Source organism: Podarcis liolepis, assembly GCF_965112155.1.
Source record: "Podarcis liolepis genome assembly, chromosome: 1".
NCBI classification, from domain to species: domain Eukaryota; kingdom Metazoa; phylum Chordata; class Lepidosauria; order Squamata; family Lacertidae; genus Podarcis; species Podarcis liolepis.
Genome location: NC_139554.1, coordinates 3,521,840 through 3,743,837, shown reverse-complemented (window position 1 = coordinate 3,743,837; position 221,998 = coordinate 3,521,840). Strand labels below are relative to the sequence as shown.

The window sequence follows — 221,998 nt, the reverse complement described above, 5'->3', positions numbered from 1 at the left end:
ACTGAAGAATTGAGGACCCTGCTCCAAATACAGTGGTACCTCGGGTTAAGAACTTAATTCGTTCCGGAGGTCTGTTCTTAATTGTTCTTAACCTGAGATACTTTAGCTAATGGGGCCTCCCGCTGCCGCCACGCCACAATTTCTGTTCTCATCCTGAAGCAAAGTTCTTAACGTGAGGTACTATTTCTGGGTTAGCGGAGTCTGTAACCCGAGGTACCACTGTATGTCAAGCGGATTTTAGGTTTGCATTTCTTAAACTCTGGACTCCAAAACTTCTTTTAAAAAGCAGCTTGTAATATGTAATAGCTATTCAAAGCTGGAACCTGTTTGTTTTAGTACAGGTGGTTCAAAATACTTTTTGCTCCGGCTGAAGGGTCTATTGCATATACATACAGGTGCTTTCTCCTGATGCTGAAGGAAGCTCTGAAAGATGCAAAAGGTGACAGGATCATGTCCATCCGGTGCTTAGCATGTAGTGGGAAGGAGACGGCGTTCAGTTGGGAGTAGGTGATAATGAATTAGGGACAAATGAGGTAATTGTCTTAGGAACCAAACTTTTAATTGACAATTAAATAATAAAAACTTGATACACTCTTTATGCACTAAACAAAAATATATACAGTGAAACTCTCAAATACATGTACAAAAAAAAAATACTTCCCATCTCTTTTAACATACCATAGCAAAAGAAATATTCTTTGTAGCTTCTGAGAAGGCAGTCTTAAAGTGAATAAATTATCATTCACAGTTGCATGAAGGGAATGGTGTTAAATAAAAACCTCTTGAGTACAAATTTAAATATGTGAGTGTGACATGGTGCCTCCTGAATAAGAGCCACATTCCTTTTCAGAATACTGGCCGTTGGATTAATGGCATGGGAGCTTGGATCCAGAGGAGGCTATGAATGCGTACTCGGGGATGGCAGGAGGCCACGATTGCAAAAGGAAGGTAGCAACCACTGCCTTCTCTGGCTCCAAACCTCAGTCTTGAAAAGTCCTGGGCCAGGGCCAAGTGTTCTGGAGAACCAAACCAGTAATGTATCTGCAGCAAAATTACGTTTTAAGAAAACGAAAGTCATGCTGACTCATTCCCCCTTCAAGCAGGGGATTGTCCAAATTAAAGCAGCCACACTTAAGCCATTGGTACAAGTGAATGAGCTATCTGTTTTCCTCTGTCTTCGTTTCACGGAGTGGCAGAGTCTCGTACATGGATGCAAAATGATTAACATGTTTTAATGATGTGTTTTCATGCACCTCGTGTGGAAAACAGCTGGGTTTACATTGTCTTCTTTTCCGTGCCTTCGGTGGGCTCAGCCTTCTGCGCCGTGGGGAAAGCGTGGTGATACAAATGTCTGTGTGTGGCAGCTGCACTGTAAAGTTTGTACAAAGCCTGCACACAAAAGCACAGAAAGGTTAGTGGAAAGGAGGGGGGTATGTTTTAAAAGATGCATTCAAAGCTCTGGAGGTGCACCTCGATTCTGCAAAAGTGCCAAAAAGTCCTATGCTCTTGGCACTGGTAGCAGAATTCAGCTCTCCTTTTTTAAAAAATATAGTTTCAAGTCTGCATATATATGCTTTAGTGTTTGTGTGTGGCCAGATAATATTGCCAATGGCCAGGGATGCCGGTTTGCTTGGTCCCTGCAACCTTGCTCTTCCTATTGCTGGCAGAAGCAAAATAATTAATGCAAAACATGAGGTAAAGGGACCCCTGACCATTACGTCCAGTCGTGGCCGACTCTGGGGTTGCAGTGCTCATCTTGCTTTATTGGCCGAGGGAGCACGCGTACAGCTTCCGGGTCATGTGGCCAGCAGGACTAAGCCGCTTCTGGCGAACCAGAGCAGCGCACGGAAACGCCGTTTACCTTCCCGCCGGAGCGGTACCTATTTATCTACTTGCACTTTGATGTGCTTTCGAACTGCTGGGTTGGCAGGAGCAGGGACCGAGCAACAGGAGCTCACCCTGTCGTGGGGATTCAAACTGCTGACCTTCTGATCGGCAAGCCCTAGGCTCTGTGGTTTAGACCACAACGCCACCCGCGTCCCTATAAAAACATGAAAAAGTGCAACATAAAGAGGGCAAAGCAAACCAATCAATTATATAATCTGCGTAACTTCTGGTAGCTTCAGAATTCTGTCCTTATTTGAGTTTGGGTTATAACTCACTTAATATTTTCAGCTACGGCGTGGAACCTGTTAGATTAGAGCTCCAGCATCCTGATGCCTATTTCCCATGACACAGACCATCACAGTGGGCTAGGTTTAAGCTACTAGAGCTTATTCCTGCCTCTGCATGGTCTCCCAGCTGTCACTGTAATTCTAGGTGGGCTTCTCCTCTTCCCCAACTTCAAAGCGCTGGGGCTCTTTCATACGAAAGAGCTCCCGACTGCCATGATCGCGTGATCCACAGGATGTCTAGCTGTCACTGTATTTCTAGGTGGGCTTCTCTTCTTCCCCAACTTCAAAGCGCTGGGGCTCTTTCATACGAAAGAGCTCCCGACTGCCATGATCGCGTGATCCACAGGATGTCTAGCTGTCACTGTATTTCTAGGTGGGCTCCTCTTCTCAACAGCTTGGGCAGAATGCACCAAGGAAGACAGCGGTTTCCCTTCAGCTAAAGGCAGGCACAGAACATGCCAGCCTAACACCACAGGTGTGGCAGGAGGGAGAGAGAACCTGCTGCAGTTTAGGATCGAGGCCAAGTCTATGGATCAGACACCTGATATTCTGTGTCACAATTCTCATTTCTGTGAAAACAGAAATGCTGTTTTTGCACGGCAAGCTTCCCCAGTCGCAGCCGGGGTTCAGTCCCGCAAAAAGCCACCATCTCACACAAAGCACACTCGGCAAGCGTGGATTTTTGGATTTCAACTCCAGTGCGACAGCCCTGAAATCAGGCAGTGCAAACCTGGCTGTACTCGTAGTTGAGCCTAGGCTAAGAAAGGAATGATTTCACCCTGACTGAAGCGACATGGCCCACTGCCGTCAGGGTTAGCAAACAAGCAACCTCTTAACTGTGGTGCATAATTGCATCTATCAGCGAATCCCAAAGGCAGAAAAAAGAGCTGGAGTGTCCTTAATGTGAACTTTTATTCTTAAAAGTTGTTCCTCGGTCCTCCTGCAATGTCCCCGGTTGTCACATTTTTCTGGGGTTTTCTGCAACAGCGTCTAAATGATTGCTAGAAACTTGCTAACTACCAAAAGCAACTAGAGTAGCCTTTCCAGACCTGGTGCCCTCCTAATAATTTGGACTACATCTCCCATCAGTCCCAGCCAGCACAGTTCCAGCTGCTACTGCTAGAAGGCACCATGCAAACTTAGGGTTAACATCAAAACGACCTTGGCAGATTAGAGAACTGGGCAAAAACAAATGATGAATTTTAACAGGGAGAAATGTAAAGTATTGCACTTGGGCAGAAAAAATGAGAGGCACAAATACAAGGTGGGGGACACCTGGCTTGAGAGCAGTACATGTGAAAAGGATCTAGGAGTCTTGGTTGACCACAGCTTGACATGAGCCAACAGTGTGACGCGGCAGCTAAAAAAGCCAGTGCAATTCTCGGCTGCATCAATAGGAGTATAGCATCTAGATCAAGGGAAGTAATAGTGCCACTGTATTCTGCTCTGGTCAGACCTCACCTGGAGTACTGTGTCCAGTTCTGGGCAACACAATTCAAGAAGGACACTGACAAACTGGAACGTGTCCAGAGGAGGGCAACCAAAATGGTCCAAGGCCTGGAAACGATGCCTTATGAGGAACGGCTAAGGGAGCTGGGCATGTTTAGCCTGGAGAAGAGGAGGTTAAGGGGTGATATGATAGCCATGTTCAAATATATAAAAGGATGTCACCTAGAGGAGGGAGAAAGGTTGTTTTCTGCTGCTCCCGAGAAGCGGACACGGAGCAATGGATCCAAACTACAAGAAAGAAGATTCCACCTAAACATTAGGAAGAACTTCCTGACAGTAAGAGCTGTTCGAGCTGTTCAACATGGGAAGGGCTTGCTGGATCAGGCCAATAGCCCACCAAGTCCAGCATCTTGTACTCACAGTGGCCAATCAAAGGCCTCTTCCGGCAAGCAGTTCTCCCCTCCTGTGGCTTCCAACATTCATAAGCATCGCTGCCTCCAATACACAATTTCAGCTTGGTTTCAGCTACCACTACCTGGGAACAGCAGTTCCCATTCAACGTTGAGCCCACCAGAGAACTTGAGCCCTCCAGGATCAGGCCAGCCAGAAGCTTGTTCAATGCTGCTGAAGGATCATAGGACGCTTGCTTATATACAGAGTCAGAGCACTGTCAAAGTGGCTCTCCAGGCTTTCAGACAGGAGGCAAACCTCAGCTTTACCTGGGAACTGGGAACCTGGGGCCTTTTGCATGCAAGCAGAGCCTCTACCACCGAGCTATGGCCCTTACCCAAGGCCTGCCTAGAATTGCAGGAAGCGAGAAGGGAGGCTGTCAAGCCCTGGACATCTCGCAGGAGATGCACGATGGGGCTGTGCAATCAACGCCCTGGGCCAAAAATTGTGCAGGAGGCGCGTCTTGCAAGCCAGAAAGTCCAGAAGCAAAGCAAGCCAGCCTGCCTTTCCTTCCCCACTTGGACAAAGGAGGCAGGAAGTTGAAGCATTTAAGCACCCCAAATATAGCACAGTTTGCACACACAGACGGACACTGCCAGAAAGGCAGCTGCTGCTACATAAAGAGTAATGGGCTTACCTCATTCGTATTTCCCTGCAGGTAAGGCAGTTGAAGGGGGAAAAAACACAAGGTGAGAGAAAGAAGACATGTGCAGTCTCCTCTAGACCTCTGTCCGCTTAAGGGCACCCTGGCGGAAAATTTTGACACCCCTTCCTCCACCCCCTCCCTGCTATCTGAACCCTTGTAAAGAGTCATGCCATCAGACCAAGTTGCACAGCCTTCATCCAGCCCTGTGCCTTCTGGACAGGGTTCGGACTACAACTCCCATCAGTCACAGCCAGCACAGCTGTATGATGCTGTAGCTGCTGGAAGCACAGTTGTGCTGCCTGGGATGATGGGAGTTGTAGTCCATACCACGCAGAAGGGCACCAGGGTTGGGGAATGGCTGACTGCTGAAAATGGGCCTCCTGGCACAAATTCTGCCACCTTTTTCACTGGAGGTTTACTTTTATTCATTCTTGTTTGGGATATTTTTTTGTGGTCGCTATAGACTGTCATGGTGATTCCGCTTTCGGACATCTGATGCTTCAACTGTCAGGAAAGTCGGGAGACAACAATTTGTCAAATATACACAGATGTTATAAATACTTATATTAGTTCTGGGCAAAGTTTTGTTGGCATTAATTTTGCAGCAGGCGTTGGTGGTCAGGCTTCTTTCTAAAAGTTCATTTTATCTTAGGCATAAATACAATGTGGTTGAGAACTACAGTGGTGCCTCGCAAGACAAAATTAATTCGTTCCGCGAGTTTTTTCGTCTAGTGAATTTTTCGTCTTGCGAAGCACGGTGTCGGGAAAGTTTTGGAAAAGGTTCAAAAATCACCAAAGTCTTCAAAAACCTCAAAAAAGGCTACCACACTGCGTTCTATGAGTTGCTCCTCAAAGTCAAGTCACAACTGTATTAGCGGTGTTAAGAAAAAGGAAGCAAACTTGCAAGACGTTTCCGTCTTGCAAAGCAAGCCCATAGGGAAATTCGTCTTGCGAAGCAGCTCAAAAAACGCAAAACCCTTTCGTCTAGTGAGTTTTTCATCTTGCGAGGCATACGTCTTGCGGGGCACCACTGTACTACTTTTTTTTAATGAGGAGAGGGATAACCCTCCCACACACGATATCAATAATAACCCCGGAGACTGTGTTCTACCATTGCAAAACGTTTTCTCCAGGAACACAGACAGAGTTGGTGTGGCTTTTAAAGGGGGGCAAAGAATCTCTTGGTCACCTCTGACTTAAGCCTAAGATGAAAATGCTTAGAAATTTGCTCCCCACCCTCCAAATTTTCAAAATATCTCCCCACCAACTTTCACAGGAGCAGAATGGTCCTGTGGAAATGGAAAGTGGTGGGGAGGCATTTATTATTCCAGTTCTAATTTATACCCCACCTTTTCAGGAGTCATGACCAAAAGCACATGAGCAACTGAACCGCTCTTGGTGTCTGAACTGAAAAGCGTTTTAGAAGCCTTTAACAAACATGAGACCTTCTGCATGCAAATGATGTGCCCCTGACCAATAGCAGCTCTCCAACTTTTCAGACTGGAGTTTCACCCAGTGCCCCCTGGAGATGCCAGACACTGAATCGGGGCCTTCTGCATTCAAAGCATGTGCCCAGCGCTGAGCTACGGTCCTTCTGTTGGCGATGAGTATTGACTACCACCAGCCGCTGGCAGGCAGCTCCTCCTCCATGGATTTGCCTGGTCCTTTTTTAAAGCCACACTCCTGGCAACCATCCCAGCCTCCCATGCAGATAAACTGATTCCCCATTTTAGAAGTGCAACCTCCTTGGGGACATCCTAGTAAATAAGGTTCACTGGATGACTCTGATGCTCTAAAATTTCTCTGTCCCCTCACTCTTCACCATTCATACTTTGGTCGGCCTCTGCCCTCACCCGTCAAAGCTGAGTTTTCCCCTTGTACTTAAACCTATCTCCCTCCCTCCTCCTAACCCCACGGGGGGCTTCCAGATGAACCATTTATTGAGCAGGGAGATTGGACAACGTTGGCTATTCAACAAGCAATTATTCTGATCTGTTTGCACAGATCTGTTAGACAGCGTTTCATCACAGCAAGCATTACCCCAACGCATTCCAGAGTATTTCCCCATTACCTTCCTTCCTGCAACCCCCCCCCCAATCTTTTGGGGGAAGCAGGTTTGTTAAGCAAGACTCCCCCCAATCTACTATTTACAGTGGTGCCCCGCAAGACGAATGCCTCGCAAGACGGAAAACTTGCTAGACGAAAGAGTTTTCCGTTTTGGAGGTGCTTCGCAAAAAGACTCTCCTATGGGCTTGCTTCGCGAGACGACAATGTCTTGCGAGTTCCTGCGGGGTTTTTTCCCTCCCCCCCCCCCCGTTTTTCTAAGCCGCTAAGCCGCTTATCAGCTGATCCGATCAGCAGATAAGCCGCTAAAAGCCGCTAATAGCGCTAATCCGCTAATCCGTCAATGGGCTTGCTTCGCAAGACGAAAAAACCGCTAGACGAAGAGAATCACAGAACGGATTCTTTTCGTCTTGCGAGGCACCACTGTATATTATTGCCTGTCTGTACAGCTGTCCTCTATGCATTCCCACACCTCTTGGGACACCGTTGCCCAACCTGGCATGGCAGCGCCCAAGATGGAGCAGGAGGCTTTCGTCTACGTTTGAATGCCCTTAAGATGCCATTCTGAAGGTAGATGGCGGACCAAACCTCTGAAGATACCGTCGCCCCATTTGGCGGGACAGTCGCCAAGATGAAGGAGCAGGTCTCGGCCTATATTTGGATTCCGTCAGGAATAAAGATGGCAGAGAGAACCATGTAAAACTGCGCTGATTTTAAAAATGCACCGACTTATTTTGGTTTCTTAGTCTTCGCACGCAACGCCGGGCACTTCTCTCTAGCCAGCTATAAATGTGGAAGCTGAATTTTTTGGTGTGTGACTGAATCCCCCCTGGAAACAGGCAGCCTGGAAGTGCCCAAGGCTGCCAGTTGCTGGCCAGGGGCAGCCTGTTGTGCTGTCAGGGACTGGGCAAGGAGGAATGGTGGAGATGGCCTCCCCAGCCTGAACCTTCCAGAGAAGAAGGAGACAGTTCAGAATTACAGCGGGTTTGAAGGAGGTTACAGCTCAAAGGCAGATGGGGGGGGAGCTGGGAAATAACGGAAGAGGAGGAAGAACAAGAAGCACCAGGGGAGAAACAGCTGATGGACTCAGTGTCTTTAGAAAGCATTCCAGACCCCCTGCTCTCCCAAAACACGGCGTGCCTTGAAAGTAGGAGAGCAGAGGGCTCAGAGGCAAAAGGTGCTTTTCAGCACCGTAGCAATGACTCATGAGAAGTGGGAGGGACGCAGGGAGTGGGGCTACACTTGGAGCAACACCATTGAGGCTGCATTTCTAAGCCTCTCTCTGTGACTATTGAATAAAAAGCAATTGGTAAGACCTCTCCTGTCTTGTCCACTCCTGGCAACGTACCGTGGGGGGGGGGGTTGGATACTCTGACGCCTGACATCTGCTCACCTGGTCCCAGAGCGCTGCGGCCACTTGGTCTATGACGGCTCCCAGCTCCCTGTACTCCCCTGAGTACCTAATGTAGGCCCAGGTGCAGAGGGTGATCAGGGTCAGGCCCATGATCATATTGCACAGGCTGGCTATGATGTCCAAGCCGATGAAGCCGGTCACCCCGGCAATGACGTAGGTGATGAAGATGACCACAAAGAGCGTGGCGGGTGTGCGGGCAGCATGGAAGATGTTCTTGCTGTCGTTGTGCTTGATGTACTGGACGTAGAGCTCGTCGATCTCGGCTTCCAGCTGCTGGAGGTAGCGGCGGCTGAACTCCTCGCCCCCCATCTTCTTCACGGACCGGAACTGCCGCACCGCCTCCTCCTTCAGCTCCAGGTGTTTGCTCTGGAGGTCGCTGGGCGCCAGGAAGGGCTTGTCGCCTCCACACACCTGCAGGTTCACGGTTTCTGCATTAATTCACAAGGCCCTGAGCTACAGGGGCCCCAAATATCTAAAGCAGCCTTTCTCAACCTGTGGGTCGCCAGGTGTTGTTGAACTACAACTCCCATCACCCCTAGCTAGCAAGGCCAGAGCTCGGGGGTGATGGGAGTTGTAGTCCAATAACATCTGGGGACCCACAGGTTGAGAACCGGTGATCTAAAGGATCGCCCGATTCCTTAAGCTGCACCTCAATAATACTAATATAACATACCCCGCCCATCTAGCTGGGTTTCCCCAGCCACTCTGGGCAGCTCCCAACAGAATATTAAAAAACACGATAAAACATCAAACATTAAAAACTTCCCTAAACAGGGCGGCCTTCAGATGTCTTCTAAAAGTCAGATAGCTGTTTACTTTCTTGACATCTGTTCCACAGGGAGGGTGCCACTACCTAGAAGGCCCTCTGCCTGGTTCCCTGCAACCATAGACCCCCAAATCTGAAAATTTTGATATGGTGACACTAACGCTTGGGACCACCAGTTAGGACCCATTGATGTAGTGAATTGAGCAGAACAGAAGGCGAGATGCAGGGACACACACTGAACTTTGGCCTCGCATGGGGCGCTGCTGAAATCTGAAAGACCAAAGTCCACCTGTGCCTTGAGGTTCAGTTGCCCTTCATCAGGGACCCAGCTTGCAGCATAGCAGGCATTCTGCAGTCGTTGCAGCATCCGGGCTATGAAAAGAGGGCATCCCCACATAAGGGGCATTGCAGTATTCAAGGGTCAGGGCTACCCATGCATAGATCACTGTGGTCAGGCTGCCCCCGTCTAGAAATGGCTGCAGCACCCCTAAGAAATCTCACTTGGGTCTCTAGTGGGTCTCTGAGAATCCTCCGGAAAAATAATCTCTCAAAGGACCTGTTGATGGCATTTTACCATTGTACTGTTGAGAGTGTATTAATTTATGGTCTGTGTGTGTGGTTTGGGAGCTGCACGGCCAGGGAAAAAACAATGCTGTCCAGGGTTGTAGAGACTGTGGAGAGAATAATTGGGTGCACTCTTCCCACCTTGGATCAAATCTATGCTGCCAGGTGCCATGAGAAAGCTGCAGAGATAGCACAGGATAGTGCGCACCCCGGAAATGATCTCTTTCAGCTTCTGCCTTCTGGAAGAAGGTACAGGGTTATAAAGGCCAGGACTAGCCGCCTGAGAAACAGTTTCTATGCAAATGCAATTTTGGTTTTAAACGCAGCATAAGGTAGTCTCTGTGGGAGTATATTGTATTTAATTATGGGGTATCAGAATTTTTAGGGGGTTAACCAGGCTGGGATAGCAGGCTTGTTGGTTTTTGAAGGTCTGGTGTAGATTTTTTTCAATTTTGTTGTTCTGTATGGGACAACGACAATAAAGATTATCGTATCGTAGTAAAAAGAAAGGAACAAGGAGTGCTCTCCAGTTGAGGACCTTAAAAGCTGGGGTAAGAGCTGCTGGACAGTGGAACGGACTCCTTCAGGAGGTGGTGGGCTCTCAACCATTGGAGGCTTTTAAGCAGAGGCTGGATGGCCATCTGTCATGGATGCTTTAGCTGAGATTCCTGCATTGCGGGGGGCTGGACTAGATGTCCCCCAGGAGCCCCTTCCAGTTCTGTGATTTTATGACTCTTATGGCCTGCTCCTTCCATGGAGTAAAACCCCACCCAGAATGGAGTTGGGCCATCCTGTCGCACAATTTGAACTCTCTGCCCGCTGAATCTCACCCAGTTCTTTCACAGAGAGGGCTTTCCTGCAGCCCAAAGGGGGCCTAGTGGAATCGTGGATGGGCCACGCTCCTTGGTGGAGGACGCAGCATCAGGCTTACCTCTTCCATTCTTTTGTTGTAAGTGTCTTTAGCCGTGGCAACAGCTGCAAGGTTGTTTGCTTCTGCCGTGGCCTGCAAGGGATCAGGAGGAAAGATCAGAAGAGGGAACCAGAAGAAGAAGAAGAAGAGTTTGGATTTGATATCCCGCTTTATCACTACCCGAAGGAGTCTCAAAGCGGCTAACATTCCCCTTTCCCTTCCTCCCCCACAACAAAGTGAGGCTGAGAGACTTCAAAGAAGTGTGACTAACCCAAGGTCACCCAGCAGCTGTATGTGGAGAAGTGGAGATGCGAACCCTGTTCACCAGATTACGAGACTACCGCTCTTAACCACTACACCACACTGACACCACCAGGAAGAGGGAAAAGGGTCACTGAGCCCAAGGGAAAAAACACACCAAGGAGAGGGAGTGGGGAGGAGCATCTTTAAGGCCTCCTCCAAACACCTTTTCCATTGCGCATCCACAATCAGTTGTGCTCACAGTGGCATCAGAGCAATTACAACACTATGCCTGGAAGACGTTACGCTATGTTTCCAATCCATTCACATTCTGTAGCTTTCTGCTGAAATCCTGTAACTTGGCATAGCTCAAATGTCCCAGTTTATTTCTTGCCCCACTTCTGTTTTTGTTTTTTGTTTTTGTTGCACTGCTGCAGCACTCTAGCATGCGCACACACACACACACCCTGGAGCAATGAAGCCCGGGGAAACACTGCAAAACAATGAAGAAAGTGGGATTGTGGAAGTGGCCCAAAGGGCCATAATGAATGTGATAGTGTGAACCCCTATAAATCCTTGAATGTGCTTCTAACAGAGAAGTTATGGTAACCTGCTGCTTTAAGAAACTGGTGATTTTGCAAGTCGCCGTCCCCCACTAGGACAGAAGGACAGTTAATACGTAAATCACGAAAATACACTTCATAAACATGGTGCAAATGGCTACACGTAAGACGGGTTCCCAACATGCACACTAACACAATGTACCTGATCACAGTGAATATCAAAACTTAGTCAGCAATGCTTATTGTGCATGTGTATTAAACATGAAATGAGGTAATGATGTATATGATTGGTGGAAATTGAAATGCTTTGTTTGAAACTTATAAATACCCCTGCCCGGACCCTTGGGCGGGGTTGCAGTTTTGCGAAAAGATTTGACTGTAACCTATTGCTTTGCAATAAACAACAATGGACTCCTAACTCCTCTTGTCTCTGAGTTTCATTGGCGTAACTCGGAAGAGAAGCTGTTTTTGGCTTACAACAGGATGACATGTGGACCATTTAGCACAAATGCATCTCTAGGTAAAGGCAAAGGGACCCCGCACCATTAGGTCCAGTCATGACTGACTCTGGGGTTGCGGCGCTCATCTCGCTTTACTGGCCGAGGGAGCCGGCGTACAGCTTCCGGGTCATGTGGCCAGCATGACTAAGCCGCTTCTGGCAAACCAGAGCAGCGCACGGAAACGCCGCTTACCTTCCCGCCGGAGTGGTACCTATTTATCTACTTGCACTTTGATGTGCTTTCGAACTGCTAGGTTGGCAGAGCAGGGACCGAGCAACAGGAGCTCACCCGTCGCAGGGATTCGAACCGCCGACCTTCTGATCAGGAAGTCCTAGGCTCTGTGGTTTAACCCACAGCGCCATCCGCGTCTCTAGTGCACAGCTATTGCATTAGTTGTGTGTTGCAGATGGCACCTATAAAAAACCCCAACCAACCCCACCAGTCAGGACCCCAACCCACTGTGGAGAGAACAATCCAAGTCGTGCAATGTGAGTAAAAATAAATACACCTCAGTTTGTTTAATAACTGTAATCAGTGCCGTGCGACTTACCTGCAGCATCGATTTGGGGTGAGGCAACTCCTCTCCTTGGTAGATCTTTATATAGGCCTGGGAAGAAGACAAGACAAGAAGACAGGACAGGCTGAGTTTATGCATGCACAGAAAAGTCCACAAAGGTCTGTAAAAACTCAGGAAAACAGGAAGCTCCAACTGGCTGACCTGCAAGGCTACCAGCTTGTGAGGACCACGAGGCTCATACGACTGCAGTCCTGGCTTGCTGGCTGCAGTGCCTTCCTGTATGCTTCTGGACTCACAGCTGTCCATGGAGGTGAAGGTCAATTCTGTGTCCAGGGCAGCTGTCTACCAGCTCCATCCTCAATGCAGGCTGAGACCCTCCCTTCCCGTGGACTGTCTTGCCAGAGTGGTGCATGCTCTGCTTATCTCCCGCTTGGACTACTGCCATGCGCTCTACATGGGGCTACCTTTGAAGGTGACCCGGAAACTACAACTAATCCAGAATGCGGCAGCTAGACTGGTGACTGGGAGCGGCCGCTGAGACCACATAACACCGGTCTTGAAAGACCTACACTGGCTCCCAGTACGTTTTCGAGCACAATTCAAAGTGTTGGTGCTGACCTTTAAAGCCCTAAACGGCCTCAGTCCAGTATCCCTGAAGGAGCATCTCCACCCCCATCGTCCAGCCCGGACACTGAGGTCCAGCACCGAGGGGCCTTCTGGTGGTTCCCTCACTGCGAGAAGCCAAGTTACAGGGAACCAGGCAGAGGGCCTTCTCGGTAGTGGCGTCCGCCCTGTGGAACACCCTCCCACCAGATGTCAAAGAGATAAGCAACTACCAGACTTTTAGGAGACATCTGAAGGCAGCCCTGTTTAGGGAAGCTTTTAATGTTTAATAGACTATTGTATTTTAATATTCTGTTGGAAGCCGCCCAGAGTGGCTGGGGAAACCCAACCAGATGGGCGGGGGTATAAATATTATTATTATTATTATTATTATTATTATTATTATTATTATATGTTCACCTTCAGGTGCTGGCTTTGACATTTAAGCTCTTCTAAGCCACGAAGGTCCAGGGGTGCTAGACTACAATTCCCATCATCCCTGACAACTGGCCATGCTGGCAGGGGCTGATGGGAGTTGGAGTCCAACTCCCATTGGAGGGCAGAAGGTTACCCACCCGCTGCTGTATGACCTCCCAACACAGGTGCTACGAAGAAAAAGGCCCTGCCCTTGAGCTTTTTACAAAGGACGCCCTCTTCATGAGGCCGAAGAGGAAGGAGGCATCCTGCCCAAGACGGCCCAGCAAGAATGGAGTTCCTGAGTCCGCCTCCTGACAGCTTGAGTCTCACCTTGAAATATTCCACCAGGCCTCGGCAGGTGATCTGGTTGCCATTGATCTCCTTGACGTCCAGGCTCTTGGGGCTGAGCAGCCAAGGGATGAGCACCTTCAGGTTCTTGATGAAGTCGTCGTCTATTTCTGTGGGGGAAGGCGAGTCAGTGGAAAAAGCAGTCCTCGCAAGCAAGCAGATGATGTCAAACGCTTTGGAGAATGACGTCAGTCCTACTGCTTATAAAGAATCTAGTGCTTATGTTACTACAGTGATACCTCGGGTTACATACGCTTCAGGTTACAGACTCCACTAAGCCAGAAATAATACCTCGGGTTAAGAACTTTGCTTCAAGATGAGAACAGAAATCGTGCTCCGGCGGTGTGGCGGCAGCAGGAGGCCCCATTAGCTAAAGTGGTGCTTCAGGTTAAGAACAGTTTCAGGTTAAGAACGGACCTCCGGAACAAATTAAGTACCGTATTTTTCGCTCTATAACACGCACCCGACCATAACACGCACATAGTTTTTAGAGGAGCAAAATCCGTAGGCATGCCACCCGTAGGCATTCCCTCCATAACACGCACAGACATTTCCCCTTACTTTCTAGGAGGAAAAAAGTGAGTGTTATGGTGCAAAAAATACGGTACTTAACCCGAGGTACCACTGTATCGGCAGCCAGGTGGATAATAGCCTAGTCCTGGAAATTGTCAAAAGTTCCTATGTGGAAGACATGGTTCGCTAATGTAGGAAACATTGATTTATTTATCGGATTGTCTAGTTAGAAGTGTAGTCTAGGGCAAAGCCAAATCAGGTGGCTTTGATGGAGACGGAGACAGACTAGTCTCCATTTTTTATTTTAACAATGACAACAATTTTATTATTTGCACTGCATCCATCTGACTGGGTTGCCCCAGCCGCTAGGGGAGCCATGCAAGTACTCGTCCCATTTTGTGTATTTATTCTGTATTTTTATGCTGTGAACTGCCCTGAGATCTTTGGATGAAGGGTGGTATACAAATTTAATGACTATTTTTAATATATAATGATGATGCACGCCTCGTTGTGGTTGTGCTATATGAACTCATCTTAAAAACTTGGCTATACGTAAGTGCATCTCTGTGATTTGTTTTTTTTACACGGAATATGTGCTACTTATGGTTCTCTTATTGTTTCTAAGATTATGCATTAGTTTGTCCATCTGTTTGTGGTAAAATATAATAAATAATAATAATAATAATAATAATAATAATAATAATAGCAAGTGACAGGCGCATGTCTGGTTTTGATGCTTTCATCATTTCAGCACCAGGCAGAGAACTACCATAGATGAGAGGTTAAAGGTAAAGGTAAAGGGACCCCTGACCATTAGGTCCAGTCATGACCGACTCTGGGGTTGCGGCGCTCATCTCGCTTTATTGGCCGAGGGAGCCGGCATACAGCTTCCGGGTCATGTGGCCAGCAGGACGTAGCCGCTTCTGGCGAACCAAAGCAGCACACGGAAACACCGTTTACCTTCCCACCGGAGCAGTACCTATTTATCTACTTGCATTTTGATGTGCTTTTGAACTGCTAGGTTGGCAGGAGCAGGGACTGAACAATGGGAGCTCACCCCGTTGCGGGGATTTGAACCGCCAACCTTCTGATCAGCAAGCTCAAGAGGCTCTGTGGTTTAACCCACAGCGCCACCCACGTCCCTTGCAGATGAGAGGTTGGTTACTACTAAAAATTGTAGGATTGGATTTGATTATGTTTTAACTTTTCTCGTCGGTTCTGGAACGGTTGCTTCGATTGTGTTTGAGATGCAGCTTGGGGTCTTACAGTGAAGGGAGGGATACAAATACATTTGAATAAAATAAATAACGGATGAGGAAATGGATCAGGCCAGCAGGTCGGACGGAGCCTCATGGCCTTGTAGTCCAAAACTGGAGGCACGAGGTTGGGAAAGGCCAGCTTAGGGCATAAGCTTGCAGGAGCCCTGACGGGAAGAGAGGAGTTTGCAAAAGCTATTAGGAGTCAAAGTGCAAGGAACCTGGATCTGGTGGGGATGTAGGTGGGAGAGAGACCTGGCACACAGGAGGCAATCGGAGAAAGGAAACTTGCAAACGAACCCACCTTTGAGTTTCCCATCGAAGTTTGGGTTGGTGGCCACTTTCAAGCCCGGGTGAGGTAAGAGGAAACAGGAGATGTTGGTGAAGCAAGAATGGATGTGTTTCCGGACGTTCTGAAGCTCTTCATGCTGGTTCCCCGAGACCTGAGAGCAAGTGGGCGGGCGGATTAGAAAGGCCGCTCTTTAGAGGGGGATCAACGGCTTGGGAAGTCATAGAATCATAGAGCTGGAAAAGGACCCCCAAGGGCCATCTGCAAGCAGGAATCGCAGCTAAAGAAGTCCTGGCCGGTGGCCATCCAGCCTCTGGGGAAAACCTCCAGTGCAGGAAAGCCCACCACCTCCAGAGGGAGTCCGTTCCCCAGTCGACAGCCTTGCTCCTTTGGAGTGGGGGAGTGCTGCCAAAACGGCCTCAGGCCAAATAGAAAGGTTCCCCACCCCTGGCCTAAAGGCAGGGCCGTCTTACGCATAGGCCTAAGTGGCGCAGGGCGCCAGGGTGCCAGATTTTGGAGGGCACCGCAGGCTGAGTGTCCGGGAAGGAGAGTCAGGGCACGCTCCCTTCCCCGCTCTGGGGCAGCCCACTCCCCTCCTCTCAGCCACCCATTGGAGCACGCTGCGTCTGGCTCAGGGAAGCCCCTTCGCGTCTTCTCCCACTGTAGCAGGAACCCCACACCCCAATCATTCAGTTTGTACAAACTTCACACACTCACACTCACACACTACATATGCCACACTTCTGTTATAAATTCATAGAAAAATCAACCATACATCGGATTTGCACTGTTCCATTTTCATTTTACTCCATATGACAAGGACTATCAAAGGGGGGTGGCTTGGTCAGCCATAATCCCTTCACCATCCCAGCACATCCACAGGAGCCCTGCCCAGTTGCTATGCCAACCCTGATGATCCCAGAGAGAAGACCATCAAGATCACAAAGGACTTGCATATGGGAGTGGATTCAGCACGGACTGGAATAAAGGACAATGGTCAGCTCTTCCCTCTGGGGGCAGGAAACTGCAAACTCCCCTTTGTCTCCTGGAAATGACTCATGGGGAGGGGGAAAGGAGGAACCAGCCAGGTGACAGGACACTCAGGTTACCACCACAACTCCTCCCTCAACCCCTCCTTTCTGTAATGTATGCATGATGTTTCTGGGGGTGGGCTTGACCTAGAGGATGGGAATTTCAAAAGTTTTTATAAGGTCTTGCACACCATCTTTCTGGGTCTTTCCTCTCTCCTGCAAGTGAGGGGAACACCCTGTTGCAACAGTTCAATAAAGGCCAAGCCTACAGGCTGCTGTTTTGCTCCAAGTTATCCTGGTTGGTGTCTTTGTTTTTGTCCAAGGGAGCCCTCAGATTTTTCCGGTAACACCACTAGGGCTGCCTGGGTGCCTGACAGGCGCGTTCGGGGGTGGGGACAGGGCGCCCCTCTCGGGCCGTGTCACTGCCTGCATGCCTCCCTGTGGAGTCTGCGAGTGGGGCAGAGGAGCGCCCTGTGCGATCCCGATGCCCAGCGAGGATGGCACAGCCGGCCGGCCACCTGATCTGCCTGCTGTCCCTCCTGTTGTTGCAGGAATTTATTTATAGGTTGGGGGGGGGTTGCCTCTCCAGCAGGTATCATGCACATGCAGCCTACTACCAAAATCATCACAATCACTTTTGTGACTTTTGTGATTTGTCCCAACAAAACACTTCATCACAGTTTCTTCCTATCTATTCAAAGGGCCTTTGCTGCACAATACCAAATGTAAGAATTCACTGATAAATGTCTCGATGTACTGGCTCACTGGGAAAACTTCAGAAATTCATCTAGACATGTGAGCTCAGCTACTCAGCAGCCCCTCTGCCTGAGTGATAATCCCTGGCATCCTGATACCTGAGTGCCAGGCAGGTAGCCATTCCAGAAATAACAAACCCAGATGAAGACAAAAGGGTGTGATTCACTTGGCTGGGAAACAGGGAAATGTAAAGATCTCTTTTGTTACACTTGATGGGTGTTTGGTGGAGGGCGAGGGGAACCATGGGGCAGGGTCCAGGATGCTCAGATTACTGCCACCAGACCTCCCCTTTCATGATGTAACCATGATGTATTAGTGATGTAGTTGGGGGGGTGTAACATGGGGATTAGCAGCTAATAAAAGTTTGGGTTCTCTTTTTTTATGATATTTATTAAAAGTTTAACAATTGCAAAAAAGAAGGGGGAAAAAGAGACAATAAAGAGTTACAATACATCCCAAAAAAATAAAAAGCAGAATAAAAAACAATACAGCACAACAATAAAAAAGAAAAACAAAACAAAACAAAAAAATTTAAAAACCAAAAACATTTAAAAACACATCCAGTATTTCCATATCTTTGTCTTTCATTTACTTGTTTCATCGACCTCCTCGCACCTCCCTTTTTTGTATTCTAATTCAGTTTAGCTATTTCAGCAAATCCTTTCCATCTTTCTCAATTTTTGTTCTTATTTAACCTTATCTTACCATAAAAAACCCTTAAAACTTAAAACTTAATACTTGTTTGTACATGACTCCTTATATCATTTCTACTAAAGCCAAACAGTTTCATTCAAACATTTTTCCTAATACTCGTTAAATTTACACTAATTCTCAAAATAAATTTTTAACAACTCTCTTCCAATCTTCATCCAACATCTCTTCTTCCTGGTCTCGGGTTTTGTCAGTCCTTCTTATCCCTTCCATCTAGTCCATCAACCTGGTGATCTTATGTCCGAGGCTCTTAAGTCTTTTCCATGTCCCTTCTGCAGATCTTCTTCTTGTTTATACCTGCACTTTACTTTGTCTTTTGTTGACCTTTTTCTTAATTTCTTTCCTTTCTCATTGGGGGGTAGGTCTTGGGAGGACTCCAATCCAAAAATATCTCCATCTCCCCTCAGCAGATCAGCCCATTCCCCACAGTACCATTCCCCACAGTCAACACTGTAATCCAGAAAGTATTTAAAAGCATGTTTCAAAGTCCTTCCAAAATTAAGAGCCCTCACAACTCCAGACCTCCCCCCGGTCCACTCCATATTCAAACTTCAATAACAGCGGCTTATGCTTCTGCAAGGCCTCGAGTCTCTCCATTTGTATTACTTGAGGTTCAACAGCAACCTCCTCCATTATCTTCTGCACTTGCACTTGCCCTGTCAAAACAGGTTCCTGGGTTGGTTCCTGAATGATTTCTGTATGGGTATTCGCCGTTTGTCCAAAGTTTTTAACTGCAACAGTCATCAAATCCATCTTCTCATGCATCTGCTCCAGCAAAGCGCTTAAATTTCTGTCTCTGACATCCCGTTTCCAGGTTTGAGACGGTGGAAATTTATCTTTCTTCACTCTCTCTCCTGCAGGCTTGAACAGTCAAAGATTCCCCCCCCCCCTTTTCTCCTGCTTCCAAGAGGGGTTTTGGTGGTAATAACTGCAGGAAATTTAGACCTTTATATACAACTTTCCAGACTTTAGGGTTCTCTTTTGTTTGGGGCTTCCATCTTGTTCCACCTGGTGGCAGGTGGGAGTCCTGTTGCGACCGTCTTCAGTAACGACCAAACCTACTGGCTGCTGTTTTGCTCTGGTATTCCTGGCTGGTGTCCTTGTTTTTTGTCCAAGGGAGTCCTCAGATTTCTCTGTTAATACTGTGGCACAGAGTTCCCCAGATGGGGACAGGTAAGGGGCACCGGGCATTTAGAGGGAGGCTTCGCGGGAGGCCATCTGGGCTGCGATCCAGGCGCCTCTTACTTACGTGCAGCGCTGAGTGCGCGTCGGACCGGAGAGATATTTGCACCACGGTGCCGGTTATGCTTAAGACAGCCCTGCCTAAAGGCACAAGGAAATGCTACCGCCTCCTTCTCCAAACTGGCTGAGAATGCAGGTTTCAAAAGGGGGGGGGGTCCCCTTTTCGTATCTCTTATCCAGGCCCCACCCCACCCACATCCAAAGGCTCCCACACAAGGATGCTCCATTCATCGTCACCTGACTACCCAGCTGAGTCACATGACACACCTGCAATTGACCAGGTGCTGCCTTTTAGCAACAGTTAGTTGCAAGTGTGGTTTGTTCCACTTCCCACTTTAATTTACTCATTTTTATTATTTTTTACTACTTGATGGGATTTAAATTGTTGGGAGTTTTGAGCATTTTTCTTTTAAAAAAGCAGGAGAAAACAAAAGCGTTAAGACCAACCTTGAGGCGCTTTTCCAAAAACCTGGCTCCACCATCTGCCCCGTAGGAAAACTCGTAAGGAAAGCTCCAGTCGCGAACAAGGAAAATGAGAGACTGCAAAAGGGACAAAGAGAATTACTCGTGTGCAAAGGGAAATAAGTCGCCCCAACTACACAGCCAAGCTCTGTCCCCAAGAAAACACTGAATACGCCACCCCAATCTCTGAACGCAGAAGGACTCTGGGGGGTCCCATGTGCTTCCCCAAGTTTGGCTTCCTTGGAATGAGGGTCAGTGGAGACTGTGCTGTCTTTTGGATATATGGCTTTATTTACACACATGTAAAGGTAAACGTAAAGCACCCCTGGACGGTTAAGTCCAGTAAAAGGTGACTATGGGGTTGTGGCACTCATCTCGCTTTCAGGCCAAGGGAGCCAGCGCTTGTCCACAGACAGCTTTCCAGGTCATGTGGCTAGCAGGACTATACCGCTTTTGGCCCAATGGGAAACCAAGACGGAAACCAGAGCGCACAGAAACACCATTTACCTTCCTGCCACAGTGGTACCTATTTATCTACTTGCACTGGTATGCTTTCGAACTGCCAGGTTGGCAGGAGCTGGGAAAGAGCAACGGGAGCTCACTCCATCGCGGGGATTCGAACCGCCGACCTTCCAATCAGCAACCCCAAGAGGCTCAGTGGTTTAGACCACAGTGCCACCCTGAGCATAAGACAGAGGGGCTCACAGCATCAACACCCCAGCACATTTGGTCCAGCCAGTCGAATACTTCCTGTTTCCTCCTGACTGGGACATACTTCCTTTTGCATGTGATTAGAGGTGGGCGTGACCTTACCTGTCCAGGTAACAAAAGGGACAAGGCATGCTGCCATCTCTCTCTCTTTGACTTCCTCCATCGTTGGAGCAGCTTATTAGCTAGATTTTAGCTGGGATTATCCCCATATGGGATAGATCCGCATGTGTATACTTTGTAACTAAATCTGCCTTCAGGGATCCAACTGTGAACTGATGATTTGTGAGTAAACTTTCTTCTTGTTACTTATGAATAAGATTGTGGTGTCTTTATTCTTTTAAGAGGGATAAAAGGGAACTTAGCAGGAATCTAATAGTGAGAGGCTTAAACAAGCCTGCAACCAGCTATCTGCTGTGCGTTTAAAAGGGGAATGTAAACTCTGCTAAGTAAAGGAACTTGCTCCCCTTTATCACACACACAGCCCAACAAGACAATGACAAAAATCCACCAACAGCATACAAATCAATATGGCTAACCTGATCCAAAACACCCACCCACCTCACTCACACACGAAAACAAAGATCATCACAGCCAACCACAAATGAATAACCACACCCGAGGCCAACCCCAACCTCTCTCACCACCAAATGAACACAAGTGAACAGCACAGAACCTTCACAAGCGACGCTGACACAAAACCCCACATATATTAAGTAAAATAGAAACATCGCCAACCGACCCCACCCATCTTCCACCCCTCCCCCTTTCCCCTTTTTCTTCCTAATGTCTCAACAAATGAAACTGATCTGTAAAAAATATTACTTGGAGAAAAAAGAGAGAGAGAAAGAGAGGCATTGCACATACTTTTGTAAACTAAGAAAATCTTTAATAAAAATACATACAGTTGTGCCCCGCAAGACGAATGCCTCGCAAGACGGAAAACTCGCTAGACGAAAGAGTTTTCCGTTTTGGAGGTGCTTCGCAAAACAAATTTCCTATGGGCTTGCTTCGCAAGACGACAATGTCTTGAGAGTTCCTGCTGGTTTTTTTTCCTCCCCCCCTTTTTCTAAGCTGCTAAGCCGCTTATCAGCTGATCCGATCAGCAGATAAGCCGCTAATAGCGCTAATCCGCTAATCCGTCAATGGGCTTGCTTCAGAAGACGAAAAAACCGCTAGACGAAGAGAATCACAGAACGGATTCTTTTCGTCTTGCGAGGCACCACTGTATAATGTAAATAAAGGAACTTGCTGGTGCAAGTTAGAAAGAATATTAATAAACAACATATCCTCTCCTGCCTCCCTGAACATTCCCAATGATACTGCCCACTGCACCATCAAGGTCTCCTCCACCCTGTGGCCCTCCAGAGTTTTTGGGTTACGGCTCCCATATTCCCTGGCAATTGGACACACAAACTGGGGCTGCTGGGAGCTGGAGCCTGGCTTTTAGATCATCTGCCACCCAGCAACACAGATGAAGTGGGGTGCTCCCTGCACACGCCCCTTACCTGAAAGGGCTTCAGGAACGTCTCCTCCATGGCCAGTCTCCCATATTCTGTGAAGAGCTGAAACAAGGAGCAGACCGGGGCAAAAATGATGAGAGAAAGAGAGAGAGAGAGAGAGAGAGAGAGAGAGAAAGAGAGAGAAAGAGAAAGAGAGAAAGAGAGAAAGAGAGAGAGAGAGAGAGAGAGAGAGAGAGATATTACCTGCAAGTGCTGGAGGTCGTCTTCTTGAACATTCTGGGACAAATTGTACACCTGGGTGCAAAACAACCCCACAAGCATGTAAGAATGACTGAAAGCAACCCTGGCTTCTCTTTCGTTGCCAGAATTCGACCCCACTATGGCGAGTGGGTGGGTGTCTCCCCCCTGCACGTGATCTTGTGCCTCTTTGCCAAGAATCAGCGATTTTTCAGAAGGGGTGAGGAGAGGCACCCCAAATCAGCTCTAACCACTGAACTACAAACCTTCCCCTAGAAATCAGTTTCGTAGACAAACAAGTGTGCCATCAATTATGCTAACTAGCAAGGTCTAATGACGTTGAAGAACTTTGCTGGAAACGGGAAGAGGAGCGGAAACTGTCACAATTCACGAATTCAGCAAAGGTCAGGAAGGGAAATCACACAAGCAAATATGACCAATACTCGCCAGCATTGTTTAAGTCCACAAACGTTACGTAAAGACCAACTAAGTTAGTTCTTGGTATGAGCTTTCGTGTGCATGCACACTTCTTCAGATACCTGAAGGTATCTGAAGAAGTGTGCATGCACACGAAAGCTCATACCAAGAACTAACTTAGTTGGTCTTTAAGGTGCTACTGGAAGGAATTTTTTTATTTTGACTATGGCAGACCAACACGGCTACCTATCTGTAACTGTTACGTAAAGAGTTACGTTATTTTCTGCATTCTTTTGGGCATGGATTCCCTTCCACTGAAATGCAATTGAGTTACCTTATGTGATTGTCTAATGAATGACGCTCATTGTAGCCACAGTGGATTGTGAGACCAAACAGGCAGCTTTTAGCAGAAACCAAACTGCAGCCGAGCAGAAACAGCTCTGGTTGCAAGAAACACAGGACAGGGCAGAAATCACGACCCCCTTGCGTCCCTTGCTGGGGCTTCGGGAGGCTGGCGGCTGTTTGCCTCCTGCTTACTAAGGTCAGCTGGTCGAACACAAAGCACCGCCCATCCTCTGCTCATGCCATCTTCACACACAACCCCCCTCCAACCCCCAGTCCCAACATCGCAGTTACCTGGATGGAGCTGATCATGGTACTGAGAGCAAAGACGGTGGCTGAATCTCGCAGGGTTGACTGGCTGTCAAAGGTCCCCTGAGTGTCCATCAGCAGCACAGCCACCTGCAGGAGATGGAATAATAATAATAATAATAATAATAATAATAATAATAATAATAATAATTTATTATTTGTACCCCGCCACTCTGGGCGGCTTCCACAGAGACCAAAAATACACTAAAATGTCACACATTAAAAACTTCCCTGAACAGGGCTGCCTTAAGATGTCTTCTGAATGTCAGGTAGTTGTTTATCGCTTTGACATCTAGTGGGAGGGCGTTCCATAGGGCGGGCGCCACCACCGAGAAGGCCCTCTGCTTGGTTCCCTGTAGCTCTGCTTCTCGCAGTGAGGGAACTGTCAGAAGGCCCTCGGAGCTGGACCTCAGTGTCCGGGCAGAACGATGGGGGTGGAGACACTCCTTCAGGTATACTGGACCGAGGCCGTTTAGGGCTTTAAAGGTCAGCACCAACACTTTGAATTGTGCTTGGAAATGTACTGGGAGCCAGTGCAGGTCTTTCAAGACTGGTGTTATATGGTCTCGGTGGCCGCTCCCAGTCACCAGTCTAGCTGCCGCATTCTGGATTAATTGCAGTTTCCAGGTCACCTTCAAAGGTAGCCCCACGTAGAGCGCATTGCAGTAGTCCAAGCGGGAGATAACCAGAGCATGCACCACTCTGGCCAGACAGTCCGCCGGCAGGGAGGGTCCCAGTACATTTGGGGAAAGGGTTTCCAAGATTGTCCTTTATTTATTTAGAGCAGCGGTTCCCAAACTTTTTCAGGCCACTGCCTCCTTGTTTGCATGATCTCATTTCCACTGCCCCCCGCCACCCTACCCTATAAAAAGCATTATACACTGCCGACCTACTAAACAATTTTGGAATGAAATATATGAAGAAATCAAAAAAATGTTCAAAATATCTTTTTAGTAAAAAAACAGAGGCATTCCTTTTAGGTGTAATCACAAACCATATTCCTGGCAATCAAAGGAAAGTATTCCTCTATGCGACAACAGCTGCCAGGATGCTCATTGCAAAAAATTGGAAAGGGGGGGGAATCCCATCAATAAAAGAATGGCAAATCAAATTTTGTGAATATATATATCTGGAGTAAAGGTTAAAGAAATTGAAAAATGGTGCAAGAGGTATAAAAGATAGAGGTAATCTACACTAGACACAACAATATAGAAAGATTATAAACTATGAGGTCTCAGAACAAAAGAAGGAAGTCAATATGTGTATATGTACGTAACGATTAGTATGACAATATAGTTTTCTTTGTAGGTGTGATTTTTCTTTTTGTTTTCTTTTTTGTTTTCTTTTTATCTTTGTTTTGCTTTGTCTTGTTTGTTCTGCTTTGTTTTGGACTTTATGCTTGTAATCTATTTTTTAAAATAATAATAATAATAATAAAGCATTATGCAGAATATCAGTTTGCATGACTCACTAAGGAAGATAATAACATAATAAAATCCAAACCAATAACAATTAATTGCACATTTCTTCAAAATCCCAAACTATGTGGTTTAATTGATTAAACAAAATGGATGAACTTGGTCCAGTGATACCAGCTTTCCAAAGTCTGAGACATTTGCATGGAAGAGCGCAGTCAAACATAACTATGCACGACTGCTAGTTAGTGCATGAAGGGGTTAAGGACCACAGAGCTATATTGCTAGATAAGACTCGGTTAGGTCATGCCCCCTCTCCTCTGGAGAGGAAGCAAAGTTTCTTTCTACTTCCTCTCTCTCTCTCTCTCTCTCTCTCTGTGCAGCATGTAATAAAGAAGAGTGTTTATATGCTTGCTCCCAAGCTTATAACACGTTTGAAACTATATTCTGTATTTTCTGCCCAAAAGTATTTTGCCTGTGCTTTCCTTGCTGCTGCAAGGAACAATGCATGACAGACCTTGAATCTGTAAGTAAAGCATTTTAAACTTACTTAACAGTGTGCACATTGCAAGAGGGGTAGAAAGAGTCAGCTGCTGTGTTCAGCTGACAGGATAAAAAGATTTAACTATCTATGTTACCAATGCTATACTACTGCTTAACTTTTATTAGTTTAAGACTCTGCTACGGGGGGGGGGGGGAATCTCTGTATGCTAGCCCTGCATTTTGAATCTAGGCACCCAGCCAATTCATTTGTTGTTCACCCACACATGCAGGTCCACAGGGATAGATATATTTTAATTCCCCCACAATTTGCAATTTTATTCCTCCACAAGAAGTGGTACCACCCACTTTAGGAACCACTGAGGTAGACCAACCGGATCAGCCGAAAGGACTGCACAGTGATAGCTGTGAGTAATAATAATAATAATAATAATAATAATAAATAATAAATGTTTATTTATACCCCACCCTTCCTGGTTCAGAAAACCTGGCTCAGGGCGGCTAACAACAAATTTAAAACACTTAATTGATGCGACAATAAACAGCATAAAATACAGTATAAAACGTGAATAACAATAAATTCAGAATTTGAAAATCAGTTTAGGGGGGAAATCCATCCAATAAACATTCGATGATCACAAGGGCTAGCTGGCTAAGTTAGTCCTGTTTGGGCCATTGAGGAGACCAGGGGAGAATTAACTGTGGGATCCCAGAGCGGGTAATTTTCATAAGAAGGGGAGAGGAATAAAAGATCAGGCTAAGTTCAAATTGAAAGCCAGGTGGAATAGCTGTGTCTTACAGGCCCTGCGGAAGGAGGTTAAATCCTGCAGGGCCCTGGTCTCCTGGGACAGAGTAGCTCCAAGGAGTTGCCTACCTTGTTCCCATCGGGCTTGTCCACGAGGAAGACTTCGCTCCAGATCTGGATACCTGTCGTCTCCCGCTCCGAGCCGCCTCTCCAGGAGAAGCCCGTCAGAGGCTCATTGTAGTCGCCAACCCAGTCGGCCAACTCCTGCAAGGTGGAGAGATGGCAAGCGGTAGTTGATTCTGTTGGTTCCCGTAACTGGCGGGCCAAATCAGGCCAAGATTAGCATCCTAGGTAAAGGTAAAGGGTAAAGGGACCCCTGACCATTAGGTCCAGTTGTGACCGACTCTGGGGTTGCAGCGCTCATCTCGCTTTACTGGCCGAGGGAGCTGGCTTTCCGGGTCATGTGGCCAGCATGACTAAGCCACTTCTGGCGAACCAGAGCAGCGCACAGAAACACCATTTACCTTCCCGCCGGAGCGGTACCTATTTATCTACTTGCACTTTGACGTGCTTTTGAACTGCTAGGTTAGCAGGAGCTGGGACCGAGCAACAGGAGCTCACCCCATCGCGGGGATTCAAACCGCCAACCTTCTGATTGGCAAGTCCTAGGCTTTGTGGTTTAACCCACAGCGCCACCCGCATCCCCCCACGTCAGTGCTGTCCCACGTACAATCCATAGGGCTTACTTTGGAGGCTTTTTTCAGTGGAAAAGTTGGGAAAAGCAGGAAGCATACCAGATCCACCATATTCTTTTAATTGGATTTAATATTGCATCTTTACAGTGCTGTAACGTGTCCTGGGACCTTACGGTGAAAAGATCCTGGTTGGCGTCTCTGTTGCATTTGAATGGCTTTTAGACGTGTGTTCCTGTTCTTTTTGCTTTAAATTGTTTTTATAGATACCTATAATGGCTTAAATAGATGCAAATGTTCCAGCAGCCTCGTTTCAAGTGCACAATTGTTCTGAGCATGCTTTTATTGCACTGTAAATTGTTCCGGGATGCCATGTGGATATTGATGGGTAAAGGAAATAAATCAATGACAATGAAAACACACACTATTTTCCACTATTACGGCTGGGAAGCTGGGGCTACACGCAGATCAATAGCTCTCAAGATCTTGGCAACGTGTCTGCTTAGGGTGCCAAATGTCTGGGGTGTCCCCGGAGATGTCAGAACAGCCCGCTGTGTTTCATTCTGGACGCTGGACAGATCCCCTCGACATTAGGACTGGCCAGACATTTATGTGAGTTCTGGGACAAGGAGCTGGCCCCTAGCCCACATCCCCTAGCCCGAAGAGGCGAGCCAGGCATTGCTCCTTACAGCACCTTCCCTGCTTAACACCCAAGTGGCAAGCGCATGGTATTAGAATTCCTGCTTCGTGATTGCAGTCATGGGATTGTTGTCTTTCACATGACAGTGTATGTTTTGACTCCACAGAGTGGGAAGTGACGGAGACAGGATGTTTGTGTTACTGTGTTCCGTGAAGTGGGACTATTGTCCTTTGTTCTTTTTCTCTTTGCTGTCTGATGCTAGAGAGAGAGGGAGCCATGTTGCAGTGCTCCGTGTGTGTTGATATGTAAATAAAGTAGATTAGCCAAAATGCTGAGTTGCTGAGGTCTGTTACGCGCATGATGCACAAACTCTGCGGATCCCTAAGTGCGCCAGTGTCGGTTAGCATCGGTCGCTGTGATGTTCGGGCAGAAGAATGCTTTTGAAGCTCCTGAACGAACGACCAGGAGGGAGAGAACATGCCAGTCGGGCATGTGTCTCTGCCAGGGTCCTACTCGAGTGTAGGCTGAACTCCTTACACACAGCTCACACTTCACCACCACCCCAGCAGGAGAAAGCCTGCAGGAACCATCAGGAGCAAGCCAGTTCACCGGCCTCCCCATCCCCACCCTCCATTGCCTGGGACCCTTAAAAGGAAGAGTTACTTATTCTTGCTCTCTCTTAAATGTTTTAATGTGGAATTGTAATCCTGCTGTCTTTTTGGCAGGAAAACAAATGCATTTTATTGCTTCTGAAATGTTCAGATTTAGCATTATTTTTATTGTTGTTATTATTATTACTTTAGTATTTATTAAATGTATATGCCACCCTTCATCCAAAGATCGCAGGGTGGTTTACAGTATAAAAGAAATTCAAAATTCAAAGCCTAACAACCCCCTAAACAAACAACCCCCCCAAAAAATATTATTATTATTAATATTATTAATTTAATAATTTAATATTATTGTTAATATTATATTATTATTATTACTTATTACATTTATTTCATAGCAGCACAGAATCGTAGCGTTAGAAGGGATCCCAAGGATCATTTAGTCTGACCTCCTGCAATGTTGGAATGTCAACTAAGGCATCCACGGCATCCATCAAACCTTTGCATTGGTTTATTTCTATTTGCGTCTTTCACTTCATTTCATTTATTAATTGCTTTTCCCTGCCAGCCCGACTCAGTGGCTTACACACAGCAGCGTAGCGTGAGTTGTCAGCACACGGGGCAACGCAAGTAATTTGCGCCCCCTAACCCGGGGCAACGCAAGTAATTTGCGCCCCCCCTAACCCCTAACCTGCGAGTTGCCGCTGGCGCTGCCGCCCAAACGACGCCGCTTGCCCGGAGGAGGAGGGGGGCAGAGAGGCGAGGAAAATGCAACATGGCCCAGCAGCTGCAGCAGCAGCGGCGGAGGCGGGGCTGTGAGGAGGGGCTGCCTGGCGCGTCCTCCGCGGCGAGCGCTGAGAGCCGCTGCCTGCCGGGCGCCTTCAGCCCAGACGCGCGCACAGCTCGTCGGTTCCGCGAGACATGCGGCTCTGCTACAGCCTGCGCCCGAGGCTCTTCGGCGACTCCGGAGGCAGCGAGCGCGCCCCCCCAGATGTTGAAGAAAGTGCCAGCCAGGGTGTGAACCATCCCTGAGAATTTTCCTCACTCTACTGAGGCAACCTTCTTCCGCTATTTCATCCAGCGGATTCATGGGACAGCCCATAATATAATATTGCGAGGACAGTGGACAGATCCCAAAAGCTGATTTGGTCCTGCCCTTGTGGGCAGGCCCTGAAGATGCGGAACAAGGCTATGTGAGGTCCACCTACCATGTTGTACATGTATCTCAGCATGAAGTCCATCAGGAACGACTTGCCCTTCCGGAAAGCCCCCGCCACAGAGACGGCCACCACCTCGCGGTCTCGGACGGCTTCCGAAAGCAAGATGCGGTTGAGGGCCTCTTCGTCCAGCTCAAAGGAGTGGTCATCCTTCACGATGAGCACCTGCACCGGGCGGGCCTTCCCGTCGGACTCCTCCTCCTCCGAGCTCCACTCGTAATTCTTTTCGGAGAACCCACCTGTGTTGGGAGAGAGCAGCCCCCAGGGTCAGGTCCCAGCAACAGAAGGTAGAGCTCAATCAGGCCCCTTCAACCACCGCCCTCCAGCTCCCATCAGCCCCAGCCATCATGCCCAACAGCCAGGAATCATAGAATCGTACAGTTGCAAAGAACCCTCAAGAATCATCTAGTCCAACCCTCTGCAATTGTCATACACTGGAGGATGGATGGTGGAGGATGGAGGATGGTTGAAGGATGGATGGCGGCTAACAGATTGAGGTTGAATCCTGACAAGACAGAAGTACTGTTCTTGGGGGACAGGGGGGCGGGCAGGTGAGGAGGACTTTCTGGCCCTGAATGGGGTAACTGTGCCCCTGAAGGACCAGGTGTGCAGCCTGGGAGTCATTTCGGACTCACAGCTGTCCATGGAGGCACAGGTCAATTCTGTGTCCAGGGCAGCTGTTTACCAGCTCCATCTGGTACGCAGGCTGAGACCCTCCCTGCCCGCGAACTGTCTCACCAGAGTGGTGCATGCTCTGGTTATCTCCCACTTGGACTACTGCAATGCGCTCTACGTGGGGCTACCTTTGAAGGTGACTACAACTACAACTAAGCCAGAATGTGGCAGCTAGACTGGGGACTGGGAGCAGCCGCCAAGACCACATAACACCAGTCTTGAAAGACCTACATTGGCTCCCAGTACGTTTCCGAGCACAATTCAAAGTGTTGGTGCTGACCTTGAAAGCCCTAAACGGCCTTGGTCCAGTATACCTGAAGGAGCGTCTCCACCCCCATCGTTCTGCCCGGACACTGAGGTCCAGCTCCCTGCGAGAAGTGAGGTTACAGGGAACCAGGCAGAGGGTCTTCTCGGTAGTGGCGCCCGCCCTGTGGAACGCCCTCCCAGCAGATGTCAAGGCAATGAACAACTATTTTACTTTTAAAAGACAACTGAAGATGTTTTTAATGTCTGATGCTGTATTGTTTTTAATATTCGGTTGGAAGCCACCCAGAGTGTCTGGGGAAACCCAGCCAGATGGGTGGGGTATAAATTATTATTATTATTATTATTATTATTATTATTATTATTATTATTATTGACACAATGCAGGAATCTCAACCAGAACATCCTTGACACATGGCCATCCAGCCTCTACTTAGAAACCTGCAAGGAAAGAGCGTCCACCACCTCTCATGGGAGTCTGTTCCACTGTCTAACAACTCTTACTGTCAGAAAGTTATTCCTGATGTTTAGCTTGACTCTCCTTTGTTGGGATTTGTAGCCCAGAACACCTGGGGGAAGGTTCTAGATTCAGGTAGGTAGCCGTGTTGGTCTGACACAGTCAAAATATTTTTAAAAATTAAAAAAATTGTCCAGTAGCACCTTAGATACCAACTAAGTTTGCCTTATAGAAACCACCTAGGGACGCAGGTGATACTGTGGTCTAAACCACTGAGCCTCTTGGGCTTGCTGATCAGAAGGTCAGTGGTTCGAATCCCCGTGACAGGGTGAGCTCCCATTGCTCTGTCCCAGCTCCTGCCAACCTAGCAGTTCGAAAGCACACCAGTGCGAGTAGATAAATAGGTACCACTGTGGCAGGAAGGTAAATGGCACTTCTGTGTGCTCTGGTTTCCATCACGGTGTCCCGTTACGCCAGAAGCGGTTTAGTCCTGCTGGCCACATGACCCAGAAAGCTGTCTGCGGACAAACACTGGCTCCCTTGGCCTGAAAGCAAGATGAGCCCCATAGTCACCTTTGACTGGGCTTAACTATCCAGGGGTCCTTTAACTTACCTTTAGTAAAGGTAAAGGGACCCCTGACCATTAGGTCCAGTCATGACCGACTCTGGGGTTGCAGCGTTCATCTCACTTTATTGGCCGAGGGAGCCGGTGTTTGTCCGCAGACAGCTTCCGGGTCATGTGGCCAGCAGGACTAAGCCGCTTCTGGCGAACCAGAGCAGCATACGGAAATGCCGTTTACCTTCCCGCCAGAGCGGTACCTATTGATCTACTTGCACTTTGATGTGCTTTCGAACTGCTAGGTTGGCAGGAACAGGGACCGAGCAACGGGAGCTCACCCCGTAGCGGGGATTCGAACCACCGACCTACTGATCCACAAGTCCTAGGCTCTGTGGTTTAACCCATGTCTAACTTACCTTTAGAAACCACCTAGCCCAGGTAGCCTTCCTGGATCAGAAGTGGCTCTCTGGGGTCTCGGGCATAGAAGGTCTTTTGCACCAGCTTCTACCTGAACCTTATTTTAAGGAGAGATGAAAGACTGAACCCTGGCTATTCTGTATGCAAAGTACATACACACTCTTTTACTGAGCTATGGGCCCGTCCATCCTTGCCATTCAATCTGGTTGCAAACTCACTGTCAATTATCGGTGAATTTGGCAGCATTTTAAAGCTGCTTTTGCACTGCGAGAAACCAGCCCCCGCCTTAGCATGAGCCAGCACAGAAACCGACTTCCAAGAAAGCTATTTCTGGCCCCAACTGATTCTCATTTGCCTGGAAATAAAGGGACTTGGTCCATCACACACAACCCAAGGTGTGCTTTCAAGCCAATCTGGTCTTCCTTTGGTTTGGCAACATCTTAGGGAATGTCACCTCTGCAATTATACCGCCCATTAAGCTGTTTGGTTTAAAAAGTCATCGGGGAAGTTTTCCTTAAATAATTTAAACAACAACAACACACCAAACCTGTATTTATCACATGTGCAATTTGCCACCAAGCTGAACAGAAACTTCAACCATAATAGTTGGGCATCTTTGATTTATTCCATGTATATCCCACCATTTTGTGGCACACAAAGAATCACAGCGTTGGAAGGGACAACAACCTTGAGAAGTAGGTTAGACCAAGAGGCAATGGAGCTGGAAAAAAATTTCCAGTTGATGCCAGCTTCCGGGCAGGAAGGAAATACTTTTTAATCTAAGCTGTATTCCGGGAATATTGACATTCCATTTTAGTTGCAGCTGCTGCCAAAAGGAAATTAGCTTTGGTGAGATCTTAGCTAGCGTCCGTGGTCAGTGACAGTGAACTCCATCATTAAGTCATGTCATCATACAGTTGTAGAGTTGGAAGGGACCCAGGGGTCATCTAGTCCAACCCCCTTAAATGCAGGAATCACAGCTAGACAAAATGAATGGACTATGCAGAACTGGATAAAATGAAAGGAAGGATTCGAAACCTGCGGGACCAGAGATTTACAGAAGATTGGAAGAAGTATATGAACTATCTGAAGAGCAATTGTAATCAACAAATTACGCTTAGTAGGACTACAAGAAGTTCTGTAAGGAGAAATATTTGAAACATTACAACGTAGAAAAAGAATAGAGATATTAGTTATGAGATTTAAATGTAAGAGGGAAAGTAAGAAATGTATACTAAGAGATTAGATTGGAAAATGTTCAGATGAGATTGATGGAAGTCAAAAAAACGTATAAGATGTAAAAGTATGTTTAATTACTATTGAAAATGATATGTTAAAAAACTAATAAAAATATAAAAAATAAAAATAAAGCGGGATATCAAATCCAAAATTCTTCTTCTGCAAGGAAGAACAGCTCTCACTGACGTTCTTCCTGGTGTTTATGCCCAAGAAGAGTTTAAGAAGTGTTTGCCGGATCAGGCCAATGGCATATCTAGTCCAGCATCCTCTTCTCACATTGGCCAACCGGGTGCCTCTGGGAGGCAGGACTTTTCCCTCCCGTGGTTTTTGGCAACTGGTATTCAGAATCAATGTTGCCTTTAACTGTGGAGGCAGAGCACAGCTACTGGGACTAGTAGCCATGGGTAGTGTTATGCTCCACGAATCTGTCTAATCCTCTTTTAAGGCCATCCGAGCCTTACCTCTTTTTTTAATTATACATTAAGATACCTACTAATGACAAACCTAGACAGCATCTTAAAAAGCAGAGACATCACCTTGCCAACAAAGGTCCGTATAGTTAAAGCTATGGTTTCCCCAGTAGTGATGTATGGAAGTGAGAGCTGCACCATAAAGAAGGATGATCACTGAAGAATTGATGCTTTTGAATTCTGGTGCTGGAGGAGACTCTGGAGAGTCCCATGGACTGCAAGAAGATCAAACCTCTCCATTGTGAAGGAAATAAGCCCTGAGTGTTCACGGGAAGGGCAGATCCTGAAGCTGAGGCTCCAGTACTTTGGCCACCTCATGAGAAGAGAAGACTCCCTGGAAAAGACCCTGATGCTGGGAAAGATGGAGGGCACAAGGAGAAGGGGACAACAGAGGACAAGATGGTGGGACAGTGTTCTCGAAGCTACCAGCATGAGTTTGACCAAACTGCGGGAGGCAGTGGAAGACAGGAGTGCCTGGCGTGCTCTGGTCCAGGGGGTCATGAAGAGTCGGACACCACTAAATGACTAAACAACAACAACAAGATACCTACAAACCACCTTGAACTATTTTGAGTTCCAGCAGAGTTTGTTCTACTTCCCTGCAGTATTTAAAGGGAAAGCCTGCAACTCAGCCAGACCCTTCTCTCCATCGCAGCTGCGTGGCTAAGGCAGGGAGGGAGCGAGAGCAGTATGGGAAGAGCTCTGTCACTCTTCACAGCTGCTCCAGAGGAATTAGCATCGGAGGACTTGCTGCAAAGACAAAATTCGCTACTCGGGGTTTGCAGTTGCTTGCAAAGTAGAAGAACATGAGTGAGGCAGGGCTGGGAGAATGGGCGATGGAGGAGTCACTCTAGCTAGCATAAAGGCTATTTTGTTTTTTTAGGAGGAAATCATTTTCTAACAATAAAATAAGATGCACATGGCACTCAGCAGCCATATTAAGAAACACGGTTGGTTACAAATAAATCATAACCCCTTACACAACGCATTTTTTCAGTCTTTGAAGGCACTTCACATACTTGATCTCAGCACTCTCTACAAAAACAACAGGCCGACATTACTATTTGCAGGTTGCAGATCATAGAAAATAAATTAACAACAACAACAACAACAACAACAACAACAATTTATTTATACCCTGCCCATCTGGCTGGGTTTCCCCAGCCCCTCTGGGCGGCTTCCAACAAAATATTAAAATACAGTGGTCTGTTAAACATTAAAAGCTTCCCTAAACAGATGTCTTCTAAAAGCCTGGTAGTTGTTGTTCTCTTTGACATCTGGTGGGAGGGTGTTCCACAGGGAGGGCACCACCACCGAGAAGGCCCTCTGCCTGGTTCCCTGTAACTTGGCTTCTCACAGCGAGGGAACTGCCAGAAGGCCCTCGGTGCTGGACCTCAGTGTCCGGGCTGAACGATGGGGGTGGAGACGCTCCTTCAGGTACACTGGACCGAGGCCGTTTAGGGCTTTAAAGGTCAGCACCAACACTTTGAATTGTGCTGTAGAGTTGGAAGGGATCCCCAAAGGGCATCTAGTTCAACCCTCTGCAATGCTGGAATCACAGCTAAAGCATCCCTGACAAGCCAACCTCTATTGAAAAACATCCACCCACTTCCGAGGGTGTCCTTTCCACAGTTAAACAACTCTTGCCGTTAGAAAGTTCTTAATGTTTAGTCGATATCTTTCTTGTGATTTCAGTCCATTGGTTGGGGTCCTACCCTCTGGAGCAGCAGAAAACAAGCTTGCTCCATCTTCTATTGTGACAGCCCTTCAGATGTTTGCAGGTTGCTATCATGTCACCTCTCAGTCCACTCTTCTTCAGGCTGAACATACCCAACTCCTTCAGCTGTTCCTCATAGTGATGAGTCGGGTCAAGAGTCTACAAACTGTGCTCCAGGACCTCTCTTGGGGGAAGGCTGATCTGTTGCCTTTGAAAGCAGCTGGCTCTCCAGCCACATGAAGCCTTTGTGGAACATACTGAGGGTGTTCCAGGGTCCATTTTCACTTTGGAGGAGGCTGGAACAGGGAAGACTAACTGATCTGGCCAGCGTTTCACATGATCCAGGCCATAAGATCGTAGCCAATGGTGGCTGGTGGTTGTTGGAGCTGGTGGGACAAGGGCAGGGAGACCCACAATAGGCAGGCAGTGACCGCCAGAACTACCCCATGAAAAGGCAGGCAGGCAAGCCAGACTGAGATTGATGGGGCAGTACCCCATTTGACCTAACCATAGGCTGTATGTACCATTTTTTTAAAAAAAAGAAAAGTTCATTTGGCTGCTTTGGACACAGTTAATGTGAACCACCCTGGTCTCCGACAGCAGCTGCATTTAAAAATAGATAATACCTTAGCTATTTTCCCAGTGCCTGTTCATGGAAATGTACAGAAATGAGTAATGGTTTCATATGCATTTTTATAAATTGCAAATAGATTTTTTTTTTTGAAAAAATATATATATTTAAAATTAATAAGGGTGTTTGCCAATTCTGGATGCAGTGAACTAGACTGGTGAACCATATGCAACACTTTAGAATTTTCTTCAGCAACTCACCCCATCCCACCCATCCCCTTAGCCCTGGGGATTTGCTGTCTGATATTGTCCCCTAGCTGGTAAATCCTGGTGAGGGGCGGAAGAGAGAGAGAGGGACTGTTCCAACTGGAAAACACCACAATGGCCTTTCCCCTTCTTCATTCTGCTTCCCCTCCTCTCACCTGGACAGCTCCGCCTCCTCCTTCAAATGCAACACTGCACAGTCACGATGAGTCGCTTAAACTCAACTCACCTTCCCCACTTCGCACTTTGTTCTGCAAGCACAACCAGATAACGTATCTGGAAAGCTATTGGGTGAAAAGGGAGGGGAATCCCCCATAAAGCGTTCCAATAACTGGGTGTGTGCCCCCCCTTTTAAGGCAAACCCCCCACTACATTCCCAGTTCCAAACCCACAATCCCACACACCAGATCTATTCCACGTAAACCATCCCCTTTGTGCACAGCCCACCACCACCACCATTTTAATCAGGATTAATTAATGGGGCATTTACAACAAGTTCAGTGGTCACCACTATTGATATGGTTTGTAATCTTACCTACAACAGGTATGTGTCATAAGTGTGCATGGGATAAGGGTGTTGTTGTTGATGATGCTGATGTTGTTGTTGTTTTAAATGACTGGGTGGCCAAGGCAGGGCTAGAAGAAGGCACTGAGTTCCCTAGATCAGGAGACCTCTTTTTTGGTTCCAGCTGCACTGACTCCCAATTCATTCCTGGGCTCTGTCGTCTCAGGCCTGGACTTTACATTTAAAGCTCTGAACCACGGCTGGGGAAAGTGGTACCCTCTAGATGAAGTTGGGCTCCCACTTCCATCATCGCTGACCATTGGCCATGCCAGGCGGGGCTGCTGGGAGTTGGAGTCCAAGAAAATCAGGTGGGCCACAGGTTCCCCACACCGATCAATATCCTCCTTACGGCACCCAGAACAGGAAACAGCACTCCAGACAAGGTCCGACTAGTGCAGAATTAAGTCAAACTCTTGTTCCTCGTGACTCAGAAACAAAGCTTCCCTTAAAGCAGCCTTAAAACTGTGTTAGCTGACTCATGTTTGACTTGTGATCAAGTGCAACCTCCAATACACCCTTCACATGAACACATCAGGGATCCCTCGTCATGTTTGTTGCTTCCTCCCCAAACTTTGCATTGGTCTCTATTAGACCTGTTTTCTACTCCTTTCTATCAAGGTCTGTTTTGAGCTTTATCCCAGACTCCTGTGGTGTCAGGTGCTCCTCCCAGTTCTGTGTCATCCGCTAGTTTCACAAGGATTACGCGACGCCCAGAATTTCTACACAACGCTAGCTTATTCCGTTAGCTGCCTGCAGCATCTCTGGATGGGAAGGCAGCCCACAAAATGCAGTACATATACATGTGCATTAAAATTCACCCCCTTTCCTGCTGATTCAACCTCTAGCAAACACACTCGGCACCACACCTTTTTGGCTTCGGAGAGGTCCATCAGTCCACACATTATCACAACACGCAGACACCCTGCACAAAACTCCCAAGCCTGGGGGAGGGGGCTTAGAATCCGGTGCCTCCTTGTGCAGGAAGATCACGCCTAAAATTCATGATTTAAAAAGGATCAAAACGCACCCACTCCTGCAAAAGCAACCATCACACATTATTTTAAACAGGTGGGGGGGGGGGAGAAAAACACTACCTTTGGCCACCAAGGAGTGCTAACGGGCTACTAAAATGCATCTAACAGCCAGACACCCCCTTTTTATTTTTTTGCAAGGCCACCCTGTCTCGACCACCGTCTTCCAATTCAGGGTTTGTTTACTTCTGACCAGGGGGAGGAGGAGAAACAATGGCCTCCCGCTCCCCCCCCCTTGCATCTCTTTGGCCCCATTGTTCATCCTCTCCCTCTCCCTCTTCCCCCCCCCCTCCCAGCCCCACAATCTGCCGGCCGGCGGGGCTGCATCCATGCATCCTCCCTGCGCCCTGCGCGATGCGCCCCCGGGGTGGAGCCACAGCCGGGGCCGCCGGGGAGCCGGGGAGCCACATTGGGGATGGGCGCAGGGACGAGCGGCTCCTCCTGGCCTTCCTACCGCGCGCCCCGCTCCAGGATCGCCGGGGAAGGCCGCAGGAAGCGCGGCCGGGCCAGACCTACCCCAGCTGTTCCGCTCCTTGCGGTGCTTGGCCATGATCGCCGCGCCCGGTGGCGGCGGCTGCGGCGTCGCAGGAAGGCGGTGGGCAGCCTGGGCCGGGCCTGGGGATGCTGCGGCGGCGAGGACGAGGACGAGCGCTGCGCCGGCTGCTGCTGCTGCTGCCTGGCCGAGGGAAGCGGCGCTCAGCTGCGCATCTCCGGCGGGAGGGCGCAGGGAGTGGCGGCGCAATCCGGCTGGGGCGCAACCGCGGCTGGGCGGAGACGGGGCGCCCCCTCCGCCGGCGTCAGCCTCCGCCTGCTTCGGGGGCGCGCGCGCGCGCGTCGGGGATCGCGGGGAGGCCGCAGCGCGGGAGCACCTGCAGGCGGCGGAGGCGGCCGCGGCCACGCGCGCGCGCGGCGGAGGCGCCGCTCCCGGCGCGCAGCCGGCACTGCAAATGCGCCCAAGCAGCAGCAGCAGCATCGCAGGGCGCACGGGACCCCTCGAGCTTCCAGGGACGCCCCTTCGGGTACCACGAGAGGCGCTTTGGGTTGTCCCCAGAGCCGGATGCAGCTCAGCTTGGCTTTTGGTTGGGAAAAGTCCCTGCCCCGGGCAGCTTACAATCTGCGGTGCGCTGCCCTGCCGGATAGGGAGGCTGGGGTCAACAGGAAAGGGCGCGCGCGCACGTGTGAACGGCACACGCGTGTTTCTGGGAGTGGGGTCCTCTGCAACAGGCGTTGCCTGGACGACAGCCGTCTCCGCATCTCTGCAGGTGGGTTACAGCACAACAGGAGCTGCGGAGGGTGCGGAGGCCAGGTTTGGGTCCCGGAAAAGCAGAGGACACAGCGTCTCTTAAGGACGGGCATCTCCTTAGCTGTTCCCAAACCTTCACGACCAAGGCACACATGCATGCATTTATGTTGTATACCGCCCTTCATCCGGAGATCCAGGGCGGTTCACAACAGGAAAAAACCACAAAATGAGAATACAAAATACAGTACACAATCAAACACAAACTGGTGAATGCCACACTTACAACCAGTTCCTTGTCTGGATGCAGTACATCTAGGCTACAGAGAAGGCAGGCAGACAAGTTTCACAGATAGCAAAACATATTTCAATTTCTGTAGTACAGTATGGATCGTATGGTCAAGGGTGCTGGACCAGGTGGGCCTTTTTGGCCTGATCCAGGAGGTTGTTCTGTCTGTCTAGTTAACTGGGTTACTTTGGGCCAGCCACTATCTCTCAGCCTAACCTACCCCACAGGGTTGTTGTGGGAAACAAATGAGGAAGGGGGTGAACCAGTCAGGCCACTTTGAGCTCCGTGGATGAAAGGGTGGGATATGAATGCAATAAATAAATAAATAGTTCAGTGTTGTTTACAATGCCTGGCAATGGCTCTCCAGGGTCTCAACCTGGATTCTCACCCAATTTTACCTGGAGAGGCCAGGGATTGAACCTGGAGCTTCTTTATTGGCTGAGGGAGCCGGCATACAGCTTCCGGGTCATGTGGCCAACATGACTAAGCCGCTTCTGGTGAACCAAAGCAGCGCACGGAAACGCCGTGCCGGAGCGGTACCTATTTATCTGCTTGCACTTTGATATGCTTTCGAACTGCTAGGCAGGCAGGAGCGTCGCGGGGAATCGAACCGCCAACCTTCTGATTGGCAAGTCCTAGGCTCTGTGGTTTAACCCACAGCGCCACCCGCATCCTTGCCTTACTGGCAGGCATTACACTGGTATAGAAAGCCAAAAAGGGGGGTTACGCCATGGGCAGGGGACGGATGTGCTGGAGGCAGGTTGAGGGGTAAACAAAGCGACTGTATTCCCAGAATAGCCAATGAGTTGCCCTCCAGATGTTGAACTGCAGCTCCCATCTCCCCTGTCTGTTGGCCATGCTGGCTGAGGCTGATGGGAGTTGTAGTCCAACAGAGATCCGCAGGGCACCACATTGGTCAGCCCTGCTGTACCCTAACTCCCTTCACTCACTGATCCTGTCAACATACCTCAGTGGAGTCTTTGCTGTCAAAAATGCAGGTGCAACTGAATTTACAGGAGTTGGGGTTCAGTCCAGTTGCTGCGGGAAACAATCAAAGTCCGCTCAAAAAAAGGGACGTTCTCTCACCCCACCCCACCCATCCTAAATCTGCTCTGGATGGCCTGGGGGAATCCCACACTGTGTGCAGTTGTGTCTATTAACTTCACTGGACCTACTCAGAGTAAGACCAGCATCGAAACAATAAAAAAAAAGCATTTTAAGATTTATGCAAAGGATTAGGGCGCATCATCAAAATGGGTGGGATTCCCTTCCTAACCAGCCCTGCTTGCTTTTGCAATAGGGCTTTCCCCCTCCCCTCCCCCCACCAGGTACCCCCAAAGTGGCTCTTGAGGGGTTGGGAGGGCATGGGGTGGAAAAGAGGGGAGGTCAATCCATCTGGATGCTCGAAGCAGACAGAATGACTGGAAGAGTGCAGTATTCCACCCTCTGTCTGCCTCATTGGCACAATCTTGCGCTTTGCTTTCTCAGAAGTAAAGGAACAGAGGCAGGAGGATCTGGCCCACTCTGGTCTTTGCATGTTAGAGATACAATGCGGCAGCGCAAGCAATATGTGTGTGACTGTGTGTGGTTTTCTGGGCAGGCTGTGACGTGGCAGAAGAAGCCTGTTTTACTGAACCCATGTGCAAGAATAGATTTTATGAGGTTTACCCCAAGAAAGTGACTTCCAAAGGCCACCTGATGGGCAGAAAGTGTTTGTGCGAATTGGCCGGTGGAATGAGGTCTCAGAGAGGAATGATTGCCCATGCCTGCTATGTAGCAATGGTTCAAAATCATTTGTACATGAGAGACTTGCAGCAGGATAGGGAAACCATTTTTCTGCCCAAGGGCCACATTGCTTTCTGGGAAATCTCCTTGGGGCCACATGCTGTTAGTGGGCGGAACGAAAAATGGGTGGCACAACAAATGTAAATGTTATCTTTGTACAGGAGACTAGTTTGCATACACATTCACACACACACCTTTTGTATCCTCCTCCATCCAGGCAAGCAAAAGGCATTATCAATAATAATAATAATAGTAGTAGTAGTAGTAGTAGTAATAATAATAATAATAATAATAATAATAAATAAAAAAATTACTCATACCCTGCCCTCCCCAGCCAAGGCCGGGCTCAGGGCAGCTAACAACCAATAATAAAAATGAGTTGAATGAATACAACTTAAAAACAAGATTAAAATACAACATTAAAACATTAAAACAATTAAAATGCAGCCTAATCACAGGAGGAGAAAGGAAAAAGAAAGAGGGGGTGGGAATCAAATTGACTCCAAGCTGAAGGCGGAACAACTCTGTCTTACAGGCCCTGCGGAAAAAAATCAGATCCCGCAGGGCCCTGGTCTCATGAGACAGAGCGTTCCACCAGGCCGGAGCCAATGTTGAAAAGGCCCTGGCTTTGGTTGAGGCTAATCTGACTTCTTTAGGGCCCAGGACCTCTAGGGTGTTGCTATTTATGGACCTTAAGGTCCTCCATTGGGCATACCGGGAGAGGCAGTCCCGTAGGTACGAGGGTCCTAGGCCGTGAAGGGCTTCAAAGGTCAAAACCATCACCTTGAACCTGACCCTGTACTCCACTGGGAGCCAGTGCAGCTGGAAAAGCACTGGGTGAATATGCTCCCATGGCAGAGACCCCGTGAGGAGCCTCGCTGCAGCATTCTGCACCCACTGGAGTTTCTGCGACAGCTTCAAGGGCAGCCCCGCGTAGAGCGAATTACAGTAGTCAAGCCTGGAGGTGACCGTTGCATGGATCACTGTGGCCAGGGCAGGGCGGGAGTTCTAGCCAAAACTAAATAGGATGAGAAGTAGGGTCAGTGATGAGTGTGGCCTGGGGAGAATTCCAAGGGCCAGTTAGAGAGGCCTGGGGGGCCGCATCCAGTCCCTGTGCCAGAGGCTACCAGGCCCTGGCCTAGAGTTTTAATTTTTTAAAATTATATTGCTGACACTTCTCCACTGCTGTTTTAAGGTTCATGGAGATTCATATTTATATTATATGTTTACTTATGATTCCATGACATCACGGCAGCTGAACCAGTAGCATTCCATAGTAAGCAACAGCCCTTTTGTTAGCCCATCGTGTAGGTAAGACGTGATCTAATTATCAGCTTCAGTGATAACCCACATAATTGCTTTCTGGGTGGTTGGAGCCTTACATTACATTACAGAACCACTTCCTGTATTTGGCAGGTGGGTTTTTAATGGTTTCTGATGAGAGTACTGATTATATTTGTGGTGGGGATGTATTGCCACAGGCCCTGCAGAGAATGCCACTGCTATATCAGGGGAGCAGCTTATTCTGCTGCTCCCCCAACAGCCCCCACTGAGTTAATGCAGGATTTTCTCGGCCACTCACAAACACTCATCACGAGACTAAAAGCACTCATTTCAGTGGTGTTTTTAAAAATATCCGATCCTGCAAGAATCAAGAAAAAAGCTAATATTTGAGCGGTCAGTTGGTTAGTTCCAGCTTCATACAGAATCATGCCATTATTATTATTATTATTATTATTATTATTATTATTATTATTATTATTTGCATTTCATGACCATTTAGTTTCACTGTTATAATCCCCCCCCCATGAATATGTCCGTCTGTTGGTATAGACATGCATACATACAGCATATCTGCAAGATGACGGTAGCACTTCATTAATCTGATAAACTGGGCTCTAATCTACTTATGCCAAAATAAATCTGCTACTTTTTAAGCTTCTACAAGTCTCTTTAGAGGGGGGAGATACAGGCAGGAGCATCCGGCGTGCAGATGAGTTACACACAGAGATTAGCCATTTAACTTTATCCACATTGTAAGTGGAGAGCATAATGGACTTTCTCCTCACCCCCTACCTTGTGCAGGACTGCTTGTAAGTGGAAACACACTCTTATCCATTTGGGTAGTCAATCGGGCTTCCAGTCCAAGTGTTTGTGTGAATACAGAACCAGGGGAGTGGTGTTCATACAGGGCAGAACCACAACGTGCGTTTAAAGCAAGACACATTTAAAGCACATGACTTCACCCAAAGAATCTGGGAACAGCAGTTTCACCCCCACAGAGCTATAATTCCCAGCCCTCTTAACAAACTACAGTTCCCAGGGTTCTTTGGGGAAAGTCATGCATGTTAAATGTGCCCGCGGACTGTCTCGCCAGAGTGGAGCATGCTCTGGTTATCTCCTGCTTGGACTACTGCAATGCGCTTTATGTAGACCTGCCTTTGAAGGTAACCCGGAAACTACAACTAATCTAGAATGCGGCAGCTAGACTGGTGACGGCCGCCGAGACCACATAACACTGGTCTTGAAAGACCTACATTGGCTCCCAGTACATTTCCAAGCACAATTCAAAGTGTTGCTTCTGACCTTGAAAGCCCTAAATGGCCTCGGCCCAGGATACCAGAAGGAGCGTCTCCACCCCCATCGTTCTGCCCGGACGCTGAGGTCCAGCGCCGAGGGCCTTCTGGCGGTTCCCTCATTGCAAGAAGCAAAGCTACAGGGAACCAGGCAGAGGGCCTTCTCAGTAGTGGCGCCTTCCCTGTGGAACGCCCCCCCATCAGATGTCAAAGTGATAAACAACTACCTGACATTCAGAAGACATCTTAAGGCAGCCCTGTTCAGGGAAGTTTTTAATGTGTGATATTTTAGTGTATTTTTGGCTTCTGTGGAAGCCACCCAGAGTGGCTGGGGAAACCCAGCCAGATGGGCGGGGTACAAATAATAAATTATTATTATTATTTAAATGCACGGTGTGGCCTTTATATTTGTGAATATAAAACCTTTTGGTGCACAGGTTGTCTTTTCATCATTCCTTCCTGCTGAAGGTCGTGGCCCAAGAAGAGAGAAAATACTTGAGGTCAACCACTGGCTTTTGGCTTCTTGGATCACGGTTTCCACTTCCTTGAGGTAGGACTTGAGATGGGTTGCACCTCACAGCAGTTGGCAAGAATGTGTTTGCCAAGAGTCTTGAGAATCTAATCAGGAGAGCATGAAACTAGATCTTGGGGGGGGGGGAGAGAAAACAATACAAACGACAAAAGAGCACCTGGGACTGGGGGCAACAGCTTCATTGATGCACAGGAAAGTGAGGTGGTGTTCCAGAAACCCGCTAAAGGGCAAGAAACCAAGGGAAAGAACCAGCTGCAGGGAACAATTCATGGTTTCAGTTGTCTCTACACAAATGCACAGAGTATGGGGTGAAGGAATTGAGGGGATGCTCACCAAATTTGCACATGGCACCAAACTGGGAGGGGTAGCTAATGCCGCAAAAGATAGAATCAGAATTAAAAATGACCTCCACAGATTGGAGCCCTGGGCACAAGCTAACAAAATGAATGTCAATAGGGACAGACAGTGGTGTAGCGTGGGTTGTCAGCACCCGGGGCAGGGCAAGTAATTTGCACCCCCTAACCTGTGGATTTGTGCCCCCTAACCCGTGGATTTGCACCCCCTAACCCCCAGATGTTGCGCCCGGTGCGGCCGGCCCCCCCTGCACCCCCCACACTACGCCACTGGGGACAGATGTCAGGTTCTGCCCTTAGGAAGAACCAGAAGCACAAATACAAGGCGGGGGACACCTGGCATACTAGCAGTACACGTGAAAAGGATCTAGGGGTCTTGGTGGACCATAAGCTGAACATGAGTCCACAGTGTGATGCAGCAGCAAAAAAAGCGAATGCTATTCTTGGCTGCATCAACAGAAGTCTAGTGTCCAGATCAAGGGACGTACTAGTGCCACTTTCTTCTGTCTTGGTCAGACCACACCTGGAATACTGTGTCCAGTTCTGGGCACCACAATTTAAGAAGGATGCTAACAAGCTGGAAGGTGTGCAGAGGAGAGCAACCAATATGATCAAGGGTCTGGAAACTAAGCCTTATGAGAAATGGCTGAAGGAGTTGGGGGTGTTTAAGCCTGGAAAAGAAGAGACTGAGAGGAGATATGATAGCCATCTTCAAATATCTTAAGGGCTGCCACATAGAGGAGGGAGTATGCTTGTTTTCTCCTGCTCTGGAGGGTAGGACTGGAACCAGTGACTTCAAGTTACAGGAAAGGAGATTCAGACTAAACATTCAGAAAAAAAATTCTGACAGTAAGAGCTGTTTGGCAGTGCAAGAGACTCCCATGCAAGGTGGTGGACTCTCCTTCCTTGGAGGTTAAGCAGAGGTTGGATGGCCATCTGTCATGGATGCTTTAGCTGAGATTTCTGCATTGCAAGGGGTTGGACTGGATGACCCTGGGGTCCCTTCCAACTCTTAATATTCTGTGATTCTATAAGAACATAGGAAGAGCATTGCTTCCAGATCAGGCCAACAGTTGCCCTCTCCCCACTGGTGATTCCTGGCATTCGGGGACAAAATGCCTCTGATCCCAGAGGCAGCATCCAGCCCCGCAGTTTGTGCCAGATTAATTATCCCAAAGAGGTGTGATCATATGCTTGTGTTTTAAAAAAAGGGAGGCAACAATTGGGATCCACACATTGAAAGCACTATCAGAAGGAGTGTCTCCACCTCCATCGTTCTGCCCAGACACTGAGGTCCAGCTCTGAGGGCCTTCTGGCGGTTCCTTCCCTGTGAGAAGCCAAGTTACGGGGAACCAGGCAGAGGGCCTTCTCAGTGGTGGCGCCCATCCTGTGGAACACCCTCCCAGCAGATGTCAAAGAGAACAACAACTACCAGACTTTTAGGGGACATCTGAAGGCAGCCCTGTTTAGGGAAGCTTTTAATGTTTGATGCATTACTACTGTATTTTAATATTTTGTTGGAAGCTGCCCAGAATGGCTGGGGAGGCCCAGCCAGATGGGCGGGGTATAAATAATGAATTATTATTATTATTATTATTATTATTATTATTATTATTATTATTAGTATTAGTATTATTATTACTATGAGCTTGCCCATTGGGCTCATGTGTGCACGAGATGAAGATTGCCTGCTACTCCTTCTGAGTTAATCTGGAACATTACAAGAGCCCTGCCAATGGTCCCTCTAGCCCAGGATCCACACAAGAGCAGTTCTCTCCTGGGTAGTTCCCAGCAACTGGCCTTCCGAAAATGCTTCTGGCCGTGGAGGGAGAGCAGAGCCACTGTGGCCAGTAGTAGCCACAGGCAGCTAGCTGTCTTCTCCACAAATTTGTCTCCTCCTCTTTTGAAGCCTGTTGTCTTTGTCCATGGAGTTTTCTTGGCAGGGATACTGGAGTGGCTTGCCGGTTCCTGCTCCAACTGGATCACATTTAGTCAAAACTCTCCACTATGACCTGTCCATCTTGGGTGGCCCTGCACAGCATAGCTCATAGCTTCTCTGAGTTATTCAAGCGCCTTCACCATGGCAAGGCAGTGATCCATGAAGGGGAACAACTGATTGATTCAAAATTGGGAAAGGAGTATGACAAGGCTTATTTAGCTTGCTTATTTAACTTATATGCAGAATTCATCATGCGAAAGGCTGGGCTGGATGAATCCCAAGCCGGAATTCAAAAGCATAAATTCTTTGGCGATCAGCCTTCTTTATGGTCCAGCTCTCACTTCTATACATCACTACTAGGAAAACCATAGCTTTAGCTATACGGACCTTCATTGGCAAGGTGATGTCTCTGCTTTTTAAGATGTTGTCAAGGTTTGTCATTGCCTTTCTCCCAAGAAGCAGGCGTCTTTTAATTTTGTGGCTGCTGTCACCATCTGCAGTGATCATGGAGCCCAAGAAAGTAAAATCTCTCACTGCCTCCATTTCTTCCCCTTCTATTTTTTTTTTATAATATTTTTATTACATTTTTTCCAGATAAAGAATATACAATACAAGAAAAAGAATTTCTTCCCCTTCTATTTGCCAGGAGGTGATGGGACCAGTGGCCATGATCTTAGTTTTTTTGATGTTGAGCTTCAGACCATATTTTGCACTCTCCTCTTACACCCTCATTAAAAGGTTCTTTAATTTCTTCTGGCAATCTTAATTATGGTGCTGGAGGAGACTCTTGAGAGTCCCATGGACTGCAAGAAGATCCAACCTCTCCATCCTGAAGGAAATCGGCCCTGAGTGCTCACTGGAAGGACAGATCCTGCAGCTGAGGCTCCAAGACTTTGGCCACCTCATGAGAAGAGGAGACTCCCTGGAAAAGACCCTGATGTTGGGAAAGATGGAGGGCACAAGGAGAAGGGGACGACAGAGGATGAGATGGTGGGACAGTGTTCTTGAAGCTACCAGCATGAGTTTGACCAAACTGTGGGAGGCAGTGGAAGACAGGAGTGCCTGGCCTGCTCTGGTCCAGGGGGTCACGAAGAGGCGGACATGACTAAACAACTTTTGAAGCCACCCAGGTTGGTGGCCACCGCTGCCTCCTCCTGTGGGAGGGAGTTCCACAGGTTAACAACGCTGCGCTGCTGCGCGGAGGGGGAAAAACAACCACCTTCATTTCCTCTGCCTTGAATCTCCAGGGTTGTCCCCGAGGGAATGGGAGACACTTTTCCCTTTCTCCTTTCCCCCCCCCGTTTTAATCCTGTCGCCTGTCATTTCCCCCATTAAGCAGTGGCGGCGGCCGTGAATCCGGATCCACCTGGCGGGCGAGGGCCGGCCGCGGCTAATCCCTGGGCGGCATTAATCCGGATTACTTAGAATCATAGAATCCTAGAGTTGGAAGAGACCACAAGGGCCATCGAGTCCAACCCCCTGCCAAGCAGGAAACACCATCAGAGCACTCCTGACATATGGTTGTCAAGCCTCTGCTTAAAGACCTCCAAAGGAGGAGACTCCACCACACTCCTTGGCAGCAAATTCCACTGTCGAACAGCTCTTACTGTCAGGAAGTTCTTCCTAATCTTTAGGTGGAATCTTCTTTCTTGTAGTTTGGATCCATTGCTCCGTGTCCGCTTCTCTGGAGCAGCAGAAAACAACCTTTCTCCCTCCTCTATGTGACATCCTTTTATATATTTGAACATGGCTATCATATCACCCCTTAACCTCCTCTTCTCCAGGCTAAACATGCCCAGCTCCCTTAGCCGTTCCTCATAAGGCATCGTTTCCAGGCCTTTGACCATTTTGGTTGCCCTCCTCTGGACACGTTCCAGTTTGTCAGTGTCCTTCTTGAACTGTGGTGCCCAGAACTGGACACAGTACTCCAGGTGAGGTCTGACCAGAGCAGAATACAGTGGCACTATTACTTCCCTTGATCTAGATGCTAGACTCCGATTGATGAGGCCCAGAATTACTTCACGCCGGATTCCTGAATTCGGAGTGGGAAGGCGGAGGAGGAGAGCGCGGGGACCGCGGCTCCTCCGAGGGGCAGGCGAGCCCGAGGCCCGAGGAGGAGGCCGGCTGGGCGGCGGAAGGCCCGCTTCGGGGCGCTGTGGCTCCGCCTCAGCCGGGCGGCGGGCGAGGAGGCCGGGCCGAGGGCGGGACGGGCAGGCGAAGGCGGCACCGGCGGCGGCGGCGGCTGCCTGGGTCTGGCGTGGCCCGGAGAGGGTTCGAGCGGCGGCGGTGGCGGTGTGGGGCGAGGCCGCGCGGACTGAGGAGACCAGGCCGAGCCTGAGGAGACCAGGCCGGAGTCGGCGGCGGCCCCCGCCCCAAGAGGCCGCCGACCCGCGGCGGGACAAAGAGGGGCCTCCTCCTCCTCCGCCTCCTCCTCCCTCAGAGGCCGGCTGAGAGAGGTAAGGACCCGGGCCGGGCCTGAGGAGAAAGGCTGGCGGGCTTCGCTTGCTCATTAGCTGGGGGGGGGGAATATTGGGGGGTTCGGAGCCCCCCAACTCGAGGCCCCTCAGGCCTGGGGGTCAGGTAGACTGCGAGGCGGAGGGAGGCTCTCCCAGCAGGCTAGGCGGGAGGAGCTGGGTGCGGGGAGTCCATTGCCCCCTATTCAGAGATCACAGGCTGACCGGGGTGTGGGGGGTTTTTTTGGGGGGGGCAGCTGGGACACCCCCCCTGGCCCACTCGAGGTGGGCTGGTGAGGGAAGGGCGTGCGAAAGCGGGCGGATAGCGAGGCTTCTTGTGCACACGTGTACACGTGTGTGTGTGTGTGTGTGTTTCCTTCACACGCACCACAGAGAACGGATGGTCTCCAGATAGGTGGGAAGTGGATCTGCCTCTCCTGGAGGATCTTTTCGGGGGGATCTGCAACAGATGCAGCTGTCTGCAAAATAGAAGGATGCTGCCACTATGGAGAAAGCTGGGAGGGAGCTGGGGTGGGTTTTGGGGGGGTCAGATCCGCTCACTTCTGCTGCTCAAGACAAACCCCTGGACTCTGGAAATTTAGATTATAAGTGCCTGTCTTGACCACCAGGTTCTGAGCGGTGGTTCTTTGGGGGGTGCCTAGCAAAAAAAAACACAACCCCCCCCCCTCCCAAAACAGACCCTGCAAGCCTGAAGTCTGCCAAGATGGAAAGATGCCTCCCCAAGATGGTTTGGAGTAAGGTGGGGGAAGCCCCCAGCCCCTGCCTTTATCCCTGGAGCTAGGGCTGAATGACTGTGTTTGGTGGGTTCCCACCTCCTCTTGCTTTTGAGACCCCTTGAGATCCTTTTGCTCTCTCCTCCATTCCGACCTGCATGCAGTCACAGTCTCTGGTGGGCTGGATCCGGACAATGGCCCGAGAACATGACCTGTCTCCCCTCCTGTAGTTTTCCCAGCAATCTGGTATTCAGAAGCAGAACAATGGAAGCAGACTAGTGACTAGTAAAGGTAAAGGGACCCCTGACCATTAGGTCCAGTCGTGGCCGACTCTGGGGTTGCAGCGCTCGTCTCGCTTTATTGGCCGAGGGAGCCGGCGTCCAGCTTCCGGGTCATGTGGCCAGCATGACTAAGCCGCTTCTGGCGAACCAGAGCAGAGCACGGAAACGCCGTTTACCTTCCCGCCGGAGCGGTACCTATTTATCTACTTGCACTTTGACGTGCTTTCGAACTGCTAGGTTGGCAGAGCAGGGACCGAGCAACAGGAGCTCACCCCGTCGCGGGGATTCGAACCGCCGACCTTCTGATCGGCAAGTCCTAGGCTCTGTGGTTTAACCCAGAGTGCCACCCGCGTCCCTAGTGATTAGCAGCCATCAACAAATCGCCTTCTCCTCCATCAATTTGTCTTATACCCTTTTAAAGCCATCTAGTTTGGTTGCCATCACTTCCTTCCATGGGAGCGAATTTCGTAGTTTAAACCGGCACTGCGTAAATAAGTATTTTATTTTATCTGGCCTAAATCTTCCAACATTCAGCTTAATTGGATCCCTGTGAATTCTAGTACTGTGAGAGGGAAGGAAACGCTTATCTCCTTTCTCCTTGCCATGCATAATTTTATAGATCTCCATCATATTTCTTCTGACTTGCCTTTTCTCTAAACTTAAACATCCCAAATGCTGCAACTTTTCTTCGTCAGGACGTTGCTCCATACCCTTAATTGTTTGGGTGGCCCTTTTCTGAAGCTCTACAATATCTTTCTCGTGGTGAGGCTACCAGAATTGTAAACAGTATTTGAGATGCGGGAACACTATAGATTTGTATAATGTCATTATGATATCAGCAGTTTAATTTTCAATTCCCTTCCTGATATTCTTTACATGGAATTTACCTTTTTCATGGGTGCTACACATGGGGTCGACATATTCACTGAGCTTTCTGCCACGACTCCAAGGTCGTATTCCTGGTCCGTCACCTCCAGTTTAGACCCCATGAGCATATATGTGAAACAATTATTTTTGGCTCCTATATGTATCTATCCCTGTTTACATTAAATTGCACTTCCATTTTAATTCCCATTCGCTCAGCTTGGAGAGGTCCTTTTGGAGCTCCTTGCAATCTCATCTTAACAAGTGACTCCTAACTCTAGATCATTTATGAACACGTTAAAATGCACAGGTCCCGGCCCTGATCCCTGGGGGACTCCCACTTTCTACTTCTTTCCATTCAGAGAACTGTCCATTTATTCCTGCTGTTTGCTTCCTGCAACTTAGCCAAGTCCTTATCCACAAGATGACTTCTCCTCTTATTCCTTGACTGCTAAGCTCACTCAAGAGCCTTTGGTGAGGTACTTTGTCGAAAGCTTTTGGAAAGTCCAAGTAAACAATGTAAGCCGGATCACCTCTGCTGATATGCTTGCTGACACTCTCAAATAACTAGGTTCGTGAGACAGAAGCTGTGCTGGGTTAGAAAACCCTGGTCTGTACATGTTGGAAGCGCTTAAGGAAAAGTCTGCTGCCCAGATTGAAATGCCACAATTTCCAGCACAACCCCTGGTGACAATTAGGTTTGACAATTAAATTCCTGATGTTTTGCTTTTTAATCTGCAACCCCAACTGGGCCTGTGCTCTTCTGATGCCATGTGACGTGTTTGAGGAGACCTGACTCCCTCTGATGGAATCTTCCTGGCTCAGAAGCCTGTTTAGGGTCTTCCTGCTCTCAAGGGGGTTATCTTCGGCCTCCTGTTTATATGGTTTAGTAAGAGACTGTGCAGGGATTCATGTGAAAGCAATTAGCTTTGTTGCAAACCCCTTTAACAGGAGCAGAGTAAGCTCCGTGCTAAGCGAATCCAAATTCAGCATCCGTGCTGTCTGTGCCAGGCAAAGCTGGAGGCTGCAGCAGCCTCTCTTGGTCAGCCAAGCAAGCAAATGTGAGTTATGTCTGCCCCTTGTATCCAAGTCTGCTTTTGTATTGACTCGTGCCTCCTGATTGCTGGAAATTCAGCTCTGGCTCTCCTCTTGCAAGTTTAATTGGTAAAATCGTCAGCTAAAGCTCTAATTGCCTCTTCAGTGGTGGAAGACCAGGAGGGAAGGCTCTGAAAGTTAAGGGCAGGCACACATTTTTTGGTAGGTCGGGGTTTTTTTGGGAAGCGATTGCAGTTCAATTGGATAGTGGTCTGTTTGGCTGACAGTGAATGGTTGCTTTTGTTTATTGAATTCTGATTTCTTGCATGCCCTTTTGTGTCTCAAAAAGGTGTCTGTATTGAAGTTTCTGTAATACTCAAATTCGTTTTGATAGGAAAGGCCATTAATAAACTAAAAATGTTTTTGACTTACTCAGTTCTGCTTTGTTAGATCTCACCAAGCCTTGTACTGTACATATATTTTCAAGCCCACCTTTATGGTCTTGAGGGCTAGAAGCTTCATGTTTTTGTAAAAGCTGAAATTCTCATATTGCTAAATTCTCTGCTGTGCATAAATTCAGCATTCAGGCATCCTGCCATAGCATACTTGACACCCTGACCATAAACTGTATTTTGCTATTCTAGAAAGGGAATTTCTGGTGAATTTCTCTTCGATATTAAACATTCTGAGGGCTGAAATAGATCCTTTGTTATGTAAATAGTTTTCTTTTCTCCTTTTTGGTTACTATTTTTATGGGGAAAACACTTTTTTGAACCAAAGCGCAGCAGCCAAATAGTTTCTCTTGCAAAAAAACGTTTAGCCTTGGTCACTGTGAGAGATTTTTCCACTGGCAAATGTAGGGCTTCCTCTTGCGGGAGAATCCATAGCAGTCATCATCCTTATGGGGCCTGCCAGCTTTCTCTGCCTCTCCCCTGACTGTTTTGTCTGGCATTTGGAAAAGCAGCAGCTCAAGGTCTTGATTGGAACATGGAGAGTACAGAATGAATGCAAACCTGTGGGAGACAGTGTGTGCAAGGGTACATACGTTGTGTTTCATTTCCCCAGTCTTCACTCGGGTGAGCAATCTGTTACTTTCATATAATATATTTATAAAATATAATTCAAAAATACCACAGATGCATCCAAACATAAAAAACTAATAATTGTAATGAAACATTATCATCCCGGGAGCTAGCTACCTAATTGGCATTTGCATTTCTGTTTTTTGGTAAATACGGACATGCGCAGGATAATGCATTAATAAGCTTGGCAAAGAGAGAATACCTGGAAGGAATATTGTATACTTACCAATATCCCTGTTATATTGTTTCATCTAGTTAATAAGTGATACTCTTAGCTGCTCAGTATTGCTTATTTTATCTGCCTTTATTTTATATATATATGTGTGTGTGTGTGTGTGCGCGCGCGCGCGCGCGTGTATTCTGGGCCTACAGTAATATCTGTTGCAGCTGAACATAAAAATCAGAAAATGATAAAAGCATCAGATAACAAACCCTTGTCAACACAAGAAATACAAGACAAACTAGAAGACACCCAAATGCCCTGGTTAACACAACACCAACTACATGCCCTCTTAAACAACCCAACAGTAAAATCAGCAGCAACTAGGCTCCTGACAACCTTCGAAAACCTCCTTCTAACAACAAAGGGAAACGGTAAAGGGATGGTATCCGCAATATACAAAATACTACTCCAAAATCTCGCAAATCCCCTAGACGCAATCAAAAATCAATGGGAGAATGACATAGGCTATGAGATAAACCCCACTCAATGGACCAGAATGTGGTCTAAACCCCCCTTTAAATCCATATCAACGAAAAGAAAAGAACTCACACTGAAACTCACCTACAGGTGGTACCTAACACCAAGGAAACTAGCGCTAATACATCCAGGAACCTCACCAAAATGCTGGAGAGGGTGCACCTCCACAGGCACATACTTCCACATGTGGTGGGAGTGTCCCAAAATCCAACTGTTCTGGACAACAGCCATACAAGAAATTTGTAAAATAACTAAGCAAGTAATAGACACCACCCCAGAATTGGCCCTACTAAACATCTTCCAAGACAACAATGCCCATTTACACCACAAAGAACTCATAACCCACCTGCTCTCAGCAGCCAGAAACACCATAACCAGACACTGGAGAGACCTGTCAGGAGTAAGCATGGACCAATGGTACCAAATAGTATGGGAAACAGCCCTACTAGAAAAATTAACTAATAAACTGAAACTGACACGGGGACAAACAGAAGAAGACGCCTTCACCCCGGTATGGCTCCCCTTTATCACACACACAGCCCAACAGGACAATGACAAGAATCCACCAACAGCATACAAATCAATATGGCTAACCTGATCCAAAACACCCACCCACCTCACTCACACACGAAAACAAAGATCACCACAGCCAATCACAAACAAACAATCACACCCTAGGCCAACCCCAACCTCTCTCACCACCAAAGGAACACAAGTGAACAACAAAAGCATGCTGACACCAAACTCTACATACATTAAACATAATAGAAACACCACCACCCAATCCCACCCTTATCCATCTTCCCTCTCTCCACCCCCCTTTCTTTTTTCTCTCCTTTTTTTATTTTTATTTTTATTTTCTTCTCCCCCTAATGCCTCAACAAATGAAACGGATTTGTAAAAATGTTACATGGGGAAAAAATATATATGAGGCACTACACTTCTGTAAAACAAGAAAATCCTTAATAAAATATTTTTTTTAAAAAAAGCATCAGATAAACCACTATAAATATAACACATGGGTGGCTATTTAGACCCCTGTGACATGCAATATCTCCTGCCAGTAACTGACAGTTCCTGTGCCAGTTTATTTCCTGGTCAGAGGAAAGACCTATAGGCATGTCAGGGCAGGGATGCAAACATTAAAGACAAGAGCCTTCTGGTTCCTGAGAATCCAGTGATTGTGCATAGCCAATCCCATGCCATTGCCTGCAAGATCAGATCACCATCTGGGGCCATCTCCCAGTCTTGGTATCTGTTGTCCAAAGAAGGCCTTAATGCTCTCTTTTCCCCATCTCTCCAACTACCAAGGGTTATTAGACTTTTCTGCTGTTCAGAACCAGGCAGCTGACACTCCCCTGTTGTGGTCATTGACTTATTTGTTTGCTTAAGGTGTTTCTGCACTTCTCTCCCCCCCCCCAGGGGTTTACAATGTAGTTATTCTTGTGTTTCTGTCTGTGTAAGGCCCAGAGCTGGGTTCCGTCATCCGTCGCTCCATAGGCAGCTTTTAATGGCCATTGCGCCATTTCCCCATTGCACATTTCCTTGGTGTGTCCAGATGCCTCTGGGAGAGCAAAAGATTGCTGTGGCCCAGATGTCTGAGTGGGCATGTAACCTGCCTTGGCACACTGCAGTTGGGATGCTAATAATAATAATAATAATAATAATAATAATAATTATTATTATTTTATTATTTATACCCCGCCCATCTGGCTGGGCTTCCCCAGCCACTCTGGGCGGCTTCCAACAAAGACCAAAAATACACTAAAATGTCACACATTAAAAACTTACCTGAACAGGGCTGCCTTCAGATGTCTTCTGAATGTCAGGTAGTTGTTTATCTCTTTGACATCTGATGGGAGGGCGTTCCACAGGGCAGGTGCCACCACCGAGAAGGCCCTCTGCCTGGTTCCCTGTAGCTTTGCGTCTCGCAATGAGGGAACCACCAGAAGGCCCTTGGTGATGGACCTCAGCATCTGGGCAGAACGATGGGGGTGGAGACGCTCCTTCAGGTATACTGACTGACCTTTCTGTCCCTGTGCCTTCAGGGAGGGGCTGAACACAGCCAATGCACATGTGAACCTTTTGAAGGGACCTTGATACTGCAGCTGTAATTATTCTCATCCTTATTCTCAGTAATCTTAGGTAGGGCTGCCTTCATTCATGATTTCACAGTGTGTGGACAGAAGAAACTGATATGTAGCACCTGCCAGGCTAAGAATCTTTTAAGTTGCATTTAAGAAGGACCCAAGATCCTAAGAGATGTGCTTGCAGCATTTTATATCAAGAAGATTTGCATCTGTGTAGGAAATAGATGTTATTAAGTAGAGAAATATCAACTCTAGTGTGGGTCAATTGCTATTTACTCTCCCAACATTATGAGGGATGTTCTGAAGTGTCTGCCTTCTCTTGCTCCAGAGGGAGCTCCTTGCAATCTGTCCCTCTGGACAATTAGTATTTTATTGGTCTCATTATGTTCCTATTTCAATTAGGCTTTGAAAGTGTTCAAACATCAGCTGGCACACTCTTGAAGTGTGGTTGGTTTGGGGTACCACATAAGTTCTAGTCACTGGGGGCAAAGTGACCCCCCAAAAATTTTTTTCTTCCTAGAACTAGTAGAAGGATGGGCATATTCCCTTCCAGGGAGCCACATGTATTCTGAGGGAAGAAGGATGAGCTTATAGATATGAGAAAAATAAACAGAATCAATGATGAACGCAGCAAAATTCACAGAGGGCACAGAGTTTCATTCATACAGATGGAGACTTTGAGATATGTGGCACAGAGTTTTAGCTGTTCTTTAGTGCATGTCTTTTTAATTTGGACAAACGAGATGTTGTGATGGAGCCTGGCCTGTGCTCCCAGTCCCCTCGTAAGGCTCTGTTATTTTGGCAGATGAGTTTGGCCTTGTTTGGGCGTGACATGTGGTGTCCCATGATGCTGGAAGTTTAAGTCTCGCCTCAGCTGCGAAAGTGGCAAGGTTTTTTTCTCTCCACGTCAACCCTCTCATTTGCGATATGCAGATAACGCTACTGGCATTGGGTTCTTGTAGTAAGTCACGGGTTTCCAGCCTTTTGGGCCCATGGGCACATTTGCAAACTGGAGAAACTGTGGTGGACACTACTAAATGTACATGCATCCTGTGACCAGGCACACCCCACAGCTACCATAGGATGCTTCTTTCAAGCCTAATCTCTGGGGCAGGGAAGGGAGGGCACCAGGGAAGGCCTCTGTGGGGGTCAGGTTGGTAGCCCATGTCAAGCGTTTGAAATACTATTATTTATTAATTTTATATCCCACCCTTCCTCCCAAAGGAGCCCAAGGCGACACATGCACAGTGGTGCTAAAACAATACAGCTAAGAATAAGAAGCTGAAAACCACTTTAAAGTCTCTTAAAACATTTAAAAGCAACCACATACCCCTCACAGCTAGTAATCTCAAGGTTGTTAGGAACAGTATCTTTGCCATCAAACGCCTGGGAGACAGACGTACCTCACCAGGGTGGGCATCGCAGAAACTGCCTCCAAGAAGGCTCTGTCGCGGGTCAGTGCCAACTGGGAAGCAGCCAATGGCAGCACTGCCCTTGCCACTGACTGCCTTCGAAGATGGAACCGTGGGTTAGCTAGCCTGGGTTGGTGAGGCTGTTTTTTGTGGCCTGAGGCCAGGTGAAGGGACCCTCCTCTGCCAGTTACAGACAGCAGGGCATCTGAGGCCCTCCTCTATGCCCCTTCTCCCTTAGATGTTTGGAGGGTGGCAACAAGAGAATGGGCCTTTTTTGTGGTCGCCCCCGTCTGTGGAATGCTCTCCCCAGGGAGGCTCGCCTGACGCCATCATTACCTGTCCTTAGGCACCAGGCAAAAACGTTCCTCTTTTCCCAGGCCTTTAACTGTTAAATAATATTTGCCCTGTTAAAGCTAGCATTATGATTATTTTATTGCTATGCTGTCTGTTATTATGCTTTTTACAGTCAAACCTCAGTTTTCAAATGTCTCAGCTGCCGAACACTGAAAACCCAGAAGTGAATGCTTCTGTTTTTGATCGTGCCTTGGAAGTCGAATGGCTTCCAAGGCGTGTTTTTCATTTTTCCCTGTTGACTTTGCAGCCAGCTCCTTGATCCTTGGTTTTCAAACGTTTTGGGAGTTGAACAGACTTCCAGAATGGATTATGTTCGAAAACCGAGGTTCCGCTGTATTATGTTTTTATTATTGATGCTCTGTAAAATGTGTTCATAATGTTGTACAGCACCCTCAGACCTTTTGATGTTATCATTGTTACTATTATTATTTATTTGATTTATAATAATTGATGGAAAGATCCAACCCATGGGCCACGGTTTTCCAGATTTTTCTCTTGAGCAGGCCCATTGAAGTGAATGGAATCTGTGCACAGCAGGGCTGCTCCATGTTAGCTAGCAGGGATTCCATTTGGATTTTCTGCCTGAGCCACCGGAGTGCCTTGACTACCTTTCAACAATCTCTCATGAATGTTCCTTTCCCCCCTAAATCTTCTAGGTCCAAAGAAGAGTGGACGGAAGCCATGCCTGCCGCCGGGGGATCACCTCGCTAGGACCTTGCTCGCGTTGCTTCCTCGGTATTGCAAAAGCCAGAAGCAGGGAAGGCAGAGGCGGCTGCACACCATTCCTGTTCCCCCTCGTGGAGGGGGGGCAGGGGGGAGGAAGTGGAGGCTGCATTAACGGACAATGGATTCTCTGGCCCACTCGAGTGGGGATATTATGCGGCGGAATCCACAGCAAGACTACGAGTTGGTCCAGCGCGTGGGGAGCGGCACGTACGGAGATGTCTACAAGGTGAGAGTCCAAATGCCCAGGCCTTTTCTGCAGCGGCCATTTCCGTTGCAAATTGGGATTTCTCTCTCCCTGCCTCATGTGGCAGCTTGGGCCGCTTTACCTTTAAGGAAGGGCAAAATCGACATACAGTCATACCTCGAGTTGAATGTGCTTCGGGTTGAGCACATTCAAGTTGCGCTCCGCGGCAACCCAGAAGTAACGGAGCGTGTTACTTCCGGGTTTCACCGCTTACGCATGCACAGCCGCTCAAAATGACGTCACGTGCAGAAGTGATGAAACGCGACACGCGCAGAAACGCTGTCGCGTCTTGCATTTCGTTCGGGATGCGAACGGGGCTCCGGAACGGATCCCGTTTGCATCCCGAGGTACCACTGTAACTGCTTCTGTGGGGAGAGTCATGGGCATGGTAGCTGGTCCCTTCGCCCCCCTTTTGTGTTGGAAGTCGTATTTTCACCAGCCTGCAGAATTGTTGCAATATGCAGATTCAAGCAGCCTTCTTAAATTATACGAATCAACCCTTTTTGTGTGTTGGGTGGGCTTCACCTACCGAACCCCATCAGCGGAAGCCCTGCGTGAGGATTTCTGCTTGCGCAAGGGAGTTGCCCCCCTCCCCTTCATCTACCCCCTTTGCCCCCTGAAAGTGGCTCAGGGTGGGGTGAGAGAACCCCCAGAACAGCAGGTTCAGGGCGGGGGCTCATCACTTCATCTGGCAAGCTGATATGCCTGTGCAGATAGAACACTGGTTCACCACACAAGGCTGAATTCCACCCGCTGCTCCCCATTTCTTAATGGGGCTTTTGCTCATTGTTCTCTTCACCCCAACACTGTAAAACAGTTTGAAATGGAGGGAAGGAGAGCAGTGAGAGCGCCCTGTGTTCTCTACTTCAAGGGTTCAACATTACAGTGGTACCTTGGTTTAAGAACAGCTTAGTTTATGAACAACTTGGATTAAGAACTCTGCAAACCCAGAAGGAGGTGTTTTGGTTTGTGAACTTTGCCTTGGAATAAGAACATGTTTCGCTTCCTGTTGAGTGTGTTCCATTTGTAAATTGAGCCCCCCGCCGCTGCTATGGGAAAGCACGCCTTGGTTTAAGAACGCTTTGGTTTAAGAACAGACTTCCGGAACGGATGAAGTTTGTAAACCAAGGTACCACTGTACTTGTTCAGCATTAATTTTGAAACCCTGGCTGTGGCGCAGGTGAGGATTCTTGACTCAGTGCTGATAAATGAGGCTGCTGTTAGAAAGCTGGGGTGCTTTTTTCTGACTAGCGAAGAGAGGAGAATTCCCCCATAATTTTTCTTTAAAAGCAGATAGGTTTGCTGCCTGATTTAGCTCCGAGGAAAGAGTTAGCCTGGTGGACTGGGCAGGTTGGGGGTAGGAAAAGAAGAAACTGGATCTGCAATGGGAGGGGTCAGGGTTGTTGGAGGCTGAGATCATCCACGCTTGTCTAAGAAAATTGTGACATCCCTGAAATCTGCTCAATTGCCACAGGTCCCCTTCCATCACTGCAGCGCGATTGACCTCACTTTTGTCTTCTCCTTGTGCCCTTCACTTCTTCATGAGCATACTCATTTGGACTTTTGACTTGATTTTATATGACTAGGTATCGTCCCAAGTTAAATGTGATAGTCAGAGGCTGTGAGGCAAAGTGAAGTGGAGACGTTTAGATGCTCTGAAGAGCAGCGGTAGCAGGGCAGGATACAAGATGGATCCGTCCCATGAGTCGCAATCCCCTGGGAAGTTCTCCTGCACAAGACCCAGTGGGAAGGAGCAGAAAGCTGCTCACCAGGCTTGTGCAGGGGTGAATTTCCCACTGAATGAAGGAGGAGGCATGGTTGTGATTTTTCAACTCTGGCTCCAGATATCTTGGATGTGATCTGGTACACGTTGGACTGTGGTCACAGTGACTGCTGCCCCAAAGGTTTTCTCCACAAGCTTTTAATAAACTTGCCCTACAAGTCAGCTAAGTGAAGTGCAGCTTTAAACGCTGTTTAATTCTGCTTCTTTTATATCATGGGTAGGCAAACTAAGGCCCGGGGACCGGATCCGGCCCAATCGCTTTCTAAATCCGGCCCGCGGACGGGAATCAGCGTGTTTTTACATGAGTAGAATGTGTCCTTTTATTTAAAATGCATCTCTGGGTTATTTGTGGGGCATAGGAATTCGTTCATTCCCCCCCCTTCAAAATATAGTCTGCCCCCCCCCAAGGTCTGAGGGACAGTGGACCGGCCCCCTGCTGAAAAAGTTTGCTGACCCCTGTTATATGCTTCAAACTGTTACGGTGTTCTGTAAACAGTCCTTTGAGCTCTGTGAATTTACAGTGGTACCCCGCAAGACGAATGCCTCGCAAGACGGAAAACCCGCAAGACGAAAGGGTTTTCTGTTTTGGAGGCACTTCGCAAGACGAATTTCCCTATGGACTTGCATCGCAAGACGACAGCCCATAGGGAAATGCTGGCGGTCGGGAGCAAAGACTTTCGCCCACAGCCGGCCTTCAGAAGAGGACCTCTTCTGAAGGCCGGCGGGGGGCAAAAGTCTTTGCTCCCCCCCGCCTGCCTCCCCCCCCCCGCCTGCCCCGGGCGATCTTAAAATGCTGGCGGGCGGGAGCGAAGCGTTCGCTGCCGACCCCCAGCATTTTAAAATCTCCCTGGGACAGGGGGAGATTTTAAAATGCTGGGGGTCGGGAGCGAAGCGCTGCCGACCCCTAGCATTTTAAGATCGCCCGGACAGCGGAGAAGTCCTCCGCTGTCCCGGGGTTTTTTAAAATGCTGGGGGTGGGAAGAAAAGCCCTTGCCCCCCCCCAGCCTTCAGAAGAGGTCCGGGGACAGACTGTCCCCGGACCTGGTCTGAAGGCGGTTTCCCTAGGAACGCATTAATTGATTTTCAATGCATTCCTATGGGAAACCGTGCATCGCAAGACGAAAAACTCGCAAGACGAAGAGACTTGCGGAACGAATTAATTTCGTCTTGCGAGGCACCACTGTAATGCTTATTGCAGAATTGCAGAATCCTCAGAAATGCAGTTTTCATTAAAAAAATAAAAATAAATTACTAACTAAATTTTATAATCCGGCTTTTGGCTCAAGGAACACCAGGGTGGTGAATGAAATAAAACCACCTTTAAAATATCAAGACACTGAAGCAATGAAACACACAAATAAATTCCCATGTGTGCCAGCAGCAGAGATGGGAGAGAGCGACTCCTGTAGCCTTAGAAGGCAACAAAACAGGCCTTAGGCCCAACTGGCAATGCTTCCATAATGAGGTTGCCATAATGGTGAGGTTGCCATTGCTATGTGGCCCCTTCCCCTGCCATTCAGATGATGGTGATGATATTGATATTTGTATATTGCCCATCTGACTAGGTTCCCCCAGCTGCTCTGGGTAGCTTCCAGCAAAATGTAAAAACAAATTAAAACATCATCCATTAACAACTTCCCTAGACAGGGCTGCCTTCAGATGTCTTCTAAAAGTCAGGTACAGTGTTACCTCGGGTTAAGTACTTAATTCGTTCTGGAGGTCCGTTCTTAACCTGAAACTGTGCTTAACCTGAAGCACCACTTTAGCTAATGGGGCCTCCTGCTGCTGCTGCGCCGCCGGAGCACGATTTCTGTTCTCAGCCTGAAGCAAAGTTCTTAACCCGAGGTACTATTTCTGGGTTAGCGGAGTCTGTAACCTGAAGCGTATGTAACCTGAAGCGTATGTAATCTGAAGCGTATGTAACCCAAGGTACCACTGTAGCTGTTTATTTCCTTGATATCTGATGGGAGGGCATTCCACAGGGCAGGTGTCACCACCGAGAAGGCCTGGTTCCCTGTAACCTCACATCTCACAGGGAGAGAACCGCCAGAAGGCCCTCGGTGCTGGACCTCAGTGTCCGGGATGGATGATGGGGGTAGAGATGCTCCTCCAGGTATGCTGGGCTGAGGCCATTTAAGATGAGCAGAGGAAGAGCAGGTTGGGAGGAGCCGGTGATGTGGTTGTTACTGCCCCAAAGGCAGGAGACTTTGGTGTTTGGCACAGCCCCAGAGGCCAACAGATAAGGTCAAGTTATGCAGATAAGTTATAGTTTCGCTTTGTGGGGGGGAGACGGGTGTGTGTCCGTTTTTATGTCTTGGTGATTTTAAAGTCTTTTGGTGTTTTCCATTGTGCTTTTTCTATTGTTATGTGAGATTCTTCTCTTAAAAAGCGGGATAAAAATTGGTTAAATAAATAATTCAGATAAAAGAAATAGGCTTTTCCTTGGCATGGAATTAGAATTTTTGTAGTAAGCACTGCTGCCCTTAATTAACTGGCTGCTTCATATGTGCTCATTTTAATAAAGGAATCTTTTTTTCTTTTTTTTTAAGAGTGGTTACATTTTTACTTTGTCGAAAAGAGGCCCCTGCATCACTTTGGCCTAAGTCAGCCTGAACTTGATTTGATTTTAAATCGGTGCACGTATCATTCTAAATGAAGAAACATTGTGTTTTAACACATTGGGTGAAGCATTACAAAGTATTAAAAAGCTGCAGAACTCTTGGCGAAAAACTGCTGCCTTCTGTATTCCTGACCCTCTCAGAGCAGGTGACTGTATATTTGTCTCTCTCTTGTGGGAATGTGGCATTTATAGGGTCAGATTAAAAGGACACAAGTTGATCCCTAGGTTAAGAATAGCTCACAGGAAGCAGATTAAGGTGCACAGGCAGCTTGCAGCATGACTGGAGTTAAGATACGCCCAATTCCAGGGGTGCTTGTTTTGGTTGCTCTAATTCCATTTCCATCTTTGCTCAGGATTGTTCATATGGGCTGCCCTGGTTCTGGAATTGGTACCCAGTGGGGCACTGCCGCTAATGCAAAGCCTGCTTGCTGCTCCTGGGAAGAATGCACAGTGCTTCCTTACCTTGTGCTGTCCGTTGAGGCTTGCAGCACTTCTCCAAGGTCTCAGGCAGCAGAAAAATGTGATTTTCTCCCAGGAAAGCAGAGCATGCTGGCCAGATGACATTTCTGGAAGTGTAGGGATAGGATAGGCAGAATAAGATCCAAGAGAGGCAGTGTGATGAGTGCTTTTCATGGTATTCTTATTGGTATTGTAAATGTGGTCCTCAGAAAGTTTTCAGAAGAGCAGGATGTCAGTGTCTTCATTAAATGGTAAAGGAACCCCTGACAGTTAAGTCCAGTTGCAAATGACTCTGGGGGTGCGGCGCTCATCTCGCTTTACAGGCCAAGGGAGCCGGCGTTTGTCCACAGACAGTTTTTCTGGGTCATGTGGCCAGGAGGACTAAGCCAATTCTGGCACAACGGAACACTGACACGAGAGCACACAGAAACGCCATTTACCTTCCCGCCAGAGCGGTACCTATTAATCCACTTGCACTTTTTGGCATGCTTTCAAACTGCTAGGTTGGCAGGAGCAGGGACCGAGCAACGGGAGCTCACCCCATCACAGGGATTCGAGCCGCCGACCTTTTGATCGGCAAGCCCAAGGCTCAGTGGTTTAGACCACAGTGCCACCCGCGTCCCATGTCTTCATTAAAGCAGGCTGCAATTGATGTAACCTGGCATCATGGCTAAAAGCTGAGAAGCGTTTGGTTCATGTCACCCTGTTGGGTGTGCAGACGGGCTAGGTGGCCACAAAGCCAACTCCTCATTCAGACCCACCATTGCTTTCCCACCATCTGCAGTATCACTATGACAATGCCAGTGATCTGCTTTGCAGCACTGTTGTAAGGCTTTTTGGCCCTTGGGGAAGGGCTGTAGCTTAGTAGCATAGCATCTGCTTTGCATGCACAAGGTCTCAGATTCAACCCTGGTAGCATCTCCAGGTAGGGCTGGGATCAGTGTTAGAAACTGGGATAGAAAAGCAAGGAGCCAAATGGCTTTTGGGACCTGGGTTGTGGGCGCCAAAACAGAATGTTTAGTTGCCATTGGGGGTGGGAACGGCAACACTTTTAATTTATTATTTTCATAAGCATGAACTAATACACAATTCTCATAAGTGACAAATTGTTAATATCATATTTTTTTAGCAGAAATTGTTAATATATGTTTAATTTGGTGTTTACAGTTAAAATATTGGTACCAAACTTTGGTTTTCAAAACATTTTACTCTTTAGCGTTAAACCCCTTAACATATCTTTTGAAGCTTCACATTCATTTCAGTAATCCTTGAGCGTCAGCCAGGAGCAAAAAAATAAAATAAAAAAGGCACCAAGACTTTTTGAGGTGCTTTCAAATGGAGAATCTTGCTAGCAAATGGCACCTTGCTAGTTTCAAGCCCTGGCTGGGAGGGTTCCATACCTGAAAAACTGGAGAGATGCTGCTGGTCTGTGGTCTGTTTTGAGCTAGGTCGGGGGTCGGAAACCTGCGGCTCCAGAGCCGCATGCGGCTCTTTAAAGCCTTTGCTGCGGCTCCGGGGCGGTGGCGAGGGGAGGAGGCGAGGGGCGAAGGTGAGGGGAGGAGGCGAGTGGCGGAGGCAAGGAGCGGAGGCATAGGCGCAGACTCCATGGGGCCTGAGGGGGCCCGAGCCCCCTCAAAAATTCGTTTGGGGGGGCTCTGCCCCCCCAATAATCTCGGGCGCCCCTCCAGCATCAATCCCCACGCCCGCGCCGCCAGCCCCCGACGGGCGCCCCCTCCCCGGCTTGCCAGCTCCGCGCGCGCTCCGCCTCGCCTGCCAGCTCGGCTCCCTCCTTCCCTCGTGCAGCTTGTTTTGAAATTCCCCTTCCAGCTCCGCCACGGCTCGCCCGCTCCCTCCGCCCTCGCCGCCGCCTCCTCCTCCTCCTCCCCCAGTCCCCTCCCCTCGGCTGTCCCCGGCACAGGCTGCCTCACGTACGCGGCTGCAGGCAGCCCCCGGAATGGAGTCCCCGCGCGCGGAAGGGAGTGGCGGGCGCGCAAAAGGAGAGAAAGCCGCTGGCGCGCGGAAGGGGCCGGTGGATGGATGGACCGGCGGGCGGCGGAGTCACCTGGCTGGAGGGAGGTGGCGCGCAGCGGAGCTTCCAGGAGCGGCGGCAAGTTACCTGCGCGTCGCCAAGGGTGCACCTGCCTGGCAGCCAGCTGGAGGCTGAGGGCCGCGCTATCTAGACTTTTGGCTTTTGGTCTGCAGAAAATGCACCCACACCCAACAGGGGGTGAGAAAGGCCTAAATAGCTTTTTATTATCACTATATGTATGGTTCACTGGGGCCCTGGTTAATTTTCTTTGGCATTTTGTGGCATTGATTATGCAGTCGCGGTTGCGTGGAATTCCACGTGGAGTTAGTTGCCTGAAGCCCCTTTTTAAACTTAAGCAGGGGAAAGTTAGGTGAAAGTTTGGTGAATTGCTGCCAAGGAGTGTGGTGGAGTCTCCTACTTTGGAGGTCTTTAAGCAGAGGCTTGACAACCATATCTCAGGAGTGCTCTGATGGTGTTTCCTGCTTGGCAGGGGGTTGGACTCGATGGCCCTTGTGGTCTCTTCCACATATGTATGTGAGCAGGTCTTCTCCAACATGAACTATATTAAAAACAAACACCGATCATGCCTCACAGATGACACCTTGCAAGCCTGTGTGAAAATGAAGGTGACGTCTTACAGCCCTGATGTGCAGACACTGAGCACTGAGGTTCAGGAGCAAAAGTCCCATTAACCTGGTTACCTGGTTGTAAATTAAATATTTTAATTAGCTATTAATTTGTCCTTTTTTCTTGAGATTGACAGCTGACTGCACGATCCTGTATATATAGCATTAAGGCAAGAAACAATATATGCAGTGTTATATTTGTTTTAAATGTTGCAATGTTTTTGCGGCTCCCAGTTGTTGTTGTTTTTTTCGGAAACGGGTCCAAGTGGCTCTTTTTGTCTTAAAGGTTGCAGACCCCTGAGCTAGGTGGTCTGACTCTGGGGACAGATTCCTGAGTCCCAGTACTTGAAAATCACCTGTGAAATGCTGCAAGTATTCCTTAATTCATTGTCCCTGCTCCTGTATTCAAATGTAGGCTGAGGAGGTGGTGTGGTTTATGGATGGGTTTGAGTGCCATGCCTCCCCTCCCAAAGATATGTTTCTCCATATGTTAATCCTGCCCTGTCTTTTCTGGGAATCAAATCAGGCTGAGGCATCGGAAGTTACTGAGGAATGTATTTTCAGTGCAGGTGTCTTGGTACTGAGCCATCAAAGTGTCTCAAAGTGTGAAAGGAGCCTCTTTGTTGCAGAGAATGTGTTCTGAAAGCTTTTTTGGATTTGACTCTGCACACATTCAGTTTGCAGGGAGAGAATCATCTCGGCTGGTTCTAAAATCCTCCCTTCATCTTTTAAGCCCATAGAACCTTGATTTGGAAGGGAGCAAAGGTCTTCTGGTTTAAGCCAAGACTGGCCTTCAGAGGCTGAATTATGTTCTTGTGTCCCTACTGCTATTCCCAGAGGAGGTGCCTGGGACAGCCCCAGTTTTATTATTTATTATATGCATTTTGCACACCAAAGTGTCTCAAAGTATCTGGATTGATAAAAATAGAAATAATGAAACATAGTAACACCAAATATGAAAACACCAGTGGCGTAGCGTGGGTTGTCAGCACCCAGGGCAAGGCAAGTAATTTGCGCCCCCTAACCCGTGGATTTGCACCCCCTAACCCTAACTCCCAGATGTTGCGCCCGGTGCGGCCGGCCCCCCCCTGCACCCCCACGCTACACCACTGGAAAACACCAGCACAAGGCTCATCTAAAAATATAAAGGGAGCTAAACTTTCCCATCTCACTTAAAAGGATGAGCACAAATATAACTAGTTGTCTTCCCAATGAAAAACCAAAGGCCTGGACAAGCAAAGTTGTTTTGCCTGGCACCTAAAAACAGATAGTAATGGCTGCAGGCATCCTTCCCTGAGGAACCTACCATGGAAAAGGCACATTCCTGTGCCACCACCATCCACATCTCCCTCGAGGAGGGCACACAGAAAAAGGGCCTCAGTTGATGACCACAGTGCCAGGGTTGGTTCATGTGGGGAGAAGCAGTCCTTGAGATGTTGGCGGCCGTGAGTCTCCAAACCAGCAGTTTGAATTGTGCCTAGAAACTTAATCGGTAGCACGTCCAGTTGTGCCAAGATTGGGGCTATAAGCCCAGGTCTGCTTGCCTTAGCCAGCGGTCTGGCCACTGAATTCTGCACCAGCTGCAGTTTCTGAGGAGTCTTCAAATGCAATGTAGAACCTAGAGGTGACCAGAGCATAGATAACCTAAGTTAGGCTGTCCCTATCCAGCTAGGGGCATAGCTGGGCCACCAGCCGAAGCTGATGGAAAACACTCTGTGCCACCTGAGGCTCATGTGACAGTGATGGATCTGGGAGTTACCCCATGCTACGCACCTGCTCCTTCAGAGGGAAGGTAGTGCCACCCAGAACAGTCCGAACCCTGCCCATCCAGTCTAGGAAACCACCCACTAACAGTGCCTTTTTCTTACCTGGATTAAGCTTCCATTTATTGGGTCTCATCCAGTCTTTTACCGAGACCAGCCGTTGTTCTACAGCAGGGATGTCCAACAGGTCGATCACGATCTACCGGTCGATCGCGGGGTGCCTTTGGTCGATCCTGGTTGATTGCAGGACCCCGACCCACCCACCCCAAAATGCTCAACAACTCTGGCCCCCTAAAAAAGCTCAGCAACTCTGGTCAGTACAATGGGTATTGTGTTTTTTTAGTGGGAGCAGATTGCAGTCTCTCGGAAGTTGGACATCTCTGTTCTACAGCATCCGCTGCCACACCTGTAGATGTAAAGGAGAAATAGGACTGCATATCATCAGCATATAGGAACACTGGAAGCTGCCTTCTGCTGAGCCAGACCATTCTCCCATCTAGTCAGTGGCAGCGGTTCTCTGAGGTTTCAGACTCGGGTACATCCCCAGCCCTACACTGGGCTAGGAGCTAGAGCCCTTGCCCTGACAATGCCCGCCATTGAACAGCACGAGGGATAAGATCGAATTCTGCAGCACCCAACACGCAAGCTCAATGGTCCTGAACACCCTCCCTCCGCACTACCCTTTGGAGACAGCCATCCAAGTAGGACTGAAACCACCACAAACCAACGCTGCCACTCGGGGAGAATGCTGTGGCCGATGGTATCAAAAGCTGCAGAGAAATCAAGGAGAATTAACAGGGACACTCTCCCCCTGATTTTCTCCTGACAAAGGATATCAAGCAGGATGATTAAGTCAGCTTCCATGCCAAGACAGGACCTGAACCCTGATCGAAATAGTTATGGGAAATCGGTCGGGGAAAGAGGTAGGGCAACAGATAGCCTGTGGAGGGGGGAGGAAGAATGGGATTGGCAAGCAAAAGAAAGGGTGGGAAGCTGTGATTTATAGATCCAACTTGGTTCCTGCATAGCTTGTTTCTGGGTACATTTTTACTACAAAAGGCAGGTGGGATTCTTACTAGGAAGAAGAAGAAGAAGAAGAGTTTGGATTTAATATCCCGCTTTACCTAAGGAGTCTCAAAGTGGCTAACAATCTCCTTTCCCTTCCTTCCCCACAACAAACACTCTGTGAGGTGAGTGAGGCTGAGAGACTTCAGAGAAGTGTGACTGGCCCAAGGTCACCCAGCAGCTGCATGTGGAGGAGCAGGGAATTGAACCCGGTTCACCAGATTACGAGTCCACCGTTCTTAACCACTACACCACACTGGCCTGTGGGAAGCAGGGAAACAGTCCAGATTTGCTGGCCCTGGAAGTAAAACCATTCCCCCACCCCCCAAGAAGATCATAGCTGTTCAGAGGAGAAGCACTTTCCACCAAACATCTAACATGACGGGAGCTGTCTTAGCTGCTTAGTCTCCCCCCCTGGCTGCACAGGCAACCTGTCGTCTGTGATTAGAGACTTTACTCTGGAAAACCATGTCACACGCTCATCTTAATGCCTTTCTTTTATCATTGTACTAGCTCTCTGTTGGGTTACTGGGTAGAGTTTAGGTAAGGGGCATCAGGCTTGAGCTTGTCCACACAACTGAGAGTCGTCGTTTTCACTCAGGAGCAAGGAAATGCATGGTTTTGGGGGCATGCCTTCTTGCCAGTCGCTTTCAGTACTGGGCTGTGCACAGCTGAGCACGTAAGAAGAATCCTGCAGCTGCATCAGACCAGTTGGCCTTTAAGTCCAGCAACCTGTTGGCATGGTAGCCAACCAGATTCCTTGTGGGAAGAGTGCAAGCAGGACCTGAGTGCAACAGGACCCTCCCCTGTGGATTCCAGCAACGAGTATCCAGTTTGTGTTCGCTTGTGTTCCCCGGTAACTGGTATCCAGAGGCTGTGTATCATAGAATCATAGAATCCTAGAGTTGGAAGAGACCACAAGGGCCATCGAGTCCAACCCCCTGCCAAGCAGGAAACACCATCAGAGCACTCCTGACATATGGTTGTCAAGCCTCTGCTTAAAGACCTCCAAAGAAGGAGACTCCACCACACTCCTTGGCAGCAAATTCCACTGCCAAACAGCTCTTACTGTCAGGAAGTTCTTGCTAATGTTTAGGTGGAATCTTCTTTCTTGTAGTTTGGCTCCATTGCTCCGTGTCCGCTTCTCTGGAGCAGCAGAAAACAACCTTTCTCCCTCCTCTATGTGATATCCTTTTATATATTTGAACACGGCTATCATATCACCCCTTAACCTCCTCTTCTCCAGGCTAAACATGCCCAGCTCCCTTAGCCGTTCCTCATAAGGCATCGTTTCCAGGCCTTTGACCATTTTGGTTGCCCTCCTCTGGACACGTTCCAGTTTGTCAGTGTCCTTCTTGAACTGTGGTGCCCAGAACTGGACACAGTACTCCAGGTGAGGTCTGACCAGAGCAGAATACAGTGGCACTATTACTTCCCTTGATCTAGATGCTATACTCCTATTGATGCAGCCCAGAATTGTATCATAATGGAGGTAGCCAGTGGGCTTATATAGTATCTGTTGAGTAACTCAGCATTGGGCCAAGAGGCTTCTGGTTTGAGTTCTGGCTAATTTCGATGACCACTCTGAGCCCTAAATACCTGTTGCTTTTGACCAGAGAGCCAGACAAGCACCTTTTCTGGACCTAATATAACTGAACATGATGCATGGGGTGCTGCTTGCCATCACGGTCCTCTGAATCTGGTACTGAGCACAGAATTCTGCTTCCTAAGGAATTCAGTTGATAGTTTGGTGTTGGGTTGGATTAGGTTTTTAATCAGGTTTTTAGCCCTTCTAGTTGCAGAGGTAACACTTGCTGTTGGTCAATCCTGGACGAGGGAATTCTTTTTTTAAAAAATAATTTTTTATTATTTTCCTTATACATACTTTTACAATACATTACAATAAATCACTTAAATACTTTTAGCTCTGCCGAGCTTGCGACTTCCTTCCATCTCTTCAGCGAGTATCCCTTATTTTCTTAAATAGCGTATTCTATTTTTTTTAACCCTTATATCTGTCATACGTTGTAAGAGCTATTTCAGTCCTGCCAGTGTTCTTAAATTTTTACAAGTATCCTTTATATACACCATAAAATTCACTCCAACTTTCTTGAAACCTCTGATCGTCTTGATCCCGAATTCTTCCCGTCAGTTTGGCTAACTCCGCATAGCTCATCATTTTCGTCTGCCACTCCGCAATAGTAGGAATTTCTTGTAGTTTCCAATTTTGGGCAAGCATATTTCTTGCCGCTGCTGTGGCATACAAAAATAGTATTTCTTAATTTCCTTCCCCATCAAACCCAGCAAGAAGGCTTCTGGTTTTTTGGGAAAGGTGTATTTAAATATTTTCTTAAGTTCATTATAAATTAGTTCCCAAACGTTCTTAACTTTGTGACAAGTCCATCACATGTGATAAAAGTCACTGTCGGCCTCTTTGCATTTCCAACATTTTTTGTCCTTTAGCTGGGTGAGGAAATTCATGTCTACTGTGGAGTTCAGTCCCACACAGGCTATCTGCAGTCTTCCCTGGAGCAAAGCCAGGGGGCTGAGAGTTTGGTGTGACTCTGGGTTGCCATCCCAGTTCAGGCAGAGGCCTCGCCAGGTGTCTGCAGATTTCTCCAAGCCTCAGTTGCTCAACTGTGTAATAATCAAATGCCGAGAGTGGGTGTGAATATGTGATGCATTGCACAACCCTTTTTGCTGGTGCATAAGTGCAGCTAAGAATAATCAGGTTGCCTCCCCCCCCCCCCCCGCAAATCTGCCAGCATGTAGTGTTTTGTGGACTGGCAGATATTTCTGACTTAGTCTTTTGATCTCAGAACTGGCTAGCAAGCACTGTCTCTGCTATCTGCTCCAGGTGATATTCCCATGGCAGCAGGGTTGAGCAGGAGATTCGCCACCCAAGTGTGGCCAGACCGGAATGCTTTGCAGTTCAGTGGCCCCTGCCTGTACGTATCAAGCAGAGGCAGAATGAATTGTGCGCAGAAGCAGACAGAAAGCTGGTATACAGTATTGGTTGGGAGGCTAAGCTAGGAACCAAGAAGCCCATTCTTCAAATCCCCACTCTAGCAAGAACTCATGTGTCACTTTAACCAAGGTTAGGGCTAACCAGGGTAAGATGCTTGTTAACAACCCTGGTTAAGGGGTTAATTGCCTTATGTGCAATTAACAGTGCAATGCTCACCATGGCGGAGACCAAGGAGGTTAATTTGTGCTCCAAAGAGGAAAAGGCTGGGAGAAGAAGTGTGCTGCTTAACCATGGATTAGCCGTACTAGGTGTCTGTCTTGGATGCTTTAGTTGATATTCCTGCACTGTACAGGGTTGGACTACATGACCCTCAGGGTCCCTTCCAACTCTACAATTTTGTGATTCTGTGTGTCTGCCACTCCTGAAATGTCTTAATGGCTGCTGCTCAGACAGTTCAAGAGTCAAATCCTGCTTGCTTGCTTGCTGGATCTGGAGGGCTGCTAGTTGTTAGTGTTAAATCAGAAGATACCTTCTTTTCATGTTACATTTTGGCTAAGCTGCTAGGATTTTTCAAATCATTTCTGGATGGCTAAGCCAGAGACCTAGATTTGCTTTTGTTGCCTCTGGCTGTCAGAGACAGGAGTTTGCCTGCATTTAAGATTCTTAACAGAAAGGCCCGGTGGTTGTCAGGCTCAATATGGAAAAGTTAGAAGAAAGATTCTTCTCCGTTGGGCTCTTTTTTTTAAAGCTACATATGCAATTTATCTTTTGGTAACCAGGCTGTTGAGAATGGCATAGTATACAGTATTTGTATCTGTTCCACTTGTGCAGCAGAACCTACACCCCTACGCTTTGTGCGCCCCCTAAAGCTGTTCTAGGGGTTCTCCTACTCTCCGGAGCAGATTGGGGGAGGGCGAGGGGGGGAGGGGAGAAAGTCCCCTTGCACTAGTGGTAATCCTTGCACTGACAGAACACTGCTAATCCTTTTTATTATTATTATTATTATTATTATTATTATTATTATTATTATTATTCATTAAATTTTTATCCCACCCTTCATCCAAGGATTACAGGGCAGTTTACAGTATAAAAACATAAAAATATATAACATAGTAACAAACAAAAACAATATGCCCCCAGAGTTTAAAAAGGCCATAGATTGTTTAATTAGCCAAATAAATCTTGATTCCCACCCACCCTCTTTTAGGACTTAGACAATTAAATACGTGTGCAGGGTGGGCAGGGGGCAGGAAGACAGAAGCCCCCTTGTGGGCTAGTATCACTTGTAGACTTATTTGCAAGGCCAACTTGAAGATAAGTGGTTGTTGTTTTAATTCGTTTACTTGGCTAATCAAAATTGAAATCTAGGTGTTTCACACTGGGTATTAGTTGCCCTTCTGTAGTGTACAACAGTGTTTGTGCAATCATATTGGTGAAAAGCTATACAAAGGGGCTACTTCTGGGTGGAGCTGAGGCAGCAGTCGGGTACAATTCTCTGGCGTTTGACTAAGCATCTGTTGCATAATGGCTTTGGGTTTGCTCCAAGCATTTCAGTGCTGTATGCACATGGCAGTGGCATGGTTTGTGCAAAGTTTGCAACTCTGCAGCTTATATGTCCTCTTGAGAGATTTTTGTGTGCCACAATGCAACTATAATCCCTCTCAGGTTGGGAAGTCGCCACTCCCTGCCCCACATTGGGGTCTTTCCATGACTCCAGCTCACCCCATGGAAGCAAATGTGCTCAGGAAGGAAGAGGAAAGTGAAAGGAAAAGAGCAGCCATTGGAAGATGGTAAGAACGAGAAAGATGGAAGCTTAGATGAGAGAAGTGAGCATAGGGAACATTTCTGCATGGGAATAATCTTGCCTTTTTTATCAGACTGTAGTAGAAATTTACACTTGCCCACTTACCTTCCTGGAAAATGTGCAATCTTGCAGGCGTAAGATAACCCCCAAAATAAGTTTTAGCTTACAAAAAAGGACTAAGCCACCATGTGTACCCGTGTCACTCATGTGTGTGAAGCCTTTAAAAGTTTCTTCACCATCAGAGGCCACCAGCTTATTAAAGCCCTGCAGCACAGCTGCAGCCGAGGGCAGCCTTCCCCAACCAAATGCCCTCCAGTTGTTTTGGAGCACAACTCCCATCGGCCAACTCTCCTCAGCCCCGGGCTGGTGGAAGTTGCAGCCCAAGACATCTGGAAAGCTTGGCTTAGAGTGGGAGGGAGAGCTCAGTTCTGTTAATCATCTAATGCTCATTCGCCACTGAGCTTTGCTGCCAAACTTGTTCCTCTTCCACCAGCCATGCCCAGCAGGCAGTTATGTAAGGGACCTGAATTCAGATTGCTGGATTTGGGCATTGGCCCCTGCAGGTCTCAGAAAGATAAAGCCTTTCTCTACTCTGCGCAGCTCTTGACGTCAACAAACTACCTGTTGAGGCCTGCAGCTTGCTAGGTGGCAACTAGGTCAGGAGCTACCTGATTATTTTGCCGGAGGGCAAAGTAAGACTCCCGTCAAGGGCTTCTGCACAAAGGCAGGCATGACTTTTGAAAAATTGCAATGCCATAAAAGAGACGGTGTGGGCTTGGATGTGGCAGAGTGGGGCCAGCGGAGGCCAAGGTGGGACCCTCTCTCACTAGGTAGCGCACCTGCTTTGCAAATGGGTGTGGATGTCCTAGGCTTAGTTTCTAGCATCTCTGCTGGTGGGGCTGGGAAACATCTCAGCCAGATCCCTCCTAGAGCTGTTGTTGGGCAGAGGAAGTTGTGTTGAACTGTTGTTCTGATTCAGCTTCATGGGGTCAGGTCACCGACTCTCCTTGAGCTTCTCAGGGAAAAGGTTCAGCTTCAACCCATACCCTTCTCAATGTGGGGCTCAAAGGCTGTTGCTTTGTCACGCTGGAAGTGTAGAATCCCTACTAATCCTCGGTCCAGTATACCTGAAGGAGCGTCTCCACCTCCATCGTTCTACCCGGCCACTGAGGTCCAGCACCGAGGGCCTTCTGGCGGTTCCCTCACTGTGAGAAGCCAAGTTACAGGGAACCAGGCAGAGGGCCTTCTCGGTAGTGGCGCCCTCCCTGTGGAACGCCCTCCCACCAGATGTCAAAGAGAACAACAACTACCAGACTTTTAGAAGACATCTGAAGGCAGCCCTGTTCAGGGAAGCTTTTAATGTTTGATGTATCATAGTATTTTAATATTCTTTTGGAAGCCGCCCAGAGTGGCTGGGGAAACCCAGCCAGATGGGCGGGGTATAAATAATAAATTATTATTATTATTATTATTATTATTATTATTATTATTATTATTATTATCCCACACCTGAGACACTTAGGTGGCTCAGTGCCTTACATTGGCTGTCTCCATCCTTGCAACAGCCTTGCATGCTCTGTCTCCATCGCTCCTGTTCTGTATGCAGGGAGCTGCAGGGGTTGGGGGAGAGGGAGTCAGAGACTTTGCTCAAGGCTGCAGAATTAGGTCTTGCTAAAGAAAAGAGGAAATCCCAGGACCGGTCAACGCATTTTGGTGTGCTCCCCACCCCCGCCAGTTAATTTGTATGGGGTACAATTAGAGATGGAGAAGTCTGTCAGTTTCAGTTTCTCAGTTTTCTTTTCTTCGATTCAGTTCTCCACATTGCTGCATCAGTTTGCTATATTTTTAATGAGAATTTCTTAGCATTTCAGTGCACATGTCTCCTAATACACACATGTTTAGATATAGTTTTGCTTTGATATATGTAATTATGCAAGCAGTTTCTCCAGCACATTTCTGTGCGTTGTTTCCTGCAATAAATGCATTTTCTACATACTTCCTCCAAATGGGCACATTTCTGTATAGGCTTTTCACTTCAAGAATGGCATCACTGAATTTGGGGAAGTGCAAATTTCAAAAGAGAGCCGCATTTCTGTTTGCTTTACTGTTTTGGGAAGTGCAGATTAGATAGGCTCACGTTACACTGCAGACCAGATGGCGTTCCGCCCCTACTTTCCTTATTCCTAGGTGAGATCCCCTGGGAAGTTCCCGTCTCCTCCTTTCAACCACCTCCCATTGATTTCAGCATGAGATTCTGCCGAAGATCTGTTCTGTCCAGAAAGCCGGCCAGTAAGTATTTTTATTGGGTCCATGGCTCAGAGGAACTCAGGAAGCTGCTTTATTCTGAGTCAGACCATTTGGTCCATCTAGCTCAGTCTTGTCTGCACGGGCCGACAGCAGCTCTCCAGAGTTTCCAGATGGTGGATATTACCAGCCTCTCTGGATTGAACCCGGGACCTTCTGTATTCCAAGCGGATGTGCTACCACTGAGCTGTGACCCTTCTCCTGTGGCTCAGATCTATCTGCCCTCCACTCCAGAATTCTTAAGCAATTCTACAGGGATCAAATGGTGTGTTATTCTCCCTTCCCATCCCAACAGTTTTTTTCTGGGCTGGATGGGAGACGGAGGCTCTGCGGTTTGGGAAGACTGGTGTGGAGGGTGAAAAATATTCCATGTGTGTCAGCCCATAGTCTTTGCTAGCTTAGCAGGCTTTGTTGTCCAGGCCTTCAATTTTGAGGTACAGTAGTACCTCGGGTTACATACGCTTCAGGTTACAGACTCCACTAACCCAGAAATAGTGCTTCAGGTTAAGAACTTTGCTTCAGGATGAGAACAGAAATTGTGCTCCGGCAGTGCGGCAGCAGCAGGAGGCCCCATTAGCTAAAGTGGTGCTTCAGGTTAAGAACAGTTTCAGGTTAAGAACGGACCTCCAGAACAAATTAAGTACTTAACCCGAGGTACCACCGTACTCAGGGCTCGGTCCTGCCACTCGACCTCGACCCAAGGCAGGAGCTGGATGCCTTCCTTTCCAAACATGGCTGGTCTCTGTAAACTGATTGTCACCTGATAAGGGTTGTGCTGCCTGGAGCCAGTTGATATTCATGCAACTTTTCTCTCTCTCTCCCACTCCTTTGATTTTCTAACCATATTCCTAGTTCAGTCTAGGAGATGCTTGTGCCCTCGCTCTCTCTCCCCTGCTCTGTCTTCCTCTCCTTCCTGGCCTGGTGTGTTGTGCTGTTTTCAGCTGGCCTTGCTGGAATTGTACGTTGGAAAAAGGCAGTCTGCAGTCTGGTGGAGCACCTCTCTGCACTGTGTTGGGTGCTTTGCTTGTGGAAGGTTTGATGCATGGCACCTTCCAGTTAAAAGGGCCAGGTTGTAGGTGATGAAGACCCTGGAGAGGTGCTGGCAGCCAGAAGGGGCTGTGCTGGGCTTGGGGGTTTGATGTGGTGTGAAGGCAGCTTCATATCACATAGATTGTGCTAGACTAGTGCAACAAGCGATGGGCCAGAAGACAGTGTTTGGGAAGAAATGCAGGAAATAGCACAGTGTAGGATAGGAATGGTTCGGAGGAGAAAAATCTGCCTTGTCTAGACATGCCCAGCCACCTGGCTGTATCTGCTGGAGAACTGAACTTCTGGAACTGCTAGATGAATTGTTGATGCTCCCCCAAAGCAGAGCCTGTTCTGTTCCTCACCCTCTTCCCACATGGCTGGCTTCGTTCTCCTTTGCCAAGTTGAAGTAGCTGTGTTCTAGGATTTTGTACTTCCGCTTGGTATCATTTCCCCCTTTTCTTACGTTTTGTCTTTTGTTATTGATTCGTATTTCATGTCAGTTTTAGCAGTTATTCTGAGTCACCTGCGGAGCTGCTGCTTGGGCTGAAAGGCAGGACGGAAGTGTTTCTTTCTCCTCCTCTCGTTAACCTTCAGTTGGAATTTGCACCACCCTGAAAGTCTCTTATGGTTTAGGTGGGTTTTTTTTTGTTGTTTGCTGTCATTAACTCAAGAAGACAAACCTGTTTGGGTAGTGTGGAAATCTTGCAGAAGGTCAAGAATTTGGTTCCTGTTCTTCTGTGCCTTCTTAAATAAAATTCTGGACTGCAGTTCCAGAGCAGCGGTGGGGAGAAGTTGGATCTGAATCTGCTGGTAGATCTTGGGGTGGTTTGCAGTAGATCACCAATGATTTCTACACATGTTTCATAGGTTCTCCCATGTTTCCCGTCCACACTGGTGGCGACACTTGCAAGAATGTTCCTGTGCTGTGTTCTCTGCTGCCTCCCTTCACTCACTGTCTTCCACTACCATTTCCCATTCTGGGAATTTCTGTACCTGAGGATAAAAAAATTCCTTCCAGTAGCACCTTAAAGACCAACTAAGTTAGTTCTTGGTATTAGCTTTCGTGTGCATGCACACTTCTTCAGATACACACGGCTACCTATCTGTAACTGTACCTGAGGATGTGAGCATTAAAATAAATAATCATTATTATTTTTTACACCCAAAGTGCAATAGATCAGAGGTTACCAGGCTTTATTTATCAAGCTCCCCAACATGCAGCGTAGAGACTTAACCCTTTGGGGTGGGGCCGGAGGTGGGGACAGCATGCATTTCTGTTTGGTGAGGGTTTTTGTTTTGTTTTAACGCCTGTGGATACCAGTTCCTGGGGAGCACAAATGGGGAGAGGGCTGCTATTGTGACCTGGTCCTGCTCACGGGTTTGCCCTCTGTGGGAAACAGGTCCTGACAGGCAGGGGCGAACAAAAGCTAACCGACATCTGGGGCGGGGCAAACCATTGGCTGCGCATGCATGATGCCGATATGTACGACGCATGTGCCATATGTAGCGACGCCACACATGCGGCGTATGTAAACCAGCACCGTTCGAGCGCTGTACGGACAGTGGCAGGATCCTCTGCTCACGGCAGCAGCCGCGAATGGAGGATCCTCCACATGTGGCTGCGGTGGCACGATGGCTGCTCGCGCCGCCGTGCCTGGGGGTGGGGGGGTGAGTACCCCGTGGGGTGCCTTTTTGTCACCCCCCCCAGACATGGCACCTGGGGTGCACCGCCCCCACTTGTGATGCCAGTGCTGACAGGATTATATTTTTATGGCTGCTCTTTTAAAATTGTTATTTCTTGCTAAATATGCTATTTTAGTTTCTTTTTTTAAAAAAGCTTTTTTCGCTTCTTCTGTCAATTAATTTGGTCTGTGACAGTAAAAGCCTATATATTTCCAATAAATACATAAATAAATACAACCTGGGACCACCTGTGTGGTCCTCCTAGGGCATTCTGCCTAGTAACCATTAGGAGCCTAATCCTCCATGAATCTGCCTAAGTCCTCTTTTGAAGCCCTCCTTGCCAGAGTGAATTCCATAGCCATAGATGATGATTTTATTATTTGAATCCCCACCCATCTGACTGGGTTGTCTCAGCCACCTGGGTACCTTCAGGTGTCTTCTAATCTGTTGGGAAGGTGGGTGTGACTACCAAGATGGCCCTCTGCCTGGTTCCCTATAACCTCACTTCGCACAGGGGGGAAACCGCCAGAAGGCCCTCGGAGCTGGACCTCAGTGTCTGGGCTGGATGATGGGGCTGGAGATGCTCCTTCAGGTCTACTGGGCCGATGCCATTTAAGGACTGTGCTCTGCCTTCACAGTTGAGGGCAGCAATCCTTCTGAATCCCAGTTGCTGGAGACCACAGGAGGGGAGAAAGTTCTCTTGTGCTCAGATCCTGCTTGCTGGTTTCCCACTGAGGCATCTGGTCATCCACTGTGAGAACAGGATGCTGGACTAGATGGGCCATTGGCCTGATTCAGCAGGCTTTTCTTATGTTCTTACATTTAACTATAGTCATACCTTGGGTTACAGACGCTTCGGGTTGCGCGATTTCGGGTTGCGCACTCCTCCGAACCCGTAAGTACCGGAACGGGTTACTTCCAGGTTTCGGCGCTTTGCACATGCATAGAAGCACTAAATCACACTTTGCACATGCGCAGAAGTGCCGAATCGCAACCCGAGCATCCACTGTATAGTTTAACCCTGTATGAAACCCACACTTGAGTGCGCATCAGTCCCCACCATAATCTTGAAATATACATTTGCGGTTTGGGGGAGAGGAAGCAAAATAATGGTCTTTTTCCCCTGTTTGCCTTTTCCCCTCCCCTTCCCACGGGTGTGTGTGTTGTTGCTGTCCCTGTTGCTGTTGTTGTCTCTTTCCTTGAAAAGGAGCAGGGGTGCCAGTTCCAAGAGACAGATCCCTTTAACGGTGGCGAGTCTGTAAAGTCTCTGTTTCTGCTGTGTTTTCTGAAAAGCCCAAACGCCCTCCACGGCGATAATAATGGAGCCTGTCACGGCTCTGTCTCTCCGAGCTCCAGCTGGGGTGGTTGTGGCACAGAATCCACAATGGCCTCTGGCAGAGCTTTAAAAATGAAAAGAACTACAGCTACAAAGGCTGCCGGGGCTCCCTTTTTCCCCCTGGCAGCCGGCGCTGGCTTCATATTTGCTTAACTTGTGGGCACCAAACGCCCAGATGAGTAAGGGAATACCAGTGGGTGGTGAATGACTGCATCTTGGAAATAGTTCCAGGGGTGGCCAGCACCAAGCTGTTTATTCTGCGCCTTTTCGCTCAGTGGCTGTGCAGGGCAGGGGAAGGGAGCGGAAGGCGCCACAGGCCAGATTTTGGCCAGGGGTGGGTACTAATCTGGAGGGGTGTGTTCCAGCAGCGGGGAGCCTCCAGCCTGCCAAACTGTTCTAGGCAAGCCTTGGGAGATCCTCGTTGAGGTGTTTCAACACAGGAGGGTCTGCGCAAACCTAGAGCCAGTGTTAGAACCTAGCTAGGTGCCAGGCATGTTTTGCAAGTTGGCACAGGTCCTGTTGTGACCACGTGGAGATCTCTGGAAGCCAGGTTGGCGCCGAGGGAAAGCAAAATTTCACTGAGAGAAGGATCTGAAATATTTCCTTTGAAGCTTGAATTTGTTTTATTCTGGAGTGTTTTATTTGTTGTCTTAATGTGTTGTAAACTGCTTTGAGATTTGTTCTTTAAAATATAAAGCGCTATAGAAATGAAATGAAAAACAGCAACAACAAATCCCTAGGTTTAAGGTGCCGTTTGGCAATTAGATTGTATATTTGAGTTTCTAACACTGGTTAGAGCAGGTTTCCTTTTTTAAGCATGCATTTTATTGATTCTCAGTGTACAGGAAAATAAACAAACAGTACAAAACACAGAGTGCAGATTATCTTTCACAAAACGCAGTTACAGTGCCACACAGAGTTACATCTTATCCAGGAATCAGATCTCTCCATAATGGTACATGTGTCACAGGCAGTTCAGTTAAGGTGGCAAACTTATTAACATAAGCGAGAAACATAAACCAGGTATTCTCAAACTTGCCTTCTTAACCTGACCTCTAACCACCCTGCTATGCTGAGCTAACCTCTCCGGTAACGCCATTTCCCAGACTCTGGCGAAACGGTTTTGTATCATAAGCCCTAATTGAGCTGCAAATTCCACCCTAGCAGCCACCAATAAAAACGTTGTCAAATCCTTAAAATAACCTCCAGATTGATTTCTTTTCCTAATGCGAGGAGACCCAGTAAGTCCCGAGTTGGTTTCTGGGGACTAAAGGAATGTAGAAAGGGGGGTTATATTGAGTCAGGTCATGTGGTCCATCTAGCTTAGTATTGCCCACACTGACTGGCAGTGGCTCTCTGGGTTTTCAGACAAGGACCTCTCCTAGCCTTACCTGCAGATGCTGGGAATGGAACATAGCACCTTCTGCCCACAAAAACAGGTGCTCCACCAGAGGGGGGGAGTAAATGAGGGTGTAGGGCAGGCACTGGGAACCTGTGGCCCTCCAGCGCCCCCTTCTCCCTTAGGGTGGCTTGACCCAAGCGCTCCTTGTAAGCTGGAGGCCACGAGGCTTCTGCTCACTGCCCAGCCAACTTGACGCTTGCTTGGAGTCTGCGTTCCAAAAGCAGCCTTGCTTCTCAATCTTTAAGCGAAGGTGGGGCGAAAGAGAGGCAAGTTCGTAGCCCTCGTGGTTTTGTGAAGATGTGTGAGCTACAGAGGAGACAAGGCCATCCACAACTTTGCTTCTCCTCTAAGGAAAAAGCAAATTCTGAACACGGAATTGGTATCTACAGCCACAGCAGGCGCTGTAACTGTCCAGCGGTTTGACTTCACCCCCGAAGGCACACTCTTTCCATATTGTCTCCCGAGACAGACAAATGGCAACCATCAGAAAAAATGCAAACCAATTTATTATGTATTCTACCCTGAAAATAGAGGGCACAGAAACAGAAGAAGAAGAGGAGGAGTTTGGATTTGATATCCCGTTTTATCACTACCCGAAGGAGTCTCAAAGCGGCTAACAATCTCCTTTCCTTTCCTCCCCCACAACAAACACTCTGTGGGGTGAGTGGGGCTGAGAGACTTCAAAGAAGTGTGACTAGCCCAGGGTTACCCAGCAGCTGCATGTGGAGGAGCGGGGAAGCGAACCTGGTTCACCAGATTATGAGTCTACCGCTCTTAACCACTACACCACCACTGGGGCAGGGAGCGGCAGCAGAGGGTCTCTAGAAGCAGAGAATCATAGTCATAGGGGGCTGAAGGAAGGTGATGGGAGGAGGGGTGAAGAGGGGTGCAAGCCAGCAGAAGAATTAAGCAAAATGGGAAGCTGTGTAAATGTGCTTCATTTATTCAGGAGACTGAAGCTGGGTTTGCATCTACAGTCGTACCTTGGTTCTCAAATGCCTTGGTACTCGAACGTTTTGGCTCCCGAACGCCGAAAACCCAGAAGTGCCGTATTTTTCCGTGTATAAGATGCCCCCATGTATAAGACGACCCCTTAAAAATTTTGGGGGAAATATGGTCTTATACATGGAAAAATACAGCAAGTGTTCTGGTTTTCGAATGTTCTGTGGAACCCGAACGCCCAATGCGACTTCTGTGGCTTCTGTGGCTTTTAGTTGAGTGCAGGAATCTCCTGCAGCCAATCAGAAGCTGTGCCTTGGTTTTTGAACATTTTCGGAAGTCAAACGGACTTCCAGAACGAATTACATTCGAGAACCAACGTATGACTATATATAATTTAAATCAAAAGGGAGGAAATGGAATTTAGCTGCAAGCTAAGCTGGAGATGATGCTTCTTCTTTTTTTTAATAAATTTTATTCAAAATTATAACAAAACATATTTTCCAAAAACATATCCTTATTCCCCCCCCCGTTTTTCCTCCCCCCATAAAACCCATCCCCCCACCCCACTCCCCGACTTCACTCAGTTCCAGTCTTTGGTTTCTCCAATAATGCTATTTTCTGCATGTTACAGAGTTGTATAGATCCTCCAACTGTTTAGCTTATTCTTATCAGTAAAAATAATAATTGTGAATGTTTATTCAAAACCTGCCAAGGAGTCCAAGGAGATGATGCTTCAATGCTCCTGGGCAGGCCTGCACAACGTCTGATTGGCCAGGGCCAGCAGACATTCACTATGGTCCAGCAGGGGCTCCTCACACTATTTGGGCCGGTGGATTCAGGTTGCACAGTGGTGCCTCGCAAGACGAAATTAATTCGTCCCGCGAGTTTTTTCGTCTAGCGAATTTTTCGTCTTGCGAAGCACGGTGTCGGAAAAGTTTTGGAAAAGCTTCAAAAATCACCAAAAACCTCAAAAAAGGCTACCACACCGCGTTCTGTGAGTTGCTCCTCGAAGTCAAGTCGCAACTGTATTAACGGTGTTAAGAAAAAGGAAACAAACTTGCAAGATGTTTTCGTCTTGCGAAGCAAGCCCATAGGGAAAATCGTCTTGCGAAGCAGCTCAAAAACCGCAAAACCCTTTTCGTCTTGCGAGGCATTTGTCTTGCGGGGCACCACTGTATAGGCCTGGCAATGGGGTGCCTTGTGCTGATAGCCAGTGTGGTATAGTGTCAGGCTAGGACCTGTGAGACCAGGGTTCGAATCCCCACTCAACCATGAAGGTCACTGGGTGACCTTGGACCAGTCGCTGCCCCTCAGCCTAACCTCCTTTGCAGGATGGTTTGTGGGGATTAAATGAGGAGGGGGAGAACCATGTATGCCACTCCGAGCTCCTGGGAGAAAAAGGAGGGATATAGATGCAAATAATAGTAGGAGGAGTAATAGTAATAATAATAAGGCATGTGCACTGTCTTCCTAATACTTGAAAGGACCATGGCTCCATCTACCCTGGACCCACTACAGTATATTCTGCAAACAGTAATGGACGCTAAAGGTAGGCAAGTCAGTGGGCAAATTGAGGGAGAATGTTTGCGTATCAGTGGTGAGCTGAGCAATCAAAAAAAGGGGCAGGTGGAGAGCTCACACCTGGAGGACAGAATATACAGTTGGAGGGGGAGGCTGTTGATCCTCACCATCTGATTTCAGTGTCCCCCCCCCCCATTTTCCTACAAATGGGACGGGGGGGGTCTGCTCTGTTTTATGGACCCTGGGATCCCAGGATTATGCCCTAAACCTGCCAGCCCAAGCTTGTAGCTTTGCTGTTATCTGTAGCTGTAGAGCAGGCTCCTTGCAATCCTTTTATTTAATTTTATTCTTCCTTTTTTTTGTAATGTTTTATGTGTTTTTTTTTCACTCTTTTATCACTTGCAAAGGACTGAATGTACCCGGGTTTGGCACAGATATCATGTGCTTCCTGCAGGCAAGGAAGGAAGCAGCTGTCTTCCTGGATTTAGGGTCATCCTCGTCGTCCTTTCACCCTGTTGAGCAGTCGGGGAGGCAGTGTGGGATGCAGAAGGGGTGGGGGTGGGGGCTATGACCCAGAAGGCCAGGCTGGGATGTGGAGAGGGGCAGAAGGAAGACAAGAGCAGGAAGGTGCAAGCAGCAGGGGGAGTAGGGAAATAAGACTCTTCTGCATCATTTTTCAACTGAGAGCACATTTGCAAAGCTAAGCAGAGTCCGGTGTGGTTTCAAATTGGATGGGGGACCACATGTTGAGATTCCTGCATTGCAAGGGCTTGGACTAGATGACGCTCTGGATCCCTTCCAACTCTACAATTCTGTGATTCTATGAAAATCTCAGCAAACTTATTACAAACAGAAAAAAACAGAGCAGCAGATTAAAAAATGCATACCAACAAACTAATAAGCCAGCAGAGAGCTATGAAGGTAAAGGGACCCCTGACCATTAGGTTAAGTCGTGACCGACTCTGGGGTTGCGGTGCTCATCTCACTTTATTGACCGAGGGAGCCAGCATACAGCTTCCAGGTCGTGTGGCCAGCAGGACTAAGCCGCTTCTGGCGAACCAGAGCAGCGCATGGAAACGCCGTTTACCTTCCTGCCGGAGCGGTACCTATTTATCTACTTGCAATTCGACATGCTTTCGAACTTCTAGGTTAGCAGGAGCTGGGATAGAGCAACGGGAGCTTACCCCGTCACAGGGATTCGAACCGCCGACCTTCTGATTGGCAAGCCCTAGGCTCTATGGTTTAACCCACAGCGCCATCCACGTCCCTAGCAGAGAGCTAGATTGGCTCTAAAGACCATCCAAGATAAATGAGCAGCAGGAAGGTCAAAAGTCAGAATCTTGCTGGAAGGGAAACGTTTTCTAAGTGATGGTGCAAGACCCATAAATAAAGAGATGTTGCAATCTCATGGGGCAGGGAGTTCCATGGGCTGGATGTCACTACGAATCACCGCTTCACTTGCCTTTTCTATATGGGTAGCCCCATTTCTGTACGGTATGGACTCGACATCTGCCAGGGAGGTCTATAACAGTGAGAGCATAATGTGGTTGTTCATGTGTAGCCACTGTTCTGAGTACAGTGCAACCACATCTTACGCACGGATTTGGTTCCAAAGGCTCCACGCTTAAATGAAAACGCGTACTCTAACCACCTCCATGCGAGCATCCCAGGCACTGGCTCTGGAAGATTAGGGATGTTCACGCAAGATTTCACAGCTCCATGAGATCTCGCAAGAGCATCCCAGGACCAGTGTGCCGATAAGGCCTTGCCCCCACAAGCAAGAAGGAGAGCTTAAAAGCTCTTTCTGTGCCAGGAAAACCCGAAGCAAAAAGAGCTTTTAAGCTCTCTGCCTTGCTTGCATTTAACTTGTGGAGTTTTAACCAGCTGGCCTTTAACTGCATATGGTTGAAATCACACAAGTTAAATGCACCTAAGATGCACTTGTACTATAGTTGTGGCTTGACGGCCAAAGATTTAAGCAATGAGGGGCCTGTGCGTGTCCTACAATGTTTTCCTGCTACCTGGCTGCTCATCCCTGCCTCCTTCATCTTTCTAGGTAGCAATTGCCCCAAATGATGCACATTCTGACACACAAGCCTCTTGGTTTAACACACTGATTTACATTCCTTTGCACTCTGCTTAAATCTGCTGTCATTCTGTTTTTTCCTAGGCCAGAAATGTGCACAGCGGAGAGTTGGCTGCAGTAAAAATTATCAAGTTAGAACCAGGTGAGCTCTTCCTTTCTTTTCTCTTCTTTAAAAAAAAAATTATTCATTTGTGATGGATTTGTTTCCCTGACAGCCTGCCTATCACACTCTTAGTCCACAGCGCTCTGGGTAGCTTTCCCTTTACCCCCCAGTTTATCCCCACAACAGCCCTGTGAAGTAGGCTAGGACGGCAGGGGTTTGAACCTGCTTCTCCCTCATCCATCTCCACCGTTCCACAATACTGTGCCACACAATGAGGCTGGTTGGGCTGAGGGGTTTTGTCTTGACCAAGCCAGCTCAAGGGACTCTTGGCTCAGTAGGTAAAGGGACCCCTGACCATTAAGTCCAGTCATGGCCGACTCTGGGGTCCCGGCGCTCATCTCGCTTTATTGGCCGAGGGAGCCGGCATACAGCTTCCGGGTCATGTGGCCAGCAGGACTAAGCCGCTTCTGGCGAACCAGAGCAGCACACGGAAATGCCATTTACCTTCCCGCCAGAGTGGTACCTACCGTATTTTTCGCTCTATAGCACGCACCCGACCATAACACGCACATAGTTTTTAGAGGAGGAAAACAAGAAAAAAACCTTCCCGCCAGAACGGTACCTATTGATCTACTTGCACTTTGACGTGCATTCGAACTGCTAGGTTGGCAGGAGCAGGGACCGAGCAACGGGAGCTCACCCCGTCGCAGGGATTCGAACCGCTGACCTTCTGATCGGCAATTCCTAGGCACTGTGGTTTAACCCACAGCTCTTGGCTCAGTAGGTAGCTGAACCCAAGAACATGCTCAGGTAACAACATACATCTATCAGTTCGTTTGCTCTATCATCCTGGCTCTTTGTGGCTGTCAGATAGACTGAGTTCTCTCTGCCTGCCTCTCTGTCTCTGTCTCAAAGCAAGACTTTGTAGTAGCAGTCCATTCTATTCCTATGAAAAGAGGTATGAAAGATCAGGTTCTCAGAGAGGTCTTTTGATTCTTAATTCACAGCACAGTCAACAACTTCTGCTTGTTTGGTGTTTATTCTTTGCTAGGTAACAGTCGCAGCTTCATTTGAGCAGGGACTCTCATTCCTGGGGTGGTTGAATCAATGAATAACAGTACTTCTGAGCATGTGCAGGGTGTATCTCCTTCCCCGTTGGGTGGCCCAAACCAGAATACATACGAGCTGTGGATTGGAGGATAAAAATTAAGCCAGGGCAGATACCATTTTGGAAGTTAAACACTGACATGTACCGTATTTTTTGCTCTATAAGACTCACTTTTCCCCTCCTAAAAAGTAAGGGGAAATGTGTGTGCGTCGTATGGAGCGAATGCAGGCTGCGCAGCTATGCCAGAATCCAGAACAGCAAAAGGGATTGCTGCTTTCACTGCGCAGCGATCCCTCTTGCTGTTCTGGCTTCTGAGATTCAGAATATTTTTTTTCTTGTTTTCCTCCTCCAAAAACTAGGTGCGTCTGGTGGTCTGGTGCGTCTTATAGAGCGAAAAATATGTTAAATGCCTGTGTACAATGCAGAATGCAAGAGCCATTCCTTATATCTTGAGTTGCTTTGGCATGCATTGCCGGTGACTGGGTCTTGCTGTGTAGGGAACTGTGCACTTTTCATATTAGGTCTCCCGGGATCGCTGGTGAAACGGCTGGGAGATTCTGGTATTTTAAGATCAAAAGAGGTGTCTTAGAATATGTTCCAGCTATTGGGTGGTGAGCACCCGCCCACCTTTGGTTTCTTGTTGTCCTCCAGTATTTCCTAATCGCATAAGTGGAAGAAGCTCTGTGCGGTTCATAGCCATTGACATTGTCTAATCGTAATCGTCGTCTGTCCCCCCGCTATCAAATATGCCTTGATTTCATTTTGTGAGGAGGCAGCTACAAACCGCAAAGAAGGACAAGCAGAACAAGAAAATGGATGAAAAATATTAATACAATGACAAAATAATGGTAATGGAGACTTTTGTGATGGATAAAGATATAACGCGATAGGAAAGGTTTGGGTAAAAATACTGTGAAGGTGAAGGTGGGAAGTCGACTTAGGAAACATTGTATTTGATTTGAAGGTTATTGTGAAAATGTTTGGAAAAGTACAATATAATAAAAGAACAATACAATAAAAGAGAGAAAAGTAGGCTATACAGCAAACTACAAATACAGTGGTGCCCCGCAAGACGAAATTAATTCGTTCCGCAATTTTTGTTGTCTAGCGAATTTTTCGTCTTGCGAAGCACGAAATCCCATAGGAATGCATTGAAAATCAATTAATGCGTTCCTATGGTCAAAAAAAGTCCAAACAAAGCCAAATTTGGTACAACAACAGTTTATTAACTGCTCTTTAAAGTCACACATACTGTAAAGAGCAGTTCAAAAATTTAAGGGAAAATAAATTAACTTTATAAACAAAACATGTCTTTGTTTTTAGTCAAAGAAAAAAAAGTCGCGAGACGTTTTCGTCTTGCGAAGCAAGCCCATAGGGGAAATTCGTCTTGCGAGGCAAATCGCGAACGGAAAAACCTTTCGTCTAGCGAGTTTTTTGTCTTGCGAGGCATTCGTCTTGCGGGGCACCACTGTACTTAGCAATACATACCTTTTGGCAGAAAGCACCTCAAAGCTGAAGTAAAGTGTCATAAAATTTGATATGAGTTATACCAAGAATCATGGGCGATCGCTGTCCTGAACTGTCTCCAAAAATTCAGCTGTGAGAGTGGAGGTTGAATGAGCCCTTCTGACCAGATCACAACACCAGGAGAGACCACCAGATACCCTCAAACTTGTCAGTCTTAGGAAGACCTGTATACCAGCAGTAATCATGGTTGAAAACAAAAACAAAACCCAAAGCCAGGCGAGCCAAAGGCCATTGGTGCATCTTGCAGAAGTGAATTCCATAAGTTAATTATTCATTGTGCAAGAAGCAGTATTAAGAAATAAAAATTCCCCCATAAGAGTAATCATGTCTGCAGGAAAAGGACAACGTCGAGCCTCAGAGAGTTCATGCATCCGATGAAACAAGTTCTTTCCACAATAAACAGTTTATATACTGTGGCGAGGATCTCTTTCAGCTCATGTAAACAGGGCTGTGTTAGATGCACCCTTTGTCTGCGAAGCAACTCCTTAGCTCTTTCTTTCTCATTGAAAGGATTTCCTCCTCCACCCTTTCAGCCAAAAGGGGTCTCAGAGCTACTTGTGGACAGCAGTAGCTTCATTGATCTAGGTTGGAGGTGGACCCCCAAGAATCGCCTCCATTGCAGATCTCAGTTTGCAGGCAGGCTGGTCATGGGTGCAGGCCACCCATCCAATATCTTGCGTTCCAAACTTTTTAAGGATTTGAGGCTTAAAACCAGCACTTTGAATTGGGCTCAGAGATGCGTTGGCAGCCGCTGAAGCTGGTGCAATAGTATCGCCGAGACAGACTGCCTCGGTAGCAAATGAAACGAGAATGCCCCTTAGGCCAGATGTGGGGAACCTTTGACCCTTCAGATGTTGCTGACCCACAACTCCCATCAGCCTCAGCAAGCGTGGCCAGGGACAATAGGAAATGTAGTCTCAGACCACAGGTTGGGCCCCACGACCAGGTCACTTCCTGTTCTAAGATGAATTGCACTAGTCAGCATGCAAAGATATGGTAAAAAAAAACAAAGAAATAACGTTCCGAAATGCATGCTTGAGTTAAAGATGGATCCTGAGTCTGAAAAAAATTGAAGGCCAGCAAGGGGAAGGTCACAAGTCTGTTTGGGCATTAAGCGTTAAGCAAATAATAATTATATGCCATAAATAGTGCTGGGCTTGTCAGTCTTCTGAGCAGCTTGCCTTCCATTAATGGCCTTCTCCTTTTGACAAGATGCCCCCAGGGTTCACCTGGATGCCATTTGGGAATGTCTGTCGTCTTGTGGCTCTGCCCGCTAAGCCGTTGTGAGTGGGGCACAGTCACCAGGTGCTGGGACGGTTCCTCAGGCAACCAGCGCAAGCCATCTGCCACACATGGGGAGGAAGGAGAGGAGCTTTTGCTCTGTTTGTGGAGCTTCAGCGGTGCCGTTCTGCTCTCCGAGCTGTGGTAGGCCGGAGAAGGATCTGCTCCGCGCCTGTGAAGGAGAAGGCAGGGGACCCTAAACGGGCTTGGCCCAGTATACCTGAAGGAACGTCTCCACCCCCATTGTTCTCCCTGGACACTGAGGTCCAGCACCGAGGGCCTTCTGGTGGTTCCTTCCCTGAGAGAAGCTAAGTTACAGGGAACCAGGCAGAGGGCCTTCTCGGTGGTGGCGCCCGCCCTGTGGAACGCCCTCCCACCAGATGTCAAAGAGAAAAACAACTACCAGACTTTTAGGGGACATTTGATGGAAGTTTTTAATGTTTAACAGACCACTGTATTTTAATACTTTGTTGGAAGCCACCCAGGGTGGCTGGGGAGACCCAGCCAGATGGGCGGGGTATAAATAATAAATAATAATTATTGTTATTATTATTATTCCTGTGGCTATCATTTGTTTCCACTGTTTTTAGTCTTGAACTTTAAATTGTTGTAGCCTGGGGCCTGCTGGTGAAGGATGGGTAATAAATTTCATCGTCATCATAATTGTCACCATCACAGTTTGCCCTGAGCCCACCAACCTTCCTTCCCCCCCCCCCCAAATATAATGTTCAGTTGACCTCTGAGCCAGAAACATCTCCTCCACGCCACCCATTGAATTTCTTTCCTCCGTCTTAGACATTCCCAAGGTCCTCGCCAGATTCCAGGAGAATAAAACTGGTTTTACAGCTGGAATGTTTTGTGAAGTTTCCGTGATTACGGGACAAAATAAAAGCGAGGCCTGTCAGAGAGGCACGTTGTCTTGTCTGCCTCCTCGCAATCCCCCTGCCTGCTGCTACTGCTAAGCTGACTTTTCTGTCTGGTATTTGAGGTTTTGCGTTCAGCTTTTGAGCCACCGCTGCTATTTACAAGTTTCCAGGCCTGCCTTGGAGCCAGGGGTTGCTCTCTTGGTGCCGGGGCTGAGCTGAAGGGCCTGTTTCTCTGCTGCAGGGTTCAGCTGTGGTGACTGTGTGAGAAAGAGAAGCCCTTGCAGGCAGACAGCCTTATTTATCTGCACAAGCCAGCAACTGCTTGCTGCTTTGCTCACTCTCTTGTATGTGGGATTCAGAACTTCCGTTTTCGGGGTTTGTGGCTTCCAAGCAGACCCAAAGACCTCGTATTTAAATAAAGAAACGTGCAGCATTTTAACTCGAGCAGAGCTGACACAGTTGGATCCTCCTCCGGTTTATTATTTGCACGGCGCCATCGATGTTCAGGTGTTCCTTGCAGAGTTTCATAGGGACATATAAATGCGTCTCTGCCCCAAGGAGCTTGCAAGATGAAACACACAATGAGAAGGAGAGGCGAACAAAGAGGCACACTGCTCTCGAAGGAACTTTGTTCACTGTAAAATCTCCCATCGGGTGGGAAATGGAGGAAATGCTTTTGAAACCTGGAGGCATTGCAAAGCCTTACGTAGCATGCAACTGTGAGCATTTTAGGGAACGATTGCCCAGGTTCGCACACTGATCCAGGTCCTCTGAAATGAACCATGTAGCATTGGGGCAGATGGACGGAGCTACGAAATGGGAAGACTCTGGTTCGAATCTTGCCTCTGCCACCAGATAATATTTGGAAAGCAACCCCCCCACTTCAGTCCTGCACCTCCAATGTAGGGATACTTATATTGTCCTTGCTTACTGGGTGCTTGCAAGTATTGTAAGCTCTGTTCTGTCTCTGGAATGCGTTGGACACTCTGGAGATCTGAAGGTTTGGAGTCAGACCACTGGGGAACCGCCGGCGTTGCTGAACCACAGCTCCCAGCAGCCATAACAGAGGGTCAAAGCTTTGCCACCCCTGCTTCAGCCCCACATTCTGATGGGGTTTGTAGTTCAAAGCATTTGGAGGGTGCCAATTGGTGAAGGTGGCTCTGAAGCCTTGGGCAGAGAGAGATTTTCCGCATCGCCCTGCCTACCTGGGTGCCTACCTTAAGAGGAGATGCTAAGGGCTGTATTTTGGAGTTTATGCCTACAATGGAGGAGCTTTTCACTTAATGGCATCCCCTTTACTAAGAATGCAACTAACACTTCCATTATTACTTTGTAAGAAAGCAAATATGTCAGTTCTATAGTTCCTGTTTGGGGTATGTGGCTGACACATTTGGCAGCGCTCTGAATCCTTTTTACATGTGTCCTGAATTATCTAGGTGTTGGCTTGTGCTCAGTTAATAAAGAGTTGGGCAGAAAAGCAGCCTTCTCCTCCCCCAGTTAAGCTGTGGATGTTGAATTCGAATGTTACCAGCTGTTAGCGCTGATTCTGAAATTAGACTAATGGGAATCTTTGCCCTGTGCCATGTAACTGGAGCTATGTGCGTTCACAGTGCATATGCCCATCCTGTCCTGAGAATCTCTGCTTTTATTTTATTTAAAAAACAACAACCCAGAAGGAATTGTAAAACTAGGATAGCTGTGTGTCACTAGCTTTTTGGCATGTAGCTAGCCCTCAACATTTTAAAAAACACAACGCTCTTGGATTATCTGGAAGCAGAACCAAAAACACGAAGGCATGAAGCTAGCCTTCAGCCCTTCAAAAACCACGAAAGAAGAATTTGGAAACATAGAGGCAAGAAATGTGATGCTCCAGCTCATTCCCATTTTTCAGGGTTTGGCTGAGCTTGTTGTATTTGAGGGCAATAGGCTTTTGAATGGGGCCATTGTGCCCAGGAAAGCCATTTGTGTGTGTTCTGGCGGGGGCTCCTCATCTGCTTTCCTAAAAATGACGTACAGATGTTGTTTATGTTCAAAACATACAGATCAGCGGTGGCCCTCGCTGAGTCCCACCCCTGATCAAGGACGAGGCTGTCAGGAGGTCGTGATCTGCGTGACTTTTGACTTGTTCGGGGGCTTTCCCCATATCTTCTCCTCGTCTGCCTGGGGAGGGTGGGGGAAGCTGAAGGCCACAGCAAGACTGCGGTCAGGACCCAGTCAGTCAAGACACTGGATGCTGTGCCCTGGCGGGAGATCAAAAGCTGTTTTCAATTTCCCCTCTCCATACTTGTTGACGGTTGCTCTTGTCTTGGTATCTAGCTTTGGACGGCGTTTATAATGGGTGAAAAGCTGGAGACCAGCTTCCTGTTGTTTGCTGGATTGGTGCTGCTGAGTAAAGCCAAGTGGGTAGAAGGGCCCAATTCTTGGGGGCGGAGGAATTGTGGGATGGGCATGAGTGAGAAGAATGCTGCTGCTATTATTATTATTATTATTATTATTATTATTTATTACTACTACTATTACTATTTGTATCACACCCATCTGACTGAGTTGCCCCAGCCACTCTGGGCGGCTTCCAGCAGAATATACAAAAACCAAACTTCCCTGTACAGGGCTGCTTTCAGATGGGAGGGCATTTCACGGGGAAGGTGCCACCACCGAGAAGACCCTCTGCCTGGTTCCCTGTAACCTCACTTCTTGCAGCAAGGGAACTGTCAGAAGGCCCTCGGAGCTGACCTCAGTGTCTGGGCTGAACGATGGGGGTGGAGACGCTCCTTCAGGTATATTGGGCCGAGGCTTTAAAGGTCAGCACCAGCACTTTGAATTGTGCTTGGAAACATCCAGGGATCCAATGAAGATCCTTTAGGACTGGTGTTATATGGTTCTGGCGGCCCCTCCCAGTCCAGCAGTCACATTCTGGATTAGTTGTCGTTTCCGAGTCACCTTCAAAGGTAGCGCCACATAGAGTGCATTGCAGTAGTCCAAGCGGGAGAAGACCGCCCTGTACCCCCCTGGTGAGACAGGGCACAGGCAGGTAGGGTCTCAGATGGAAGTGGTTATGTCAGTGTGAGAAGGCCCCTCCTCTTGGTGGGTGCCAGAGCCCTGTTGAAGGTGGAGAGCCAGAGGTCTCATGTTGCGCTGAGCTGGAGCATGGGCGAAGCACATCCAACCGCTTCAAGGCTTAGCACAGGCATAGGCAAACTCGGCCCTCCAGATGCTTTGAGACTACAACTCCCATCATCCCTAGCTAACAGGACCAGTGGTCAAGGATGATGGGAGTTGTAGTCCCAAAACATCAGGGGGGCCGGGTTTGCCTATGCCTGGCTTAGCAGGTTGCAAGGGACCATCTCCTGAGTTCTTCGTCTCTCCCTGAGGACGTGCATGCTTTTTCTGCCGGCCAATTTGAAGCTTGGAACGGCTCCTTGCATAACTGGGCTATTCCCTTGTAAAACAGCAGGCAGAGCTGTCGCCCTCAGGCATCCTAAGAGGCTCCCAGCCCATCTTGCTGGGCCAGATCACATTCTTTCCAGAGTCACTGTGGCGCTTGAGCCCCCGAGGCTGCCAGCCCAGCCCTCTGAGGAGCAGTTTTGTCTTCAGCCAGAGAAAGTAATAAAACGTGGAAAACCAGTAGAGTGGAATTCGTTTAAGGGGGAGAAGTAGCGGTGGAGGGGGAGATTTTTTTAGCATCCGTCGAGCAGTTGTAGCATTCTGTATTATATTGTTTTGTTGATAATTGCAAACATATTCTGGGATATATTTGTTAGGCTTGAGTCTTTTGCCGCTTTGGTTGCCTGAGCAGTCTGCTTTTCATCCACCTAGACCGGGGTGCCAACCCCTACCCTGCGGCTAGTTGATGAGTAGACCTTGAGCTAGGATGACAAATGCTGGGTTGAAAGCGAGTGCTGTGGTTGATGCCGCCTCTGGTCACTCCTGTGCCTCAGATAAGATTCACAGTCCCATTGACGGAGAGCGAGAAAATGCACTCACACACATTTCCCTTTTCCAAAGGATCTGGGTAAGAGTCAGATCCTGGGGGAATTAATCCTTGAAAAGCATAGAGAGCTGAAAGAGGAAGTGGGAAAGAGCAACTCTCTTCCAACTTCCTGTGTCAGTTCTGTGTACAAGGGAGAAAAAGGTAATTACCCTCACCACTGCATGATGAAGAGGCCAGTGAGTAGGAAGAGAGCTCAACTCCCAGCCAGGTCTCTATGCTTTTCAAGGAATTGTAGAGTTGGAAGGGACCCTAAGGGTCATCTAGTCCAACCCCCTGCAAGGTAGGAATCTCAACACATGGTCCCCCATCCTTATGGAAACCATACCAGACCCTGCTTGCTTTTGCAAATGTGCTGGCAGTTTTATTGCTGCACCACTAGGATGAACGCATTAACTACAGGTGTAAGAGAGCTTGCACACGACCAGTGTTTTATGAATTGTGATCATAGAATCATAGAATCCTAGAGTTGGAAGAGACCACAAGGGCCATCGAGTCCAACCCCCTGCCAAGCAGGAAACACCATCAGAGCACTCCTGACATATGGTTGTCAGGCCTCTGCTTAAAGACCTCCAAAGTAGGAGACTCCACCACACTCCTTGGCAGCAAATTCCACTGTCGAACAGCTCTTACTGTCAGGAAGTTCTTCCTAATGTTTAGGTGGAATCTTCTTTCTTGTAGTTTGGATCCATTGCTCCGTGTCCGCTTCTCTGGAGCAGCAGAAAACAACCTTTCTCCCTCCTCTATGTGACACCCTTTTATATATTTGAACATGGCTATCATATCACCCCTTAACCTCCTCTTCTCCAGGCTAAACATGCCCAGCTCCCTTAGCCGTTCCTCATAAGGCATCGTTTCCAGGCCTTTGACCATTTTGGTTGCCCTCCTCTGGACACGTTCCAGTTTGTCAGTGTCCTTCTTGTGATGTTTAGGGTTATATTTTTTTCTGAAGTGTTTAGTTGATTCATCAAATTAGTCAGTCAAAATTAGTTTAATTGGTTGATAGCACTGCTTGTGGAATTTGAATTGGAATCCATGAATTCTGCTGCAAATCAACCTTCTGGATCTGCACCTTTTGGGTCGCGGTGTGAATCGGAACATAATTGTCCTTCAGATTTTGCACTTCTCCAAATTACGCAGGATAGCCCTTGGCTTTAAAAAATGCACCGAAATGCATATTATAGGATCAAAAAAAGACATATGGGTGCATTGAGGTCTGATACATAGCTAATTATGTATTTTTTGACAAAATACGAATTCTCATGAGGATTTAACAAAAAAAATGGTAGATTAATGCAGAGTGGGATTATTGTTATTATTATTGGCATGTATTTATGAATGAATACATGCAAAACTGACACAGAGTGGAAATAGATTGATCCATCCTGCCCAGAAAGATGCCTCCAGTTATTTAATCCAGTAGATTAAAAAGATTAAAAGCATTCAGTTTTTAATATAAGCTCTTATGAGACCTGCAGGTATCAAGCACCATCATGGAAGGAGTATTCCCTCCTACCAGAGAGAGAGAGAGAGAGAGAGAGAGAGAGAGAGAGAAGGGGGGTTGTCTCTTCTTTGATGTTAGCTGCTCCTACGCACCTTTCAGGACATCATCTAAACCAGCCCTCCCATCTATTTTGGACTGCAACTCCCACCAGCCCCAGCCAGCAAATGTGCCTTTCCCACGTTTAGCATTGTTGGGTTTATTTCCCCCTCATATGTTAATATGTGCAGATTTAATTAAGATTCATACAGTCGTTCAGCCAGGCTTCCTTTAACCAGGCAACAGCCCTGGTGAATAACAAATCTGCTTTGTGTTTTTCCCCAGGGGATGACTTTTCGTTGATACAACAAGAGATCTACATGGTTAAGGAATGCAAGCATCCTAACATCGTAGCTTACTTTGGGAGCTATCTCAGGTAAGGCCTCCTGCATTCTGCTTTGTAGAAACGATTTGCTGTGCCAACTTCCTGCAGGGACCTAAGGTTTTTCTGCACAAGCCCCAGGGAAGGTGGCGTTCCCCGCTGGTTTTTGAGCTTGCTATCTGCTGCAAGATACGGTGGTCCTACAATGTCAAAGTTGATGAAACTTTGATGCTGGGGCTACATAGAGCTGCTTTTTAAAGCTCTGGTGGGACGGAAATGAAGTAGTTCTTCTCGCCAAACCTGAAGCACCATATTTTCCAGTCTGCTGTAATTCTGCATTCTGTTGGACGTGAATCTCTTGGGACATCCCTTATTCCTCAACGGATTTGATCCATTTCCCTGCGCTTGCATGTTCTGATATTCAGAAGTTTGCTGCATGCCCCCCCCCCAAGAAATCAAGGGTTGTGTTTTATGTGATACTTAAAAATCTGCAAAGGGGACGGGACTTGACTTTGCTGTGGGTCTTGAACCTTTGATGGCTAACTCTGTAAAAAATGGACCTCCGACCTCAGTTCCTGTCTGTGTAATGGGAATAATGGTGACAAGGTGGCACTTAATCACTACAAAACGCCTGTCTAAGAAGGGGAAGAATTATTAACTACCCTGAGCCTCAGGGACACGATTGGCTATGAATATTAATGCAATACAAATAAATGTTTTCTGATTCGTTATCAGCATCAGGCATTATTTCTGATAATTTCTTCTTAATTTCATAGCCGTGAGAAGCTGTGGATTTGTATGGAGTACTGTGGAGGAGGATCCCTTCAAGATATTTATCATGGTAATTGGCAACCTTATTATTTTATACCATGCCCTTCCTTCAAGGGGTTGGGGTGGGATGCACGACTCTTTTCTTCTCTGTAATTTGGGGCACAAATTACTGTAAAGCGCTGCAGTCCGAAACCTGCTGCAACAAATGAGAAAGCCCTGCTGACTTCCATACTTTAGCCATGCGCCGCATGACGAAGGACATCCTTTTATCAGCCCCACACGGGTCATGAGCATGCCACCACATCATGCTTCATCATTTTATGTTTGATTTTCCTTTCAGTGACGGGGCCGCTGTCGGAGTTTCAGATTGCATTTGTTTGCAGAGAGACGTTGAAGGTAAGGCACTGCTGGGCAGGACTTGGGTGACATTTGGCGTAAGAAGAACGAAGCTGTTTCAGTAGAACTGCAGTTCAAAGTACATGCAGGGGAGCGGGAGAAGATTGCCAGTAATAATCTTAGCTAATAAACTGCTCAGTTGCTGTTTTTTAGTTGTTTAGTCGTGTCCGACTCTTCGTGACCCCCTGGACCAGAGCACGCCAGGCACTCCTGTCTTCCACTGCCTCCCGCAGTTTGGTCAAACTCATGCTGGTATCTTTGAGAACACCATCCAACCATCTCGTCCTCTGTCATCCCCTTCTCCTTGCGCCCTCCATCTTTCCCAACATCAGGGTCTTTTCCAGGGAGTCTTCTCTTCTCATGAGGTGGCCAAAGTCTTGGAGCCTCAGCCTCAGGATCTGTCCTTCCAGTGAGCACTCAGGGCTGATTTCCTTCAGAATAGATAGGTTTGATCTTTTTGCAGTCCATGGGACTCTCCAGAGTCTCCTCCAGCACCATAATTCAAAAGCATCAATTCTTTGTTAATCAGCCTTCTTTATGGTCCAGCTCTCACTTCCATACATCACTACTGGGAAAAGCTTTAACTATACGGACCTTTGTCAGCAAGGTGATGTCTCTACTCTTTAAGATGCTGTCTAGGTTTATCATCGCTTTTCTCCCAAGAAGCAGGCGTCTTTTAATTTCGTGACTGCTGTCACCATCTGCAGTGATCATGGAGCCCAAGAAAGTAAAATCTTTTACCGCCTCCATTTCTTCCCCCTCTATTTGCCAGGAGGTGATGGAACCAGTGGCCATGATCTTAGTTTTTTTGATGTTGAGCTTCAGACCATATTTTGCTCTCTCCTCTTTCACCCTCATTAAGAGGTTATTTAATTCCTCCTCACTGCTCAGGACAAATTGTTAAACACCGTAGTCTGGCTTTGGGATTTTTAGTTAACTACTTCATATTTCAGCTGGCACTGTGGTCTAAACCACTGAGTCTCTTGGGGTTGCTGATCAGAAGGCTGGCGGTTCAAATCCCCGCGATGGGGTGAGCTCCTGTTGCTCTGTCCCAGCTCCTGCCAACCTAGCAGTTCGAAAGCACACCAGTGCAAGTAGATAAATAGGTACCGCTGCGGCAGGAAGATAAACAGCATTTCTGTGCACTCTGGTTTCTGTCATGGTGTTCCGTTGCACCAGAAGTGGTTTAGTCCTACTGGCCACGTGACCCGGAAAGCTGTCTGTGGACAAACGCCGGCTCCCTCGGCCTGAAATCGAGATGAGCGCCACAACCCCATAGTCGCCTTTGACTGGACTTAACCGTCCAAGGGTCCTTTACCTTTACATTTTTACCTATATAGTGGAGATTGTTGCATATACATAGAATTAATAGAGGTTTCCTGTGTTCAAAGCACTTCAGGTGCTTTCTCTCAGGAATCTGCACAGCTATCTAATAAGGTAGGTGATCATTTCTTATTCCCACCTTGCAAGTGGAAGAGGATACCCAAAGGCAGCATTTTTCAAACATGGGGCTCCAGCTCCAGCTCCCATCATCCCTAGCTAGCAGGGCAACATCTGGGGACCCAAGTCTGAGAAACACCGCCCTAAGGTCACCAAGGAAGTGGCCCATCTGCAATTTGAAGTGGAGACTTGGCAGGTCACCTGCTTTGCCACAATGCAGCCCCATCTATCCACAGGAAGGGCTGCCCATTCTCTCTGTTAGCCATGTTATGGGGATGGTCTTTTATCCCACCCAAGCTGAGATTCTGTGGGTGTAAAAGGTTGATCTTTGAATATGCACTCAATTAGAGTCTTAATTCAGCACTAAAAGAAGCCCTTCTAAGATGCCATTTAAGGCTCTGTTCAGAACACTTTCTAAAGAGAGCGTGATAGCTCAATACTGAGACACCTGTACTAAAAATACCTTCACCCAGAAGCAAACATTTTTTATATCGCACTCCTGGACCTCCTCTTCACAGCTCCGTTTTATTCTCTGTGGATGAGGCAGAGGACCAGCACATGAGAGCTGCTTTGCTGAACTACATTGGGGAACAGGGACACCCCCCCCAAATCATGAATCACAATGTCTCCTCCAGCTCTAGTGATTTAGAGGAGCAAGGTCATGGACTGTAGAGTTGGAAGGGACCCTGAGGTTCATCTTATCCTGGGTTGTCCAACCTGTAGATCGCCTGGGTGATCGTGGTCGTTATGGTGCAAACAAAATCCCTGTCTCCAGTGCTGTCTCCCTCTTTCTGCTGCACTGCCATCCCCTCTTGCCACCCCCCCAAAAGCTCAACAACTGTGGCCAACCCCCCCCCCAAAAGCGCACACCCCTCCCTCCCTCCAATGACGGTGGGTAGATCACTGACAGTTATTTTATACTTTGAGTAGATCACAGTCTCTTGGGAGTTGGAAGTGCCTGATCTAATCTAACCCCCTGCACTGCAGCAATCTTTCACGCAACGTGGAACTCGAACGCACAACCCTGAGATTAAAGTCTAATGCTCTACCAACTGAGCTATCCTTCAGACAATAATAACACAAATAAAGCATAGTAATGTGTTTGCATAAGGATTCATTTAAAAACATTTTGCATGCATTATCTCAGCAATTCTTTTAAAGTTAGTGGGGCAGGTGAGTGGGGCTCAGGCAGCAGCCCGTCGTCTTGTGGGGGAATTGGTTCTGGTCACTCCGGCCTTTGATTTCTTAGGCCGTCTTGGAGTTCCATCCTCATCTTTGCCGCTGCTTTCTTTTTAGGGGCTCGATTATTTGCACAAGAAAGGCAAAATGCATCGGGATATTAAGGTAGGCCATTCCTGAATGGAGCTCTTTCTCCGTTAAAGAAACGGAGGGTGTTGGTGAGTGACTGTAAACTTAAAGTTTTATTTTTATTTTTCAGGGTGCAAATATTCTGCTGACAGACCATGGGGACATCAAGCTGGGTAAGTTTGCTTCCTCTCCTTGACTTCCTCGAGAGAGAGTAAAAACATGTGTAACATTTGCAGAGCAGCGGAGACCGTCTCGGAGGCATCTTTGCTTCAGGCAGTGCAAATGTACCTTCTCTTCTTGAGATTATGCTCTGTATGCCACAAAAGCCAGATGTGGGTAGGACTGATTGGCTAGCTCCTGTGCCATCTCCAACCCCTAAAGCAATTGTGCAGTTTTTTTTAATTCCCTTTTAATTCAACCTCCAGTTTCACCCACTCATCTGCCCCTTCCAGTTTGGGTGGGAGCTTGGGAGGCAAGGAGTGAGGCCCCTGTGGCTGGCACTATTGCAAATTTGGCACACATGCCTCTCTTCACCCTCCCCAACCCCTCCCAAGAGGGCCTGCTTAGAGCCTTTTCCTTGGCCTGCGTGAAATGGAAAGCCAGCTTCTAGAAAACATCTTCCACTCTTTCTCCTGCAGCTGACTTTGGCGTTGCGGCGAAAATAACGGCCACCATCGCAAAGAGGAAGTCGTTTATCGGCACTCCTTACTGGTAATAAATTCCTTGGGATTATTCAAACAAGGGCCTGTGTTGCTGAGCCAGGGTTTCTGGACTGCGCTATGAGGATGCAGAAAGAGGAGTTGAGGATGCAGTGAGTTGGCAGAAACAGACTCAAAGCTATTGAGCTCTTTTCTGACTTCGTTGGCTGGGCATCCCTCTGAGAATCACCTCTTCCGCTGCTGCTGAATACCTTCTGCTGATTCACTTTAAGGCAGACGTGGGGACCAAATGCAGCCCTCCAGTCCTCTGTTAAGCCCTTGAGACCCTTCCCAGTGCCTTTGCCAAGCTGGAATCAGTCTTTGAACTATGGGAATGCTGCTTGCTTGACAGGATGGAGGTGTTTGTGTTTGTGTAGCATGGCTGGAGTGTGACCTTAACAGTTGCATCCGTTGCTCTGTCTACTCTTGCATCTGGCCCCATTCAGAATTGGCATGTGACACCCCCCCCCCAAAAAAAAAAGTTGTCCATGAGGGAATGTGACACTCAGGTGTCCCACCTGCTTTAACAGCCCATACAAGGTGTCTACACAGGTGAGACAGAAGCACACAGATCTCAGCTGCAACAACTTTCAGAAATTGGAAGGTGAATATATATATATGCACCTTGGGTTCCTGATTTACATCCTACATTGTTCACAGGAATAGGCAGCTTTTGTCAGCCAAGGAAGCAACCTTTGGATGAACATGGAAGTAGCACAGATGAGCAACTTGTGAAATGCAGGTTGTTATGTGCAGCTCACTCCTTTAAAAAAGAGAGAGAGAGTTATAAATATCATGCCTTTACTTTCTTCTGCAAAAGGTAACTTCCTAGTCCTTATGGTGGCAGAAGCAAGGCTGAATTTGCAAGTGCGCCCTCAATAAAATAAAAAACAATCTGATCTTGCAGTCGGTTGTGCACAAATTGAGGATGGGTGCACCAGGTTTTTCAGCTGGGCTAATTAATGGTCAAGTCTTCCTTGAAGGAATTGTTCCGAGAAGTGGCTCAGCATTCTCAGAAGTGCAGTCCCCAAAATTCCTTAAGGGAGGCATCAACAGCTCAATCAGTATAGCTTAATGCTGCTGGCTTACCAAAAGCTCCACAAACCCGGTGGGGTATGTGGGATCCCCTCCCTGCTCCACCCTAGGACTCCTTGAGGTCCACCAGCTGGAGCCAAGCACAAAGGAGTGACTTACAAAGAAGGTCAGACATACACTGAGAATTAAGGAAGGGGTGGGAGTTGCTTATTATTATCATTGTCATTATTTTATTTTATTTATACTCTGCCTATCTGGCTGGGTTGCCCCAGCCACTTTGAGCGGCTGTTGTTAAACAATTCGGAGACAAAAAACGCCGGGTGATCTATTGCAAAAGAGATCCACAAAGCACTCCCTATCTGCCTTCTGCCCGCACCGCAGTCAGCCCCCTCCTTTTGCTGTCTCTCCCAAGTCTGCAGGACCAGGCGGCATGTCTGGCACCTGGTAGACAGCAACATGTTTCTGTCAGGCTCCAGTTCTCCAGTCTTCTTTGTCTAGCCCTTAGGACTCTCCCCAGGCCTTCCTCCTCAGGCTACCCTACTCTTTCCAGGGTATGTGTCCTCATTGCTTCTCCTTAAAAAGGTAAAGGGACCCCTGACCATTAGGTCCAGTCGTGACCGACTCTGGGGTTGCAGCGCTCATCTCACTTTATTGGCCGAGGGAGCCAGCATCCAGCTTCCGGGTCATGTGGCCAGCATGACTAAGCCGCTTCTGGCGAACCAGAGCAGCTCAGGGAAACATTGTTTACCTTCCTGCCGGAGCGGTACCTATTTATCTACTTGCACTGGCGTGCTTTCGAACTGCTAGGTTGGCAGGAGCTGGGACTGAGCAACGGGAGCTCCCCCCGTTGCAGGGATTTGAACTGCCAACCTTCTGATCGGCAAGTCCTAGGCTCTGTGGTTTAACCCACAGCGCCACCCGTGTCCCTTGCTTCCCCTTAAGGGACTGCAATAATACCTCTTGCTTGGGGGGGGGGAGGATGTGTGTGAGAGTATGTGTTTCTGTAGAAACCTCTGACTTCTGCATAACTGGGAATGCCACCTTCTGTGCAAACGAAAGGGCTGCATCCTGCGGCCCACGTGCTTTACAAACACAAATACCTTTATCGGCATTATGAGTTAAAACATTTCAAAACACTAGGATAAATTTAAAAGGGACAGGGGTGAGGCTGTTGTGGATCACAAGGTACTTGATTGTCCTGCTTCACCCTTGTCTATGCCCTAGAGAGGGATGATTAATTAAGAACCCTTTCGGGTAAGAGGCTTTATGCCTCTGGCTCTGCATGCAGCCTCCAGAAGGTTGCCCACGAGAAGATGTGGCCCTGGGACTGCGAAAGGCTCCCCACGCCTGGGCTACAAGCCCAGGAGGGGCATTTGGGTTCATTCAAAAGCTCCAAGGGGAGGTGGGGGAGGTCTTGGCTCTTCCTGCCGCCTGACAGCGTTTTTGTCTCCCCCACGAAGGATGGCTCCGGAAGTTGCAGCTGTAGAAAAGAACGGCGGCTACAACCAGCTGTGCGACATCTGGGCGGTGGGCATCACGGCCATCGAGCTTGGAGAGCTGCAGCCGCCCATGTTTGATCTTCATCCGATGAGGTATGTGGACAGGAAGGGCTCCTCTCCTCGCCCTGAAGTAGACGAGTGTTAAAAAGAACGCTAGTATCTGAGAGCTGGAAGGGACCGCAAAGGTCATTTGTTCCAACCCCCTTGCCAAGGCAGGGAACTCAACACTCCAGTATCCTTGGGGGGTGGTCCTCCCTCCTGCCCCTAAACATTACCTAAACATTAGGAAGAACTGATGGTGTTTCCTGCCTGGCAGGGGGTTGGACTCGATGGCCCTTGTGGTCTCTTCCAACTCTATGATTCTATGATGTCCCTGCTACAGAACCTTTGGCTGGAGAAAGAGGAGAACCTCCCCCCTAGAATAATATTAGCACTCTGTAATTTGCTTTTACTGACCTGTGGTCCTCCCCCCCCAAAAAAAAAACACCCCTATTTCTTTAATTGACAGTTAACACAGTTGGTGTTATTTTTAGATTTTCTATGTTGGTATTTTTTAATTGGTATGGAAATGTGCAAGCATCATCAAAAGAGGAAACAGATTCACAACACTTCAGTCTTTTGCAAACGCAACATTTATAATATCGACATTTTTAGATGGTTGCTGATACCGTGTTTGCGCGATACTGTGAGCTTCCTTGAGTGGGCTGTGCCCCGAAAGGCAGCTCACAGATAAATGAATCAAGCCTGACCTGCCTGACTGTTCCACCATCAATTCAGTGAGTGCAATCAGGAAGTTCTTCCTAATCTTTAGGGGTGTTGTGGACTGCAAATCCCATCATCCCCAGCCAGCAGAGCCAATGGTCAGGAAAGATGGGAATTGTAGTACAAACCATCTGGCAGGCGCCACTTGGTCTACTCCGGTCAAAAACCCCTTTCTTCCCTTACAAATCCTTTCCTTCAGGTAGGTAGCCGTGTTGGTCTGACACAGTCTAGATAGATAGATAGATAGATAGATAGATAGATAGATAGATAGATAGACAGACAGATAGTCCAGTTGCACTTTAGAGACCAACTAAGTTTGTTCTGGGTATAAGCTTTTGTGTGCATGCATGGTATCTGAAGAAGTGTGCATGCACATGAAAGCTTATACCCAGAACAAACTTAGTTGCTCTCTAAGGTGCTACTGGACAATTTTTTAATTTTTTAATTTATTTCGAATCCTTTCCTTGTACAGCTGTGTTCTGCACTTCTGACGGGGTGGTTTCCTTGTATTTCAGGGCCTTGTTCCTAATGTCCAAAAGCAACTTTCAGCCTCCAAAGCTAAAGGAAAAAACAAAATGGTAAGTCTGGGAGTGCCTTTTTCATTTATTTTTTCCCCAGTGGTCTTGCGCTTGATGGTTTATGCCTTGTTCCTTTCCATACCAATAGGGGTGCTCTTTGGCTGGTGATGGTGACCCCTGAAGGTGGCTGAAAGAGATGCTTAGAATATTCCATCACATACCCCCCCAAAAGTGGGCTTAAGGGATGGGTATGGGGAGCAGAAAGAGTTTGACCTGCTGATATTGACTGGCAGCCCCTCAAATTGCCCCTCCCTCCACTCTAGTCATGGGGCAGTACAATCCTTTGATGGTTGCCTTTCTTTTTAACTGGGACATGGGTGGCGCTGTGGGTTAAACCGCAGAGCCTAGGACTTGCCGATCAGAAGGTCGGCGGTTCAAATCCCCGCGACGGGGTGAGCTCCCATTGCTCGGTCCCTGCTCCTGCCCACCTAGCAGTTCGAAAGCACGTCAAAGTGCAAGTAGAAAGATAGGTACCACTCCGGCGGGAAGGTAAACAGCATTTCCGTGCACTGCTGTGGTTTGCCAGAAGCGGCTTAGTCATGCTGGCCACATGACCCGGAAGCTGTACGCTGGCTCCCTCGGCCAGTAAAGCGAGATGAGCGCCACAACCCCAGAGTCGGCCACGACTGGACCTAATGGTCAGGGGTCCCTTTACCTTTACCTTTACTTTCTTTTTAACCAAAAGGCTCCTCACTGGATCATTTTGGACACCCCCCTGCTGCAATTCTTTTAGGGTACATGCAAAAGTCGCTTCAGGCTGGGCACACCCACCTTTGCTTTGTGCTTGACCAGGCAGAGGGATAGGCAAGAGTGGAAGTATTCTCAGTTGACCGTGCCCCGTCCTCCAGCGTACAGCTGGCGGTGCGATTAAGGGGTGAGGGAAAGGATTTTAGGCCACAAGTTTCTGCTTTCTTGCAGGCCTGCCTCTGCTCAGTCTCCGTTTTTAAGAAGTGGTATTTCTCTAGAATAAGGACAAAAGCCATTTCTGAAGTTAGGTTACCTTTCCCTCTGGGAGGTTGGTCCGCCCGACATTTCATTTGCCTCCCCCTTATGTCAGTTGCAGCCTCGTCCTACTGTGTTGCCTCCTCTCGTTGCCTGCGTGTCTTTTTCTAATAGGCTGCAGTTCAGTTGTGATCTCCATGTTAGCCATATTTTCCAGCACCCAGACAGTCAAACCACATTCTTTTGCTACAGATGTTTTTGCAGTTTGCACAACAGTTGCACTGGCCTTCTGTTCTTCCCTTCCCCTTTTTGGCAAAAAATGTAGTTAAAAAAAACCAAAAACCCAGACAGTTGGGGGGTGGGGTGGGGGGAACAAACTTGAACTTTTTTCTTAATTCTGCAGCACTACAAGGGCCAATGCAGATGGAAGGGGAATGCATAAGACTTAAGAAGAGCTCTGAGGTTGGGTCCGACCAAAGGCCCATGCAGTCATAGAAACATCTAGTGGAACCCCATGCAATGCAGAAATTGCAGCTCAAGAATCCCTGCTTCTAGCCTCTGCTTTAAAAACCTCCAAGGAAGGAGAGTCCCCCCCCCACTCCCGAAGGAGTCCATTCCACTATCGAACAGCTCTTGCCATCAGAAAGTTCTTCCTAATGTTTATCATATTTTTTGCTGTGTAAGATGCACTCTTCCCCTCCTAAAAAGTAAGGGGAAATGTGTGTGCATCTTATGGAGCGAATGCAGGCAGGAGGCTCTGCTCAGCGCTCCCTTTAAAGAGCACCGTAGAGGGTGTGTGTGGCTCTTGGGGACTTTTGGGGGAGCCTTTCTCCTGCTGCCCTGAAGAGGTCCCATAAGCCAGCAGCGATCCCTCTTGCTGTCCTGGCTTCTGGCAGCCTCTTCCGGGCAGGGGGAGCCTTCATCCTGCTGCCCTGAAGAGGCTTCGTGCGGCTATCCCAGAAGCCAGAATAGCAAGAGGCTATCCCAGAAGCCAGATCCCTCTTGCTGTTCTGGCTTCTGGGATTCAGAATATTTTTTTTTCTTGTTTTCCTCCTCCAAAAACTAGGTGTGTCTTATGGTCTGGTGCGTCTTTTAGAGCGAAAAATACGGTAGTTGGAATCTCCTTTCTTGTAATTTGAATCCGTTGGTTTGTGCCTTGCCCTCTGGAGCAGGAGAAAACCAGCGTGCTCCATCTTCCCTTTGAAAGCAGTTTGGATAGCTCAACATTTGCTATGTTGAATTCCATCCTCTATTTCAGATAGAGATGATATAATTCCTATCTTTTGCACTTGCCCCCTAATGATCAGTCAACCTCTAATAACTGGAATTAAAAAGAGTACAGCTATGAGTTATCCATGGACCTTTTCCCGATTCCTCTTAAGCTACGTAAAGGAGATAATACTTCCAGATGATGGTTGAAACAGTACCTTCAAAGTAGCTCCACGTAGAGCGCATTGCAGTAGTCCAAGCGCGAGATAACTAGAACATGCACCACTCTGGCGAGGCAGTCCACAGGCAGGGAGGGTCTCATCCTACGTACCAGATGGAGCAATGCAGGACTGGTCTGTGGATGAAGGGCAGCATACAAATTCAATAAATAATAATAATAATTCAGAAATTGGGATTCTTCATACATTATACCAGCCTTTCTGAACCTGATGCCTTCCAGATGTTCTGTACTACAAGCCCCAGCTAGCATTGCCAGTTTGTCAAGGATGATGGGGGTTGTAGTCTAGAGCATCTGGAAGACGCCAGGTTCGGGAAGGCTGCATTTATAGGAATGGTGAGGTACTACATGCAGTGCAGCCACTGCTGCTATTTATGTTGAACTTTGCCTAAGAATGCTTAGTTTATTTTATTGTTGACTTTCCTTTGCATATATGTTTATTTGTGTCATTTATATTTTGTATTTTTATTATATTCATTTTCTTATTGTGCAATGGTTGCCCATTATATAAAAAAACTTTGATAATACAGAATCTGAACGTCTTTTAATCGCCATGCAGACCCATCACATACGATAAAAGCTGCGTTCTCTCTCTCTCTCTCTCTCTCTCTCTCTCTCTCTCTCTCTCTCTCTCTCTTTCTCTTTTAGGTCACCGACATTTCACAGTTTTGTGAAAGTAGCACTTACAAAAAACCCAAAGAAGAGGCCTGCGGCAGATAAACTTCTTACTGTAAGCCTGTTTTCTTTCTTTTTTGAAAGATGAGAGTAAAATCTCATCCCCACTAGTGGAGTAAATGTTCTGGCTTCCAGGGTACACTCCAAAGACCTTGCATACTTCCTTTTTAAATGCTGTAATGCGTGATGAATATCGAAAACTTTCCAGGCATGTAAAAAGCCTCTTGTTTTTACAAAAAAAAAAAGCCTCTGTGTTAAGATTGTGCTGAGATAATTCCCTCCACTACTAGATGAATCGCGTTTTTTAAGTGTCTTAAAGACTTTAGGCAAACAGACAGACAGACACTAAAAATCCCCAAATTGACCCCTAGTGCAGAGGCTGTCAGAAAAGTGAAGAATTGGGAGATTTTGCCTTGTTTGGATGCAAGGCTAAACCATGTTGCATGTCCTGGACCAGCGCTTCTTAAACTTCTGTTAATAATAATAATAATAATTTATTATTTATACCCCGCCCATCTGGCTGGGCCTCCCCAGCCACTCTGGGCGGCTTCCATAGAAACCAAAAATACAGTAAAATATCACACGTTAAAAACTTCCCTAAACAGGGCTGCCTTAAGATGTCTTCTGAATGTCAGGTAGTTGTTTATCGCTTTGACATCTGCTGGAAGGGCGTTCCACAGGGTGGGCGCCACTACCGAGAAAGCCCTCTGCCTGGTTCCCTGTAGCTTTGCTTCTCGCAATGAGGGAACCGCCAGAAGGCCCTCGGCGCTGGACCTCAGCGTCCGGGCAGAATGATGGGGGTGGAGACGCTCCTTCAGGTATACTGGACCGAGGCCGTTTAGGGCTTTAAAGGTCAGCACCAACACTTTGAATTGTGCTCGGAAACGTACTGGGAGCCAATGTAGGTCTTTCAAGACCGGTGTTATATGGTCTCGGCGGCCGCCCCCAGTCACCAGTCTGGCTGCCGCATTCTGGATTAATTGTAGTTTCCAAGTCACCTTCAAAGGTAGCCCCACGTAGAGTGCATTGCAGTAGTCCAAGCAGGAGATAACCAGAGCATGCACCACTCTGGCGAGACAGTCCGCAGGCAGATAGGGTCTCAGCCTGCGTACCAGATGGAGCTGGTAAACAGCTGCCCTGGACACAGATTTGACCTGTGCCTCCATGGACAGCTGTGAGTCCAAAATGACTCCCAGGCTGCGCACCTGGTCCTTCAGGGGCACAGTTACCCCATTCAGGACCAGGGAATCCTGGTTGCGCTGCAGGCTGCTGTTCTGGCTGGCATGTGTTTTGGGGACATTTTCTTGCCTTACAGTTGCCGCACGGAGACAGCGCTTGAAAGCCTTTTGATATAAAGCTCAGCCTCCTGTGTTTGGTCTCTGCTGTGCTCACAATCCATGCAGGGGAGAAGCTACAGAGGCAACCTCTGATTTCCACGCACATGAAAAGAGAAACCTTTCTTTGGGGCCTGACTCTGCAGCAAGTCTTGCAGTGCTGAAGAAGCAAGCTGCCTTTTCATTTAAGTTGTAATATGCAAACTTCAGCATGCCTTAGACATCTTGAAGAAGCCACATGTGATTGCTCCATTTATTTATTTTTAATTAAGTTAGTTAGTTGCTTTCTCTTGCTCAAGGCAACTCCGAGCAACTTACAAACAAACAACAAAGCCCAAATAGAAACATTGAAACAAAGGTGTAAAATACACTAAAAACATAATGATTTTATTATTAAAACTAAAGAAGAGCCACTTCAATAATAATAATAATAATAATAATAATAATAATAATAATAATAATAATAATAATAATAATAATTTTTTATTATTTGTATCCCGCCCTCCCTGGCCAAAGCCGGGCTCAGAGTGGCTAACAACAAGTAAAAGTAGCACAGTGTACATAAAATCACAGAGTCAATTAATTAAATTATATTCTAAAATCATTCTAAGAACGGGCGGTCAGGGATGTCTATAAAACATTGTAAAAAGCTTAACCACAGTCATGAAATCAGCATGTACTGTGGTTTTGGGATATTCTCTCAAAGAATAACTAGGCATAATGTTTATTATTATTATTATTATTATTATTATTATTATTATACATTTATATACTGCCTTTTCTTCTAAGGAGCTCAAGGTGGTGTGTGTGGTTCTCTTCCTCCCCATTTCATCCTCACAACAACCCTGTGAGGCAGGTTAGGCTGAGAGATGGCAACTGGCTCAAGGTCACCCAGTGAGCTGAGTGGCGAGATTCGAACCCTGGTCTCCCATATCAGAGCCCATCACTCTAACCCCTACACCCCACTGGCTCTCCTAAACACCCGAGGCGCAGCCTGGGGAAAGTTCCTGTTCGCGGGGGCAGCTAGCAGACGAAGGATTTTAGCTTTATGGTAGGGCTTTGGTTTCTGTGCAGAAAGTCCCTTGTCCACGCCACAGCTTCTCCAGGGAGCTGAAGAGCCTCTGCTAGCTGGTGTAGACCAGCGCTTGCCAAACTGGTGCCCACCGCAGCTGTGCTTGCGAGGCCTGATGGGAGCCATGGTCCATCTGGAGGGCACCCAGGTAGCATTGGTATAGGCTGGTTTGAACTGGTCAAGGCTGGTTTGTGCTTGTCCAAAGCAGTTTGAACAGGTCTAGGTTTGTTTGAATTGGCACAAGCCAGTTTGAACAGTTCCAGACAGCTTCGAGCAGGTCCAGGCCGGTTGGATCAGGTGCAGGTCATTTGAAACTGGACCAAGCTGGTTAGAATGGGTCCAGGGCGGTTGGAACAGGTCTATGTCGCTTGGATCCAGCCCAGGCTGACATGGACTGGCAAGTCCTGAAGTCGCCCTCTCATTCTTTCCATGTGTGTATATTTTTTAGCATACCTTCGTTGGGCAGCCCGGTCTCTCTCGGTCGCTGGCCGTCGAACTGTTGGACAAAGTGAACAATCCCGACAACCACCCTCATTACGCCGAGGCAGATGATGACGATTTTGAGGTGAGCGAGACCCTCCTCTGGGCAGTTCCCTCGCCTTTAGGCCTCGTTCTCCCTTGGAACTGGCGAGCCTGGGAGTCTTGCGTAGGTCTTCATTATGGGGAGCTTACACGAGGGAATGCTCCCTCCGTGGGGGAAAAATCCCTTTGCAACTATGAACATGCAGCCATACGGTTATGTGGGGCACCCCATTTCCCTTTGGTGGGCAATGAAACCTTGCATGTGTCACTGCCTCTAATCTCTCCCTTTCTGATTCCTGCAGCCACACCCGGTTATTCGCCACACCATTCGCTCTACCAACCGGAATGTCAGAGCAGAGAGGACGGCGTCTGAAATCAATTGTGAGCTTCTCCTCTATTTTATTTTATTTTATTTTATTTATTAGCAAAAGCATACATCTATACATACACTGAATAAGACATAACGGGGGGAAACAGACACAAAAACAAAGGACAAAACAAAAAACATTCATTAAAAATCAATAGAAACTAACCTTGCAGTATTTGTTCTTAGACTGATTTTGGTCTTTACTTATACATTCTAATATTGTCTGAAAATCTAAGATTTATTTACTAATATAGTTATATCATGCGAAAACAAAAATTAAGAAAAAAGAAAGAACGACTAAGTTGACGTAACAGCTTTAACAATAAAAATACCTATGTATTGATAAGTAGTGGTGCCTCCCAAGACGAAAAGAATCTGTTCTGTGATTCTCTTTGTCTAGCGGTTTTTTCGTCTTGCAAAGCAAGCCTATTGACGGATTAGCGGCTTTTAGCGGCTTTTAGCGGCTTATCTGCTGATCGGATCAGCTGATAAGCGGCTTAGCGGCTTAGAAAAAGGGGGGGAGGAAAAAACCCCGCAGGAACTCGCAAGACATTTTCGTCTTGCGAAGCAAGCCCATAGGAGATTCGTTTTGCGAAGCACCTCCAAAACGGAAAACCCTTTCGTCTAGCGGGTTTTCCGTCTTGCGAGGCATTCGTCTTGCGGGGCACCACTGTAATACCTTTTCATTTTGTTATATTATTGACTTCCTTCTACCTCGTTACGGTTTCTGTTTGATCATTCCTGTTTTTACCCTGTATTTAATTGTTTCATCTTCATTTTGGAGTGAAGAGAAAATATTTTACTTCACTTCTCCTCAATTTTAAAGCTAAACGTCTGCCTCCTAATTTAGCATCATCTTAAGTGTTCATTATTACTCCGGTGTGTGTATGTGTGTGTGTGTGTGTGTGTGTGTGTTGATGATGATGATAAGGATAAGGATGATTTACTAGTCTCAATAATTCATCTGTTGCCAAAAAGGTCTCCAAGAGACTTCGATTTAAAAACTGCCTATCGCCTTCTATGCAAATAGTAGTCTGGGATAAGATCTTGCATTATTCGGTTATATTGCCTGAACACCGGCTGCAAGGTTTGAGTGGGATAGTTGATTCTTTATCTGTTTGAAATAATTTGTAAGAGTGTGTGTGTGTGTGTGTAGCTATAGACATAGATTCATTCATATGTTTTTTAAATTGTATTTTAATCAACTTGTTTTTCTTATTGGTTGTTAGCTGCCCTGAGCCCGGTCTTGGCTGGGGAGGCCAGGGTATAAATAAAATTGATTATTATTATATAAAATTTAACCAACACCTACAATTCTTTTATACAGTGGATGCTTGGGTTGCGAACGTGATCCGTGCGGGATGCACATTCGCAACCCTCGTCTGCACACACGCGGGTTGCGATTCGGCGCTTCTGTGCATGTGCGACCGCCGAAACCCGGAAGTAACCCATTCCGGTACTTCCAGGTTACGGGGGTCCGCAACCCGAAAAAACGCAACCTGAAGCAGCTGTAACCCGAGGTGTGACTGTATATGAATGCAACACAGTCTTAGGAAGCTTTGGCAGCACAGTAATAGCAGAACAATACCAGCTCTGTCCATCAAAGGCCTGGCAGGAAAGGTAAATCTTCCCCTGGTGCGAAAAGGATGCCAGCGAAGCCACCAGGTGGTCCTCTGGAAGAGAGCATTCCACAGATGGGGATCCAGAAATGGAAAGGATGGAGCAAAGTTCTCTGAACTTCTTCATTGGCCCAAGAGACCCTTCTAGGCAGGCTGCTCCGAGTTGCTCATGAAGTGGTAGCTGTGTGCCAAAAAATGGTAGCTCTGCCTCCTGACCTGTGCGCTGCTCTCCTCAAAATCCCTTGGCAACGTGTGGTTGATCCATGTTATTGCCTCACCTAAAAGTGGATTGATTGGTTGATTAAAAAATAAATTTATATGCTGCTAAATCATAAAAATATATCAAAGCGCATTACAACATTAAAAAGATAAAAACCATAAAAGAAAAGTGTAAAAAAAACACCAAATCAACCCAAAAACAATTTAATAGCAAAAAAGAAAATAAAAAACTTTCAGACGGCAGGAGATTCCTTCCCCTCTGCTTTTGGGCCAGGTGCCCACAATCTCAATTGTTTTATTTTAGTCTCCAAAAGAAATTGGTCGAGGATTCTACCATGATTAAAATTCTCTTTACGTTGCCTTCTTGCCTAACGTCTCTTCAAAGCATGCCGTTCCAGATGACAGAGTTGGTAGTTGATATTCCTTCAAGCAGACACACTCCTTGGTAGTTTCATTTTTGCCGGGGGATAGTTCTTGGAATCGCAGCCCCTCAGAAAGAGTAGCGTTTCAGAAGAGAGTGTTTCAAACCGAAAACAAACCCCTCTACCTTTTCAGGCATGTTAAGAAGAAGTACTCTTTAATAGTCCGGTAATAAAACTATTTAATAGGCTCTTCTAAGCCACTTTGAGTCCCTGTCAGGGAAGAAGGTGGGGTATAATTAAATATATCATCACCATCTAAGTGGCTTATATTAATAACTTTGAACATTTTTGCTATGCCATGGGACATTGCAGTTGGAAGAAAAGCCTTGTAAAAGTTTTGTTGATAAAGTTGTAAATGCCTCATGTCTTTCAGTTGACAAGCTGCAGTTTGAACCGCCTCTAAGGAAAGAAACAGAAGCGCGAGATGAAGTGGTACGGATTTGTTTTATTTTTATTTTTTATTTAGTATTTATATATACCACTTCATATCTCTATAGAAATCTCTAGATGAGTTCACCACATGCTACATGCACACACACGTCCCCCAGGGGTTTGCAGAACGCAGATTGGGATCTACTGGTGATTATGCAGTAGATTGGCAAAGGGTTTCTGGCTCCCAGTTTAAAACCAAAATCGCATTTGGATAGAAACTGTTTCTCAGGCGGCTAGTCCTAGTCTTTATAGCCCTGGACCTTCTTCCAGAAGGCAGAAGCTGAAAGAGATCATTTCCGGGGTGCGCACTATCCTGCACTATCTCTGCAGCTTTCTTATGGCACCTGGAAGCATAGATTTGATCCAAGGTGGGAAGAGTGCACCCAGTTATTCTCTCCGCAGTCTTTACAACGCTGGACAGCATTGTTTTTTCCCTGGCCGTGCAGCTCCCAAACCACACACACAGACCATAAGTTAATACGCTCTCCACAGTGCAATGGTAAAATGCCATCAACAGGTCCTTTGAGAGATTATTTTTCCGGAGGATTCTCAGAAAATATAACCTCTGTTGTGCTCTCTTCATCAGGTCTTTACTGTTTTTGAGGCTACTGTTGATAGCCTCAAGCCCACCCGTGGCCTTTGGCCATGCGACCGTTGAGGCCTGGCGTTGGGCTGGTCCCCAGTCTGTGCCACGCCTTTCCTTGTGTACATTTCCCAGACCAGAAGCAGAACCGAGCAGAAATCCAGAAAACGCTACTCCTGAAGCAGAGCCAGGGAATAGGGCCTGAATGCGGATTGTATTATAGTGGGGTGCCCTCATTAGATGTTAGCTGGAGACATTGCTCAACTGAACGTTTTCCCCTCTGCAGGTGGTGGCAGCTGGCGCACACTTCGCTTCGCACTGGAATCCTTTTGTTGATGGCGGAAGCTGCGCCAAGTAAGTATGCCTGGCTCCATCGTGAATAAATGACCAACACTCTGCATTTCAAGGTTACCACCCACTTGGGAGGAAAAAGGGGGCGGGGGCTGGATGAACTGGGCATGTCAGGCTTTTGAGTGACAGGCAGGACAGGCAGGGCCTTTAAAAAAATAAAAAATACGTATCTCTGTTTTTAAACCGTAGAATCCTTCATACAAATCCATTGCAGTCAGTTTGAGACAGTTTTGTTGCAGGTAATGTGGGGGTGAGGGGGGAAAAGGAGAGAGAATAAAGAGTGTATGGATGGAGTTTCTTTGTCAGCATCATGTGGATAGGTGTCCTATTTTTGCTGGTGGAGCAAGAGGTCAGCAGGACCCCGGTGTGGTTGGTTGCAGCTGATTGATTGCAGTGTGTTGTGTGTTGTTGGTTTTTTTTTGGGGGGGGGAGAATTGCTGGAATAGGTTAACCATATTGATTTGTATGTTGTTGGGGGGATCGGTCATTGTCTTGTTGGGCTGTGTATATGAGAAAGGGGAGCCACACGGGGGTGAAGGCATCCTCCTTTGTCCCCGTGATAGTTTCAGTCAGTCAGTCAGTCAGTCAGTCAGTCAGTTAGTTAGTTAGTGAGTCAGGGCAGTTTCCTCCAGAGTTTGGTACCAGTGGTACATATCTGGTTATGATGCTCCTAGCTGTTCAGAGTAAGCGACATTCATTCTTTGTCACAATTTGCGCCCCACAAACTGCCTAATCTGGGGTCTGTGTGATTTCTGATGGGTGGGACAACAGGGGGAATAAGTAACTCCCATTGCCTCAGGGTAATGAGCTGGTAGTCTTTGGGCGCTGTTAAGTGTGGCTGCAGAATGAGTAGACTGGATCACTGGGCAGAATGTGGCCGGGGAGGTTCTGTGGCACAAGGCCTGTTTCGTGGCGGGTGGGGCCCCTCTGTTCATCGTGTCTGTTTGTGCAGAGGAGTGCCGTTTGCATTTTCTGCCTCAGGCCATGCTTCATGCAGCTGCTCCAGAGTTTATTGAAGCAACAGCTGCCCATCTCAGCTGTCTCCCAACCTGGTATTCTCCAGATGTTTTGGGCTTCGATTCCCGCTCGGCCCAGCCAGCACAGCTGATGGGAGATATTGTGTGGAACATCTGTAGGGCACTGGGTTGGGGAAGGCCAGGCCATCCCATTCTGTGATTTTAAATCCCTTAGAACAGTCTGGCGCTAAAAAAAACCCCTGACATAAGCAACTTCATGGTATTGCATTCCTGTGTCTCTCTGCAGCCGCAAAGGCCAGCCAGTGTCTTTTGCAAGCCAGGATTCCCCCAGGTTACCATAAGGAAAACTCGAGCGCCACAAGTTGCTTGTGCTGGAATGTGAAGGAGCCCATGGAGGCGAAATACCTTTGCCTTAAAAGGCCTTCTCTGCTCTGGCTCCCTTGGCCGTACAGCACAACTTGTGTTGCTTTTGGGGGAGCTGTTCCTTGAATGCCTTCCTCTTCCTTCTCCTGGTAAAGGCCTGCTCTCCTTTGGCCGGCCAGCTGTACAGCTGTTTCCACAATCACTCACTAAGCACCATTAATGTACTTCTTGCGTAGCAACACACACACACACACCCCGGCCCTCCGCTGCTGCTGTTGTAGGAGGAGAAAGAAGCCAGTCTCCCCACCACAAGCAGCTTCGAGTTTAGTTTTTTGCTATGGGGTAGGCAGCAACAGGGATGACTGTGCTGGGGGGAGAGAAAGGACAAATGTGAACAAATGCATTCCTATGTACTTGGGCTTCAAGGTGAGGGTGAAGCAGCCGTGCCAAAGTCTTTGTGGGTACCCACTTGGCAGATTTCAATTCTCTCTCCCGGTCTTCTCTGGCATGTGTCCGAACAGGAAGCTGGAGTAAGTGGGCCCTCTTTGGCCTGATCCTGCAGCCAAGCTCGCCTTATGCTCTCATGTTCTTATCTTCTCTGGTTGTAAATATCCACAGTGGTTTTGTAGGTCCTGCCTTCTGCTGAACTAAGAGGTTTTGCCTTGCCTTTCCCCTCCTCTCTCCCCACTTTTCTTTCCTTTCCTCTTCCCCACCTCCTTTCCTTTTCTACCGTGCTTTTCTCTATGGCCAAAGCTGTTAAATCCTTGCGTGTACAACCAGGCCGGCGTTTTCTGCGCTGGCTTGTAGGACCAGGCAACTGATAAGGAGAGGAGCATGCAGGAAATGCGGGGCTTCTGGCGTCACGCCTGGCATTTGCTGGGGCTCTGGGCGTCATTGGAAGTGGCTTGGGCACAGCTGCATTCCAGGCAGCTGCAGAGGAGCCCAGATCACCACATCACAGTCACCTGGGCAGACGAAGCCGGGTTGCTCATGCTCCCAAACCCCCAAAGAGAGGGAGCGTATCTGCCCCTCCAGCAGAGGGTCACGTTCTGCTCAGCGCCGTAAACAGGAAATGCTTGGGGTTTTGGGAGGCTTGGAAGGCTGGATAATGTCACTGCCGCGCAGAAAGAAAAAGGAGCTGTGGCTTTTGGGCCGCTTTCCGTCCTCTTGGGCTCGTCCAGAAAAAACACAGCGCTGATTTATGGCCTCCGCCAAGGGGTCAGCTCCGTGTGAAAGGTCCGTCGTGGCCTGCCAGCCTTCTGCTGGAGGGATATTTGCTTTAAAGCTGCATAAACATAAAGTTGTATGCGGATGAACGTATTGCTTGATTGCTTTCCCCCTGTCTCTCCCCACACTCCCCAAAAATAATTACAGAGGGAGAGAGCTCTCCAGATCTTTCTCCAGTGTTGCACATATGAATTTTCCCTGTCATGGGTCTGGCTCTTGATCTATTTAGCCCAAGGCTGAAGCATCCAAGGTTTTCTGGAGAGCTTTTATTCTCCAGCCTGGATATTTTTTTTACTGGGGAGATCAGGGATTGAACCTGAGGCTGTGTGCAAAACATGTTCTCTGCCACTGAGCGATGGGCCCGATCCTTTTTTTGGAGGGGAGGAGAGGAATGCCTATTTCCCCTGTCCCTTCAGGAACATTTTTTTTAAGCCATTCCTAAACCCTCTTTATTGTTCCTCCACCACCATGACTCTGCCCATTCCCATTCATTGTGGGCCCCAGACCTGGGCCGGTCGCCAGAAATAATGTGGTCGTGGGAGGGCCTAAGAGAACATTGGGAGCATTGTAAGTCAGCGAGAGACAGCCTTGACCTGAAGGCAAGAACTTAGAAGACGTTTCAATCGAAGTTACCGGATTTTGCGTTTCAGAGCACTAGTAACCCGGGAGGGCGAGGGAGAGCGCCTGCTCATCCCATTGCTTATTTGTTTAAGACTCTGTGGGTTTTTTATTTAAAAATAAATAAATTCCGAGACTTTATTGTGACGTTAAAGTAGAAAACATGAAATAAAACAGAGAAGGGGGCATAAAGGAGTACCGAGAAATGAAACCAAAGCAAACCAGGGTTTATAGCCATTAGCTCATAAAATAAAGTACATTTTCGAGAGAGACTACACCGTTGAGTTAGACGTCGCAACCCAAAATGGCCTGATACAGAAACGGTACAGAACAAACATTTTGAATACCAAATAAAGCCGTATTTCATCGGTGGATGGAGGGGGAGGGAGAGAGAGAGTCCTTGTGATTCATTTCTGTAATGCTCCTGAGCGCAGAAAGTGCTTTGCACTTGAGAAGTTTGGGACCGGCCCTTCCTTAGTGTTCTCTTCCCATCTCTGGAGCCCTGGGGTAGCCATTGGGTGAGGGGCGTCCTCAACTTCCGCTTGGGAGGCCGATGGGCAGGGTTGCTTCCCTCTGTAGCTCAGTGGCAGAGCATTGGATCTGCTTGCAGGAAGCTCCGGGTTCAGCCCACGGCAGCATCTCCAGGCAGGCCTGGGATTGTACGCTGCCTGAAGCCCTGGAGAGGCGCTGCCAGCCAGTGTAGACCATGCTGGGGTAGACTCAGGGTAAGGCAGCTTCCGGTGTTTCTCTCCTCCCTGCAGTGGGGGCCTAGTACCTAATATAATAATAATAATAATAATAATAATAATAATAATAATAATAATAATAATATTTATACCCCGCCTTCCCCAGCCAAAGCCAGGCTCAGGGTGGCTAACACCAGTAAAATTACAATAAAAACATAATAGGGGAAAGAAGAAGAAAAAACCATTTAAAATACAGGTTAAAATGCAATTTAAAATGCAGCCTCGTTTTAAAAGTAGCCCATGGATCAAAACCATAAAGGGAGGGAAAACATAAGGGTCAGATTACCTATTGCATTATTGCTGCTGTTTGTAGAGTTGGAAGGGACCCTGAGGATCATCTAGTCCAACCCCTGCAATGCAAGAATATGCAGCTGTCCCATACGGGGATCGAACCTGCAACCTTGGCATTATCAGCACCAGGCTCTAGCCAGCTGAGCTATCCAGACTGCCTCTGTTGCTATTATTAAATGTATAGCTCACCTTTCCTCCAAGGGAGCTTAAGATGACAAACATGGTTCTCTAGCTCCCCCTGTTATTTATTTATTTTACGGTCCAGTATATCTGAAGGATATACTGGAGGGACACGAGTGCCGCTGTGGGTTAAACCACAGAGCCTAGGACTTGCCGATCAGAAGGTCGGCGGTTTGAATCCCCGTGACGGGGTGAGCTCCCATTGCTCGGTCCCTGCTCCTGCCAACCTAGCAGTTCGAAAGCACATCAAAGTGCAAGTAGATAAATAGGTACCGCTCCGGCGGGAAGGTAAACGGCGTTTCCGTGCACTGCTCTGGTTCGCCAGAAGCAGCTTGGTCATGCTGGCCACATGACCCGGAAACTGTCTGCAGACAAACGCCGGCTCCCTCGGCCAATAAAGCGAGATGAGCGCCGCAACCCCAGATTCAGTCACAACTGCACCTAATGGTCAGGGGTACCTTTACCTATATCTGAAGGAGTGTCTCCACCCCCATCGTTCTACCCGGACACTGAGGTCCGGCACCAAGGGCCTTCTGGTGGTTCCCTCCCTGCAAGAAGTGAGGTTACAGGGAACCAGGCAGAGGGCCTTCTTGGTGGTGGCGCCCGCCCTGTGGAACGCCCTCCCATCAGATGTCAAAGAGAACAACAAGTACCAGACTTTTAGAAGACATCTGAAGGCAGCCCTGTTTAGGGAAGCTTTTAATGTTTGATGTATTACAGTATTTTAATATTTTTTTGGAAGCCGCCCAGAGTGGCTGGGGAAACCCAGCCAGATGGGTGGGGTATAAATAAATAATAAATTATTATTATTATTATTATTATTATTACCCTCACAACTGCCCCATGAGGTAGGCTCAGCTGAGAGACAGCAACTGGGCCAATCTCACACCCAGTGAGCTTCATTGCTGAGGGGAGATTCGAACCCTGGACTCTCTGCTCCCAGCCTGGCACTCTAATTTTCCTAGTGGCAGTTGCAAAGAGTGCTACACGCCAGGTCACATACTTACTCTATGTCTGCGAGGAGAAATAAAATCATGTCAGAGGGGTTCTGGCTAGGGGACCTTGTCCTTATAGGTGCTAAAAATCGTCCTCTTGCTTCATTATATAAGGGGCAGTGCAAGATATAATGCATAAGGTCCTCTACTTCAGGACATCCAGCCTTGACAGATGCAGCTATGGATTACAGTAGCATTTTCATTCTTTAAATCCGTGTTTCTCAAACCTGGGTTCCCGGCTGTTGCTGGACTACAACTCCCTTCATCCCTAGCTAGCAGGGCCCAGTGGTCAGGGATGACGGGAGTTGTAGTCCAACAACAGCCAGGGACCCAAGTTTGAGAAAGAACGGCTCAGTCAGGCTAAAGAAAGTCAGGCGGGATTAGAGAGCGGTTGTCACACGGTCTTAAGCCAGCAAAGTGCCACCCAGGACTTCAGGTATGTGAAGAATCCCTTTGTCATCGGTGCTGATGGTTTTGTACAGAATTTCAGAAGCTTCTGGGGTCTCCTCCTGAGATTGATTTTCCCCACGTAGCTGCTCTACAGATCACAATCCTGGAGTCTAAGCCACAGGTGCTCTTCAGCCCTACTACCCCAGTCTAAATTTTATTTTTTATAAAATAAAATAATTTTATCAACGTTTTGTCTAGGGGGCTTCTTACCAAATTTGGCGACGGCCACGAAGATGCTGAGGAGTGAGTGATCTCTTTCTTGACGTTTGACTTTCCTTTCTCTCTTTCTCTCTCTCTCCTTTGCTACCTAACAGAGTTGGCTTTCTTTAACAATGTCTCAGTCACCCTTGGAGACCCTAAAGGGGCTGGGGCTTCTCCTGAGTGGGCTGGGAAACCTGTCTTTCATTCCAGCCCAGCCTTTCTAAACTGTTCTGCATTCAGAGAGTACCTGAGATGTTTAAAGCAGTTAGAATCATCAAATTGTAGAGTTGGGAGGGACCGCAAGAGCAATTAAACACAATGTAGAGTGATAAAACACAATGCAGATCATAAAACTACATAAAAACCAAACACCATTTTTTAAAAAAATCCATAGAAGTAAAATGTACTGATTTGGGAAGGCCTAGGGAGAAAAGGGAAAGGGACGCGGGTGGCACTGTGGGTAAAACCTCAGTGCCTAGGACTTGCCGATCACATGGTCAGCGGTTCGAATCCCCGCGGCGGGGTGAGCTCCCGTTGTTTGGTCCCAGCTCCTGCCCACCTAGCAGTTCGAAAGCACTCTTAAGTGCAAGTAGATAAATAGGTACCGCTTTATAGCGGGAAGGTAAATGGCGTTTCCGTGTGCTGCTCTGGTGCCGGTTCGCCGGAGCAGCTTCGTCACGCTGGCCACGTGACCCGGAAGTGTCTGCGGACAGCGCTGGCTCTAGAGTGAGATGAGCGCACAACCCTAGAGTCTGTCAAAACTGGCCCGTACGGGCAGGGGTACCTTAGGGAGAAAAGGAGAGCTTTAAGTAAACATCGAAAATATAACAACGTTTGGACTTGCTTCACTTCTGAGGGAAGAGGGTTCCAGAGAACGTGATGCTTTTTCTGCCTCCACGCACAGAATTTTGGCTCTGGGCAGGAAGCTTCTCAGGACTTCCCTCGCTTCCCACCTGCAATGCGATGCCGGTGTAAGTGTAGCTCGCTTTGCAAAATTCCATGACGCCATCTGCAAAGCTATTAACACATTGTCCCACCAAAAATATGTTCTCCTTCCGATGGCTTTTATTTTTAATTGCCATCTGGCAGAATAATTCTGAAAAATTGAAGAATGGCAAGGCTGGAGTAATTAGAGGGTGTGCTTTCTCTGTGCTTAAAAAACAACGCCCCGAAACTTTGCATTATGCTAACTGCAGTTCTCTCCTGTGCAGAGTTTTCAAACCACGTGTGGTGAAGAGATTGTAATTGTGCGAGTTTACAGATCGTAGGGTTTGTGGGGGCGGCTGTATTCAGATTTGGCAGGGGGAGAGGGAAGAGGGGTGGGACAGACAGTCACAGTCCTGATCTCGTCACCGTACCTTAGTCCCAGGTGTCCGTAGGGCTTCCTGTGCCAAAGAAAAACTAAGATCATGCAACCTGTATAAGTCAAGCACATCTTCCCCATTGAAGCTGGATTTTGGAAGTTTCAGGGCAGACAAAAACAGAAAAATCCTTCACTCTGCACATAGTTAAACTCTGCAGTTCGCTCCCAGAAAATGTAGGGATAGCTACCAACTCACAGAGCGGGCCTTGTTGGGCAGTCAAGGTGTGCATCTGAGAAACCCCAGAGGGATTTGAGAGGCTGCTCACATTTTCAGGGCCTTGCAGAAGTGAAACATTTTCTGGTTTGTGACAGATATTGACGGGAGGAGAGGGAAAAACCCCACCAAGAAGGGTTGTCTTCCACCGTGTGTTTTATCCTGCTGGTTTTCCGCTGTCCTCACTAACACCCCTCCTTTCAAAAGTGACTTTCTGCAACCAGAGGCTCTGGTTTTGGAAAAATGAAACGATAGCCTTGTCAACCAGCTAACCTTCCTTTTGAAAACCTGCGTGCACCTCAAAGCCAGGTGGGAAGGAATACCATTTGTGTTGGCTTTTCTTCTTGTTTCTTTTTAGATCAACGCTGAAAAGGGGAGGACCCCCTCCACTACCTCCAAAGGTGAGCGAACGCCGCAGCCACATGACGTGTTCCTCTGGGCTGGAATGCTGAAAGTGTGTGCGTGGAGTGTACTGAACTGGTTAGCAAAGAGAGGGGGCAGATCAGTGGGGAAGAACATGGGGCAAAAGAGGGCAGCAGCAGCAGGGGGCAGGAGGAGAGGCCAAATTTTGCTAAATGTGGCATTTCCTCCAGGCCAGCTATTGAGGAAGGGGAGTGCTAGTACAGTGGTACCCCGCAAGACGAATGCCTCGCAAGACGGAAAACCCCCAAGACGAAAGGGTTTTCTGTTTTGGAGGCGCTTCGCAAGACGAATTTCCCTATGGGCTTGCTTCGCAAGAAGAAAGCCCATAGGGAAATCTCCGGGGACCTCTTTTAAATGCTGGTGGTGGGGAGCAAAGCCTTTCCCCCCCTCCGGCCTTCAGAAGAGGTCCAGGAAGGCCGGCGGGGGCCGAAAGGCTTTGCTCCCCACCGCCAGCATTTTAAAAGCAGTCCGGGATAGCAGGGAAGCGCTTCCCACTATCGCGGACGGCTTTTGAAGGCAGGCGGGGGGGGGGAGCAAAGACTTGGTCCTGGACCTCTTCTGAAGGCGGATGGGGGGCGAAAGTCTTTGCTCCCCCCTGCCTGCCTTCCCGGGAGAGCGGAGAAAGGCAGCGCGTTTCTCCGCTGTCCCGGACGGCTTTTGAAGGCAGGGGGGGGGGGCAAAGACTTTCGCCCCCCGCCCACCTTCAGAAGAGGTCCAGGACCTCTTCTGAAGGCGGGCGGGGGGCGAAAGTCTTTGCTCCCCCCTGCCTGCCTTCCCGGGTGAGCGGAGAAAGGCAGCACGTTTCTCCGCTGTCCCGGACGGCTTTGGAAGGCAGGCGGTGGGGAGCAAAGACTTTTGCCCCCCGCCTGCCTTCAGAAGAGGTCCAGGACCTCTTTTGAATGCGGGCGGGGGGCAAAAGTCTTTGTCCCCCCTGCCTGCCTTCCCAGGGGCTTTTACATCGCCCCGGACAGCGGAGAAGTCCTCCGCTGTCCCGGGCGATTTTAAAATGCCGCCCGCCAGCATTTTAAGATCGCCCCGGATAGTGGAGAAGTCCTCCGCTGTCCCGGGGTTTTTTAAAATGCTGGGGGTGGGAAGAAAAGCCCTTGTCCCCCCCCCCCAGCCTTCAGAAGAGGTCGGGGGACAGACTGTCCCCTGACCTGGTCTGAAGGCGGTTTCCATAGGAATGCATTAATTGATTTTCAATGCATTCCTATGGGAAACCGTGCATCGCAAGACGAAAAACTCGCAAGAAGAAAAAACTTGCGGAACGAATTAATTTCGTCTTGCGAGGCACCACTGTACATCAGATTGCAAAGCAGCTGCCATCGCCATACTCAACAGCAGACTCCATTGGCAGAACCGGTGCTGTTAACGTAACAGACATTCTGCATTTCTAAAAACTCGATCTTTTTGTATGGCGGCACCTGCACTGCGGAACTCCCTGCCTCTTGATACCGTACCCTGTTCAACACCTGCTGAAAACATTCATGTGTGGAGAAGCCTCCCCTGGTGTTTAGAAAGCTGGTGGCAAGCTTAAATCTGTTTTTGGTCTATTGTCGTTTCAAAAAGTATACCTTTGGTGCACATTTTTATTCTTATTTATTTATGATTTAAAATGTAAATCAAGGTTTAAAATATAAATGAAAGAAAAAGAAAAAATATATTACTTTTAATTTGTCTTACTGATGTATTTTTGTGCTTTCTCTTTTTTGGAAATCACTTTGATTGGTTGGTTGATTTAACAATCTAGCACTGCATCAATGTTCTGAAATCAATCAATCTGTTTCACTCTCTGTGTCTTCTTGCTGTAGCCCAGGCTCAGTATCTACCAAGAGGAAGGCCTCGTCGATGATGAGAAGTCCCAGACGATCAAGTATTGCCCTGACTCTCACGGCCAAGCCCCACCGTCTCACCGGAGACAGAGCATCCCGGTGTGCGGGCCTCAGACAGAACCCTCCCCAATTGGGATGACCAGCAGCGTCAGCAGTCCTGGTTTGCTCACCACCCGGTACAGCGACTTGGGTGAGTATCCTCCTCCTGGGAGGGCCACCTGCCCTGCTGTTTTGGGCTGTGTGCAGAATGCACTAAGCACCTGAGCACCCCGGTCATCGCAGCCGCCCCACGAGATATCTGGGACTACGGGGGGAAAACGTTAGAGGCAACCTCCACCGGCAGTTTCCGAAGGTGAGGGTGCCAAATTAAGACTTGGCTCCTTGGTGCTCCCATGCAGCTGTACTGAGAACAGTCTGGGGGAGATGAAGTCCCCCCCCCCCGTGGGGGGAGCAATGCTTGATGCCCCACGCCACTGACCCGCAAAAGTCCCATTTCCCTTCAGTCGACCGTGGTTCATTCTTTTGGTTGGGGATGCACAGTACAGCTGCACCAGAGTGTAGAAGGAGCTGGCGTTTTCGTTTCTGCTTTCAAAGCAGAAGTTTTCTAAGCAGGCTTCTTAAATCATCTGAATCATCTGAAGGGTGCCAACTTGGTGAAGTGTGCTGTAATTTTAAAAATATGGTCTGCAGTCAAAACAGACCGGGAGGTCACCATATAGCATAGCTTGACATCTTGAGGCCCTGGCCAATAGCAAGGCGCCCCAGGCCAGAAGCTGGATTTTGCACCTTTGCCTCCCCAATCTACATTCTACACTCTCCCCACCATTCCATCCTGTCCCAGTTTTTTAAAAGCCCACGGACTGACCTTTAAAGCCCTAAACGGCCTCGGCCCAGTATACCTGAAGGAGCATCTCCACCCTCATCGTTCAGCCCGGACACTGAGGTCCAGCACCAAGGGCCTTCTGGCGGTTCCCTCATTGCGAGAAGTGAGGTTACAGGGAACCAGGCAGAGGGCCTTCTCGGTAGTGGCGCCCTCCCCGTGGAACACCCTTCAGATGTTAAGGAAATAAAGAACTATACAACTTTTAAAAGACATCTGAAGGCAGCCCTGTTTGGGGAAGTTTTTAATGTTTGATGTTGTCTTGTGTTTTTGATACTTGGTTGAAGGTATGTATACCCTGCCTATCTGACTGAGTTTCCCCAGCCACTCTGGGCGGCTCCCAATCGAGTGTTAAAAACAATACAGCGTTAAATATTAAAACCTTCCCTAAACAAGGCTGCTTTCAGATGTCTTTTGAAGATAAGATAGCTGCTTATTTCCTTGACATCTGAAGGGAGGGCGTTCCACAGGCCACTACCGAAAAGGCCCTCTGCCTGGTTCCCTGTAACCTCACTTTTCGCAGGGAGGGAACCGCCAGAAGGCCCTCAGCGCTGGATCTCAGTGGGGGTGGAGACGCTCCTTCAGGTATACTAGACCGAGGCCGTTTAGGGCTTTAACGCTGCTAACAAGCCAGCAAGTAAAAAATAGACTAAGCGTCACCAGTATATCATGTCATATTATATCATTAGCAAGTATATAAAGGCATCTGTATTCTAAAAACAATATGACTTGCATTTTTGCTTCTTTAGGCAACGGGGACACTGTGCCAAAGCTCGCGGAGGAGAACGCTGATGGCTTGGGCTACGTGCCACAGCTGCCACGGAAAAAGGACAAGCGGGAATATCTGGTGGGTGGTTTTGCGCTTGGCTCCCTTCCGTGGCCTCCTTGTGGCTGCTCGTTATTGCCTGGCTCCATCAATCTGTACCCAAGAACTGCTCTTATTCAGGGCCTTGGGAATTTAATTAATAGTAATAATGTTGATGATGTTCCTCTACCAGGAGGGGTCATGTGTACCAGAATGTATTATTATTATTATTATTATTATTATTATTATTATTATTATTATTAAAAATTGTATACTGCCCTGTACCCGCAGGTCCCAGGGCAGTTAATGTACAGGTAACAAGGACAAGGTAGCCTGATCCAGGCTTGACAATAGAAAGTTACACACCGCTTTTGCGAAGCAACTGCATAATATGTCAGCTTGGATTTGAATTTCAACCCCCTCCTTTTAAGGTGTTGCTCCCAAGGAGCAATGTTTGCCTTCCAAAGGTGGTTTGTGATACTCTTTTTTTTCCCCCTATCCACAGAAGCCAGCAATCAATGGTCTCCCACCGACTCCCAAGGTGCTGGTAAGAAACCTTTTTAATAATAATAATATCTTTATTGTCATTGCCCCCTTCGGGGACAATGAAATTACTTTTGATCGTGTACGAGGAGCTGGAACGGCACGTGTTGAAACTGCTCTGCATGTGATGAATTCTCACTCTGCATCTCCTTAACGTTAGCCCCCTGCCTTTGAGCCAGGCTCCCATCTCTGTTTCTTCTAACGGAGATCAGGGTTTGCAAAAGCATCTGTGCCCAAGGTCATCATCAGCGCCTGGCAGACTGGGGCATATACTGGGGTCTCCGTAGCACTGCAGGGGCCGCCCCCTTGCCTGCGCCCTCCTCTGTTTCAGCCCTCTGGGACTTCATTGCTTCCTGTTCCTGGCTTTCCAGAGGTGGGGTGTGCATGCTGTCACGGGCCAAGAGCTGTCATGTTACAGCGGTGTTGATATAGGGCAGCCCCCTTCCCCCCATCTTGAACAGGAGAGGGGTGCTCAGTGGGCTCCCCAGGGTTTTACAGTGTTGCTGCCTCCACTTAATAATCCAATTTGCAGGAGAAAAAAATCAGAAGCGAAGATCTTTGTGGGAACCTGGCTCAAAGGCAGGGGCTAACAGATTGAGGTTAAATCCTGACAAGACAGAAGTACTGTTTTGGGGGGACAGGAGGCGGGCAGGTGTGGAGGACTCCCTGGTCCTGAATGGGGTAACTGTGCCCCTGAAGGACCAGGTGCGCAGCCTGGGAGTCATTCTGGACTCACAGCTGTCCATGGAGGCTCAGGTCAATTCTGTGCCCAGGGCAGCTGTCTACCAGCTCCATCTGGTTCGCAGGCTGAGACCCTCCCTGCCCGCAGACTGTTTGGCCAGGTGGTGCATGCTCTAGTTATCTCTCGCTTGGACTACTGCAATGCGCTCTATGTGGGGCTACCTTTGAAGGTGACCTGGGAACTACAGCTAATCCAGAATGTGGCAGCTAGACTGGTGACTGGGAGCGGCCGCCGAGACCACATAACACCGGTCTTGAAAGAACTACACTGGCTCCCAGTATGTTTCCGAGCACAATTCAAAGCTCTGCTGCTGACCTTGAAAGCCGTAAACGACTTCGGTCCAGTATATCTGAAGGAGCGTCTCCACCCCCATCGTTCTACCCAGACACTGAGGTCCAGCTCCGAGGGCCTTCTGGCAGTTCCCTCGCTGCGAGAAGCCAAGTTACAGGGAATCAGGCAGAGGGCCTTCTCAGTAGTGGCACCCACCCTGTGGAACGCCCTCCCACCAGATGTTAAAGAGAAAAACAACTACCAGACTTTTAGAAGACATCTGAAGGCAGCCCTGTTTAGGGAAGCTTTTAATGTTTAATAGATGGTTGTATTTTAATATTCTGTTGGAAGCCGCCCAGAGTGGCTGGGGAAACCCAGCCAGATTGGCGGGGTATAAATAATAAATTATTATTATTAGTAGTAGTATTCCCATCCTGGCACAACCGGTCATTTCTCTGGCCCCTGAGACATCCATTGGCCATTGCCCCCTCATCTGCTTTGTTCCTTTGTGTTTTCTAATGGTCAGAGGAACTAGAGACTTGTGTGTTGCATTTACGCCAATGAAGACACCCCGTGGTTTTTTTTTCCTTTTTGCTGTTCCAGATGGGAGCCTGCTTCTCCAAAGTGTTTGACGGCTGCCCTTTGAAGATCAACTGCGCCACATCCTGGATACACCCGGACACGAAAGGTGAGGGTGACTTTCCGTTTTTGAGCCGGGGAGGAATTCACACCCCACCGCAGTTGCGTTTCCGAAGAGGCTAAGCCAGTTTCTCCTCTGCCATGTTCTAGATCAGTATATCATCTTTGGCACAGAAGAAGGCATCTACACTCTGAACCTCAACGAGCTCCACGAAGCCACCATGGAACAGGTAGGGGAGAACGGCTCAGGGCCAGCAGGATCCTTCTGGGAGGCCGAGGCCAGAGAGATGGGCAAAGCTCCCTTTCAGGATGGGGGACTAGCTGCGCCTCCTCCAGGGCAGGAGGGCTGGATGGCCAGTGTGGGTGGAGCAAAGGGCTCTCTAATCTTCCCTACTCTTAAGTTCCATCATCTTAAGACAGCAGTGGAAAACCTGTGGCCTCCAGGTGCTGCTGGAATCCAGTTCCCATCATCCCTGGGTCTTGGCCACACTGCTTGGGGCAGATGGGAGTTGGAGTCCAGCAATACCTGGAGGGACACAGGCTCCTCACCCTGAGAAAAATGTGGAACCAGCCATCGGAGCTTCTCAGGTTCCCCAATTTCCCTAACTAGTATCTGCAGCCATATGACTTCAGATCAGCCTTCCCCCAGCCTGTTGCCCTTCAGATGAACAACAGCTGCAGCCAGCGCCATGCCATGCTGATGGGATCTGTAGTCTCTAAAACACGAGTTCCGCTTTTGTTTTACAGGTGAAACTCGAAAAATTAGAATATCGTGGAAAAGTTCCTTTATTTCAGTAAATCAACTTAAAAGGTGAATCTAGTATATGAGATAGACTCATGACATGCAAAATGAGATATGTCAAGCCTTTATTTGTTATAATTGTGATGATCATGGCATACAGCTGATGAAAACCCCAAATTAACAGTCTCAGAAAATTAGAATATTAAATGAAATCAGCAAAACAAGGATTGCAAATAGAGCAATATTGGACCTCCGAGAAGTAGAAGCATGCATATGTACCGTATTTTTCGCCCTATAGGACGCACTTTTTCCCCTCCAAAAATGAAGGGGAAATCTGGGTGCGTCCTATGGGGCAAATGCAGGCTTTTGCTGAAGCTTGGAGAGCGAGAGGGGTCGGTGCGCACCGACCCCTCTCGCTCTCCAGGCTTCAGGAACACATCCGCAGCCTAGGCAGCCCTACGGGAGGTCCGGCAGTAATGTCTAGGCTGCGGATAGCAGCCTGCCGCCAGGCGGGCGGGGTGCCCTGAAGCAGAGCGCCTCCCACGCCAGGCAGACATCCGCAGCGTGGGGAGCCTTGCCGGAGTTCCCGGCAAGGCTCCCCACACTGCGGATAGCAGCCTGCCGCCCGGCGGGTGAGGCGCCCTGAAGCAGAGCGCCCCCCTCGCCAGGCAGACATCCGCAGCGTGGGGAGCCTTGCCGGAGGTCCCGGCAAGGCTCCCCACGCTGCGGATAGCAGCCTGCTGCCCAGCGGGCGGGGTGCCCTGAAGCAGAGCGCCCCCCTCGCCAGGCAGACATCCGCAGCGTGGGGAGCCTTGCCGGAGTTTCCGGCAAGGCTCCCCACGCTGCAGATAGCAGCCTGCTGCCCGGCGGGCGGGGTGCCCTGAAGCAGAGCGCCCCCCTCGCCAGGCAGACATCCGCAGCGTGGGGAGCCTTGCCGGAGGTCCCGGCAAGGCTCCCCACGCTGCGGATAGCAGCCTGCTGCCCGGCGCGAGGGGCGGCCTGAATCAGAGCGCCCCCCTCGCCAGGCAGACATCCGCAGCGTGGGGAGCCTTGCCGGAGTTTCCGGCAAGGCTCCCCACGCTGCAGATAGCAGCCTGCCGGCCCGGCAGGGGGGGGCGCCCTGATGCAGAGCGCCCCTCGCGCAGGGCAGACATCGGCCAGCCCCACAAGCTCGGGGGACAGCAGGGAGGCGCAGCGCCGCCATCCAGCTGTTCCTCGACCTGGTTCTGTTTCCCCGACCTGCTTTTGGGGGAGAAATAAAGGGAATTTTTCCCCCCTTTATTTCCCCCCAAAAAAACTAGGTGCGTCCTATGGGACGGAGCGTCCTATGGGGCGAAAAATACGGTACTCAGTACTTGTTTTGGGCCCCTTTTGCATCAATTACTGCTGATAGCATCCATGCCACGCCGCATTGAGGCAGTAATAAAGGCTTGCCATATCTCGCTTTGCATGTCGTGAGTCTATCTCATATATTAGTTTCACCTTTTAAGCTGAATTACTGAAATAAATGAACTTTTCCATGATATTCTAATTTTTTGAGTTTCACCTGTACTCATTTAATTTCCCCAGGCCATCCTTTTAAGATACTGCCTGAAAGAGCTTTTATTCTGTGCTGCTGCCCTGCTTTTATTCTTTCTGCTGCTTTTTAATATATTTGCTTCCGATGTGTTGGTTCTCATTGTCTTTAGTTATTCAGTATCATCTCGGGAGGTGACGAGGTCCACCCGTACTGGAGGAATTTAAAGAGAGGTCAGGCAGCCCTCCGCAAGGGAGACTGAGGTTGCATCCTGTATTAGGGAGCCTCCTCTGAGGTGGACTCTGGCCTCCAAGTGTCTCCTTCTGATTGTAAATTTCTGTGGTCTGTGAGTCAGCCTGGAAGTGTGAGGGATAGAGAGCGGTTATATAAGCTATGTATATATGAAAATAAAACAGATTACAGCCGAGTGTAACTCTCGAAAGCTTAATAGTAACCTCATGACCCAATGCATACTTATCTGGGTATACACCCCATTCATCACAGCAGGACCTACCGTATTTTTCGTCCCATAGGACACTCCGTCCCATAGGACACACCTAGTTTTTTTGGGGGGGAAATAAAGGGGAAAAAATTCCCTTTATTTCCCCCCCAAAAGCAGGTCGGGGAAACAGAACCAGGTCGAGGAACAGTGGGATGGCGGCGCTGCGCCTCCCTGCTGTCCCCCGAGCTTGTGGGGCTGGCCGATGTCTGCCCCGCGCGAGGGGCGCTCTGCTTCAGGGCGCCCCGCCCACTGGGCGGCAGGCTGCTATCCGCAGCGTGGGGAGCCTTGCGGGGAACTCCTGCAAGGCTCCCCACGCTGCGGATGTCTGCCCGGTGCGAGGGGCGCCCTGAAGCAGCAGGCTGCTATCCGCAGCCTAGACATCCCTGCCGGACCTCCCGTAGGGCTGCCTACGCTGCGGATGTGTTCCTGAAGCCTGGAGAGTGAGAGGGATCGGTGCGCACCGACCCCTCTCGCTCTCCAAGCTTCAGCAAAAGCCTGCATTCGCCCCATAGGATGCACCCAGATTTCCCCTTCATTTTTGGAGGGGAAAAAGTGTGTCCTATAGGGCGAAAAATACGGTAACTTCTGAGTTAACACAGAATCATAGAGTTGGAAGGGACCAGAAAAATTTAACCTGAGTTGCCAGAAACTGCCTTCCATGCTTCCTTTAACGCCTCCCCAGTTTTTCACCCATGGGAATCTCTTCTGCTCCTTTTTCTAGCTGTTTCCGCGGAGATGCACCTGGCTCTACGTGATCAACAATACCTTAATGTCACTCTCAGGTATGTCAGTTGCTAAAGAAATGCACCGCAAAGCTTAAATGGGGGGTTGCAGGGGAACAGGATATTCTCTTAGGAAATCTTCCCTTTGGTGTGCTGAATTTAGCTTGGCTTACGGTAATGCCACGGAAGTCATTTTTAATTTGTTTCTTTCCCTTTTGCTCTCTGCAATTTGCTTGGACCTCTCTGGATATTTTGGGGCTGTCCTTTTTAGAAGGTAACCTTTTCCCACTCTGTATTCTTTGTTTTTATTCGGTATTTGCATTTATTGTTATAATATGCCAGAGTTTTGAGACAGGCCATGTTTCTGTCACAGGGAGAACATTCCAGCTCTACTCTCATAACCTAATAGCTTTGTTTGAACAAGCCAAAAAAACAGGCCTTGCTGCTCATATTCAGACCCATCGGTTCCCCGACAGAATATTGCCCAGGTAAGCTAGCACTCTCTTACCTCTTGAACCCAGTCTCAGGGCTAGCCGACATAATGCCTTCTAGAAGCTGTAGGGACTACACCTCCCATCAGTCCCAGCCGGTCAAGGATGATGGGAGCTGTAGTGCATCAGTGTCTGGAGAGCACCTCGTTCACTGTCCTGGCAGTAAGTGCGCTTTCCCTTGTTTTTTATTTTATTTAGATAACACAGATTGTAAGCTCTTGTAAGGTGTGTGCGTGTTTTCCACAATGAAGTAAATCATTTTTAAAAGTCAGGTAAAACTGCAGTTTCAAGAAACAGGAAAACATGGGGCAGAATTCAGTATTGCACTCTAAGAGTTGTTGCATCAGCACAAGGGTTTTGGCTTCCCTGATGGAGTGGTCACCCCTTTCCTCCCCTCTCTGTGCTGTCCTGGGCATTTTCCAGAAAGCCACACGCACCCCAGGCAATTTGCAGCGATGTGGGTAAGCCTTCTACACTAGCAGGCGTTGTTGCACTGGCTCACACTAGTGCAAGTATTCAGTTGAATCCGTCCCCAAGTGCCCAACATTGCGCTTTGGGCCTCTTCTTACCCCATGAGCCTCCCTGGACATGAAAAAATCTTCTTCCAACAACCTTCACTTACCTTCAGAGGTAAGTGGCAGCTTATCTAAAGAAACCTCATTTCTTGGAGGTTTTTAAGCAGAGGTTCGATGGCCACCAACTTTCAGGGATGCTCTGATACAAAATGCAAAATGCCCTGATAAAGAGCAGGATATGAAATCTTGCATGGGGTGGAGAACGTGGGAAGGGGATTAGACAGTAATGAGGGCTATCAATCATCGCTTCCCATGATAACTGTGTTTTACCTCCGCTGTCAAGAGGCAAGCACCGTATTTTTTGCTCTATAAGACGCACCAGACCACAAGACGCACCTAGTTTTTGGAGGAGGAAAACAAGAAAAAAATATTCTGAATCTCAGAAGCCAGAACAGCAAGAGGGATCGCTGCGCAGCGAAAGCAGCAATCCCTCTTTCTGTTCTGGCTTCTGGGGTAGCTGAGCAGCTTGTATTCGCTCCATAAGATGCACACATATTTCCCCGTACTTTTTAGGAGGGAAAAAGTTAGTCTTATAGAGCAAAAAATACGGTATATTGCTAGACACCAGGTGCTGGGGAAGAACAGAGGAAGAATGCCATTGCGCTCATCTCCAGAGGCATTTGATTGGCCACTCTGGGTAGCAGGAGACTGGACTCAATAAGCCTAAGGCCAGATCCAGCAGCCAGGCTCTTCTTATCCTCGTAGATAAGAAGTCAGATAAAACATGGAGGTCTGATTTGTGGGGGAAGGCGGGTTACATAAGGAGAGCCCTGCTGGCTCAGGGTCCATGCTTTTGGTAGGTCCTTCAAGGGAACACAAAGACTACCCACTTCCCTCTTGTATGCTTCCCCGGCTGCTAGGCAGAGGTAGACTGCCTCTATCCCCGAAGTGTCTATTTTGGGCCCATTTTGCAAGCTTGGCCAACAGTCGCATTGGTTTCGCTCCATCTACGTTCCCGTTTATATTTAGCGGGCTGAAAACAAAAGTGACATAAGAGACAGTCCTAGTTAAACAAACAAACCATTCACACTTAACTCTCATTTCAGGAAATTTGCCTTAACGACAAAGATCCCGGATACAAAAGGGTGCCATAAATGCTGTATAGGTAAGTCTTCCGCTTGAGCTTCTGGAGACAACCCTCTCCCAGCTTTGTGGACCTGCCTGGACCTTCTCGGCCGGGGCATCTGCTCCTCCCTCCCTCCCAAGTTTGTAAGATATTTATTGAGATTTTCAAAATATTACGAAATAGAAACAAAACAAAAAAAGAAGAAAATACAAAGTAAAAATGGTTAACAAAGTAGAAAAAAAAACAAACCACTTCCAACGATTCGAATACAAATTCAAGATAAAAGGGGAAAAAACAGAAATACACCACACACATTTAAGAACATTTAAAAACAAATTCATTATTCTCAAATCCTCAATTGTCATTACCTTCTTTCTTTGACCTCCTCCTCCTCCCTTTCTTTGTATCCTAGTTATTAATTATCCCAGCAAATCCTTTCCATATTTCATAATATTCTGTCATTACATTACCTTAAACTGTTTTAATCTTATCTTTCTATATAAAAAACAAAACCTTGAAGCTTAAAGCTTAAATCTTATCCTTACCAACTTCTCAAAACCATAGTATTCTTTCATAATTCTTTAAGCATCTTTACTAAAGCCGAGTAATTTCATTCCAACAATTTTTTAACATTCATCAATTTTATAAAACAGTCCTGATATTAAAAAAAATAAATGCAAACAGATCCAATCTTCATCCAGCGTCCCTTCCTCCTGGTCCCGGGTTTTGTCAGTCCTTATTATCCCGTCGCTCTAGCGCATTAACCTGGCAACCTTATATCTGAGGCTCTCAAGTCTCTTCCATGTCCCTTCCACAGCTCTTCTTCATATTTGTAACTGTATTTTCCCTTGTCTCCTGCTCATGGTAACTCCAGCTTGGCAATATTTTTGACCCTTCTCGACAGATCAGCCCCTTTTCCATATTCAACACTACATTCCATGTGGTATTTAAAAACATGTTTCAAAAACCCTCCAAAATTAAGAGCCCCCACCATCCCAAACATCTCACGGCCCATTGCCAGATTTGAAAAGTCCAAACATCCCAGCATATGTTCAAATCCCAGATTTGAAAAGTCAATCCAGCCCCCCATTTCCAGGCCAAACCAAACTTTTTCTTTCCAAATCTGGCTTTTTCCAAGTTCATTTGTCAAATCCGAAAGCTCATATTCCTGTTGGGCCTGTTCTGTCAAGACACACTCCTGATTTAATTCCTGGGTGGGCTCCACATATTTTCCCACCCTCTGTTCAAAATTTCCCATTGCCTGTTCAAAATTTCTAGTCGAAGTCGCCTCAAATTCATCTTCTCATGTAACTGTTCCAGTAGGGCATTTGTTTTATAGAAAGCACACAACAGAGCTTCTGAATACATTGTCCTGCAAGGTCAAATGTCTATTCCCACGATTGTAATCTGTAACAGCTGCCGGCTCCCTGGAATTGGTTAGTTTCACAGTCTCCCTCTAGGGGGAAAACTTCTATTTGTTCTTGCAACAAAGTTTTCCTTTTTGAGATATTTTGTCAATATTTGTTCCTTTAAAATGCAAAGGGAAACAGCGGAATCACTATGTTTCTCTTCTTTTAGCTATCTGTCAAAAACGTTTGTCTCTGGTCAATGAGCTTCAAAAGTCAGTCCTGACACCCCGCTCCAGGATCAGGGCGGTGGAAAGTTACTTTACTTTAAACTCACTTTAAACAGTCCGAAAAAGATCCCCCTTCTTCTCCTGCTGTCGAAGGGGGGTTCCACAATTTTAAATGATGAAATCCAATCCTTTAAAAGCGATTTTCTGAGCTCTAGTTTACATTGTCTTTGCTTTATTCTGTCTACAAAAGAACGGAAGGCTGACTTCCTGTTTAGACCTTCCCGTTCAGTACCAAATTGAGATAAATTTTTAAATCCAATTCCTTTCTGCTCGCAAGTCCTTATTTAAGATCCAGTTGTTCAAAGTTTAAGTACTCACGGGTGCTTATTTTAGAGTCCAAATTGTCCCAGGAAAAAGGCAGCGCTCTCCAGCAACGGCTATGCGGCTTCGCTCCACGGAAATAGCAGTTGACTCACAGCACCACGCCACTTCCCCCTCTTCACTTTGGAGCCCGTTAGTGGGTTCCATTGCGAGTTGGGGGGGGCGCTAAAGGTGCCCGCCGAGTCCCATGGTCACAGGCTTCATCCGCCTGTGATTTTTAAAAGGGTCCCTGCTTCGCCGTAGCGGAGAAGACCTGTTTCACGCGGAGCTAGTCCCTCCAGTTCAGAGGGAGTCCGCCATTGCAGATGGCACCACCCAGAAGTCTCCCTCCCAAGTTTGTTACCTGCTTATATCCCACCTTCCTTCCATCCCAGAAGCCAAAGCAACATATATGTGTTTTGATATGTGTTCAGACCCCTGGGCTCTCACTTGTGGGGTGCCTCAGGGTTCCGTCCTCTCCCCTGTGGTTTTTAACATCTACATGCAGCCGCTGGGAGAGATCATCAGGGGGTTTGGGTTGGATGTTCATCAATGTGTGGATGATACCCAGCTCTACCTCTATTTTAAATCACAACCAGTGAAGGTGGTGAAGGTCCTGTGTGAGTGTCTGGAGGCGGTTGGAGGATGGATGGCAGCTAATGGATTGAGGTTGAATCCTGACAAGATAGAAGTACTGTTCTTGGGGGACAGGAGGCGGGCTAGTGTGGAGGACTCCCTGGTCCTGAATGGGGTAACTGTGCCCCTGAAGGATCAGGTGCGCAGCCTGGGAGTCATTTTGGACTCACAGCTGCCCATGGAGGCACAGGTCAATTCTGTGTCCAGGGCAGCTGTTTACCAGCTTCATCTGGTACGCAGACTGAGACCCTCCCTGCCCGTAATCTGTCTTGACAGAGTGGTGCATGCTCTAGTTATCTCCCGCTTGAACTACTGCCATGCGCTCTACATGGGGCTACCTTTGAAGGTGACTCGGAAACTGCAATTAATCTAGAATGCGGCGGCTAAACTGATGACTGGGACTGGCCGCTGAAACCATATAACACCAGTCCTGAAAGATCTTCATTGGCTCCCAGTACTTTTCCAAGCACAATTCAGAGTGTTGATGCTGACCTTTAAAGCCCTAAATGGCCTCGGTTCAGTACACCTGAAGGAGCATCTCCACCCCCATCATTCTACCCGGACACTGAGGTTCAGTGCTGAGGGCCTTCTGGTGGTTCCCTCACTGCGAGAAGCCAAGTTACAGGGAACCAGGCAGAGGGCCTTCTCGGTAGTGGCGCCCGCCCTGTGGAATGCCCTCCCATCAGATGTCAAGGCAATAAACAACTGTTTTACTTTTAAAAGACAACTGAAGGCAGCCCTGTTTAGGGAAGTTTTTAATGTCTGACGCTGTATTGTTTTTAATATTCGGTTGGAAGCCACCCAGAGTGGCTGGGGAAACCCAGCCAGATGGGCGGGGTATAAATAATAATAAATTATTATTATTATTATTATTATTATTATTATTATTATTATTAATACCAAGTAGTATGCAGAAGATTGAGGTGGGGGGTCAGCGTGATGGAGCTGGCCTGTCAAAGCAGAGCCGGCCAAGTGAGTTCTGCTCCCAGCTCTCCCACTGCTGGAACTGACTCAGCCCTGACCCTTTGGGGTTGTTCCTCTCCTTTGCTTTTCTTCCTCTGTAGTGAGAAATCCCTATACAGGCCACAAATACCTCTGTGGAGCGTTGCAGCTGGGGATCGTTTTGCTTCAGTGGTATGAACCGATGCAGAAGTTCATGTTAATAAAGGTGCGTGAGGCTGTTTCTTGCGCGACTTCGTGGTGGTGTTTCATGGGAATGCGTCCGCTGAGGGTGGAACTTCAAGGCTTTCGTGCAAGACGTTAAGCCGTATCAGATCTGGAGTGGGAGTCGCATCTGCCGTCAGTTAACTTCTGTGCTTGGTTCAGGGTGTTGATCAGAGCCCCAATAGACCGCTTTGAAGGGGCAGCCAAGTCTTGAGGGGCAGGGAGGACCCCTTCACCATTGACCCCTGTCCTGGGGGATACCAAGTCCCTCCCTGCAGCTCATCATCACACTGTCTCCAACTCCAGCATTTAGAGTAGCAAGTGAAGGGCTCCTTTTCAGGAGAACCTTTTGAAAGTGATCCTGAGTCTTCTATACCTGTATGTTTTTATTTTGATGTTGCTTTTGTTCATTTGCATTGCAAAGGGGGTTGGACTAGATCAGCGTTTCCCAAACTTGGGTCACCAGCAGTTTTGAGACTACAACTCCCATCATCCCTAGCTAGCAGGACCACTGGTCAGGGATGATGTCAACTGTAGTCTGGAGACCCAAGTTGGGGAAACTCTGGACCCTTTGGCTTCCTCCCAACTCTGCAATTCTGATTCTATAGTGATTTTAATTTACCGTATTTATCTGTGTATAAGATGCCCCCAATGTATAAGATGACCCCTATTTTTTTTAACCCAAAATTAAGAAATTAGGTTGTTTAGCTTTTGGGGGGGGGTCACTTTTGCCAATTGCCACTGCCTGCCTGCCACTGCCAATCGCTTGCCACAGCCACTGCCGATCACACACCTTGCTGCAGCTGCCAATTGTCTGCCTAATTGCCACAACCACAGCCAATCACCAGCAGGCCTTGCCACACCCACCAATCACCTTCCCAATCGCTGCTGCCAATCTCCTGTTTGCTGCTGCCATTAATCACACGTCCCCCCTCTGCATTCACTATCCATGTATAAGGCGACACCCAATTTTTGCCTAATTTTTTTTTTTTTTTTTTAGCAAAAAGCATCGTCTTATACACAGACGATGCTGTTGAGGCTGGTCATTGTTTACAGGGTGAGATCTAAATGTTAAAAATAATTTAGATGTCCACTCCGTAAGAAGCCAAATTTCAGAACAGGCTGGTTGCTGTTCAGTCTCTTCTTTACTTTCATTTTGGTGGCCTTGTTGTTTCTTTCCCCCTGCCCCTTCCAGCACTTTGATTTCCCGCTGCCGACCCCCCTGAACGTCTTCGAAATGCTGGTGATCCCAGAGCAGGAGTACCCCATGGTGTGCGTGGCGATAAGCAAGGGAGTCGAACCAAACCAGGTCGTGCAGTTTGAGACAATTAACCTGAACTCTGCTTCTTCGTGGTTTACAGAAACTGGTGCAGGTGAGGCTCCAGCAGACCTGACTTCAGTTTACTGTAAGAGACAATATGAGTTACTCACAGCAAAAGTGGGGAAGTGCCAGAGGTTGGAGAGGCCGAGTTCTTCTCAGAGGAGGGTTCTGTCACTTGGCAGTCTCTTTTGTGGGGAAGGGCAGCAGAAGAGGTGGCCTTATAGCGTGGATGGCGAGAGCGGAGAAAGAAGATTCATGGGTTTGAGGAAGAGTTGCATCAGTGGCCTGGATGCAAATGGTTTCTCTCTCTTCTTCTCCCCTCCATCAAGGTTGCCAACAGCTCGATGCCATCCACGTCACCCAGTTGGAGAGGGACACAGTTCTTGTCTGCTTGGACAGTAAGTAGCAGGAGCTAGAGCTTGCTGGCTTTTTTCCTTTTCTTTTTTGAGCTCCGAGGCAGAAAGCAATAGAAAAAGAGGAGGGGACAAAAACAGAATAAACACAGTAAAACATAATAATAAGCTAGCTAGGGGTGATGGGAGTTGTAGTTCAACAACATCTGGGGACCCACAGGTTGAGAAAGGCTGTTTTATGGCAGATGAAGATTATGGATTTTTTGGAGCTGGCTGGAAGAGTCCGCGACCAGAAGGAGGAGGAGTACCAGGAAGAATGGATGGGATTTAAAGACTATTTAGCTAAATATGTTAAGATAACTTAATTGGAAAAGCTTGCAAGTATTAGATAGGCTTAGGATTTAAATATGTAAGGAGAGGATTTAAGATGTTTAAAGCTAATTGAGAAAGAATGAAAGATGTTAAGTGATCAAGTTAATTTTTTGAGAAATTTGATTTTGGAATACTGTTAAAATGATATATAATGAAATTCAACCAAGGGGATTTGAGGAAGTCACTTAATAATGTTACAAAGATTGGTTTAATTACAAATAGGGTGTGTGTGTGTGTGTGTGTGTGTGTGTGTGTTTGTTTGTTTCTGTGTTTGTTTTAAATTTTTGGAAAATCAATAAAAAATTGGAAAAAAAGAGAAAGGCTGTTTTAGAACAAGGCAGCCTAAAAGCAGCATTTAAGCTAAAAATCAGTTTAAAGCAGCAGTAGAATTACACATTAAAACCCTATATAGATCAGTTCCTCATACACATAGTTTATTAACATTCCTGTGTTAGTATTATGGTGGTGGTGGTGATTTTGCACTCTGTCGCTGTGGTTCTCCCACGGCAGACATTGCATGTCTTGTGGGCTGAGTGGCTGCTGCCTGGGCCCTGGCTCTTCCCACTTCCATATACAGTGGTACCTCAGGTTACATACGCTTCAAGTTACATACGCTTCAGGTTACAGACTCCGCTAACCCAGAAATAGTACCTCGGTTTAAGAACTTTGCTTCAGGAAGGGAACAGAAATCATGCTCCGGCGGCGCAGCGGCAGCAGGAGGCTCCATTAGCTAAAGTGGTGCTTGAGGTTAAGAACAGTTTCAGGTTAAGAACAGACCTCCAGAACGAATTAAGTACGTAACCAGAGGTACCACTGTATTTGTTGGGGCAGCCTCTGAGCTGACCCAGCAATCCCGATTTGGCTCTCATTTCTCCCTTTTAAGGATTTGTGAAAATTGTGAATCTGCATGGGAAACTGAAGTCGAGCAAGAAGCTGGCCTCCGAACTAAGCTTTGATTTCTGCATTGAATCTGTAGGTGAGCAGAGACCGCCTTCGCCATCGTTTATTGTCTCCAAAGTGCATGCTGTATGTTAACTCGGAGGTGGGGGTCCCTTTTCAAGCCGAGGGCCACATTCCCTTCTGGGCAACCTTCCAGGAGCCAAATGCCAGCAGTGGGTGGGGCCAGGTACAAAATCAGGCGGGGAAACAAATGTGAATTCCCTCTTTGTCCTCCACCAGAAGTTTTGTCAGAGTTCAAGGATGCATTCTAGCCAGGCAAAAATCCTCAAGGAGGGTGCCAAGCTGTGGCCGGTGAGAATGTGTGGCCTCGAGAGAGTCTTGGGGGCCAGGTAAAGAAGCCTGGAGGCCCCAAATTCCTGCGGTAGATCGCATGCAACCCCACAGACTCAGAGTCTGCAAGACACAAGACAGGAAGATGTTGGAAGGAAAGCCCATAATGACATTCCTCAAATGCCTGGGAGGCTTCCTTGGTGAGAACCAGCCATTGTTATGGCGGGAATGTTCCTCCTGATGGCATGTTTGGGCTCCTGAGGGCTCAGAGTGTGTGATCAGTGTCCCGCATTGGCTGGAGGCTGGTGGGAGTTGAGGGGGGCAGCCCGACTCTTGCCATGACCCACTGACCTTGGAGGCTTGCGGTGGAGGCTGCAGACAGAGTTCTCTAGCCAGGGTTACAGCTGTAACCCAGAAGCCAGGGCTCTGTGCTGGCGTTGAAAAATCAAGAGGCAACCATTGGGCAATGCCTTGGCAGACACTTCCTGGCATTGCCAAAGACCAGCTGTCTCCAAGACATGTCTCTGGACTCCTTCACACCATTTAATGGACCTCTCACTCAGTATGTGGGGAGAGCAAGTAGGTCTCCCCTGGAATCCCCTCCCCGTGCTCGGCAAGACCACCCCGTAAAACAGCCCTGATTGGCCTTGCCTTGTGTCTTGAGGCAGCGGTGGCCACCGGCCTGGATGGCTTTCAGAGGATTGGACACATTCAGGTTGGAGAAGACCATGCATGGCTTTTAGCCCCGATGGCTGTGGTCTGCCTGCAGACTTGGAGGCAGCAATGCTTGTGAATACCAGTTGCAGGAGGTATTCAGGACAGGAGGACAGGACAGTGTTGCTTTTTGTGCTCAGGTCACGCTTGCCGGTTTCCCATTGAGACATCTGGCCAGCCACTCTGAGAACAGGATGCTGGACTAGGTGGGCCCAGGGGCCTGATCCAGAAGGGCTGCTCTTCTTCTTCTTCTTCTTCTTCTTCTTCTTCTTCTTCTTCTTGTCGTTTAGTCGTGTCCGCCTCTTCGTGACCCCCCTGGACCAGAGCACGCCAGGCACTCCTGTCCTCCACTGCCTCCCGCAGTTTGGTCAAACTCATGCTGGTAGCTTCGAGAACACTGTCCCACCATCTCGTCCTCTGTTGTCCCCTTCTCCTTGTGCCCTCCATCTTTCCCTACATCAGGGTCTTTTCCAGGGAGTCTTCTCTTCTCATGAGGTGGCCAAAGTCTTGGAGCCTCAGCTTCAGGATCTGTCCTTCCAGGGAGCACTCAGGGCTGATATCCTTCAGAATGGAGAGGTTTGATCTTCTTGCAGGAGTCTCCTCCAGCACCATAATTCAAAAGTATCAATTCTTCTGCGATCAGCCTTCTTTATGGTCCAGCTCTCACTTCCATACATCACAACTGGGAAAACCATAGCTTTAACTATACAGACCTTTGTCGGCAAGGTGATGTCTCTGCTTTTTAAGATGCTGTCTAGTTTTCTCATTCTTACCTTATTGCATCTCTCCCGCAGTGTGCCTTCAAGACAGTGTTCTGGCCTTCTGGAAGCATGGGATGCAAGGGAAAAGCTTTAAGTCTGACGAAGTAAGTCTTGGGCTTGGGGGGGGGGCTTGTTTTCCCAGCCTTGCTGCCCTCCGTGGAAGGAACTTGGTTGCTCTACTGAGAAAGGAACGCCCCTTCTCAGGGAAAGCCAGAGAGGGGAGGGGAGCCCTTGTGGCTCTGTCCTGGTGAAGGATCATAGTTGGCCCACGTTCGGTTAGAAGAATATTGGGTGCCAGGTGAGGGGAGTCTTCTCTGGCCAAGATCCTGCAGAGCAACAGACAGTCAGAGTAGAAGGGCCATTGGCCTGACCTGGTGTGAGATGGCTTCTTGTGGGGGTGCCTTATTATCGTCTTCCGGAGCAACTACTCTATTCCGAACTTAAAAATGGAAAGCGTCATGCTGGTGGTCAACAAAAGGTTTATAGACTGTCTCAAGGCAAATCTAAAAAATGTAGTATAAACACTAACAATTGGGAAACACTGGCCTGCGAGCGCTCCAGCTGGAGAACAGCCTTGACCAAAGGTCTCATGGGCTTTGAAGACACTCAAACTCAGGATGCAAGGGAGAAACATGCTAAGAGGAAGGCACGCTTGGCAAACCCTCACCGTGATCAACTCTCGCCCAGAAACCAGTGTCCCCACTGTGGAAGGACGTGTGTATCCGGAATTGGCCTCCACAGTCACCTACGGACTCACTGTTAAGACCGTGTTTATGGAAGACAATCTTACTTGGCTATGAGGGATCGCCAAAGAAGAAGACATTCTCAAGTATAGCGACTTAAGGGTGGAGGGGCATCGGCAGTCAGGTTTGTAGCCCCCAGAACACATCACAGCTATGAAGTCATAACAAGCCTTGGTCATTCCCACCACCATGGAGATAATAACAGAATCAGGGAATTGTAGAGTTGCAAGGGACTCCCAAGGGTCATCTAGTTGAACCCCCAAATAAAAGCATATGAAGTTGTACAAACGCACTATACAAAGTTGTTGTGAAGTTTATCACGAGGATGTAAAGTGCTATTTATTATTATTATTATTACTCACGGTTGGTTTATATTGTTTTACCAATACAACTGCCTTCTAACTCTTGTGTAAGGCTCGCCATAATGGCACAAACAACGTGCTCAAGGTTCTCACTTCATTATGGGAGGTACCATTGCCCAGTGGCGTAACACCTTCCTGGGGGCATTGTTTGCTGTCTTTGTGCTGAGTCAGGCCATTGGTCCGCCTAGTTCAATATTGTCGACACTGACTGGCAGCGGTCTTCCTGGGTTTAGGCAGGGGTCGTCCCCAGCCTCCCCCCAGGGTAGCAGCACATAAGCATTCCTATCTAGCCCATTTGGAGAGTGGGAAACATGATATGCACACATTAACTCAGTGATAAACCTAACAATAACCCTGTAAGGCAGGCCAGGATAATAACAGCTTGCCTAAGGCCATAATGAGTCTGGTTGAAGTGAGATTTGAATTTGGGCTTCCTAGCTGGCACGAGAATCCTGCCCTTGGGCCACTACACTGTCATACAAATTAAATTTAAGATATAACAAATAGCAATGCAACAATAATGTATATGGATAGATTTCTGTTGTGGCCTTTAGCACTCAGGGCTGTTGCACTCTGTTCCAGCGCAGAGGCGAGGAAAGGGTGCCTGGGCCTGACACCCATTCCCAGGTGGATGGTGTCGGACTCCATCTCCCTTGACCCCACTGGCCCAGAAGTCAGGAATGGTGGGAGCTGGAGCCCAGCAGCCTTGAACCGTGGTTCAGTAAGCGGCGAAGGTTGCTTCTGAACTAACTTGCTGTGCATTTTGTCAACAGCGACTGGACTATTTGACTCAACCCTCCTCCGCAGTCTTAGCTGGCTCAAGTGTCCCTTTCTCTGCCCCTTTTGCAGGTAACCCAGGAGATCTCAGACGAAACTCGGGTGTTCCGCTTGCTGGGCTCCGACAGGTGAGCTGAGAAGATTTTGACACACTGCACAAATCTTATATTTAGATTTCCAGTCTTTCTGCATTAGAAAACTTCATGGCCACGTTCTTAAAAGAGATGCCTTTTCCCATGTCATGGGATGCATCCAGCAAGACGCCCCCTTGTAGCATGTTAAATAATAATAATAATAATAATAATAATAATAATAATAATAATTACAATGGTACCTCCAGTTGCGAACAGCATCCGTTCTGGAGGTCTGGCTGCATCCCAAGGTATTCACAACCAGTGGATGGCTTTTACGCATGCGCATGGCGTGGTTTAGCGCTTCTCATGCGCATGGTGCATAGAGCGCTTCTGCGCATGTGCGTGCAGCAAAACCTGGAAAAATACTTCCGGGTTTGTCGCATTCGCATCCTGAAGTTTACATAAGCAGAGGGATACATAAGCGGAGGTACAACTGTATTATTATTATTATTATTATTAAGTCCAATGTTGCATTACAGCTCCCAGCGCCCACAGTGGCTGGTGGCAGTGGGAGTTGTCGCCCCCACATCTGCAGGGTGCCAGGCTGGGGGAGGCTGTGATGCCAGGGCCCCAGGGTGCCCACTTGCAGTGAGGGCTAACTTTCTCGTTCCTCCTTCCCCTCACAGGGTGGTGGTGCTGGAGAGTAGGCCGACCGACAACCCAACAGCCCACAGCAATCTCTACATTTTGGCCGGCCACGAAAACAGTTACTAGGCAACCGAAACCCGACTCGGAACTGCCAGCCAAGGAATACGTCACATAAGGAAGCAGCCCTCAAGGAAATGCTATCCAAGCCGGACTCTCCCTCCCTCCCTCTTGCTCTCTCTCTCTCTCTCTGTTTCTCCCTCCCTCTCCCTTTGCTCTACTGTGTCAATATCCAAACGGACCCATTTTTTTAGGAACGAGAGCCAAACGTCGCCTGGGCGTCTTGCAGCTGGGAAGCAGCTGATCTGTCACTTGCCACTGTGTGGTTGGTTATGTTGAGTTCGCTTAATAAAAGCTACGAGGTTAATAAGCCACTCTGGTTCGTTAGGCCCGGGGGGGGGGAGGGAGAGATCCCAAATGCGTTCACGGTGCCATGCGGTTCTCGACGCAGACTTCTTTTGTCTTCCGGTTAAAATACCAAGGCTGCCGCTGCCTTCCAACCTTGTGGCAATGCCAACTTTTGAATGCTGGTGGCTGAGATCGAAATCAGGAACATTGAGGCTGGCAGAGAAGGCGGGTGCACTTTTGGGGACCCCCCCCCCATGGGGAAGACTTCCTACGCAAAGCCACTCTGGATCTTCTCCAAATGATCCGCTTTCAAGAGGTCATCAGCATTCCCGGGATATCGTGGGTTTTCTGTTTTTTAACGCAACTGTTCTCTGTGGGTTTGTAAAATAGACTATTTAATCCTTATTTATTAATCTGCTGCTAGGGTCGTGTGATGTATCCTAACTTCTAGCACATGAAGGTTGCAGAGCAGCTTTTGGGGGGGGTTGAGGGAGGGGGGCTCCCCCCCCCGTCTTTATACAATTGTACAAAGAACCTGGTATTCATTTCACCCTTTTTGCCTCTTAGATGAAGCCCGTCGTCTGAGGGAGGTGTTTATATATAGATAAATATATATATATATAGGGGGACGCAGGGTGGGAGGAAAGACCTTTTGGCTATTCTTGCAGAAATGCTGTTTTGTACAAGAGTCTTTTGTAGGAGTTTTTGCTCGTGGGATTTGTCGCCAGAGGGAGCGTGTGGCAGAAATGCAAAGCCGTATCTCCGTGAGGAATCAAGGATCCCTAGATTGGCCCGAAAGATAGATTGTGTGTGAGAGAGAGTGTGTGTGAGGGGAGCACACAGGTGTGTCGTCATCACGAGCTCCTGAGAATGTACGGAGAAAAAGAGATGAAAGCTCATCCAGGTCTTGTGGATCCCTGGATCCCCACCCAATGGTTCAGGCCAGGTGAGACAGAGGTGGTAAGGCCGATTCCAGAGGCCCCCTGGTCCTTGCAGCTGGGTCCCTGGTGCGAATCATCCCTTTCCCTGGAAACATCCCCCTTTCTGTCACGATAGATGCCAAACTGGGAGCGCAGGAAGCCACCGACTGGATGAGCCTTTCGAAAACTGCTTTCAGGGGAGAGCTCTTTTTAACGCTTCACGGACACGTATTTTATTTATACTGTGCCAGAGGAGAAAATGCCGTGCCTGGAAGAAAGGAACTAGATTTCCCCCGGACTGGGCGAGTTTCGAAAGGGTCTGTTTTTTAAAAAAAAATCCCGGTGGTATAGTATAAATATATATATAAGACGCAGTATTGTCTAATAAATCTTGGGGAATATCCTTTGTTCCATTATCCCTTTCTCGAGGCTCTCATCCATGTTTCTCCTCCCCGCCCCCCCTTTCATCCATTAAAGTATCCCTTTTGCTCCTGAGTTTTGCCTGCTTTCATTCATTACGTTTTAGTGGCTCTGCAGAGGAACACGGGGGGGGGGCATGGCTCTCTCAGCAGAGCAACTGCCTTGCATGCAGGAGGGCCCAGGTGGGGGTCTCTGGCGTCTCCAGGTGGGGCTGGGGGTGTCGTCCGAAATTCTGGAGAGCCACTGCCAGTCCGTGTAGGTAATATTGAGTTAGGTGGACGAGTGGCTTGGCTTGCTACAAGGCAGCTATGTTTACAAGGTAACCATTCTGCACTTCCTGCTAATTCGGTAACGATTTGGATTCCTCCCTCCCCATAAGGAAAAGCTACCACTTCAGGGATATTACATCTTTCCAGGGCTTCGTAGAACTGTAGATTTGGAAAGGGACCCTGCAGTGCAGGAATATGCTGCTGTCCCATACGGGGATCAAACCTGAAACCTTGACCTTGTCAGCTCCACACTCTAGCCAGCTGAGCTATCCAGGCACAATATACCATTGATGGGAAGGTGTGGTTCATTCCCCAGCTAGCAGGGCAACTGGGATGTCAGAGCACTGCTCTCCAGATGTTTCAGACTAGTAATAGTGATTTATTATTTGTACCCCGCCCATCTGGCCAGGTTTCCCCAGCCACTCTGGGCGGCTTCCAACAAAGATGTAAAATACACTAAAATGTCACACATTAAAAACTTCCCTGAGCAGGGCTGCCTTCAGATGTCTTCTAAATGTCAGGTAGTTGTTTATCTCTTTGACATCTGGTGGGAGGGCATTCCACAGGGTGGGCGCCACCACCGAGAAGGCCCTCTGCCTGGTTCCCTATAGCTTTGCTTCTTGCAATGAGGGAACTACCAGAAGGCCCTCGGAGCTGGACTACAAATCCCATAGCCAGTGGGAGTTTTAGTCCAGCACATCCCGAGGCACCAGGTACCTGGCATAGGCCGGTGTGGAGTTTGGTTACATAAGCGTCCCTGGATACTGGCCGTGCCATCCCTGACATCAAGAATGACACTCCCCCTGCCCGTGTCAAAACTGGAGCGTTGCCTGTAAAGTTTAAAAGCTATAGTGGGAGCCAACAGAAAGCAGAGAAGCCCCTGCTCACTCTGGCTCCCCTGTTTTCAAGACCCAAAGGGCTTGTTGGGCACACCGACCCCTCTCTGCCTGACCTGTGGGACTCTTGTCCCCTGGGGACACCCATCACCAGCTCATAGCTGTCAACTTACAGATTTGAAAATAAGGGACCAGCAGCCTCGAAAATAAGGGATCAGCAGCCAAAATAAGGGATTTTTTTTAGCTTATACAGAAATCCGCCACTGATGGAGCCAGGCTGCTTTGGCTGGGACTGACTGTGTTTTGCAGGGGGTTGGACTAGATGATCCTAAGGGTCTACAACTCCGACCAGAGAAGAGGGGCAGACAAAACGGATGAACGACGTCGAGATGGCAAAGCTTCCAGGCAGAATTAGAAATCAGGAAGAGGACCTCTTGAATAAAGAATGGGGAAAGTTTATAATTTAGTTGAAAAGCTATTGTAAAGAGTTACATACATTGGTAGGATTGACAGAAAAAGTAGTAAAAATTTGAACTATGGATGGACAGATGATTTATAAAAATAGAGTTATGAAAGGGATGCAGAGGGGGAAATCACTACATTAAGATGCTTCACTGGTTGAAGGGAATGCTAAGCAGCACGTCGGGGCTGCCGTCGTCCTGGTGCGAGGAGTTCCATCGGCTCTTCCCCGCCCAAGAGAGAGAGGGAGGGAGAGAGAGAGACTCGCCCATGCCGCCCGTGAGCCCAGCATGAGGCGGTTGCAGCGCCGCCCTTCTGCGTCCCTCCCCATACCCTCCTCTCCCTCCTCCCTCAGGCCGCCGCTGCCGCTTCCGGCTTCCCCTGGCAGCGCAGTGGAAGTCTCGCAAGAGGGGCTGCCTGCCTGCCCACTGCCACCCGTCTCCTCACGACGCGCCCCTGAGGGGGAAAAGGGAGAGACGGAGACGCGGCAGCTCATGCGCTCGCTCTCTCACGGCGGAGGACCCCGAGCCGCAGCTTCCCTCCTGAGCCGGGCGAGCATGAAACCCGGGAAATTTAAGGGACATCATCAATAAGGGACAGCAGCGGGACACGGCGCTGGGATAAGGGAGTTTCCCGCCAAATAAGGGACGGTTGACAGCTATGCACTGGCTCTGCTCCACACTCCTTCAATGGTTTTCATCTGACTAGGTGGTAAGGATGCCTCTTGCTTGCCCGGACGTGTGTGTGTGTGTGTGTGCAGAAACTTGCTGAGTTTTCCCTGGCAAGAATGCAGCCGTATACAAAACTCAGAATCCTACCTGTTGCTCCGCCCACTTCCTGCCTCTGGCCCCGCCCTCACATGTATGGGTCCTTAAGGGGGTGTGGCCTTTGGCCTGAAAAATGTTCCCTATCTAGAGAGAGGATTTTGTGCAACAGAAAGGGCTTCGCCTGGTACCTGAAGACTGGCAAAGGTGGTACCAGGTGCATCTCCCGAACAGCAGCATTCTGTAGAGGGACACCATCCCCAGTTGGAGGACGGGCTTTTGAAGGGCTTTTGCTGAAGACCGCAGGGTCCGGGCCGGTTCACTTATTAATCTAATAAAGGGGGAGGGCCAGTTTCTAGCTGATGGGAGTTGTAGTCTGACAACCTCTGGAAGGAAAAGCTTGACAAAGGCTGCCCTACAGGGAAGGTAGAACCTATTAACTGTGGCCATTGGCGTCCTTCCCCTTGCAGAAGACAGAATTGGGGTTCAAGAGGACCTTAACGGAGCGGAGACCTGGGCACAAGCTAACAAAATGAATGTCAACAGGGACAAATGTCAGGTTCTGCCCTTAGGAAGAACCAGAAGCACAAATACAAGGCGGGGGACACCTGGCATACTAGCAGTACATGTGAAAAGGATCTAGGGGTCTTGGTGGACCCCAAGCTGAACATGAGTCCACAGTGTGATGCAGCAGCAAAAAAAGCTAATGCTATTCTAGGCTGCATCAACAGATGTAAAGTGGTTCCTCAGGTTACAGACGCTTCAGGTTACAGACTCTACTAACCCAGAAATAGTATCTCGGGTTAAGAACATTGCTTCAGGATGAGAACAGAAATCATGCTCTGGTGGCGCGGCAGCAACAGGAGGCCCCATTAGCTAAAGTGGTGCTTCAGGTTAAGAACAGTTTCAGGTTAAGAATGGACCTCCGGAACAAATTAAGTACTTAACCTGAGGTACCACTGTATAGTGTTCAGTTCAAGGGAAGTAATAGTCCCACTCTCTTCTGCCTTGGTCAGACCACACTTGGAATACTGCGTCCAATTCTGGGCACCACAATTTAAGAAGGACATTGACAAGCTGGAAGGTGTGCAGAGGAGGGCGACCAAGATGGTCAAGGGTCTGGAAACCAAACCTGATGAGGAACGGTTGAAGGAGCTGGGTATGTTTAGCCTGGAGAAGACTGAAAGGAGATATGAGAGCCATCTTCAGGTATCTCAAGGGTTGCCCCATGGAAGAGGGCAGATGGGTGGGGTATAAATAATAAATTATTATTATTATTATTATTATTATTATTATTATTATCATCATTATTATTATTATCCAAACCAACAGAACCAGATGCACAGATATAGGATGGGGGGCACCTGGCTTACTAGCAGTACAAGTGAAAAGGATCTAGGGGACTTAGTGGAACACAAGCTTAACATGAGCCAAGAGTGTGATGCTGCAGCAAAAAAAGCTAACGCTATTCTAGGCTGCATCAACAGAAGTCTAGTGTCAAGGAAAGTCATAGTTCTGCTTGATTCTGTCTTGGTCAGACCACACCTGGAGTACTGGGTCTAATTCTGGTCTCCACAGTTTAAGAAGGATGTTGAGAAGTTGGAAGGTGGGCAGAGGAGGGCGACCAAGATGATCAAGGGTCTGGAAACCAAGCCTGGTGAGGAACGGTTGAAGTAGCTGGGTATGTTTAGCCTGGAGAAGAGAAGACTAAGAGAAGATATGATAGCCATCTTCAAATATCTTAAGGGCTGCCACATAGAGGAGGGAGTATGCTTGTTTTCTCCTGCTCTGGAGGGTAGGACTCGAACCCATGGCTTCAAGGTACAAGAAAGGAGATTCAGACTAAACATTCAGAAAAAAACTTTCTGACAGTAAGAGCTGTTTGGCAGCGCAAGAGACTCCCAAGCAAGGTGGTGGACTCTCTCTTTCCTTGGAGGTTTTTAAGCAGAGGTTGGATGGCCATCTGTCATGGATGCTTTAGCTGAGATTCCTGCATTGCAAGGGGTCAGACTAGATGAAATTGGGGGTCCCTTCCAACTCTACAGGTCCAGTCCAAGTGGGTGCCCTTCTCCACCTCCACCGTCCCAGCTGCGCGCTGCGCGAGGAAGGACGTCGAGGATTCCTTGCTCTGCCCCGAGGAGCCTCCTGCTTCTGCCCAGCGCTTGGAGGGCAGCGACGGCGCCGCCTGCCAGTCTGTGCCAAGGCAGGGAGACGCCCGCTCAGCCTGGCTCCTCCCGGGGGCGGGCATCGCCCCCTCTGCCCAGGCTCCGCCGCCCGCCCTGATTGGCTGCTGCGCGCCTTTAGCGGCTCCGCGCAGAGCTGCGCCCGGACAGAGCGAGAGGCGGCGGCGGCGAGAGGAGGAGCGCGCGGAGCTGGCGGCGGAGGCAGCTGCAGGCAAGAGAGTCGGGAGGGAGGGAGGCGGGGGGGGGGAGAGAAAGAGCAAGGGGTCCTCTGAGCGCGTGCAGAGTGCCCAGCACCGGAGGGTTGCGCCAGCCCCAGGCGGCATGCCGCTCTCCTCCCAAACTGCGCTCAGATGCTCCTCTGCGCTCTTGCAGGGCGGCTGGCTGCATCGGAGCCGACTTCTAGGTCCCTTTGCCACCCCCCAAATAAAATATTTGAAAGTGGTGCCCCCCTAAGTTGATAGGCACCTTTCAGATGATGTGCGTGTACTGCATCTTGTGATTATGTGGGACGGAGCTTACCTGCCCCTACCTAATATATTACTCAGGTTGGCACCGCTAGCTGCCCGGAGGGGAGAGTGCCCCTGGGCATGTGCAGAGGGCCCTTTAGCGTGGGGACACTTTTCCTGCTCCAGGAGGAACTACCAAGCTGCTTCAGAGGGTGTGCCAGGAGAGCCTCTGCCCGCCTCTTGGCTGGCAACAAGGGAGGTGGTCCCAGCAGAAGGGGCCTGGGGGTCTGCCTTTTCTCCTTCTGCCCTTTTGCCCCTTCCCGGTGGCGGCGCAGGGTTCCCGCTGCGGGCGATGCCCTTCTCACCTCCTGTGCTCCCAAGGAGGCTCCTTCCTTCTGCAGACAAGGAAAGTGATCCACGAAACAGGATCCTGCCCGCCTCCTTTCTAAGAAGAGGCCCTTGGGGGTTTGCTGCTGATCTTGAAGCTGCCCGCAGAGCCTGCCCTGGCAACCTGCCTTCCCCCAAAGGGCCTGAATTAAATTTTAATTTCCAGACGGGCCTTCCTTCCGCAGGAGGAGGAGGAGGAGGAAGCTGGCCTGAAGATGCAGAGGCGGCTGGAGCCGCCCCAGAGATCGGCTTTGGCTGAAGCCACCGGCTCCTTGGCTTTGCGCTGACGACATCCGCGCCACCTTCGCCACAGGGTGCTTTCTCCCAAGTAAGTCCATCTGTGCCCGGTGGCACTTATGCCAGAGCAAATGTGTGGGCCGTTGCTGGCTTAGAGGCACGACTGGCTTCTTGTGGTGCTGGAAAACCTGCTGGGAGCTGCAAGGATTCTTGTGGCCCAAAAGTGAAAATCCCAAGAATTCCCAATCCTAATGGAGTGGCAGACGAAATTATTCAAGTATATTGAATTGGCAAAAATGAGTTATAAAATTCGAGACCAAAAAGTGACAAAGTTTGAGGAGGAATGGAGTAAATTTGTCATGTCTATACGAAATAACTGTAGAAGTTTAAAAACTGTAGCAGGGCTAACATAAATCTTGTGATGTATATAGAATGTAATTAAGAATCTGCAGGGATGGATGTAAATTGGGAAAACCGAAGCAGGGAAGGAGGGAAGTCCGGGCGCGAAATTGCACAGGGTAAATAAGAAGCTAAAAAAGATTGAATGTTAAAGTTTAAGTTTTATTTAATTTTGTGGTTTTTTTGAAAATCAATAAAAAAGTGTAACCTGAAACCCTGCTGGGAAACAGCCTACAGTGCTAGATGCTCAGGTGCACTATATGAATTACCGTCGGCAACAGGGCCAGAATTAGGTTCAATGCAGCCCTCAGCTCCTGAAGATAATGGGGCCCTTTATATGTCCAGCTGTCCTTTGCCAACAACAAATTGTCACTGTTGTGGTTTTTTTGTGTGTGTTGAATATATGCTATATGGTCATTTATGGACCTCATAGGTATCTCAAGCCATTTGCCCATGTTGCCCTGCGACCAGTCCATGCAGAATGTAGGCACCCTGTATATAGAAAGGAGGAAAGCAGTGATATTTTAGGGAGCAGGCTAGCAGGCGGGGCCCATGACTTGCATCACAGGAGCCTACACAACACAAAACACTGTTGCTGGATGTAGGTTTTATTTTATTTGTTTTTTATCTTGTATTTTGGAAATGTACATCCAGGGGTTTTTTTTCCATTGAATTTTTTTGTGGGCCCCCAACAGAGTGGGGCCCTAAGCTAGAGCTTGTCTAGCTTATACAGTGGTACCTCGGGTTACATATGCTTCAGGTTACAGACTCCGCTAACCCAGAAATATTACCTCGGGTTAAGAACTTTGCTTCAGGATGAGAACCGAAATCACATAGCAGCGGTGGGAGGCCCCATTAGCTAAAGTGGTGCTTCAGGTTAAGAACAGTTTCAGGTTAAGAACGGACCTCCAGAACGAATTAAGTTCTTAAACGAATATGTAAATCCGGCACTGGCCGGCAATGAGATCTCCTTGATAACTAAACAAACGATTACTCCGTCTTTCCACCTGGCGCTTTTGCAAACAGAACAGGATTCGGAAAGCAAATAACCTTCTTCTCATCTCTTAACAGCAGCCTGGGGTTGTATTGCCAAATTCTGGAAGTCTTAATAATTTGGACTGTTTGGCAAATCACCCTCCGGGAAGTGATGTACTGATTCACAAACTAAGAGCTTAAATGGCTGTTTTTTAAATACATGGCATGATTTTATTTCTTACTCAAATATTGAGGCAGCTGGTCATTCAGTGCCATCAGTACATGCAAATGTCTGGCTCATTTAAGACTATAGAGAAACCTTATTCTCAGTAATGATGGCATTCACAGGTGGAGATAACTTATTTATATTTATTATTTGTAAGGGGAATCTTTGTGTAAGTTAATACTTTATTATTCCATTAGAGCTGTGCTGTGTCTTTGAACTGTTGTCCTTCCAGGCAGTGACACATTATGGTTTAAATTTTCAATTATTTGCTTTATTTATTTGTGTTATGTTTGCACTTTTTTGTTAACAAATCAGTAATATATCTACATATTTAAAATGAATGGCCTTTGGCAATCTTAACTTCACTTAAAACAATTTGAAAATGTAGAACAACACTATGACGCCATTACTGTGGAGACTTCATTTTATTTTTCAGTTTTTCAAATTAACAATAATCATCATCAAATACCATTGCATACATAGTTGTTTAGACCAGTGTTTCCCAAACGTTTTTGGGCAACGGCACACCTGTTAGCCGGAAAAAAATCTCGCGGCACACCACCATTAAAGCCCCGCCCCGTGACGTCAGCGCGCAGCGTCACGCCGGGAGGGACGCACAAAAGCGAAAGTTTTTTCCCTCCCCCTTGCCGGGGTGGGAGGAGGCAGCAGAGCGAGGGCAGCTGAGGCGGCGGCGGCGATAGCGGGCGGAGGAGGGGGCGGCGGCGGGAGTTGCTGCTGCTGTTGTTGCTGCTGCTGCCCGGACATGCCGGCCTCCTCCTCCTCCGCTGTCTCGCGCTCCTCCCTTTTGCGCGCGCTGCCCCGCCGCTCGGCACCACCACCGCGGAGCCGCCCCCGGCTCGACGCGGATCCTCGCCGCCGCCGCCGCCTCTCACCGCCCGACTCGCCCGCCTCCCTCCCACGGCACACCAGCCGGTGTCTCACGGCACACTAGTGTGCCGCGGAACACCGGTTGGGAAACACTGGTTTAGACTTCCCTCCTCCCCTTCTTTGGTTCCCTATACAAACATTTTAAAAACTTCATCTCCTCCTTAACTCCTTTTACTTATCACTCTCTATATTTCTTCCAAAATCACCTTTAAACTGCTAGATTTTAAATTAATCCTGCTAAGGTACTTAATTGTTTACAGTTTTAGATAGTCCAAATATCTCCCCCATTCTTTGTCTAAAAACTCTTTCTTCTTGATTTCTGAATCTTCCCGTAAGTTTTGACATTTTTGTGGAGTCCATTAACTTCGCCATTCTTCCTTTGGAAGACTTCATGGGTAACACAAATGACTAGGTCTCCTTGCTCCAGGGAGCGCACAGAGTGTAAATTTTGTCAGAGGAGTGAGATTTGAAGAGGAGGGTTTAACCAGACAAATGCAGCTGTGTATTAAGCTGAGTTTCTGTAGCTCAGCTTACCCCAGTCTGGATCTCCCCAGATGTTTTGATCTACATCCCCCATCAGGTTCAGGGTTGGCGAGAGTTGTACTGTACTCCAGAACATCAATAATAATAATAATAATAATAATAATAATAATAATAATAATAATAATTTATTATACCCTGCCCATCTGGCTGGGTTTCCCCAGCCCCTCTGGGCGGCTTCCAACAGAATATTAAAATACAATACAGTGGTGCCTCACAAGACGAAAATAATTTGTTCCGCGAGTCTTTTCGTCTTGCGATGTTTTTCGTCTTGCGAAGCACGGTCCGTCGCAACTGCGCCTCTTCAAGCGGCTTTAAAAAAAAAGCGCAAGACGTTTTCGCCTTGCGAAGCAAGCCAATAGGGAAATTCGTCTAGCGAAGCAACTCAAAAACGGAAAACCCTTTCGTCTAGCGAGTTTTTCGTCTTGCGAGGCATTCGTCTTGCAGGGCACCACTGTAATCTATTAAACATTAAAAGCTTCCCTAAACAGGGCTGCCTTCAGAAATCTCCTAAAAGTCTGGCAGGTTTGTAAACACTGTTGTATATATAATGAGTCCAGTTAAAAAGAAAGGCGTTGTTAAAAGAATTCCCTACTCCTTCTAATCTGTATCGCACCTCCAGGACCCCGTCCATTTGCAAAAAAGAAAAAGGCACCAAAATGGATTTTGCATGATCACAGAATGATGGAGAGGGTCTGCTATAATCTGTGTTCAACTCCTGTTTTCCTATGAACTCTAAAGTTTCTGCAGCTTCTCACAGAGTGTTTTCCGTTGTGGTTTGCTCTCGTTTTTACAGGTTGAAGACGTCTCTGGTCGTCTGAAGGATTCAGATACCCAAAAGGATAAATTAATTGCTGGAGGGTATTTCCGTTTCATATTTGCAATGGAGAAATACGAAAAGATCAGCAAGATTGGCGAAGGCTCCTACGGGGTGGTGTTCAAGTGCCGGAACAGGGACACAGGTCAGATTGTGGCCATCAAGAAGTTTCTGGAATCGGAAGACGATCCCGTTATCAAAAAAATTGCCCTTCGGGAGATCCGCATGTTAAAGGTAACTTCGTCAGAATCCCGTTGGGAATCCAGTTAAATGAGGGGCTGCCTACAGATTCATTTTCCCACAAATTAAATAATGTTATTCTTTTTAACCGATCTTATTGACCGAATGATTTTAAGATCAAAAAAGAAGACGAAATCATCAGCACATCACAGCATAGGTATATTCCCTAATACGCTAACTTTTGTGGAGCTTTGTTTGGTTAGAGATCTCCCCTGGGAAATTTGGGCCGGTGCAAAATTCAAAGCATGCCTGTGCTTTGGTTCTCAGAATCTTTTGGAACCTGCAAAGATCTGATAGATTGGACTAATGCAATGCGCTCTACGTGGGGCTACCTTTGAAGGTGACCCGGAAACTACAACTAATCCAGAATGCGGCAGCTAGACTGGGGACTGGGAGCGGCCGCCAAGACCATATAACACTGGTCCTGAAATACCTACATTGGCTCCCAGTACGTTTCCGAGCACAATTCAAAGTGTTGGTGCTGACCTTTAAAGCCCTAAAGGGCCTCGGTCCAGTATACCTGAAGGAGCGTCTCCATCCCCATCGTTCTGCCCAGACACTGAGGTCTAGCGCCGAGGGCCTTCTGGGGGTTCCCTCCCTGCGAGAAGCCAAGTTACAGGGAACCAGGCAGAGGGCCTTCTCAGTAGTGGTGCCCGCCCTGTGGAACGCCCTCCCACCAGATGTCAAAGAGATAAACAACTACCTGACATTTAGAAGACATCTGAAGGCAGCCCTGTTCAGGGAAGTTTTTAATGTGTGACATTTTAGTGTATTTTTCGTCTTTGTTGGAAGCCGCCCAGAGTGGCTGGGGAAACCCAGCCAGATGGGCAGGGTACAAATAATAAATTATTATTATTATTATTATTAAATGCAAACCATATCAAATCACTTTCCCATCCCTAATCACGGCATCCCTGCCTGCTGTCCTTCCTTCCTGGCAAACTGGGAGAAGCTTGCTAGTTTGAGAGTTGGCGTCAGAAGCTGCCATTGGCCAAACATTGGGTCTGGCAAATGGTGACTGGTGTGGCCACCCCATTCTGCCCACCCAGCTTTTGCGCAGTTTCTGCTGCGCAGGAGAACTTCCCCGGGGGTGTTCACCTTGAAGATCCGATCTCCCTCTAGCCCAGGCTTAGCCAACCCGGCGCCCTCGCACTACAACCTCCTTCATCAGCCCCTCACAGCATCTTTCCTTTTTTTGCATTTTATTTATTTATTAACATTCTTATATTACAGCAGTAAACGTCGTCATATTACATTACAGGACTGACTATAATATAATTTTCAACATGTGTCAGAGCTGCTCCCAGATCCTAGCTCACAGAGGATCACGCTAGCCAGCGTTCACTTTATAAAAGTCTTTATTGAGTTACAGTTTCCATTTCCAAGCTGCCGCGTGCAGCTCTACGTCTTATAAGCTAGACCGGCGAAGCTCCGTCTGAGTCCCCGCCCCCTGTACACCAACTTAATACCCTAGCCTTACTCCACCTTTTCCGCCTGACCGTTCTTCTCTGGGTCCCTCTGCCCCCCGGGGTCTCTTCCTTCCTGGACTCTTCTGACGCTGACCCCCCGGACCCTCCTGTCTCCTTGCGTCGGGCTTTAGGACCTGGCTCCCTTTCCGAGCTGCTTACTGCGCCGCCTTCCTGTGCATTTGAACTTGGCGCGCGCGCCCAACCTTCCACTTTCCGCTTGACCGTTTCTTCGCTCCCCGATGGAGGTGTGGCCACTCCTGATTCATGCCCTCCCCCCTGCTGCGAGCTGTCGGAGCTCGATACCTGGCGCCTTTCCTCCCCACTGCGCTCTGTTGGGGGATGCTGGCCCCGATTTCCAACTGCTGCCCTCTGAACCCCCTCTGGACCCTTCTTCCTGGGGTGTCCCCCTAGGCTCCCCCCTTGCCCTGGCCACTGGTGCTCCTTTCTGTGAATCTTCTGATTCACTGGAAAGACTCGGAGATCTCGGGTCGTCGTCATCACTCATCTTTTCTTCGGACTCCTCCCCCTCGCTCTCTGTTTCCTCCCTTGCCCTCGCCTCTGCTCCTGAACCCCTGACAACATGTATACAAAAATTATATACACATTTTATATACCTAGAAAGAAAATGAAACAAAAGAAAAGAAAGAACAAAGGAAAAAAACAAAAACAAATTTTTCCAAAAATCATATACATACCAACACACTAGACTTCCTGTTTTTCCCATTGTATATTCCTTTTTTACAAATGAATGTACTCTTATTATTGTACATTTCTTTACATATTATCTAATACATTCCTATATCATTAGGTGCTCTTAGTCTTCTTTCTCAACTCAGTCTCACTCCAACGTCAATCAAATGCTAGCATAGATAGCGAACCTTTACTGTATTTTTGAACGTATGTTTTATATCTATCCCACTTTTCCATAATTTTTTGTTTTGAATTGCCTCTCGGGGTATTTGTTAACTGCACCATTTCAGCAAATTCTTGGAGCTTGTAATGCCAGTCTGTTATTGTCGGGGCTTCTTGTTCCTTCCACCCCTTTGCCACCAGAGTCCGAGCTGTGCCCGTTGCACATAAGAGCCCCTGGCAGCATCAATGCTGGCTGATTTGGCCTGTAAGGACATATCCCACATCCCGGCTTTGTCTCAGGGTAGTGTTCTGAGCTTAAGGGATGTGAGAGCTGAATGCAGCCATTGCTGTTTCCCCCCTTGCTAAGGATATATTTCCCGTCTCCCCTCTTTGTTCTGAACGGTTTTAAAGTCTAGCTTGGTGTCCCAGGGTGCAGGAATGCGTCACCTAGGAAACATTAGGGGGGTGCCTGGGGGCGGCTTTTCCTGGGAGACACTGGCCGAGCGCGCTAACTAAGCCATCTTACTCTGTGGCTCCTAATCTCTGGTTTCATCTTGGCGCATCTCCCAGAGCCCTTGGCATTCTCGCCCGCATTGTTGTAGGAACACAAGGAGCAGGCGGTGTGGTCTCCTTGGGCTGAATGGTCTGTGCTTTGCTCCCAGCAGGGAAGAATAAAATTGTAGAGTTGGAAAAGGGCCTCCCAGAGTTATCTAGTCCAACCCCCCAAAATGCAGGAATAGGCAGCTGTCCCTTACGGGGATCAAACCTGCAACCTTGGCGTTATCAGCGCCACGCTCTAACCAGCTGAGCTTTCCAGGCCCAGGTATCACCTTGGGCAGAGATTTCCCTGAACCGCAGTGTAATGTCCAGTAGGGGAACAGTCTAGCTAGAAGAGCTTTGTTTGCTCATTAATATTGTGAAATAATAATAATAATAGGGACGCGGGTGGCGCTGTGGGTTAAACCACAAAGCCTAGGGCTTGCCGATCAGAAGGTCGGCGGTTCGAATCCCCGTGACGGGGTGAACTCCCGTTGCTCAGTCCCTGCTCCTGCCAACCTAGCAGTTTGAAAGCACGTCAAAGTGCAAGTAGATAAATAGGTACCACTCCGGCGGGAAGGTAAACGGTGTTTCCGTGCGCTGCTCTGGTTCGCCAGAAGCGGCTTAGTCATGCTGGCCACATGACCTGGAAGGTGTACGTCGGCTCCCTTGGCCAATAAAGCGAGATGAGCTCTGCAACCCCAGAGTCAGGGGTCCCTTTACATAATAATAATAATAATAGTAATAATAATAATAATAATAATTTATTTATACCGATAAGAACAGAACACCAGCCCATCAGGCCCCTCTAAGTGAAGCATCCTGTTCTCACAGGGGCCACCCACAAGCGCACAAGAGCAACTCTCCCCCCCCGCCCCCGGGGTTTCCAGCAGCTAGTGTAGCCTTATTGGAGTTCACCGATTGGGTCTGCGTTGCTCCCAGACAGGAGGAAGGAAGTCAAATGACACCGAGGGTTGGTTCAGAGAAAGAGTTCTTTATTTTTGCTCTCCGGAACAGCAGAAAGGCACTTGCGAGGTCAGTCCACAGCAAGTCCAAAGAAATGAGGAATTTCATGCAGTATATATATCCTCCAGGCACCCTCTCCCCCTTCCCCAGGAATCCAGCCACGTCAGCCTATAGACGCAGGTTGACATCACAGATGTTCCTGCTCCGGTACTCTTAACCATAAAAGGGTATTCCTTCCTGTACTTCTGACCATAAAAGGGTATTCCTGTTCCTATTCTTATCTTGGAGCAAGAGGTCACCATCTCCAAGAACACACTCTGGCGCTGTTCCCGGACTAGGTCTGTGCGTCAGAGTGTGGTAAGATAAGACCCAGACATGTCATCCCTACTCCGCTGGAACAGCCAAGGTCATCCTTGCCGTCACAAACTGATAAAGGAGAGGGCTCTGAGCACTTGTTTCTACAGCCGGGTTTTTGTTTATACATTGACTCAGAGCTCGTTAATGGATTTTAGCTAAGGGAAAATAGGGATTTTGGTGCCCCTTTCAAACTGCCTGCACAGTCAGTTTTTGGGTTTGGGAAACCCATTCCTTCACTAGTATTCAGAACTCCCTCCTGTGGCAGAGAGTCCCACAGTTTAACTACGTGCTGCATGAAGAATGGGCTAGCTACCACTCTCTCCCTTTGTGCCCTGTGTCACAGGCGCAAGGCTAGTCAGTGACCCAGACTATGCAAATGGTAGCCTGCAAATTAAAACACATTCTGCATATTATTATTATTAATATTATTATTATTGGTGTTTGTTTATGCCACGTAACTTTGCCATAATGGTGTGAACACATTGATTTCCGCCAATCCTTGGACAAATTTGTAGATAGTTCCTGGGGAGTCACAGTGCTGTCTTGTTTCTGGGGCTTTCTATCAATGGTTCCCCCCACCTAAGTTTTTTGTTGTTCTTATGTTATTGTATTTTAATGCTTTGCTGGAAGCCAGCTAAAGTGGTTGGGGAAACCCAGCCAGATTGGTGGGGTATAAATGTATTATTATTATTATTATTATTATTATTATTATTATTATTTATTATTATTATCTGTAAGCCGCCTTGGGTCCCTGTCATGGAAAAAAGTGGGGTATAAATAAATATTTCATCATTTTAACAATAATTTCAAGCAAGAAGCTTTGCAATCAGAGCCTGTTGCTTTTTCATCAGCCTTGCACTCTTAAAAAAAAGGACCGTTCCTGACACGCTCTTCTGGCCTGCAGATGTCTGCGTAACCTTTATCTGCCGCATCAGAGTCGCGTTTCCTTGGTGCAAGATTTGTCGTGGGTGACGGCGGTTACCCACCGTGGGCTGTGCCTGCCATAAGTCTTCCGTATACAATACCCTGGCACCGAACTTGAGTCGCTGCCCATCAGCTAAGAGCTGGAGATTCGGCCGTTTGCAGGAATTTGCTTATTGTCAAAGCACAGAATTGTACAGCAGGAAGGGACCCCGAGGGTCATCCATCCCAACCCCCTGAAACGCATGTCGTACCCATCCAACCTCTTGCTTGATTGCATCAAAGTTCTATCCATTCCAGAGACACCTGAGGCCTGATAGAGCCCGGCAGAATGGAAATGTTTTCTGCAAGCATTTAAATGTTGGCACAGAAGGGGCTCGCTCAATCTCTAGTGGCAGGGGGTTCCACAGGACTGGGACAATAACCCTAAAGGCTCGGTTTCTTGTTATTGTCAAATGAGCCTCATCAGCTTGGGAAATGACCAAAGGTGCTCCTGCAGATGATCTCAAGGATTGAGCTGGGATAGAAGGGTTCGGGGGGGTCCCTGAGACACCCCGGTCCTAACCTGTTCTGGGCTTTGTAAATTAATACAAAAACCTTGAATCCGGCTTGGTAGTTAAGTGCATCAGCTAAGCCTGCCTTCCGCCAAACTGGGGTCAATATCAGATGTTGTTCCTTTTAATTAATTATTATTTAATCAATAATTTAATCAATAATTTAATTAATTATTAATCAAATAAATAATCAATTTAGTTATCAGTTTAATTATTAATTATTAAGTTGCTTATTAACCAAACTAACAATTTAATTCATTATTAATTTAATTAATTTGTTTCTACGTGCAAACAAAAGTAAAACCAGCACAGTATTTATGTATTTTTTAAGCAAATTATTCGCTGCGGAACTCACTCCCACTGGAGGCAGTGATGATCACCAACCTGGGTGGCTTTAAAAGAGGACGAGACAAATTCAGGGAGGAGAGGACTATTAATGGCTACGCTCTGCATCCAGAGTCAGAGGCAATGATTCCAGTTACAGATAGGTAGCCGTGTTGGTCTGCCATAGTCAAAATAAAAAAATTCCTTCCAGTAGCACCTTAAAGACCAACTAAGTAAGTTCTTGGTATGAGCTTTCGTGTGCATGCACACTTCTTCAGAGGCAATGATGTCACTGTTGCAGGAAACCCCAGGAGGAGAGAAGGGCTGCTCTTGTGTTTGGGTGCTGCTTGCGGGTTTCCCACTAGGGCAGTGAAATATACTCGGAGTCGAGAGTGGATTTCATGCTCTTTATTCAGCTCATAGGGGTGAGGAGGAATGAAAGTTCCCCCAAAGTATCTGCTTTATATACGTTATTTACACAAATGGCCCCACGTGATTGGCTAATTCCGGAATTCTCCTGTAGGCCAATCAGGTTGTGGATTCACTTCTACCTGGAGCTGGATTGGGTGGCTCCTGCAGACCAATCAGACTGCTGCATTTTGGATCCTATTCAACTCAGTACATAACAGGCAGCCTTTCTCAACCTGTGGGCCCCCAGATGTTGTTGAACTACAACTCCCATCACCCCTAGCTAGCAAGGCCAGAGCTCAGGGATGATGGGAGTTGTAGTCCAACAACATCTGGAGACCCACAGGCTGAGAATCAGTGCACCAGGGCATTTGGATGGCCACTGTGAGTACAGGATGCTGGACTCGATGGGTCATTGGCCCTGATCCAGCGGGTTCTCCTATGTTCTTAAGTTCAGCAGGAAGCTCTGGAACATGCGCTGACGGTATGAAACGGTGTGCCCACCCAAAAGCCTTTGCAGATGCCAATGGCATTGACTGTGTAGGACCATCCTTTGCACAAATAATAATTAATGCTTAATTTTTAAAAAGACTTTGGTGGTCCCCTTTGGCCGACCAGTTTGTGTGTCTTGGTGGAAACCAGCTTCCTTCGGTGGGAAACTTTGGTCCTCCAGATGTTGAGGAACTGGAATCCAGTGGCATCTCGTGGGCTAGAGATTCCTTTTCCCTAGTCTGCTGTCCCCAGTGCCCAAAACCCTCTTGCCGAAATAATAATAATAATAATAATAATAATAAATATTTATACCCCGCCCATCTGGCTGGGCCTCCCCAGCCACTCTGGGCAGCTTCCAACACAATATTAAAATACAATAGTCATTCAGATATTAAAAGCTTCCCTAAACAGGGCTGCCTTCAGATGTCTTCTAAAAGTTTGGTAGTTATTTTTCTCTTTGACATCTGGTGGGAGGGCGTTCCACAGGGCAGGTGCCACCACCGAGAAGGCCCTCTGCCTGGTTCCCTGCAACTTGGCTTCTCGCAATGAGGGAACCGCCAGAAGGCCCTCGGTGCTGGACCTCAGCGTCCGGGCAGAACGATGGGGGTGGAGACGCTCCTTCAGGTATACTGGACTGAGGCCGTTTACGGCTTTAAAGGTCAGCACCAACACTTTGAATTGTGCTCGGAAACATACTGGGAGCCAATGTAGTTATTTCAAGACTGGTGTTATGTGGTCCCGGCGGCCACTCCCAGTCACCAGTCTAGCTACCACATTCTGGATAAATTGCAGTTTCCGGGTCACCTTCAAAGGTAGCCCCACACGTTGACTGTGTAAGACCATCCTCAGCACAAATAATAATTAATGCTTGATTTTAAAGACTTTGGTGGTCCCCTTTGGCAGACCAGTTTGTGTGTCTTGGTGGAAACCAGCTTCCTTCGGTGGGAAACTTTGGCCCTCCAGATGTTGAGGAACTGGAATCCAGTGGCATCTCGTGGGCTAGAGATTCCTCTTCCCTGGTCTGCTGTCCCCAGTGCCCAAAACCCTTTTGCGGAAAGATGGGTGTGGGTCTCTAGAGCCTGTGGAGAAACCCAAAAGTGGCAGCGGCAGCAGCTCAGGCCAGGCTCCCGGGTGACAAATGCGCCTTCTGGCCATACACCCGTCGGTCAACAAAACGAGAAAGGCGATGGGGCCGAGTGGGGAACGTTTGCCAGCCTCCGCTCTGGGTTGGTTCCGGCAAGTGTGGGCTTGCTGCTCCGCCATCTCTCAGAAAACACCTTCTCAGTCAATAGTAACAGATTGTTTGTTTGAGAAGCGGAGAAGGCTGAGCAACGGAAGGGCTTGTCCGACATCTCGGGCGGCTGCACGTTCAGCAGGGGGAAACGGGATTCCTGATCAGTCATTTTTCAGCCGTGTAAATACTTGCAGGACAAAGGCCCCAGTGGCACACAGAAGCCCGGATCAGGGAGATTAAAGAGGCCCTGCTGTTTATCTTCCTTTTTTCTCCCTCTCTTTCTCTGTTTGAGATGCAAATGATGGGTTTTGAAATATATGGGAGGCAGGAGCGGAACAGCCCTTCTCCTCCTGGCTGTGATGTTTTTAGCAGCTCTGTGTTGAGCTGGGCATTAAAAGGGACTTTAAAGAGTTAGGATAATCAAAGCTGGGTTTCTGCAGCTGACAAAGGGAAAAGGCGTGTTTATTGGAGAATGGAGTTTGCAGGTGAGGAAGGGAAAAACTGATACATGAGAGAGGCCAGATTCATGGGAAATCATGCCCACGTTTAAAATGGAAAGATTTCACTTGTTCATTTCATTTTTCATTCATCCCATTTGTTGTATTTTTAGTCATTTAGTCGTGTCCGACTCTTCATGACCCCCTGGACCAGAGCACGCCAGGCACTCCTGTCTTCCACTGCCTCCCGCAGTTTGGTCAAACTCATGCTGGTTGTTTCAAGAACACTGTCCAACCATCTCATCCTCTGTCATCCCCTTCTCCTTGTGCCCTCAATCTTTCCCAACATCAGGGTCTTTTCCAGGGAGTCTTCTCTCCTCATGAGGTGGCCAAAGTCTTGGAGCCTCAGCTTCAGGATCTGTCCTTCCAGGGAGCACTCAGGGCTGATTTCCTTCAGAATGGAGAGGTTGGATCTTCTTGCAGTCCATGGGACTCTCAAGAGTCTCCTCCAGCACCATAATTCAAAAGCATCAATTTTTCAGCAATCAGCCTTCTTTATGGTCCAGCTCTTACTTCCATACATCACTACTGGGAAAACCATAGCTTTAACTATACGAACCTTTGTCTGCTTTTTAAGATGCTGTCTAGGTTTGTCATTGCTTTTCTCCCAAGAAGCAGGCGTCTTTTAATTTTGTGACTGCTGTCACCATCTGCAGTGATCATGGAGCCCAAGAAGATAAAATCTCTCACTGCCTCCATTTCATCCCCTTCTATTTGCCAGGAAGTGATGCGACCAGTGGCTAGGATCTTCGTTTTTTTGATGTTGAGCTTCAGACCATATTTTGCGCTCTCCTCTTTCACCCTCATTAAAAGGTTCTTTAATTCCTCCTCACTTTCTGCCATCAAGGTTCCTTTTTCTCCAAAGAGCTCAAGGGGGGCTGCGCATTTCTCTTCCTCCTCAATTAATTCCCGCAACGACCCTGTGAGCCAGTGACTGGCCTAAGGCTCATGGCCAAGTGGGGAGTTTCATAATTTTGTTGTTGTTTGTTATTAAGTAGGACGTCCTTATTTTCATCATAGAGATATTGGAGGGCCTGTGGTTTTAACTGATTTTTATTGTCTTTAGTTACTCATATATTGCTAAGATATTGTTGTAATTACGGTAAGTGGTATGCAAATTGTGTGTGTGTGTGTGTCTATATATATATATATATATGCAGGTTTTGGTGTCTTCGGGTGTCTTCCCGTGTAAGAGTTGGGGTGTCTAGGCGACGTTTCGACGAGGTCGCCTAGACACCCCAACTCTTACACGGGAAGACACCCGAAGACACCAAAACCTGCATTCCTGTACCCGTGAAAATCTACGAAAGCAAATATATATATATATATATATATATATATATGCTTTCGTAGATTTTCACGGGTACAGGAATGCAGGTTTTGGTGTCTTCGGGTGTCTTCCCGTGTAAGAGTTGGGGTGTCTAGGCGACGTTTCGACGAGGTCTCACTCGTCATCTTCAGGCTGGTGCTTTCGGCTTCTTGTTACTGGAACAGAGCGGGATCTCAGTGTTTGAGTTCCTATAAATACTGTAGAGGGGTGTGGTGTATTGCCTCAAAAGTTCTGGGCAGAGGGGAAGTTCCCAGGCTAGTGTTCTTTTCTTCTTTTGTTCCTTAATTACTTGAGGGATATCTTGAGTGATTTCTTGAGTGATATTCTGAGTACCACTTAGGTGGGTCATTAGGTGTGGATTAGTTGCTAAAGCCTTCGTGTCTTGACCTCTTGAATTTGTGAAGAGTTTTTCTGGGAAGATGGCTGTACTGCACTTAGTTGTGCTTTGGCTTGGCTTCGTGTATAGGGGCGAGCTGTGGTTTTGTGCCCTGTGCCAGCCAGATCTGTGTAGGGATTGCAGGGGGGTGCAGCATCCGGAGGTGCCACTATGGTTTGGTTACTGGATGGTGTCTGTAATTTATCTGTGGAGAGGGTCTGGGTTTGGGTCTGGTGTGGTTGATTGGTGGTGGCGTTCTGTGTGCCTCTGGATCTGGTGTCGGTTTTTGTGGGGAGGGCTAATTTCCAGATGTCTGGCAGGCGGGACGTGTCGTCACGCTTGTTCATGTTGTGAGGGTGTTTCTCTATCTCGATGGCTTCCATGATTATTCTCTTGTGGTGATGTTCCATGTTAAAGAGCAATTTGGAATCTGCAAAATTAATTTCGTGTCCTGTTTCTTTCATGTGTTGGAAAAGAGAGGAAGATTTTTCTTCTTTTTTGACGGCATTCTTGTGTTCTGCGATACGTGCATTTATTCGTCTGTTTGTTTGTCCAATGTACGTGGCTGGGCAGACTTTGCAGGGTATTTCATAGACCCCTTGGTTTTCCAACTGGATTTTATCTTTGGGGTTTCTGAGGATATTGGCTATTTTTTGGTTGGTGCAAAAGGCTGTTTTGATATTGTGTTTATGGAGGATTTTGCTAATTTTATCTGTAGTGCCCTTGATATAAGGAAGGAGGGCCATGCCATTGTTTTCTTCCGTGTCTTGGTTTTTGGGGGGTGTTTCTTTTTGGATTAGCTTCTTAACCCTGTTTTGCTGGTATCCATTGGCGATTAACACATTTGAGAGATTCTGTAACTCAGTTGTCAAGTGGTCTTTGTCAGCCAGGCGTTTGGTTCTGGAGATGAGGGTCTTGGCTACGGAGTTTATTTGTGCAGGGTGGTGGTGTGATTGAGCATGTAAGTAGCGGTTGGTGTGTGTTTTTTTCCGGTAGATAGTGTGTCCTAGGGAGCCATCAGGTTTTTTCCCTTCCTTGACGTCCTAATCTACAAAAAACCTGATGGCTCCCTAGGACACACTATCTACCGGAAAAAAACACACACCAACCGCTACTTACATGCTCAATCACACCACCACCCTGCACAAATAAACTCCGTAGCCAAGACCCTCATCTCCAGAACCAAACGCCTGGCTGACAAAGACCACTTGACAACTGAGTTACAGAATCTCTCAAATGTGTTAATCGCCAATGGATACCAGCAAAACAGGGTTAAGAAGCTAATCCAAAAAGAAACACCCCCCAAAAACCAAGACACGGAAGAAAACAATGGCATGGCCCTCCTTCCTTATATCAAGGGCACTACAGATAAAATTAGCAAAATCCTCCATAAACACAATATCAAAACAGCCTTTTGCACCAACCAAAAAATAGCCAATATCCTCAGAAACCCCAAAGATAAAATCCAGTTGGAAAACCAAGGGGTCTATGAAATACCCTGCAAAGTCTGCCCAGCCACGTACATTGGACAAACAAACAGACGAATAAATGCACGTATCGCAGAACACAAGAATGCCGTCAAAAAAGAAGAAAAATCTTCCTCTCTTTTCCAACACATGAAAGAAACAGGACACGAAATTAATTTTGCAGATTCCAAATTGCTCTTTAACATGGAACATCACCACAAGAGAATAATCATGGAAGCCATCGAGATAGAGAAACACCCTCACAACATGAACAAGCGTGACGACACGTCCCGCCTGCCAGACATCTGGAAATTAGCCCTCCCCACAAAAACCGACACCAGATCCAGAGGCACACAGAACGCCACCACCAATCAACCACACCAGACCCAAACCCAGACCCTCTCCACAGATAAATTACAGACACCATCCAGTAACCAAACCATAGTGGCACCTCCGGATGCTGCACCCCCCTGCAATCCCTACACAGATCTGGCTGGCACAGGGCACAAAACCACAGCTCGCCCCTATACACGAAGCCAAGCCAAAGCACAACTAAGTGCAGTACAGCCATCTTCCCAGAAAAACTCTTCACAAATTCAAGAGGTCAAGACACGAAGGCTTTAGCAACTAATCCACACCTAATGACCCACCTAAGTGGTACTCAGAATATCACTCAAGAAATCACTCAAGATATCCCTCAAGTAATTAAGGAACAAAAGAAGAAAAGAACACTAGCCTGGGAACTTCCCCTCTGCCCAGAACTTTTGAGGCAATACACCACACCCCTCTACAGTATTTATAGGAACTCAAACACTGAGATCCCGCTCTGTTCCAGTAACAAGAAGCCGAAAGCACCAGCCTGAAGATGACGAGTGAGACCTCGTCGAAACGTCGCCTAGACACCCCAACTCTTACACGGGAAGACACCCGAAGACACCAAAACCTGCATATATATATATATATATATATATATATATATATATATATATATATAATAAATATTTTCCATGGAAATGGAAGCATTTACTTAATTCTTAGTGAGGCCTCTCACCTTCCCTATTCCTTTTTCTTCATACACTTTAAAAAATTATTCTTACACAACTCGAAGATAAGGGAAGGGAAGGGAAGGGAAGGGAAGCACTCCAGCATTTTTCTCCATCCATTTCTATGCAAAACTGCAAAACGAACTTGCTAACCCCAGCAGAAGAATGCAAATAAAGTCAATGCACAACTGACCTGCAGACTCAACCTTGCAGCTGTTTAAAGGGTGGAATTAAGAAATGCAGGGTTTGGGTTTGGGGTTTTGTGTGTGTATATTTGCAAGGAACGCAAGTCTGCTGAGAAAACCTCCCCTCTGCTCTGGTCTTTTGCGGGGAAAGAGCTGTGGTTTGCACACTTTGCACATGCTCAGAGCTCTTTTCCCTCTCTGGGTTCTTGCTTTGACCAGGGAGCTCTGAGTTCAAGTCTCCATTTGGCCACAAAGCTGACTGGGTGACCAGAGCTTGCTTGTGTTCTCTCTCTCTCTCTCTCTCTCTCTCTCTCTCTCTCTCTCTCTCTCTCTCAGCTACTTCACATGGTGGTTGTTAGAATAAAAAAAGGGGGGACATTATTTACATTTTATTTTATTAGATTTACTTTAGTTTTCCAGCCTGCTTTTCAGGGTCTCGGCCCACACGAAGTAGAGTGCAACGTACTTTTAAAAAAGAAAGAATTTCAAGCCATAGAGAGAGGAATACCCAGCTAATCATTATAGCAACAAATAGCCGCCTATTTATTCCAGCGTGCATTTGGCTAATTTTAGTGTACTGCGCTTGTAACTGAGGTTATTATCTGCGGCTGTTATCTTATTTATTGTCTTAAGAGTGCAGCAGCAGATAGTTCCTTGGTTACGGGTTCAATCCACAGTCCTCTTAGAATAAGGTTACCAGATTTTTTTCAATGAATCCGGGGACACGTTAAATAAATAAATACATAAATACTACACTTTGGGACGTTGATCATGCAGCGATGGCGGTAGCAGAGGGGCGGCCGCTGCCTTGACCTCAACCGCCACGTTTCCCTTCCTCTGAGGTTTCTATCTCCTTTCTCCATGAACCTGGGCAACCCCTGAGTTGTTGGTTCTTCAGTGGTGGTGGGTAGGAAGCGTTGCGCAGTGGTTCAGGCATGGAAGGCGGAGAAGGAGGGCCGAGAGTGGCGGCGGCGGACCAATCCCACTCCTACTTGCGTGACACTGCCTTTCAGAGCAGCCCCATCCCAACTCCTACTTGCGTGTAAGCAGGAGGGGGCAGGGATCTCTCAGCCAGTGTGATGCCTCCCTTCCCATCAGACCAGCCCCAATCCCATTCCTACCTGCGTGCAAGCAGGTGGGGGCTGGGATCCCTCAGCTGGGCAGGGAGGCTTCCCATTGCCTAACTGAAAGATCCCTGCCCCCTCCTGCTTGCACACAAGCTCTGATAGGCAGCGTGAAGCCTCCCTTCCCAGCTGAGTTGCTGGGGTCAGGGAAGGTGGAGGCAGCCCGGAAGCTGCGTCTTTGAGCCCCTGCACCACCATCACATGGGGACTTCCAAGCAGCTCCTGAAGCCAGCCAGAGCCAACTGCTCCGGGCTGCTGAGGCTGCCGCCGCTGCGTTTCCCGGGGACATTAGATGAAATCCGGGGACATTCCGGGGATGGAATTTGTCTGGGGACTTATTCGCAAATCCGGGGACTGTTCCCGACTATATGGGACTGGCCGAAATGACTGGCAGAATCCGGGACCAGGGGAAAGAGACAGCGGAAGAAGATTGGAGGAAATTTAAAATCTATCTTAAGAAATACTGCAAAATTAATGATTGCTAAAATGTTGTGGTTATAGAGAATAGGGGATTATAGAAGCAAAATATTATGTAAAAGAAAAGAATGAGGAAAAAGTAGATAAAATTAAGGGGGAGGATTTGCTGAAATAATTTGTGAATTGGGATGCAGAAAGGGGAGGTATGGGGAAGTCGGAGAAGTAAGTTTTAAGAAAAAAAGGTTTTGAAATTATGCATGTTTGTCTTTGTGTGTGTATTTGTATTGTGTATTGTGTATTTTGTGTGTTTGTTAAAATTTGTGAAAAGCCAATAAATATTTATTAAAAAAAAAAAATCCGGGGACTGTTCCCGGGAAACGGGGACGCCTGGTCACCCTATCTTAGAATGCCCTCCTGTCCTTTCCAGCAACTGAAGCACCCCAACTTGGTCAACCTCTTGGAGGTTTTTCGAAGGAAGAGGAAGCTCCACCTGGTCTTTGAATACTGCGACCACACAGTCCTCCATGAGCTGGACAAGAACCCACGGGGGTAAGTAGCTAGTCCCTGGTGTGACTCCCCTGTAACCCCTCTCAGTCAACAAACCGGTACAAAACAAGCACACCATTTTGGCACCAGTTTAGAGCCAATTGGACCAGGCTGGGTTTGGGGCCCTTTACTCATGACCCCGGTTTGAGTGGCAATCGCTCAGTTTTTTGGGGGCGCAGCGTCACAAAAAGTTGGGATTGTGGCACAAAACCAGCACAAAACTTTGGCACCTGTTTGGAGTCAACCAGACAAGATTGAATTTTGGGGCATTAACTTGCGACCCTGTTTTTGCTTCGTCAATTATGCGGTTGGAGGGGCAGCACGGAATGTGGAGTTCGCAGCCCAAAATGGCACAAAACTATAGCACAAAGCTTTGACATCAGTTTGAGGGGGCTGCAGAACTTCGGGGTCACGCATTAATTAAGCTTCAGTGAATGCTGGGGAGAGACGATTTTGACTTACTGTTGCTGTTTGGTTGTTTTAAGATAGAGTTAGGGTTAGCAGACGTCCCTGGTTCCCGGGGACAGTCCCCGGTTCCCGGGGACAGTCCCCAGATTTGCAAATCTGTCCCTGGACAAATTCTGTCCCCGGAATGTCCCCAGATTTGCAAATCTGTCCCCGGGAAACATGGCAGCGGCAGCCTCAGCAGCCCAGAGCCAGCCTGGTAGTGCAGTTGGCTCTGGCTGGCTTCAGGAGCTGCTTGCTGCCATGGTGCCCACCATTTTTGCTCGCCGGAAGTCCCCATATGATGTGTCTTGAGCGCATAGGATGTGTCTTGTGCGATCCCCTTCCCCCTTTGTTTTGACTGATCTGGGGAGGCTTGGGAGTTGCTGGCGGGCAGCCGTTGCCCAGTTTTTTTAAAAAACTCTGTGCATTTATGTTTCACAGGGTGCGAAAGAAGGGCTTTGCACCTTTATACAGTGTGCATGTGTGCTTGGGCTCAGGGTCTTTTGCCTCACCATCCCCACTACGGACTCCCTGTTGCTACTCAGCTTCCAAAAAAAAAGAAAAAAAAAAGGAGAAAAAAGTGTCCCAGATTCATTGAAAAAAATCTGGTAACCATATTTTAAGAACGTAAGAAGAGGCCTGTTGTCTTTGTCCATGGAGTTTTCTTGGTAGGGATACTGGAGTGGCTTGCCGGTTCCTCCTCCAGGTGGATCACATTTGATCAAAACTCTCCACTATGACCTGTCCATCTTGGGTGCCCTGCACGACATAGTTCATAGCTTCTCTGAGTTATTCAAGCCCCTTTGCCATGACAAGGCAGTGATCCATGAAGGGTGCTGGAGGAGACTCTTGAGAATCCCATGGACTGCAAGAAGATCCAACCTCTCCATTGTGAAGGAAATCAGCCCTGAGTGCTCACGGGAAGGACAGATCCTGAAGCTGAGGCTCCAAGACTTTGGCCACCTCATGAGAAGAGAAGACTCCCTGGAAAAGACCCTGATGTTGGGAAAGATGGAGGGCACAAGGAGAAGGGGACGACAGAGGACGAGATGGTGGGACAGTGTTCTCGAAGCTACCAGCATGTGTTTGACCAAACTGCGGGAGGCAGTGGAAGACAGGAGGGCCTGGCGTACTCTGGTCCAGGGGGTCACAAAGAGGCAGACACGACTAAACAACAACAACAACAACAACAACAACAACAACAACAACAACAAGAAGAAGAAGAAGAAGAAGAAGAAGAAGAAGAAGAAGAAGAAGAAGAAGAAGAGGCTGCTGGATCAGTCCAGTGGCATAAGATGGAGATGCTCACTGCATTAGCATTCCTATTGAAGATCTTGATCGCCCATTAGGTGTCATGGGGGGGGGGGTCATAGCTTGGGACACAGCGCAGAGAATGAGTCAGGTCTCTTCCCAGCTTCAGACAAGGATGGTCCCCCGGCAGATTCCCTTACACCCAGGAAGACATTGTCTGCAGCCTGCCTAATATCAAGTGGCAGGGAGTTCCAAAGTGGATCATTGGCAGCCTTGTCAATGAGCAATGTTACCATTTGGAGGTGAATTGACACCTTTAGGCAGACAAAATGGAATTGCCCAGAGCTTTCATTATCATGCCTCCTTCTCTCTCTCTCTTTTAAGTATATCTGTATTGACTTAAAATAAATACATTTATGGGAAGACGGACAAACGAACATATAAACAAACATACAATCAAACAAACAAACACATAATGAAGAAGTCAAACAAACAACCACAATATAAGAAACAACAAAATTAGTATAACTAGCATCATTTATACTCCCGATACTGAAATCAGTTATAAAACTTATAAAGAAAGAAATTAAAAATGACTTCCAATTAATCTCACTGTACTTTATCTATCAATTACCTTATACCGCACAGTTGCATATTTCTTATCTAGTCTCTTTTTATATCATGCCTCCTTCTCAACAGCGTTTTTGCTCCGAGAACCAAGCAAACCACAGGCTCCAGCCAAACCACAACCTGTGTTTCAGGGAGTGTGGGGTTGAGAACTGGGCCTGCCGTCTGGGGTTCTGCCATCCTGAAAAGAACTGCATTTAAATTATTTTCGTTTTAAATCTGCAGGGCAGGGCAGGAAAAAAGTCCCATACATGTTGCAAATTCCTGAGATGTTGGACTGGACAAGTACAACATTTTAAAAAACAACCACCATATTGTGGGACACTTGATTTTCGGATTCCCCATGGATGAGACCCCATCTCTGGGGGAACGGGGCCACGGGTGGTCCTGTGCAAGCGGTTGCCAGGGGGTCTCCTTCACTGCCTGCAGTATGCGGGCAATAAACCGTCTCCTAAAAGTCACACAGGGGCAGCTGCTCTAACTTTCACTGGTTCCGGCGCCTGCGAGAACCCTTTCCCCTTTCATTTGTCATTTTTATCACCCAGTTTTCCTCCGCACAATTGTTTCAGAATTGCTGATTCTGTTCACATGAAAAGTTTTAAAAGTTGTGTCAGCTTCTTCTCTGAGCTTCTGGGACCTTCTGCATTCAAAGCAAGTTTTCTGACACTAAATGCTCTGGTCAGACCTCACCTGGAGTACTGTGTCCAGTTCTGGGCACCACAATTCAAGAAGGACACTGACAAACTGGAACGTGTCCAGAGGAGGGCAACCAAAATGGTCAAAGGCCTGGAAACGATGCCTTATGAGGAACGGCTAAGGGAGCTGGGCATGTTTAGCCTGGAGAAGAGGAGGTTAAGGGGTGATATGATAGCCATGTTCAAATCTATAAAAGGATGTCACATAGAGGAGGGAGAAAGGTTGTTTTCTGCTGCTCCAGAGAAGCGGACACGGAGCAATGGATCCAAACTACAAGAAAGAAGATTCCACCTAAACATTAGGAAGAACTTCCTGACAGTAAGAGCTGTTGGACAGTGGAATTTGCTGCCAAGGAGTGTGGTGGAGTCTCCTACTTTGGAGGTCTTTAAGCAGAGGCTTGACAACCATATGTCAGGAGTGCTCTGATGGTGTTTCCTGCTTGGCAGGGGGTTGGACTTGATGGCCCTTGTGGTCTCTTCCAACTCTATGATTCTATGATTCTATGAAATTACGGCCAATCTCTGTGTGTGAACAGAGGATGCTGCGTTATACAAAGCCAGAGTCTTTGTCCACCTAGCTCAGTGTTGTCGACTAACTTTTGCCCCAAACTTACCTGGACAGATACCGGGGTTTTCGGTGCATAGTTAAACTATGGAACTCACTGCCACAGGAATCAGTCCTGGCCACTAACCTAGAAGGCTTTAAAAAAGAGAATTAGGGAAATTCATGGAGCAGAAAAAGGCTATTGATGGCTATTAGCTACGATGGCTCGGCTCAAGCTCCATACTTGGGGCAGCAATGCATTTGAATACCAGTTTCTGGAAACCGCAGGTCCTGCAGCAGGGAGTTCCAAAGGTTCGTTGCACATTGCGCAAGACAGCTCTGTTTATTTCCAACGCACATGAGCACATGTTCAGTGAGTGGCTACTAGCCACAATGGCTCGGCTCTCCCTCCACAGTCAAAGGCAGCAATGGTTCCGAATACCAGATGCCGGGAACCGAGGAAGGGGAAGATGCCTCTTGTGCTTATAATATAATAATAATAATAATTTATTATTTATACCCCGCCCATCTGGCTGGGTTTCCCCAGCCACTCTGGGCGGCTTCCAAAAGAATATTAAAATACTGTGATACATCAAACATTAAAAGCTTCCCTAAACAGGGCTGCCTTCAGATGTCTTCTAAAAGTCTGGTAGTTGTTGTTCTCTTTGACATCTGGTGGGAGGGCATTCCAGAGGGCGGGCGCCACCACCGAGAAGGCCCTCTGCCTGGTTCCCTGCAACTTGGCTGCTCGCAGTGAGGGAACCGCCAGAAGGCCCTTGGTGCTGGACCTCAGTGTCCGGGTAGAACGATGGAGGTGGAGATGCTTGAATCCTGCTTGTGGGTTTCCCATAATAGACATCTGGTTGGCCACTAGGAGAACAGGATGCGGGACTTGATGGCCCTGGGGCCTGATCCAGCACGGCTCATCGCAGGTATTTCAGTTTCCTGCTTAGACGTGTTTTGTTGCTGTTGTTGTTGAGTGGGTCTGCGCATTATGTTAAGTAACATAAAATACTCCTTCTCATGGATCACTGCCTTGTCGTGGCAAAGGGGCTTGAATGACTCAGAGAAGCTATGAGCTATGGCGTGCAGGGCACCCAAGATGGACAGGTCATAGTGGAGAATTTTGACCAAAAAGCAGAGACATCACCTTGCCAACAAAGGTCCGTATAGTTCAAGCCATGGTTTTCCCAGTAGTGATGTATGGAAGTGAGAGCTGGACCATAGAGAAGGCTGATCGCCGAAGAATGGATGCTTTTGAATTCTGGTGCTGGAGGAGACTCTTGAGAGTCCCATGGACTGCAAAAAGATCAAACTGATCCATTCTGAAGGAAATCAGCCCTGAGTGCTCACTGGAAGGACAGATCCTGAAGCTGAGGCTCCAAGACTTTGGCCACCTCATGAGAAGAGAAGACTCCCTGGAAAAGACCCTGATGTTGGGAAAGATGGAGGGCACAAGGAGAAGGGGACACAGAGGACGAGATGGTGGGACAGTGTTCCTGAAGCTCCTAACATGAGTTTGACGAAACTGCGGGAGGCAGTGGAAGACAGGAGTGCCTGGCGTGCTCTGGTCCAGGGGGTCACGAAGAGTCGGACACGACTAAACGACTAAACAACAAAACCCCAGTGCAGGAATACAACCTGTCACCATCCCTTCCCTTTGCTGATGGACTTGTGTCAAGCGGTTGTGGAATTTCAAGCTCTCTCCTCCTTCTCTTCTTTTTAATTCTCTTTGCAGAGTCCCGGAGCACCTCGTGAAAAGCATCACTTGGCAGACCCTCCAGGCAGTGAACTTTTGCCACAAGCACAACGTAAGTCTTGCTGTCAGCACAACCGACCTGCAATTCCATTTCCCCTACCATCTGTCCTCCCTAACCGAAAATAATCCATTCCGTGAGTCTCTTCGTCTAGCGGTTTCTTCGTCTTGCGAAGCAAGCCCATTGACGGATTAGCGCTATTAGTGGTTTAGCGGCTATTAAAGGCTTAGCGGCTTAGCGGCTAAAAGGCTATTAGCGGCTTAGCGGCTTAGAAAAGGGGGGGGAAGCGAAAAAAATCGCAAGACTCGCAAGACGTTTTCGTCTTGCGAAGCAAGCCCATAGGGAAATTCGTCTTGCGAAGCGCATCGAAAAACGGAAAACCCTTTCATCTAGCGGGTTTTTCGTCTTGCGAGGCATTCGTCTTGCGGGGCACCACTGTATTTTCTTTGGCTGCCAGTGCTAGCGTCCCTCTGCAAGCGATCAGATCAGACCTCTGGCAAGAGCAGCCTGCCCACCCGCTTGCAGCCCCCTGGGGTGCGAAGGAAGGGAGAAGAAAGGGGTGGGGCCTGCTAGGGATAGGGGGAGAAAGTTGGTGCTTTGCATTTAAAGGGGGGGGTTACCTAAGTCACACATTCCAAAACAATTCGCAGACGGAAGCCGATGCCCTTTGAACTTTGCACTTCTCTGAAACCTTTTGTGCGAATTGCAGATACTAGGATAAAGCCTTCATAAAAATGCACACATTATTTTAAAAAGCATGCAAAAGTGCATTGTTTTTTGGGGGGAATTGCTTTGCAAAACTTAGCATGTTGGACAGAATTGCTTACAAACTTGTGTATATTAGAAACCCACACCAGAATGCTGATGAATTCTCATGAGGATGGTGTTGTTGTTGCTTAAAACAACAACCACAAACTGTTCTGGGAATGTGGAGAACAAAACTTAAGATTCTTTGAATATTGTACACCACCTTGATATTTTATGATATGGCAGTACAGACTGCCTCTATAAATAAATACTTTTCTCATATGTTAGTTACAGGGGGGGAAACTGTTACAGTGTGGAATGTTTCTGTTTATTACCATTTTTCTTCCTTCCCCCTACAAATAAATGTGGGCTTTTCAACATGATGATAATAATAATAATAATAATAGGCAGGCCCAGATTGCATCAAGGGCCAGATCCTAACTGGGGCTCCCCATTTCCCACCCCCAATTTTAAATAAGGTGAAGCCTCTAGCTTTCTACTTGTCACATTGACAGCTCTTCCTTTACTTCCAGTGCATCCACAGAGACGTGAAACCAGAGAACATCCTCATAACCAAGCATTTTGTCATCAAACTCTGTGACTTTGGCTTTGCTCGCATCCTCAGTAAGTGCCTTTATTTATTGCTACAATTTCTGTCTCTCTATCTGCTAAGCGACTGGGTATGGCTCTCCCTGCATCTACTTTTCCTATATAATCCTTGGAATGTATTAATAAAATTCAGCAAAGGAGGAATATATCAGGAAAGGGAGGAGCTCCTCTGGCGATCTTGACCCTTCCGGGGCGATTGTTGGGTAGATCACCTTTCGTGTGTGATTCTCATCTCCTGCTCCCACCCTCCCTTATCCAGCTGGGCCCAGCGATTACTACACAGACTACGTGGCCACTCGGTGGTACCGGTCTCCCGAGCTGCTGGTGGGGGACACCCAGTATGGTCCCCCCGTGGACGTCTGGGCCATCGGCTGCGTCTTTGCAGAGCTGCTGTCTGGGATCCCTCTGTGGCCGGGGAAATCGGATGTGGACCAGCTTTACCTGATCAGAAGGACGTTGGGTAAGTCCTTGAGAGGTTTCCTTGACTGCAGCTGGCTACAATCTGTCTCACTCTCCTCTCCGTGGGAATTGCCGTGGAAGGTAGTGGAACTATAGCGGAATAAAATGCAATTATGGCCTTCCTTTCCATATTACTTGCAAATGGATTTTCGCCGGAAGCAAATAACCCAGAAATGAGAACCAAACCTGCATTATATTCCACTATGGCTCCAGAAGAGGGTTTTATGGCATGCGAAAGCTCACGCGTCATGCGAAACGTAACACGGAGGGGATGGTCGTGAGTGTCAGTTTGCATTTCTTAGTGCAGAAAGTATTGATCTGATGTGTAGAGATCTTTCCTATTCTACTTAATTCAAGAGGGTTCCGGAAGCTTCTCTGTGTGAGAGAAGCAGGCAGAAAGTTCATGATTGTTTGGGTTATATACCTTCAGAGAAACTGAGTACAGCTGGTTAAAACTGGTTCTCTTATCTCTTTATAAAAGTAAGGCCAGAAGGAGGCTGAGTTTCACTTTCTCTTTCTGTCTCTCTTTTCTGGCAGTATGCTGAGTGTTAAGGTTTAGACTTATCATAAGTTAAGTACAGTGGTGCCTCGCGAGACGAAAAGAATCCGTTCTGTGATTCTCTTCGTCTAGCGGTTTTTTCGTCTTGCGAAGCAAGCCCATTAGTGGATTAGCGGATTAGCGCTATTAGCGCTATTAGCGGCTTTTAGCGGCTTTTAGCGGCTTATCAGCTTATCGGATCAGCTGATAAGCGGCTTAGTGGCTAAAAAGGGGGGGAAGGGGGAAAAACCCGCAGGAACTCGCAAAACATTGTCGTCTTGCGAAGCTAGCCCATAGGAGATTCGTTTTGCGAAGCACCTCCAAAACGGAAAACTCTTTTGTCTAGCGAGTTTTCCGTCTTGCGAGGCATTCGTCTTGCGGGGCACCACTGTAATTGTAAATTTGTTAAGTCTTCTGCAACTGGATTTCTTAGGGGCAGTGCCAGTCCTGATTGTATTGGATTTGTGACCATTATGCTCATTTGCCTTCAGTAGCAGTAAAAGCTCTGCTGGATGAAATTGCCTCTGGTCTATTTTGGGGGAATCCTGCAATGTGTTCAAGTTTTCACTCTGCTAACTATACAGTGAAATCTACTCTGGATCACCATTGAGTAGACTCCCATTGACAGTGGGCCCGAAATACACTGCCATGGGAATGCAACCTGAGGTGTCTCCCGCGTGGCCCATTTGGAATATCTCCTGCACAACCCCCACTATAAGGCACAGGACTTGCACGCTGTTTTGAGAGAGACAGGTTGGCCAGGGAGAAGACTGTTGGAGAGGGTGCATGGAAGTGTAAGACAACCATGGAAGATGGAGAACCCAGCCTCCTTCCCCCTTCAGCAGGCTGCCAAGGCCTTCTTTGTGATCACTGCCTTAGCATTTGGGTTTTCACAGTGCAGGCTAATGTGGGAATTGAGTTGGGAATCAGAGGTGGCTTCTTCCATCCAAGACATCAGCACAGCAATGGGGAGGAGTTGTGGTGGACCGCGTGGCCACCCACTCTCCTCCGGGGGTGGGGGACGTAGTCCCGTGTTGCCCGGGGGATCTTGGCCGCGTCAGCAACCGGCCAGCCAATCAGCTGGCCAGGGGGTGTGGCCAGGGCCATTTAATCAGAGGCACGATCTGGAGGGCTTATTCTTTGGCTCGCTTCCTCAATCTCCCACCCTCCTTCCCTATTTTGCAGGTTTTAGTCATTGGCCTTGCTATGGACCTTGGTTGGTCGCCATTGAGGGGCCTGGTACGAATTTTTCCACTTGGCAAATTGGCACAGTCCATTTGGATTTCGCCTGCCTCGTAGCAATGGTCACAACTTTGTTAGGGTTGCTGTTAGACATTGTTTGACCTTGTGATGGGGGGGGGGGAGATGTGGCCATCACCTGGCCCTCCAAGCTGAAGGGTATTCCGTTAAAGGAATCTGGGTGTGTGGATCTTGTCCGAAGCCCTGTTGGGGGCTAGGGCCATGACACGACCCCGACGGGAACATCAGGGGGAGCTCGAGTTGGTCTGCATCGACGGGGGCTCCCCCTTCCGGTGGTTGACCCTTACCGGACTCCCTGCACATCGGGCAGGAGTCAGATATAGCCGCGTCCATTCAATGCCTAAGCCAATACCGCTCACATTCTGTAATCAATAAAGCTGTGGCCAAAATTTGCCCAATAACATTAATTCAATATTTGTGTCCTTGTGTGTGTTAGTGCCACACTAAAAGACTGAGATATTACAAATGCAGAACAAATGCGGATTTGAGTGTGATTCGATTTCCTTCTTCTCCAAAGGGGACCTCATTCCCAGGCACCAGCAAGTCTTCAGCACAAACCAGTTCTTCAGCGGGGTGAGAGTTCCAGACCCAGAAAGCATGGTGAGAAATCCCCCCCCCCCGCCTTGCACAAGTCCTGTTGCAAACAAGATACAGGAGGCTCCTCCGCTTCCTAGGTTTTTAAGGCCTTTTTGGGTCTCCAGGCAAAGGATTGCTTTTTTGTTTTCGGCTGCTTGGAGATGAGGCCCATTGTCTGGGAACTAGCGACCAGCTCAATGGAATGGCTGGCTCCTGGATGTGGTTTCGGAGACACGTAGACGCTGGCAATTGGGACATCTGCGCCCGCATTTCAGTGGTTGGGAGGGAAGGATCACTCTTGGAAACGGAGAAGAAAATTGAAGGTCTCCAGGTCCAAAGCGGCAAGATGGGCGCGTCTGCTTTCTGACCTGTCCAGGGAGCGAGTTCTTCTTCAAATATAGAACTATAGCCGCTCTGAGCCCGGCTTTGGCTGGGGAGGGCGGGATATAAATAAAGTTATTATTACCATATTTTTCGCTCTATAAGACGCACCAGTCCACAAGATGCACCTAGTTTTTGGAGGAGGAAAACAAGAAAAAAAAATATTCTGAATCTCAGAAGCCAGAACAGCAAGAGGGATCGCTGCGCAGTGAAAGCAGCGATCCCTCTTGCTGTTCTGGCTTCTGGGATAGCTGCGCAGCCTGCATTCACTCCATAAGACGCATACACATTTCCCCTTACTTTTTAGGAGGGAAAAAGTGAGTCTTATAGAGCGAAAAATACGGTATTATTATTATTATTATTATTATTATTATTCAGATTTTTTGAAGTGGGGAAAAAAAAACATGAAAGGGGGGAGGGAACATCTAAGCCAATGATGCTCATTATTTTGTCCTCTTTCCCCCCCAGGAGCCTCTAGAAATGAAATTCCCAGGCATTTCCTACTCGGCTCTCGGACTCATGAAGGTGAGCACATACCGTGGTTTTTTGAGGCTGGGCCAGGCTTCTACAGGCTGCTTTGCATACAGAAAGTCCCAGACTCAGTCCCCAAAAGCAGGACGAGATTTCAGGCTTACCATCCACATTAAAATGCACTAGCATTTTGAGTTGGCTCTTTTGCCTTCATACCTGCTTAACCTTCTTTACCGAAACCCAGTTTAGCAAGTTTAACCATCCATTTCCATTTCATTTGCCTAACGCTCATTTGAGAGGGCCATTTGGAACTCGCTGCTTTGCACGCCAGTTCCGCTGCCAGCTTGCAATTAAGTTGATGATTGACCAAGCCCTCGGCAGTCTTTTTCCCATTTCTTTTTTATATAAGCAAACCAGGAAAGGGGAGTAAACAAGTGGAACTTGCAACGAAGCATTCACAGAGCGGAGTGTTTCTGCTCGGCCGCTCCATTTCAATCGTCTCCCAATTTCCCTCTCCCTTCTCCCCCAAAGTCAGCTCACATTCTATGCCCACTAAGTACTGCTGGGTTCGAGTTTTTTTTTGTGTGAACCCATGGGCTGTTTCCCTCCCCTTTTTTTGTCAGCTCTGCAAACCTCTGCAAGCCTTCCGAATAAAAAAACCCCACAGAAAAAGTCCTGAAACCATTTTATCCCTCCCAAATTGACCTCATATATTTCTCTGCAAGGTCAAAGGAAAATGGAAAAGGCTCCCCATTGTCTTTTCGTTCACAAATCCTGTCTCATGGGTATGTCTGTGTATGAATAGGGTGAGCCTGTGATCTGGCTCAGGAACTAAGTATTTGTCATTACAAAAGACTGGCCAGGCTCCCCAGGGTATCCAGTCAAGTAACCATTAACAGGTAAAATGCCAGAAAGGAGATAAACAATGCACTCAGATTTCTGCTGTAGACCACCTTTTCTGTGATGTAGGTATGATGTATCTGGGGGGTGGTCTTGGGCTACACCCCTTCTGTGATGTATGTATGATGTTTCTGGGGGTGGTCTTGGACTCCAGGGCGGGCAATTTAAAATATCTATATAAGGGCAGACACACCTGGGTTCTGGGTCCTCTTCCTTCTCCTGCTTCTGAAGGAGGCACCCTGCTCCTACTGAAATCAAGCCTACCTTGATTTCAGCAAGGCATTTGACAAGGTGCCCCATGATATTCTTGTAAAGAAGCTGGTAAAATGCGGTCTTGACTATGCTACCACTCAGTGGATTTGTAACTGGCTGACTGACCGAACCCAAAGGGTGCTCATCAATGGTTCCTCTTCATCCTGGAGAAGAGTGACTAGTGGGGTGCCACAGGGTTCTGTCTTGGGCCCGGTCTTATTCAACATCTTTATCAACAACTTGGATGATGGACTCAAGGGCACCCTGATCAAATTTGCAGATGACACCAAACTGGGAGGGGTGGCTAACACCCCAGAGGACAGGATCACACTTCAAAACGACCTTGACAGATTAGAGAACTGGGCAAAAACAAACAAGATGAATTTTAACAGGGAGAAATGTAAAGTATTGCACTTGGGCAAAAAAAATGAGAGGCACAAATACAAGATGGGGGACACCTGGCTTGAGAGCAGTACATGTGAAAAGGATCTAGGAGTCTTGGTTGACCACAAACTTGACATGAGCCAACAGTGTGACGCGGCAGCTAAAAAAGCCAATGCAATTCTGGGCTGCATCAATAGGAGTATAGCATCTAGATCAAGGGAAGTAATAGTGCCACTGTATTCTGCTCTGGTCAGACCTCACCTGGAGTACTGTGTCCAGTTCTGGGCACCACAATTCAAGAAGGATACTGACAAACTGGAACGTGTCCAGAGGAGGGCAACCAAAATGGTCAGAGGCCTGGAAATGATGCCTTATGAGGAACGGCTAAGGGAGCTGGGCATGTTTAGCCTGGAGAAGAGGAGGTTAAGGGGTGATATGATAGCCATGTTCAAATATATAAAAGGATGTCACATAGAGGAGGGAGAAAGGTTGTTTTCTGCTGCTCCAGAGAAGCGGACACGGAGCAATGGATCCAAACTACAAGAAAGAAGATTCCACCTAAACATTCGGAAGAACTTCCTGACAGTAAGAGCTGTTCGACAGTGGAATTTGCTGCCAAGGAGTGTGGTGGAGTCTCCTACTTTGGAGGTCTTTAAGCAGAGGCTTGACAACCATATGTCAGGAGTGCTCTGATGGTGTTTCCTGCTTGGCAGGGGGTTGGACTCGATGGCCCTTGTGGTCTCTTCCAACTCTATGATTCTATGATTCTATGCTGCAACAGTTCAATAAAGGTCAAGCTCACGAGCTGCTTTGCTTCTCAATACCTACAAAAGACTCTATAAGGGCTCTTGTGTCCCCCATAAGGGAATAAGGGCAGATTTTTGTTTATTACATCATTGTGGCATCTGGTTGGCCAAGGTGAGATCAGGATTTCAGGTGGTGGGCCACTGGTCTGACCCTGCAGGGCTGTTCTTACGTTCTTAACATAGAAAGCTGCCTTATATTGGGTGATGTGATTAGTCCATCTGCCTCAGCAATGCCTAGGAATTCAGGCAGCCAACATTCCCAGGCCGGAATTGAACCCAGAACCTTCTGTGTGGGGAAGCAGGCACTGTTGCCACTGAGCCATGCTTGGTTTGTGTCTGCATCCTCCAGACTCTTTGCTTTTTCCCCTTATCACAGGGCTGCCTCCACATGGATCCTGCGGAAAGGCTTACTTGTGAGCAACTCCTGCAGCACCCCTACTTCGACAGCGTCCGAGAGGTTGAGCTGGGGAGGGAACGAGAGAGATCCCTCACGCGGAAGCCAAACCGGCCCACGCGGAAGCACATCCCCGGGGTAAGAGGCTGCTCAGATATTTCAGGGGTCTCAGGGATCAAATTGCACGACGGCCAGGAACACCCTCCTGTTGCAGGCCACCCCAGTCCCTGCTGAGCCCTGCACAGGACCCCCAGATGTCTTGACCCTCAGCTCCATCTGGTATGCAGGATGAGACCCTCCCTGCCCGCAGACTGTCTCGCCAGAGTGGTGCATGCTCTGGTTATCTCCCACTTGGACTACTGCAATGCGCTCTACATGGGGCTACCTTTGAAGGTGACCCGGAAACTACAACTAATCCAGAATGCGGCAGCTAGACTAGGGACTGGGAGCGTCCGCCGAGACCACATAACACCGGTCTTGAAAGACCTACATTGGCTCCCAGTATGTTTCCAAGCACAATTCAAAGTGTTGGTGCTGACCTTTAAAACTCTAAATGGCCTTGGCCCAGTATACCTGAAGGAGCGTCTCCACCCCCATCGTTCTGCCTGGACACTGAGGTCCAGTGCCGAGGGTCTTCTGGCAGTTCGCTCACTGCAAGATGTGAGGTTATAGGGAACCCGGCAGAGGGCCTTCTTGTTGGTGGCACCCGCCCTGTGGAATGCCCTCCCACCAGATGTCAAAGAGAAAAACAATTACCAGATTTTTAGAAGCCATCTGAAGCCATCCCTGTTTAGGGAAGTTTTTAATGACTGATGTTTTAATGTATTTTTAATCTTTTGTTGGAAGCCGCCCAGAGTGGCTGGGGAAACCCAGCCAGATGGGCAGGGTATAAATAAATAATAATAGTTATTATTATTATTATTATTATTATTATTATTATTATTATTATTAGGGCCTGTGCACCTTTGGAGAATTGAAGACGTGGCGGTTTCTTAATGGCCGTAGCTTGGCCAGGTCCTTTTGCACAGGATAGCCCAGGAATTCCTCTGCAGCTGGCATTTCTCCCTTCATATCCCAAATAATCAAAATCTGCAATTTATTAATTTCTAGGGTTTAGGGGGGTCCCAGCCTCAAAACTATAGTGATACTTTTACCGGCATGGGTGGTGCCAGAGGTCAGCAGGACTGGGTCTAGACTAGATGACCCTTGTGGTACGTCCCAATTCTTTGATTCAAATTTACAAACTTGGGGCCCGGATCCCGCAGGGATTGCCTGAACCCTTCTATCCCAGCTTGATCCATGAGCTCTTCTACAGGAGCTCCTTTGGTCATTCCCCACGTTGGTGGGGCTCATTTCACAACCACAATAAACGGAGCCTTTAGTTATTGACCCAGTCCTGTGGAACTCCCTGCCAACAACAGAGACTCAGGCAAGGATAGTTCAGGGGCCAGGAGAACGCAATCTGCAAACAAGCCTTTGGCTGATTAAACAACGTATGGCCTTTTAAATGTGTCTTGGAAGCTATCGCTTCCGTGATATTATGCTATGTACAGTGGTGCCCCGCAAGACGAATGCCTCGCAAGACGGAAAACTCGCTAGACGAAAGAGTTTTCCGTTTTGGAGGTGCTTCGCAAAACGAATCTCCTATGGGCTTGCTTCGCAAGACGACAATGTCTTGCGAGTTCCTGCTGGTTTTTTTCCTTCCCCCCCTTTTTCTAAGCCGCTAAGCCGCTTATCAGCTGATCCGATCAGCAGATAAGCCGCTAAAAGCCGCTAATAGCACTAATAGCGCTAATCCGCTAATCCGTCAATGGGCTTGCTTCGCAAGACAAAAAAACCGCTAGACGAAGAGAATCACAGAACAGATTCTTTTCGTCTTGCGAGGCACCACTGTATCTTGTGCTTTTAAGTTGTAAGCTAGCCTGTGATCTTCAAATGAACATACATTTTTATTATTAAGCAGGTGTCTTCTGTGCCAAACGTTGAACACCCACTGGAAATTTTTCTATTTTGTCAGGCCTGTGTTGCATCTTTCTACAATAATGCATCTTGCCACCTTTTTAGTTATATGGTTTTATTGAATGGTTCTATTGTCGTAAACCACTTTGATTTTTTTATGTATAGTGGTATACAGATATTTTTCTTTAAAAAATAAATAAATTCAAAACCAGCACCACCAAAAAAGGGTGGATCCAGCCCCCAGCTGCCCGTTACCCTTTGTGTCATTTTCAGAACAGTTTGCATTGCTGTCCTTTGCTAAACTGAAAAGTGGGTGGTCAACTGCCTGCAAGTTACTCTTTATTCTCTCCTCTTAGTTACAGTACCTGCCCCAGTTAACCAGCAGCAACATTCTACCTGCTTTGGATAACAAGAAGTACTATTGCAGCACAAGGAAACTCAACTACCGCTTCCCAAACATCTAAAAAAAATTTAAGTGTGGGTGTCATGGCTAAGCCAGATTTACCGCGGACAGCCTCAGCGCATTCCCAGCCTTGAAGTGAGCTTGAACGGAGAAAGGGGGTATTATTCTGTTGGTGCACAATGGAGCGAGCTGTGAAATTACCGTGTTAAGAATGGCAAAGCTTTAGAACGAAAATCTCTGCTCCGAGAGACAAGAGAGTCAGCTGAAGGTCTGGAACTTCTTGTGACTCGGCAGAAAATGCATCTATTTAGGACTTTCGGGGGTGGGTTGGGGGCAGGATAATTGTGATTGCATCTGTTTGCGGTTCTCAAAAGCTCATCATGTGTACTGGGGGGGGGGGCGGAAAACTCTGCTGCCTGTTTGGGAGCAGATGGGAGTGGAAGCGGGGGGCAGGGGGTGGGATCCAGCTATGCCAAATACATTTAATTCACAAAATCCCATGGTGTCAAAGGAGGGAGAACTTCCGTTCTCATGTGTATTTGTAGTTAATAGCTCAGGCTGGTTGATCCTGCAAGACGCAGTCAAAGATGCAAAGAGCTCCGATTCTGTGAAATCTTGCCTCAAACACAGATCTCCCAGCAGGGTGGTTAGAAATCAACATCTTTCCTCTGCTTTTAAACGTGTAAATTTCTGTTTGTCTCTTTGAATGATACTTCCTAAAAATAATAATAACCTGGGTTTAAATGAAACCTCCATGGAATAAGCAAGCATGTTTGCCGAAATATAGGATTCGGTTGCAAGAGATGGAGACGTTATCGCACATTAATAGGACCGGGGGGGGGGACCCTGACTTTCGAATTCTTTAGTTAGAAATTATATAATTAGTCATTCTTGTATTTATTATTGTGAGTTTCCTGCTGGACCCTAGAGATGCTCTGTTGCCCACATGGTGATCCGACACTCCCAATGTTATGCCCTTCAACTAACTTTGCCCTGCAAATCCTTCAGTTCTTGGAGTGTCTGGCACTGTGCAGACCCAAGCAGAATGTGGCCCTTCTATTTTCCATCTCCTGGAGAAACACTGCTTTCCCCAGTCCTTGCTGCAGAAACTATGATGGATACACAGTGGTCCTCTGGACGTTCAGAAACTCCCATTTCCCACCAGCTCTACGCAGACTGGCCAACAGCCGGGGGTCTTGGCAGTTGTGGCCCCAACATCTGGCAAGCCACAGATTTTACCATCCCAGCTGCACGCTTACTTGGAAAGCCCTACTTTGTTATTTCTTTAGTATCCTTGAATGGAGAAGAAGCAACAACAAAAAAAGAAATCTGACTGTGAATAGACACAATTTTGGGCTGTATAGCCAAAGGTTTTTGGATTACGCTCCTGGGTTTCACGAAGGTTCTCTGTGTGGTTGTGTTATAATATAATTGTTGTAGCAACCAGGTATCACGTATGCTGGTTCAGGGAACAAATGCAAAATTCTGTTTTCCTTGTGACCTAGATCAAGGGTCAGCAAACTTTTTCAGCAGGGGGCTGGTCCACTGTCCCTCAGACCTTGTGGGGGGCCAGACTATATTTTGAAAAAAAAAATAATGAACGGATTCCTATGCCCCACAAATAACCCAGAGATGCATTTTAAATAAAAGCACACATTCTACTCATGTAAAAACACACAGATTCTCGGACCGTCTGCGGGCTGGATTGAGAAGGCGATTGGGCCGCATCCGGCCCCCGGGCCTTAGGTTGCCTACCCCTGATTTAGATTCATTTGAATGGATGGGTGGAATTCACCTTCTCCTTCAGGCTTAGCTGCTCCCTCATCTGCAATAGGCAAACTGTGATTAGGGGGTTTCTTCTTCCAGGGCTGCGGTCGTACGTAAGGAGAGTGTCATGGCTGCCTTGGCAACGACACCCTCTGCAACAGACAGGTCCAGCTGGAAGAAATGTGTACCTATGTGTTGTGCTTGCAAGATCAGCCCTCTGCAAAATCCGCTGGTTATCGGAGCTGCTCCACAGAAGCTGTAGCCAAGTTTTGCTATGCCATGTTTCTGGCAAACGACTACCAGATTTTGCCTGGTATAAACCAATGTCTGTAACGCTTGCGTAGGAAACAGTAAACTGCATATTACTCTGAGTTGTTTCTAGTTCATTTCCACCCCACCTACCCCGCTTACGTTACTCTGTAAATTGCCATAACCGCCATAATCTCCTTGATGATGTGAGAGTATCAAAGCAAATATTTTTGGTTTGTCTAAGCCAGGCATAGCCAAACTTGGCCCTCCAGATGTTTTGGGACTACAATTCCCATCATCCCTGACCACTGGTCCTGTTAGCTGGGGATGATGGGAGTTGTGGTCCCAAAACATCTGGAGTGCCAAGTTTGGCCAGGCCTGGAAGCAGAAGGGGACAGGGGGTTAAGATGACTTTGTACTTTAAAAAAATCTCTGGAAGAAGTACAGAGTTCTCTGCAGGAATCTAATTGACCTTAGATTGCCCAAACCTCCAGGATTTAGCACCCAAAGTTAACATATTCAACAACAAAAGAGCTCTTCAGAAAGTGGCCCAGGGGTGTTGTAGTCTTGCTTTATGGAAGTGGGGGCAGTATCTTAAGGACAGATCACACGCCTAGCATTGACCAAGCCGTAGCATCACCTGTTAAGGGATTCCCAAAAGCAGAGGCCTCCCTTGAGAGGCTGGAGAGCAGAGACTCTGCAGAGACAGCAGTGGGCTGAGCAATTCTCCACCTCCACAACTTCCACAGGTTTAAAAAGACTATGAGGCCCAGTGAGGTGGCAATGCCTTTAATCCAAGTCCAGTTCTAGCTGCAAGCCTGGCATTGATTGCCGGAGGGTCTGAGCAGTGGCTGCCTTCTCCTTTATCCCAGGTAGGTCGCTCAAAAACAAATATTCCAGATTACTGTAAAGAAGAAGAAGAAATATTTAATTTAGCAAAAGCTGCTGACTGCACTGGAAGACAGGCACACATTAAGCCCGCTATTCACAGATGCCCTTTATTTTCGTCCAACCAAATTTATATACAGTGGTACCTCAGGTTACATACGCTTCAGGTTACAGACTCCGCTAACCCAGAAATAGTACCTCAGGTTAAGAACTTTGCTTCAGGATGAGAACAGAAATCGTGCTCCAGCGGTGCAGCAGCAGCGGGAGGTCCCATTAGCTAAAGTGGTGCTTCAGGTTAAGAACAGTTTCAGGTTAAGTACGGACCTCCGGAACGAATTAAGTACTTAACCCGAGGTACCACTGTACTGCTTGATTGTAACATAACCTCTAAGTCAGTGGTTCTCAAAGGGTGCGGCAGGAGAAGGTGGCAAGTGTGGTGGGAAAGTTCTAGGACAATCAAAGAAGCATTGTAACATTTTTGTGTAGCGCAGGACCAAAATGTTTTTTTTATTTGCAGAATATTGATAGACATCTTTTCGAAACGTGAGCAAGAGCATCACGTGGCCCTGACGAAAATCCTAGTTGTGTTTTCCGACACCAATTTAAAAAATTGATGCGGCAGGAGCAATTTTTTACTCTGCAAGTGTGTCCCCCTTGTCCCCTCCAACAATTTGGCTTGGGGAAAAACGCCTTTCATGGTAGCCAAAGGAAGGAATCTTTGGAGCCTAACTGCAGCAGAACTCCTGTAAGTCACCCATATTTTCCGTTGGTGGTTGCGAGAACAACAGGGTTCATGATGCAGCAAACACGCTTGCAGTGTGAAATGCAGGGCTGCCTTGGCGGCTATGCATACCTGAGCTTATGCAGCGCAATGATGCCTTTGTCCGTGACGTTCCCGCAGGAAATGATCCACAGGCGCAGGAGGCTTCTCTGCAGGTTGGGCGTCTGGCTCAGCCGCTGCAAGCACTCGTCGTAGATGTACATGCACTTGCAAAGGCGGATTTCCTCCACGTGCTCCAGGCCGTCTGAAACAGGCAGAACGTCAAGGAGGGGACTTGCAACACACAACCGGCCTGAAGATCTACAGTTTTTGCCCATACAAGTGATAAAAGTCTCCTTGTGGAGACTTCACCACCTGAGAAAGGGCTGGGTCTATGTTCCACAGTGCGACCTGTATAAGCAGGCAATGATCTAAACCAGATTTCAACAACCTTTTTGGACCAGTTGTGTACATTTCAAATTTTGTGAGTGCTGGTGGACAGGGGTGTGTGGCATATTGGGAATATTGATGGACCAAGCTGGTAGTGTTTCAGCTAAAAGGTAAAGGTAAAGGGACCCCTGACCATTAAGTCCAGTCGCAGAAGTCTCTGGGGTTGCGGCGCTCATCTCGCTTTACTGGCCGAGGGAGCCGGCGTACAGCTTCCAGGTCATGTGGCCAGCATGACTAAGCCGCTTCTGGCGAACCAGAGCAGTGCACGGAAACGCCATTTACCTTCCCGCCGGAGTGGTACCTATTTATCTACTTGCACTTTGACGTGCTTTCAAACTGCCAGGTTGGCAGGAGCAGGGACTGAGGAACGGGAGCTCACCCCGTCGCGGGGATTTGAGCTGCTGACCTTCTGATCGGCAAGTCCTAGGCTCTGTGGTTTAACCCACAGCGCTACCCACGTCCCTAGTGTTTCAGCTACTTACCCAAATAATCGAATCCCTTGGCCATGATGCAAGATTCTGTGGCATTTATTGACTGTATCTTATATTTCCCTAATGGTCCCGAAGGGAGTGCGTTGTAATCTTGCTGCCATTTGTCCAAGCCTTGGTAACGCACAAGTGCCCCGCATCGAAGGAGCCATTCCGAAGCGGCTCTGTCTGGGCCCACAGCTTGGATCCGCTCATAGTCCACCCTGTAAACGAGGAGGAACAGCTAGTTTTAAGGAGAGTTTTGTTTTTATTTTGCAATCCTCTTTTAAAGGCATTCAGGTTGGGTGGCCATTAGCACCTCTTGTGGGAGTGAGTGCCACAGGTTAACAGTGCGCTGGGTGACCCCTTACCTGCTCTGCCTTCTGTTACTGGGCCCTGCTAGGCCTATGTAATGTAAACAAGTGTAAAGTGATTCAAGTCAGGGCAAGCAATAATTTCACATATATGCTTTTTGGGTCTGAACTGGCAAGTGACCTGGGGTTTGCAGTAGACAGCTCAATGAATATGTCAACTCAGTGTGTGGCAGCCGTAAAAAAAGACCATTCCATGCCTAGTGATCATTAAAGGTAAAGGACCCCTGGATGTTTAAGTCCAGTCAAAGGCAACTATGGGGTTGCGATGCTCATCTTGCTTTCAGGCCAAGGGAGCCGGTGTTTGTCCGCAGACAGCTTTCCGGGTCATGTGGCCAGCAGGACTAAACCGCTACTGGCGCAACAGGACACTGTGACGGAAACCAGAGTGCACGGAAATGCCGTTTTCCTTCCCGCCACAGTGGTACCTATTTATCTACTCGCACTGGTGTGCTTTTGAACTGCTAGGTTTGCAGGAGCTGGGACAGAGCAACGGGAACTCACCACCATCACGTGGATTTGAACCGCCGACCTTCTGATTGGCAAGCCCAAGAGGCTCAGTGGTTTAGACCACAGCACCACCCGCATCCCTATCTAGGGATCATTAAGGAAGGAATTGAAAATAAAACTGCTGGCATCTTAATGTTTGGAATACTGTGCAAAGTTCCGATTGCCTCACCTCAAAAAGGATATTGTAGAGTTAGAAACATTTCAGGAAAGGGTGAGCAAAATGATTAAGGAGGTGGAGGGACTCCCCTATGGAAAGGCTGCAGTGTCTGGGGGTTTTCAGTTAAGAGAAAACGCAAGAAAGGAGTCACATGATGGAAGTTTACAAAATTATGCGTGGCACGGGGAAAGCAGACAGAGAAAAGTTTTTCGCCTTCTCCATCAGTGCTACAACTCAGGGGCATTCAATGAAGCTAAACGCTGAAGAAAGGGCTTCTTCATATGGCATGTGGTTAATCTTTGGAACTCCCTGCCACAGTAGGAAGCGACACCCACCAACCTAGAGGGCTTTAAAAGACAAATGGGTTTCAATTCGCAGTGTCCTTTGTGGGAGCTGATTTAGTTGTTCTGGCCAGCACACTTACTTGTTGAAAACAGCATTAAGCCATCCCCAAAAGCTCCTGCCTGTATCCCAGGAGGGCTGCCTCTTTAATAAGCCCGTCCGACGTGTCAAAGCTCCAATCAGCATCATTCAGCTTCTGAAAAAGACACAGCGGCGGTTAAGCGGATTCCCGCACAAAGAACACACAACATTTGTCGGCAGGTATAAGAGTGACAAATAAAGACGATCTATTAAGGGATATAAAACACTAATAATAATGATCCTCAGCATTTATAGAACTCGTTTCAAGGATTCAAAAACTTCATAGGTTGTCTCGCTAAATGCTTAGAACAGGTTTGTGCGACAATATAACAACTGGTAGTCTTTAATATGCCACAAAACAGTACCTTTTGCAGCTGAACTGAGGTTTCCTACGTTGACTAGATCCAGATTAAAATTTAGGCCCAATGACATCAGTGGCGCCATGGGCATAGCCAGGGTTTTTGTTTGGGGGGGGGCAGAACCACAGTTTTCTATGTATTTTTATTGATTTTTTTATGGGGGTGACAGCTGCCTTTCCCTGCCCCCTCCCCTTGGCCCATGTGTGGGGGACGCTTGCAATGACTTAATCTCACCGGTCTCAAAGGGAACTACAGTGGTGCCTCGCAAGACGAAAAGAATCCATTCTGTGATTCTCTTCGTCTAGCTGTTTTTTCGTCTTGCGAAGCAAGCCCATTGACGGATTAGCGGATTAGCGCTATTAGCGGCTTTTAGCGGCTTATCTGCTGATCGGATCAGCTGATAAGCAGCTTAGCGGCTTAGAAAAAGGGGGGGAGGAAAAAAACCAGCAGGAACTCGCAAGACATTTTCGTCTTGCGAAGCAAGCCCATAGGAGATTCGTTTTGCGAAGCACCTCCAAAATGGAAAACTCTTTCGTCTAGCGAGTTTTCCGTCTTACGAGACATTCATCTTGCGGGGCACCACTGTAGTTGCAATTTGCTAGGTATGGATTTACCCTTTGGGTCCCTTCCAATTCTACCATCCTATATGACTCCAGGCAAAGGATCCCTGCTGCCCTGAAAGGGGCTGGACTAGACTGACTCTCGTGGTCCCTCCCAGCTCTACCATGCCATGCAGACCAGGGCCGGATTTAGCTTTGATGCGGCCCTAAGCTACTGAAGGACCCTACAGGACCCTTTATATATCCAGCTGTCCTTCGCCAACAACAAAGTGCCGCTGGTTTTTTTGTGTTGAATATATGCTATATGGTAATTTATGGACCTAATAGGTATCTAGAGCCATTTGCTACAGCTTGTTTTTTAGCTTATACGTAAACCCGGCACTGAAATGCAGACAGACTGGTAACAGCAAACAATGACGTTTCTGAACGCATGTCGCTTTGCAAGATGCAAGTCGCTTTGGGCTGCCTTGGGCAAGACAAAATAGCAATAGCAATAATAATATGATGGTGGTGGTGGACATGTCCTGGGGAAAGAGGACACATAGCAGCAGCAACAGCAGCAACTTGCATAAACAACAACAACAATTTGCATAAACAATGTTTCTGAACGCAGGTCGCTTTGCAAGATGCAAGTTGCTTTGGGCTGCCTTGGGCGAGACAAAATAGCAATAATAATAATAATAATAACAACAACAACAACAACAATAATAATAATAATAATGATGGTGGTGGTGGGCGTGTCCTGGGAAAAGAGGACATATAGCAGCAGCAGCAGAAACAACAACAACTTGCATAAGCAACAACAACAATTTGCATAAAAGACGTTTCTGAACGCAGGTCGCTTTGCCAGATGCAAGTTACTTTGGGCTGCCTTGGACAAGACAAAATAGAAATAGAAATAGCAATAATAACAGGATGATGGTGGTGGACGTGTCTTGGGAAAAGAGGACATATAGCAGCAGCAGCAGAAACAACAACAACTTGCATAAGCAACAACAACCATTTGCATAAAAGACGTTTCTGAACCCAGGTCTTTTTGCAAGATGCAAGTCGCTTTGAGCTGCCTTGGGCAAGACAAAATAGGAAGAAGAAGAAGAAGAAGAAGAAGAAGAAGCAGAAGAAGGAGGTGGTGGTGCACATGTCCTGGAAAAATAGGACTTATAGCAGTAGCAGCAGGAACAACAACAACAAGTTGCATAAACAACAACAACAATTTGCACGAAAGACGTTTCTGAACGCAGGTCACTTTGCAAGATGCAAGTTGCTTTGGGCTGCCTTGGGCAAGACAAAATAGCAATAGCAATAATAATATGATGGTGGTGGGCGTGTCCTGGGAAAAGAGGTCATATAGAAACAGCAGCAACAGAAGCAGCAACAGAAACAACTTGCATAAATAATAACAACAATTTGCATAAACGACGTTTCTGAACCCAGGTCGCTTTGCCAGATGCAAGTTGCTTTGGGCTGCCTTGGGCAAGACAAAATAGAAATTGCAATAATAATAATAGTAATAATAATAATAATAATAATATGTTGGTGGTGGGCGTGTCCTGGGAAAAGAGGACACAGGGCGGCAGCAGCAGCAGCAGCAGCAGCAGCAGCAGCAACAACTTGCATAAACAGCAACCATTTGCATCACGAGCAGTCCCCACTTGCCTGCTCGCCTCCCCCCGGAGCCCCCGGGCGCCGCCTTCTTCTTCTTCTTCCTCCTTCCCGGCGCTGCAGGCCCTGGTGTCGGGGCGAGGGCGAGGCGGAGGCGGCGGCGGCGTGGGGCCGGGCGGGCCTGGCTCCTCCTCGGGGCGGCGCCTGGCCGGGAGGGCGGCGGCTTGGGAGCGCCATGGCCCCGGTGTGCGGGCGGGCCTGCGTGTGGCGGGGCGGGCGGGCGCGCTGGCTGCGGCTCTTCTCCCCGGCGCCGGCCCGCCTCCTCCCCGCCAGGCACCTCGGAGGGACCCCCGGGAGGTGAGCGGGCCGGGAGGGCAGGGGAACCGGCGCAGCGTCGGGGGAATTGAGGTGGAAGTGAAGCAGGCTCTGGCTGAGGGGCAGACCAAGGCCCGCCAGGGGTTTGGGGACTACAATTCCCAGCATCCCACGCGCCGGTCCTGGTAGCGAAGGATCATGGGAGTTGTAGTCCCGAAACAGCTGGGGCCTGACTTAGGGCCCCACTCTCTTGCCCCCATTAAAGGGAACAACAAACGGGATGTCCATTTCCAAAATAGAAGATAAAAAGCAAATAAAACCTACATTGTCAATATTTGGCTGGGAGGGCATAAGGACCAGTGCTGCATTTACATATAAGCGAAACAAGCTCTAGCTTAGGGCCCCACTCTCTTGGGGGTCCCCAAAAAATTGAAGGGGAAAAAACAACTGGAGGCACATTTCCAAAATCTAAGATAAAAACATATAAAATAAAACCTACCTACAGCAACCGTGTTTTGTGTTGTGTAGGCTCCTAGGATGCCCTCTAGCCTGCTCCCTCAAAGATCCCTGGTTTGCTATATCAATATTGCTGTATCAATTACAGCGGTACCTCGGGATGCGAACGGGATCCGTTCTGGAGCCCCGTTTGCATCCTGAAGTGAACGCAACCCGTGTCTGCGCATGCGCGGATCACAATTTGCCATTTCCGCCAATTTGCTCCTTTTGAGCATCTGTGCATGCGCGAGTGGCGAAACCCGGAAATAACGCGCTCCGTTATTTCCGGGGCACCACGGAGTGCAACCTGGAAATACTTAACTCGAAGCACATTTATCCCAAGGTATGACTGTACTTGGATAAAATAAGAATCTAGCTGGGTTTCCCCAGCCACTCTGGATGGCTCCCAACAGAATATTAAAACATGATAAAACATCAAATATTAAAAACTTCCCGAAACAGGGCTGCCTTCAGATATCTTCTAAAAGTCAGATAGTTGTTTCTTTCCTTGACATCTGATGGGAGGGCATTCCACAGGGCGGGTGCCACCACCGAGAAGGCCCTCTGCCTGGGGGTTTGGGGTTTTTAGCACCATTTTGGAACAGGAAGATGCGTAGTAATGAAACTGTTGCTATACTGGACCACTTCAGACTACAGTGGTATATCGGCCTACAAACTTAATTAGTTCCGGAAGTCCGTTCTTAACTCAAAATGTTCTTAAACCGAGGCACGCTTTCCCCAATGAGGCCTCCCGCCGCCGGTGCCCTTCCAGTGGTCTACTTCTATTCATCTTCCGGGGCAAAATTCACTAGCCTGAACACCTACTTCTGGTTTTGCGGAGTGCGTTGCCCGAATCGTTTGTTAACAGTACTGTTCTTAGACCAAGGTACCACTGTACTGTAGTCACTACAGGGAGGGAATTAGATTGTTAGGTTCCCTCCATTAAAACCTGGAGACACAGCTTAGTGGTGGAGCACTTGTTTCAGCTGAGAACACGAGAAGTGCCTTTTTAAAACAGAAAGCATAATTTTAAATCCCAGAACATTGTCCTGCCCAGTTTGTTCACCTAACAACTTACATATTTGTGGCTCATTCACATCAACTGAAATGCCCTCTGTGCACCAGATAAGCTCAATATAAACTTAATAGAGGGTTGAATCTGTATCTGTTAAATACTGTTAAACACTTGGGTGTTACTATGACAAATATGAACTGTACATTGTTTCAAAATATTTATGTCAAAACGTGGGACAAAGTTCAAAGTTTAAAAAGATATGTCAGGATGGGAAAAGTTAAAATTGTCATTGCTGGGCAAAATTTCAGTAATAAAAATGAATGTTTTGCCTAGAAAAAAAGAAGTGCCTGTTGGATCGAACCCAGCCTCCTGCTCTTACGGTGGCCAACCAGATAGAATCATAGAATCCTAGAGTTGGAAGAGACCACAAGGGCCATCGAGTCCAACCCCCTGCCAAGCAGGAAACACCATCAGAGCACTCCTGACATATGGTTGTCAAGCCTCTGCTTAAAGACGTCCAAAGAAGGAGACTCCACCACACTCCTTGGCAGCAAATTCCACTGTCAAACAGCTCTTACTGTCAGGAAGTTCTTCCGAATGTTTAGGTGGAATCTTCTTTCTTGTAGTTTGCTGAACAGCTTGGTAGGTTGCTGAACAGCTTGGTAGGTTTCTGGATGAAACATCGGCTCTGGATCCATTCCAGTCCGGCTTCCGCGCTGGTCATGGGACCGAGACGGCTCTGGTCGCCCTAACAGATGATCTTCGTAGACAGCTGGATCGAGGCGGGTCGGGGCTGCTGATTCTTCTAGATCTGTCAGCAGCTTTCGACATGGTTGATCACGAACTTCTGGACCACCGCCTCGCCGACGTGGGGATCCAGGGCACAGTCCTTCAATGGCTGCGCTCGTTTCTCTCTGGTCGGGGACAGAGGGTGGCACTTGGGGGGGAACTGTCATCCCGCCACTCCTTGGTGTGTGGAGTGCCTCAGGGTGCGATTCTCTCCCCGATGCTTTTTAACATCTTTATGCGCCCCCTCGCCCAGCTTGTCCGGAGTTTTGGGCTGGGCTGCCATCAGTATGCTGATGACACCCAACTCTATCTGTTGATGGATGGCCATCCTGACTCGGCCCCAGACACACTGATCAGATGCTTGGAAGCTGTGGCTGGATGGTTACGTGGGAGCCGGTTGAAGTTAAATCCTTCGAAGACAGAGGTCCTCTGGCTGGGACGGGACGATATGGGATTGAGGGGGCAACTCCCATCTCTTGCGGGGGTGCAATTAGTGCCAGCACCGTCCGTTAAGAGTTTGGGTGTAATCTTCGATACCTCCCTTTCCATGGAGGCGCAGATTGCAGCTATAACAAAGGCGGCATTTTTTCATCTCCGCCAAACTAAGCAGTTGGCTCCTTACCTCTCTCGCCCTGACCTAGCCACTGTGATCCACGCGACGGTCACCTCCAGACTGGATTATTGTAACTCGCTCTACGTGGGGCTGCCCTTGAGACTGACCCAGAAACTCCAGCGGGTGCAGAATGCCGCAGCGAGACTCCTTACAGGGTCTTCGCTGCGGGATCACATCCATCCGGTGCTATACCAGCTGCACTGGCTCCCGGTGGAGTACAGGATCAGGTTTAAGGTGCTGGTTTTAACCTTCAAAGCCCTACACGGCCTAGGACCCTCGTATCTACGGGACCGCCTCTCCTGGTATGCCCCACAGAGGAACTTACGGTCCTCAAATAAAAACATCTTGAAGGTCCCAGGCCACAGAGAGGTTAGGCTGGCCTCAACTAGAGCCAGGGCTTTTTCGGCTGCGGCTCCAACCTGGTGGAACGCTCTGTCACAAGAGACAAGGGCCCTGCAGGACTTGACATCTTTCCGCAGGGCCTGCAAGACAGAGCTGTTCCACCAGGCCTTTGGTTAGGGCACAGCCTGACCCCCTCCTTTTGGCAATCTTTACAATGCTTTAGTTTATGGTTGCCATCAATTTTGATTTTAATTAATTCTTATGATGTTTTATAATGTGGCACTATTTTAGTGTTGTTAGCCGCCCTGAGCCCGGCTTCGGCTGGGGAGGGCGGGATATAAATAAAATTTATTATTATTATTATTATTAGTTTGGATCCATTGCTCTGTGTCCGCTTCTCTGGAGCAGCAGAAAACAACCTTTCTCCCTCCTCTATGTGACATCCTTTTATATATTTGAACATGGCGTTTCCAGTACGTTTCCGAGCACAATTCAAAGTGTTGGTGCTGACCTTTAAAGCCCTAAACGGCCTCGGTCCAGTATACCTGAAGGAGCGTCTCCACCCCCATCATTCTGCCCGGACGCTGAGGTCCAGCGCCGAGGGCCTTCTGGCGGTTCCCTCATTGCGAGAAGCAAAGCTACAGGGAACCAGGCAGAGGGCCTTCTCGGTAGTGGCGCCCGCCCTGTGGAACACCCTTCCAGCAGATGTCAAGGCGATAAACAACTACCTGACATTCAGGAGACATCTTAAGGCAGCCCTGTTCAGGGAAGTTTTTAACATGTGATATTTTATTGTATTTTTGGTTTTTATGGAAGCCGCCCAGAGTGGCTGGGGAGGCCCAGCCAGATGGGCGGGGTATAAATAATAAATTATTATTATTATTATTATTATTATTATGGCTATCATATCACCCCTTAACCTCCTCTTCTCCAGGCTAAACATGCCCAGCTCCCTTAGCCGCTCCTCATAAGGCATCGATACTTCTGGGAAGCCCAAAAGTGGGACCCCAGTGCAACAGTGTGCTCCTCACCTGGTTGTGGAGGTAGACCACAGCCATCGTAGAGAAGGCTGTGGTGATAAAATGAGACACAGGATGTACATATAACCAATAAATGAAATATCTGGTTTAAAGAGTCGGACAGGGCAACAGGTGATGTGAAAGACAAGCTGGAGAGCAGCTGCAAGTAAGAGGAGACCACAGGAACTTCCACACTTGTGTTTTGTGTGGAATTGCAATTCTTGGTTCCCTCATTTGTTCTGGGGCATCCACACGACGCTGTCCAGTCATGGCCATTCTGTCTTTTCCCTGCTGCTCTTCTGTCTTCTCAGCCCAAAGACAGTCAATGACCTTTTAGGGGAACAGAAGAGCAGTACAATCTTTAATGGTGTAAATGCGTGTAATGTCACTCTCCCATCTTTTTTTAAAGGGCGGGGATTTTGGCATGGGCTGTGACGTAATGGGACAGTGAACAGCTCAGCCCACATTTGTTATAACTTTCATTTTTTTACTTAAAACATCTTTTAAAGGTCAAGGGACCCCTGACCATTAGGTCCAGTCGTGGCTGACTCTGGGGTTGCAGTGCTCATCTCGCTTTATTGGTCGAGGGAGCCGGCGTACAGCTTCCGGGTCATGTGGCCAGCATGACTAAGCCGCGTCTGGTGAACCAGAGCAGTGCACGGAAACGCCGTTTTCCTTCCCGCCGGAGTGGTACCTACTTATCTACTTGCACTTTGACGTGCTTTCGAACTGCTAGGTGGGCAGGAGCAGGGACTGAGCAACTGGAGCTCACCCCGTTGCGGGGATTCGAACCGCCGACCTTCTGATTGGCAAGTCCTAGGCTCTGGGGTTTAACCCACAGCGCCACCCGCATCCCTTACGTAAAAAAAATCTTTTACGTAAATGCAAAAAAAGCAAAAACAAAACAGACCCCTCTTGGAAATTGTCTGATAGCTTTTGACCGAAATAAGTTCTTTGCCAGTGTGGAGTGTGTGATTTTCATTCTTCTCAAACCCGTTTTTAATAGCACTTTCGATGTGGCTGTTGTCGGCGCTGGGATTGTGGGGCTGGCATCGGCCAGGGAGCTCAGCCTGCGACATCCATCCCTCACTTTTGGAGTGCTGGAAAAGGAGAAGGAGTTGGGTATGATATCTGAATCTGATAAAAGAGCTCATCGCCTTCTGTATTAGTTTCCCTCATGCATTTTTAACTTCCGCCTGCCCCATCTTCCAGATATGGTGGTGGTTGTTTAAATGGCTTACTAAAAGGCATCGTTCAGTTAGGCGCAAACCAGTGGGAACTTTTCCTGTAAGGGGCCAATTTTGTACAACTTCCCATTTATCTTAAAAGGCCTACTGCATGGAAAGGGGTGCTCTCCACCCTGCCCCTTATTCCACCAAAATTAGGCTTGGAAGAAGACTTTATTGTCACCAGTAAGAGCTTTTTTTCAAGCCTAATTGCAAGGGGGGGGAGGGCAATTTGGAGGGGTGGTGGCAGTGGATGGGGGGCGAGCTAATCCACCATTGCAAACTTTTCCTTATACATTTCTGGTCAGTTTACACCGCATTTATAGTTACTTCTCATGGCTTGAAGTCTGAAGAATCACCTGGCGGTTTAAATATGTATTTCACCCGACAGTTAAAAAGAATAATGGTCCATGCAGCATGTATTTCAATATTTCTCCTTATTTGTAACACATTTCTCCAACTAGCCTTCCACCAGAGTGGACACAACAGCGGTGTTATTCACAGTGGGATCTACTACAAACCGGGATCTCTAAAAGCGAAGTTGTGTGTGGAGGGGGCTGCCCTCTGCTATGAGTACTGTGACCAAAAGGGAATCCCATATAAACAATGCGGCAAGGTATGGTAGGTGCAGCACTTTTTGCTTTTCTGTTCCAGCAACTCTTAATATCCTTGTAGAGCACTGTACATCAAAAGAGTCCTCACACCTTTGCTTTATACATTTGAATTTTCTGACTGCCGGAAGAAGTCTCCTAAGGCCATGCAGACAGAGCTGTTCCACCTGGCCTTTGGTTTGGACTCAGTCTGACCCTTATGTTTCCCTCCCCTTATGGTTTTGATCTATGGGCTACTATTAAAATGAGGCTGCATTTTAAATTGTATTTTAACCTGTATTTTAAATTGGTTTTTTTCTTTCTTTCTTTCCTCCCCTATTATGTTTTTCTTGTAATTTTACTGGTGTTAGCCGCCCTGAGGCCAGCTCTGACGGGGGAGGACAGGATTTAAATAAATTATTATTATTATTATTATTATTATTATTATTATTATTATTAGTGGTACATCGGCAATGAATTAACTGAGTTTCCTGGTCTTAATTAGGGGTCTTGCTCAGTGAAGCCCTAATCACGAACTGGACCCAGGATGAGATATAGCTATTAAAAAAAAAACCACTCTGAAAATGCTCTGAAAAAACCGTTGTAATGCTCACAATGGAAAATTTCATAGAGTTCCAATTTTGGCTCTGCAGCGCCATCTAGTGTCACAGTGTTATAATGCATTTATAATGTTTTATTTTTACTAATGTAGCTAAGTCCTTGATCTTTTGGATATTTCGGGAAAAACACACCAACTGGTAGATTGGTAGATCGCAGGACCCCTTGCACCCCCTTCCCCCCCAAAAAAACATAACTTCCCAAAAAAGCTCAACAACTAGTAGATCACTGCCAGTTTTTTTTTATAGTGGGAGTAGATTGCAGTCCCTTGGAAGCTGGACAAGCCTGACCTATGCCAAGTTTTTGAAAAGAGGATTAATTTCCATTCCATTAAACTTGTAATTAATTACTATGACAACATGACGTTCCTCCTGCTGCATCCCACACAGCACGGTTGTCGTTACCTTTGCTTTATTGTTGCATTTTTACTCTGTGGCTGACCCATGTACCGCACTGTAACTTCCTTTATTTCTTCTGCAGCTGATCGTTGCAGCTGAACATGAAGAAGTTCCGAGACTCAAGGCACTGTATGAGAGAGGCCTGCAGAACGAGGTCCGCGGACTGAAACTCATCTCTTCCAAAGAAATACAAGCGAAGGAGCCCTACTGCCGGGTACGCGACCACCTTCGATGTGATGCATCTTTTCCTTTCTGGGAACCTTTCGGAGGGGGTTGGGATCTAGGGAAGCCCAGTGAAGCTGTTCACCTCCCCACCTGAATTGCAGTGGTACCTCGGCTTACAAACGCTTCGGTTTACAAACTCCGCTAACCCGGAAGTAGAACTTTGCCCCAGGATGAGAATGGAAATCGCATGCTGGCAGTGCGGCGGCAGCATTAGCGAAAGTGCATCTCAGGTTAAGAACAGTTTTGGGTTAAGAACGGACCTCCGGAACGAATTAAGTTTGTAACCCTCCATTAAAGGAGCATAAGAACGTGTCTTCTGACGAGTCACATCATTGATCCATCTAGATAAGAGGTGGAAGCCTCTGGCCAGGAGACCATTAATAGCCTATCAGGCTATTATCCCCCAAGCTTCACCCATGGTAGTGACCTCAGCCGATGGGCGTGAGGACAGGATTTAATTCTGCATTGGCTGCATGATTCTGTTCCCAGGCAGCAGGATTTAATCTCTGCTCATTCATTTAGTGAGTGTTAAAACGCTATGCAAAAGTGCGCTTTGAAGCGAGCTACTTCAAAGAGGCTCCTTCACCTCTGTGGTTTGAAGGAGAAGCGCAGAAAGCTCTTGGTAACATTCTCCTGTGAGGAGGTTTACAAATGTACAGAGGGCTCTTTGAAAGCCCTGTAGTTTGCTTTGAGGTCCCGACAATTAGGTTCTTCAAAGTCAAGTGATGTCACTGCGACACCAGAGGATTGGCAGATGGGCGGCCCAAACACCTGCCAACTTTTGCCTGCCCCGGGTGCAGGAGATGAAGATCAGGCCCTTCAGCCAGAAAAGGTGGCCCACCCGCTGTTTAGATCAGCTCTGTCTGCACTGGCAGCCATCCTCTAGCCTTTTGCTTTCGCTGAAGGCTGGAGAGCAAGAGGGGTCAGAGCGCACAGACCCCTCTTGCTCTCCAGGCTTCAGGGATAGCCGCCTGAAGCCTTTGGAGCACAGCGGGACCTCGCGCTGTGCTCCAAAGGCTTTGGGTTCCTTTTGCTAAAAGCCGGGAGAGCTGTTCTAGCTTGGGGATGGCTGCGCATAGCCTCCGCAGGGCGGTGGGGTGAAGGCACCCCGCTGCCCTGCAGAGGCTTCACAGGCTGTCCCAGAAGCCAGAACAGCGAGACGGACCACTGCGCAGTGCTCCGTCTCGCTATTCTAGCTCTGGGGTTAGCTGTGCAAAGCCTCCACAGGGCAGTGGGGTGCCTTCATCCCGCTGCCCTGCGGAGGCTTCGCGGGCTGTTCCAGAAGCCTCTGCAGGGCATGGGGATGAAGGCTCCCCGTGCCCTGCAGAGGCTTCGCACGAAGCTATCCCAGCGGCTATCCCAGAAGCCAGAACAGCAAGAGGCTATCCCAGAAGCCAGATCCCTCTTGCTGTTCTGGCTTCTGGGATTCAGAATTTTTTTTCTTGTTTCCTCCCCCCCAAACTAGGTGCGTCATATCGTCTGGTGTGTCCTATAGAGTGTAAAATACGGTATATAAGCCCTGCTAGACCAAGCCAAAGGGGGCCTCCCGCAGCAGCCAAGCAGATGTCTGTGGGGAGCCCACAAACTCTCTCCTGCTTGCAGCCCCCAGCAGCTGACTGGGAATTGGAGGTCCTTTGTGTTTACTGCTCGAGAGGGCTACTTAGGAGCCTGTCTGGACTGGCAGCTTCTGAGCTGGCCTGAAATGGGGTCTTCCTCCTTCTTGAAAACTCTCTGTGGCCCTAAATCCCTTTGAATGCCTTTTCAGGGTGTGATGGCCCTGGACTCGCCGTACACAGGCATTGTGAACTACAGGCAGGTGGCCTTTGCCTACGCTGAGGATTTCCAGGCAGCCGGAGGGACTGTTTTGACGGACTTTGAGGTCAAGGGCATGGAAATGGCCAAAGAAAGTCCTGCTGGAAGTGAAGATGGTAAGAAGCTTTCCTTCTGATTTCTTTGTCCTTCCTTCCCACTTTGGCAGTCTTCCTCCGTGAGGTTCTCTGCTGATACCCAGCACAGGTTCAGAATGCCGCGGCGAGACTCCTTACGGGGTCCTCGCTGCGAGATCACATTCACCCGGTGCTATACCAGCTGCACTGGCTCCCGGTGGAGTACAGGATCAGGTTTAAGGTGCTGGTTTTAACCTTTAAAGCCCTATACGGCCTAGGACCCTCGTACCTACAGGACCACCTCTCCTGGTATGCCCCACAGAGGAACTTACGGTCTTCAAATAAAAACATCTTGAAGGTCCCAGGCCACAGAGAGTTTAGGCTGGCCTCAACCAGAGCCAGGGCTTTTTCGGCTGTGGCTCCGATCTGGTGGAACGCTCTGCCACAAGAGACTAGGGCCCTGTGGGACTTGACATCTTTCCGCAGGGCCTGCAAGACAGAGCTGTTCCACCAGGCCTTTGGCCAGGGCGCAGCCTGACTCCCTCCTTTGGCAGTCTTCACAGAATCTCTAGCCCAATGGTTGCCATCAATTTGATTTGAATTAATTTTATAATGAATGATTTTAGAATGTTGTACTATTTTATTGTTGTTAGCCGCCCTGAGCCCGGCTCCGGCTGGGGAGGGCAGGATATAAATAAAAAATTTTATTATTACTATTATTACTATTATTATTACTATTATTATATGCAGTCCTGGAGCTCACAGCCTCTCAGGTGCTTCTGGAGATCCTGCGGTTCATGGGATGATCTAGGGCAGGGGTCTGCAACCCGCGGCTCCGGAGCCGCATGTGGCTCTTTTACATCTTTGCTGCGGCTCCGGGGCGGATACTAGCGAGGGGAGGAGGTGCATTGTGCGCCCCGACATTCCTCACTGTGGCGGGCACTGTACTGGCTGTGACGTCGCATGGGGGCGGTGCGTGCATTAGTCACGCACCGTCCCGACATCACCTTCCCGCCCGCTGTCAGATCGTGGCTCCGGAGATATATTTGTTTTAAATGTCGCAATGGTTTTGTGGCTCCCAGTTGTTGTTTTTTCTTCGGAAACGGGTCCAAGTGGCTCTTTCTGTCTTAAAGGTTGCAGACCCCTGATCTAGGGGAGCGACGTGGAATGTTTTCAGGTGGATGTAGGAATCGCTTTAGAGACCATCCTGGGAGATGCAAAATTCCAGAACTAGCCCATAGCCTAAATTCAAAGAAGCCATAGCTGAGAGAGAGAGAGCTGTGGCAATTCAGTAAACTTTTCTTCCTTGCAATTAAATAGGAAATCGTTAGTTTATAGTAGGTATTCTGAAATTATTTTAAAACACAACTGGCGCCTTGGAACTGAAGCCGTTCTCTGAAACTTTTAACTAAAACGCGATGATGGCACATTCTCTTTTTTGGCCCATTCAGAATCCAGTGCGAGATGTGGTCTGACTATTTTGTATTGTGGGTACATAGAAAACGTGCCTATTTGTCACCATCTGAGTCTGCAGAGCAGTGGAGGCTGTGCGGAGGCAGGGAGAGGGTGAAAGAGGCGAGCTAAATACCTCTTGCTTATGGGTCACTTCTGAAAGAGCAGCTGTCTCTCTTTAAGGGTAGAAACTCAAGCTTAGTAGCAGAGAACCTCCCTTGTATTCAGAAGGTTTCAGGTTCAATCCCCAGTCTCTCTTGCCCCACTCCTCTCTGCCTGAGATGCTGGAGATCTATTGCCCATCACAGCAGATAATGCTGGCCTAGAGGGAAAAATGTCCTGACCCTGGAATTAGAAGGTTGGTGAAAACTCCTGTTCCATTCTGCTGGGTACAGCTTTGTTTTTAGCCTGGGCTGCCCTAAGTATTTAGGGCCTGAGGGACATGGGTGGCACTGTGGGTTAAAGCACAGAGCCTAGGACTTGCCGATCAGAAGGTCGGCAGTTCGAATCCCCGCGACCGGGGTGAGCTCCCGTTGCTCTGTCCCTGCTCCTGCCAACCTAGCAGTTCGAAAGCACGTCAAAGTGCAAGTAGATAAATAGGTACCGCTTCGGCGGGAAGGTAAATGGCGTTTCCGTGCGCTGCTCTGGTTCGCCAGAAGCGGCTTAGTCATGCTGGCCACATGACCTGGAAGCTGTACGCCAGCTCCCGCGGCCAATAAAGCAAGATGAGCACCGCAACCCCAGAGTCAGCCACGACTGGACCTAATGGTCAGGGGTTCCTTTACCTTTTATCTGCCTGACAAGTTCTTCTGTTTTGTCCTTGTGGTTCAGATGTTCTGTTTATACGCAGTTGTTTTAGGTGTGCCATTTATAGTTTTCATCTTATTGTTTACAGGGATGAAATATCCAATTGTTGTTAGAAACTCAAAGGTAAGTCCAAGCTTTCAGATTACATTTTACTTTTCAAGTGCAGAATATTTTCTTTCGTGTTTTGGCATTTGTCGCATGTCAGGCGTACAAAAACTTTAACCACGATTGCTGTCGTCACCACAAAAACAGTTTGAGATGGATATTAATATGAGTCAAGCAGCTCTTGCCTCGAGGGCTTCATAGTCCTTTCCCTGCTCAAGGTCTAGTCTTAAGAGAGGATGGTGCCTGACTCTCTCGGAAGGTGGTAGACTCTCCTTCATTGGAGGGTTTTAAGCAGAGGTTGGATGGTCATCGGTCATGGAATTGAGATCCCTGCATAGCAAGCACAGGACTGGATGACCCTTGGTGTCCCTTCCAACTCTACAATTCTGTGATTCTATGACTCTGCCCTTGAAGGACCTCAAGCGCTTCTCATGTGGAACCTGAATCTGCAGTTCTAGCCTGCGCAGCAGCTGCCTCAGACCCCTTGCTCCTCTGCGAAGGAATAGAAAAGACACTGGCAGGTCACCCAGTGAGGATCAACTCGGGGGTTCCAGGCTGGGATTCTGCACCTTTAATTCCTGCTGGCTTGGCTATCAGCAAGCCACACCAGCCTCCTCCGGGAGCTCTCCATGGTCCTGAAGAGCCTGCCAGGTGCTCTTTGGCCTGTCAGACCACTCCTGGTCAAGATCAGGCCTCTTCACCTCCACCTGTCACACTAGAATAGGTACCTTCAAGCATGGTGAAGTGAAGGACATGAGGCAGGAGTTGATAATGCAGGTGAGTTGCGCACAGGTGAGCTGCAAGCAAGCTGCCGGCCAACTCTGTGGAGCCTCCTTTTATTGACACAATATGCAAACCCAGGCAGATACATTTTGGGCTGTGACCTTTACACATCTTCCAGTTCCGAGATCATGGGGTAGTACAAAGTAATTTTGGCACCTGTTTCCACCGCGTCATTTTCCCTTTGCACAGTGTATGACGAAGGAGACAAAGGTCTCAGAGACAAAGGTTACAGACAGGACACAGCAGACTACTGAGACCACAAAACGTTAGACAGAGGGAACGATTTTCAGACAGCTGTGGCTTTGTCTGTGAGGGGGAGTGTGCTCCGCACCCCAAGGTCACGCGTGCAGGCGGGCTGAGGATGCCTGCAGGTAGGGAGTGTTCTCTGCACCCAGTGATCATCCCTACACATGGGGAGCAGCAGGCTAGAAGGTGTGGAAATGGAAGGATAAACAGACAGCCTAGCGGGTCAGCTGGTTTTGTGACAATGTTAGATGGAGCTATAGTTTTGCTGAGCCTCGACATCTTCTTTTGCGCAGGGGGAGGAAATCCATTGTCGGCATCTTGTGTCCTGTGCAGGGCTTTATTCGGACCGCATCTCTCAGATCAGTGGCTGCAGCCCGGAGCCTCGCATTGTTCCATTCCGGGGTGATTACTTGGTGTTGAAGCCAGAGAAGTGCTATTTGGTAAAAGGAAATATTTATCCGGTACGTCAATTTACGGAGAACTTGAGAAAGCCCCTGGTGCTTCTGAATGCTTTGAGTACTGGTGTTATTTATTTAATATTTATTTAATACGATATTTAATATTTACTAAGCTGTACACATAGTGTGAGAGGCCTTATAGTTTCAGGGCAGAGCCACTCTGCGTACTTTAGCCTATTTGAACTACTTTGGCTTTCCTCTAATGAATCTTGGGATTGTCCTCTTCTGAGAATCCTCCTCAACCTGTGGAACGCCCTCCCTTCAGATGTGAAGGAAATAAGCAGCTATCTTATCTTTAAAAGACACCTGAAGGCAGCCCTGTTTAGGGAAGTTTTTAATATTTAATGCTGTATTGTTTTTAACACTCGATTGGGAGCCGCCCAGAGTGGCTGGGGAAACTCATCCAGTTGGGCGGGGTATAAGTAATAAATTATTATTATTATTATTATTATTATTATTATTATTATTATTATTAACCACAGGGAAAATGAGTCCTGTGGCTTTGGTGGTCAAAGACACGTACAATGCCGGTGGGAAAGTTACATAGATATTGAAATTACATAATCTGAACCAGTCTGCTTTAGAGAGGGTATATTTGGGAAATGTTGGTTGCTCTAAGCAATTTCCCAGAATATTCCAAGTTACTGCTGCCAATTTCCCTTTCCTCCATTCTGACTTAAAAGCATCTCTCTCTACACTCCCCCCGGATGCTGATTTTTATATATCTGTACATTTAGCTAAGTAAGAGATTGTATCTCGATAGACACAATCCTCGGAGATGTATTTGGGTCCGCACATAAACAAATCTTTCTCGGGAGGGCAGAAAAGAAGAAGGAGGTGTGTGTGACTACAAGTGTTGTTGCTCAGATTTATCATGTGATGTGCCTAGCCTAAAGGACTCCACAAAGATTGGCACTGAGACACATGGGGGGGGGGAGCTCCACCTGATGAACTATAATTGCCAGATCCCCAGCTTTCATTTAAAAAGAGGGTATGAGAGAGAGAGAGACAAGCCTGCTCCCTTCTTTTCAATGTTTTCTTTGGTTTGCGCCATTCAGAGAGACGCTCCTTCGGCCATTCTTGTGTGATGCAGAGTGTGGTTCTTTCAAATGCGTTTTGACTCCCGAGTGTGTTTCTCGTGCTTTAGGTGCCTGATCCCCGTTTCCCCTTCCTGGGTATCCATTTCACCCCGAGGATGGATGGCAGTGTTTGGCTCGGGCCTAACGCCGTGCTTGCCTTCAAACGAGAGGGCTACAGATTTTATGACTTCAGTTTCCAAGACTTTGTAGACGCGGCGGCTTACAGGTAGTGTCCTCTTTCCATTCCTCTGCAGGTGAAGAATGAGAATCTCATTACCTCTGCCCTGCCCCACTTTTCTGCAGTCTGTAGTATGAACTATAGTAATCCCAGGAAGCATCACACTGCTTACTATGGGCGATGGAGACCTTCTCCTTGCATAGGTTGTTCTCCAGGGTGTTATGGGTTGAGCGTGTGCGTTTCTGGTGCTACAGGGAACACCAGGGGGTGGGTACAGTTTCTGTAATATATATATATATTCCTGTATTGTTGCTCTTTCCTCTTATGTCAGCCAGCTTCATGCTCTGCACCAGCTCCTTTGTTGTTGTTGAGTTGTTTAGTCGTGTCCGACTCTTCGTGACTCCCTGGACCAGAGCACGCCAGGCACTCCTGTCCTCCACTGCCTCCCGCAGTTTGGTCAGACTCATGTTTGTAGCTTCGAGAACACTGTCCAACCATCTCGTCCTCTGTCGTCCCCTTCTCCTTGCGCCCTCCATCTTTCCCAACATCAGGGTCTTTTCCAGGGAGTCTTCTCTTCTCAGGAGGTGGCCAAAGTCTTGGAGCCTCAGCTTCAGGATCTGTCCTTCCAGTGAGCACTCAGGGCTGATTTCCTTCAGAATGGATGCGTTTGATCTTCTTGCAGTCCATGGGACTCTCCAGAGTCTCCTCCAGCACCATAATTCAAAAGCATCAATTCTTCGGCGATCAGCCTTCTTTATGGTCCAGCTCTCACTTCCATACATCACTACTGGGAAAACCATAGCTTTAACTAGACAGACCTTTGTCAGCAAGGTGATGTCTCTGCTTTTTAAGATGCTGTCTAGGTTTGTCATTGCTTTTCTCCCAAGAAGCAGGCGTCTTTTAATTTTGTGGCTGCTGTCACCATCTACAGTGATCATGGAGCCCAAGAAAGTAAAGTCTCTCACTGCCTCCATTTCTTCTCCTTCTATTTGCCAGGAGGTGATGGGCCCAGTGGCCATGATCTTCATTTTTTTGATGTTGAGCTTCAGGCCATATTTTGCACTCTCCTCTTTCGCCCTCAATAGAAGGTTCTTTAATTCCTCCTCACTTTCTGCCATCAAGGTTGTGTCATCTGAATATCTGAGGTTGTTGATATTTCTTCCGGCAATCTTAATTCCGGCTAGGGATTCATCCAGCCCAGCCTTTCGCATGATGAATTCTGCATATAAGTAAGCAGGGAGACAATATACAGCCTTGCCGTACTCCTTTCCCAATTTTGAACCAATCAGTTGTTCCATATCCAGTTCTAACTGTGGCTATTTGTCCCATATAGAGATTTCTCAGGAGACAGATGAGGTGATCAGGCACTCCCATTTCTGCACCAGCTCCAAGTCCTCACATATAAAGTCTTCCACTCTGGCTACATTTCCTCCTCTCTCCCCCCCCCCATTCAACACAACCCAAATATTTTCGTTGTCTGTGCTCTCCTCTCACTTAAGGCTTCTCCCAACGCCACCTCATTTAACGAGGTCCACTTCGTAATGCTTTTTCTAAACCTTTTTTTTTTTTTTGCTCTCCTCTTCCACCGAACATCCTCCTGGCCCAGCCCCAGAGCCCTTGACTTTGGCTGCACCTCGGAGCTAAGGAGCAAAAGGACTATTTAATCTCGTCACTTCTTTAAAAAGTATTAATCGGACCTGTAACATGCAATGTTAGTGAGGGACTACCATTGCTGTTATAAAAATGAGAGTTTGGCAGCGCCTTCAAAGTTGAACAGGTTTTTTAATGGCAGAAGTTTCTACAGAACAGAGTCCAGCTTATAAGATGCATGATGTGCAATCCTCAGTTGCCAAATATATATTCTACACGTGGGGTGTCAAGAAAAGTGTGTATGTAGAGAGATCAGAGATAAATGAAACACACAGGCATTAAATGGCCTGAATCAGGGTGATTAGTTTCCTACCACTACAGGAGTTAGTTAGTTTACCAATGTCAGGATTATTGTAATCAACAAGGCTTTGTGACAGGGTGGGTTTTATTTAAATCAAATTGATTTAAATCACTAGTCAGGAAGACTTGATTTAAATCATTTTTTTATAGAAAGACTCATTCTTGCTAGTATAATCTTAATATTTACAACCAGATGAAGGTTTCATTTTTGGAATAATAAATTTTCAGAGTAGTTTTTACAGTTATATAAAAAATTACTGATTTGGTTATACTATTAGAAATATATAGACAGATAATTATGAACTGATTGTTTATATTTGGACAACTTTTCCGCTGTACTTTATTGGAAGGAGAAGAAGAATCATTTCCTTAATATCAATTTAAACAATTTATTTATCTAAAACAATAATATTATAGCATATGTATCCGTGTTTGTTAACTGATGTGGTTAAACTATTTTTTTATTTAAAAAAACCTTAGACTGAATTTCAGCACACATGAAAAACTTAAAACAAATCCTTATTTCCTGATGAATAGCCTTTGGACTATAACGTAACTTAAATAGAAAACTATCTTTAGAAAAAAAATTCCTCCAAAAGCTTTTTATTTTAAAAATTCGATTTAAATAAAAAAAAATCTGATTTGAATAAAAAAAATCTCCAATATTTTGTTTTTTAAAAATCATTGATTTTTATCCACCCTGCTTTGTGAATGGTAACTGCAAATAGTTTACATATGATTAGGTTTACACTTCACCATGAGGGACTTTTTTTGCATTTCTTTCATTTTTGTCTGCTCTACTTAAATTTTTTCTTTACACACGTGTGTGTGTGTGTGTGTTTGCATGCATGTGTATGTACATATCTGTCTATCTATCTATCTATCTATCTATGAATGGAAGCTACTTAAAAAAAAATCCTTCCAGTAGCACCTTAAAGACCAACTAAGTTAGTTCTTGGTATGAGCTTTCGTGTGCATGCACACTTCTTCAGAGGTGGAAGCTACTTGCAATAAATGTTGCTTTCCCTCCCCAGTGGCCTATGGAAGCTGGTGTTGAGGAACTTCTCTTATGGAATGGGAGAAATGTACAGAGCGTGTTTCCTTAGTGCTCAGGTGAAGCAGCTGCAGAAATTTGTACCCGAAGTTACCATCGATGATATACTCAGGTAATCCTTTTGGGGATTTAGACATCACGGAAGATGAGAAGAGCCCAGCTGCAAGTCCTGCACCTGGTTCTCTCAGTGGCCAAACAGATCCCACTTCTGGGAAGCCTTAAAGCAACGGCAGGGCTCTCCTGACCTGCGATTCCCAGCAGAGGCATACCACCTCCGACAGTGATGTTGGATAAAGGATGGTTGTCAGGGAACTGCCATCAGAGGCACGGGAGAAGGAGAGGGTCTCTGATTCTGCTGGGGAAGGTCCAAGTGCTAGAGGGAGACTCAGCCGGGAAGAAGGGGAAGAGAATGAGTGTAACACCAGGGATCCAGGAGAGCAAAGGGACAGGGAGGTGCAGGGGCTCCAGGACTCTTTGTTGGAAGTTAGCGAGGAGAGCCCAAGCACCCCGCTGCCCACGCCCACCCTGCGCAGGAGACTCTCGCGCAGTGAGAGGCGGAAACGCTTGGGCGTCAAACAACTCTTATGTTGGCAACGCTTTAAGAAACGCCCACAGACAGATTCTACGAGTGACTAAGGGCAGCCACGCTGAGATGGGCTGTGCAGTCCGGAGGGTTTAACCAGGCAATCTAATGCTCAAACGGAGCAGGATTACGCACGAGTAACTCCCAACCCATTATAATGGTATATAAATCTAATAAATTTTAAAAAGCGCCCGAGATACGCAGTTTCCACTTAAAACAGCATATGAGCATCTGTAGGGTCTAACAGCAATTTAAGCATTTTGTTCCTAGACAAGCAGGCTGGGTTCCAAGTCTCCTGTTGCATAAGCTGTGATAATCAGAGATACAATTCAAGGTCCACTTTGCCCTGTTTGAATGCCCAGCTTCTCCTTTCTTTTTGCAGAGGCCCAGCAGGTGTCAGAGCTCAGGCCTTGGACAACGACGGAAACTTGATTGACGACTTTGTGTTTGACGGAGGCACTGGAGACATCGGCAGCCGAATCCTCCATGTCAGAAATGCCCCTTCACCCGCTGCTACCTCCTCCCTTGCCATTGCGAAAATGATCGCTAACGAGGTGGAGCGGAGATTTGAGCTCTGATGGAATCCAGGAGGCCCGTTGGACCTCTTTGTGTTCAGACACTGTGCCTGGAAGGGTGGCAGTCAAGGAAATGATAGGGAGGTGGCCTTTTGGGGAGAAGCAATCAGAAAGAGAGGCTGCCAGCTGGATTGCCTTGCAGAAGCCTCAAGCTTTGCAATGTTCTGATGAGCCTCAGAAGTCATGCCACGTAAGGTCAAACACCAGTCAGGTCCATTAGATGCCGTATTAATTTGGCAGGGGAAATTGGTCCTGTGGTGTACTCAGGAATGCAGTTAGAGCAGTAGACATCACCACTCTTTCTCCTTATAATTTCGCTTTCGAACTAACTGGGTACGCAGGCGCTGTGGCTGTTTTAATTTCCCTCCGTCCCAAAGTCACCTGAAAAAGGCACAGAAGGAACACAGTCTGCTCTCCACAAAAAGGGGGTTGTCTCCCCAAAACACGGTAAACCCACAACTCTGTCTTTCTCCCTGCCCATGCCAGGCCACACTGTGGGTTGTGGCAATTGCAGTAACAGGCGGGTGGTACCATTGCCAATGTGCCCTGAGCCCCAGGGAAGGATACCTGTTTATCAGAGTACTGAATGTGATTCCCACCTTCCAACTTGCAGAACATAGGAAGTACACCGCTGGCACGATCCAGAGGGAAGGGCTCATGGGGGGTTGGACTAGATGTCTCTTAGGATCCCCTCCAACCTTACAATTCTACCATTCCAAGCCCCATTGAGTAGCTGAGAAGTGTGCGGGAGGACAGTAATAGATAGTCCTCTAAATATTGGATGCACGGAGTGGTTTGGTCACATCGAGTGGTGCTTTTTCTTTGGATGGTTTTTTTGGTTCAGTCTTCATTGAAAATGGGCTAACGAATCAGTGTTTCATTTTCTGGTTAGATCTACATATGCACACAATCTTCATTTACTGAATAGTACAGATATGCAGAGATCAGGAAAAATACGTTGTATCTAATTAAATGCAAGCTATTTTTATAAAACAAAAGATAATGGGGGTATATGATTAGAAGCAAAAAGAGCCATGATCTGGATCTACGTTTTTAGAATGTGAATTCATGCAAAACTTGTGCATTACGATCAATAAACTTACACAAAAACTGTTGCATAAACACAAATGCGTTGTCTTCATTGAGTTATGGTGTACATTACATTATGTTTCTATTCCAAATGGACTGTGAATCACTGCAGTTCTTGGTGTTACAGTCGTCTGCATCCCAATATTTTTTGGACCTAGCCATCCGCTTAGGTGAGGAACGTGAAAGCCTGACTTCTTGACGCCCCTTTTCTGTCTGCAGAACCCCCTTCCAACCTTCCTACTGAACCTCTGCCTTGTGAAGCAGGAAAACTTGCTTGTTGCACTTAAAACTACATTCAGACACCAGTGAAAGCTGAAAGGGAGAGAAGCAAAGCTGTTGTACCCTGGATGGGGAAAGAGGCTGCAAATAAATCCCCCCCCCCCTGTAAATGTTTGTTGCCACCACCTTTCAAGGCAGCAGAGGCAGGAGTTACATGTTACCAGTGCTTAATACCACTAGGAGAACCTAGTATTCTGGATCTGTTATTGTAAGGGCAACATCGGATATATATAACACCAAATCAGTCTGAAAATCGGTGTACTGTGCATATTGTATATTGTTAAAAGAGAATTATATGAAAATGATGTACCAATGGTCGTCTTCTGCAGCGATCATTCGTAGCCGAGTAAGATTGCCTTCCATAAACACGATTTTAACAATGAGTCCGTAAGTGACTGTGGAGACCAATTCTGGATCCACACATCCTTCCACAGTGGGGACATTGCGTGCCTTCCTTTTAGCACGTTTCTCCCTTGCGTCCTGAGTTCGAGTGTCTTCAAAGTCCATGACACCTTTGGTGAAGGCTGTTCTCCAACTGGAGCACTCACAGGCCAGTGTTTTTTTCAGTTGTCGGTGTTTATACTACATTTTTTTTAGATTTGCCTTTTTTGGATGTTGAGTGATAGGCCAAGCTTTTCATAAGCTTCTGCAAAGATATTTAGGATGGTTTGGAGGTCATCCTCTTAGTGTGCGCACACTACGTTGTCATCAGCATACTGAAGCTCTATGATGGAAGTTATGGTAACCTTATTCTTTGCTTCCAGCCTGCTCAGATTGAAGAGCTTTCCATCTGTTTAATATATGATTTCTACTCCAGTGGGGAGTTTCCCTTCAACAAAGTATATAAAAGACCAGCAGCTTTCTTACTGGGCATTTTAGGTCAAGATTGCCAAAAGACAAGAAGAAAGTATTTATGTATGCTATAACAGCAGTTAGAATTTTACTAGCTCAAAGGTGGAAACAGGGGCGCCGACTTATAAAAAATATTGGGGGGGCCCATACCGGGGTCCTGCCGCTGGTTCGCTCGGGTAGCCGGGAGAACGCAGTTCGAGGTGGCGGTGTTGGGGAGAGACCCTCGCTCAGGGCGCCACTAGACTTGGCAGCTGGCGGCCTATCTGGGGGGTTTTGGAGCGTATTTCGGCGGAGCGATTGGGGAGGAGGGGGCTTGTTGCCGGATTCTTCAGCTGAGCCGGAGATCCGCTGCTGGGGGTCCCTGGGCCGAGTTGTGAGCACGGCCTGCTGAAGGGAGATCCAGCCGATTGCGCGACGGGGACGGCCGGGGCTCTCCGGCTAGGGCGCGCGGCTGGCTGGCTGGTGAGGGAGCAGGTGGGGAGGAGGCGGGGGTCCTCACTCTCTTAGGAAACGCACCCGTGCGCCCGATTGCCACGAAGTCCGAAGGGTGCGTGTGTGGAATTAAAAAGCAAAAACGAGATACGGGCAGGGCAGGCAAAGAGTTTTCTGCAAGAGGATGGAGGGCAGGTTGAAGAGAAAATCACTCAGGATGAGACAGTCAAATCAGCCATGATAAAATGGGCTCAGGATATTGGGTATAACATCATGTTTGAGGACTGGGAAAGGTTATGGACCACCGGAATGAAATTCACGGCATGTAATGCCTTGAAGGAAAATATTATGAAAATGATTTATAGGTGGTACATGACCCCAGTCAAGCTTGCAAAAATATATCACCTGTCTGATAATAAATGTTGGAAATGTAAGGAGGCTGAAGGGACATTCTTTCACCTCTGGTGGACTTGTCCAAAAGTGAAGACCTTCTGGGAAATGATCTATAATGAGTTAAAAAAGGTATTTAAGTATACCTTTCCCAAGAAACCAGAGGCCTTCCTCTTGGGCATTGTTGGCCAGAAAGTGTTAAAGAAGGATAGAACTTTCTTTATGTATGCAACTACAGCAGCAAGAATACTTATCGCAAAATATTGGAAGACACAAGATTTGCCCACACTGGAAGAGTGGCAGACGCAATTGATGGACTACATGGAACTGGCTGAAATGACTGGCAGAATCCGAGATTTGGGAGAAGAAACAACGGAAGAGGACTGGAAAAAATTTAAGGACTATTTACAAAAACAATATAAGTTGTATGAATGTTAAAAATTTACACGATTCGGAAACTATAGCTTCAGCAATTAGATTTGAGAAACAGGAAATTATATTTTAAGTAAGAAAAGGTCAAAATCTAAGGTAATACTATGTTTAATTTAAGATATAAGTAACTGATGAAAAGTATGTTAAATTTAGAGGTATAGTATTTGAAAAGTACAAAATAAGGTACGAATCAAGGTAATAATTTGCTGATATCTTTATTATAAAGAATGCAGGGTAAGGGAGATGCGAGGAAGTCCAGTTAGTTATATAAAAAATGTGTTGAATGGTTGGTTTTCTTTTCTTCTTTTTCTTTTTTTCTTTTTCTTGTTCTTTTACTTTTTTCTTCAGTGTATGTTTCTAACTTTGTATTTGAAAACTTAATAAAATATTTATAAAAAAAAAAGAAGAGAAAATCCTTTCGCTTTTCTGGGGCGCAGGGAAGTCTCAGAGCCGGAGGTTGGGGAAGGGACCCCCTTTGCTCTGCCCTCTTCTCCCATCTTAGATTCGCATGGGGGTCCCCGCCCGAGCTTGCCTGGCCACCAGGCCACACAAGGGCCGCGCTCTACGCGGCGCGCCTTGCTAGCCGCGCAGCTGTCCTCCGCGGCTGTGGAGCGGCCCTGCGCCGGTGCCCAGCCCCTCTGGGCGCCCGCTGCGCTGCCAATGACAAGCGGGCGACGTTGCGGGCGGGGAAGGCGTCGCTTTCTTTCCTGATCCTTCATCCTCCCAGTCTTCCAGCCCTTTTTTGGGTTGGAAGCTCGTCTCGTTCGCCCTTCTCCTTTCTTCACCCTGCGCGCAATTTTCCTCCCTCGTCTCCCTCCCCATTTCTCCTTCCTTCCTTCCTTCCTGACTGACTGACGGGCTCGGGCTCGGGCTTCGGGTCGGGCTCGGGCAGCCACAGCGTCGGCGGTGTTGGCGATCGGCGGCGCAGGGGGATGGCCCTCCCGGGGGAGCCGGCGCTGCTCAATGGGGTTGCCAAGGAGACAGGCCGGCCGCCCCCCTCCCCCGGCCCGGCGCCCCCCGCCGCACCGGTGCCCGTTATTGAGCTGGTGCGCGCCGGGCGCCCTATAAAAGCCGCGGACGCGCCCACCGCCGCCCGAGATTATTGGGGGGGCTGAGCCCCCCCAAACGAATTTTTGAGGGGGCTCGGGCCCCCTCAGGCCCCATGGAGTCGGCGCCTATGGGTGGAAAAGCAATGAAATGCCAACAAAAGAACAATGGGAAGAAAAATGGATGGAATATGCTGAAATGGCAAAGTTGACTGAAAGACTTAAAGATAAGGACAATAAAGACTTTTAAAAAGACTGGGAACCTTTTATGATGTACCTACAGAAGCAATGTAAGGAAATGGACTCACTTGCAGGTTTGATTAAACACTTACAATCAACAAACAGGACATAATAATGATATATAACTTTAACTTTACTATATTAGTGAATAAGATAATAAGCAGGAGAAGTGAATTCGTTATAAAACAGAAAGGATAGTTGGGGGAAGTCGTGGGGTGGGGGTGTAATTGGGAATTTATTTTGTGACTATCTCACCAGCAGTGATTATGTTAAAATTTGTTGTAAAACTTAATAAAAAAAAATTAAAAAATTAAAATCAACATACTGTAGAGTTGGAAGGCAACCAGAAGGTCATTTTTGTCCAACCCCTTGTAATGCAGGAATCTCAACTAAAGCATCCATGAGAGGAGATACGATATCCATCTTGGAATATCTTAAGGGCTGTCACATGGAAGAGGGAGCAAACTTGTCTTCTCCTGCTTTAGAGGGTAGGACTTGAGCCAATGACTTCAAGTTACAAGAAAGGAGATTCCACCTAAAAAAACTTTCTGAAAGTGCTGTTTGACATTGGAACAGTCTCCCTTGGGAGGTTGTGGACACTCCTTCCTTGGAGGTATTTAAGTAGAGGTTGGAATGCTATCTGTCCGTCTGCTTAAAAGCCTCCAAGGAAGGCGAGTCCACCACCACCTGAGGGACAACGTTCCACTGTCAAACAGTTCTTGCCGTCAGAAATTTCTTCCCGATTAGTGGGAATCCTCTTTCATGTAACTGGAAGCTACTGGTTCAGGTCCTACCCTCTGGAGCAAGAGAAAACAGACTTGCTCCGTCTTCCATGACAGCCATTCAGATATCTGAACATAGCTGTCTTATCTCCTCTCAGTCTTCTCCAGGCTAAACATCCTCAACTCCTTCAACCGTTCTTCATAAGGCTTCGCTTCCAGACCCCTGGTCATCTTGATCGCCCTCCTATGCCCACGTTTCAGCTTGTCAATATCATCCTTAAATTGTGGTACTCAGAAGTGGACTGCAGGCGTGGTCTGGCCAAGGAAGAATAGAGTGGTACTCTTCATTCCCTATATTTCTATATTAACTGTTGATGCAGCCTAGACTAGCATCAGCTTTTTTTTTTTTTTGCAGCTGCATCACAGTTTTTGGGTTGTTGCCTTTTCATTAAATATTTTATTGGGATGCTTAAGCAACACTTTTTCCTGACCCCATCTTCAGGTGGGACTGGGAATGAGTCTCTAGGTCCATGCTGCACTTTTTTCTTCCACAGACACAAATGGAAACACGTGCAAGCAGGAAATCCCACCAGTATTTTTGAACGTGGGATCTCTATGAATGTTGAAACTGAAAAGCTGCCCGCTTACTTGGGAGTAAGATCCACTGACTCTAGTGGAACTAACAGCACAATCCTAACCATATATATTTGGAAGGAAGACTATAGGAGCCAGTGTGGTGTAGTGGTTAAGAGCGGTAGACTCCTAATCTGGGGAACCGGGTTCGCGTCTCCGCTCCTCCACATGCAGCTGCTGGGTGACCTTGGGCCAGTCACACTTCCTTGAAGTCTCTCAGCCCCACTCACCTCACAGAGTGTTTGTTGTGGGGGAGGAAGGGAAAGGAGAATGTTAGCCGCTTTGAGACTCCTTAAAGGGAGTGAAAGGCGGGATATCAAATCCAAACTCTTCTTCTCTTCTATAATGAATTCATCAGGACTTAGGAGTTAGGAATGCTGCCTTCATTCCTAGGGCTATACTCCATGTGCTCTATGTATGAGAAAGAGATGTACCAAATGGTCAGGTCAGGTCTACACATATTTATTTGGAACTGGAACCTATAAAAATAATTTGCTACACATCATAAAATAAATTAGGCTTATCTAGAAATTGATACAATCATTTTTGCATATGTGCCAATTTCTCATCCATGGTGTTTGCTTTAATGCCAGGGACGTTTTAGGAACCAAACTGTAGTTAAACGGTGGAAGTGGCAGAGGGTCCTACCATTTTTTAGCCAGAAGAGTTTATGGGGAATAAACGAGGGGCCACAGCACTTCTCACAGGCATGGGGGGGACCCCTAAAAGGCTCTGGTTGCAGGTAATTGGGAAGCACAGGGTCTGAGAGCCTTGGGAGCTGCTGCCAGTTACAGTCCTGGGCTAACAGACCAAGGGCCTGACTCAGTATAAGAGAGATTCATATACAGATATGCAGATTACACCCAACTTCCCATATCAGTTTTGGGGTTCAGGATGACCTACTTTAAGACAAGGATCCTGACACCTTTGTACTTATGCAATGGATTTTTTTTGCTTCACATGGAGCAATAAAGAGTTGGATGAGGCCCCTGGGGTGCAGTGGTTGGAGTGGGGGGGGGGGGGATAGCGACCTCCAAGTGGAGCTTACTTCTGAATAGACACATATAAAATCACACTATTAATAACCCAGGAAGGTCACAGTGAGGCAGTCTATGTGCTACACTTGATGACTCCCAGCTGAATGTGGGAAAAGCCTCCAGTGGATTATGCACAGGACTGCATGCTTCAGGACCTTTCGTTCAGCTCTCCTCAATCTGGTGTCATACAGATGTTTTGGAATGCAACTGGCTGGAGCCGATAGGAGTTGCAGTCCAAAACATCTGGAGGGCACTAGGTTGCAGAAGGGTGCTTTATCTGATTAAGCAATGAGACCCAGATTTAATCAAGGGGGGAGGGATTA

The 221,998-nt window shown here is 47.8% G+C and overlaps 5 protein-coding genes and 1 long non-coding RNA gene across 15 annotated transcripts; 3 read left to right on the top strand and 3 right to left on the bottom strand.

Moving 5' to 3' along the window:
* Positions 1 to 534: 534 nt before the first annotated feature.
* On the bottom strand, positions 535 to 38,399 carry ATL1 (atlastin GTPase 1). 4 transcript variants are annotated; one of them, XM_083515172.1, is made up of 14 exons: positions 37,927 to 38,247; positions 29,174 to 29,421; positions 26,152 to 26,286; positions 23,347 to 23,451; positions 22,300 to 22,350; positions 22,102 to 22,158; positions 19,871 to 19,963; positions 15,699 to 15,837; positions 13,608 to 13,735; positions 12,291 to 12,347; positions 10,459 to 10,530; positions 8,177 to 8,608; positions 4,711 to 4,725; positions 535 to 1,389 (listed from the first exon to the last, which is right to left on the bottom strand). In XM_083515172.1, exons 1-14 carry the CDS (start codon positions 37,958 to 37,960, stop codon positions 1,276 to 1,278), a joined length of 1,680 nt encoding a protein of 559 aa, XP_083371298.1. In that variant the 5' UTR covers positions 37,961 to 38,247; the 3' UTR covers positions 535 to 1,275. The 4 variants fall into 4 exon arrangements, 3 of the variants coding, with proteins under 3 accessions (XP_083371298.1, XP_083371297.1, XP_083371299.1); XR_014528831.1 differs by lacking the exons at positions 535 to 1,389; positions 4,711 to 4,725 and adding exons at positions 6,381 to 6,493; positions 6,551 to 6,862 and having other exon boundaries at positions 7,205 to 8,608; XM_083515171.1 differs by lacking the exon at positions 4,711 to 4,725 and having other exon boundaries at positions 8,167 to 8,608; positions 37,927 to 38,399.
* A 9,933-nt stretch (positions 38,400 to 48,332) lies between these two features.
* Positions 48,333 to 147,010, top strand: MAP4K5 (mitogen-activated protein kinase kinase kinase kinase 5). 2 transcript variants are annotated; one of them, XM_083514739.1, is made up of 33 exons: positions 48,333 to 48,580; positions 57,786 to 58,081; positions 85,604 to 85,661; positions 96,218 to 96,308; positions 97,031 to 97,095; positions 97,366 to 97,421; positions 100,158 to 100,205; positions 100,300 to 100,342; positions 100,808 to 100,880; positions 103,363 to 103,494; positions 104,679 to 104,741; positions 107,779 to 107,860; positions 110,660 to 110,776; positions 111,036 to 111,114; positions 113,734 to 113,792; positions 114,662 to 114,729; positions 120,772 to 120,816; positions 122,710 to 122,752; positions 124,586 to 124,796; positions 126,236 to 126,333; positions 126,797 to 126,838; positions 128,450 to 128,534; positions 128,636 to 128,715; positions 131,967 to 132,027; positions 132,341 to 132,455; positions 134,080 to 134,138; positions 137,736 to 137,839; positions 139,031 to 139,208; positions 139,486 to 139,554; positions 140,765 to 140,857; positions 142,620 to 142,690; positions 144,541 to 144,596; positions 145,229 to 147,010. In XM_083514739.1, exons 2-33 carry the CDS (start codon positions 57,974 to 57,976, stop codon positions 145,314 to 145,316), a joined length of 2,640 nt encoding a protein of 879 aa, XP_083370865.1. In that variant the 5' UTR covers positions 48,333 to 48,580; positions 57,786 to 57,973; the 3' UTR covers positions 145,317 to 147,010. The 2 variants fall into 2 exon arrangements, with proteins under 2 accessions (XP_083370865.1, XP_083370866.1); XM_083514740.1 differs by lacking the exon at positions 120,772 to 120,816 and having other exon boundaries at positions 48,338 to 48,580.
* Positions 147,011 to 151,589: 4,579 nt separating this feature from the next.
* CDKL1 (cyclin dependent kinase like 1) lies at positions 151,590 to 189,294 on the top strand. Of its 4 annotated transcripts, none has more exons than XM_083515846.1 (11): positions 151,590 to 151,657; positions 152,471 to 152,607; positions 156,341 to 156,595; positions 171,581 to 171,702; positions 177,002 to 177,074; positions 178,301 to 178,391; positions 178,636 to 178,836; positions 181,151 to 181,233; positions 182,059 to 182,115; positions 184,780 to 184,935; positions 187,113 to 189,294. In XM_083515846.1, exons 3-11 carry the CDS (start codon positions 156,428 to 156,430, stop codon positions 187,218 to 187,220), a joined length of 1,059 nt encoding a protein of 352 aa, XP_083371972.1. In that variant the 5' UTR covers positions 151,590 to 151,657; positions 152,471 to 152,607; positions 156,341 to 156,427; the 3' UTR covers positions 187,221 to 189,294. The 4 variants fall into 4 exon arrangements, with proteins under 4 accessions (XP_083371972.1, XP_083371973.1, XP_083371971.1 ...); XM_083515847.1 differs by having other exon boundaries at positions 151,590 to 151,665; positions 152,465 to 152,607; XM_083515845.1 differs by having other exon boundaries at positions 151,591 to 151,657; positions 152,446 to 152,607.
* A 654-nt stretch (positions 189,295 to 189,948) lies between these two features.
* DMAC2L (distal membrane arm assembly component 2 like) lies at positions 189,949 to 195,886 on the bottom strand. Its single transcript, XM_083516197.1, has 5 exons — positions 195,777 to 195,886; positions 193,203 to 193,316; positions 191,756 to 191,964; positions 190,917 to 191,088; positions 189,949 to 190,079 (listed from the first exon to the last, which is right to left on the bottom strand). The coding sequence occupies exons 2-5, from the start codon at positions 193,307 to 193,309 to the stop codon at positions 189,965 to 189,967; spliced, it is 603 nt and encodes a 200-aa protein (XP_083372323.1). The 5' UTR covers positions 193,310 to 193,316; positions 195,777 to 195,886; the 3' UTR covers positions 189,949 to 189,964.
* Positions 195,887 to 195,924: 38 nt separating this feature from the next.
* L2HGDH (L-2-hydroxyglutarate dehydrogenase) lies at positions 195,925 to 215,651 on the top strand. Of its 2 annotated transcripts, none has more exons than XM_083515519.1 (10): positions 195,925 to 196,079; positions 201,317 to 201,432; positions 202,001 to 202,157; positions 203,225 to 203,356; positions 205,133 to 205,295; positions 207,601 to 207,635; positions 208,940 to 209,107; positions 210,252 to 210,409; positions 213,346 to 213,477; positions 214,331 to 215,651. In XM_083515519.1, the coding sequence occupies exons 3-10, from the start codon at positions 202,143 to 202,145 to the stop codon at positions 214,524 to 214,526; spliced, it is 999 nt and encodes a 332-aa protein (XP_083371645.1). In that variant the 5' UTR covers positions 195,925 to 196,079; positions 201,317 to 201,432; positions 202,001 to 202,142; the 3' UTR covers positions 214,527 to 215,651. The 2 variants fall into 2 exon arrangements, with proteins under 2 accessions (XP_083371645.1, XP_083371644.1); XM_083515518.1 differs by having other exon boundaries at positions 195,930 to 196,079; positions 202,001 to 202,152.
* On the bottom strand, positions 212,965 to 213,425 carry LOC310712976. 2 transcript variants are annotated; one of them, XR_014529057.1, is made up of 2 exons: positions 213,296 to 213,425; positions 212,965 to 213,183 (listed from the first exon to the last, which is right to left on the bottom strand). It is a non-coding gene; the product is annotated as an uncharacterized lncRNA (long non-coding RNA). The 2 variants fall into 2 exon arrangements; XR_014529058.1 differs by having other exon boundaries at positions 212,965 to 213,199; positions 213,296 to 213,408.
* Positions 215,652 to 221,998: the final 6,347 nt, after the last annotated feature.

Bases quoted from the DNA above. Each gene is read 5' to 3' on its own strand.
- ATL1 (XM_083515171.1), bottom strand. From the start codon at position 38,383: ATGCTGCTGCTGCTGCTTGGGCGCATTTGCAGTGCCGGCTGCGCGCCG. The intron at 15,838-19,870 runs GTTGGTCTTAAC...ACTTGCTCTCAG, and splicing joins TTTTGGAAAAGCGCCTCAAG to GTCTCGGGGAACCAGCATGA. The intron at 1,390-8,166 runs GTCAGGCGTCAG...TTTTGTGTGCAG, and splicing joins CTGGGACCAGGTGAGCAGAT to GCTTTGTACAAACTTTACAG.
- MAP4K5 (XM_083514739.1), top strand. From the start codon at position 57,974: ATGGATTCTCTGGCCCACTCGAGTGGGGATATTATGCGGCGGAATCCA. The intron at 97,422-100,157 runs GTAAGGCACTGC...CTTTCTTTTTAG, and splicing joins TTTGCAGAGAGACGTTGAAG to GGGCTCGATTATTTGCACAA. The intron at 142,691-144,540 runs GTAAGTCTTGGG...CCCCTTTTGCAG, and splicing joins AAAGCTTTAAGTCTGACGAA to GTAACCCAGGAGATCTCAGA.
- CDKL1 (XM_083515846.1), top strand. From the start codon at position 156,428: ATGGAGAAATACGAAAAGATCAGCAAGATTGGCGAAGGCTCCTACGGG. The intron at 177,075-178,300 runs GTAAGTCTTGCT...CTTTACTTCCAG, and splicing joins ACTTTTGCCACAAGCACAAC to TGCATCCACAGAGACGTGAA. The intron at 178,837-181,150 runs GTAAGTCCTTGA...TCTTCTCCAAAG, and splicing joins CCTGATCAGAAGGACGTTGG to GGGACCTCATTCCCAGGCAC.
- DMAC2L (XM_083516197.1), bottom strand. From the start codon at position 193,309: ATGATGCTGATTGGAGCTTTGACACGTCGGACGGGCTTATTAAAGAGG. The intron at 191,965-193,202 runs GTAAGTGTGCTG...CCTCGTTTACAG, and splicing joins CTTAATGCTGTTTTCAACAA to GGTGGACTATGAGCGGATCC. The intron at 190,080-190,916 runs GTATGCATAGCC...TCTTCTTTACAG, and splicing joins ATTGCGCTGCATAAGCTCAG to TAATCTGGAATATTTGTTTT.
- L2HGDH (XM_083515518.1), top strand. From the start codon at position 195,958: ATGGCCCCGGTGTGCGGGCGGGCCTGCGTGTGGCGGGGCGGGCGGGCG. The intron at 196,080-201,316 runs GTGAGCGGGCCG...CGTTTTTAATAG, and splicing joins CTCGGAGGGACCCCCGGGAG to CACTTTCGATGTGGCTGTTG. The intron at 201,433-202,000 runs GTATGATATCTG...TTCTCCAACTAG, and splicing joins GGAAAAGGAGAAGGAGTTGG to CCTTCCACCAGAGTGGACAC.